The sequence below is a fragment of the Nesoenas mayeri genome, assembly GCF_963082525.1.
Source record: "Nesoenas mayeri genome assembly, chromosome: 1".
NCBI lineage: Eukaryota > Metazoa > Chordata > Aves > Columbiformes > Columbidae > Nesoenas > Nesoenas mayeri.
In genome coordinates this window covers 57,993,887-58,282,244 of record NC_137541.1, presented here as the reverse complement: position 1 = coordinate 58,282,244, position 288,358 = coordinate 57,993,887, and the positions used below count along the sequence as shown (strand labels likewise).

The following is a 288,358-nucleotide window of genomic DNA, read 5'->3' as shown; positions in this document are numbered from 1 at the left end:
GGATATTCATCACGTAGGCTGCTCAAATCAATCTACAAGTTCCTTGAGTGCCGGGGTGAACAGCTGTTTCCTGAAACACCATAATGTGCTTCTGTAATTTGATCGTGTCTGACACTTAAACGATGCCTCATTTAATGAGACATCCCTCGATAGGAGGTCTGCATGGGAGGAAACTTGAAGTATTTTTCTGCTCGCTACCTTTTGATCTAAAGAGCCTAAAAGTAGGATACGGAAGGGTCATTCCAGTTCAGTACAAACCCATGGGTTCTTCTAGGGGTGGAAACATGCTCTCTTTGTTTGGCTTTAGCTGGCAGAAAGCTAAACACCTTGTATGCGCTAGTTCTATCAAGCTCTCTCTGCAGCTGAAGGAGAAAAATAGGCTGGTGCAGAGAGCGCTTCGTCCTACCCCAAGGCAGGTGTCTGAGATGTGTGAGAATTCCCTGTGGAGCTGCATCTCTGTGTCCATGGCCTGTAAGTGGGACTTGTATAATTAGTTTAATCTAAATACATAACTTCTGGAGGTCTACATTTAGGCAAAGTAAATCCAGCGCTCTGTCATTTGTTACCAAAAGAATGACCTCATTTAGTTTACCACATATCCCACAAACTCTGCTGCTCTCCACTAAGCCAGATAATCCTTACTCTAACCATGACCAAGTGTATCTGAATTGGCCCAAAATATTATTTCATCAAGTCAAGAAAGATCACATCAAGTCCTCAGGATTTTAGGGACTACTAAGCATGTGATGGGGGGCTTATCTCTGGTTCATTTGTATCTGTGTAGTACCACATATTCACACGATTGTTGCTAATACTTCACATCTTTCTTAGAAAAACTCCAGCGAATGATTACAAGCCCAGAAGTCTCTTCACATTGCATTCCCTAATATGTAGGGAATGACTGCAGGTGACCTCCCATTTTCAGTCGTCACCCTACCAACATCGCAGTTATACTCAGTGCATCTTTGTTCTGTCCTGAAATGCTAAGTTATCTCAAACCCTCAGCTTGTCTTAATGCCAATTATGATAGTGTAATTCTACCGCAGAAATGCCCTGGCGCTGAAATCCTTGCGCTATTTCAACTATCTGAGCTGAAAGTAATATTATACTTCGAGCCTATGAACCAGATTGGATGTAGTCATACGCAGATAAGAGTGTTTTTTCCTACTGTCAAACATGAGTCCTCCAAGATTCCAGCTTTTTTTTGTAGACACTTTGCTCCCTTGAATGAGTGATATCTTTAAACTACCAGTTTAAAGCACAAGTATCAAAGGAAGCCAGTGATAATATGAAGTGTCACCGAATGAGAAATTAATCTGTGTCTACAGAGATGTACTCTGCACGCCCAAGGTATTGTGATAAAACACATTTGAGAACTGTTTCTTCTGTGAGGGAAGACATTTTTTATATACCAAACACTTTCGTTATATGTGAAGTGTTTTGATAAGACAACTGCACTATGTCCCCTGAAAGCTTCGTTTATTGACATTTATAGCGGTACTTGCTGCATGAGGAACAAATTGCAGAGATATTTTTCAAGTTTGTCTTCAGATCCTGGAGACGGATTGAAAGATAAGGAAGCCTCGTGAAACCACGGGGAAGGAGATGCAGCAAGCACACTTCGGTCCTTCTCTGCAGCGTGCGTGAGGTCCCTGTTGGATCATGCCCAAATCACAATACCATCAGTTCTCTTCTGCTATTGTAAACCTACCCTTGGGTTCTTTCTCAGAGTGAGCAGAATTGCACTGAATGAAGATCACACACAAAAAAAACAATGGTTGAAACCAGCCATTTTAACAAGAACTGTAATTTCCCCCCCACCTTTTATTGGCTTGTCATACACCACTTGTATTTTGGTGATGGTCCCTGTATGAAACCTGGGTAGTTTAGTTCCAGCTCTCACTTCTAGCTAGAGAACTGGAAGGAGATAGCCCATGCTTAAGGATAAAACAGGATTAGAGAGGCACAAACCTACTTAATCTTGTATTCCTGGATCTCAGTATAAATTGCAGTTATTACTGTAAGTCTGTGGTATGCAATTAATATGAGAAACTGCTGATTTCACAATTTTGTATCTGTTAATAAATTGCAGCAGCCCAAACTACGATGTGCATAATAAAAAATGGAATTTCATATAATGACAGCATAGTATAACAAAAGCACAATGTTGTAAGGGTTTCTTTTTAACCTACTGATGTATTTTTTTCTTCCTCCTACTCAGTAATGTGTTCACAGATAAGATAGTTGAGATAGCATCTGTTGGGAAATAGCTGGACTTGCACATGTTCAGTTCACTTCTGTTTCTGCTACAATATTTCCACTACTTACTTTCTTTTCAGACACAGAGGGACATGATGTAAAGAAGAATTTGTTGCTTTGAGTAATTCAAAGCAATCACCATGCAATGTCAGTAACATTATTCACGATTCTTGTGGGAGTGTGAATGAGTTGATGGTTCTTACGTACAAAGATTATCTTCTCGTAGATATTGTGTTAGGATACATGCAATTAAAACCACAACTAAGTTATATCTGGAAGGAAGATGCCTCAATGTTTTATTTTTAGGTATGTCAGAAATTTTTCTATTCATTTTGGCTGGGTAATCAGGTGTGTACCGTGAAGTAAAAGGAAAGAGAGAAAGAAGGAACCTGTTCAAATACCACAGGCAATGGATGGAGTAAGTAAGGAATCTCCCAGTGTCCTAATTTAAAGTTTATCTAAAGAAACTCAAACAAACAAACAAAGCCAAACCAAACAAAAACAAACAACAAAACCACAAGCCAAACAAAACATACAATATACATACAAACGGTACAACTTCTGCCATTATAGAGCAGCAAATACAACCTGATTTGTACCACCTGGAAAGCAAACCAGGCCATCTGCTCTGTATCAGTGTGGGGGATATTGCATTCTAGAGTCACAGCAGCATCCAGGCAAAGGTGTGAAGAGGAACTAATTGGAGAAACAGTGTAAGAAAGAAGATCAAAGGCTTGTCTTAGAAGAGGAACATTATGCATGTAGCCTTAACCTACTTCTAAAATAAAAAAGAATGTGTATTAGCCTTTCCCTTTGGTGGGCCAGTCCTGCTACAATAACTGAGCCTGCACGTGCAAACAGGTTGAGAAGGGCCAGCTTTGTGCAGAGGTCAGTGTGGGAACAAAATATTGCTTTAGCTCAAATTCTCAACAAGAACCTTCAGTGGGATTTCAGGTGCGTTGGCCTTGCGCTGGCTGCCTGCCCAGGGGCAAATCCCTTTCTGAGCAAGTGACGTTTGGCTGTCAACAAGGTATGATGTTCAACAAAAGCTTGTGGCATATTTTTCTCATTTCTCTTGCACATACGAAAAATCAGGCTGCGGAGTTCATTTGGTATGAGATCAGCTTCAGCCATTCAGATTAACAAATAACATTTACCTGTAATTTTCCTTCATGTATCTGTCTAAAGGGTCAACAACATGGATTTTTGTGTAGGAACAGCAGATGTCTGTTTAGCACAGGTGCGATTCTGACACTCTGGGAAGTGCCAGTGTCCTGCATTTACAGTAAACATAGAAAAAAGGTCCAGCGGCAAGGAATCGTGCACTTGCATGACAAAGCTGAAATGTAACCCTGTCTTTGAACATGGCTAGACTTCTGGCAAGGTCATGGAGAGCTGTGAAACATGCTGACACCTGAGACCTGCCAAGAGACACGCTTCTATTTCCTTCCAGGAATACCACCAAAGAACAGAGTTTTAAATCTAATGATGACACAAATCAGATGTCCTTTTCCTGCTTCAGGTATTTGCTTAGAGGCCAACATCCTTTTTGTTTTAAGAAAACTTTAAGTCCTGGCCTCCCTCAGTGCTACAGCAAGTGGCCTGTTTTCATTTCAGCATTCATTTCTGAAAACGTTTCTACTTGGAGACCTTTCTGACAGCAAAGTTTATAGTGCAAGTAATACTGAAAAGCCCAGACTGTTCAACTGTTTCCAAAGTTTTTTTAGAAGGCAGAAAGGGTTTCTTGATTGTTTGCTCTAAAATGAGTTGTACATACCATGGGGTGTTCCCCAGTAATTCTTGCCTCACACCCATACCTTCCATCTGAGCTATGGCACATATTTTAGAATGACATTTGGTTGTGACTGAAAAAGATCTCAACTCCTCATGAAGTGCATTAGCTAACTCTCAGATACTGCTATAAAATCTTCAGCTTCAAACACCAGCTCTTGCTAGGCAACGTTAGCAATGGAGGTGAAAGTAGACAGATAGTTGCCCTGGCTTCTGAGCCATTTTGGTGCTGATCCTGCCTCTGGCATAAAGTAGAGTCGTCAGTTGTTCTCGCTCACGTCTCTCTGGAACAGTCGTCCTGTACTTTCATCATACTTTGGAGATTACCATTGTTTTTTGAAGCTGCAGAATTTGCCAGCAAGGATGCAGAGGCTGACTTGAAAATGCACGCTGACATCATAGCTGCTGTTTTCTGACTCAGCAGAGACATAGATGTGTTTCTCGGAGCGGAGGATGTTGTTTCAGTTACTCACGCTCTGAGGCAGTCTGGCATGAAAGACTGAGCAGGGCGGAAACTTTCACTTTGAGCAAAAGAACAGTTTTAAAAGAGCCTACATGCCTGTACCTTTTCACGTCCGTCCCTTCCCACAGCTGTCCCAGATCAAATGTTCAACTCCCCAAACTGTTTGTGGCAGAAAAAGGAAATTCAGTTAAGTGTGAAGATGTGTTTTCAGAAAAAATTACAACTATAGAGCTCTTGAACAATAATGTGGGAAATGTCAAAGACCCTCCAATTGCTGCAGAGGATCTTAACACAACAGGATATTCTAGAGGAAAGGCACAGGTGAGGACATTATGCCCTCAAATGTCAAAAGTCCTTGTCTTTTGTGCACCTCTTCTCCCTGACATGCTGCAGGCAAACTGGAGGATGCAGCCCAGATCTGGCACAGTCACAAGGGATTTTCAGCTCCCCAGTTAAAGCAGTGTGTAGGGCCCAGCAGGGAAACCAACATCTGTGTAAACATCTAGTAATAACAACACAGGGGGCAATCAGGGCGTCGCCTTTGAATCATTTATCTGAGGCAGGTGCTCATAGTGATGACCAGAACATTCCTGCAATGAAAAGAAACATGCAAAGTGTTGAAGAGTTTTTGAAAATGCTCATGTTCCATTTGCTAAATGCACACTTCTTGAAAAAGCCTCTCTTTGGACAGAGAAAACAGTTTTCTTCTTATGCTTGCACGCCGTATGTATTCTTGATCTGACATGACTTGCAACCACAAGAGAGCACTCTTTCTTTTGAAGATTTCTCAGCTTCCCCAGAAAGCTAGAGACATGCCGTATAAGTTTTGCAAACTGCTTGTGAGCTGTTTCAGTTAGACCAGAGCAGCCGAAACAACAAAGCTTGCAGTTGTCTTTTGGACTTCATTGTGAAAAGCCTTTGGGTAGTTTTCAGATGACGGAAGATCCTTGGTTCCTGAAAGGGAGGAGTTCTGCCAAAACTTTGAAGATCCCTGTAAACTTTGCAAATTACCCATCTTTTGGAGACAATTATATCAAACGGTATCGTGGATTACAATACATGAGAAGTGTTTAGAGCCTGGAAGATTATTTATGTTTGGCATTAACTCTTCTGGTCATAATTTCAAGCTGAGAGAAAAGGAATACACAGGAACCCTCTTATTATCTTTTGAAATATGAAGATCAGAGGAAAAGAAGGGTTTAAAGTGTGGAGTGATGGTCGTCAAAACCTGTCTGTAAATTAGCTGGCATCCTACTTCTATAAAAACAACAAGGCTTGGAGCTGATTTCTAGGCACAGAGTGGACCTCGTGAGTTGTTTGCCGTGCTTTGAGATCTGAATTTTTGTACACCACAGGAGGAAATTGCAGCCTGCAGGGCAGAGTACCTATACAAATGTTTCCTCCTTGCTTGGACTGATACAAGATTTGGAAGCCAAATTCAGGAACTGACATTCCACTGGTGAGGGAAAAAAATAGAAACAAAAGAAGCATGGACAACAATAAAGATGATGATGGACTGTTGAACAGGATCGCAGGATTTCCAGGAGCCATGTCCCTGGCTAACAGCCATGTGCATCCCCATGGGGTCCCCCTGAGGGAACCTTCTGGGGTTCCCTTCCATCTGGATCCGTCTTACTGGGAGCAAGCCTACGGCAGGCACGCAGGTCGCATCTCCTACATCCCATTCCCTGGCTGCGTGGGTGTCTACGACTATTCCTTCGAGCCTGCCTTCATTCGAAAGAGGAACGAGAGGGAAAGGCAGCGGGTGCGCTGTGTAAACGAGGGGTACACGCGCCTGAGAGAGCACCTGCCCAAGGAATTTGCTGACAAGCGCCTCAGCAAAGTGGAAACCCTGAGAGCTGCCATCAGCTACATCAAACACCTGCAGAGCTTGCTGGACTGCCATCCCTTTGGGTCTGACAGCAAGGAAATACTCCCTGCCAAGGAGCTTGTGGCAGCTCCTAGTCCTGGTCCCCCGCGGGAGTGCAACAGTGATGGAGAGTCCAAAACCTCCTCAGCTTCGTCGCCCTACAGTGAATTTGAGGAGATGGGCAGCTAGGAAACAGCCTCTCTGGAGACAGAACCCTTCGAGTTCGGCTGAAAACTGAATCTTAACACCCTGGGGCTTTTTCTACAGGTGAAAATGACTACCAGGAAAATGGAAAACACCTAAGAGAGGGAAAAAAAAAAAAGAAAAGGTATTTTGTCAATGGACTTTAAATGCTGTCTGTATAAAACCTAAAGATGATTTGTAAGCAGATATCTGTCAGGTTGCTTCAGCTGTATTGCTAAACTTCATTTGAGTTTTTAAAACTGAAGCAACTTCTGCATTCTACTTTTCACTCAGCTTTTATTCTGCTTGTCTATTTTCTTTTGCCTTTCCCTCGTTCAGACAGCAAAACCAGATAAATCCATTTCAGGAAATTCTCCTCCCCTTTCTCCTGCTTCCTCCTGTAAGTTTTATTGTGTGTTTTTCCTGACTGCTAACCTGAGATGCACTGGGTTGCAAACACTTGGACTGGGAAAGGTAAGATTTAGATAAAATGTCTTTCCCTAAAACTTTTAGAAAATTCACAGGAATACTTCTATTTCTGAAAAGGCAATTGAAATAATATAAATAAGTTTATATTTGGGAATTAATTTCTTTTATGACATCTTCTAAAATGAAAGAAGCAACTCATACATTGGACACTGGCTGTTTGGTGATTGTTCAAAGGATAATTTTCAGGAAAATAAAATCTGACACTTTCATTATAATCAATGCTTGGAAGAGGGAAGCAGAGTTCTGTAAAACGGCACCTCCAAAAGCAAAGCTTTACTTGTGATACTGAAAAAGTGTTACCGGCTTCTGTCGTTCTTTTCTGAAAATTGAGTTTGTGGACAAAGTAGTTTTGATTGTGTCTTTTTGACAGGTCAGAGATTATATGCTTAGAAATATGTTCCTGTAGTGGTTAGATACTGGTGTGTACAAAAAGGGCAACATTAGATATATCCATTTACATCTGCATGAAAATATAGGTATTTCTCCTTTTGTTTAGAATATTGTGTTACTTTGTCAAAGAATACACCTTTTGAAATGATCTCAAAATCTATGGAATACCTTTAATTTGGACCATGGCTACATAAAATGAGAATTTGTCTGCAAATTACTCTAAAAACTTCCTTTCTCAAAGGCCAGATTTAAGTAACATTTAGCTTATGTCTTTAAATTCCATTCTGAATATTGGATAAATTTGTTCTTACCCACATAATTTCCACAGATGTTTCAAACTTTTTTTTTTTTGGCATCACGTTGTTGAAATGGTTTTGTATCTTTTTGTCTTTCCTTCATGTTATGCTGACTACACACCTGAAAAAATACTCCTGTACAAATAAGAACAAATACTGATTAAATACCTCAAAACATGTCCATCAATTTCATTTAAATAAAAATTTGAATTAATCCTCGCTGTGATATTTTCTCTTTCAGTCGATAATGAAAGGGACAGCACTGTAAGTAACAAATGTTCAGGAAAGAATAAAGAAAATGAATGGGAAGTAAATACAAACTGCTACCTATGAAAATAATTTTTTTATTTAGATTTTTAAATCTAGATAAGGAGCAGGTTTGTGCTGTGGGCATCTGGTCAAAATTATTTGGTACAAACTACTTTGCTGATTTCTAGGAAACTACTGTGAATATTTGTACACTTTAAGCTATTGGGTGCCTACCTTCAAGTACTTGCAGTCCAAGCGTGGGTCTAGGTATTGCCGGACCTCTGTACCTAATTATTTTTTCTTAAATTACAACCAATAACCTTGAAAACCAAACACATTTAGGCAAATCACACAGTTCAGAAATGGAAAAAGCCTAACGGAGTTGTCCAAATGATTTTGCTGCAAATAATTTGTACTGAAGCAGCACTGTTCAAAATGTCAATGGCAGTCACAGGCTTCATTCTTTATTCTCTATGTGGTAAGCAGTTTCCTTTTTCTAATGACTATGTTGTTTTCCTCAGGGCTGTTACTTCTACAGGGCCTGTTTCCCAGACCCAAGAAGTATAGTTACCTGGGCAGTTCTCTCTAAGCATCCAGAGATGAGGCACTCATTTTTGGGTGCATGTTTGTAATTGTTATCCAAGAAAGGGGAGAAGCGTAAGGCAGCGGCTTGAATGTCTGGTTTGGATCCATTATTTGGGGGCTTTTTTTATTCCTTTTGTGGTCTCTGACAAAAGATTCAGCCTCTCTCCCTGCCTCAGTTTTGAGATTTCTGGAAATATGGTAGTGCTTCTGGTAACTCTGTCAGTAAGTCTGAATTGCATTTCTCCCTCAAAGCAGAGATTAAATCTTTGTTATGTATTAGAAACATAGACTTCCTCAGACTACCTAAGACAAATTCTGTGAAACGTATAGTTGTTTGTAAAGCACTTTGGAGATGAAGAGCAGCTAATGTATATATAATGACAATAAAGAGCCAAAACATACAGAGCCACTGAAGATAAAAATTATCAGAATGACTGTTACTTCCTGCGCAGGAGGCATCAGGTAACACCCCAAATAATTTTTTAGGTCAAATGGTTATCACAGAGGTTTGACCCCTACAGAGGCCCATCCAGGAGCCATAGTCTTTTGATTTCCACATCCCAGAGAGATGGTGTTGTGTGCCACCTTCTCCGTGATCAGCTAGTTAGATTGGCTGGAGAAGTGAACTGGGTCATGGCTCTGCCCCCTTGCAGCTTCATCTCACATGGGATGTTCCTCAACAGGACTCTAACCGAGTGGAGAGCATCACACCCTGGGCCTGTGCTTTGCCATTGCCACTGTAGGGTATCTCCTCCTGTGTGCGATACAGGCTGATCTGATGCACATCTACATGGGACTGGTTTGTTTGTTGCATATCCTTAATACTATGCAGTCAGAACCACACCTGGATTTTGTGAAATAATATTCTGGAAAAGACCTCTGGACATCAAGTCAAGGAAATTGGTTAGAAGTCTACATTTCAATAAAACTGTAGGTACTTTTTTTTAGATTATACGGCTTTAACAGCTCTAGAGATGTCCTTAAAAGGCTTCCCAATCCAATTTCCATATTGAAGATGCAAAAGTAAGTGTGTCACATGTAGCTTAATTTAATTTTAAAGAAAAATGAATTATTGGATGAAAAGGAAATTCTTTCTGTGGAAAAAATCTGTCACAGGTTGAACCACTCATAGGAAGGGTGTACATTTTTTTTCTCACAGTTCCTGTTGTCATGCAAACCCCTTGCACACTTTTAGCACATGGAAGTAGAAAAGAGCTCAAGATTTCCCAAATATGGATTGATGCTTTCTACGGAGATCAGCAAGGGTTTCAATTGAATGATACATTTCAAAAGTTTTCTTGAGCTGTTTCTGTCTACATAAAACTTTTCTTCAAAGCTGCCAAAGTGTATAATTATCAGACTTTGAAAGTGGACAATGATTCAACTTGTCACCCTGATAGTTAAAGTTTAAATAAAAATGTTGACCAAGAATTCTCTCCGTGCGGCACAATTACTATTTACAAGAAAGGCGAACACTGATATCCCTAGGCAACCACGCTATAGCTTTATCAAACTCATGCACACCAAATGCAGACACTTTAATCTTTCTATCAAATGTGAAAAAACCGCACATTTGAAGTCTTCCCTCTTCTGACATTAAATTACAAATCCATTTGCTCCTTGATATTATCAGCATTTTAAAGATGTGTAATCCTGGCCATGGGATTGCTTTTAATCCTCTAATAGCTATTTAGCTGATTTCTCTGTAAAAGCCCATCCAAACTCCTTTCATGTTATATTACCCGGTGTCAATAACATGGCCAAAGAAAACTAGAAGGCACTATAGAAAAGTCATGTTCAGACAGTAAAACAATCAGGGCCAGTTTATCTCACTGGAATAAATGAACAGGGAATGTCTCCACAAAAATAAAGCATTTTGGAAAACATTTGTCACCAGCCTACTTGGGAAGGAGGCAACAGAAGATCAAAAACATTTTGAGGAGAAATTCTCAAGTGGTACCAATGGGAGGGCCCTGTGAAAGTTAGCTGAGGTCAATTGCTATGACTGAGCAAGGTCTTGGTAAGTCTCTCTGTCCTGGTTTTGTTAAAAACAAGTTTCTCTTTTAGTGAATTTGCCTGTCAGCTAAAGCCTTCATATTAACTGCATTTTCCTGGAGAACCAGACACATGTTTTGGTAAACCTAGCAATGGAATTGCAAACTTATTGATAAGCACGGATGGACATCTCGCGAGGGGGGCAACGAGAAACAAGTGACCAAGAAACTGACCAACTGTGTATAACATCCCATTCACGTGAATACTTCATATAAAAGTGGGAGATCATGAGGATCTCGTCCCTTTTTGCCTTTTCCCTTCTGCTTATGGCCGACATTAGGAGAGGACCTTGCTAGTCGTCCCTGCGAACTGAGGCCTAGTGACAGACTGAATCCAGCTCTGGTTGGCTGCAGAGTCCAATCCAGGACTTCAGGTGCCGGCTCTGCAGTTGCTGAGACTTTCAAGATTGGTTTTGTATATTTTGTATTATTTTCTCTATTCTTATTAATAGCATTAGTAAAACATCTTTAATTTTTTTCCAACTCTCTTCTCTCTGTCCTTCTTTCCCTCCCGATCGCCTGTGTGGGGGAGAGGGGGTTAACAATACATCTGCCAGGGTTTTATTGTCACCCCGCAATCTTAACCCTCAACACTCTCCAAAAGAGAGTCCAAGCACATATGCCCTAACCAGGTGCTCGCCTCTAGTAACCCTCAGCATATAGATAAATGGCTACAGAGTAAGTTATTACCATTAATTTACCTCTTGGTAAATTAATTCTAGACAAATTGGGAGAAGCAAAATGGTAAGACTGCAGTTGTACGCAGTTCTTACACCAGGCTGTCCAGCTGTAGATCAGGAAACCCCGTATACACAAGATGAGCAACACTCTCCATCAACTTGAAGGTGTGCTTTTAGGTAAAAATCTGCTATAAATACTCACTTATGTATTTCCCGCATAATTTTACACATTTTTTCCACTTCACTGTGAATATGTCCACTGACAGAGCAATGGAAAAGTTCTCCTTGTTGCCCTTGCCAGGAGAACAAACTAGAGGAGTAAAGGTGTTTCTGAAGGTACATGCCTCTCTCTCTGGATCTCAGTAGATCTCCATACGGAGGATCCAATGGTGGATCAAATACAGAGAAGGGTCAGGCTAGCATGCTGGTGAAAGGGGCACAGACTTCCCGAGAACATTCGTTTGGAAGTTACAGCAGTCTGACAAGGTGGCACTGCTCAGAAGATGCCCCAGAATCAGCTGAAAATGTTATGCATCCTGAAGCAAGAGCCTGGAAAGTCAGTAAGAACCAACATGTTCTTTTTGTGTGCTGTGCAAGAGACTAGTAGTGCTTTACAGGAGTGAAGGGACCAGCTTTTTTCTGTCATCAGCATGTCCTTCCCCTTACTCACTCATATCCATGTTGCACGATTAGTCCTCTGACCCTGAGGTCTTGTTGGCACAACAGGCACAGCTAGCTGGGGGGTTAGGGACCCAGCACCCAACTGTGCTTGAGTACCAGTGGAGTTCTGAAGAAGCAGATGATGGCAGGGTGGGAGAAGGGCTGTTGCTTCATTCTGGGAAGGAGATGGTTGCCTAGGTAGGTGTTCAGATGGAAGCTACAGTTCTCTAAGAGTGGGATATAACAGATCCTGTTTCAGCATCAACACTTTAGTAGCCACAGGGGACTTGCCAAAAGGGCTTTACAGATGCAAAACTCTTACTATAATCAAATTAGCTCAGTTATCACCCTTGTTGCCAGAACTTGTCCCTCAATGGCCTGAGCATGCAATGTGCACACAGGGTACAACCAGCACCATGGCAGATACTTGAATAGGTGAAGGTTGTGGGTAGTTGACTCTACCAGGCCTGGGCTGAGGGTGACAATAAAGACTCAGCTTGGCAGTGAGGTACAGCTGTGGAAGAAAAAAAATTGGCCCAGCTTGGAAAGTGAGCTGAAAAATGAAGAAAACAATGACTAAAACCTAACTCAGGAATGAATAGCATGGATATGTGCTGAGACTGGGTTTATTGGATACACTTCAGATGGAAAGCATAAGAAAAGGTTGGTTTGATTGGTTCGCCTTTAGTTGTCATGACTTACACAAGAACCGTTTTCCCCTAAGGAACGTGGTAGGTGCATGCGTACAAGCTGGAAGGGCTGGGGGGTACCCATGACCTGGCCCTGGAGTGGAGCTCTGCTGCGGTGCTTTTTCTGGCAGACCAGGAGCCTCATGCATTCTCACACTTTGCAAATCCAAGACAAAGCCCATTAGTGTGTTTTTTTGTTTGCTCTCCGATGGAAACAAAGCTTAGACTGTGTGTGTGAAACGTCCCATCTCCAAAAGCTTCTAAACCTCTGACTGATTTTTGCCCAACCCCAATGGGAAGAGAGTTTCAAAACACAAATCAAATGTCTAATTTAAAAAAATATATATATTTATTTATTTTTTAAATAAGGGTTGGGCAGAGGCAGGGAGGATTTATGGCTCAGGGTGATGAGCTTCATCCTGGATCAGATTCCCGTGCCACCCAACTGTTGGAGGCCACAAGCCCTCGGGCAAACCCAGAAAACAGGCAGTACATCTGCTTTTTAGCCACCTCCAGTCATAACTCGGTGTATTTATGTAAACTGAGGGGATTTGTCAAGGTCAAAACACCCATCTGTGAAGCTGGCTTGTTGAAGGCTCTGATTCATTACCACTGCTGTCTTTAGATATGGCTAAACCCAAACTGTGGGTTACGCAAGTGGGGAGCAGCCAGCAAGTCCATATTTCACTCTTGAATTCCCTCACCCTTTTTCAAAGGCTTTGAAGCCAAGCTGGTAGGATTCGCTGTCATTTGAGAATGAGCCTGCATTTGCTCAAGCACCGAGAGTTAAATCTATGTTACTGTGGACCTCGGTTTTTATCAATTATGTTTTTGCAGGTGCAGGAAATGAAAATATACATTGATATGGATCATATTTTTTAGCCAGACTAAAAGAAGTCCTAAAAGAGAGTTCATAAATCTCTCTGCCAGTTTTCCCCTTGAAAATCTTGGAGACCCTTCGGCTCACTTCAGATATGGCTGGAGACAAAGGTCTCAAAGACACGAAACTTATCCATGGTCCATGAATACCCGTGGTGCTGGAGTAGAAAGACAGGCCAAATTAGAGTCCTTACAGGAATGGATTGTGAGAGGCTGTAGGGTTGAAAATGTGGGATAGGTAGTGGGCAGTGAAGCCTGGGAGTGAATAACACAAATCCAAGCCAAGCTGCATTTGCTGGGCTGCTCACAAAGCATCTTGATTTTATTTTGATGTGGTGTGTTTCTGGGCATATGTAGCAGATTTTTGTGTTCCAAGGCTGTCAGCCATCGGCACTGAATTCTAACCAATCTCTTCCATCTGCACTAAGATCACAAAGAGAACAAGTATTTACAAATAAATGGAATTTTCGTATCTTTTTATGTATGTGCTTTACTGCCAGCATTATGCTATATTAGGCTGCTCTCTAGATGTTGCTCATTTAAATTTAAGACGTGCCAAAGAAGTCTCAGACTCAGCTGCAGAGGGTTTAACCCATGGGAACACCCATATGGAAGTGATGTGTGTGTGCCCACACCCAGAGGTGTTAAAGCTCGCTGGTGTTTAATGAATGAAACTGATAATAGACTGTGTAATGTATAAAATAAATAAGCCAGATGGACAAATATTGGCATGTGTGTTGTGGTGTTTGTGCATGGGAAAAGGAGGAAGGATGGCAGAAGAAAGGGAGAAAAGAAAGTGGTTTTGAAGTGTGTCACACTGCTTGATGTCAGATGAGCTGCCTGGCTGAAACAGGGGAAATCAGAACAAATTAGATATGGCACCTTTGGGGAGGATTAATTTCTAGAAAAATGAAACAAAACAAAATGAACTTAATATATTTGCAGGCAAACCCTGCAGAGATATAAAAAGGCTGTGAGACTTTGCATAGCAAAAATGCTAGTGAGAATGAGCAAAGCTGTGGCTGTCACAGACCAGGACTTAGAGGGAGCCATAGACAGGGCTGTAGAGCAGCATGACCACCAGCCAAGGTGGGCGTTTTCCACCATTTAAAGTGCTTTCTTCCTTTCCCCTGCACACTTCTCATCTTCTACTGGGAGGGAGGAGTGCTCCTGCCTTCCTCTCGAGGGCTGGCTTTGCGTTTTTAGCCCAGGGGTGCTATGAGTTTAGGCAGGACTCAGCTTTGCCTCTTGAGGCCTTGCTCACTTCAGGCATCCCTCATGAGCTTGGCCACAATCAGTCATCTGCATCTGCTGCCTCTGTCACAAAGCAGAGATGAGAGGTGGGGCGGGCTGGGGCAGAACGACTGGGTGGGCCTTAATCCTGAGGGAGCAAAATGGAATAGTAAGGAGGGTAAGAGAAGCCCAGCACCATGACGAGAGCTGTGATGAGGCCAAGCACAGGAGGTGTCTCTCTTGAATGAGTAGTTGCACCACTGGCACCACTCTTCCTTCCTCCTCCTCCTCCTCTTCATCTGTTCCCTGGGGCCAGGAGTCAGCAGTGCTGCTGGAAAGCATGGGGACATTATGCTGGGCATGACAGGGGAAAGGGAGAATGCTGGCTCTCACAGGGGTGAAATCTGTAGCATGGGCATCCAAACCAACACATCTGTTAGAGGAACTGGAGAGCTGTAGGCTAAGCATGCTCCTCTGGGCATGATGGGGAGACTTGCCCAGCTGAGGAATATAGGAAAGGCTGTCCTCTGCTGCTAGTGTTTTTCAGAGGGTGGATAGAGGTTTACATCATAGCGATAATGCCCAGTTTCTTTACGTTTTGCAGTTCTCCATTGATCCACATCATTTTCCTCTTCTCCCTCCTGTTTGCCCCTGGTATAGGGGCAAGGGTATAGAAGAATGTCCTGGCTGTGTATTTTATGCCTTTCTTGTACAGCAGCCTGATTTCAGCATCCCTTCTTCCTAACGCTGCTTTGCTGATCACGCTATGTGTGGCCCTTGATGAAGATGGACATGCCTTGCAGCAGCTGGGCAGGAGGTGGGTAGGGAGCTGCTTAATAAGCAGAATTTAAATTAAAAAAAAAAAGCACCCAATGCTTGTCAGAAAGAAGAAGCAATATGATTTTACCACAAGCCATTGTGCAAAAATAGCTGAGACCACAGCATTTGCATGACAGTGAGTCTGTCTGTGTGCACCTCAGACACACCATATTTATCTGCCTACCATCGCTTCTCCTTCATCTTTTCTTGTTCATTATTGCAAAATACCTGCAAGCATATTTCTTATCAAAGTGCTGAGCAGTTGTGAGCAGGCTGTGCTCCAGCTGGGGAGTGGGGGGGGGAAGATTACAGAGCTCAGCCCACCTGCCATCAGGAACCAAGTGATAAACACAGATTACTTCTGGCATGGGTTTTCCCTCTGTTTCAACAACAGTGTGGCCCTCCTCTTGCCTCTGTGCTGGGAACAACAGTAGATCCCATCTCACTGGAAGATATCACTGGAAAATATCACTGGATTGCCCCTACACCACTTTACCATGAGCTGGTTGCAGCCATGGTGCTGCTGTGAGCTCGCTGGGCTGCTTGTCCCCTGTGTGAGTGGAAGCGCCCGAGTCCCCTGTGCTCACAGATACATCTGCCAGTGCACGTACCCAGATCTGGTATTGCACAGCGGGCATCTGCATCTATTCTATTCTATTCTATTCTATTCTATTCTATTCTATTCTATTCTATTCTATTCATGTATTGCAGATATAGTGAGGGTGGTGGGGACAAAGAGATCTCTCCTCCCAGTCTGTCATGCCAGCAGTGCCACTGCCATCCTCCTTGCCATCAGCTCCCTCCTGCTGATTAGTGCAAACCATCACTGAAGCCAGGCGAAAAGCCACGGAAAATACACAAATGAGTGCTCAGACCCTGCCCAGTTCCACTACTGCTTCCTGGCTCCAACAATACACTCCCAGCATGGCTGGGTAATGCTTCACTCCCAGTTCTCAGGGGTGAAGCCATGCAAGCCATGGTGGCACATCCCAAGGGGCCTGTTAGGACAGATCAAAGCTCTACCTACATCATGTCAGTGTTACATGCTGTACCAATGCGAGGCATTTGCCCCTGTTTATGTGCAGCATGCTCCATAACTTTGCATTTAGCAGTTCTGTGAAAGCTTCAAAAGTTCCATTTACATTAACAAGCCCATAAAGTGTAAGGTTATTAAATGTTGTTTATAGTACCCTGTCTGAGAAGCTCTTTCAGTTACCAGATGGTTTGATTTTTACTAAAAGCAAGTTTCTCAAGGACGGCAAGTTGCATCAGCATGTGTTGTGTGGAAGGATGAGAAAAACAGCAGCAATGCCATCACCATGCAATGGCTGAATTACTGTGGAGTATAGATGGTCAGTGTTTTCAGAGACCAATCAAATATGTTGACTTTGTGATTGAAAAAAATGTTGCATTTAAATGTTTTAAAATGTATTTTTAGTACCACCTTTTTGGCATTGGTTATTTTCTGTAAACTTTACTGGAATTTCACTGAGGTAATTGTCTTAAAGAGCACATTTCACATTTGCATCTTCGGTGAAAAAGTCATGGTTTAGTAATTTCATCACCTAGTAATCACCACAAAACTTAATATAGTTGTTGCGTATGTGGAGTGATGGGTATCAGAAGCTGTGGCTGGGCAGAAGATGGTCATACAGAGTGAGGATTAGATGAGAGCAACATGGCCAGTGTGGCATCATGCAGAGCAAGCTTTTGTAGAGAGCAGCTGGACAGGAAAGGCTGGAAAGAGTTTAGAATGAGTTAAAGGAAATACCTGTTGACGTGTTGGGAAAGGATCCCAAGGTTTCATCCACATGGGCCCACTGGGAAGGTGGCGCCAAGAGCACATTCATAGTCTCAGAGCTTTTTTCCTGAGAAAGAAGTATAAAGTGGGGTCTGTGGTCAGACTTTCCATGGCTTAAGTATGAGGTAAGAAGAGCACCTCTAGGGAAGTCACTGGTGAGTTTTCTTTGCCGTTTTTAATTGCAAGAGATAAAGTAAGAGTTTAATAATCAAGTCCAGCATGCAAGTGTGGGCACAGATGTGCACGTTGCAAATGCCACAGGGCACCTACTACAACAGGTGCCAAGGTTTGGGAACCAGGAGCTTGGAGCACGGGGCAGGGCAGAGGGGCATCTGGCATCAGTGTCTGGTATAACATGTCACTTCAGTGTGACAATGGCAGCAGCAGCCTATGTCCAGGAATCATCAGGATGATGTATTTTATTTTGTGCCTGAAATAAGTTTTACAGATAGGGCAATATTTATTCTGTAAATAATTCTGAGGGCCATTTTCAGTTTGAAAGAGTACAGTTGAAAACACTGTAAAAATGTATTTGTACTGAACCATGCTTGCAAAACAGACGCAGCTTTCATTTTATTTTTTTCCTAAAAACATTATTCTCTTTTCAGCTAGCCCTAACATTTAATACTGAGAACTAAGTCCACGAGCTTATGCTTAAATACAGACAGTGACTTGATTGTGACAGTTAAGAAAGAGACTTGGCAGATCTGAAGGTTTAAGGCATTCACACCATGAACATTGTGACTGGAAATCTATTGCACTTAGAATTTACTTGGAGATGTTTAAGGAAAGGCAATTTGTGAGGCAGAGCAAAAAACCTCAAAAGCTTTAGAGAGTCAGTGAGATCCCTGGAAGATCAAGTGCTATTTTTTTCTGAGAGTCCTTGGGATGGAGCTCTTTGGAGAACAGGTTTTACAGAGAAATTTCCAGTACCTCTTAGTTTCAGCCAGGTGAAATATACAAAAATATTACAACACAGATGCTCCTAAGGAAAAGCATGCATAAGACAGGCTATTGGACAGCACTAGGAGCATATTCCACCCGGCACATTATGGATGTGAAACAACACCTACATGGTTAAATCATATCCCCCCCTTTCTTGTTTTATTTTTTATCCTAGATTCAGTGGGACAAGCTTACACCCTCATGAAAGACCTGGCAGCTCCCTCCCAAGTCCTGAACCTTATCCAAGTGATAATTATACCTGTTTGAAATTCGGGAGCTGAGAAGTAGCCTCCAGCCACTCAACAAAGGCTGCTCCAGTGCTCTGAGGAAGCAGTGCCGACACTTCCCTTCTCCTTGTCTGCCTCCTCCTGAAACGCATTTGCAGAGTTTCCCTGGAGCCTCCATGAAGAGATCTGGTGGAACCAGACCTGGTATCTCATGAAGTATCATCACATGCAAAGACAAAGAAACACCCCTACGGGCATAGTTAATGCAGACAAACCTTAATGGCTTTTTTTTTTTTTTTCCCTCTAGTTGCAAATGTATAATTAATCTCAGTTCAAATTTACATGTTTGATCTGCTGCTTTTAGGCTTCAGGTATCTTTGAAGGAAGGGGAAGACCCTGTGATTTGATCTGGAGTACCTATGACATGCTGGTTGTTTTGGTGGGCAGAACCCCCATGCTGCTCAAATGTGGAGGGCCCCTGGCTTGCAGACGTGGGGCAGGAGGGCAGGGGATGAGGTGCTTCCCAAAACCGGGGCACAGAAGCCCCTTCACCCCAAACCACCATTTCTGCGGGGCTCCCATGAATGGTGAGAGCACCCAGAGCTGGGTGGTAGAAACCTTCTGCAGGCGGGAGGAGCTAATCCTCCTGCAAACAGACCCTGCGAATCCTTGCTTCTGCAGTGTAAAAGAAAAGAAAGGCATAAAGATGAAAAACAAATCCACTTCAAACAGGGAAATTTCCATTTGAAGTGCTGTCTTCGAGTCAAATCCTCCCCAGCAGCATTACTTTTTTCCGCTCAGTAGTGTGTATCAATTTCTTCTGACAACAGTTTCGTGGCTTCGGGATAAACAAGCCCAACTCCATCGGTATTATATTTTACAACTACAGAGAGACCACGGAGATTAAAATTCTTTGGATGAGTCACCAAAGATGGGGAGGGGGGAGATGGATCCACCGGGTGTTGTGAAAGGCAGGTTGAACACAAAACAAGCTGAATCCAGCCTTTCATCCCCAGTGGTGCCACAGAGGCCGGGCCTTCCCCACGCCAGGAGGAAGGTGGACATGGGTGACAAGGGCAGAGCTGAGGGGATGCCAGTGCGAGGGGCCCTGTAGAGATGGCGGAGATGGCGGACATGGCATCTTGCCCTTGCGTGGTGGCTGACTCAGGGCCACAGAGGCCCTGGGGCTCTTCACCCCTTATGGCACAATATTAACATCTCGTTTCCCTGGCAAACACAAGTAGCTGAAGAAGAAAATAATTTCTGGTTGATCCACAAGGGTTTTGGTTTTACTTTGTTTTCCCACTGGAACCAAAGACCTCTCTTAAACATTTTCTTTCCCAAAGTGCCGTGTTTTGGTTTGATCTCTGGATTTTTTTTGAAGCCCTTCTTGAAGTAAAGCAAAACAAAACCCTGTGTGATGACGTGTTGCTGAAATGTTTCCCACTCAAAACATCAGTCAAACACCGTCCCTTTCCCCAGTCCACGCTCCTTTCCCAGCTTCCCAACTAAAAACCCACTGATGAATTTGAAATGAAATCTAGCTGAGATGCTTTATCAGGAAAAAAAAAAAATCTGCTGAAAGAAAGCCACCGTGTGGCACCCCAGCTTGCCCTGGAAAACTGAATTCACTGGGGGGGAAGCCAGAGGGACCTGTTTTTGGCCAATGGTGGAAACCTCTCTGCTTAAAGTACAGCTCTAATCCCTTTGTGCAGAGAGAGCTGGAGTCAGGCAAGAGCTGCCACCAGATTATTTTCTCTTATGGTGTATGTTTTTTTATTGCATCAGATTATGATCTTAAACCGCAGCATCCAACCCAGCCACCACTCCTCCACAACAGGTGTTACCCTTGCAGTGCAGGGAGATGGATGGAAAATGTCTGATAACTTCATTAACTTGCTTCACACCCAGAACATGTCTGGAGTTTAGATAAAGGAGGACTCAATTCTTCCAGGATTGCACCAGCCCCTTTTCTTGAATCTCTTGCTCCAAGCAGCACTGGTCTCTGCAGAGACAGGCTTGTAGAATTATGGTGCGAAGATCCCTAGAAGACTTCCCTGCCTCTGCAGTTGGCATTAATATTAGGGCTAATTCAGTTATGAGCTCACATTCTCCCTTGTGCCTCATGGCTGATTTTTTTGGGCAGTAACAGAGCGTGGATGCTCGGCAGGGCACTTCCTTGAGCAGCAGTGACTTTCTCCATGGAGCATGCTGCAGGCTGCAGAGGTCAATTCTGGTCTCCCAGGCTGCCCTCCCAGCACTTCTTGTCCATATCTCACCCCTCTGCTGGTGTCAGCCTGCTCTCATGCTGTGATTTCCTCTTGCAAAGGGAAGAAGCACCTAGACAGAGCCACTCAGTGCAGTTTTGTATGCTGGGAGTGAGAGGTTGTGTCTTGATCCTCCTCATGATGGAGACAGTGGGAACATCCTCATGAGCAACCTGACACTCTCTCAGCTTCTGTCCCTTAGCCCATGAATGCATGCAGGGGGCAAAAGTGAGGTGGCATATTTAGCACTTCACAGAAGTCTAGGTGCTCTGTCCCCAAAACACAGAGGAATTTAGGAACCTCACTATCATGGAACCCAAGGTGAGGATCTAGATCAGAGGCTCTGCTTTGTAGCCAGAGGACTACCAAAAACTTTTCTAAGTTTTGCGGTGACTACTTGAAACTCTGAGCAGTTTACAAGCTCTTCTGCTTTCAGTTTAGATGGCGACAGGAATGAACCCATCCCTCCAGCAGTGCCAGAAGCCACAGGAAAAGGCAGGCACACAGAAATGCTGCACGTCTGCAGGACTGGCCCTGAGCATGGGGCAGCCGGGGCTGGGCTCTGCAGAGAGGTCCTGCCACGCAGCAGCACTCACAGGCGCAAAAGGAGGTGGTCCCTGTATCAAAGCTTGCTATTTCAATAGGAAAGACTGATAAAAAGTGAGAGTAAAGGAAATTATTTTTATCCCTGTTTGCAGATAAGGCACCAAGACATAGGAAGGTGAAGTGACTTTGTACAGGCTGGACAAGTCTGCGGTCCATCAGAGCACTGAAAAGCTGCTCTCTGGAGATGTACCTGAATGCCTCAGCCCTACGCTGAACTTTTCTCTCCAGAACCAGCCTGTGACAGGGGATTCACTTTCTGCCAGAGGAGCAGGGAGGAAAGGAGACAGCAATGATGCTCTTGGCTGTTATTGATAATCATCAAATAGTCTGAATTCCTGCCCGAGAGACAAGGAAACGAATACTTGTCTCACAAACAAGGCTTCATGTTTCTCAACCAAGATAAAACTTCTGCCTCACCCACTGACCATTAATGGAAGAGCTCACAGGGTATGGCAGGAAGAGCAGCCTGTGTGTCTCCTGAACTAACGGGACTTTTGGAGGCCTTGCCCAGGTCATCTGCAGCCCTAGGACTGAGGCCGGGAGGGATGGGAGGAACAGGAGGAACAAGTCCTCTCCGGAGCAGCAGGCAGCTCCTGGCACACCACATGCCTGTGAGCAAGGATGTCTCTCCCTCCCTGCTTGGCACTCTGTGGCCTGGCTGGCTGCCCCTCAGGACACCCCTTCCCAGGGGTGGTTTCTGCTCTATGGAGGTGCTCACTGGCTTTGCAGGCTCCTGGGAGAGGAGAGCACCCAGAGCTGCATGCACAGCCCTGCCTGCACCCAAAGGCACCCTCCTGACAGCACAGCCCCATGTCTCAGGCTGAGGACAAAGAGATTTCCATGGGTGATGTGTTTCCTCTCCACCCCAGGGCTCTGACCTCCCCACCACGGAGGGGCTTTGGCATTGCAGACACACACAGGCTCATATCGGGAAGGAAGCGGACAAAGTCATTTCTGGGCTAGACTGGAAATACATAGATACTAAAAATACTCGAAATGGAGAAGAAAATGCTCAAAATAAATCAAAATGGAGAAGAAAGTGTTTGTCACAGTCCTTTCTTTATCTGCCCAATAGAAAAACTCCTATGAGAGGTGAATGAAAAAATCCCTTTAGCAACATCTGCAGTATAAATAACCCCCAGGGAAAAAATAACTTACAGTGATACTTTTTTCTTCCTCATCCAAGAAGTGGTTAAGGATTTGGCAGGGAAACAGTGGAGGAACTGATCAGCCTACCTGTGATTTTAAAGGCTGATAACTTGTCTGTGAATGCCACAAATTTATAGCCCAACAATAATAAGAGTTAGTCAAAAGTAAAACAAGCAGCTTGCCTTTTTTTTTTTTTTTTAAGATTAAAAGCACAAACAGGTTACAATTCTTAAAAGCCAAGAGCTGGGTAACCAGGTGATTTATTGGCAAGGCATTTCTCCAGCTGGGAAACTCACCTTTTTCTCTTGTCTGGAGCTGCAAAAAGGGTAATAAAAAGTTATGGAATTTTATTGTTTTTTGGCAGTAAAACCTGGAGCCTGCTACCTTAGGACTAAAACAGAAAGGAAATACAGCGCTGGTTCCCCAAGACCCAATTGCTGTAACCCAAAGGGTTCATGCTTGCTTGCCATAGGGCAATGCTGCTGCCCACAGGGCCCAGGGAGGGGTTGGTGGCTGTTCTATGTCTTCCCTTTGCCCTGGGGCATGTAAAGCAATAATTTGGGGCAGAAGCATACTTGGGTGCTCATGCTGACCTGGAAGAGCTAAGGCCAAGCTTCACGCAGTCCCTTGTATGCTGCAGGCTAGGCAGAGGTCAGAGATCCAGATCCTCCTCCATTACTCCAAATACTGTATTTGTTTGCTTTTCATCTCTCTCCTTTCGCCCTTTAATCTTGTCATAAAACCCTAATGTCTTGTCCTCCAGTGGGTATATTCACAACTGCTGGCAGCCTGCTTTTCTCCCTGAGCGGCTCTCCACTCCTCAGGTTTGATAATCTCCTACCACTTAATTACCTCAGGTAACAAGTTGCTACTCTAAAGAGTCAGGACTTGGACCTTATCACACACACACACACTGCCACACCTTTCTCTGTGGGAGCTGCGCCCCTCCTTCCCCTTTGGTGCCCGTGGGGACCCCCTCCCCATCTATTTCTCCTTTGCCTCTTGACACATGGCAGGGGAACAGGTTCCCCAGGTTTGCATTTCGGAGTGGAGAGCTGAAAGCCCAACCTACCTGAGTCCTCCCCCACAGCAGCTTGCTGGGGCTGAGAACAGAGAGGGGAACAACCTGGGTTCCCACTTCACCTACCTGACGCGAGGCACAGTTTGCACGGAGGAAAATAAGGGGTCAGTGCCTCAGTTTCCTCATGCACTGAGCAAGGAAGGATGAAAATGCTTTCCTCCTTCCAAATGCCTGCTGGGCAAGTCTGAGGATAAGCAGAAAACAGGTTGCTGGCTGTATCTCAGCTGGGGTCAGGGAATGGGGGCCAATTGCAATCCAGACTGACCCTGGCACTTCTTTTGAGGAACAGGCTCCATCACAAGGCTGACTCAAACACCTCAGTGTGTGAGGGCAGCTCAGCCTCTGCCTGTCTGTTGCTAAGCCAGTAAATATTAGATTAAGTGCTGGCAGATGACTCTATTTCCCTTTCCTGGTCCTAATCTCTGCAATTAAGACTAGTGATTATTTTGGTTTCTGAACTTTATATACAATGTGACCTGCAGCAGGCTCCTGCGTTTTGGGAAGGAGGGTGCCATAAGATAGGGATGGGCTCAGCGCCACAAAAGCCAGCAGTGGCAGCAGCTCAGGCTGGGGACTGCTCCGTGGGTGCCTTGGGAGAGCAGAGGCTTCTCTGTGCCCTGTGCTCTCCCACTTCACACAGCGCTTGGCACTCTCCCTGCTTCACGGAATGACCCCCACCCTCCTGTTACATATTGCAATTAAAAAAACCCACCAGAAACCACATAACTATTGGTGTTTTGTGGGTGCCAGGAGGTTACCATCTTCCTCTCTCTCCCACAGCGCAGGGGACAAAGCACCTGCACCCAGTGGCGCCCTGGCTGGGGAGATGCAGAGCTCCTACTTTTCCACCCTACGCCTCCCACTGACACCTCCCCTGGCAGAAAACCAGAGGGGCTGGTGATCAAAACCCCTTGCCCTAGGACAGGGCTCAAGAGAAGCAAAACAAATGCCAGGTACAGGCAGGACCCGGTGCTTAATTGAAGCCTTCCCTTCTGCAAGCTGGGGAGCGTGTTGGCACATGCTGCAGGAGGGATAGTGCTTTGTCTGATCACTTTGAAGACTGGGAGGTGGAGGGAGAAGAGGCCAGTTTAAGTGTGTTTATGTTTGAGAGGAACAAAGGAGAGTGGAGGAGAGGCCGGGAGTGCCTGTGCCAGAGATGTGTCAGAGATCACTTGTTCCTCCTGGGCCAGAACACCAGCCTGGGACCACCAGCGGAGGAGGAAGCAGGGTGTGTGTGTGGAGCCGTGTTTAAAGTCGGGAGAGGAAAGACAGAGCAGAGGAAGAAAACTCCCAAGGGACTTAGGATGGTGATAAACAGGACACAGGTTAGACCCTGGGCTCCCAGCTAGCAGAGTGTGTGATACAGCACAAATACACTGCAGCAGATAGCACTGCAAGCGCATACCTTGCTGGGTCCTGGTTTTCTTTAGGGGAGGTTTAGTTGAGGAAGCTAGGGAGGACACAAACACTCGAGTTTAACCAAGCCAATAGAAGGAGGCTGTCACCTGCACCCCAGCTCTGCAGTCCTTTATGGCAAATGAAGCACCGGTCCCCTGATTTGCAACACCTTCCTGGGGGGCTCTCGCACAGCCCCTTCCACCTCGGGCTGCATCTCTCAGCTCAGGTGACACAATTAGAAGACTCTGAAAGTCACACACCAGCAACAAAAACCTGAAGTGCTTTTCTGTTTGCTATGTAATGCTATGCTAACGGTAGTGAGAACAGCACCTGCACAAGCCCCTGAGTGCAGCGCAGTCAGTTCCTGGCAAGGAAGGAAACGCTCGCCTGCGCTTGCTGTCGCTGCACAGCATTGGTCCCTGCACAGCACTGGTCTCTGCAGCCAGTTCTGTGAGAACAGAGAGGAGCAAGGTGCCAGAACTGTCACCTTCTACTTCCCAGGGACAGCAGCTCTGTTTTGGCAGGTCCCATCTGTAAGTTAAACCATCTCCTTCTCAAGCAGAGAATAGGATAAATGCAGTGAGCTATTTATCTCCCTATGAAGAAATCTGCATCCAAGGACTGGTTTGATTGCACTGGCTGAGGACAGACTTAACACAGACACCCTGTGCAAGCGCCAGGGCACATCATACATTAACAGATATTCTGAGTTGTCAGTAGCCTTCTGTGGAAGCAGAGATGGCTCTTCAGTGTTGCCAAGATGCTTCTGCAAATCCACCTGCATTTCAGCATATGAATTTTAATGCTGCATGCCTTCTCTACCTATTTGAAAATTATTTTTAAAATGCAAATTTAAACAAGCTAGTGGACAGCCCTACTTGGAAAAAGAAAAAAAGGCAGACTTGAAACCATCCAGGTTTAAACAAAAAACTGGGAGATGTTACATTTTCACTCTTACTTTTTTAGGTGGTTAGGAAACCAGCACAACACAGAACCAAAACTAGTACTAGCTTTCAAACAGGAAACCAAAACTGATAGCACTTCTTGCTTTTTTGAATGCTAATGCGTAACTACGGATCATCAGAAGACTTAAGGCACATATATGAGAGCACCTCCATGGTACATGATTTCTGCTTGTTGTCAAATATTGAAATTTGCCTCAGCAATGGTAGGTAAAAGTTAAAAGAACTGTGTTTGATAAATGCTTCTTTGTTTTTTAAATATGCATGTTTTAAGGGTTCCCTTGCATTCCACATCAGAGTCTGATATATTTATAGACAGAAACTTCTGCATTGAACATGCTCTTGTGCAGAAGATTTGAGACCAACAATTTGTCTTTCAATCACTGGAGGCTAATTCACATTTCTATGTGAAATGATTTTTGTTTGAAATTCAACAAGTGTGTCTCAGATCTCACAGATGGAAATCTGGAACAATTCCCCTGGAGAAACCAGGAGAAAACAAGAGCCTGTGAAGTCAGACCCACAAGGACTCAGAGCAGTGACTACTATTGTACGTGCTGCTTCTGAACCTGCAGCAAATACAGTATTTGAAATTAAGAAACCAATAAGCACAAAGTGATTAAGACAGTAAAATACCATTACACCTCCTGAGATCAACGGGTTTCAGCTGAGATCCTAAACTTAAAGGAATGTCTCATCAAAAGGCACTTGAGTCCATCAATCACGATCTGCTCAGTTCACAAGAGTCCCTGGCAGGGCTCCACTCCTGGAGCCTCTCTGGGGTTTTATTTTCCTTCAGCTGCCCTCTCGTGTCTGCACACAGGCTTACAGGCAAATGCCAGTCCCTTCCCAGTGAGGTGGAACTAGCAGGCCCCAAGAAAGACAAATCATACCCTTGTCATATGCAAAGTGAGAAAAAAGCACTGCCCTGCCCTTCACTTGTATCCTGAAAGAAATCCTGCCATCTGCACGTTTCTTCGCAAGATCAATCAGCCAAGCCACAAAACGCGACAGGTTTCAAGCTCATGTATGTATTTACATACATTTAAGTTATAGAATAAACATGACACAGACACACTGCAGTGTCCATCTTCCCATTTTATTTGTAATCCCCCAAATGATCCAGTGGGGATGGTCAACTTCCCCTCCAGTCTTGGTTAATGAATGTAAGAGAAACATCAGAAATCAGATTGTACCGGGTCTGACCCTGCAATTGGACTCACTAGAAGCTGCAAGACATAGTGAGCAGTATTATCCCATCCAACTCTGACACACTTAGGACTTTACAAAATGTTCAATTAGTGCATTCGTAAATTGTTAAGTCACAGCTTTTACTGGACTAACAAAACCTCTCAAAGCAACATACCCAGTCTCAGTAGCACTTCCAGAAGACTGTGGAACACGTATTTGTACTGAGCCAAGTATGCCAGGTGCTATGCTAAATGGGAGAGGGTGGGGGGAGAAGGGAGGACTGTGCCTCAGGCTCAGCTAGTCCCTCTCAACCCAAGTGGGAGATCACTCCCAACTCCAGACTTCTTATCCAATTGCCACAAAACATGCAACAGTAGAGACATTATGCATAAAGCTATCTGCAGAGCAACCTCTCCTTGCCCAGAAGCACTATATCCTGCCTATCAGAGCACTTTTATATGCAGAAAGAGCTCCAGGCACTCAGGTGTGGAGACAGCAGGTCTGGTTCATACCCCATCTTCACTGATGGAGGTGGTCTTGCAGCACAGCAATTAGTGACAACACAGGCAAGTCTGTAGTCCTGCCTGTGGAATCATCAGGCAAATGGGGGAGGGACTGCATATAAAATCAAGACTTACTCATTTCTTTGCCCTTTCCTCACAAGAAAAGAACACGATATGACAAGGAGGAGGGAGGGGGGCATTAATTATGCCCAGAAGTAGTTAATAATAGGGCTATCCTCAATCATTGTGTTTCCAGAAGAGGGATAGGATATCTGAGCATCCTACGGAGTCCAAGAGGTGTGGGAAGATGATGGTTCTAGTCAGTTTTGTGTAAGGCCTGGAGTTGTTGGTGTGTTTCTGCTGCGTTGTCTGCTCTAGCCTTTTATAACAGCAATAGGTCTCAGTTTAATGGCTTTCTTGCTGATGCCAGCTGCATGGCAGGTGTTAACCACATCTGTCACATTCTTATAAGACTCTGGTGCCTGGAGGGGGAAGAGAGAAAACAAAATAAAACAATAAACGACTCAAAGTCACGAGAAATTAGATGTAGGCTTTTGATATCCCCTCTTCACAAAACTAGAATCATATGAATTGAGGGTGTAGAAGTAGGTGAACATATTGACAATCTGGCCACCATACAGATATAAGAAATCTACAAGACACTCAGCTTTCCAAATTTACCATATTTCAGCTAAAATACTAGCTATTTTGGTTCAGTTTTCCCTATATTCTCAGATAATCCAGTCCACTAGCACATGAGAATGTCAAGCCTCCTTATCTGGCAGGAAGTCACTCCAACTTCTGCCTTACAGATAGCCTTGAAGATTTATCTTCATTGCCCCTTAGTGACAGGAATCAGCGTTGAACTTTAGAGCATCCCCCTCTAGAATTCTGACAAGGAAGCTGCTCTTAAAGAGATTTTAATGCACTCAACATGTTTGTGCAACACCAACATCCATAGCAGCATAGTTCCAAATGATTAACACACTTCTATGAGTGAGGTTGTGAACAGAAAAGGCATTCATCATATTAACGCAGAGGAACTGGAAGTCGTAATATTCAAAGTTTTCTAGCCATTCAGAGTTCTCTTCTTGAGCAAATACAGGAATTCATCTTAAAAGAGGTGGATCTCTCATATTCTGCTAATAATCTACATGACAGCTGCACTGTAAAGTACGTTTAAAGCTGGTAGAGTGTAATTCAAGAACAGAACCCGTAAAACACAACTGCTTTTGTGATTCTCACACAGACTTCTCAGGGCCTATAGTAATTATTCCTATTCCCAGGCAGAAGAGGAAAAAAACATACCCTCTCAAAACCTGTCAAACAGCCATCTCCCCTTTCAGCAGGATTTTAGGGACAAGGAAGACTTCACATTACTTTCAAAAAAATTTGATAGCTCTATCAGAAACTGCACAAGCTGTGTATTTATAGCACTGGTGATCATGTAGCACTGCAAATAATCAAGTCAAGAAGTCTCATTCAGCCAAGGAGCAAGACTACTTTTTCCTCTCAGGTAATAAAGTATTAAACTCACTTCTTCCATGACCAGTTTGGGAGATGCAACACGGATGGCAATGCCCATGTCAGCCAGCTTGTCCAATACATCCTGGAAGTCCAAGTTCCGTCGAGACTTGGCTCGAGACAGTGCACGACCCTAGACAGCAAGTTTGTTAGTTCTACTTTTTGCAGCAGTTTGGAAAAACAAAACTCTGTCTGATTAAAGAAAAATATTATTACATGATATGTAAAAACAGAACAGCTGAGTGCAGACCACAGTAAGCCACAAACAGGAAATGAATTTAAGAGCTTAGGTGATGGGCAAAATCCCACACCTGGTATGATGGCTAGGAAAGTTCCATGTGTATAACATACTAGTCTGCAAGTGTCTTTTTACACAAACGACTTGTCAGACAGTGTTCAGGAGTCAGAGTTTTACTGGAAGGTATTTCATCTTCCTCAATCAGCCTGTCTCACTCTGTGAATAACAGGGGAGGAAATACCATCTTCTGACTACTGAGGAATTGTATATGGACAGCCTCAGCACAGTTTATCCTTCTTGTGAGCTCAGAGATATAAAAGGAGCTCATTCTCCCCATCTTCACCCTAACATTTGCCTTTTATAAAGTAGATCCCCTGAATTTTCTGCAGAACTAGTCAAAACTACTTAGTAAGGGAGAAAGAGGACTTCCAGCCCACAGTCCTCCTGGGCTGAAATTACTGTGGCAAGGCTACTTTCTACTTGTATGACCAAGAGATGAATCAGACACTGGATGACCTTTGAACAACCTTGTTCTCTGGACGACAGCCCTATACCAGTCCCTTCTTGAAATAACTTTTTGACTTACGGCTCCATGGCAAGTAGTTCCGAAGGTCTCAGTCATGCCTTGCTCTGTGCCAGTAAGAACATAGCTACAGGTGCCCATAGTCCCGCCAATCAAAACAGGCTGTCCAGTCAGCTGTGGATGCAAAGTGTTAATTCATAAGAAAACGCCCCAAAACCTAATTCTTAATGAAATTTAGAGAGGAACCTTATCTCTAGAAAAGGAGGTCAGGTTCACATTCCCTCAGAGCATCCCTGTGTGTCTCAGGTGCCTGGTATCAAGGATTCTGGAGAACTAACTGCACGGAAAGATGGAGAGCAGCAGATCAAAAGCCTCACGTCCAATAGCCAGACAAGGCAAATCACTGCAGCCTGCCCTAAATATGAAACTCTTCTTTCCCTTCGTCATCTTAGAGCCATTGTGGGTGTGGAGCAGAAGAGTGAGCTCAGTGTCCCAAACACATAGACAAGCAGAACATTGCCAGTCCACTAGGGTTCCAGTACTGTTAGCTCAAAACCAGAACCCACAGCATATAGATCTCTGTTAGGGACTCTAACATTGTCAGATTAATCCAGAATTGTCTTCTGACTTCCTTCTCCCACAGCTAAACTTACTTGATAATCAACAGCGATAAGAGGATGGTGAGGAGGGAAGGCCCTGGTTGATCCCTTTCTGTGCACCAGTAGAGTCCGCTCCTTTCCATCCACTACATGTTGCTCCACTTTGGCAATGTTGTGAGACACATCATAGATAACGTGCATATCAAGGTCGTCTGGGGTCGTGTTGAAGACTTTGGCAAAGGCCTAAAAAGACAGCATATTGGATGTGAAATACAAGAGCATAACATGCTGTATGCATGCAGAAGATTTACAGTCTTTTTAGGTATTAAAAGGAACAGACTTGCTTGAAAATGTTTCTTACTGCTAAGTCAGTGACCCAAACACTTGGCATGGCAGGTTAGAAACTTTAGTCAAATTCAGCCACATTGGGACTGAAAACAACAGTGCTGGCTGTGACAGAATTGGACTGTATAGACTGTTTACCTGCCCATTGGCAGCTTTAATGCTGGAATTAAGTCAGATATCCAGTAGAGAAATTCTTGCAACTCTGAAAAGATGGCTTCAGCAGTGTAAAAACAATTTTCTTGTATCCTCTTCTTCCAGTTTAAAGCATTTTCAAAAATATTGCTTAAGTGGCTTCTGCAAGTACAGCCCAGTGATTGCCATTGCCATGACTGCAGCTTTGTGAAAGTCCCTCCAGAAACCACAGTTTAAGAAGCACAAAAAAGAAAATTATGTTAAATACTGCAGCTACTGTGTTCCATATGTCTGAGATAAAGCAGGAAACGTGTACCAACATGTTTCCACCAGGACAACTCTGCTCCTACCTGTCTTGTTAGAAAAGTCATAGAAGAGCGGTTGACCCATGCATAGTTTCCAGCAGCTGCCATTCCCTTCAAGTAATCCTGTCCCTCTGCAGAGGCGATCCTGGCACAGGCCAGCTGGCGATCATTCACAATGATTTTGTCCCGTTTCATGGCTTTTTCCATAGCCACCAATGCATCTGGGAAATAAACACAGTAAATCTAAGTGACTTCTTAATTTTGTTTCAATCTGTGACATTAACATGGGTGTCTATAATTCATATTCTAAAACTGAATTTCTCTGTCCAGCTGTCAAACCTATGGCTTCTTTTCAAACGCAAAGCTGTGGCAGAACATCAACTGTCTGCAAACAGACAACCCCTGACTAGGCAACTGAGAACAGACTCAATAATTACACGGCAAGAAACGCTCTTTGGTGCTGGACTTTACCGTCAATGACAAGAACACGCTGAAGAGTTTGCTCCACCTACGTCAGTCAGACCGTACCTGTGGCAACCTGGTGGCCAAGTCCTCTGCTGCCGCTGTGGATCATCACGCAGACCTGCCCTTTGTGGTCAATGCCCATCTTCCTGGCAGCGTATTCATTGTAAATCTCATCCACAACCTGGATCTCGGCGTAATGATTTCCGGCTCCCAGGGTCCCCAGCTGCCAATCACAACATGCTGATCAGACAGTGCTAGTAAACCAGCCTCTGGGAGCATAGAGGAGAGCTATGGCAATATGTGCAATAGGGAAAATTGCTACAGCAAGGTTTTGGTTTTAGAAAAGCTTTTCCAGGAAAGAAAAAAAATCCCCGTGTAAACTGAAAGGAAGTAGAACACTGTAGTGTCATCACTGTCCTCTTTGTTCAGATTTATAATTACTGAGAATTCATCTTCGATTTGTATAGGAAAGGCAGACATATAGTCTTTGTTACAACTCCACAAGGAAATTACAACATCCTGTTAATTATGTACTTAGAACCTCTCAGTAGATTAAAGCAAAATATCGCATTTCTGAGCCCAAATTCTTTCAGCTCCATAACAGATGATCAGTTATTTGCAAGACAAATGTAAAAATTGAGAACATAAGATTATTTTGAGGTTAAAATGCTACAGTCTTGCAGCACCAAAATTCATAAAACTCAAGAAGCCATATAAAAAAGCTTTAGAAACAGAAGTATTAGCACAGCCATCTGAAAAGTGTTCTACCCAGAGCAATGAGATACTATTTATAGACATGAAATTATTTATTATGATATCCTTCCCTGCTCTACAAATTATTTGCTGAGCAAACAAAGAGGTAAGTTGCAGAATAACTTGCCTGTCTCTTAAAAGCAAAATTACATCTGGATGAGGAAATGCCACCCGAGATGAATTCCATTACCAGATATTAACTTGCAAAAAACCTTGGGTATGCCCAGTATTGTTTCCTTTTGTTACAGTTTTGTCCACAACTATTCAGAAATGGTCCCACCATCTCCCCTTTCCCCCTGCTCAGAAAGCTAGGCAGAGTTTCAAGAAGAAACACAAAATTAGAGAACTACTTGCTAACTTTCACATTTGAACCCTGGGAGCACTCACAGCCTTCCTGAAATATTATTACCTGAGGCAGACCCCTCTTCTTTGCTCTTGAGGAGACCTTGTTGGGGTCAGCCTGCAGCATTCTTCCATATTCTTCACAGTGCTCCTTGTCCTCTGCCCAGGCATAGCCTTCCCGGAGAGACCAGTCCACACCCATCTCTAGTGCCTCTTCCAAATCCCTGCAATTATCAAACACCTATGTAAGGTGATTGTCCTTGGAAATACTCCTAATTCCACTGGATATGGCCCTAAGCAACCTGATATAACTCTGCTGTTAGAACTACCTTCAAAGTTAGTGCTCCTTTGTACAAGAGTTGACAGGATGACATCAAGGGATCCCATCCAACCGAAATAATCCTACAGTTTTGTGATCAGCCCCCAACTCCCCTAAGAAGTAGTCCAACTTCTTAATACTTCATGAAAATCAAGCTCTACAAATATATGAACTTTAGATAGGTCATGACTGTTTCCTCTTTGTTGTGTGGGGAGTACTCTATTTTCTCTCTCATCTCTTTCAAAAAAATTTAGATTTTCTATCAGAAGAAATAAGAACCTTTCAAGAAGTTTTAGTTACTTCAGGGTTTTATATGGCAGAAGAAACAGCTGACTTTGTGCACTGATGATTATGCCAGTCCTCCTGGTGAAGCACATATGCAGAAAAAATGGAAAGAGGTTTAGGATTACTTTTTCTTTCTTGAAGCCTCCCACTGATCAATCTTTCATCAATATAAACACCAGAGATATTCTCTCTAATGATGTGTGCACAAAGTCATTCTCTTACTTGGCATTCATGGGGATGACACCTTTGGAGCCAACACCAACAGGAATGTGGTCAAACATAGCCTGGGCAAGCTGCTCCTTCACAGGCTGCACATCACTTTCATCCAAATTTGTACGTAGTAAGCGGACACCACAGTTGATGTCAAATCCGACACCACCTAGAAGTGTAGAAAAAGCCACGGAGATAATAAAGAAAGTGTGTTCGTGGTGAGTACTTTCTGAATATTCATCTTAAGTCAGTGACAGTGCTGACAAAGAGTACTTACTAAACGCTTCAATTTCACACCTCCTTTCTGACACAATATTGGGATAAAAGCTGAATGGCATTAAGCCTCATTTTAATAGATTTGCATGAAGCCTCAAATTTCAAGACAGCCAAAAATGTAGTCTTGCAGAGAAAAACTTGAAAACTCTTACAAAAAACCCCAAAAACTCAAACCAAACTTTTTTCACTCTTGAGCATATATTCTACAGATGTAGCTGTACAATTGTCTACAGACTCTCTGTTTACAAAGTTGTTCCAGCAAGCAGACAAGGAGAAGTAGACAAAGCTATAAAATATGCTGTCCACAGAAAGTAGAAATGTTCCTGCTCTTCTGCCTAATGTCAGAAGAAAAGTAACATGGCTTCCTGATGTAAGATGTTCTCAAAAGCAAGTCCCTGAAATCAAGTTATTTTTGAACCCACACTGGAATAAATAATACATAGTTATAACAAGAGATAAATACTTCAAAGGAATATTAAACTTAAATACTTAGTGTTCAGCTTAACTCTTAGTATTTAATAAAAATAAATACTGCAGGGCAAGGCCTAGTGTGAAAGACCAGTCACGTCGCCTTTACTAGTGAAGGTTCTAGTATTAACTAGTGTCAGAGGGGGGACACCAGGCCAAGAGATCTTGAGTGTGAATCAATCAGGAACACTAGAACTGCCTACAGCAAACTCGAAACATGGATAACAGGTACACCACAAAAGCATCTCCAGACCACAAGTGAGTGAAGACCCAGGTGTTTACTAAAAAGACAGAGATATTTCAAAGTCACATTTTAATAAAGTGTAGAAATAGTTTCAAAACACATTTTCAAGCATTGCTCAAAGGGAAAAGCCAATTCTTTATCAGCCTGGCAACACTCAAGTTCAAAGTCTTGTGCTCTGCCTTCAAAACTGAGGGATATCACAAGGCCAAGCCAAAACCACAAGGACAATTCTCTCTGTACTGTTCAGACATTTTCAGTGTAACCACTTGCTCCATAAATAATAAAGATTCTGAGTGCAAGAGTTAAGTGCCTTTTAACTCCCTATAATTTATAGTTTTTTCCTTGGTTTGGCACATAAAGCACTGTAAAGACCTGCCATTTCAACATGTGTTTTTATGCCGCCGCAGACATTTCTGGGGGGAGGTTAAGTCAGTCAAAGTATCCTTACCTGGTGACACCACTGCTTCAGGATCATTCATATCAAAGGCAGCCATGTTGCCAATGGCAAACCCATAGCCAGAATGGACATCCGGAAGGCCTATTGATCTCTGAAAGAGAACAAAGGCAATTTTAAAGTTTCATGAAATGCTGCTCTGCACAGGGTCACCTTGGTTATCCTGTGCCTTGTGACAGTGGTTGTCGCATTCACAAACAAATATACCAAAAAAAAAAGAAAAAAAGAAAAGAATAGATGTTCGGATGAAGATTCTGGTATCAATTCAGGTAAGTACCTAAACTCCTACAGTTACTGAACTGACGGTCAAAGGAAACAGAGTGCAACTGATCTCATCCTGAAGCAAACACCTAGTGACTGGTCAGCTGAGGACCCCCCTGGCTCCATTGACCAGAGCTCAAGAAAAATTAAGAGGAGCTTAAACACCTAAATGTAGGAACTCTGATATCAAACTCTGATCTCAAGCTGTAGGAACTCTGATGTCAAACTGAATTCTAAGCTAGCTTTTTCTTAGACTCAAGAGTTCTTGCATTCAAAACTTACGCAGGCAATAGCTTACAAGTAGCATAAAGCTACTATGTAGCTACTATGCTACTTGTAGCATAGCTACTAGCTATGATAGTTAAGATGAGTTCATTTTTACCAAGTTCCATCTAGGGACATCTGCAATATTTAAATACTGTACATATAAGACAGGAAGAGATCAATGCTGTGGAATGGAATCATAAAACACTGCGTATTTTCTCTTCTTAGCTGCATCATTGAACACTAACCAAAGATTGCATCCTGTAGGCAGGAAAAAGTAATTGTTTTAGGATGATACCCTGATAGGATAGGAGCTGTGTAATTTTAATTTAGAAAATAATAGCTTTTATTGAACCTTTTTATATTATATATATATATATTTTAATATATTTTATATTTATATTATTAGTAGCATACTAATTAAACATGTGCTTCTACACAACTACACAAGTTCCTGGTATATTCAGCCTGGCAGTTTAAATTAGGACTTCACAATCAGGACTCTGCAATCTATCTAAACGACCAAAAAAGCAAGACCCAAACACCCAGAAAACTGTCAGAAATTGAAACTTTCCAATGTGTGTTAAACTGCTATTATAGATTAAAAATAATAGTGCTTTTCTGTGGGATTGTGTGCTGCTTCTGCTTCCCCTTACCATCACCAAGAAATCTCTTGGTGTGAAAAAACAGAAGTGAAGATTTGAATAGACAGATGATCACAACATCTCTCCTATGAACTACCAACCAAAATTGCCACTTTAACAGGTTGCTACTATTTTACCTTACACCCTTTTTGGTTGAGTGCTAAGGCATTTTAACAGCATGATGGGCTGCCTTTCACTGCAGCCAGAAATTCAAAACTCCTACCAAGTCACCAAGACAAACAATTAAAAAAATACAACTCCATTACCTGTTACTTATTAATACATGTAATATTAAACATATTTCCACATTGTACTTAGAGCTTCTTGAAAAGTGACCTAGTCTAGTATTTTCCTCCTGCATCACCATATCTGATGCTTTGCTTCCAAAAACGCATAGGGCAAGAGAAAGGAGTGTTAAGTGCGTGGGAAGGCTCACTACCACCATTAGAACAGCAACAATAATACAGGCAACAATAACACCTCCTCTTCTCTCCTCGATGCATTCCAGGACAGCAGAGGCAAATCAAAACCCAAGAAACAGATAATACGAGCAGTGGGGAAAAGGTGGCTCAAGCAAACTGAAACAGCATAAAGTAATGCTAAAAAAGCTTCACGTCAGAAGGCAGTCAATGAAGTAAGTGGATGCTTCCCTTTCTGACAACTTAGCTTTACAGCCTACAACCCATACCCCTCCTCACAACGGAGCCCCCATTTGGATGGCAATAATCACTGGCAAATAGGAAGAGAGAAAGAGCATTTCTTTATAGGAGTCACTCACATGAACAATGCCGGGTAGTGCAGCCACATTCCCAATCTGTTTCATAGCAGGCAAAAAGCCACCTGCACCTGAATAAGAGAAAAAAGAAAAAGTAAGCAATCTGATAATTTACCATGGTAATCACACTGCAGCACTTTCCAAAGCGCTAAACACTGACAAATCAGAAGTCAGTTGCTGACAATTATTACATATAATTGATATAAAGTGCTTAGCACTATACAAGATCTGCAGTTTCCTTAAACGAGATATTAGCTAAACTCTTCCTTCTGTATTAATACCAATGCAGACCAATCTGTGCCCACAACAGAAGTGTGTAACCACCAGCCCAGCTGTCAGATTTGGATCCCACTCTGTGCTCCTGCCCCATGAAGATGATTAAGGGAGTGAAGCATCTCCCTTATGAGGAAAGGCTGAGGGAGCTGGGTCTCTTTAGTTTGGAGAAGAGCAGACTGAGGGGTGACCTCATTAATGTTTATAAATATGTAAAGAGTGAGTGTCACGAGGATGGAGCCAGGCTTGACAACCAAAGACAGGACAATAGACAATGGGTACCAACTGGAACACAGGAGGTTCCACTTATAAATGAGAAGAAACTTTTTCTCAGTGAGGGTGCCAGAACACTGGAACAGGCTGCCCAGGGGGGTTGTGGAGTCTCCTACTCTGAAGACATTCAAAACCTGCCTGGACACCTTCCTGGGTAACATCATTCAGGTGTTCCTGCTCTGGCAGGGGGATTGGATTAGATGACCTTTCGAGGTTCCTTCTAATACCTAGCATTGTGTGTTTCTGTGAAAGTCTGAGTGCAGATGTTAAGGGAACACTCCGGCGCACAGAGGGCAGCTGGCCAGGCTGTGCTCACCCATTCGATGTGGGCACAGGACACGCTACAGCTGCAGGTGACACCCTGTGCTGCTCACCAGGCCGTGGTGGCTGGCAAAACAACAACACTGATTTCTGTCTGGTGCCTCTGCAGCAGGACAGACGCTGGGCCTGATCCCGCTGGGCCTGATCCCACTGCCCCTGCCACATCCCAGCCCCTCCATTGCGCACGGACACGGCGCTGTGAGCCCCGGCACCCAGCGCCAGCTTCGAGGCCGCGGAGCGTGCGAAGCACGTCCCTGGGCCGGAGGGCCGAGCCCCACTCCCCACGCCGGACGCACCTCCGCCGCGGCAGGCATTGCGCAGCTCCTCGAACATCAGCTTCTCCAGGGGGTCGTTCACGTAGAAAACGCCCTCCACCTGCGGGGAGAGCTGTCAGGGCGGCCGCCACCAGGCCCGGCTCCCCACCTCCCCCGCCTCAAGTGGGCCGCCCCTCACCCCCCGGGCACCCAAGGGCTCCCGGTTGAACCCCGCCGGTTCCCCACGCACATGCATGTTGGGCACGAAGCCCTTCTTGATCCGCCAGCAGTTCTTGTCGATCTTGTCCAGGTACTGCAGCTCATCGTTGTAGCTGCGGCTCATGGCGGCGGCGCTCCTGCAGCTGCCAGCACCCGGCTAACGGCAGGAACCGACGGCGGCCGCCGAGGGTCAGGTCCCTCTAGCGCCGCCGGCAGCGGACGGGAGCCGCCGAGGGTCAGACTTCCTGCGGGAGGGCTAGGAGCTGCCGGCGCCCCCTGGCGCCCCCTTTGCCCGAGAGAAGCGCTGGCACAGCCGCCGGCTGGGACGTGCTGGAGAGGTCGCTCGCTTCCTCCGTCTCCGCGGCTGCTCAGAGGCCCTTTCCGGCCACACGGCTTGCTTGCACCCTGTCGCTCCCTCCCCCTCTCCCTCAGGCCGGACAGGGCGTGACGCCGCCAGGCCCGGAGATGCTGCAGCCAGGCGGAGGTGCAGGGTCGGGCCGCCGCCGGGTGATCCCGATGGCCCGTGTGCCACAGGCACCGCGCTGGAGCAGCCTGGGCAATGCACGGGGTAGCCATGGGGCCACGGCATAGAATCATTTCGGTTGAGAAGAGACCCTCAGGGTCATCAGGTACAACCGTAACCTAACCTAACTCTAGCACTAAACCATGTCCCTAAGAACCTCATCTGAAAACCTTTTAAACACCCCCAGGGATGGTGACTCCACCACTTCCCTAGGCAGCCTGTTCCAACACCTGACAACCCTTTCCATGAAGAAATTTTTCGTAACATCCAATCTGATCCTCCCTGGTGCAACTTGAGGCCATTTCCTCTCATCCTATCACTTGCTACTTGGGAGAAGAGACCAACACCCTCCATGCTACAACCTCCTTTCAGGTGGTTGCAGACAGCAATAAGGTCTCCCCTCAGCCTCCTTTGCTCCAGGCTGAACAGCCCCAGTTCCCTCAGCTGCTCCTCATCAGACTTGTACTCCAGACCCCTCATCAGCTTTGTTGCCCTTCTCTACACTCTTTCCAGCACCTCAATATCTTTCTTGTAGCAAGGGGCCCAAAACTGAACACAGGCTTAGAGGCTGACCAGTGAAGTAGTTGAATCACCTTCCCTGGAGGTGTTTAAAAGATGCGTAGATGTGGTTTTTAGAGACATGGGTTAGTGCCAGAGGTAAGTTATAGTTGGACTTCATGATCTTGAGGGTCTCTTCCAACCAAAGTGATTCTATAAGTCTATGATTCTATGAGGAAAACAGCTTTTCACTGTACAGACTTGGCTTGAAAAGGGCTCCTGGTGAAGAAACATGGGTATGGTGAGGGTTTAAGTCATCACACCAAGTGGATGGGGCTTCTTGTAGGGACAGTTTGGGGCTCACAAAAGCAGCAAAAGAGTGGGATGTAGCATCACAGCCTTTACTTCTTCCCTGCTGGTGCTAGTTTGGGAGGTCTGAGCCTGGTTTCTTTTTAGACTTGGCCAAAGTATAAGCACCTAATCATTACCAGGCAGGCACAGTCCTCTGCAGAGCTGATTTGCATGCTAATTAAGAAAGTATTAAAAAAAGAAGAGGTAGAAAGAAAAAAGGTAAGGCAACATAAAATGAAGTAAGTAGTAAAGTATCTATTTCAATCTAGAGAAACACCAACAAAGATAGTGGAGGATTGAACTTCTAAGTCTTAAACAGAAACATTCAGGGAGTTAAATGTATCTAACCTGGCCAAGCAATACTAGACAGGGGATGTGGCAGGCACAACGAATGGAGAGTCACAGGAGGAGGAGGACTACCAGAGGCAGTAGTACTGCTACTTTGTCTCTCTTCTTGGGTTACTTCTGCATCTTTCTTAAGATTTATATTAAGAATTTAGCTAAGACACTGCTAGGATTTTAGTTCCCATTGTAACTGGGACAGCTCCCAGTCTGATGTGGTGCTAGGGAGGGCTTGCTTCATGTTTAGTGCCTCATGTTCAGAAGGAAGTTGTTTCAGATCATTACAGTAGAAACAGATTAGGAGGTATGCCTGCCCTATCAGCTTTTTGACAATGTACTTTTCCTTCTTTTGAGAAAAGAAACCTTTCTGGAAGTGTATAGACAATACTGTATTTCAAGAAAGGCATTAATCTTAAAAACATTTTAATATCAGTTAAAGTCCAGAATAAATAAAGTCAAACATGCATCATATGTTCTCCTCCACTGTACTGCTTAACGATTCCATCAGCTTTCTTTGCCTCCCTGTATCCCCCTCGCCCCCAACAGGGGCAACATTGCCCTTGTCAGAGCTGAAGTTAACATTTTTTAGCAGAACTGGACACTTTTTGGCCTTTAGAATCACATTTTTGATTTGAAGGTCACACTTAAATGGTCTTCTCCTTTAGTGCTTGTAGTGGACATCAGTAGAAATCAAGATGTATCCCTGTGGGGAGGAGAACAGTCAGTGAAATGCTATGAATTACAAAATGAAGTTTGTTTGTTTGGTTTGGTTTTAATTTTAACTTAATCCTGGTGTTAAAGGTCAGAAAATATTCTGAAAACAGCTGAGCCTTGGAAGTAACAAATATTAAACTCTGGTCCTTTGAACCTTGCAAAAGAGCCCCATCTTTCCCTGGATGCTATCCCTTTCCACCACACTAGCAACAGAAAGGATCCTTAGGAAAACAACCTAAAGATCATACAGCTCACACAGGAAAGTTCATCTGAGCCTTGAGGCAACTAGGCAAGCATCACAAATTGGGATTATTTTTTACCTAATTTGAGCTATTTAGGAGTTAGCCATCTAATCTAAACTTATCCGTAAGACTTCCCCCAGTGTCAGTGCATACAGACCAAGGAACCTGCATAGAACAGCCCATCACAGTCTAACATTATTATCTATGGAAAGTGAGAAGAATTGTCTTTCTTCCTATTGACCATCACCAATAGCCTGGGACTGGAAGTGGAGACTACAGAATTAGCTTTCAAATAGGAATAGGAAAAATAGGAAAAAAAAGGAATAACCTTTTCATAAGAGTGTCAAAATCTCACCTGTACAATTGTAATGTGAGGTCTCGTCAAGGTAACATTGGCCAGATTGGGAAGAGGAAACCCTTTTGACAGTTTAGCTTAAAAGAGACAAACACAGTGATTTAGGTATGCATTGGAAAAATAAGATACCTGCCCTTCAAAAACCCTGTTTGTCCAGAGATTTCTAGGCCATTTTCAAAAATTAACCTCTTAGTCTTCACAAGCAACACTGGGAGGTAGATATGATGCTCATTTACCAGCTGGGAAAAGAATTACAGATGTTTTTCTCTTGGCAGAATGTTGCAGCCAAGCCAAAGCATTTCACATTCATATATCACACACACAGTGAGATGTCCCTAGTGACCCGGAGGATTGTTAGCACAGCTCTAGCATCATTAGAACCTGTTCCCATTTGTCTCCATTAGTTAAGGAAGGCGAAGTTCATCCCCGTACAGAGGGCTGCCACAAAGCTCTATCTCCCTCTGTGGCCTTAAGTAAGATTTATGAGAGGCAAAAGACCTGTGCTGGTTTAACAAAGAGGAATATGTTTCACATGCAGTGGCCTCAGGCAGGTGTGCAGGCAAGAGAGACACGCTTCTCACTGACACATCACGGCCACCTTGAGTGAGGTGAAGGTAGGTGAATTATGCGTTTCCAAGTGCTTTTTTGCAGGACAGTGCCTGTGAGAGGACATACTTACACCCCTCCAAATCAATCTCCCCCTTCCACTGCTTATTGGCGAACAGTCATTTTCCACTCAAGTTAATGAAAACTGGAAACTTAAGCAGAAAGTCAGTAGAAGTTCCTAGAATCACCCACTCTGCTGGAAGCTTTTAGCTTAGAAATGCAGCCTTACCATTAGCTGATGGAATTACTTCAGTCTGTAAAATGTAAGACAGGATGTTCTCCAGAAGTGAGATCTGCCACAGAAGAGAAAATTGCATTTGCCGTCACTTTCTGGTAGCAGAACTATCATGCCCTGATCCTGGATGGGGTTAGTAGGCTCGTGTTCACTTTTCAGCTCTCATTTGGCCCAAAAGAGTCAAACTCAAATGAACTTTGGATCATAAGTCTTTGGAATGATGCAAGGGAAGTGAGATGCAAAATGCAAATGGCTTTCATCACACTTGGACAACATTTTCATTTAAAACAATCCGTTCCCTTTATTTGTGAGATAATTTATCACCAATAGCAAAGCAGGACCAGAACAGTTTTAATCCTTTCTCCTCTGGTACTCAGAACTGACTGATTATACTCAGAATTAAATGACTCTCTGCGGAGGCAGGGTTTTCCCCTGTAAGCCGACAACTACACTATGTCAGACATCTGAGACCAGTATTTTTGCTCTCACACCCTGCTGTACATTCTGAGCATCTGTGATGAGCTCCACTGCACCGCATGAAGTTCCTCTGCCTCAGTCGTGCATGGGATCGCCTGGGCAGCACAGCACTCCGGCTGCTGCTACAGTTCAGTTTAGTGCTGTACATTTCACCTTTATGATTTGAGAGATCTCTCTGCTTACTGCTGAAATACAATACAGCAGTCAGGGGAACTACAGAACTCATCTTCTGAACGCTAACCTGCCCCAAAGAATATACTTATAAGTCCACAGAAGAGAGGTGGCTGCCAGAAGACAGGAAAAGAGCCACCCAGGAATGAAGCCAAATGATTCAGAAATACAAACAGAATATAGCTGCTTACTCTTTAGCCTTGATATCACTGATATTCCTCATTTGCATTTCCTATGTGCTTAAACAATCTGCTTACCTCGAAAAAGCCAACATTGGAGCGGGCTAGGGAGAATTGGAGCCTGAGGGAAAGAAGTGAAACAATGAGTCACTAGAAAGAATAAATAAACACATTATTCTAGTCATGTGCAATCACTGCTGTAGAGCTCCAGGCTTTAAACATCTGTAAAGAGATTTTGGAAGCAATATATTTTACACAATGCATATTGCCTCATATAGAAAGAGGTGATTTTCTTACGGCATTGCTGAGCACGCCTGCAAAAGAGTATGGTAGAAGGGCTGTAGCCAGCAATGTGAGTGCACCTCTCCCTCTGGGCTGTATTTTGGAAATCCTACCAACAATTGACTTTACGAGGGCTAGCATCAAGGTCTGCAGGCTCTCAGCCATTTTGCAAGGATTTTGGTACATCCACCTTATGCTTTGATGTGAGCCTTACCAGGGTGGGAAGAAAAATTCTGTTCATCATATGGTACTGCTGCTGATGGCTGTGTTGCTAATGCTTCTGTTTACAAATTCAAATACTTCTCAGTATATATCCAAGTATCCAAACTTGTATTTAAAATATGATTTCTGAGTTTCCACAGAACCAGCACCCCAGCTCTCAGCACACTCTAGACTGTTTTTCTCACTGAATGTTGCTGCAAAAAAATGCTAACAGCACTATCCTCCTTAAATTCCTAGCATCTCTGTGCCCTGACCATCTCCGCATATTCTTAACCCTGTAACTGTCTTCTCAAGAGACTTTTGTGAAATTAGGGTCCCAATTCCCAGCTGCAAGGTCCTGGTATACAGAGCTTCTCTCTATAAAATGTGACATGCTAGATATCTAAATGCCCAAGTATTTGGTCTCCAGCTTTCTGACCCTTGGAAGTTGCAGTGCCTCAGCTGGAGAATATGCTGTAAGAACATCAGCACAAGGGAACTGCAGACATCCAGATTCTTTACCATGTCCTGGACCTCTCTGCATGTCTTTAGTTGCACAGGTGGGTTAGAAAGCAGTTGCGCCTTGCCAGCTACAGAGGGATGAGGGTAGCTCTCAGATGATTCATGGTCATCATAGATGCCCTGCACACTTCATCTAGCTAGCCCAGAGGGGAGAGTAGATGTGAGGAGCAGAGAATCCCCATGAAACCACTGCCCTGCAGCAATCTTCAGCTGGTGGGCAGTCCCTTGTGGACTGAGGCAGTTGTCACAGAGAAGCTTCCTGACTGCTCTAAACTCTACAGCCACATAGAGAATTTGAGAATCTAATCCCTCACCAGGGAAACAATCATTCAATTATGGTTATCTGATCATGAGCCTAAACTGCTAATGTTGGGATTGCTAACACTTCCCAAATGGCTGAAAATGGTTTCCATCCCAGGTTGAATTACCTGTTCAAACATAGCGATCCCATCAATTTCTGGTCAAATATATTCAGAGCGATGCTGGTGTTGGCTGTCTGCAGAATAAAGGAACCAGGGGTTACCAGATACACAAAACCCAGGACCCTTGCTTTGAATCAGTCACAAATACAGAAATATCTTCCCAGTTATGTACAGAAAATGCTTAATGCAGATGCAACTTTCTCCCTGGCCCATGCAAGGCTTCACACAGTAAATGTCCGCTTATCTGAATGGCACTGACAAGAGCTGAAATGTAGGTAATGAGGTTTCACTAATCAAAAACATTTTCAGTTAAATGAACAAGTTGCCAAGAAGCATGACTCGTGCCTGCAGAACTGTCATTCCAGAGAACAAAACTTTGGTTAATCAGAGTCACTACATGTTTGGACTTTTGTCCATGTAAAGGAAAATGTTCTTCACCATGGAGAAGTCCTATAGGTTAACTGATGCCCCATAGATACCACCTGTGACTAAGGGGACTTTGCTTGTTTAAGTACTTAAAATCCAGCACTTTGTTTCTTGTACAGAGTTTTAACACAAAGAAGGAACAAACATACTTAATCCTGAGTGAAATATCACCTTGTTCGTTGTACTTACTATGTTCATTGTGAACAATGACTGGGTGGTTGAGTCTGGCAGAACAGCAAACACCTCCATGGAGCCCTGAATCTCTACCGTGAAGGAATCCTCCTCTAAGCTGATGATAGGTACTTCAGTAGCCATTAGCTTCAACATCACTGGGTAGGGTATAACTGAATATTTCGCTACCTGCAAGTTTCAAGACAAAAAAAAAAAAGAGACAGAAATGCTTGTCTTGTAGAACAGATCAGAATACTGCATTTTCTTGTTCTCAAAGCAATAATTTTGAAGTAGTTCCTTAAGATGACCTGAAAGATATCTGCTAATATATTATTATTTCAAGCAAGCAGGAAGTAGAAGTTTTCTGTAGTGATAAATCAACATTCTTGGCCACAACAGGAATGCAGTGGAAAGTTCCTTCTGCTCAAGGAATATGATTCCTTCTATATCACTTTGAAAGAAATCAAATACACATTTGGGAGCACAGGAGAGGAATGCAACATGAATGGGATGTTTAAGTCACAGAATAAAAGAGCTCAGGAGTCATTCACTTAGAGATCCGTCCATGTCATGAGACAGGTTCCTGCTCTGAACTGTCCTTGGAGGAGACTTCATTGCTTAAAGAGGAGTGTGTAAGCATACCAATATAATAACTTAGAACAGAAGGGGTGGAATATTAGCATCAATGCTCATCACATTTTATGGAGAAGACCATATGATGACTTCCCTACGAGCATTTTTAAATTTCTGAGGAAGGAATTTAATATCATCTGGGAAGCAAGCAAGGATATGAAGTTTTTCAAATCATGAGTCCAGTTTCATCCAACCTCGGCATTCATGCTCTAAGGTCTCTTATGCTCATTTTTGGTTTCTCATTCTGTCTGAGAAGGCTGGTGGAAGCCATGCATGCTCATATTCTCTGACCTGTTATATTAATGCCCTTCACCTAAAATAAACGGAAATCCTGTGCATCTGCCTTGTCTGTTCCACAGATGTAATGTTTCCTGCCCATCTGTTAGCTCAGTTTCCTGCAAGTGGCTACTACAGTCCTTTCCCAGGTCTTTACTGGATTCCTTTCTGCTAGTCAGTCATGGGCTAGCAGTGAAGCAAAGATAATTATGCAGGTTTGGGTGGGAGAAAGGTGCTTTTTCTGACCTGAGGCCCCCTCAGAAGCCTCTCAAAGTAGGACTCATGACTGGAAGCTTTATTCTGTCTAGATTGGTTAGGTGAGAGCAGCTGTGTCTTTGGCACAGTGCCCAGAGCAGACTGATGTGCAGGATTATGGGCCAATTTTGGTAACAGTGCAAGTCATTCAACTTGTTGTGGAGGTGGGAGGTGACAAGGCCCATCTGCTCTGCAGTTATGAGGTATACATGTGCCCACTTCTCCAGCACAGGAGACCTGCTGGTCTTACAAACCTTTGAGATACACCAGTAGTGACATGTTTGACACTCACAGCAACTGGTTTCTAAGAGTTTGTGGGATTAATGATACTCACCTCAGGGATGATACTGCCAAATATCTCTGTGCTTATATTAAAATAGCTGCAAGTCTGGAGAAAAAAAAAAAAATGTATGAGAAAACAAATGAGTTTACCAGACGTGACCTTTATGGTTAATTTTTCTCTAAATACATTATTACTGCAATTTCAATGAATCTTTGATCTTGTACATTTTGTTTTTAGAAATGTTAAGGCACTCAGTATACTTAATACATGTCAAAATACTTCCTGGGAAAGCAAATGCTTAATATCATCATAGTTTGGGCAGCAATCTATAGGTTTTGGGACTTACTGGACCTCCTGGAGACAGGCCAGCCAAGTCAGCTAGCCTCCAAGCCACAGCTACTGTGCTCTGACATATGCTTTGCTTCCATGGCCCCTGTGGTACTTTCAGTCCATAAAGATGGCTCAGAAAACAGCGACTGATCCACCTAAATTCCCAAGAGTAAATCTTTTGTCCATCTCAGAAAAGTCAATACCTCAGGTCTACAAAAACCTTATTTTTTGTAGCAAAGTTGCCAGTATTTAGTACCTCACTCAGTGGAACTTGGCACTCCTGGCTGTGGACTGAGGTATCTATCTAGAGTGTAATAAAAGAGCATAATAGTTTGCTGGTGTTTATTATGTACTCTCTCAGGACTTTGTAGACCAGTTAGAAGCTTTGTAAGGCCAGGTACTGGCAATTGGGAGGCCAAAGCCCCATCTTGGATGACCTGAGCCACTGTGACCCCCATTGCTCTGTGTTCTACTCACCTCCTCTGTAATGGTGATGTTGAAGGCCCCCGCAGTGTAGTAGGCAAATGAGGAGGTCTGAAAGAAATACTCTGAGAAGGCAAGGTAGAGCATGGAGTCACTTTGGTCTAGGATAGCAAAGGGAGATGCCACATAGGGAGGACCAGTATAGTTTCCAGCTGCGTAGACTGTCCCCTGAAAAGTATTGGCAAAGATTAAAAATAATTTCAGAGCCACAACATGACTTGGTGGATCTGCCAGCACAGAGAATTGATCCTATTTTTATTTCCCTTGCTCAAGCTATTGATCTATAAATAAGTACACAGGCTTTGTAGTACACTCTGAAGCCTTGGTGCTTTCAAGCAGGTGGTAGAGACAAGTTCCAGAGACTGGACACCTTCATCTATGTTGAGGTGCTCATCAGCTATGGAAAACAGTCTACCATCTCTGAAAATAAAGCCTGTCAATGAAGTGTCTGCATATTGAATGAAGAGCATGACTAAGGCTCCTCCTTACTGAAAAGCATTACTTTCTCCTTTCCTTATTTCTAGGAATTTAAATCTGAGTACCATGGCCTAGGGCTTTCCAATGGTCTCATTTACAAGATGGATCCCTAAAACCAGAGGCTTTTCTAGATAAAAATCAACACCTTATTCTACCCAGAATTAGGTTGGTAATTTCTATAGACAAGGAATGACTATGAGAGAAAGGAAAGTCGTGTCAGACAATTCTAAATATATTTGCATTGTCTTCTGCATTACCCATAATATTAGCATCTAATATTTCCAAATGTATCCAGATAAAGCAAAAAAGGTAAAACTCATTTAAATTTAGGAAGGTACCCAGAGGTTAAGCTTTTTCATATCCCTTTTACGTGTCCCCCCCCTTTCTGTTTAATCTCACAGGTATTCTGTTTGTCTATTTTCTCAACTCCTCCCCATTTATGTCTAAATTTTGTGTTGCCTTTTGAGGACTATCAAAATGCTTACAAAGTACTGAGTTACTTTGCTGATGACCTCCCCATTCAATCCTCACTTGCTGTATTGACCAGTCACTTGCTTTGTATCTTTCCCCCACGTTGCATCTTATGTGGGAGAGTAGCTCTTGTAAACGGTCATGGCATTACCTCTTCAGTCTGCCTCAAGTCCCTGCTTAAAATCTAGTTGCTATAATAACCAGAAGAGCTTGACAGCAGCTGCAGAGCTGGTGTACCAAGACCATTGTCTACCATACTAACTGCTACTGGCTTACTGTTCCTTTGCATTCTCACCTCTCATTTCCCTGTTGTCTCTTGTTAATAAGTATAAGATCTTTATGACAAGGCTGTCTTTTCATTCTCCCTTTGTAGAGCACCTAGCATAACGCATCTTGAAATTAGTTAGGCATCTTAGATACTATGGTCACAATAACTACCCTCAACCAAATCACCATACACACAATGATAATCAAGTCATTCTAGAATTAGGAACTAGTCTGATTTTAGTTTCAGTACAGAAGGAGGTTTTTCCCTTTATTTGAAAGAAACTTCCAGGCCTTCAAACTCAGCAGCACTCCTTGGGCTCCCATGCTTTTTCAAGGGTGTTCTCCTGAGCCTTAACTATTTCTCCCATGGTCTTGCTCTTTCCTTTCCTCTCTCAGCTGACAGCAAACACAGAGTTAGTGCAATGTCTAGACATCTTCCCCTGACTGAACAAAGAAGCCCCAGATATTAATCAACAGTGAGAGAAGGCTGAACGTTGAATACCTTTATTTCCCTCATTTCCCTTTCTCTTTTTTCTTCTAAGTTGCTTAGTCAAATTTTATTGCTATTTGCTATAACCAACTCAACAACAATTTTAAAAAAAAAAAAAAGAATGTGGTGTTTAAATAATTCATTTTACAGGAGGATTGTTAAAAATGATTACAATAACAAACACAACAGTGCTTTGAAATGCCTGTCTTCTCAGATACTGAGTCTTAGTGTCCTGAACAACAGTCTTAGAAAGTGGATCATACAACAAAGCCACAGCAATCTTGGCAAATAGCACTACAGGCAATTACCTTTAAGTCCAGGTCAATGAATGGTTGGAATACTGCTGGCAAGCTGTTTAAGGAGTAGTCTACTTCAGCCAAATCATCAATCGGCATTAGGACTGTAAGGATGATAGACAAGACAAAATACCCAGTCTTACAAAAAGCACAGAAAGAATTTTACGTATACTTAGAACTAAGTCTGTTCCTGAAAGAGAATGACAAGTTGTTCCAAAGAGTAGAGAAAATACAACCAGGAACCTCCTAACATGCATTCTGACCTAAGGCTTGATGTTTCTACTGGCATCTTCTTTAAAGCACCTTCTTTAGTTTGTGGAAAAGTAAATTTGATTTAACAAAAAAAAAAAAAAAAAATGAAGTGGCCATACCAGTGCTTCAGGGCATAAGGAAATGCCTTGTCAAGCAGTCCTGAGAGCATCCAGAATGCCTCTAACTTGCAAATATTTTCCTAGAAAGGTGTGTGCCTGATCCACTTATGTACTTGTGTTTTGCACACAGTATCTACCCAACACTTTGGGTGTCTTAAACGCCTGCAAATCAAACCAAAATGGTTAAAGTGAGAAGATTTTTACAAAGGAGCTTTTTCTTTTTGCCTTTGGCAAGTCTGATAAATAAGCAAGTGAAACTCAAAGTTGCAGGCAGGCTAGGTGAGCAAGCTTCAGCTTATAAAGTGCTATATGTGCAGGAGGACACAGAGCATGGGAGGGAAGGGAAAACTGCCTTAGCATCAGTGCTGTGTGGCCTCTAAGCAGCATTTCTGATAACCGAGGTGCACACTGCCACAGTTTCAAGTTGAGAATCACTCCTAAGTCCTTGACTTTTCAGAAATATCATTTTCTTGTCAAAGTACAACTCCCTTTATTTAACCGTGGTCCTGTAAGCAAGGGAGCAGGCAGATCAGGGGGTCTGACACCACTCCTGGAGGCTTTGCTGACCAGCTGCTGTAAAGAAAACTGCAGAATTTCACTGAACCGGAAAGAGAAAGCAGAAGGAAAAGATCTCACTCATGACTCACCATTCAGTGATTGGAGGTCTTCATCTATCAACTGAATCCCAGATCTGATGTTAGGACATGACTGTATAAAAGTACACTCAAATTATTGCCTGATTAACATGGTGGATCTGCCAGCACATCTCAGCAAATCTGTCTGCTTATGTGACACACACGGCAGCATTTGTTTGTTAAAACACCAAAACTACTTTTTCTTCAGCTAACTCATTCCTCAAGGTTCCCACCTGGTGCAATGTGAGCAAATCCCAAGTCAGACCTGTCTTTAGGCAACAAACTGGGAAGTTGCCACAGGCAGCCTGATGGTGGTGACAAAACACCAGCCTTAAGAGTGCAAAAAGGAGATGGAGATCTCACATCGGTCCCACAGGTGACATCCCTGCCCAGGGGCAGAATCACAGCCATAGCAAGCTCTGCCTCCTCTCAGAGGTCCTGGGAAGGTTGTCATCAGAACTACTCACCTCTTGGATATGATGAAGTTTAAATGTGTCATAATATCAGGTGATGTACTGCAACATCTCTGTGCATCACCCAATATAGGTTTTGTCTGCTGAGTATAAAAATTACACAAAACCCAGGATGTAGATACACCAGCAGAGACTTATTCTGCATTGGAATTGGAAAATAACTACATTTTCCAGCCCTACTGCTGCCTTGGTTGAACTTAGCTGTGGACTAGTCAATAGCTTGGCCATCCACTTCATCTGGAAGCATTTCTGGCTGGCAAAACAGAGTGTGCTGATCAGACCAGAATAGGACTATATTTTTCTATTTCTTCCTTTGCCTTCCTTCTTCTATTTTTATTTTTCTATTTCTTCCTTTGCCAAGTTCACAGCACTGACTTGTGAAAGTTAAACCCCTCCCCTACACAATTTGAAAGGCTTACGTTAGTGACCAGTCTCCTGTGAATGGGTTTCTTCAGATACTTGATAAAGAAGTTATGCAGGAAGCTAGAGGAAAGGAAGAAGGCAATTAATGGGTCAAGTACTACAGTCATTAACAGGAAATCAGATATCTCTGCAGAACATGAATTTAATGGCCTCTGAGTGTGATACTCTAGTACACAAGGGAGCTCTCTTAAGTGTTACAGCTATCAGAGAACCACCATTTAAAAGCTGATAATTTCACCACTAGGCATCCCTGCAATTAGCCTGAGTAGTTTCACCTTTATGAATAAAGAATTCTTCATATTACTGCCATCATGTATGTACAAACACGGAATAAGTAAGTAGTGTCTGCAGTAGGAACTCCCAACACAAGTAGAAACAAGGAAACAACAAAAAACCCAAACCTAAAACCAGATGATAAGCATTGTGTGTAGACAGTGAGAGATGTACAATAAAAAAATGAAATAATGTTGCAGAGGGTTGTAACCAGAGGCAGAACAGACAGAAGTCTGGTTCTGTGCAGTTTTGATAGCACATGACTAAGAGTACTTAAAGCATAGTACAAGTGTTTTAACTTCTACCTGGAGTTGAAGAGTAGAACAGCATTTGGAAAGAAGTGGTTACTGAAGAAGTACAAGGGATTGCTTGATCTGACAAGAACTGTTGTTTTTATCCTTTACTCCAGGGACAACATGCACAAATACAAGGACAATGGTAAAATTTGGCCATTCTAACACTGGATTAGGGCTCAGATTTTCACTTGTGGTGCCTATAGATGCCAAAACAGGTGCCCTATTTTGTGAAACTGTCTTTGTGCCATTCATTGGCAGTGATTTTGTCCCAGAGTATACACGGATTTCTTCCACTTACCCGCTTTTTCCATTCAACTTGATGTCTATGTCGCCAGAAGTTGTCCGGCAGCTGGTAAGTGATATTGATGTATGACCCATATTATCCAGGGATGTTGAAAAGATTGCAGTAACAAACACCTTTGAAATGTACACCGTGCCTCTCCCGCTGTCTTTACTGCATAAAGTAAAAATAAATAACTGAAAAACTATTTTTACTTAACTTTCAAGACTCAATTTTTAAATTGACACTTTTCTGTTCACTAAAGATGAAACTGTTTACCTGAATACTTTTTATTACATTGCTCATAAAGAAAATAGATTCTAATATGTCTGCAAATACTCAACTATTCCACACAAATTTCCAGATAGGAGTTTTAGAAAATGATGGATTTGGGAAAGTAGATGATTTTATATTGTATTTAGTTCCGGTTACCAGACCTGTGTCCACTGGGATATGTCCACTATAAGACAGGGCAAGAGAGTTGTACTGGGATCTAATCTACTGGTGTCTGGGGAGGGTCTGTACAAACCCACATCAGGGCCTGGAGTGCCTCAATGGCCTCTGCGCCCTCTTCCTCACCCCTCCCAGGGGTTTGGCAGCCCATGCTCAAGACCAGCTCCAACATGGTGAAGTGCTGTTGTTTTGGATCAAGTTGTTCACAGCTTGGTTGTGAGAAAGAGCTGTGAAAAGCCTCATTGGGGGTCTCTACCCTTGGTTTATGAGCTGCATTGGAGCTCAGGTCTTTGCTTAAGCTATGTTGTAGGTACACCTATGTGCAACCTTGTACTTAGTTAATCCTCACAGTGCTTTTCTGGTTTGACTTCCTGGCTTCACCTCAGACCTGCCTCTTCACTGTGGACTTGCCTGGCAGCCTGTGCTGGTGGCTGTTCCTGGTCACCACCATCAACCTGCTCTCCTTTCCAGTCCAGGGTACTTGTCAGTGGGGGCCCCGCCTCTCCTGCTGTGCCACCACCCTCAGCTCCCAGGTCCTCATCTTTAGCAAGCAGCCAGCCTTGCTGTCCCTGGCAGCAGAAGCCCAGAAATGCAGATCAGAGTAATGATCTCTGCTGTAATTGATGATCCCTGCTGTAATTCAGTCAGTTTAGCAATATGGGTAATGTGAGTTGTGGAGAAGAGGGAAGGGATTTCTTTCCTCTGAAGCAGCCTGGGACTAGGAAGGTGTGTAGACTGCTCTAAGGATGTTGCCATTTCCTTCTCCATTTTCCATCAGCTTTTGAACTGTACCTCTTGGAGGAGTAGCACAGGGTTTCTAGCAGTGTAGCTGCACTGGGAGGGTTTATTGTACTGGACTGTGATCCACCATACTGCAGTTTTTCTACATGTGTCATTAGCTGGCAGGTTGGATAACTACATTCAGCTAGAGCACAAATACTTTACTTTTTGCAAAGTGCTTCTCAGCCATGGGCTCTTTATCAGTGCTGATGGCTAAGGGGCAAGGGGCTGTCTCCCATCAGCAAACCTGCTGAGGACCAGTCTGTACTCCTGGCTTACTGCTACTAGCTATTAAAGAGCACCTTTGCCATGGAAAGGTCACAGGAAAAAATAAACTCTGCATTTTTATCTCTACATTCTCCACCAAGAAAAATCCCAGGACACATGAGGCTGTACGTACAACATCCAGGTCCTTATGTTCCAGTTCATATCAATGGTTAGAGATGCATTTCCAATCATCAGTTTTATCCCAGTCCCAGGGACGAGGGAAATGGAAGCACTGGGGAATTCAACAGCAGTGACGTGTATTCTAGAGGACGAGCGACATAGGAGAGAAAATAAAAAGTTTGTATTTCACAAGTCAGGGTGAACACAAAAGAAGATTCAAATTTCAGTAAAACACAAATTGCCTCTGGAGAGAAGACTTACCTTGAGATGTTGTATTTGACATTACCAAGCCCAAACTTCTCATAGCCACTCAAATCAAGGAAATGCTCCTTCTCCATGTTCTGCTTCAGGATTTCCAGCCCAACCTCCTTGGCTACAGGAAAACAGTGATCAGTTCAGTTGCCTTTGATACTGCCTGGGAGTTTACAGTTACGTGCTTCTGGCCCAGGAGATGGGATGGACACAGATTCAGAAAGAAGAGGGTATTTAATTTGAGACCAAGCAGTGCTATTTCAGATCTCACTCCTACTCATGGAAAGAGTTGAACTTACTGATTCAATATCTGAAATCAAATGAACCTCGATTTGATGTACCATGCTATCAAGCAGCATATTTGATCTGCTATATTGTGCTTTTAAGCCTTCCTATTCGTTACAACCTGCAATCAGGTCATTGCCTTCCATTGCTATTGCTTCTCATACCACGATTCAATGCAATACCACCACCAGATCGTGAAAACATCACACATACTATACTCCAAGCCCTTCTGGGTGATCCTCACTTTGACTCCAGGATTGGCATTGAGTTGCCCACTGAGCAAACTTAAGAGGAGGAGAGAACAGCAGATCACCATCTTCCTTGTTTTTTTCACAGGACCTGTTAATAAATATTTATAACAATATTAGAAGTTCATGCTTTGTCATGTGGTGGCTGTACTCCCTTTTCCCTCCTTGAAGTGGGCTGTTCTGACAGCAGCTTTCCCTCCAGAATGAATAAAATGGAAAGCCCAGTAGCCATGGAAGAGAGGACCTGTTCTGCACAGACTGCTGGAGAAATAGAGCTACTTGGGGTAGAGCAGAAAAGTCAGCCTATTCACTGTCACAGGGAGTGGAGAAATCTCTTGGGATACATCCTACTGGACAAATCCCATAGAAAGGGAAGTGGCATTGAATTTTGAGGCCTCCCCCCTTCCCCCAGTTAGATATGTAGCTTATTTTTCCCAAATATGTGCAGGTCTCAGTGCCTCCTGGTGATTCAACAGTCATCACTGAGTCTTCGCACTTTGGAAGGCCTGATCAGCTCATTTAGTTATAGACATAGATACCCCTACTTTTGGAACCACTTATTAAGATCTTAGCCACAACTTTGAGAAGCCCTTTATGTTCCCTTCCAACACAGAACAAAAGAAAATTATTTTGTGCCAGCAGACAGTGTTCTCATATCCCCTAGTCTGCATGTTAATAAATGGATGAAGTATCATCCAAAAACTCTCCTTGCAAGCTTCATGGTCCTATGGATGTTTATTTTTGCCTTTTTCATTCCCATTAAACCACTGTTTTGCCCATGGAGAACCATAGCCTGGTTCTCCATTCACAGATAGGGACTTCAGTGATCAAAGTATTTTATAAGAACAAATTCATAAAGGTGACATAAATGCTTTTACTAATAATTTACATATTATTGCTAGTCTCTCATTTCCCTTAACATGTTTAGGGTCACCAGCAATGGGCTGTGTTCCTTTATTATCCCTTCTCAGAAAAATTTAAGGGGATGATCACAGCCTGGGACAGTGACTTAATGCTGAGGACAAAATATATAATTTTTCATTCACAGGAGGTTGTCCTTCCCCAATATACTTAAGTGAGACTATTTTTATCTAATTATACATTGAAAAGTTGGGTCTCTCATTTGAAACAGTCATCTTTATAGTGAAGAGGAATTTATCCCACCTATCTTAAAACAAATTGCCCTGTGGGGAGTGCTCATCTTCCTCCTGTAGCTACAGGATTTAATGTCTATCTCTGGGGTGGGTCAAGGCAGGTAAACTGAATCTGGATCAGTTATATATACAGTATGTGCCAGTCATGACCAATCACTGTATGGTTGTGGGGTGATCCTTCAATTAATGGGAGAGCCCCTGCACTGCCTGGTCATTCTTTGCTTAGAGAATCTGCTCCCAAAGACACAGATTTCTTCTGAAAGTCACCCTCTTCTGTACGATGCCACCAAATAACTTGCCAGTAACCAGAGACAACTTGTTTCTGACAGCAAGTTCTGCCAATGCAGCTTTTCTGCAACACTGTGAGACCTGTCACTAACTTTGATGGCAGGAAAAAAAGCACACACGCATTCCCCCTTTCCCAACAATAGAAATCAAAACCAACCAAACAACAACAGAAACACACACACAAAAAAAACCAACCCCAAAACAAGCAGAAACCCACAATTAAGAAAGGGGGTCAATGGCACTACTGGCCAGCTATGCAGTGGATGAACACTTGGCTCTCTCTACCTTCTCATGCATGTCACACAACTGTCCTCCGTGGCTCTACAGGATTTACCATAGGGGTAGTTAATGAGTGAAGTAAATCCCCATTCCAGGTGTTTCTGTGACTGAATTTGAATTGAGATGGACCTTTGCTGTCTGAACCACAGGCTGCATATAGTGACAAAGGCAGAAGCTGTTGCTGCCAGCAAGATCTCCCTGGGAGAGTGGAAGAAGCCACCTTGATGGAGAATTTTAAAACCGAACTGGACAAAACCAAAGAACTCCTGTTTTTTCTTTTTCTTTCCCCAGAGCTGGGAAGAGACTTCTGTGGAGTTCTCTGCCATCTGAGGGTGACAGTATGAATGGCAAACAGGTCACATTATTATGGTTTTCCTTATTCCCAGCTACATTATACATACACTACATTATAGACAGCTGAAAATACATAATACATAACTTTCATAATACATAATTTTCTGGCATTATGTTTACGTAAAAAATTCTTTAGTCACTACAGAGTTATTGGAGAGCTGGACTGAAACCACTTAGAAACAGATAGTTGCCTCTCTCCTAATACTTGAAAAAAAATCTTTTGATGTTGCTGCATCTTTCACTAGTTGTTTCATTATCGGTGTTAATAACATACCTCAAACCTCTAAGATATTTTCAGTCATGATCACAATTTAAGCAAATTGCAAAATTAGGAGATATCATTAACTTAATTTTTGTGTGACAGTTTCAAGTAATCCACGGAACACCTTTGCCTTTTACTAAGGCTAATATTTTCTTTTTAATTTTAAGAGAGAGAAATTGAGAGGTGAAAGAAACACACTTCACATGTAGAACAACAACAACAGCAAAAAGTACTGGAAGGAAAGGTGTCTTTGACATAGGCATAGTCCTCATAGCTTAAAAATCTCAAAATTTTGCCAGATTTAGCTACATGTATTTCTTCCCAACAAGGCCACTCCACAACAAAGGGTAATCACAAGGTATTTTTTACTATACCTCTCCTCCAAAGGCAGAAGATCCTTGCTGTGCCAGACCACAGGGCTGAGAATGCTGCAGGGAAAACTCTCTACAACCACAGCCCCTTCTTTTAAAGGAAAGAGCTGTGAGCTTGAAGAGACCCAATTGCTGCCACCTGCATCATGTGGGGAGTGGCCTCTTTGGTAATCATGTCCCAAACTATTTTGGGTGTCCCAGGTTAAATCTATCACTCTAATTTGATTTAGGGATGAAGCAGAAGGCAATGTAAACTGTTGAGTGGAGGTGCTAAGGCACCTGGATGCTGAGCTGGGGCTGACATTGGTGCCTTTGTGGCACACTGTTCCACCACTGGCTTTTCAGGTGGACCTGAGAGGAAACCCCAGCAAACACTCTACTTCAGCAGTTCTGCAGTACTGATACTCATAGCCCAGTCTGTATTTTGAAAGAAATAAATGAACGTGCCATTGCTAGGAAGAACAGAAGAAAAACAACTGTCTAGGCCCATCTGTTCTGAAATTGCTCAGGATATAGAAACCATAAATTATATAGTATTTCTATTACAGTACATGTGCACAATAGTGTATATATATGGTGCAAATATAGAGTATCAAGGCCTTGCAATCAACATTTTGTATTTCTTCTGCTTGCTTATCTAGTTAACCAGTACTTTAGCTAATCAGTACTATTTGGCTTGTCAAAGAGGTGATTTAATCAATTAGCTTGCATGTAAACCAAATTCCCTCAGGCACAGAGCACTTCACTGGACAATCCGAGTCACTGCCTTGTGCAATCCATGAATAGAAAAGGGTAGAGACATTTGTCAGTCAGCCAACAAATACTCATACTTTACACAGGTTTAACGTTCACCGTGGAGAGTCACATGCATAATAATGTAATTATTTATCTCTCTGGCAATTGAGGATGAATAAAAATCACACCCTCAGCTACATAAACCTCTCCTTTAACTTTCTTTTTTTTTGCACAAATTCTGCAGTTCCTTCAAAGCAAAGAAGGAGCTCCACTGTTTCCATCCCTACAGATCTCCACAATTTACAAACAACTGAATTGTCTGAAAACTATCTCAGCTTATCATGTCCTTTTAACATTTTATGGTTCTTCTAATGGAGTACCACCCATTTTAAATAAAACTTTCAGCAAAACTTAACAAAGACAGACTAAGGCTTCCAGAATAGTTTATTCATTTCTTTCTACAAATACAGCAGTAAAAGCCAAATATCTGGTGGGAGACGAATTCAGATAGCACATTCAAATATACTATAAATAGTTTCTACACCCAAACTTTTCACCTTTCAAGGCATTACAAAGAGCCTCTAAAAGGCATCTTCTATTTCAGTTTTCTCTGTTGAGCCACCAAGCATTTGCTTCAATCTACATGCTAGAGGAGATATAGACTGTGATCCTTTTTATCCAATATACAAGAAACTCGGTGAGCTTATTAGTATGGCAATCAATAGAGACTTGTTGTTGCATCTCTGCAGATTACTTTGGCTTTGCATGATTCCAGTCGTTGCCTCTGGCTTGGTGCTTTAACAATCCCTTTCCACACCTCCCCAGTTCCCTGCCTCCCCAATTCTCCTCTTTCTCCATGCACTCTAGTTTGCAGCACACTGAGGGACATAACATAATTTCCATTGTTCTGTCAATCAGGACACAACACCAGAGCAAAAATGGTATACTGACCAGTAGGTAAGTATAGGGTGATGCAGGGGCACAAGTTTGATGAGGAGCAGTTGATAGAACTGGGGCTGTTTAGCCTGGAGAAAAAGAGACTGAGGGGAGACCTTATCACTGTCTGCAACTCTCTGAAAGGGGGTTGTAGCATGGAGGGTGTTGGTCTCTTCTCCTAAGTAGTGAGAGACAGGATGAGAGAAAATGGCCCCAAACTGCATGAGGGAAGGTTCAGATTGGATATTAGGAAAAATTTCTTCATGGAAAGAGCTGTCAGGCATTGGAACAAACTGCCCAGGGAAGTGGTTGAGTCACTGTCCCTGGAGGTATCTAAAAGATGTTTAGATGTGGTGCTTAGGGACATGGTTTAGAGATGGACTTGGCAGTACTAGGTTACCAGCTGGACTCTATGATTTAAAAGGTTTTTTCAAACCAAAATAATTCTATGATTCTATGAACTGTTGGTGTACACAGCATCCTCTTTAGTCTTAGGAGAAACAATTGCTTTGTTTATAAACAATAGCCAGAGGACTAGAGCTAAAGGTGCCATGTCATGCTAAGCCATGGCTCCGGTTTGAAAAGGCTCACCTAGCAACAGCACTCGTTGGTCCCTCCTGGAGTATGTGTCCCATTGGAAGGGAGAAGAGATGGGCACCAGGACTTTAGTTCTCTTTTTCCCCATCTCATGAATTCCCCCTTAAACAGGCAGAAGAAAGTGCGAAAGTGTGAAAGAAGAAAGTGTGATCAATGAGGGACACCAAACTACTTTAAAATTTCCATTTCTTTTGACCTCTTCTTCCATTCTTTTTCTAGTAACCCTTCACCTACCATAGAATACAATGAATTGGAAGCCCTGCTGTAATTTACTGCTGTTTAATTTCAGTATTTATTTATTTATTTATTTATTTATAGTAAGAACTGTAGCAGTCAGTTAGACAAATAAACAGATTTGGCTAAAAATCAAATGCAAGTTTCTGTCCCAAGTTGGAAGTGAACTTCCTGTAGTGTGACATTTTTAGACTAGTTTTCCTTTCCATACACTTTTAATATGTCCTGGTTGCGTGCCTCTGGTGACACTGACGTAAGACAAAAGAAAGCTTCCAGCTCCATTTTACAAATACAAGAGGTACAGAACTATTTGGAGATTGATACCCTAAAATAGCTGCAGCTACTCACAAGCAAGGAAGAACTGCTGGATGAAGTAAAGGCCAAGGGCAGCCTTGGTGCAGTGAGCATGGGACTGTAGAGTTTCAGATCCTGGGAGGAGTGAGCAAGACAAAAAACAGGATTACAGCCATAGACTTCAGATGAGCAGATTTCAGGGACCTGCTTGGCAGAATCTGTGGGAAATTGCCCTGGAGACCAGAGGCGCAGAAGGGCTGGCTCATCTTCAAGGGCGGCTGCCTCAGAGCATAAGAAGGGTGCATTACAATGTTCAGACAGTTGAGCAACTGTGGCGGAAGGCCAGCATGGATGAGTATGGAGCTCCTGAGTGAACTCAAACACAAAAAGCAAGCATACAGAAGATGGAAACTGAGGCCAGCTACTTGTAAGGAACAACGATATTGCTTGCACGTGTAGGAATGAAGTCAGGAAAGCCAAAGTTCAGATGGAGCAGGGCAACAGGAAAGGTTTCTGTAAGTACATCAACAGCAAAAGGAAGGCTAAGGAGAATTTGGGCTTATTGCTCAGTGGGCCAGGGGACTAATGACAAGAGACATGGAAAAGGCTGTTTTTACTAGCAAGGCTTGTCCCCTGGCCTCCCAGGTCACTGAGCTCCTACCAGAGTCTGTGGGAGTGAGGCAGCACCCACAGCAGGGGAAGAGAGAGTTCAGGATCACTTAACCCACTTGGACATACACAAATCCATGTGACCAGACAGGATACATCTGGAGGAGCTGAAGGTTTTGCCTGGCTGATCTCATTGTGAAGCTGCTGTCTATCACCTTCAAAAGTCCTCAAAAGCACCTGAGAGAGGTTCGTCATGACTGGAAAAAGGCAAGACAGGACACCTCTCTTCAAGGTCAAGGAGGCTGATGATGAGAAGTCAGTCTCACATCAGTCCCTGCGAAGGTTATGGAGCAAAATGTCTGAGAAGCTATTTCTAAAGCACCTGAAAGATAAGAAGGTGACTGGGATCACCCAGCATGGGTTTGCCAAGGGCAGATGATTCCTGACCAACTTCATTGCTTTCTGTGATGAGCTGCCTGGTACTGTGGACAATGAGAGGGCAGTGGATGTTCTACACCTTGATTTCAGCAAGGCCTTTGACACAGTCTCCCTTAGTCTCTTCGCCAGGTTGGTAACATATGGGCTGGAGAAAGTAGATAGAAAATTGGCTGGACTGCCAGAATCAAAGAGCTGTGATCAGCAAACTAGTGGAGGTCCCACAGGAATCAGTACTGTGACCAATACTGTTTAATGCCACCTGGATGCTGGGATGGGGTGCACTCTTGGCAACTTAGTGAATGACAGCACGCTGCGGGGAGCAGTCAACATACTGGAGGGCTATTCAGAGAAACCTGGACAAGTTGGAGAAGCGAGCTGAGAGGAACCACATAAAGTTAACAAAAGCAAATGTGAAGTCTTGCATCTGGGAGCAAATAACTCCCTGCAGTAGTACAGGCTGGAGGCTGTATAGAAAGCAGCTCTGCAGGAAAGGATCTGGGAGTCCTAGTGGACAGCAAGTTGAACATAGGTCTGCAGGACCAGGTAACTGATCCTTCCTCTCTATTTAACACTTGCACTTGGAGTACTATGTCCAGTCTGGGCACCCCCATACAAGAAGGAGATTGACATCCTGGATGAAGTCCAGCAGGTGCCACCAAGGGAGGCTGGAAAACGTGACCTACAGGACAAGACTGAGAGATCAGGCCTGTTCAGTTTGGAGAAGAGAGGGCTTAAAAGACCTTTTCGTTGTCTACAACTTTTGATCAGAGAATACAGAGAAAGTGGAGCCAGACTCTTCTTGGAAGTATATGGTGATAGGAAAAAAGGCAACAAAACAAGGTGGAACATGGGAAACACTTATTAGGAAAAAAATTTTACTCTGACAGTAGCTAAATAGTGGAACAGGCTGCCTGGAGAAGTTGTGAAACCTCCATGTTTAGAGGGGTTCAAGACTCAACTGGACACAGCCCTTGGCAACCTGATCTAATTAGTCCTGGTTTGAGTCAGCATCTGGACTAGATGGTATGAATATGATTCTATAATTCAATGATAACTCATTGTATTTTATAAATCTGTTCCCACTCTTGGTATCTAGTTACAAAGGGGCAAATTGTGAAATTCTTATCAAGAATAAGGTCTCACTCCATATACAAAGTTTTGCTAACACTAATAGAGATAAATTAAACAATGCAAGAACCGGTTCCTAAAATTAATAAAATGTGGTGTCTATAATTCTAGTGAAAAGAACCAGTCACTCCTTATCAGGCTGCAACAAGTTTTCTAAAGCATTACTGACACTGTCAGCTGCACTCCCTACTAAAAGCCAGCAGATTCAGTTTGTGAAAAGTGATTATGACGTCTTACTAAAACACTAAAAATAGTAATGAAAAGCCATGCTTCTAATGTTATAACATCTACTCCCTACAAGCCAACAGAATGAAGACTACATTTTTCACTTATTTTTGTTTAAAAGTAAAGGGACATTAGGGGCGTCTGTGAAGGTCCTCATCTCCCCCTTCCTCATGCTTGTAGTGAACATCTGTGGAAATCACCAGATGACCCTGAGGAAAGAAGAATGTGTAAAATTACCTTAAATTTCAGATGGACATATTTAGGGGTCAGTTCTCTGGGACTAGACCCCATGGCAACCCCCTCACCAGGGCAGGAGACAAAAGTGCCTTCATGCCTCCTGAACTTTAGGGTAGGAATGGACTCTGATTAAAGTTAATACAACTCTCCAAAAGGCTGAGTAACACTTACTACAGAAACACTCAGGTTGCCTATAAACTTTCCTAGAGAACGTAGAGAATGGTCAGAGCAGTGAGAACTCACACACTCAATGCTCCGAATCCCTGTTGGGGGTAGCAGAGCTGTCCTTGTGGTGTCCCCATGCTGGCACACCCCAAAGGGCTAGTGCACCCTTGATAACCTATAACTGCTAGGGGTGGGGGGCAGAAGGCTCATTTCTGATCCAGAGTTTGGATTTTATATCTAGTGTATAGTTAAAGCTGTACTATAAAGAACATTTAGATCTACCCAACACAGAAACACAAACAAATGTGCAAGCCTGAAAAAGAAGCAATATTCTTTAACAAGAAATTGAGCTGCTTACCTGATTCATTTTTATTACAGGTCCAGTCAGGGTAGTGTCGGCCAAGTTAGGAAGGGGAAATCCTTTTCCTAGTTTATCTTTGAAAAGGACAAATATAAATACATTTTAATGTAATCATAAAATGCACTTCAGAAGCATCTTTTTCAAGGACTCAATTTGTTTTGCAGTTTCCCTCTAACCAACAGGCCTTGTGCCTCCCAAGGGAGCCATTATTCATACTTGCTAAAAAGCAAAAAATCCTGTGAAAAAGTTGCATACAAACCTCTTACAAGTTCTGAGCTGTCTGACACTGGGATCTGACCGACTTTGCTCCTCTCCAGATATCTGTCCCACAAGATCCGGTTTCTGCTGTTTCCCACACTTGACTCATTTTCCATCTTCCTTTCATTTTCTTCTCTACCTGATCCTCTAGTCCTATTGGTCCCGCTTATTCTCATCTATCTCTGCTTTCCTGAATCAAGCCCCAGCTTTATTCCTATTTGCTCTTCCAAACATCTGACTTTTGCATCCCTCACTTTCATTCTCTTTCCCTTCATCTCACTTCCTCAGCAGTCTCCTCACCTCTGTTAAGCTCACAAGCACCTTCTGTAGTTTTCAACCTGCTTTTTTCCACCTTCACCTCTTTCTTCATCATCCTTCTCTCTCTGCATCCCACTGAGTTGGCTGATTTTCTACTTTGTCCTGCCTGTGGCAGCAGGTGAAGCACAAAGGCAGGGGGAGGTGATAAAGTCAGAGATGACACCCCAAAGCCCCAAGATGTAAGTGTGCTTCTGCGCTTCCCCAGCCTGGGCCATTCTCTGGTCATGGCTTGACTTTGTGTCAGGACAAGACACAAGGATGTCTCAGTTCTGCTGCCACGCTGCATCCAGGGAAAAGGAAACTCAAGCCCAGTGTTCAGAAGGGAGCCGAGGCTTGCTCTGTCCCAGCCCCTGATCCAGGTGACTGAGGGACCAGGACTGAAGGCCAGCACAGAGTAGACCTGTCCAGATGTACCCAAATGGACAGAAAACTTCCCATATAACACAATCTTTAAAGCTGGGCACTGCCTTTTGGGGTTTCAGTCTTGTTTTCCCACCAACTGTGCTCCGAACTGGTGGCAATCCTTACCATTGATTACTGGGATCACTGCACTCCGTAAAGCATAAGACAGAAAATTCTCCACCAGTGACATCTGCTGTGTGGGGGAAGACACATATGGTGATTATTGTCTGATGCCTATGGGATAGCAGCTTGACAGGGTAGATGGACAGTTAGAACTGGAGTCATGTGCTAAAAGATCAGAACAGAGCTTGGCAGAGAAAATGTCAGGTAAAAAAGATATTTTTTTGTTTAAGTTGCTGCAGAAAAATGTAAAATATGCATGTCAAAGAAGTGTTCATTTTTCTCACAATAAGCTAAAATGAAGTTTGTGGGGTTTTTGTTTGTTTGTTTTTGTTTGTTTGGTTGGTTGATTGGTTTTGTTTTGCTTTCCCCCCCTGTATGTTAAGTATCTGGATTGAACCTCGAATTTAGGAATGAAACCTGTTCAACCCCATTTCGGCTGTTAGGACTCAAGTCTTAGAAGTGAACTGTTCCCTGGGTGGCAAGAACTGCCCCATCCTGGTGCTGTCTTATGCCACTGTGATTAACGCCCTCCTCCCTTTACTTATGTAGGTTGAGCTGAGCTGCTGCAGAGTCGCGCTGACTATTTCTCAGTCTGCAGTGAATGATGTAAGCAGTGGCATGGTGTTTCTTCTATTCCCTGTTTTTCACTCCCCTTTTTATGATATTTGGTTGAAGTGATTCAAGATAATTCCTAAAACTGAGGTTAAGCCTGGGTTTGTATTCACTCCAGCTGCTATGCCTACTCCATCCAGCTGTGAATTCAAGCTGGCTGTCAAAAACCGGCAGAAGAGGTGTGAGCCCCATGCCTGCCTTTGCGCTGCTGGACACAGAAGTGAGCAGAACAATGACTTGCTAGGTCATGCAGAGTCGGGAGGACATTTCTCTTTGTTTCAATTAATGTTGCAGGGTTATAACTTCCCAATATTTGGAGCCTCTGATGAGAAAAAAACCCCAACACTCCAAGAGGCAGTTCCTCTTACTGGAAAACAAAAAGCAGAGAATATACTATTTCAATGCAGAAAGAGTAGTGGCAGATGATACCCCCAAGACAGACCAAGAATTGTCCAGCAACAAGTTCAGATGAGTTTTTTTTATCCCTGAAGGGCTGAGCTACCTTTTCCAGGCACCAAAACCATCAACTTACATCAGAGAAGCCAAGAGTAGAGCGCAGCAGGGAGAACTGGAGCCTGAGGAAAATAAATAAAAGAGGATTCACTAGAAAGGATGCAAGCACAAGTTTTGCACCCTGCTTGAAGATTCACTTGTGGAATTTCATACTGATTTCTTGCTGATTCACATATTCATCTTTTCCAAATACCCTTTGATTCCCAACAACTTTTAATCAAAATTGGCAAAATTACAAATGAATTCTAGAATCACTGGGATCTTTCTGATACTAATCTCTTCCTACAGTCCCATGTAGCCCTGGGCTGTGGCTATTAAGATTTGGGAAATAAAATTCTTCTGGAATTTCAGTTTCCTGCAATGGCTGAACTACACTTTCCTCAAATGTTCATGACGGTTTGAATCAACTCATATCCATTCCTAACCATTATTATTTCCTAACTTTTTCCACTGATGCCTGTATGCATCATCAGTTCACTATAAATATAATCCCAGGGAAAACCAACATTTTGAAGAACAGAAGATCACACTACTGTGTCAAAAGCTCTGAGTGGCACCATTACTTCTTAAGCTTATACTGACAGGCTCTGATCACTCAAAGTCCTCTTTTCCTGTTAAAAAGGTCCAGTGACAAAAACTAAGAAAAGGCTGCTCAAATTTTTCTTTAATGAAAATGCAATAGGTTAAAAAATATTATATATTCTGGAATTCTGTCCCAACTTGGAGTATAAAGCTAAGAAGAGCAAACACTGGTGTTGGCTGCATGCTGGAAAGTCTGTGCCTCTACCTACCTGGTACATTTAGGGAGAAAGGGGCTGTAAACCCAGCCCAGATGGAAGTGCAAATAAACTCTGTTTTAAGACAGCTGAGAACACCCATAACTGTAGGTAACCACAAAACCAAAATGATCTAAGCGAAATCTAGAAAGCTCTGAGCTTTGCTTCAAACTACGCCTTTCTCGCCTCCTTTGTTTGATGGCATGGTGCCTGCTGTTGCAGTATATGCTATGTAGTCTCACCTTTCCCTTCCCCTCACGTGAAGGCACACAGAAAGCGAGTTACAGTGGTCCAGGGCAGTGTTTGCACTCTGCACTTCTGTTTCTGATGCTTGAACATGACATGGCAACAACATTTAGAGTGTCTCGAATAAACTACATTCTCCAGCATCAGCACAAACTGAAGCAGAAGCCTTTAAGATAACCAATAAACTGAACATTGTCATCCGGAAAGGTATTTAACCTACGGCAAGGGGTAGTATCATGTTGCACAAAAGACATGGTTGTGCCACAATATTATTATATTTCATCTGCAAGATTTAGGCCAACCAGTCAAAAGTATCTTAGAGCCCCTGTGAGAGAGAAGGCGACTCATTTTCTTTTCCTTATGGTGAAACAAGCACTGTCAAGCTGACGCAATGAAGTTCTGTCATGTCCTAATGTTGGGATCATAAACGTTGCTCTCTGAATTTTCCTTGGTTACCTCTTCAGAAGTAATGAGATAATCAACTTCTGTTTGGTTATTGTCAAATTGGCTCTGGTACTGGCTGTCTGCAGGGGAAAAAAACAAAACAGTCTTCTGTGACCATATCCACAGATAGATACCGTCTTAGATACAGGCACAAATGAAATTGCTTTTGTGATTGGAAACACAATGTCTAAACTTTAATTTGGTCAATACATGTAGATAGTGAAATAATTTGTGAATTTGCTGCTTTCTGCCAGCAACTGAGATTGCATGAGCAAACTGATAATACTGCCCTGATTGCATCCTTATCATTAGGACTATTTAAGTCCTTGCATGGCTAACATAATTGGTTCACTTTCAACCTACTGAAAAGATGTCTGGGGACACACTGAACTATTTTGTAACAAACGAGTTAGGAAGACTGATCACATTTTTATATAACACAATTAATTATTGAATAATCACTCGACCTCCCACATGGAAAAAAGGGCTTTCATAAGTAGTTCTCTGTACCTGCCTGTTAAATTCTACCGTATGTGGTGCATGTTTGCTCCCTGTGAAATACAACAGAACAGTAGGCATATATGTGGCAGACCAGTATATACTATTTTTATGCTGATCTCTATGGTTTTCAAAGGATTTGAAAGATTACTGTGTGATTTGTTCAGCTCCCAGCACTGAATGTTATTTTCTAGCTCATGTTACTTACTAGGTTCCCTGTAAAGATGTACTGAGTGGTTGAATTTGGCAGAACAGCAAATACGTCTACACAGCCAGTGATCTGCAGGATGCATCTGTCTGCATTTAAACTGATGGCAGGTGGTGATGTAGCCACCAGATTCAGCAGCACCAGGCACGCTGGTAGGTAACTCAGAGCAATCTGTGGAATTCCAAAGAGAGGACAAAATATTGAATGCAGAGTAAAGCTTTTCTTAAGCTACAATTTCTGTGCCTGCATCATGATCAGCTACTATATACCAATCCTCTTGTTAGTTAACCTATACTGAAAATACTTCATTTTAATTACACCAACTGAAATGACGAAATTAACATTGCATACACTCTGAGCTTCAGAGACCATAAACCAAATTATTACATTTTAGACCTACTGACATTGAACACATATAGAGAAATAACTTAAAGGTTGGTCCTGAAAGATGTATTTCAAGAGGTGAGGATTAGCACTGCATGTTAAAGACATGAGGGAAATTAGTGATTCCAGTAAAGCAACAAAAAAAATTACCCTGAGAATATAAAGGATTTGGAAAAGCTTTTATATAATAGAAAATATAATATAAAGAATTTGGAAAAGCCTTCCAAAAGAGTAAATATTTTGAATAATAGAGAAACTCCTAGAGCACAAAACTTTCAAAATTTCATAGTTTTATAATAAATGTTGCCATATTAGGGATTTTTAAAGCATCTCATAGTATCTTAATTTCTTGCATCATGTTTATAAAGTTAGTTCCTTGTGATTATTACTTCCCATTGTATATAATCTCTGGTGGTCATAAATCAGGTATCTCTGCACAGAGAAGTCAGGATGCCAACAGGAGAGAGACCATTGCCTTGAGCAGGAATAGGAGGAGACTGATCTCACAGATTTCTACCAATGAAGTCTTTGTAACTGTTTCAGAGACTGAGAGCAAATCCCACACTTAAGAGTGGTAGAGAATGACTAACGGGTAGTCTGATATAGTTAGGAAGAACATAGAGTTATGATGGGGTAGACATGTATGTTTGAATGTTTCATTAATCATAAACCTGCTTAGTTTCCTTGTCTCATTCAAACTTTTGCAAATGAGCTAGTACACAGATAGTATCCATACAGAACATTGGCTATTGCTCTTTCTTAAAAGGTCTTTACAAGTAAAAGTACCCACCGTAGGAACAAGACCTTTGAATAAGGCGGTATTTAGGTTGAAAGTAGTAGCAAGCTGTAAACGAATGAAATAAATTAGATCATTATATCAGCCTGAAAATGAGGTTTCTCTTGGGAAAAAAAAATCCCACATCCTGTTTACTTTAATTTTAGATAATCCACTTATGCTTTAATTTAGTATTTCCTTGCCCCAGAATGATTCCTAGGGAACACACAGTGCTCTGCAGGTCATGAGACAGATTTCTCATGGACACATTTCACAAGCACGTACCAGTGAACAAGCATTATTCTCTGAAAGAACAGCCATGGCATCCTGCTCACTTCCTGCCTTTGGGACTTTCTTAGATGAAAGACACTGAATCTGTCAGAGGCAGGACTCAAAAATCTCATTTGCCCTTTTGCTGCTGACCACTGTGATGATGTTTCTCAGTGCCATCTGTGTCACCAATGATTATAAAGACTCTCTTAGCACTCTTTCAGTTAGCAAAACTTCTTGGAAGCTCTGATGATTAATGCCAGTGTGGAAACAGCATTTCTGAGAGAAGTCTTGTATGTTCTTCGCCCACAGCTGAAAGCTTAGTTCCCTTGTATCTGCTTCTTCCCTGATTCTGCTGCTTGGTTAAGTGCGAAGGCTTGTAGCTCTCAACACAGCAAATACATTTATTGTGGGCCTCTATGCAGCAGACTGTGGCTTCAGTACACTTTTTCCTGTCTCACCCTTTCCTATGTGGAATCCATGCAGAGAAAGCTCTTTTTCGTTCTTTCTGCCACTGCTTGCATGCCAGCTCTGTGATGTTCATATCTGTCATTCCTTGTCCAGAGCTGCCAAGAAGTTCATGCTTAGGTCTGAGGAAGGCTTTGACTATTTAAAATGATGACATCCAGAATGAATGTCACGAATCCCTCCTACAAGTAGGAGAAGTGTGACTCAAATCTGTGTGAAATGGCAAACATAGCGTGTTAATCTCCTTCGCTGACTATCCATGCTGCTGATAGCTGTAATTCTACTATGTGCAAATTATACTCACCTCTTTGGATATGGTGATGTTAAAGGCCCCTGCTCTGTAGTAAGCCAGTGAAGCAGACTTAAGAAAATAACTGGAGACTCCCAGGTATAGCATGGAATCACCCTGGTTTGGGAGAGCAAATGGAGCTGGCGCAAAGGGAGGGTCTGTGTGATTCCCTACTGGATAGACTGTGCCCTGCAAAGAGTCATTATCATGTATTTCTAGTTGTACACATTCTTATCTGTCAGAGTGCATTAACAGCGGTTGAACAGAAAGAATTCTTCCTAATATGAAGAAAATCTTGACATTAAAAAAAACCCTAAAGTAATCAAATCACAATTTCCTTTCTCTTGTGGAAAAGACAGGTTTGGTAATTCAATTCTAAGGGTGACATTTCAAAGAAATCTTCAGGCACACTCCAAAAACACTGGAAGTTGCTTAGGACAGACACAAAGGAGCCTTTTATACCACCTAATGCTTAGCCCTGGCCCAGCTGCCAGTCCTCCAAGACCTAGTCTGGGTGCTGCACAGGTGTGGGAGCTTGGCTCACTTATATGAAGAAAATAATTCTTAAAATGTTAGAAGGTATGTGCGCACAGGGCATGTAAGACAAGAAAAGTAACAGCAGACGATAAGTAGTCTCATTACTCACACTGTAATGGTTAGTAGCTGAAAGATTCAACAGGAAAAACACTGACAAGGAAGGGAAGGGAAGGGAAAAGGGAAAAGGGAAAAGGGAAAAGGGAAAAGGGAAAAGGGAAAGTTGAGAGAGCTGGAAGATGGCAATTCATAACCATCAAGAATCAGTCTGTTCCATGGAGCACTGAAGACCAGTAACTTCCTTAACTGATTAATAACTGATATACAGAGACTCATCCAGTATCTCATTGGGGTGTCTGCATGATAAAGCTTAGCCTTTAAGTTCTAGTTAGCTAGAGTAGCTGATAAATAATCGCCTAGTACTTTCAAGCTATGTATATCCTGCTTGCAGAATGTTTTTGCGGGCAGTAAAGTTGCCTGAACAAAATAACCAAGAGGGAGCATTTCAGCCATAGCTCTAGCACATCTTTCTTAAGTGAAGTTAGTTCTGAGAGCCATGGGAATGCTCTGAATTACAAGGACTGTTGAAGCCGCTGGAAAAGCTGAGTATTGCTGAGATATCTCTTGCCAACAAAGATGAAAAATAGTTTAAAAAAGCAACTGCTTTGTCACGCTCAAGGACTGTTTGTGACAAGTTTCTTTTTTTGGGTATGACCTATACATACAAGATGCTGAGTGACCTCAAAACAAATACTTTGGACTGCAATCACATTGGTAGCCCTCATGAATTATGTAGCACCAGTAATAGGCGATGATCAAGCAGCAGTGGAAGAGCTGTGGATGTAAAGAACACTTTTATGCTGTTTATAAAGCACCTTTGAAGGGTCTCAACTCCGAAATAATTTAATTCCAAATAATAGCTTTCATTAATTAACAAATGCAATTAATTTACTAAATCAACATTCTCGTGACCAAAATGTCTGAATGTCTTATTGCTTTTCTAATGAAATATTGGAGAGGCCGAGTAATACTGTAGTGAAAGAAAACAAATCAACACAAAAGAGAATCAGAAGAGTCCTAGAAAGACTGATATTAGAGACAAATTACCTTCAAATCCAAGTTCATGTGTGATTTGAAGACTGCTGGAGAACTAACTAGGGAATAGTCTATTTGTGCAAAGGCATCAATCTGGTTTAAGACTAAAAGAATTATGGACAAAACAGAACAGCTGTTATTATAAAAACAAGTCACAAACAGTTTTGGTTTAATTAAAGACAAACACATTATAGAAATGACAAATCTGAAGAAGAGGGATTGTGGGAGAAGGAAGAAGAAAACAAAAAACTTGTTATAAAAGTGAGAGTATTCTACCTGAAAAACTCACCAATTCCTCCTGGTTTAGGCCTTATTCTGTTGTTCACAATGAGTGTCTAGGGCAGAGTCCCTGTTTTTGTTATGTGTTTGCACTCATCTATGATTAACGAAATACTGGTAAATCCTACTAAATACTTTGGAAGATGACATTAGCACATTTTCACACATATTAGTGTTGAAGACAAGGGATGTTTGTTCACAACAATAGAGAGTACTTTATCAACATGATTGAAGACTTTTTCTGAAAGGTGCTCACATGCAGCTTCAGTCTGATTTGTTATTTTTGATCAGACTGTAAAGTCTGTTCACACTGTATAAAAATCAGATGAGTTTAAAGAGAAATAGTGAATTCACATAGAGATTATGAACTCAATATGACAGAGCATGTTGGAGAGCTCTTGAGTGTCAAGTGTTCAGGTATGTGCTGCATAAGAATGTATTTTTGATGACTATGATTTTCAGTAATATTTGCCACTGCTTGGCACATGGCAGGTATAGGCCATTTTAGGAAAAAGAACAGTCTATTTACTCTGCTTCTGAACAGAATAGCAAATAACAGAAATAGCCGCAATGCAATGTGAAGAGTGGGAATAAACTCTCTGATCTAAATTATAAGACTTAGGTGAATTAAGTAAATTTGCACTGTCAAAAACCTAAAAATAATCTGATTCCTAGAAAAAAAAAACAACATCAACAAAAAAAGGATAAACAAACAAACAAATGAATAAATAAATAAATAAATGCTGTGAGATTTATTATAGAAGTTAAAATCTTATATATAAGTATCTGCTTTTTGGACACACATATCTATTGTCTTCATGTCTCTGCAAGAGTGACACAGGAATTGTTAATGGTGTGAAGAGAAACATACTTAGTGTGACACTGTCTTCCTGCAGCATCGTGTTATCTCATTGAACTCAAGTTCAAAACAAGCTGTACTAAGTTTACGAGGTTTTACAGGGACGTTTGCTATCTCAGGTTTTCTTATGTCCACAGTACCAAGAGCACAAAGCATCAGCATGAAAATATTAATCTCAGAAATCTAAGAAAACAACACACGTCACCGACAACAGACTGAAAGATTATAGGTGACCCACTATGGATACAAAAGGAATATGAATATTGTATATAAGGTGCACGTAAGAGATTTCTAGGGTGGACTCTGTAATAGGTTAAGGTATAGATTTGAGCAATATGAAAATTACTCAGCAACTCACCCTTATGTTTTTTTAGGTGTGCATCCATCATTTGGATTTTGTATTTGATATTTAGGCAGAGCTATATGAAAAGAGAGACAAATCAGAAATGCAAGTGCTGTATTTCATCTCCTCCCTTCACTAGCCGAAACCATCTTTGCAAACTTACGTTTTTATCCAATTTGGTATGAATGAGCTTCTCAAGATAACCAGACAGAAAGCTGTAGATCCAGCTGGAGGAAAGGAAACGGAAACAATTACTTTTTAGCATGGATCGAAAGATGAAATCTGGCAGACTGGGATGTCAATGTCATTTATATTAATGAGATGATGCAAATACAGTTATATAGGTAGACTGTGCAGTTGACTTTTTATTAATTTGTGTGTCTCAGACAAACACTAGGGGTTCTCAGTCTTGTAAGAGCTACTTAAAAGGCAATCTGCAAAGTAGTGAATGCTCATGCTAACGTGTTGATAAACAATACTGAAACAGCCATATTTTGTCTTTCAGTAAGACAAAAAAAAATCTAGAAAATAAAAATGAGGAGAACTACAAGCATTGTTTCATGCTCTCTTTTGGAAGTTTTATTCTGAAATTGTAGGTCAGCTTGTCAAAAGGCATAATCAGTCTAGACCACCGCCATAGCTGTAAACCTCTATTTGCAATCTTGTATTTTTTAATATGCCTAAATGGCATTTTTTTTCATATGCAGTATGTTTAGTCGGCTCATTTGTTGGCATACGCACAAAGACGTGTAGATTAACTGCACTTCATATGCTCAGCAAAGGAGGCTGGTTTTGAAAACAGACCTCTAAAAATCTGTTTTCACAGCCTTTGGTAGTTGGTCCTTACTTGTATCCTCCTTACTTGTATCCTACTTATTTGTATCCCTAAAACTCAAAATTTGAAAAGTGACCCTTCTGCTACAAACTCTGCTATTTCCCACAGAGTAATTAGAAAAATCTACTGTACATACCTAGATTCTCCATTTAACTTGACTTTTATGCTATTAATGCTCATCTGGCAATTGTGTAGCAGCATGGACAAGCGGCCTGTGCTGTCCCTTGACACGTTGAAGATAACTGCAATAAACAGTCCTGAGATAGACACAGTTATGTCTCCTTGGTCTTTGCTGCTTGGAGGAAAAAAAAGCCAACCTCAGTCAAGGAAACATCTGCTTTAAGGGAACAATCTAAAAAACTACCTGTAAATCAAGCTTGAAACGACTTTTTGCTTCTATTATCTAGAAGGGTGAATGGTTTTTCTAGGGATTAAAGCAGATTACAGACATGCATGGTATTAAAAAGCAGATTATATGTGTGAGTTTCCAGGACATTAATTTTCCACTGTTGTGCAGGATTTGACAAGTTTGCAAAAACATGACAATTCCACAGCAACACAAGACATTCCAGTCCTTCATGACAGATCACCCTGAAGGCCTCTGGGACTGCAGTAGCAGAAGCCAGTTAGCTAATACATCTGTAACCTGGTCTTTCTCAACTTCGCAGTTGTTCACTTTCCTCTTTCCTGTAACCATTTTCAATAACCCTTTAAAATGTACACATTCCTCCATTCTTTGTCCTGCCCCAAACCCATTCATTTTGTCTCCTTTCCGTAAAAAACCCCTCTAAGACCCCAACAAGAATATCCTTGTACGTAAATTCCAGCAAATTTAGGTATTAGGACTATGGCTAGGAATTGTAGAAGCTGTAGACCAACCAAGCAGGATACAAAGAGCTGAATGGATGTTAGAATAGCATTATAAAAACTGCATTTGCTGGAACAGAACTGGCACTGAAAGCATCACTTTTCACCCCTTCACCCTGATTACTCAGGTTTCTTTTCCCAGGCATTACTACAGTGGCTGCACCACACTACAGAGAAAGAGCCCAGCCAACATGAAGCTCAAAACTCGAGTCTCTCAGCTCTCCTCTTTATTTTTCAAGCTAGGGGAAAGAAGTTGTAATCCCAAAAGATCCATCTTAACCAAACCACAAACCACAGACTACCCCTAACCAAACCAGTGAGTAGTATGGCCTGTCACAAAGTCCTTCCCACCACCACTACCATTTTCAATCCCACCTTTCAGTCTGTATATGTGCATTAAGTGGCTATCTTGAGGAAGCACCACCCTTCAGACCCTCATTTTCCAGTCCCTAAACAAACCCTCATCCCAGAAGCCATTAGGAAAAGCAGATCACAGAATCACAGAATGTTAGGGATTGGAAGGGACCTCGAATGATCATCTAGTCCAATCCCCCTGCCGGAGCAGGAACACCTAGGTGAGGTTACACAGGAATGTGTCCAGGTGGGTTTTGAATGTCTCCAGAGCACATCATATGTGAATGTCTCCACAACACCCCTGGGCAGCCTGTTCTAGTGCTCTGGAACCCTCACCGAGAAGAAGTTTCTTCTCATATTTAAGTGGAACCTCCTGTGTTTCAGTTTGTATCCATTGCCCCTTGTCCTCTCATTGGTTGTCACTGAGAAGAGCCTGGCTCCATCCCCATGACATTCACTCTTTACATATTTATAAACATTAATGAGGTCATCTCTCAGTCTCCTCCAAGCTAGAGACCCAGCTCCCTCAGCCTCTTCTCATAAGGAGATGCTCCACTCCCTTAATCATCTTTGTGGCTCTGCACACCTGGAGGGTTGTGCAGCAACGAGACAGGTTAGTTGGAGAGTTTGTGGCATCACCATCCTTGGCTAAACATCACCACTAGACAGTTGACCTGGTCTAGTCTGGTGACTGCTCTGTTTTGAGCAGGAGGCTGGACAAAATGACTTCCAGAGATCCTTCCAACCCAGGTTTACCCATACTTCAGTGAGAGTGACCATTGAAAAAGGATCTCAGCTCTCCTACTCCCTTTTTGGGTTGCTTAGGAGATGAGGACATGCCCAGCTACTTAGGTCCTCTGTTCCTGCACCCTTATATGAGCTCTTCTTCAGGAGGACTCCTGATTCACCAAGGCATGGTCTCAGCTCCAGGCCTCCAGGACTAAAGGGCCTGCCAGGAGATTTTGTGACTGGCAGAGTGCTCTGGGACACAGTGGAGAGGAGGGCTACAGTCAGAGCTGGAAAAGCAGGGATAACACTATCATAACTCAAAAGCTGTGATAAGACCCATCTTACTGACCCTGGAAACAGCCCAGGAGGGGTTGTCAATGGTCTCTCTCGGAAAGCTCATTTTCAGCTGGCCCCTCTTAGTGTGCTAGGCTGAAAGCAACATGTAGGACTAAGGAATGGACGGGATGAAGAGTAGGGCATATTCTGGATCTGTCTAAACCTACAGCCACTCAAAACATCACATTGAACAGAGCAGCACAGATTGTTCTTTCTGGCCCTCAAAAAGGCAAGAAAAACCCTTCACCCCCCTTCACTCCACCAAAACCAGCTTTGACCACTTCCACCACGATCTGCTCTGACAAATCCTGCATACAAGCTCCCTGTTTCCCTTGCTGTCTGTGAAGTCTTTGGAGTTTTATACATCTGCGGTCCCTCTAGATTATGCCCATGTCCTTATCCTTCAGCAGGAGGGAGAGGTGTTTGGGAACAACTGCTTTGCCCTGCTGAACACAGTTTCCTTTTCCTAACAATACCAGTATGACAGAAGGAACAACAGACAGTGACAGCAGTTTCCAGCCACTAGTACTGAGACAAAATGCAGAACTGCATGTCTGTGCTCTTTTGAGATCAGGACATGCTGTGAAACTTGAAGCCTGGTGTGGTGATCCATCTTGCTGTACTATCTGGCTTGCGAATAGAGCAACACCTACTGCTGTTACCAGTTACTTCATGAACCCAAATTGTAGAGATCAGCACCTTGCAAACTTTTCTGATATCCCAGAAGTTTTAGCCCTCCAGCCCCCGAGAAAATCTATAATATTATACTAAAATTCTATAGCAAAAATGCTGAGATAAAATTGCAAAAATCACCATGCAATCATGCCATTAAAGACAATCTGATACTGCACAGGCTCATGAAGCTAACTCAGTTTTTGACAGCAAGTCGAATTCTGGAGTTTTCAACATTCTGAATGTTTGGTGTTGTGACAGTGCCCTTTCTTTAATAGGACAGCTTTGGAAGACAATATACACTGTACCAGCAAATAGATAATTAGCTGTAGAGTCAACCTTCCAGTTATACTGTGCAAAGAAAATAACAAACGTGGCCATTGCAAACTCTGTGATCCTGAATATTCATGTAATATCATGTAATACAGAGTCTGGGCAAATTGAGCATGCTAACAGATGTCTGACCAGATACTTCCCAAAGGGAAAACTTGTGGAGCAGAATAATTAAAAAAAAGAAAAAAAGCAACAAACAAACACCCCCCCCCCCAACAAACAAACAACAAAATCAAACAAATGAACAAAACCAACCAACAAAAAAATCCTCAAACCCCAAAGCATTAGTTGGCAGAGGATGTTTCCGTCTTTAGAAGGTTATTCAAATAGATTGTTGTTAAATGATAAAGCATATTTGACCTGAAAAATAATAATTGCCAACTAGATTTCTGATTTTCATTTGCAGTCCTTCTCCCAGAGCTGCCCCCTGCACCTTCATTGCACTGTACAATACTTACAGCAGCCACGTGTTCATTCTCCAGTCTGCACTGATGGTAGCAGAAGCATTTGCCACTGACAGACTAATACCAGTGTCAGGAATAAAGGAAGCAGAAGTTTCTGGCAAATCTACAGCATTAATTCTGAGCCTACAGAATACAGAAAGGGGGATATTAGACTGCATGTCAAAAGAGGAAACAGGACTTGTGATCACTGAAACCCCTTCTGCTATAAAAGGCAAAGTCTATGCTTCGGTAAAAGAATTTCTCAGAAATGACTGACCATTGTATATTTTAGGACAGACAGACACCTGCACCATTACACTTAGTAGCATCCTTGGAAAAACAATCCTTGGTATCTAGCCAGGGACAAAAAGGATGCCTGGCGAAAACAAAAACCTTCCCTTGGAAGAAAAACTATTTAAAGTGAAACATGCTTGCTAGGGGAAAAAAAGTGTGTGTTAAACCCAGATGCTACATCTATAAATAAATCCAGGTTGTCTGAATGCTAGCATTTGCTGAAGAACATCGAAGTTTCTCTTTCCTCATTCTGTATTCCCTCCCCTGCCTCAGCAAAAGGCTCTGGGGAGGATCCATTTTTCTAAACAAAATCTTACTTGAGGATTTCCCTGCCAAAACAGATGTTTCTGATCCTCAAGGACATTGTCTTGCAAATGAGTGTGTTGAACTGAGCTGAATATTATAAAGATATCAGCTGTAATCTTATCGTGTAGTACACATTCCTCATTGTTTCCTGATATCTGGCAGAGATCTCTGAAACAAATGCCTTTAATCTACTTTCCCTAGGGCAGAAGGCACCAGCTACTTTTAGGTAAAATGACCATAATTTTCCAATAACATCTTGGGCAGTAAGGCTGCCTTTAGTAATCTTGTTTGCAGTGCGCTAAAATCAGATTATCCACTAGGAAAATGGCCAATTTCAAGAACTATGGTTGAGAGAATGACCTGGCGTCTTTAAGATCATATAAAAATTTAGGTTGGGATGGCACCTCAGGAGATTTTCTATTTCACCCCCCTACTCAAAGCTGGGCCAAGTCAGGCCTTGCCTACTCCAATCTTGAACACCTCCAAGGTGGAGATTCCCCAGCCTCTTTGGGCCCTTGTTCTGGTGCTCCCGAGAATTTTTTCCTAACTTTTAATGGGAACTTTTCTTGATGTAACTTACATCTGTTGCCCATTATCCTCTCCCTGTGCACCTCCAGGAAGAATCTGGCTCCATATTTTCTATAATCACCACCCAGCACATAGTGGAAGACATGCAGTAAGACACACACACCTCAACCCCCATAGTCTCTTCATTTCTAGCTTGTCCAAACACAGCTCCTTCAGATGTGTAGGGAATTAAGGTCACAAGGATGGTATAATACAGTGAAGCCTGCCAGAAATCAGGCTATTTAGAAAATATTGGGTATAGACAAAGGATGCAGGCCCTATCCAGCAGAAAGTACATGCAATCTCTCAGACTGGTATTTCTTGCTCTGGGTAATTTGTAAAGAAAAAGAAGTAAAACGCTAATGAGCAGCAGAGTTTGGCTTGAAAGTAATATTCAAACACCAGAAGTTTCCGTTTTCCTGTTTTAGCTTATTGGAAGATGGGGTTGAAGGCTGTAGAAAAACCTGCTTTTCTATTTGTCTCCTTATTTGGAGAAATTGTAGGAAACTCTGTGAAACTGTTTTTCTAATGGCTGCTCCTGGTATGATGATTTTCCTCAGCAGGAAATAGGTGTCAATCCTTATCCAATCAAAATGCTGATTTACCATTGTAAATCCATCCCAAAAGATTCTGTAAAAGTCATCTTCCTGCCATGTCAACCCAGATATACCATCTGCCTGCAAACATTGTCATCTTATCCCTTCGTCAGCTTTTTGTCATCAAACACAAGCAAATTGTTTTTACTGCTACAAGTCCTTCGTAGCAGCAGACTTAATAGCACCAATTCCACCCTGTTTCCCACCCATTTCTCCTGCTGTATCATAGCTGTGTTTACACCTGTCTTGCCTCAAACTCTGACACAAACGTAGTAAAAAACCAGCCAAGGTGCTCCTTCAGAAGCTTTCTAAAGCTCATCTCTGAGTGAGGTAGAGGGAAGTACTTAAAAAACAAATCAATGTTTGAGCAGTGGGAACAGAGTTAGATGAATCATTAAAATTTTACACTGAACAAAAAAATGGCTGCAGAATTATTACTATGGAGTAATAATGAGCTGTTTCATCCTAAAACTTTGAAATGTTATTTCTTTTACTTACCTGGAAATGACATAGTTGACCTTAACAAATGAGAAACTCTCCTGCCCACTCCAGCTTGGGAAGGTCTCTCTCAGTACTGCTTGTTTCAGGAGCTCCATCCCAATCCTCCTGCCTACAAGGGGACAGAAGAAAGCACATGCCTTGCAGACTGGATTCAGCCACCTAAAGGTCCAGATATACTGCCAAATAATTTAATCATCACTTTTAACACAGTTCTTCTAACGCTCTGATGCTATGATCCTTACCTAGACCTCTTTCCAACTACTTCTATGCCCATTTATAACTTCTGTTAGCCCCATATACAAATCATTTAATCCAAGATCAAGATCATCTGTTAGTACTGTCTCAACTCTTGAGTTCTATTTCATATTCTAGCACTCTTGTTGGGTTTCTGAAACTACTTCCTTCATTTCACTCACAATGTGGATAGCCTTGGGAAACATTTGGTCATCATCTTTACCTCAGATTGTCTCATAGCTGTTGAATGAAAAATCCAGTTAAGAAGTAACAAGACAACTTCTATATGTAGTGTTTATTTAAGCAAAAATCGTGATATATGCATCTGTCATGCTGGTATGTCAAATGCAGAACTATCTGGATTGTTGCTTGTGTAGAGGAAGTTGTTTGTGGTTTAAAGACAATACTTTTAAATGTTTTCTTCCCCTTTCAGAGTACATAGGTTTTGCCACTGCACCTTATGCATTACACCATGCTGCTGATTCTGATTTATTTCCTTCCCTTCTCTCCTTGCTTTAAGGAATACCTGCTTTCTTGAATGCTTCAATGCCACTTGTGCATTGATAATGCACACAGACCCTGTCATCAACACACAGAACATCTTTAAATTCGAAATTACTTGTGTCTTCCTTCCTTTTGCTCATCTGCTAAAACTTTAATACTGAATTATGTCCTGCTTTCAGGTATTTTTAGCATGAGTTTCTTTAGCTTTTGGCCTCACAGTTGCTGAACACAAAATATCTATTTTTTTTCTCCCTCAGACTTCAGTATATTAAAAAAGCAAAGAATTTAAATCAATGATAACACTGGAATACAGTTTTTATAAAATGCATCTTTTATGAAGGAGAGGTAATTTATGGTTCCCTGGGAATTCCTGCCCACGAAGCAAAATATGGGCTCTGACTGAAATAACTTAAAGCTCTGTCACAACTGTAAGTGAAGGCAGTCAGTGATCCCAGATGTAATTTCTCTCAAGGTTCTTGTGGCAGGCAAGGAGGGTGCAGGCAGGATCTACTGCCTCAGCCTTCAAATCTCATATTAAGGGAAAAGACAATGACAGGCACCATGCTCTTCAAATATGAGAAATACTTTTGGGAGGCACCCCGTTAATGTCTGTTGTTACTACTAATGCAGAGGTGTGCAAATTTTGTTTGTTCGGCACTTGAAGGCCACGCTGAATGTCATAAAAACTGCTGAGCTAATACTAAGAGATAGGCTGAATTCTCATTTCTAACGGCATGAGAGATCCTTAGGGAGCAATTTATCCTGTGTCTCATAAAAATATATGGAGATAATTTCTGGTTTGGGTGACCAATGTTTGCTCTGCACTCCTTAACTTCTCAAAAGCCCTTAAAACAATGCTTATACAGGGAAATAAGTGGACCTGATCCTTGCTTTCATCTCAAAGGCATAAACCCTGAGCTTCTACTTTTCATCTCACAAGTCCATTGTTTACCTGTCAGCATGTTCAGTACTTAAATGACGATTAATCCTTAGCATGACCCAGCCTTTGTTGAATTTGTGCCTTGTTAACCTTTATTATTAATATTAATTCTGTAAACAACTGAAATTACACTGTGTGCTCTCCACACCCATGGATTAAGGTAAGAAAAAGTGGAAGTTAACATGAATAGAAAGAGTAAGGAAAAGAAATTGTGGAAACTGCTCATATTCTGTTAAAAGGCAGAATTATGGCAGACAGTTACTAGATTTTTTTAAAGAATGGCATGTGCAAATGCTATCCCATGCCAAATGGAGGAATAAGTGCAAAGGTGTACAGGTACATGGCTGTTCCAAAATTATAAGCTTTTTTCCAATTATGTCTTATTATCTTTAATTAAATATTGCACTTTCAATCATATTTTTGACACTTTAAAAAAAGAAGCAATTTTATGACCATCTCATTCTGATTCTGAGAAAGTGGAACAATATGAGGCATGTTCTCTGTTAGACTGTAGGAAAATGCAATCACCAATGCAAGGATAAATTCGCACAAAAAAGAAATAAATGAAATAAGAGACAAAGAGTTTTCCTGGTGTAAGGTGACAAAAAGAATTTATTCTATTTCAATATTTAAGGAACTTGTTTCTACATTGCACCTTTTTAAGGAACTATATTCTGAGCATAGCGTATTTATCATAAATTAACTTCTGGCAGTGTTAGACATACCGTAGTCCAGCCCCTTCTGAGTAAGCCTCACTTTAAGACCAGGATTAGCCTCAAGTGGCACGGACAGCCAACACAGCAGGAAAGAATACCATGTCTTTGGCATCTTCTCACCTTTGTCACAGGCACCTGTTAACAACACTTGTGATGCAAATGTGATCATAAATGATGCATACCATGAGTTGCAAAAAATCTGTATCCATCACTTCTCTCAATGAAACTGGGACAAGGCTGGATAGTCAAGAGAGGTTTAGTCAATGATTTTACTGCACAAAGCAGTCAGTGTGGGAGCAGAAATGGATTTCTGATTACTGGGAGAACCCTTTGGCAGGCATTAGCTGTTGATGAGGCTGAATGGTTCTGCTCCACTACTCCGTGCTTCCCCCACTCCTACATCTTGGCTGGTTTATTTTAGCATCTGTCCTATCTCCTGCAGAGTGAACATGACAGAGCAATCCCAGCCAAGGAGGAGCAGGTCTGTCCTCCTATAGAACAACACCCTTTTTATATATACATCCCCTAGGTGCCTGCAGCACAGTGTCTTTGAGTGCAAAGTGAGACCATGAGCTGCTGTGTGGTGGGACGTAACCACACAACACAGCTTCACAAAAGTTGTGACAGATTATTTCTTTCTGATAAACTTTCCTGGTACAAAAGTAAGGTTTCTTTGTTTAAAATTCTTGCATTCATCCTGATTTTCACTACCAATGACAGCTACTGCTCAATTTCCTAGAAATAACAATACTGTTTCTCAAGACCACTTACAAGTCTTCCTAGTGCTGCATCAGGAAATTGTTTATTAGGGGTCTATGGTAACTTTACACTGGCTTTACCACTGAGGGGAGTGGCATATCCTTTTCTAACATATCTGATTGTGATTGTGGTACCTGCCCATGTACAAACGATGGTAATTAATCAGTAGCAAAAAAGTCTTGCTAGTATCCCAGGTATTCCAGCCTATGAGATAATTCCTGGATTTCTAATAAGTACCATATTATCTTGAAAAATTCTGACAATTTATTCTATTATTTGCCAGAAAACATACAAATGCATTTAAACAAACAAACACCCAACAACAAACTTCTTTGGTAGTCTTACTTCTGTGTTGGAATTAATATGATCAGGTCAGACTCTAAACAGTTGCAAATCCAAGATCTACCCAGTACCTCACAAAATACCACTCTCTGGTGGATTTATGAACTATGCAACAGGCAAAATGCATTATCAATATTGTCCTGATATCGCTTCTCTGAGGTAAGCCTTACAGTGACCCCAACACAGTATGCAAGAAAAAGTGACTTCAGGGAAAGAACATTCCGAAAACATAATTGACATTGTTACAAAATATTGAAAGTCTCCCCCTTCATTGGTATTTCCATCTCTAGTTCTTATGCTTTTCTGTTTTTCTCTACTTTAAGCAACTCAAAGTAAAGAATTACTTTAAGGCAGCAATGTTACATTAGGCAGAACAGACAGCTGGAGTCACAGATCTTAAACTTTTTTCTAGCTTTTCCTGCAAACATGCCATGTTTTACCCTGATTATTAAGGTTCAATTAAAAATCAGTGTAAAACCAGACAGACAGATTTTTCAATCATTAAAGTACTCAGATATCTACCAGATGCTGGAAGCATCGGTGCAGGTGAAGTACTTCATTCTCAATGAATTTCATTCCCACTGAGGATCAGAAAACAGCAATCGTAGTCACTACTGTGCTTTGTAGTTAATAAGTTCTTGTTTGGCTCTTAAACGCATGCCAGGCAAGAAGATGAAAGAACAAACAACTGAACTGCCATGGCAATAAAAGTCAGTATCATTTCATACTGCTTTTTCAAACCAGCAAGCTTTACTTTTGCACTCTCAGGCTGATATTCTTGGTTTCATCAAAACCCCAAGCTTCTGTCAGATGCTGGAATTGATTGTACAAGGTTAGTCAGATGACTGAGACAGAGATGGAAACTGTCAGCTGCCTGATAGTCTAAATCAAAGCTGCCAATTGCATTGTTGATGACAATGGATGGCAGACAAATTGCTCTGATTTTTATCTTCAGTAACTGAGCATGCATCAACCAATTCATTGATGTAAATCACTCTCTTAATTCTTTTGTCTTCTCAGAGATAGTGTATCCAACTACTTTAAGTAGAGGAAAAAAAGATGAAAAACTCCTTTGTTTCAGTCTGTGTACCTGTCTCACCCTAATGAAGTACTCTACTTACCAGTCTGCAGATACCACATTTGGTTTCTCCTTTGTGAATAGCCTGCAAAAACTTCAAATAAATTTTGCAATAAAGATTACAGCTGAAATCTACCTAAGAACTAATAGAGCTTCTGATGAAAAACAAAAAAAAGTCACTATCATTGTCTTGTACATGTTTAACACAGCCATAAAAACACTCTTAAACTGACCAATCTCTGTAATAGAATAGAATATCTCTGAAAAATATTTTTGTCCTTGTCTTGCCTCAGTCCTGCACAAAACTCTACAGTTGCAGCCCAAAAATTCATAAAAGAAACCTCAATAGTTAACAAACACAGGACAAACAGTTTTCAAACATGATAGCAAATACAGTGCCTACCCAACCTGAAGTCCAGAAAGAGCTCTTCAGTTTCACAAATAATTCTGCTATTAGCCCAGAACTGGAACTGGAGTTTTCAGTTTCTCCCTTGCTCCATTGTTTCTAGTTATTCCGCATGCTCAAGAACAGGTAGGCTTCTTGCAGCTCACTCAACAATGTCAAAGCAAAAAGAACTCAATAGCTTCAAGATTTTAACCCTTCCTATACACTGATATTCCATATGGAAAAATCACCTCTGACAGTAAAGGAATACAAAATTTATACGGTAGGAGAGATACACTGGCAGGAATGCTTAAAGAAACCAGTAAACGATATAGATGGGAGTTTGCTAAATGACATAAAAACAAGTGATCCCCTCCATGGAGGAGATCCATGGAAAAAGAAAAACTCCAGTAAGTTCCTGTTCATGATTTCCTCCATTCAGTGTGGAAAGCAATGCTACCCACTTCCCAACTCATGAGGCAGCAGGCGATCTACCACAATGAAATCTTCAAACAGAACCTATAGGATGTAACGGCCACCCCTGTTCCCACAGGTTATATTTGTGAGTAGGTCTGGGACCCCTTCAATCTTTCTGAGGCTTTGCTGTGTTACCACAGCTTTTTCTGAGCATGGCTTGCCTGCTGATGCTTTTCATAAAAGCTTTCAAAGCCTTGGAGCAGAGTTGCCAGAGAACTATTAATCCATGCGAGGCTGCAAAATAAATACCAGCTGCAAAGCCTACAAAGATTCTGTTAACAATGCATAACTATGTTGAGTAGCAGTTGTCCAATGAGTTAGTGGAAAATGAACACTTTCCACTGTTTGGATCTACTGAGTTCACATTGCTGACCTCTGTATCTGCCCTGTCCTAGCACCTGAGCCAGGACTATGATGCTCATTTTTACCAAAGCCAATTTAGCAAAAAAAAAAATCCATGTTATTTTTCTAGCTCTGCACTGTGCACTGCCCTCACAGCTAAGAACTGTAAGGGTGCTCTTAAGCTGGTCTCTAAGAGACAGGGGAAGAGTAAGAAATACTGAGACCTTGAACAGGAATGCAGCAGGCATTATTTTTCCAGAATCTGCCCAGATTCAGACCCAAGTCCACCATTTGAGTAAGTCTGTTCTAAGTCTCTTCTCTGCTTTTCTTCTGGTTGCATGGCTCACTAACTAATCTCTGGTACAACCATTCAGTTACTTTAATGGAGCTGACAGCAGGATGAGGCACTGCCTCAACTTCCGCAGCTCCTGCCCTGGTTTTGTATAAATTGCAGTCCTGTAAGAATTCACCATAGATTCCTAGAAGGCGGATGTAGTAACCTCAGTAAGAAAAACCTGACCCTTTTAGTTCATCACAGACATAGGAAATCCTCCTCTGCGAATCTTCCTCCATGGGTGAAGCCTCTATTTACTACCCAGCAAAATGTGATTTTGGTCTGCTAATGCAAAGATATCAAACTCTGTCTTTGATGTGACACTTCAAAGACTTTTGCACTGCACTCAACTCCCAGCAATTCAATACTATAAAGAAACAGATAAATCGAAGAAAACGTGGTAGCTAAAAAAGTCTGAAGCAATCTGTCCAGCCCCAGAAAACCCACTGAAAGGTCCTCTGCTCCATATGACCAATATTTTAATCAGGAACAGAGGAGTTAAGAGCCATGTGTGCAGACTTTGGATGCTGCTTAAGGGTCATCTGTAGACAGCCAACCTGAGATGGTGTAAAGCAGAGCTCCACTAAATGTATCAGCTATAGGCCTCTAAGTACTAAGAGCTTTAAAATACCTTTTACTAGTGAAATTGACCACCATGAAGCTGCAAGAAGTTAGGAGGTTCTTTCTACTGCCTTTGATTTGAACCTCCTCCCCAACTGGCTCACTTAAAATGGTACTTGAGACTTTCACAGATCTCCTGATGATGCTCCAGCCTTCATAATCTCCTCCTCCTCACTCGACCATTTCTCACATCTTTCAGTGTGACCCTAGTCATTCAAAATACCAGTATCATGAGGGTTAATATATACATATATATATTTATTTAAACATATTATAAAATACATGTTTTGTAGTGGCAAATACAGAAAGAAAAATAATGGAAAAGTTCCATTAGCTCATAGCTTTATTACTACACTTGGCTTTCAGGAAAAAAAAATCCAGGAGGCATGTAAATAAACCAAAGAGACCTTTACTTTTTATACTTCTCTGCCATGGGAAGCTGACTGTAGGTCAACAGGACTACAGCTATTTTAAGTTTCAAATTTCTCAAGAGAAACCACTGGGGCTATCAATACGGTTTTATTGCTTTGGTGAAACAACTTCTATGGCTTGTGTTGTACGCTGACCATGTCGGAGAAAAACCCTCAAAGATGTATTTTGAGTTGAGAAAGCACATTGTCTTTAACAACTGTTCTGAGATACTTAATGCTGATAAAGAGCTTTCCTTTGTCACCACATTGTATGTTTTTCTAAATAATCAGACTAAAAAAAAATCAATCACCATTTTTAAAAGTTCTGTATACAACCATTATTTATTCAAGCTCATAAGCACAGAGGTTTCCTGTACTATTTTGACATAGTGCCTTTCCCAGCCAGAGAACAACTTCATACTTGGCCATTGGAAGCTTCCTGTCTGCAGACTGAGACAAAATGGTGGAGAAAAAAAATGTTACTCATCAAATAACAGGCCTTTTAGAAAGACATGTGAGGGGAAAAAAAATACGGTGGTTTTTGGTCATTCAAAATTAGCACAGGCAAACTTGAAAGCTTTGGAAAATGTTTTAGCCTTTCACCATGATTGTTTCTAAGGAGCTTCTCCTGTTTAGTACTTAATGCTGTGTGGGAAATATGTCTAAACCTTACATTGTGGCATGACTCATAAAATTCAAAGGAAAAAATAGCAGAATGCCAGCAGAAATGCTCACTTGTAACTGGTGTAGCTGGTTACCTAATGAGTGCTACAGCCAGCTTCTGAGAAACGGAACCATTTTATTTCACACAATTACTTTAGCTTGTGCAAGTTACTGAAATGGTGCTTCTGCTGGAAACATCACAACTGCACCCACAAACATTTATGGTATCAGGGAAGCCTCCTCCACCCCTCCTGAATAGCGCAGACTAAGCAGCCCTGGAGCCAGTGGGAACACAGGAGGTTGCTGGGACAGGGACAACACTGAAGGACAAAACAGAGCAGGATGTCCATGACCGATGGAAAATCCTCATGATGTTGAAGCAGCAGCATGACTCACTTTGGATTCAATCCCTTTTCAAGAGAGAGGAAAGCAGAGTTTCTGACAGGCATAGTGTTCTTGATCTCCTTTCAGTCCTCATCCCTGCCCTTGCACTTCCTTCCACTCTCACTTCCTGCTGCTGCAGCACCCTACCCTTCTAGATTTGTCCAGGTTGTGGCCCCACTTGATGATGGCTACATCAGCACCTCTCCAACCAGTGCAGTGGCAAAGGCTGCAGTAAGCTTGTCAGGAAATCACTTGTTTTAATGCTCATGGTTGAAGGACCGGTATAGAACACCAAGCTGACTTCATAAGCATCAGCTCTTTGATTGTTCAATGAGTAGATTCTTCCATTGCAGTAGTCTCCTTGACTTTCGTTTTATCACCTCCATCAATACTAGCCTCTCCTTTCCACTGAGAACTTTATTGACCTAGTGAAATGAGATAATAGTTGCCCTCCAGCTTTAGATGTATTTGACAGCAAACTCTAAACTGAAATCTAGCAACCACATTTATCAGGGTTGGATGACCACGTTCAGATGGCATAAAGGAGATTTCACCCGTAGTCCAGAACAAAATTTTTGAAGCTTCAGTCTCCTTTTCCTGACTGGGCCCATAAGTTGTGGAAGGTCACAGATAGGGCTGTTCCTATAAACACAGGGTTAAGCAATGTGAATAGTACCAAGAACAGTTGGTAGGTGTGCAAGCCAGGTCTCTCAAGTTTGCCTTACGTACTCTTATTTTACTATTATATGCCTAGAAAACACCCAATTTTTCCCCTACCTCCTATTTCTCCTATTATTCCCTGTGTGGAGAAATGTGGTAAGTAAATAGTATAATCTGAGAATAAGCATTGTTCAAAAGTTACTTCTGAATTCACAGTTATCTGTAATTTAATGTAACTAATTAAACAAAGTAAAAACTTGAATTGTGCCTTCTACCTTTACCCCCACTGACAGTACACTTCTACAAAGTGCGTATTTCTAGGTGAAGTGTACTTGTTGAAAATGTCTAAGGTACGTGGAAAAACCTTTTTTCAAGTATGACAGATAAAGGAGAACTAAAGCCACTAGTACGAAGTTTGTGACACTTCGTATTTTTTTGAATTAATGACTGCAGGTGCTAAAATGTTACCTCAGAGATGACAATTCAGTAGGCTGACTTTAAAAAAATACATTCTTCTATATAACTAAACATTCCTGGGGACAGCACCTTCCTTCAGCCCTTCCCCTAGCGCCTGTTTCCATTAACTTCACTAACATAGTTCAATGCCCAGCCAGCAACAGGCTCTCCTTGGCACTTCCCTTTTTAGAGTAACATCTAAACCGATATTACACCGAAGAGGAAGGGAGACAAGCGGCCCAACCAAGCGCTCTGCACAACAGCAGGCAGCCAATGTGTAGAAATCACTCCCTCCATTGACTTTACGGCTCCCAGGCGCGGCGGGGATAAACCGTTGAGGGAGAAAAGCCACTGCCGAACAGCAGCAGCAGCACAGCAACCTCAGTAATGGAGAACAGGAGCAGCCACCACTCCTGCGATCAACCGTCAGCCCCCAGCAAAGATGGCGGACGGAGGTGTGAGACTGCTAACAGCGCATGCGCGCGCACAGCCCGAACACCCAATCATCGATCTCCGGCGCACAGACCACGGTGCGGCACTCGGAGTCACCGATCGCCCGCGCGGCCGGCGGCGCACGGAGAGAACGCCTCGGGCCCCAGGAAGGCGGGGCCGAGCGGGGGCGGGGCCGCGCCAACCAAAACAACGACACGCCCCGGCAGCCCTTGCGCCCGCTGCCCGCCGCCACCATCGCCATCGCGGCCACCCGGCGGGGCCCGCTCTCGGGGGGGCGAGGCCGGCGCTGAGACCCGCCGCCGCCGCCGCCATGAAGCTCCGCGTGCGGCTGCAGAAGCGAACGGCCCCGCTGGAGGTGCAGGGGGCGGAGCCAACGCTAGGGGAGCTGCGCGCGCAGCTGCGCCAGGCCCTGCTGCCCGCCTGGGGGTACAGGTAGCGTGCGGAGCGAACCATCGCGGGAGGGGAGTGTTTTGGGGGGGGGGGGCCGCGCACACGCAGGGCTTGAGCCGGCCGGGCCGTACCACGCGGTGCGGGGGGAGGGGCCGCCCGGCCCGGCCTGGCTCGGCTCATCTGCCCCTCAGGTCCCCCGCGGCGGCGCTGCTGCCCCCTACGGCGCGGGCGGTGGCGCGGCTGCCGCCGGGGGCGGGAGGAAGGAAGGGGCGGTGGTTGCTGATGGTCGTGTGGAGGGAGAGAAGGGGCAGAGCGGTTGGCGGAGGAGGGTGCCCCGAGCTGCGCCACCGGCTGCGGGTCGCGGCCCACGGTGGCGGGTAGGCCCGTGCGTGGCGTGCCCTGGCGGGGCAGGAGCGCACCGGTAACGCCTCACACGGGCGCCACAAGGTTGCGGGCCTGGAGGCGTTACCCGGCTCGGGAGGGCAGGTCTCTTAGAGAATATCTGACTTTAAATGTCATAAGCCACGGATGTCAAACTCGTTTTCACCGGGGCCCACGTCAGCCTCGCGGTTGCCTTCGAAGGGCCCAGTGTAATTTCAGGACTGTATAAATGTAACTACTCCTACACCTATACTGAAACGGAGAAATAAAGCCAGGAGAGTCAATTTTATCAAGGCTGGGGAACACTGGGGATCATCCTCTGTAAGTGCTGCAAAGATGGATCCTCTTGCGTTGCATATATTCACATAATTATTACATATACATTACAATTTTTGAAAATTTTGACATACATCTATGCTAAGAAATAATTGATTATGTTAGTTATAATAGTTTCTTACTTACAATACATAATTATTAGTTAAATATAAACTAAGCACTCTGCTTCTAAATGATGTATTACTTAATCTTCTGTCTCCCTCTTGTCATGCAGAAGGATCTAAAACTTGAAAAATATACCCTCATTTTGCAGGTAGTCAGAAAGTATTTATCATGTCAATTGGTTAATGATGGGTACGTCTTTTGTAACTTAATCACTGTGTACATTAATTTGGCAGCTTCTCTTCAATACAGTCCTAAAATTATATCTGACCCTTTGAAAGCGACGACAAGGCCACCGGTGACAATGAGTTTGACACCCCTAGTGGCATAAATGTTTTATCTAGGGAGAGCTCATTGCTGCCTTTATAGGTCATTAAAGTCTGCAAATTCAACTTAAATCTCTACCCAAGGGGCTCATTTTCTGATGATGGCTGAAGGGTTTGTATTCACAAACCTTTAATTAGGTACTCTGTGCTGATGTTTCACTGGCAGTGCGTAACATTTGATAACATTGCTCTGTGCTGCATAGCAGTGTGGGCTGACGAAATCTGAAGTTACAACTTGTCTTGCCACAGTGGGTGTGTTTTATAGCTGATTCTGCATAGCTGCTTACTGCTAAGCAGTTGCATTACTGTTTGGAGGGGTTTTCTGTAAGTTCTTGCCCTGAAACATCTTACTACCCTTATTTGCAACTAGCATGCTGTAGGGCAGCTGCTGACCTTTCAAAATGAATATTCAGCTTAGTCAGAGAGCAAGATGGTAGAGTCTGCAACAGTGTCTTGTTTTTAAATAGTCTCAGCCAGTAATGTCTTTAAAGCTAGGTGAGATGTCTTCTAATTTGGTGGGCACTTGTTTGCTTTTCTTCATAGCTGTTTAATGAGCAATTACTGTAAATGAAGTTATACCTGCCAAGCAGCTACAGATACTTAAAATGTACTCAGAGAGAAACATGGGGGAAATCATTTTATACCATATTTTTTCCCCACTCTTCCTTTAATATATAGCTATTTATTAATGGATTAAAGCCCAGAGCATAATATTATTGTAGAATGCATTTCTAATGGTACTTCTGTGTCCAGTTACCCGGGCACCACCAACCATGTTTCCTTTTTTTTTCCTATTTTGCAGTTCTGATACCAAGTTTTCCATAACATTGAACAGAAAAGATGCTCTCACAGAAGATCAGAAGACCTTAGCTTCATATGGGATTGTTTCTGGTGATTTGATATGCTTATTACTAGAAGAAGCAAATGGACAACCCATCCTACCTCCTCCTCCTTCTGTCCCACTTGAGAATGGTCATGAGCCACCCACCTTGATCCCCAGCAAAAGTCTGGCTAGCAGTTCAAAAGAAGAAGGGCAGAATGAGCAATCTGACAACCAGAAAGCTCAAGTGGAAGTTCAAAAAAGTGATGAGAGGGTAAGTACATGAGAATTGGCCTGTACAACACAAGGCACAAAAGAAGGTATCTTGTGTTAATTGCTGTATATAGCAGAGAATCTTTTTCAGAATATTTAGCTCCTTATACTTGTCTGATATATAGCCAGTTATTTGGATGGAAATTTGTCTCTATTCATTGTATATTAACTGTGACAGAGAAGCTAATTCAGAGACCCTGAGATGTTTCAGGTCTGACATTTTTACAGGATGTAATGTTTTTGCTGGAACATGCACTTCCCATAAGGAGGTTAGGGGTGTGTTTCTTACCTGCCTCGGTGCTGAAGGAAACTGATTCTCGGTGCTGAACAAATGCAACAGGTGCTGCCTGTTGGTAACACCACCCGCATGATGAGAGCACGATTCCTTTCTAATGGGTTATAACAGTTCTCTGTGGTTCAGATGGCCTTCCATGGAGAGAGACGTGTCTGGCTTGAGCATGGAGGTTGTGTTGCTGAGGTAGCTGCTGCCTTGTGCTTTGTAGGTGTACAACTGTGTGACCCTATATGCTTCATGCAGTTAATAGGCACAATTTTCATATTACTCAGTGGTTTGCTTCCCATGTGACAGGACATAGAATAGTTAAGCAGATAACAGCTTCCACCAGCTGCCGGGTCCTGTGGTGAATGATCTTCCTAGAGGAGATTCTGCAGATACGGCTTAGTGCAACGGTCTGTCTCCTTATACAATCCTGTATAGTTTACACAGGAGCTTGAGAAGCTGCAAGGAAATAGTCTTCAAACTTTTTTTCAAAGCAAGTAGGTTTTTTGTTCTGGATCAAATTTAAAATACAAAATGTCCTTCAATACTACCTTTATACAAGGTCTTTTAAAAATATTGTTTTAACACATGAAAACTAAGATTTAGGATAAAAAGAATTGTAAGTAATGAAAGAAAATGTAGCTTGACCGTTGTCACGATTCTTGTCAGGACCAATGATCCTTACATGGTGCTGTGGGCAGGCAATCTCCCTATATGTGTCAGTCAGACCACAGTAATCTGTGCAGAAGTATGTGTTTCATATTTATTTAATATTTGAAGGCAAGATGAAATATTCTCTTATCTTCCTCCAGAATTGTGGTGAAAGATGGCAGGAAAATTTCTAAGCAACTAAGAGTCACTGCAGAAGAGTTCTAGAAGGCTGAAAATCTTTAAGTGGAGCTATGTCCATTGCTGTTAATAAGGGGGCTGAAGTTCCATGGGTGGACAGCCATGCCAGTCTCATACATACATAAAGATGCCTTGTGCCATTGGGGATGGGTGTGGGGGAGAAGTAGCTACAGCTCTAAACTCTTTTTGTCCCCTTCCTGACCCTTCCTGTAGGTAAATCTACTTATATTTTTCATGCAGTACTATTATTTTTTTAATGTGTCTGTGGGTAATTTTATCACTTAACCTAATAACATGGTGTGATTTTGATAGAAGAAAGGAAGCCACAGTAAAACCACAGTGCTTCTCAAGTGGCAGCAGATATATGCCATTTATTTTTTTTTTCCCTAGCTTTTTAGGCCTATTGTATTTCTAAGCAGTCCAAGTTATCATTTTGGTGACTTGTCGTGCATGTCGGCTGTATTTAAATAAATGGTGACTAAATTATTCTTGTGTATGTCACAAAAATCTAATATTATAACTTTGTCTTCAAGTAGTTTATGCAATCAGACCCTTTTATGAAGGGCTTGCATTATAAATATCAAAAAATACTGAAGGTATGTGTGTAGTCTCCAGCTGGGATACTAGGAAATGGAGATGTATCCAATCTGTAAAACTCGCATGAGTAGACTTGGTTCCTGTGTGGACTGGAATAAACAGACAAATAATATTCATGTATATAGAGGTGTACTTTTCTGAATGAAGATATGTTTTACTTTCCCTTGAAGGCAGGATCCAGCCTAGAGTTCCCTTCTGGATTAGTCCCGGAAGATGTTGACCTGGAAGAAGGTACAGGTTCCTATCCCTCTGAGCCCATGCTGTGCAGTGAAGCTGCTGATGGTGAAATACCACATTCCTTAGAGATGCTCTACCTTTCTGCTGAGTGCACCAGTGCCACCGATGCCTTGATTGTTCTAGTACATCTTCTCATGATGGAGACAGGCTACGTACCTCAGGTAGGTGCACAACCAATCAGGAAATTTCTTAGTATGTGAAAGTTGTGCAATATCGTGGGAATGTGTGATACATGATGCATCTAAAGATCCTCTTCTGGCTTTGAATATATCAGAAGTGTCAGCTTCTCTAATTTGCCTGAATAGTGAGCCTCAAGGCTAAATACTAGAGCAGCTTTTTGATGAGAAAAGGCCTGTCCCTGTGTTTCAGTCCACAGCCTGACTTGGACCCAGCTGATAACCTCCTGTTTCTGCTTTATACTGTTTAGCTTTTGTGGATGTGCTTAGACTGTAGTGCTTCTTTGAAGTGCTGCCTTAAGGATCAGTATCATCTCAATGGTATCCTGTTCATATGGTGGTTAACAAGGCTAGGTCTGACAAAATTGTGTCTTCAATTCTGTATTAACTTCAGCCGAGTTCAGTTAGGCTTTGGTTCCACTAACCTAGAGAGGTATCTACCTTATAGTCAAGAACCTACATCAGTACCTCTGTACAATGTATGAATTCACCTTTTCCCATTAGATTTTCAGATTTGCATTCATTAATATGTGGCTAAAATGCAAAAAAAGTATTTATTCTCAGGGAAGGTATTTAAATTCTCATGTTTTTTCTCGTGGCAAGGCTAACTAAGCACATGTAGGGAGTCAGTGTAGGTGTCCAGTTGACCAGTACCAGTTTACTAAATCTGCTAAATTATTTACATTCCTATACTATCTGAAGAATAGATTTGCCAGTGGGAAGAAAGTTTATTTGTGTCAAATTGTTAGGCTTGTAAGTCAGGAAGATCATTGCTGTGCAGAGTTAAGAAGAAAGAGAGAGTCTACTTGTATTTGTGACTTTGTTGTGCCCCTCTCTGGGATGCCATCTGAGGCTTTTCATGCTGAAGCAAAAAACTGTTAGTTCACTCAGATGTTTGAATGGATTTAAGGTGTGATTCTTCAAGCTCTGTCAGACCTCATGAGTTCACAGAAATGGTGCAATAACTTGCTTTTCATGCAATAAATTAATATGCGTGCAGGAGTTGTCAGAATGCTGGAATAAATGATGGAATGAAGTACATGTCTCAAAGAAATAGGTGTGTGTCTGCTCACTGAACAGCCCTCGCTATCAGACACTAGGACAGGACAAAAATTACTAAACTTCTCCTTAGATTTGCTGTTAGTCTTGGGGACAATAGTAAATAATGTTGCAGTTATAGCCTGTGTCATAATCCGCATTGGGACTAAACTAAGATTGGAATTGCAAGCATCATTCTCGCAGTGATTGTAACTTGTAATTCTCTTTGTTTCATCCCTTAGTCTTCGTGCATTGCTAAAGTATGACAGTGTTATCTCTGTGTATTTTTAGGGGACAGAAGCCAAGGCAGTGTCTATGCCAGAGAAATGGAGAGGGAATGGTGTTTATAAGCTCCAGTATACACATCCCCTTTGTGAAGAAGGTTCTGCTGGTTTAACCTGTGTGCCTTTGGGGGATCTTGTTGCTATTAATGGTAAGTTAGTAAAGTTTTTATCCTGGATGCACATGGCTAAATATCACAGTTGGTTAGCAAGAGAAAACTTAAATGTGCTTTTGTGCGCTGTTTAGAACTGCACCTTGATTATCCAGGTTGCTGAGGTGCAAGAGATGCTGAATGTTCTTGGCGTTTCCTGTCTCCCTGTTAACTGTTTCTCTCTCTCTAATCTTAATAGCCTAGTCCTTAGGGGATTCAGCTGCCCTTTTCATTGAAATGTTGTACAAATCTGTTTCTTGTCTCATTTCATAGGAAGTTTGGTATACATTGTCAAACATTAAAAGAGGTAGATTTACTCCAGCTACAATATTTTGTCTCATGTTCTTTGCAAGACTTATAAATGACTTTCAGACTATGTATTCTTTAGCTTTAATGTAGAATCTTTCCTGTAGTGTGCTAACAGTTTAACTGTAGTCTCAAAATTGTATTTAGTTTAAGCTATTCAGTTCAGAAAATTTAGGGAAGTCTAGTTTTTTTTTGAACAACTCCATATCACTTGGTAGTTTTTTGGATTTTTTTTTTTTTGTCTTTTTGGGGGTGGGGGAAGTGTTGCTTTTTTTATATTTTATTTACCATTTGAGAAATTTTACATTTTTGCAGAAACAGTATTAAATTGGGACTTGGTTCTAATTTCAAGATAACTTTGATTAGAATTTTTATATTTATTTGTAAAACTTGTAATTGATAATGCCAATTTGTGTAAGCACATATATTTTCTCAAGACATGTACACAGCTTGATCAAATGTTTTAGCCTAGTCAGGTTAAGGTTAGATTTAGGACAGCATTATAACTACCGTGCATATGGTGTTTTACAGTAAGCTTCTTGAGTCTTTCTCTAGTAAAGATTTCGTTAACTGGGTTATAATAATGGTTTGCTGTGTACGTCTTTTAGCTGTGTTACATCTCTTCCCACGTGATACAATAGTTGAAGGCAATGCTTGGTTTCTGTCACCAAGTTCTTTGTTTATTCCTTGCTATTTTAACTGCCGTTTTATTTTTCTGGATTCATTTGTCTAGCTGCTTGCTATAGTTGGGTATTTTCCTTCAGGGACTCTGGTAAGGGAAGAAAGTAAAACACCTCTGAAGGATAAGGCAGTAGTGAAGTGATCTTTGTCATCTCTTAATGTGTTTTGAACTTTGGAATGTATTTTTTTTCTTTCCTCTTATATTTACAGCAACATTAAAAATCAACAAAGAGATTAAAGGTGTTAAGAGAATACAGCTATTGCCAGCATCGTTCGTTTGCTTTCAGGAGCCAGGTATGAATGTGCTATGATATTCCTAGTAGTAAACTGAAAAATAGAGAATTCACACAGTAAGGATATACTTCAGTAGAGGACCAAATAGGTAAAGAATAGCAAAAAAGAATAAAAATATGTTTGCTGTTTGAGTGAGTCATAGCTTTGTGGTAAAAGGAATTTGGAGTTGTAGCCATTTACTCACATCTTGCTGTTGAAAAAAATTTGAATTTATTGGGTTAGCTGTGTAAGGAAAGAACCTTGCAAAGCCTGAGTCATTCTTTGGCTCATATGCTCTTATTTATGAGGTCCTAAGCATATGTGTGAATCTCTGGGGCAGTGATGCTGTTTATATGCTCCTCTCTGCTTGGCAGTTCAGGACTTCAGAGGCTGATGGTACCTACACTTTTGTTGTGGCACCATGATATAATTGTTTTGTCAGAAAATATGTGCTGACCACACAGCTCTCTCCAGAATTCCAAAATTAGTGGGAAGACTAAGGCTGGGGAAGAGAGAAGGGCAGATAGATGTACAAGTCTGCTGAAAGGCTTTAGAAGAATAACTGAGCACCAAAATGTGTCTGATAGAGTGGTAGAGTCTTCTGGCTCCTGTTTCTTTAGACAACAGCATGGAAAAATGTTCCTCTCGTAAATGCTTGCAATATTAATTTTTTTAACACAGGTGCATGTTACACATGAGCTTTGAAATCTAAGAGTTTGAGAGTCACTTGTTTCTGAAGGACTCGAGTATTTCTTTTAATGGTGCTTTTTAAGGCCGAAGGAAAGCCTAACCTGACCATGGAACTGGTCTGTAGTTTGTCGATGAATTACTTATTGCATGATCGTTACACTCTAGCTGCAAAGCTGCTCCCATCAAGATTACAAGCAGATTACACTTCTGCTTGTAAGAAGATCATAATTCTTTGGCTCTTATATAATTTTTGCATTATAACCTGAAGTTATTTTTTTTTTTAACCTCTGTTATTTGATAGAAAAGGCTGCAAGCGTTTACAAAGACCTTCAGAAATTATCACGTCTCTTTAAAGACCAGCTGGTTTACTCTCTTCTGGCTGCTGCCCGGCAAGGTGAGAGAAAAACATTTACAATTAGAGATGTACTTCACTTTTGTGGATGGAAGGAAAGTGGTCTATCTAAAGTCTTGAAGGAAAAATGTTAGAAACAGCTGTTTAGTGATGAGTATACGAAGAGTAAGCATAAAGTGATTTATACATTCTAAAGAAATTATACTATTCCTTCTATCTCAGAAAAATGTTAATATAATGATAATTTCCTGGTTTTAAATTTTGATTGCTCTCGTGTTACTTAAGAGACCGAAGTGGCTGTTTTCCACACTTGGTGATGAGAAAATCATACGATAATAATTTTGTGGCGGTAGTTCTGTGGTTTTGATCCATTTCTTTGTCAATGCAGGAAAGAATTACTTAGTATCATATTTGGAAGTCTAACCCCAGGAATGATATCAGTAACCGGTCATTGAGGGCTTGGAAAGGATGGCAGGAAGTAACCCAAGCTGGTGTTTGTGGAGCAGGAGGAAGCCAGGCTTTCTCTGCATAGCTATTGCCATAAAAGGTCTCAGTTATGAATTTTGAAGACTATTCAATGGAATTCCCTCTAGACTGCAGAGCTGGAAGTTTTTATGTGACGCATAAAGCTCTGCTTTTCATGTGTTTTTTGTGGGCTCATGAAATTGGGCAGGTCTGTCTTTCCTTACCTATTCCTTTGTTCTGTAGCCTATAAACCTAGTTATATGTTTCTTAATGTTTCTTAGGTTTACAGAGGCCAATAGTGGTCAGTATAAAGTGTCATTTGCCCTATTTTGTGCACTCTATAAATATACTTAGAGTTGCAAGAGATGTGTTTTATAAGAAGTCACGTCACAGTACTTTCTGAGAAAAGTGATGTAACTCGGGCATCAGAGGGAAATGATTTAAGGGAAAGATTAGAATGTCCTTCCTTTCTTTGCAGGTCTTTAGAGATAAACTCTGCACCACTTAGGTAATGCTTCTATTAATATTTTCTTGACTTTGTAGCTCTGAACTTGCCAGATGTGTTTGGATTAGTGGTCCTTCCCCTTGAGCTCAAGCTTCGGATTTTCAGACTTTTGGATGTCCGTTCACTCATCTCTCTTTCTGCTGTTTGCCGTGATCTGTACACAGCTTCAAATGACCAGCTTCTATGGAGGTTTATGTATCTGCGAGATTTCCGAGGTAATGTTGCAACACGTGTTTTTAATTGTATTCTCCTGTGAACAGAGAGATTAGGTCTGAGAGATTTGATATGAGGCTCCTCAGGCAGTCGCTTCTGATTTTTAAACACTGTGAGTAAGTACAGTCATTTGTGATGCTAACCAGTATGACTGGTCAGGTGTAATTCAGGTGGATGCTCAGTTTTTTGCCTTGAAAACTGAGCACAATCTGCTGACCATTACTGATGGACCACGTAATTCTTCCCATTGTGTGGTGCAGACGTTCCTCGTTTCCATCCGCTTCTCTGGCTACCTTGGCGTGCCAGCTATTGCAGACATTAGGAAGTGGAGGGAAGAGAGATTTCTGCTGTAACTTCTCACAAGACATTGAAGAAATAATGTGGTCAAGGGAGGTGCTGTCAGAAGTCAGAGATGGGGACAGTGTTCCTGGGATTTCTCTACTTATTCGATAACTTTTGGAGATTATGCTTTATGGAAAATGGGTGTGCAAGTATGTTACCTATTGAATGTCCCTGGAGTTTTTAATTTATTAATATTATCTTTATGAAAAATACAGGGTGTTTCAAGGAGATGGACCCAGTTCGAAATAACTGTATCTTTGAAATGGGATCCATCTCTTTGAAACACCCTGTATGTTAGCCAAAAGTGGATTTTCATCTCTCGATTCTTCTGCAAGTTCTGACAAAACTGTGGGCATCTGTGGCATGAATGCTGCTTCAAAATAGATTGCTCTTCTTAAACTTTTGCTTCTCTTTGTAGATCCTATTATAAGGCCTTGTGACACAGACTGGAAAGAAGTAGGTGACTTTTTTAATATAATTTCTCTGAGATTAGTCTCCATGGGCTAATTTGAGAATAAAGCATAGACTTTAGGAGGCAGTAACTTGGAGTTAAATTTTAGTTTAAAAGTGGGGTGTTCTGCATACACATGTTGAGGTTGGTCAGAGTAGGAGGAAAACAGCATCGAAAAGTTACATGGTGCATGGCCAGATTGTGGGTTTGGGGTCTTCCAGAGATGCTGTGTTTGGTATTTGGCAGGCAGGGGAGCTGCTGCTCTGGGTTTTCAGACTGGGAAGGAGCGGTTTTCTGAGATGTGCTGCAGAGCTGAAGGCAGTTGCTGAAGGTGGAACACAAAGCACTTGCAGAGCTTTAAAATTCCTTTGTTTCTGTCTGCAGCTGTACAAGAAAAAGTTGAAACAGAAGAAGGACGCACTGAGATGGAGGCACATGATGTTTTTGCCCCCCACACCTCATCCAATCCCTTTTCATCCCAACCCATTTTATCCTAATCCCTTTCCTCCCAACCCATTCCCATCAAACCCTATCTATCCCCCAATGATCATTGGTGGAGAATATGATGAGAGACCAACACTTCCATATGTTGGAGACCCAATTAACTCACTCATTCCTGGTCCAGGAGAAGCACCAGGCCAGTTTCCTTCATTCAGAGCACCGTTTGACCCAATTGGTTCCTTGCCTGGAGCAAACCCCACACTTCCAGGACGAGCTGGTCCCAATGACAGGTTTCCACCTAGACCCAGCCGGGGCCGCCCCATGGACATTCGCCGTGCGTTCATTTGATCGCAGTTTTTTCCTTCAGTGAGTTTCCTAGTCCTTGCGTTTGCTTTGTAACTGCAGGAGATTGCAAATCCCAGGCACTAACATCTGCCTTCTCTTCAGATTGTGGTGAGAGCAGGTGTGCATGGTAATGTTTTGGCAGCAAAGGCTGGGTGTATTTCATGCTCTGGTATCACCTGGCACTAAGGTCTGTTTCATGAAGAGCTACAATTTAAAACAGGTTGTTCTGCTTCCCCCCCCTTAGTCATCTGTGAAATGCTTCTCAAGAGACCAGGATACCAGCCCAATGTTTGCTGCATCAGCTACAGGGCACTTTAAGTACAAACCCTATAGTTGTCTGTGTTATTTGAAGAGTTATTAAATAACCAGGAAAATGATGTTGTTTAAAATCTACCTGGCTAATAATCTTTATTAAAAAAAAAATTTACAATGTTCCACATAAAACAGAATACTACCCCTGTTGTGGTAGATGTGAGTTCATAGAAATTGTCAAAGATGGCAGTTCATTTTTCATTTAATGTTTTAATAGATAAAAAGCATTTTTTATATTGTTACTTAGTACACAAAGAATACAGGGAATGGATTTTCTTTACAATGGAAATCTTATAACACAAATCAATTTGTTTTGCAAACAGCTGAGTAAAGTCATGCTACAGTGCAACTCGGAAGTCTGAACAGAAGCAGAGCAATTTTACAAAGAACCAGCAGCAAAACTTTTGTCTTTCTCCTTGACTTTACAAAAAAAGGAGTTATAGTACAACTGCATTTACTGTGTGTGAACTAAAATTGGTGCAAAAACAAATCTTCCTATTTAACTTACTTAAGGGATTAAATTGGTTGACCTGGTTACAGTGGAAATGGGATCACAACAGGAGAAGCAGAGTCAATTCTTGCTTTACTCCAGTAGAGTCCATCTAAATCCTTTACTTAAGTATCGAAATTTATTGTGTCAAGAGGAGATGTGTTGTACCATCTTATGAGCACCTTTCAAGTGTAGTCTTATTAACTAATGAGCAACTAACAAGACCACTGTTGAAGTCTCCAGATGAGATCTGCAGGCTGATGATGGAGCTCAATTAAAGGAAGACTGGAATGACTAAACTGCTAGAACTTTTCATTTCTTACATGTTTTTTAAGATGGATTGATCTGTGTTTCTGTAAATGTAAATGGTACTGATGACTGTTGTGACAGCTGATATTATTTTCCTAGATATTTTTTGAAATTCCAGCAGTGGAAATGGAATTACTTTTCCTATTAAATACAAGCTGTTTAATCAGTAATACTCATGTGCTTTTTCAGGTGATATTTCAGTTATGCATCTTCTTGTTCTGTATAAAATCAGCTGACTTCAGTAGGGTCAGGAGGTTTTGCCATTAGCTCCCGTGGAAGTAAAATAGAATATTTTGCTGTCAAAAGTTGTATTTCTTCTTCCCTTTTCTATTTCACTGCAACACATACCAATGCAAATCCTGCCATGATTAAACATCTAAGAGTATGTATTTATAGAGCCTGGGGACAGTGGTTTCCCTTTAATACCCCAATTAGCCTTAATTTGTAACATTTGCTTGCAGTGGTTGAGTTGCCTTGTTCCAATGGAGTTTTCACTAAGCGTATAGCCAGGCCTCTTAGAGCTTAGTGGTTCCTTATATTCTGCTGACTATAAAAAGGAAAAAGGAAATCTACATTGTGTTGGTCTTGCACCCTTTTGGCGAGTGCTTCAGAAATGCATACAGAATTTTCAGATGAGGTTATCCAGCCTTAACTGATAAAAATTTGTAACTTGCTCTTTTCAGTTTTTTCAAGCTCTTTCTGGGAACAGTAGTCTCTCTGTGTGTGAGATATGTTGATGTTATGGAGTTGGGCCCTCTCTGCCATGAACACAATGCAATCATACTTCTGCCAGGCTGATGCCACAGGTTCTGTTCATCCTGAATTTTGTTCTTTTTACATTTGTTTTTGAAGAAATAAATTCAGCCTTTTTACAGATACACACTAAGTGACCTGAAGATATTCCTTCGTTGTTCCTTCATATTGTAGTAAAGGTATTTTGAGCCAAACATAATAGTTCAGGAGAAGCCAGGTTCCTTTAAGTTTACTAAAGAAGAGTTCCCTTTATTCATAAAACCAAATATGACATATGAATTGAATATCTCGGGACCAACAGTATGAAAGTAGAAGATAAAACAGAGGAAATATTTGAAAACTAGCTACTTATTTTGTTTACTCACCAGCTCCCAAGGCAGGTATGTGTGTGTGACTGCTATTTGCAAACTCTATAGAAGAGAAATCACCAAAGGTGAAATGCCTGAAGATGGGCATTTCTTACCTGCACCGTTCACCTGTAGCCAGCACTCTTGGGGTTGCTAACAGCAGTCACTTGCCAATAAGGAACAATTGTCCTTGGATTTTCTATTTATTGCTTTATCTTGTTCATCAGACTTAAGCCAACCAGAAGAAGCAACTGCATCATGTGCAGGTTGTAAGGTCTTTATGTACCTGCCTGTGATTAGTGAGAGACAAGAGCGCTGCATTTGTTGTAGCAGGACTGCTGTTCTTCTGAGCCTTAGCTTTACACAAGACGTTTAGTTGCATGTGCACTTGAGTGACGTTTGTCTTGAAACACCACACCTATATACTACAAGAAAGTGAAGATGTTTCTCATCCTGCATCTAAACAGAAAAAGGGAAATCAGTTTTCCAGGTGGTGGATATGAGTGGGTGTCATAGCTGTGTCCCAGCTCCTTTTTGGGCTGGATCCAAAGACGTGAATCTGTTTGTGTTTCCTGGCTTCCCTGTGGGAATTGAAGCATGCAGGACAAGAGGGAAGTTTTGACCAGGTGTTGAATTTTCACAGCTGTGTGAGAAAGATGCCAAGGCACGTTGTGGGACATGTCTGCCCTGTGACTTGAATCGAATGTCTACTCACCAGCTTTCCTGTTGCCTTCTTGCTACCCCTAGCTCCAGCTATTATTTTAGGTACCTAAATACCTCTTGAGGTATACCGTGGTTCCCCACAGAGAATATAGAATCATTTTGGTTGGAAGAGACCCCCAGGATCCTCAAGTCCAACCATAACCCAACCTAACTAGCACTGAACCATGTCCCTAAGAACCTTGTCTAAACACTTTTTAAACACCTCCAGGGCTGGTGACTCCACCACTTCCCTGGGCAGCCTGTTCCAATGCCTGACAACCCTTTCTGTGAACGATTTTTTTCCTAATATCCAATCTAAACCTCCCTCGGTGCAACTTGAGGCCATTTCCCCTTGTCCTATCACTACTTGTATTTCCTCTCTGTCTTGCTTTGTTAGACTGGAGGGATTTTGGAATAGACACCCTGCATCAAAGGTGATAACCTGAATATACAATGATGCACTTGTGACTCCCCTGCTAGCCACAGCATCATAGTTGTCGATTGAAGTGTACTGTTGGAACATTTATAGGACCTGGTATAGAGTTTCATCCTTTTAACTTAGGAAATCAACTCATTGTTTTCATTAAAGCACCTCTGTGGACAGAACTGAAGATGCTTTTCAGGAACTATAGGAGTAATGGAGTTAAGCAGAAAGTGCCTGTTGCTTTTACTTGTTTTTGCAAACTGGAGCTAGGGGGGGAGATGCTGTTCTGTTTGCTTGTCCCTTGAAAGGTGACAGCTGGGAGCTGCAGGCAAATTAAGAGATCTGAGTCACTGCTGGGTGTCGAGTCAACAATGCTATCCTGTTACTGCAGTCCCTTGGAGGGACAGCCCTGCTGTGTTCAAATGCAGCATCAGCAAATGATGCAACTGTTGTGGTTTCAGTGATGAACTGGGGCTGATTTATGGGGCCATGTCGCACTAGTCACTAGTTAGTTATATTTTGTATAGGTTGTGTTGGTAAGAGAGACATAAAAAGGTGCAGGGGATAGAGCAGTTGAGGATTTTGGCAGTAAACTGTTATTTTTGTCTTCGCATCTCTGGTGACCATTTAGCAGGGAAAGGCATAAACCATAGTGAGGGAAGTGTTATAGAAGGAAATCCTCTCCCACCAGGGTTGTATTACCTCCTCTCCATATAGTGGAGCCTGTTAATCCACTATTGTTCTTGCCAGTGGGACAGAGCTTGCTCAAGGCCGTTTGTCACTCTTACTGCGCCTGGAGACTGCAAAACAGCAGGGTCTTATTTTTTTTTCCTCTGAGACAATGACATGTATTTATGATGCGATATTGTAAACTGTTTAGCAAACCTGGAAGGACAACACAGAACTGAAAAAAAAAAGTAAAATCAGGGAATAGGTTAGTTCTATAATACTGAATTTGAGATATAAATCATCAATCCAGATGAGTCTCTAGAGAGCTTTCCAACCTGGAAAAGCTATGCTGTGACTTACCTGAGACTGCACAAGTCACAAAAGGCATTATATGTGTAAAGGCCTGCTTGGGGGTAGGTCATACAAGGTCCAGATGACTGCACTGGATTTAGATGCTCATTACAGGTGCTATGCAGGAAGGAATTGCTTATTTGGCGTTATTCCCACCAGTGAATCATAAGATTCTGAGATGGCAAATGCTGCTGTTGCTTTTGCTGCTTTGGGGATTTCTCCGTTTAAGTGACAGCAAAGATCTGTGCCCGTTGGCTCAAATGTTTTCAAATTACTGACCTCCCTGCCCCCCTTGGCATTCATAAGTGTCATCAGTGTGAAGCTGCTATGGGGAACACAAAGCCAGAAGTCTGCCCTTGAAGCTGGACGCACCGTTTGTGACTAAAGTGCTTCACAAAACTTGAAGAAAAGTTTGGAAGTGGGATGGGGACTGGCACTTGCATTAGGTGTGCTGTAAATGGAACTAACATGGTGCAAGGGGTAGATTCTCCGCTGGCAGAAATAGCCATAGATACACTGATTTACCCAAGGTAGTGTTTGTTTTTGTTTATTTTTTTTTTCAATTGCAAATGTAGCTTGTGCCATTCCAATTTTTTTGCCTCGTCCCAGTTCTACCCTGTTTCCCCCAAAATAAGACAGGGTCTTATATTAATTTTTGCTCCAAAAGATGCTTACATTTTACATGTATAGCTGCCTGGACACTATTTAAATTGACTTTTTAAATGAACTGTAACTAGGGCTTATTTTTGGAGTAGGGCTTATATTTCGAGCATCCTCAAAAATCCTGAAAAATCATGTTAGGGCTTATTTTTGAGGTGGGTCTGATTTTTGGGGAAACAGCGTAGTACTTGTACTCATATGCAGCTTTATTCTGTGTTGCAGGTTTAGAGGAAAAGCACACCTGGCAAAGATCCATCTCTGGAAGAATCATTCTTGGGGGTGGTCAGGGAGGACTAAGACTGATCATTGTGTGCTTGGGGGGAATCCCATACATGCCCTCCCATGGCTTGGTGTCTCTGGATGGACCCCAGCTCATCTTATTTGTGAAGGGGAGTTTTCCTGTTCTATTGCAGGTTTGTCACCTTGCATTCATTTTGCACTCACCCCAGGGAAGTCAAGGGGAGTTCAAGGAGGGAGACAGGATTTCACTCCACCTCTTTGGCCATTCGGTATTATGGAACACTCAGCACACAAGTATGTGCACTTCATCAGCTCTGCTATTAATTAAGCATGTTCCTGGGAGACATACTTAGCCAGATGTGACCAAGTCACCAAAGTGCTTGGAGTTTAGCTGGGTTTTGTCTGGAATTTGTGTGAACTGTGAATGTGAACTCCAGTGTTTGCAGGGGCAGGGAAAGAAGTTGGGGTTTTTTTTGCATTTGTGGAAGACCCATTTCTCAGGTTTTGAGCTGAGTCTACAGGGTTAGAACATGACCTTTTTCTCTCAGAACTCAAGAATCACATGCAGGGAACATAAATGCAGGGCATGAAACAGAGGTGTTTTGTCTGCCATGAGCAAAGTGATCTGGAACAAACCAGCAGTCTATCTAGATGACCTCGTCATGTGGTCTTCGGCGCATACTGATGCCTGGTACTGTATTTAACTTGAATGTAGTTCTGCTCTGAAAAGTGACTTTATTATTTATAAAGCCAGTATCACGAAGTTCCACAGTTCACTGTGTTTCCATGCTCCAGCATGCTCACTTTATCTGTGAATGAATACTTATTCTTGACTCTGTCTTTGCACATCTGTTTCTGAAATAAGCCTATATTTATTCTTTCTTAGCTTGACCTCAACAAAGATTCAGTAATTGGAAGTTAGCAATTGTATTGACTATATACAGATCAAAATATAATCTAGTTTGCACTGTCATAACTGTGTTGACTCCACAGGGGTTAGCAAGAGTAAAATTTGCTTTACAGCTCAGTCATTTGAACATATGTGATTCAGATTATGCAAAAAACCCAATGAAATAGTGCCACTTTTACACAGTCACTTTTCAGATCGTTGTTAGAATATTTTCTTTGTATTAAAACAACTATAGTTTTCTAAATTCCCTTTACCCAGGTGTTAGTTGTAAATGGCTGGGTACCACTGAGTATATTCCAGGATGACATCAGGTATGCTAATATGAAGAGTGAGGGCTGAGAAAAGCAGATCCAGCTGCAGGGCTGTTAATCGGAAAACAGGCTAGCAAATGATTTCCTCAGGTTGCGGATGGTCTCAGCTTTTGCTTCATCTTCATTGGCGTTTCCCCGCTGAGAAGATTCAGATATGCTGAAGGTGTTTGTCAGGGACTGCGATTTGCTGAAATGGAAAGCAGAGTTCAGACTCAGCAGAAGCTCAAAGCTCGTTACTGATGCTTTGTGCTCCATCACACAGACAAACTCAAGGCTAAGAGGAGATGTAAGCAAAGAGAATCTCCATATTCTAAGACATCCGTGAAGTAGAGGAGGGGAGAAGATGTGGCGTGGGCAAGTGACTCATATTGATCATAGTTCAGACTAGTATGTGTTTATGAAAACATCTGATTAAAAACATAGCATTGCCATTTGGTGCTACTGTTTTGAGGAACAGTTAAGTAATTTTAGTCCTAATACAGAAGAATGGATTCATACTGAGGGTCACCTCTCTCATCGGCTGTACCATGAATGGCAGTCATGTTCTTTCAAATGTGAGAGCCAGAGGTTCAGCAGGTTGGTGGCTGTGTCCCCTGCAATGTGTGCTGTTGCCCGCCCTCCCTGGCACGTCTGCACTACCAATTGTGTTATGCAGGTCTTTTGGTTGGCCACACTGCGCCTGTTGGGTGTGTATCTGCTAGTCTTCAAGTTCAGATCAGGACTGTGGTTTTCAAGTAGATCTCTCAATATTGCCCACTACTACGCTTTGTCACTGTATCATTGCTCCCAGTCAATAATAGGCATTCAGCACAAGCCCAGACTCCAAATTAAAGTGCCTGGAATATGTGCAGTGTGGCAAGTGCACCCTTAGCACCAACATTTTGATCCTTAAGTCCACCACTCTTGGTTTGCCTTTCTAATATAGACATCATCACTGAAAGCCCGTTCCAGAACATCGCTCCTCTGCTGTCTAGAAATTGTCTTCTCATTCCTAGCCTGTATTTTGTTCTAGTCTGTTCATACCAATTTGCTCATATCAACTTTTTTTTTTTTCTTCTCTTTGGTGTCAACACCACCAAACATTATTTTAACCAGCCTTTCCTGCCATGGTGCCAGCCAGATATGGTCCGTGAAGGATGGCAGGAAAGGCTGCTACCAAAGATCCACAACAGTTCAGTGATGTGCTCTGCTCCAGAAGAGCACTTAAACACACAGTCACCATCTGGCACTTCATATGGATGAACAATGCCACTTGCACTCCCCCCACCCTTTTTTACTACCAGTGGCAAAAAATTGCCCAGTAAAGAACCTTGTGTGGCTCCTGCATTCAGGGAATAGTGGGGGAATGACTCTTATTGAGCTTTCTGGCCAACAGCGTGCTGATTACAGCCTGGAAGGAGCATAGACACTGCTGGGAAGGCAGTCGCTGTGTTAATATGGCTGCAGCAGAGCATCCAATTAACAATAAGCACGTGAGCAAGAGGAAGGGTGCAAAATCCTAGGGATGTCAAGCACAACTTGTTCTTCCTGACAACAGTTCAATGGTGGCTTGTTATGCCCAGGCATATAAAACTCTGAAGTCACTCAGAGCTGTCTCTAGGCCTTTGTCCCTGGGGACTACTACAGGTCATACGTTCTTCATGCCAGCTCAGGGTACTTTTTTTGACACTCTTATTCTAATATGTGCAGATATTAGTGGTTTAACAGAGCACCTACTTCAGATGTGGGTGTGGGGTGGCTTGCTGCTTGGACGTTTCGGTGGGGCTTGGCTGGCTGGGAGCCCGGCCTTGAGCAGGAGGTCTAGGCTGCTGTGGAGGGAACACGCCTGCCTTGGAAGCCTGGACTGGAGAGGACCCAGTTGCTGATCGGACTTGCTGTGGAGATCCAGGTGACCTTTGCTGCTGAGGTGAAGTGGACTGGGGACTCTGGGGCTGCTGTCCTTGAGGAGAGAGCCGCTGCTGCGGAGGCGCGTTTGTCCGTGGAGGCTGAGATCCCTGAGGCTGGCGTGGCCCACCTGAAAGGGACACATAGACATAAGCATAAGGAAGTGCATGTGGTGGACAGCAAACAAGTAGCATCTGTATGGAAGAATGGGTTTTGCTAAGAGGAGAGACTGTTCAGTGTAACTTCATGCAGAAGGATAAAGGAAAACCTCTTATAGGCATAGCAGTGGCGTCATGCCCATGTCTCTAGAGTTGTCCATTTCTCTACCTCCTTCAGCACCAAAGAAGCTCTGATGCTCTCCCCAGAGCACTTCGATGTGCTGTACTCTTCCATACAACTAATACATCTTATCCTTGGCAAGCGCTTCCTGTGTTGAGAGGGAAAAATCACTGGAGAAAAAGCTCTCTGCAGGAAATGAAAGCTTAATCCGCTGGTTTGGGTCAGCAGTCCCTTCATGGGCCCAGCAGGTTGATGTCAGACTATGCACCCTATTGCTATCCAGACGTCTGTTCCAGCACTGTCAGCAGGTGGCTTCAGCTGTATTGGTAGCAGACTCTCAGAACTGAAGAAGATGTGGAAAACAATTGGATGTGACATGAGAAATTGCTGGACATGACAGATAACAGTGTGAGAAGCTGTCAAAAAGTTACAGATAGCCCTGTGAGGGCTGGCTGGATTTCATAGGTAGTCGAGGGGGAGTTATGTGAGAATAAAACTTCACAAAGAATTGAAGGGGAGTACTGGAGACAGATGAGTGAGTAGCATCCTGCAAAGCAAACAATTCCTAGGTCATCGTATCTGTAATATTATATAAAACCAAGATTGCATAGATGCCTTTGGTATCAGAAATATCAAATTTTGGATACAGCAAAACTGTGATGAGGAAAAGGCATTAGTGGTGGGTGTTAACTCAGCTGAAGATCGGGGTGGAGAAAAGGAAGGACAAAGCAAAAAGGAAGGTCTAATTGGTTATGTGAACTGAGAGGTTGGTGTGGGGCCTGGGTAGCCACAGGGCAGCCCTGTGCTTTGTCACCTCAGTGTAAATCAGGACAGTAAAGCCAGTCTGTTGTTCTGACCAACCACAAAAGTCAAACGTGCCTCTGCTACCAGGAGGAGCTGGGGGTGTCCTGGCATCACCACATTGTTGTCTGTTCCAAGCCTGACATCACCAGCATCTTCCCATCACATCTTAGCACTTGCAGCCAATACAGCTTTGTGTGAACACAAATAAACTGTGCCCAGCATCCCGCTCCAGTGCTAGCTCAAGTGGTCTTGCTTGCCTGAGCCAAGTCATACCGGCAGTGTCAACTGGACCTGTGTCAAAGTTTCACCCCACTTTCTGAGCTGCTGTGGAATGTGACAGCAGCTGCTTTAGCTGCACACGGAATTTGCTGCCTGCTTGTCAGTGAATTGGAACAATTAGTGAAACATTTATCCTGATAGAGCTTTTATTTAGAAGGCAAACTGATATGTTTCAGTCCACACCATCATGGGGCCTGAAGAACTGTACCTTGGGGAGGAGGCCGTGGTTGGGACAGTTGTCCAAGCTGAGGTCCAGTCTGAGATTTCACTGATGCAGGCTGAACTTGTGGAGGCTAGAGGAAGAAAAGCCATTCCAGTTAATACAGAGTCCCCAAAGAGAAGCCTTGAGATAATACAGGAACACATGAAGTGTTCCTTAAATACACACACACGCAGAGCATCTGGTTGGTAAAATCTCTAGAGACCAAAACAGAGAGCTGAGTAATAAAGAGCACGGAAGTTGTTTGCTCACAGGGGATAACAATGAAGTTACAGTTTAGAGTGTTTTTTAGACAATTGAGAATTACCAAATGTATCAGGCCCGAGGGGGTCTCCTAGTCTGATCTTCCATTTTGGACAGCTGCCAGCACCAGATGTTCCAAAGAAAGGAGGGATGAACCACGGAAATATCTATGGAGTAATCATCTCTTCACCCTAAGGGGTTTCCTCTTGATTGCTAATAAGCAAGGGCCCGTGTAAACCCTGAAACATGAAGCTTACTTCTGCTCCACAAAATCTTTGCAACAGTTCCAGGTATTTTGTTTTGATATTTACACCCTGACCCTTTGAATCTTGTTGAGCTCTCAGCCTCACTGCTTTTCCCATTTCTTAATTCCATTGCTTTTTTTTTGAGTTTTGAGAATAGACCTCACAACATACCCTTGCTAGGCCATTCATTATTTTGCAAACCTTTACTCCCCTCTCCCTCATGTACCTCCTTTCTAAAGCCAAGAGACTGAATCCCCTCGGTCTCTCTATGGGAATGTTTCGAGGCCCCTAATTATTTTTGTCACCCACCTCTCTTTCCCAGCTTTGTGATTCCTTCTGCAGATGCCAGAGGCAGCTCTGCTCACATTATTCCAGATGCAGCAGTATCTGGGTTCTCTGTATATATCACCAGTGCATTTTTCCTGCATCCCAATTTCCTGTTTCTCTCTTGTCAACACCGCCGTAGGCTGAACTTGGTTTTCATCAGCCCGTAGGTGACAATGTCTTTCTCAAGGGGCATGGCTAGTGCCACTTGCAAGGTCTACAGATTGTTTACATTCTCCCTCTCTTTGCCCTCAGCTTAGCTTACCTTTCAGTCTTCCCTACCGAGTTTAATTTGCTGTTGTGATGACTTCACATACATAGCTCTGTCAGATGTTCTTCCCTTCCATCCCTGGTCCTGACTAACACAAATAAGTCAGTGCCATCTGCACTTTCTTCTCTCTCACTGTTTACTCTTTTTGACAGATATTTTAATAAACAGATTAAGTAACACAGAACTGTTGCACAAAGAGCTGGTCCAAGGTTAACGAAAGTCTGAGTAAGCCTATTGCACAAAATTGTTTATGAAAGCAGGGGAAGCTGGAGACAGATAGGCTGGTACGTGCTGAATTGTTTACACGGAGAACACAATGATAAAAAGGTCTTCAAGGCTCCTGGAAGGTCAGGAGAATGAGCTAAGTGATTCTGGAAATCAGAAGAAATGTTTCATAGTTGGAAGCATTGAAATGAGTTTCAACTCACTGACATAAATGCAATGAGGTTGCCAGCCTATCTTTTACACTATTTATCCGAGACTTGCCAAATGGAGAGGAAAACCTGAGAATTTTCCATTCATGGCTTCTAGTCCTACGATAGTTTGGGATACTAAACCTTGCCTTGGTGTTGGTGGAAATTTATAGTCCTAATGCTGTGAGACATCCTGATCAGATCAATCAAAGAAATGGCATCAGATCTCATGTTCACCTTTACAGCCTTTGCCTACAGCCAACCAAGTTCATCTCAGAGATGAAGGCAAAATGGGATTTTGAGGCTCAGAGATGAAGGGGCGAGGGCCAGCACAAGGTCTTCTGCCTTTGGAAGGAAACAATGATGGGTAGGGACAGGAGTGGGGCAGGGAGGTGAGCAGAGAAGCGCAGCTGTAACCATGAAACCAGGTTTCATATAGCCATGAAAAAAAAGGTTGCTGTTAACATCTCATCGTGTCCTGGGCTCAACTACTCCAATTACCAACATGGCCAGGCTTAGCATTCTTTATGTATCCCCTCTGCTAACTGTTTGCCAGAATTAAAATCTCTCATATCCATGACTTTGGCTGAGGCCAGCTTCTGTGCCACAGTGAAATTTTGCCTTTTAGCCCCTCCCTGCTTGCTTTCTGTAACAGTACTTGTATGTTACCTTACCTGAGGCTTTTTGAGAGTCTAGCTACATTATTTTGACTGATTGCCTGTTATCTACCATGTTATGAAAGAATTCTCAATAAATGATGGTAAAAGAATCAAAAGGAAATTAATGGGACATTTTTCTTTGCAAAAAAAATGTGGTAGATGATCTTAAGCCATAGTTCTGCTGGTTTACTAGTCTCTATTATTCTTTAAGTTATTGTCTGAGATAATTCGTAAGGTTCATGACTCTAACAACTTTTTAAACACATATTTTTTATTTATTGTACACCAATCCTCTAGAGCAAAAACTATTTCTAATGAAATTGCACATTTTTTCTTGGCAACCTAGTCACTTCCTAAATTCAGTTCATTGGATGTAGCCACCTGGGTCTGGGGGCTTAATAATTTAAAAAAAAATATCAGTTGTCACTGATTTAATCACACTTTTTGCTCTCACTGTTGTCTTTCTTATCAGGAAGAATTATTCCTAGTTTAAAAAATTCCCCACTTTTCAGCAATTAAATTTACTAGAGTCAAAAAATTGTCCCTATTGTCTTCTTTTCTCCCTTAACTTTGGATGATCCATAGAGCCCACCAATTGTTTGGTAGGGTTCCATCTTCTGATTAACTCCAATCATTTGTTTAATTCTTCCCTTTGTCTGTTCCTCAAAATCAATTTATATCTTTTTTACATTTCCTTTTATTACTTGCATGGTGGTGCGTAAAGGTCGCCTTAAATGTCAAATTTCCAAATTTGGAAGATTTTTTTCTACATGTCTTGAATACGTTCTATCATGTTACCACTTAACTCTAGAAGTTTATTTCTTGTATTCGTGGTTCAGAAGCACATTGGAAATTTATATATGCATTCTGGAAAGCAATGCTCTCACAAATAATGTCCGTACAGCTTTACTTTTAATGATAGGGAGTTGATTAATTTTCTCATTTTGTTAAAATCATCTTTTCTAACTGTTTGTGTCATACTCTTACTTTTCCATATCACATCTGTCCCTTTGACATCAAACCTAATAGTATATATTAACTTTCTGAATTTGTACCTGAATGTTTCTTAAGATTAGATCAAGGTGTTTTTTTCCTATTGCACTTGAAATTTGCAATTTCAGGAAGCAGACATCTAGAGAGATGGGCAACTCTCTCTCACTTGCTGTCCCACTATGCTATTAGACTTGCTTCTTGATAGCTGTAGTCTCACATTATTATGACTTGTTGCTTCTTCCACCTCTGTCAATGACACACACTCGGTTTCATAATTTGTTGTTTTTTCTTGTCCAGAGACTAATATAGATGGCTCCAATAATATGTATAGATATTGTATGCAAACCCATACTATATCCAAGGATTCATATTTCTCGTTTTTCAGTACTGCTGCCCTTCCATTCAAAATTGTTGTTTTTCTTTGTTTGTCACGTCTTCACCTGTAGTTTTAGTTCTGCATCTCACCAGCCTCACATGTAGTTGCTTCTCTCTGCATATTTGTAACTACGCATAACAGTACTATATTAGTAATTGTAGCTCGTGTGGTTTTGCAATGTTTGTTGTACTAAGATCTTTCTCTATAGTAAGAAACTCTAGTTAACATGTTTGTGACTTTAATTTTCTTGACTTCGTGTATAGATATTTGTAGGTTCTATCCTTGATGAAGACCCTTTTCTTATTTAACTCTTCTATTTGACATCCTATCCCTTCAAGACTGTTTGTTTTGTTCTTATTTTGGCTCTACTTTAGGTCTGTTGTAATCCAATCCAATCCTGTACCAGTATACTACAGACATAGACAACAGATGCATCTGTCCATGTTCTCAGTTTCTGTTGACTTCCCCTTTCCTCTTAGTTTATACACCCTGTATCTTGGCTATTTCAGATGGCAGTTTTCGATCCACTTTGGTCAAAGTAAATCCTATCACTTCTGTATCACTTTCCCCGCCTCAAAGACTTTCTAGTGTCTATTAAATGTTTACGCCCTTGCTCTAGCTAAAACTCGGTTTGGAGTTACCCTGACTACCCTTCCTGCCGGGGACCTGGTTTAGCAGGAGTGGGCTGTCAGATGATAGAGAGCCATAAAGTGCTTTCTCCCATTTTTTGTCTCAAGTAGAAATGGAAACTGTTCCAGTGGTTACTGTCACTATTATCCCTCAGCCTGTTTACTCTCCTGTCCTTTCTTTTGTACAGATTTGTTGTCCTCAAACCTTTGTGCTTGGATCCCTGCTAGATACTGAAAGAGGTGTAGTGCACATACCTGGACACACAAATTGTGTTCTAATGTGTTTCATTTACACAAAGCTGCCACTGGGAGATATGTTACTAAGATTAGGTACATTTGATACTCAAAAATGAGTCTACATGAGAAGCACTAAGGGGTCAGATTAAATGCAAACAATGACAAGTTCTTATACAAATTCAGCATTAGTCAAGCCTCCTTCTGATGAAGGGGGTGAAGGTCATCTCCAAAGAAAAAAGGCTGCAGTAAGGAAAGGAACAACTCTTGGTGGAAATTCCCACTTCCTGTTCTGTAAAGCACAGATTTTCATCAGAGATGCAAAAACTGAAATGAAACCTATCCTGAGAGATAGTGCTAGATGGCGAGGAAGTTGGGCATTACAAGTGCCTCTAAAAATGGCTGTCTTCAATATGAATTCAAAATGGGACTTGAGTTAGCAAGCCAGAATGCCTAGATGCCTTGCCCACACTACCATTGTGGTGCCAAGATTATATGGAATGAGAGGAAGGGAGAGACAAGTGTTTCCTGGGGGCACACCCTGCAAAGAGTCTATGACAGACTTCTTTGGAAGATCAAGAGTCAATCTATCCAATACAGTCCCATATGGAACTGTTCAGCTCTTTGAGATGTCCAACTGCCTGACACCAACAGGGAAGAGACAGAGTTTGGTAAATCAACTTGGCTCAAAGGTCTCTGCTTGCTCATACCCAAGGCCTCAGTGGTGATGGCGTAGATCCAGCAGTGATGACAAGCTGAGTCATTTTGGAAACAACCAGGTCAGCTATAAGCTGTCTGTCCTCTTCCACATGCTCCCCAATCAGAGGCATTGAGCTGTCCATCACCTGCCACAGGAAGGAAAAACAACAGTTAGTGAGGAGGTTTCCTGGTGCCAGATGCCTTTTTCAACTCACCTCTCACACCAACCTGCTCTGTGTCTCCACATTCTTGCCAACACCTCTAGTCACCACTGCCCTCCATGCTGAAAGATGCCTGACTTTCCTACATGTGAGATTTCACTTAGGTGAGTTTTTTTGGAAATGGCTTGTACTTTCACCCACTCCCCCATCTTCCTTCCCATCACAACCTGGAAGCCAAGCCAAGCCTTCTGGTCGCTGGAGGCTTTCTAAACACAAACTTGCTTCTTCACATGTCCTGAGGAGATGCCTCTGAGGGATGAGGTCTCTCTGGCATTGTCATACAGTATTTGGGGGTGACATTGCAGCAGAAAGGGCCACAGGAGAAAGGAAACAACATGTACCAAAGCCTGAGGAGATGAGAGCAACAGGGATTGAAGGAAACCAGGAAACGTTTGGGATTAATCAAGACAAAGCACTGCACCCTGAGAGGGGAAATAAACACCACAGATGTGTAATGAATAGGATGTCACCAGCACCCAGTGCAGGAAAGTAAACTTATTCTCTGCATGTCTTCTTGATTTTGTTGTGATACAACTGCTTCCCAAGCAAGTGCTACAACTGTGCTGAGGAAGGCTGGGAAGAAAGGTATGGGGGAAGGAGAACTATCAAAGGGACTTTGAGGTAAGAAATGGTCTGGCAACAACAATAATAATGAAAGCATAGCAGACCCTCAGCTGTGTAGCGGCCCTAAACATCATTTTCAACAGTTCATCATAAATCAAATGCTTTGCAAGCACTAGCTAAATCCCACATGAAGAACTGCACTGTGATGAAGTTAAGATTCAGCTGCAGTAAGTGTAAGTGTACCAAAATATCAGAGTTGGAAGAGTTGATTTTATTTTGCTTTTATTTTTAAACCAACCATTAAAAACCTTGGAAATGCAGAGTTAAAGGTTGCATTGCTCAAGAAAGGCCCTGACTCATACTCAGATAACCATCAGAAGCACATTCCACCCTGGCAAGGCTGCAGGAGTCCACTCTTGCAGTGAAATGGAAAGCTTTGCACTCTGTGGTTTTTTATTATTATTATTTTTATTTAACGTAAGGGAAATCAGTGAGGTGACTGAGTTTGTTTTCTAGTCTTTTCTTGTAGAAAAAACTGTTAATGTGAATTTATTTCTATAGATGTCTTGTAAGAACACTGGAGAAGCTGCCTGAGAAGTTTTAACTGGGGTTCATGTGAAGAATTGGTGTTTATATCCATGGCCTACTTGACCTAGGGGGTGAAAGGACGAGGTTAGAAAATTAGATGGCAGTGCTCAGCTAAACACACAAAGTAGCTTTTCATTCCACTGTCCACTTTGCTGTTTCTCCTGTTGAAAAATGAGGTGGACAAAGGACATGTTCTGAGCAGCGTCGAGGAACGGCCAGTTCCTGCCTGTGTCTCTTCACCCAGGGACTCCTGGGGGTCCTCCAGCAGGTTCCTGCGCAGGTTTCCTTCCCCTCCACCTCCGACTTTAAAAACATTCGCATTTAATTTGGCTGTTCTGATTCATGCGTGAGAGAAGAGGCCCCAGCTCCTTGCGATGCACCGTGCGAGGGACCTGCCTGGCCACTAGATGATGCCATTACCCTGCCAACAGCCTGGCCAGCCAAACCCAGCTGCTGACCCCCCTTGCGAGTAACTGGAGTACAGCTCTGGTCAAAATACCCCAAACCCCTATTTCCCCGTTTTAAAGGACTGCTTTCCCCTCCTTCTGTGGCATCAGTGGCTGGAGAGAAAGGGGAAGATGCTGTTTTATAAAACAAAGGCACCAGGGGGAATGAACCCTGGAGCAGGTCCCACCTGAACTAGTGGAGGTGCACCAGGGATGAGCATATCTGCTGTCCTGCTGTGTTGTGTCTGGCATAGAAATGCGAGCTGTGGGAGGTTGCAAATATGGGAATGAACAATCACATGCATAAGGGAAGGCCTTTGAAAATGGCAGTGGTTTCTGTGGGCAAAATAACACAGCTGGTTGCCACCGAACTGAAAAGAAGCGTGAGATGTCACCTTGCCTGTCCTCCGGGAAAGGGGAATTACTCTGGAACTGGGCAGATATGAATGCTAATGCTGAAATAAGTCAGATGGCTGAGAGGAATATGTGAATCACAGACAGATTGCACTCATCTCTTCCTGGGGAGATCACAGAACAGCTGGGCAAGAGAAGAAGATGTCGGCACATATAGACCCGGCCTTTGTAGCTGCCCAAGGTCAGCGGCTGCTCCTGATGCAGCTGCTGTTGCTTGATAAGGTGTGTGAGGGGGGAGCGGAAGGCCACCTGGCAGAGGAGACACTCGGGAAAATCCCGTCCTGTTCCTCCCAATGCGCCTATCTGATGATGAGGCCTGAAGGCTGGACTTGTTATTCCATGCTCTGATGCACAAGAGTGGGGCGTTAGGTGGTTTTTTAGGGAAGGAAGGAAACAGATGATTAGATGTACCAAATAAATGATATGGCAGTGCTGATGGGATAGGCAGAGCTTCTTGCAGGGCAACAAGGAGCACGTCTAGTAATGTGTGGCAGGTAGGGCTTAGCTGATCCAAGAGGAATAATGAATCATGTGGATCATTTTACTTGCCATCCGCCTGCTCCATATTTGTCAGTGTAGCAAAGATATGGAAAAAGGTTAGATTACAAATAAAAAAGTGCTATTAAACCATACAATCTGCTGAGGTCTTTTGAGAATCTGGTTGCTAATAGGTGGTACTGAACTTGCACTGTTTTGAGGATCTGGACTTCTGATCAAGTACTGACTATTCAGGCTGAACATTCCCTTAAAGTGACACAGTTTTTCAAAGCAGAGGAAAAGTAGTATCAGTGTTTACCATTAAATTCACAGCTGTTTTAATAGAATGAAACTTTGAAGAAATCTATGGATTTATTCAACGTTTTCAGTATGAGCCATGAAAATGGTGTAAAGTGTGCTAGTGCTTTGAAGGGCAGAAACATACCAGATTGTGCTGTTTGCCATGGGAAAAGAAGGTGAAGTTCAAGTAACAGCAGATACCATGGGTGCAAGATTACTCTTGTGCTGTGTTGAGAACTCATCTGTCCTAATCTGATTCCGTTTGCAGCAAACCACTGGGATAAATCTCTCTTCACAGAACTGCCCATAACTACCTCTGCGAATCTTTCCTAGAGAACTGCTTTGCACTGTGAAAATTAATTACTGCCTGCAATTGCATTGTGCAAATTCCTTATTTGTTCAGCCCATTTAGACATGCTTTCTTGTAAAATGTCACAGCACACTGTTCCTTCTCACCAAGAAAAATACAACTGTCGCACTGTCAAACAACTTTTTTTCTCCCACTGTCAAAAGAAAAAAGCAAAATAAAGGATCAGTTTCAGACCAAGAAAAGTACCCCAGGAAATAGGCTGGAGGCAATTAATTACTTGTCAGCATCTCCCTCAGATCTGCATAAAGTAGAAAAAGTGCCTGTTTGGCTTTGTTCTGTTCTTTGTATTGTGCTATTCTACTGCCTTCCAAAAATGTCCATCAGCCTGGCATCTAAATGCCTGCTAGATGTTGGTACATCAGGCCTGCTCATTCAGGTTCTTTGCTGGGATAATTCAGCATGACTGATCTGAAGCTGCTGTGTTTCTTCTGATTTATGTCATATTACATCCATTGCTTTTTACCTTGGCTTCAGAGAAAGAAATATTAGTGTGCATTTCTCTTTGTGTGCAAGCTGATGATGTGCTTTTCATCCAGTCAGTCACATACAAGGGCAGATGTGAAAACCCAGAGGTACACCCAGATAGAGGCATATAATCCTCCAGGACACAATTAGCCATGTATGCACGTACCTAGGCTTATGTGCAAGAATAGATGCAGGGATATGAAAAACACATCTCACATCTGACCATGTATAGACACAGTCCAAATGTCCTTACAGTTGTCTCAAGCAAGATTGCTTTCTTGTTCTTCCTTTCTCAGCTACACGTGCACGGAGATAAAAAAGTGCACAGCAGGGATATTGCTCTGGGGGATGCTCCTCTAGGTGCTGATGAATTGCACACAGGAGCAGATCCGTCAGCCCTGGCCCCATCACTTCTGGAAAGACGAAGGCTCAGCAGCGTTTGGTTGCTGGCAGCGCACTTATATCACATGGCCTTTGACAGGTCACTGCTCCCCGGAGAGCAGATACATAACGCAGGAATGTGCAGTCGCTGGAGGGCTCATGTGGTTCTCATCAGCATCCCAACCCTCAGCGGGTGGGACCGCTCTCCCACACATAGCTTTCCAGTGTGTCAGCACCCCTGCATGAAGCCACAGGCTGGCCCTGCTCATCTTCCTCACTGGCCTGTGCTAGGGGAGTTTACAGCAGGTCAGATGCTGTGTCTCCTTGAGTCACATAGTGACAGAGGCACTTGCTTACTTGCCAGATTTTGTCTCCCCCAGAGTGTCTCTTAAGTTTCCACTTTGATTTTCTGGCCAACTTTCGCTTCTCTGCTCTGTTAGGATGACCTGAGTGTGCTATTTACCCCACTCCCACGTCTGCCTCCCTGCATGGTGAGGGGCACGTTGAACTTCAGCTCTCAGAGCCCGTCAGTCCCACTCTGAACACAAGTCTGTAGACCACACTGCCCATAGTAACCCTGTGGTGCTTTGTCTTCCTGGTCTGTTGTTGTAGTGAATGGTCTCCAAGCAAAATATTTTAGAAAATACACCTGTTATATAAATAAATTGTTTCTGCAACTTATCAGCCTTTTTGCTATACCCTCGCCATTTATTTTAATCTTCTAAATAAAATGCAGCTAGGATTTTTGTGACTACAGTTCACTTTAAAGTGATTGGAGGAGAAAAACAGGTTCATTCAGAGAGAAACTGAGATTTTTAATTGACTGAATCACCTGCTGGACCCCTGTGTAGATAATGGCAGGAGTTTAACACGACTAATATGCTAACATCATCTGGCACATGTATTCAGGTTGGACTGAATATGAGCATGTTTATTCACGATGTTGTTATCCCTGCTAGCAGCTGTGAGAGATGTGCTGGCTTTTCAAGTGCTTAGCCTAGGAAAGATGGTACTGGGGCACTGGTGCGCTGAGACACACGAAAATTTGGATACTGCCAGCAAAACTTGCAGGCTGTTATGTGCTCGATAAGAAGGCAGCTTCATGCCTGTCTCACGCTGATCAGGTTCTGCACAGTCGGAGTTTATCAGCTGGGAAGCTGGCAGTCACACACTGAGAAATGAAGGCACTTCAGCCCTGACATGTTTCTGCATGTCTGCCAGTTTAGCTGGGACTCTAAATCAGTTTCTTGCATATCAGTAGGCCACAGTTTGGAGGATACAGGTGGGCACGGAGGAGCAGTGACTGCTGGACCATGGACACAGGGTTAACTGAGGACATTGCTACTTGTGAACTCTGAGGGAGTGTGTTTGCAGGTCCACTTCCCAAAGGAGACTTGCATTCAGGTTCCCCATGCTCTCACCTCAATGATATAGTCTTTTCCATCTTTGCTGTGGACAGCTTTGACGGCACAGATGTCAAGACCTCCAAACATTTCCGCGCAGGCATCCGCCCAGAGTCTGTACCTACAGAAACCACAGAAGCATGGCTTGGGATTAGCTGTCATCAGGTAGTCCACCAAATCCAGCCACCTGTCCTGCTGCCCATAGGCACACAAAGAGATTCAGGAGTCCTTTTTTTGCCACAAGGCAACTTCATACACATTGCCTCCCTCTCTTGCACAGCAGATGGAGCAAAAAGAAGAATCTTGCCTAAAGTGTGTTTTCTTTTGAAATTGAAACAATCCTGCCCTCAAAGTCACTTTAAAATGTTTCTTTCCCTCCTTGGTATTTGCATCAGATCTCTGGCTGGTTGTCATTTAGCCAAGCTATAAATATTTAGCTCATTTAATCTCCCAGTAGTGTTGGCCCCTTAGCATTTGTATTGGCTTTGCCTGAAAGCCCTCCATTATGCAGGGCAGCTTTCTCCTGATAAGATGTCCTGCACATTAGGGCTGGAACAGGATCAGAAAGTGAGTGCAGAACTGAGCAAGGAGTAGCCATCCCCTCCTTGATCTGTAACCCAGCGGCTCCTGCTTTTTACAATCTACTCTTTCCATTTAATCCTTTTACTGTGTCCTGCTGCCTTTCTATTCCCTGGGTGTTGCTCCTAGCCAGGCGGTCCCATCGCACGGACCAGGCACTGTGTTGTCAGAGGGAGAGCTACAGACTTGCAACCCTTTTCTCTGGCCATCCCAGGATGAGAATGTGAGCTGGTGGCCCCTTAGCTATCCTGCTGTCATGGGGAGAAGAGAGAATGACAAGAGGTATATTATGGGGGGACCACATCCCCCCTACTGTGGAAATGAGGAGAGAATGAGGCGGCCTGGTTTTATTTCCTGTGCAGCTGTGCCGCAGTCCTGACCATTTCAATAAAAATAATAATCTCAGAACAGCAGATCTGTAAGCAGGACTATGACAAAATGCGGAGAGGGGAGGGAAGGCCACAGTCTCACGAAAACACTGACATTTTGAAGACCCTACAGGGACTGGGAAAAGAGATGTTCTGGCCAAAGAACAAGTTTAAGTCCTTGAAGCCAGACAGCATCCCCATAGCTTGACAATATAATGATCAACTTGTGTGAGCACAGTGTCTGTGGGAAGAAGCAAGAATATGGCTTGTATGATTACCGGTGCTCCCTTATCCCTAATGAGGAATCCAAGCATGTTCACTCCAGCCCCCTTGATGAAGACAACAGCTGAAGAGAAGTCAGTAGCATAAGGAGGAGCAGAACTGTGGACCCTGTGAGCGAGGCAGGAGGCACAGTGGGTGTCCCTCCTGCACTGCTGTGGCCCCACACCATGGGCCACCATCGTGGAAACCACCTCTCTTCCTGAGGGATGTGTCTAGGTGCCACACAGCCAGGCTCAGGGAATTGTCCCTCCCAGCAATCCCAGTAGTTTCACATCTTCAATGCACTGCAAGGTGTCAGGGCTGCTGGCGTGGAATAGCAGTGCTGTGGGATAGAAGAGCTTATTATGCATATCCATCAGGAGTAGCATTTGCAGGGGATTTACTGCCCTTTTGCCTGGTATTACTTGAACATGTCAATCCTTTGGGCTACTGTTCAGTACAGTAGGTACTTCAGGTTGCTCCTGCTCATCAGAGGATTTCAGCACACTCATGCCTTGCTGCTTGAACTCATGATTCATGGGATTTGTTGCATTTATGGCTGGATTAGGCTATAGTGGTGAATTGTGGTACTACATCTATAAAATGAACCTTCAAAATGCAGCATGGCAAGAATCTGGGTTTTAGTCCTACAACACTGCAATGAGGGACTGTCTACCCTCCATCTCTCTAGATTCAGCTGTGTTGTAGACAACCAGGATGCATAATAAGGTCCAGTTACCACAGTTCTGTCAAGATCTTGCAGAGTCACCTTCAGCATCTGCTTTGGGGCTTGGCTTGGCTTGGCTTCCCTGTTGCACAGAACTGAAAGTGCAGAAGGGACCTTAGATGATTACCTGCGCAACTCTTGTACCCCAGAGAGCAGACATTTCTTTAACCTGGTCTGAAAGAGTACAGAGATTGCCTGTCTCCTCCAGGCAATCGATTTCTGCGCCATGCATCCTTACTGTTAGGAATTATAGGAAACGTTCAAACAAACCTTTTCCGCTATAATTTAAGCCAAATATTTCTTACAGTATTGTACTAGTAATATAAAGAGTGAGTAATGTTCTACTAGTAGCCTTTTACATATTTGAAGAGCTTGTGCTCTTTAAAGCTTTTCATCTTCAGAATGCAGTGATGTTCAGCTTGTGGACAACTTCTTCCAACTTTGTGACAGCTAATGAAGGAAAGTGAACCTCTGCACTGCGGGCATAGATTCATTATGCATGAGTCAACAACTCTAGTGGAAAAATATCAATGGTCTGCCAACTGAAAAAGGTGGAAAACTATCTAAGCAATTGTTGCATGCTTTTTGACTATGTTTTCTCTGAGCATTCCCTTTATTGTCCTTTGGGCTCTTTCCAGTTCCTTACTATCTCCCTTCCAATGTGATGCCTAAACCTGGACAGAGTCAGAATTCATCACGATCCTGACAAATTTGAGGTATAATCTGAAAAAATCTCAGATTCACTAGGCATGAGTTGCCTACACATGATCTATGGCTTCTATAAATCTAAGAATAATTTACTTAAATAGGGTGGAGAACAAGTGACTTGATAGCAGTTCTGCAGAATAGGGTTTAGGAGATATAGCAGAGCCTAAGTTACCATGAGTCAACAATGTTGTGCAGTTCCAATATTAGCAAATATCACAGTGATTTGAGTATATGGAAGTACCGTCTGCAGATTTTAGTCTGTAAGATGTGTAAAGCAATTCCTTCTGCTCTGTTCAGCTGCAAGAAGACCTTGCCTAAAACAATGTTCACTTTTGGGAGGCTAATGCAAAGAAGTGCTTTCAACACTTCAGCTGACAGAATTTCTCTCTGTTGAGCAGAACAAAACCACTTTTCTCTGTGTGCCTCTCATTAGTAATGTACTTAGAATAACTTCTTGTTACTTCTCGTTATGTGCTGTGACCTTTCTGATTTTATCCCTACATGTTTGTGCTTGTGTGCTTGACCTTAGCATGCTGGTCTTGTTTCCTGTGGCTACATTCACTAAAGATCTAATGATTTAGCAATGTTGGTCTCTAGCTGTACTTCCAGTCTGTTCTCCAAAATAGGACAGTTTGCCTTTGTGTCATGAATATTTTTTAACGAAACACTTAGTCTTTTAAACTCCTTTATCCAGCCTCCTGGGAGACCTCACTTACTGGTTCTCTCAATTAACCAAAGTCTGAAGTACAATTCCTCCCTTCTAACCCAAGAATTGCTAATATTGTCTTTAAACCCTCTTCCTTACCTCTCTGTCATTGCGATCTGTTCTAGCATTGCAGAACCTGTGTTTGCCTTCCAGTTTCCAGAGATGGATGTCCTCCTAGGAAAACAAACCAAAAACATAACCTGAACATGAAAATACACTCCTGACCCATCCTCCCTCATACTGTAGTCCTCATTCTTGAGTCAATGCTTGTACAGCAGGGGATGAGGTGAGGCTCTTCCTCACAGAAGCTTTTCCAAAGCCTCCCTGAACCACACTCCATACAGGTTATGTTGTTTAGACTCATGAAAAACTGAATGAGGAGTTAGACAGGGAAACCTCCAAGGAATCTTGAGCACACACCAAGCTCTCTGAGTACTTTCTTTCTTTATACATCACGCCCAGGATTGCTGAAATGCCTGTATAAGATCTCTGGAATAACCACCCTTGTGTTCTGCAATGGGTAGCATCCTCTGTCTGTGGCAGAGCAACTCTCCAGGCAAACTTTTGCCTCAGCAGCTTCACAAATGTCAGCTCTGACATTCTGGGTCTCCCTAACTTTGACTTCAATTGTACTGGTGTCATAAACTATATAATTATACCATATTTTCACTGGCTTTTCATTGACCTGTCTATGGCTCACTGTGTCTGGACTTGGATAATTTATAATTGCAAAGCTGTTGGAGTCTCATTAGCTGCAACTGATGGTTAATTTCCCACACAGATAATATTGCTGGCAAATCCTGGGTTCCACCATCACCCATCAAGGGGTGAAAATTTTCCCTTTCTTGACCTTAGGCACACAGCAGACTTTGGGCAGCCTGCTGTGACAATGCTGTGCAGATAACCCTGGCATAGTGTCCAAGCTAGGACAAGTTGACAGGCTGACAGGGTACATCCAGGGAGCATCTCCATGCTGAAGAAGACTTAGGTAGAGATTTATAAGGGGGGTATGAGGTGTGATCCAACACTTCAACAAGGTTGTGGGAACCCTTGCTGCCAGTTCACTCACCTTTTCAATGTGATGTGGAAAGGAGACTCTGAACTTGCAGAACTATGTGAAACAGTGGTAATACTGATGTTTTGCTAGACTATAAACCTGGATCATTATAGTTGCATACCTAAGGTTCCCCTTTACTCTGGTGAGGGACAAACTGGAGTCCTTTTTCTATTTCTTTTCTAAAGTGGTACGTATAACTGCTGTGAAATTTAAATTGTCTTTGTAACCATATTTAAAGGGGGGGGGGGGGGAGAGTACAGAGGGCAAGGGAACAAGATTACTGCATTGAATAACTGTGTTTCCATATAGTCGACTCTTGTCCCTGTTCCCTTCATCCAACATCAATCTTCCTTCTCTGCACTCTAAGCAAAAGAATAGGTTCCTCCTGTTATGAGCCTTTTGATGGCCTGTAAGGTCAGTGTTCAACCCTCAGCCTCTCCTTTTCTTTTGTCATGCAATTCTTAGGATTACACTTTCCAGTTCTGCAATGGAAGAGCCATTCTTTATTAACATTAGGTTCAGAAAATTGCTCTGCAGTGGCAGGTGGCATCCAAAATCCCATTAGTACTGATGAGAACTCCTGAAGTTTGATTAGATGATTGGATATCAGTGTTTAGAAATTATACATGGCATACCAAATGTAAGCATCTGTGTCATCCCCAGGAAGACCAAACCACAGCTATACAGTTTTCTAAAGAATTTGTTGTGGGAAAGCTCCAAAAGAACTTTGTTCTAGATGTTGGGCTGTTTGGCTTTACTTGTTTATGCCTGCCCATCTCCAGCCCATATTGGGCATAAGATATAAAACACTTCTCTCAGCTGTATCCCTAACTTTTTCTGTTTAGGAAACTTGCCTATTTTAAATGGAAAAGTTTCATTGGAAGCCTTCTGAACTAGTCACTGAATTCCTACACCACAGCCTCTGTCAAGATCACTCCCAAGCATGTTTGAGAAGTTAAGGTGTCAAGTGTGCCACCAAATTCTTCTAGTTTCTTTCGCGTTTTGTATTCAATGTGAAGTGGAAACGGAGATTGAAAACAAAAATATTTCCCTAAGGTTGCTTTGCATCAAGCCCTGTTTCTCTCAGGGACTGGAAGTCAAAGTTCTTCCAATCATCCTAAACATCAGGGTGCCACAACAGTGTACAGTCAGTATCTTAAAGGAAAGGACCTCAGGCTTTTAGGAATCTATTGATCAAACAGATCTGTGACCAAGACACCTTTGGCATTGCTTAGGATAAGTTGATAGAGTAGTAGATCATGGGCTATTGGCGTCCTATACTCACCATCTCCAAGCTGTGCCATTTTAGTCTAAAAGTGGTTCTAGTTTAGACACAGTTGATGTTGTATCCCCTGCAGAGCACATTGAACTGCATTTGAGGTGACAAGAACAGAAGTCATGCTCAGGAAAATAGAAAGGAAAGGATATTAACCTCTTACTAAGAGCTGGTGGCAAGGAATATCCCACCCCTGGGAGTCAGCAGCTGCTGGCTTCATTCCAAGTGAAGAACATTTCTCGAGTCCTATATGGAAATGATCCCTCTGTTTGCCCCCAGTTGGGGTGAGGGTGGAAGCATAATTTCTGCCCCAGTTTCCCCTGCCACATGAGCTTTATTCATGTTTTCTCTTCACCAGTATTACAATGACAGTCAAATACATTTGGTGGAATTTTAGGCATGTATCACATGCTGCTTATCTCTGTTTTGAGCCTGGCCCAAGGCATGGGCTAAGTAGGTGTTTGTTAGTAGTGTAAATCTGGAGTCACTGCACTGAAGTCAATGGGAAACTGAACTCCAGCCTTGGGTCATGGGCTGGAAGGAAGTGCATGGAACATCTGGGGCGGGGAGGAATGCATGAGTCACCCTGCAGCATCCTCCCTCTGGCAGATGCTTGGTGCAAAGTAAACATATTCTGGAGAATTTCCCCACACAGACTTTTCTCAGAAGGAAGGGGGCTTTTAAAGTCTATATGTGTGGGTGAAGGTATGAAAATACTGAGTAGATTCCATGGCTCACAGATCAAAGCAATTTATTTAGTATGACACTACTGCGGATGCTGCAATTGCCTTTAAGGCTGAGATTTGCTAGCATGACTAATGATTTTGAGACTTCTATTTGAGAGACCAATGAGAGCTCTGATATTCTGGGTGCTTTTACCTCTCTCCTTAGACACAGTAGGGACTGATTTATACCATAGGAATAACCTTTTATTCTGTCCGATGCTGGGACAGAAGGAACAACCCCTGATGGGACCGACTATACCTTTCTCCCAAGCTCATGTCCATAAATGTCTCTCTCAATATAAGTCAGCTTTCTGGGTTAGCAAGTTAGCTGGTTGCTTTCTTGGCTAATAAGCTTAATTTCTCATTAAGGTGTTTTCTATTCATGGCTGTCTTCATGTGAAAATACTTTTCATTTAGCAAACAATTGTTTGCACAGCTATATTCCCAAGAGGGATTAGCTCTTAGTGTGACTGCTTTCTTTCCTCAATCATCTGGTATTATTTCTGATCCCTGTCTGGATGAGTGTGTGGTGAGTACAAATAATAAATGGGGAGAGGATATGGTCAGGCTAACTGGGCCTTTGTTTCGCTTACAGGCAGGCTGGGAGCAGGCTCTGGAACCAAGCCTGGGTAGGTTGGCAGGAACAGGGAATTTTAATTGATATTTTAAACCTTCCTTCCTTTGGCCAATTTGAGCCAGACTCCCTGAGATGTTAATGTAATATTAGGCAACTGTGCTATTGTTGACCTGATCAGATTTAAAACAAATTTTCTCTCATTGAATTCCCATGAAGTAGCCAAGTGTCCCACAGGTCCTTCCCATGAAGAATGTGACTCAGTAATTATCTAGTTTACTTAAATACCTCTGTGCTAGGAATCCAACTGGGAATTTTCAGCAGCTATATCTGAAATATGTGCGATCATGTACACTTGATTATCTTATTTAACTATATGTTTCACCAGAACTATGGCCCGAGGGTTTGTAAACATGAACCCAAAACTCACATTATTGTGGGTGTTAGGTAACATATGAAATATATCTGGCGACCTGAAGAATGTACTGCTGGAGCTGTCTACTTGTCCAGAATTTTGTGGCTGGATAAGGAGCTTCTGGAGAAGCTGTGCTATTTGGCCTTTTTCATCTACTGGTTTGCTGTAAGAAGAAACAGGTGTCTTACTGACTCATGTGGTCATATCTTTAATTGAGCTTGACAACTACTGAAGTTTGTCTGAATGCTTTTAAATATTTTTAAACATACCAGTGTTGAGCGTTGCCTTGATGCTACCTTCCTCACTACCCCAGGGGGCAGGGAGGAGCTTTGGGGCACCCACAGAAATGTCTCTCCTTCTCCTTTCCCCTCCTTCATACGCTTCACAGAGCACACATCCAAAATGCCCACAGAAACCCTGTGTGCTGGCCAGGCTGAGGCTGCTCGTACCGGGTGCTGTGTGTTCCTCATGTCCTTGTGTGATTGTGGTGCTGTCATCTTCGACTGGGAGAGGATGGGTTGTTGCTATGCATTGGACACTGTAGAACTCCATGAGTTGCAACTGGCTCAATCTTTTTTATTGTTTCCCACAGGTGGGAAGAGAGTGGGTTTCAGTTCCCACTAGAGGGTACTGGGAGCTGGAGGATTTTGCTGGGAAAGATCGTAGAATCATTTAAATTGGAAAAGACCCTCAAGATCATCAAGTCCAAATATTATCCTAGCACTGCAAAGCCCACCACTAGAACATGTCTCTGAGCACCACATCTACACATCTTTTAAACACCTTCTGGGATGGTGACTCCATCGTTTTCCTGGGCAGCCCTGGTCTCACTTTGCAGTTGGCACCTCTCTCTGCTTCTGTGGCAGTGCGGCATGTGAATGGCTCACAAATATGGTTGGTTTATGCAATGCTTTCATAAAATAAGAAAATCTCGCAGTGCCTCTGTAGTGAGCTGTTGCTTCTGGCTTAGTTTTTAATGGCTTGATGCTCAGCTGGAGTAAAGAAACTTAACTGTTGAGACAGTGAAGCTACAGAAGTTTACACTGAACTCTGTTGCTCCTGATCTTCTCAGTCATGGTAGATGCTTTCACTAGTTATGGCCAAATATATACATTGGCAACAACACCATCAAATAAAAAATAAATTAATTTTGACCCATGTCTATCCATATATACACAATTCAGAGAAACTGGTTAAAGAGAATGATAGCACATTTTTTGAAGAAAATCTTATGAGAGTCCAGTTTTAATAATGTGTCGGTCCACCAGTCTCATTGCAGAAACCTGAGAGCTCCCGCTTTCAATTTAAAGTGCTCTCCTCCACACATAGTACTTCTCTGAACCTGTCACTTCTCAGGAAGCTCCTTCTCAGGCAGTCTGCATTTTAAAACAAGCAGTTATGACAGTTTTCACTGCAAAAGGGGACAAATCAGTGAAAACAGCATATATAGAAACTTGGTTATGATAACCGCTAAACAACAGTGACCAGCGCTTCGACAACAGGATGGAGAGGTGATAGGTGATGGCGGAGCACAGTTGTTTTAGTGGGAACTAACTGAATCTCAGAAAGAGGTAGAGGGAGATTTACTTTCCAGAAACAATAAGCTGATGGTGAGTAATGGAGAAGATGATCAGTGGATGAGGGCTCTGAGTTTGGAGGTGGGAGAAGAACAGCAGGGCTATTCTTCAAGAAAATTAAGTCAGCTTCCTACTCCTGCCCAGAGCAGACACCGACTGAATCACTTCCACAGCACCGTCTCCCCCTGTCTCACTCCAGCATAGCTATGCACTCACATGTAAGCCTTGTAGTTGCTGCCGATTTTCTGGATTCGGATGTCATACTTGGAGTCAATGAAGGGCTCGGTGGTGGCATAGGTTCGTGCCATGGCTACTATGCTGGCCATGTCCCGGAAGTCGTGCTGGTTCTCAACTTTGACCTTGATTGCCAAAATCCAGTGAAAAAGTGACAAGAACAAAAAGAACAGGAATACTTTGTGAGCAGAAGTAATCTCTGAGCCTGAATAGCACAATGTCAGTTAAAAAGCACATAGATGGAGCTGAGGACAGAGCAGGGATTGTGTGATTTAAAGAGAGAAGTTCCCCAGACAAATCCAACCCAAAGCAAGTCAACCCCTTTCTCCTTCCTCACGCACAAGCCCTGGTAAACCTGGCACCAAGGATGCAACTAGGTCTTTGCCCAGATGGCTTTCGCTAATGCGCATTGCTTTTATGATGCTACAGAAAAGTATTCCATCTCTTAAGGGGCATTACTTCATTCAGACATTGCAACTGCTATTTCCCATGTTGGGAGGGATGAAAACAGAATGTTCTGGGTGGTCAGGAAATAGAAAGCAATGCCAGGAAATCAGCACAAGAGCTGGTTGTCTGCCACCTTTAGGCTTCAGTTCCCTGAAATTTCACATTGTGCCCCTCTGGAATTTCTTCGAGGAGCGGTGCAAGTCTCCCCACTGGAAACAAACTCTGAAGGAAAAAGATGTCTCTGGGAGGCCCAGTGATTCTTGGGGAGATTTGTGTGAGTGTGATGCCATGGGCACGTGTGTGGGACAGCTGGTTGGGTGTTAGACTTGGATCACACTTGAAAATGAGAGAGCAGTGGCCTATGAGCTGGAGTTTTTCTGAGAAGCTGGCTTTTCACAGATTTGTATTCAGTTATGAGAAATGCTCTGTATCTCATCCTAAAAAATAAAGAAAGAAGGAGCAAAACAGTAGAAACTCTAATGACAAGATCAAATCTCTACAAAAGCTCATTGATTTGGAGGAGGAAAAGTGAACAAGCAGGTAATGAAAACATAGTGGAAAACTTGTTTGGTGCATCAGATAAACCCATGCAAGTTTTGTTCCTTAGGGCTGGATGGGTGCAGAAAAGGTGGGTTAATTGGTGCAAAAACGACCAACACTGTGAAAAGGGTGAGTGAGTGACTTTCTTATGGATTACCTATACTTCGTAGTTTGTTAACACTTTGAGACTACAGGTAAAGGTTGCAACTCTGCTTTGCTAAGTGTCTGCTCACTCATGACAACCAGTCTGTGTCTGCCCCAGAAGAGTTTCCCAGTTGATTCAGTGTGTGTGTTAAAGGAGGGTGATGCCAGACTATGTGGAGCCAGCTGAAGGAAACGCATGCAATGGTATTTGGTGTTTCTTCGCAAAGAACAAACAAGTGGTTTTACATATCTGCCTTTAACCACGAGAGAGCAGGAGCCATCTTCACTAGAGAACAGGGGACAAGCTTGTTGCTAACCTGTTTTACGCTATTTAGATGGTTTTGTGTAAGCACCAGCTGTGACATAAGCCCAAGATGCAGCCACATCCTGGTGCAAAAAATCTCTTGAGAAGTGGACAGGTTGTGGGGAAGGTGAAAAGTGCAACCAGTTTGACCTGTGACCTTTTCTAGATGCCTGAATAAGAAGAAAAAATACCTGGTCTTTGCTTCTCCTTTTGCTGAATGTGAAATACCCCTAGTCCTCCGCCCTTTTGCTGTGGTGAGGGCTATGTTCTCTCTATTCAAGGACCACTGAGAAAAGGAGCAGAGGAAGAAGACAGTGGTCTGTGGGGTGGGAAGGTAGGAAAAAAAAAAAAGAGGAAATAACAAACATGAAGGGGAAATGTAAAGGCAACCATTGCACGTCACCCAGGAGGAGCAGCCTTGCTCTGGGCTGTGTTGTTCCCCTCTGTGTCTGTGTTGGGCTGTGTGTGGTCGTGGCTGCTCCTGGTGTAGCAGGACAGGGTGAGGTAGTAGGAATGTCCCAGAGGCAGTGGAGGGAGGGGGAAAAGGGAACACCTCACATGGGGGAGCCCCCAGCCTGGGCACAGCTTGCAAAATACAAGGGGGAACAACGCAGGCTGTGTTGGGGCTGGGTATTTTTGCTGCACAGATAAGAGCTGCACTGGGTTGAATGGTGTTGCGTGAGAGAGTCCCACCCAGATGAGATGATCGCAGGAGGGACTGTGTGGGCAGGCGACCCATGGTGTTATGATATATTATCCCAGACCCTTTCGGCAATGGGAAAAGACAAAAACTCTTATCTAATGACCTACTTGGAACAAGGAAACTTGTGGGATCTGAAACAAAGTGCTGCACTTGTGCAACAGATGTCTTTGGGCCTCAGCTGAAACATTTGCGTCCACAGCCCAGGAACATTTGTCCCAGAGGCAGAGGAAAGGATACTGCTTCCCTCTCCAGATTGGAATTAGCCCTATTGTTATTGCTAGAAAGAAGCTGTATGCTTGTCTTGTTAATGAGATTTTTTTCCTCAAAAATACAGCATGCTATGGAAAGGAAGAAAGGAGGAGTCCATTTCTGCCTCCTCTCCATTGCTCCTTTGCTATGGGGAGAGAGGGAAAGCACTTGAAAGTGTTTTCTCCAATGGGCCTGAGGATTTTTGTCTGGGTAAATAAAGAGGGGGGACTCTCTGAGGACACAAAGTAGGAAATGAAAAAACAAGGTGACTCCCCCAGTGTACACCACTGCACAGTCCTCAGCAAACAGGCCTGCCATCTTCCTTGGCCTGTGCCAGAGCCTTTCGCATGGGCTCTTCAGAGAAAGCACCTCACAGAGGTCCCCTCTAAGGAGATCATGGCTTTATTTCCCACCAGGCATCAAAATAATCACCACTCCAAAGCTGAAATCTGAGCCACCATTTGTTAATTGTTAGAGCTGGGCAAATTTGACAAAATAACAGCTGTGTCATGGGTTAAGGCTGGTTCAGTCCAGGGTACATTATTACTTCATGAACGGGAAGCACTCGAGTTACGGTCAAATTAGATTTATTTTCATGACTTATCTATCAAGTCCACCATTTTATTAGCTTTCTACTTTTAAATTTTGTATAATTCATTTCCTCCTGCCTTGTAACCCTTTTATGTGTCAATAAAACATCCATTCTCCAAACAGGAGAAAAAACCCTAGAGATAACCAAAGCCAGGGTGGATGTGGTATGACGCCAGAGGGCATTATTTAAGAAGCGGCTATTAAAAATCATTCTAGAGCAAACAGCTACCAATTTACCTAATAAGGGATAAATCTGTCTTCTAAAATGCAGGTTGACCAATGCATGAAACTGAAAAAAGAAGTTGGAAAGAGATCAACAGGAAGCCATTTTTTCTCTCTCTCTCTCTCTTTTTTTTTTTTGCAACCTTCTTAGGATAAATGCAATATCCCATTAGCTGCGTAGAGGAGTGCAAACAGCGAGTGCAAACACAGCGCCTGCCCTGGCGGCCTGTTTGCTTAGCTGCGCTGGCTGTTTGAGCAGCAATAGGCTCATTCTGGAGTCATCAGCTGCTGTTTGCTGTAGCGTTTTAGTGACCTGCTGTGAAGAGTTTGGACCAGTGTGTTGACAAATGCCTTTTCTGAGGCATATCTCCCTGGGCTAGTCCCTGTTTCCCTTGTGGCTCTCTCCTTTAAGCCAGGCATCAGCTGTGCCCTAGCATGCTCCTTGTTGCTGCACTGGAGAGGGGAGGCTGGCTGGATCCCTGGGAACACACTCACACAGATGTGACTGTCCCTTTGCCCTGCGGGGTCTCAGAGGCTGATACTATGTGACCTGCAGCTGGTGCTTGTTCCTGTCCTCAGCCTGCTCAAGAGGCACTGATCTTCCTGCCCTTTGCTGGAGAGCTGTCTGAGCGACAGTTCAGGAACCATAGAATCAATCATTTAGGTTGGAAAAGATCTTTAAGATCATCGAGTCCAACTGTTAACCAAACACTGCCAAGTCCACCACTAAACCATGTCCCTAAGTACAACATCGGCGTGTCTTTTAAACATCTCCAGGCATGATGACTTGACCACTTCCCTGGGTAAGCATACAGCATATTGCAGGTAAAGATGAGAATCTGACAAAAGCATCTCCCCTCTCCATGAGATGAGTGTGTTGTTCAAACTAAGAAGGATGTGAAAAGAAAAAGTGGGGGGAGAAGGGGGAGAAGAAAAAAGGAAAAAAAAAAGAAGAAAAAAGAAAATAGAAAAGAAGAAAAAGAAGAAAAAAAAAAAAGGAAGAAGCACTTCTGCCTCATCCCTGCTGTGAACTTTCTTTTGAGGCCTTCCTGCAGGACAGGATTTTGGCAGATGGGTCTTGGTATTGTTAAAATCCACTGGATATTTTCTGGGCAGTCTGAGCCACCCTGAGATCTATGTGGGCACAGGTTCCTGCAGTGAGGGACCTGGCTAGAAATTTCTGCTTTCTCTGTATCATAGTTGCTGAATCTACTGCCTTTTGTACACCTCAGGTGTTCCTGGACACCAGGATCCCAGGGCTATGTCATTCCTCTCTGATCTTAAGCCTAAGCACTTTAAGGTGTTGCTTCACAGTCTCCTTTTGCTTTTGTTAGTTATGTGGCCACATGAAAAAAAAGTCAGTCAGCCAAAGTGGCATAATTATAGTACTCTACTGTGGCTGCCTCAGCTTTGCCCCTCTGAGTGTCATCCAGAGTTGACTCTGCCTTATAGGTTAAACCCACATCACTTTGGATATGGCTTGTAGAAGCAGTTTCTGTGTCCAAACTTGGGTGAGAGGCAGGTTCAGCTGGAAGGTGAATGTCTAAGGCTAAGCCAGGGCTGGATTTGGCAACGTGGTGTTTAACTGGGTCTTGGGAGGCTTGTGAAAATGCCCTGTCAGAGTGTTTTCCTCCAAATGAACTGGAATGGTCACACAAAGCGTGTGATTTTTCACCCGTCTCGTCCTGTTCTGAGCCTTTCTGTAGTAACTTTGTTATTTTGAGACAGCAGGTCTTCAGGAATGGCTCTGCACAGGGCGTTTCCCGAGTCTCTCCTTTCCTTTACTCCAAATTATACTCTCCCTTTCAGAAAATACCCAATCCAACCATCACACACTGAGTTTAGGCCTAACTTTGACCCACTTCAAAATAATAAAGACACAACAGAGTTTGAATTTCCCTGTTATCCTCACACTGAAGTTCTCCAAATGTTTTGCTGCCTTTATGTGGGGGACTATGGTAGGTCTGTGGATTCCTTGATGGAGGGCATGGGAACAGAAATTAGCCTTGAAGATATGAAGGCCTACCCGTGAGAAAGATGGGAGTAAAGGAGTGTCTGGAGATATTAAGATGTACCCGTGAGAGAGAAGGGAGTAGAAAAGTAACCTTGATGATAGCAAAATTAGCTAATGAGATGTTACTGCTGTAACTTGTAACCAATAGTGGAGAGACACATGATTTGGTAAAATTGTATAAAAATGCACTTGTGGCGATAAATGGCATCTACTACTTTCATCCTGGAAGAACTTGGTCTATGTCGTTTGTCTGTCTCAACCACGACACCTTTAATACATTAAGCCTTATAATCCCTACTGACCCCCTAACGAAGAGCTTCTCTCAGCCCCAGGTCCTGGCAGCTTTGGTCCCTGGTGCCCAGGATCAGTCCCTGTTTTCTGTGTTCGGCAAAAGCTTCCAGACTGATGTGCAAGAAATGGCGATGCTTTTGCTATTTTCAAGATGGGTGGTACCTCCTTGCTCATGAGTCAGTGGGAACACAGTGATTGGGCTGCTCTGTTGTGAATGTTACATGTCAAGTCATTATTTGTCCTCCATAAAAAGAAAATATTTGTTCCTTGACAAACCGAGGCAGCCCTTTCCCCTTCCTTTCCTCTTTAGCAGGCTGGTTTTTCAAAGCTCTCACTTTTGGAACATTCTATTTCTAGTCCCGAGAGAGACAAGGTGACGAGCTGTCCTTCCTGATAAAAAGCTTGCAGTATTTTTACATTACAGAGTGGCTCTGTTTAGTTTGTGCTATATTTATACCAGGGTTAAAAAAAAAAAAAAAAGTAAAAGTAAAAAAAAAGTAGACAAGTCTTTCCCATCCAGTGAGGGAGAAAATAACTCTGACCACATTATTATGAACAACAAGTTTTCTTGTACAATGTAATAAATTCATCTGAGCCAGGATTTGTACTGGGGAGGTGTTTTCGTAATTATGGGGCTGGAGGGGACAGGAGGTGACTCTTAAACTGGCTTAATTAGAGAGGTCTAAAAATATAGAGTAGCAATATAAAAATAAATTTATGAAATTCATATAAACATCTATAAAGCCACATGAACAGATACTGGTTTTCCTGTCTTTGCAGATCTGGCAGTTGTTTCCTTCTCATGAGCTGATCAGGAAGAGGTGAAGAGGCTCTTTGAGTGAATTTGCAGTGCTGGGCTCTGGTCCTAGGGCACTTTAGGGTCATGTTAGCACACAAATGGCAGATATTAACACACTCAGAGCTTTGTTCTTTTCCGTGGGCTCTGGCATTATGAGATCCGGAGTCAGGAAGAAGTGTTATTCCTTTCTCACTGTAGTGCTCACCCCGTGGAACAGACACCCCCCAATCACTTCTGGGGTAGGTAGACTCAAACTGGACAATGCTCAAAAATGCTGTGACCTCTTAGGAACTGCTGAGTGAACCACAGGGAAGGACATCTCATCTTAGTGTACATCCACAACATGAGAAAGGTCTTTCTCTGCTGATTCCATTGTAGACAATCATCTAAGCAGTATTTCTGTAGATATTATTTTATTTGTATCAATACTGTATTCGACCAGCGGCACACAGAGCACTTGTTATGATCTTCCAGTGCCAGTGAAATATGAACTGACTCAAAATTTTGGAAGGGGGATAATGATGGTCATGGGAGGAGCTGACTTGTGTATGTCCTGTTTTCAGATTAGAAGATTGTTTGGGACTCCTTTGTCTCTTTGGCTGAAGGCTATTCCTGGTGTCTCTGCTCAAATCAATAGAGAGGCTGTTTCTGGATTTGTCAATGGAAATTTCAAAATATGCCTTTTATTGAAAATTTGTTTTCTTCATCTCTACCTATACCTTACATGCAGGCAGCACTTGGAAAGAGCATTTTACCAATAATGGTATACTGCCACCCCTTTTGGTTCTGACCTTGAATACTAACTGTTCCTCTTCCAAGCTGAAGACAGACAATAGAGCCTGTTTCTTGCAAGTCCTAACACAGTTATTTTTCATTATAGCTTTGAGGAGTCTCTGTTCAACCCTCTGATTAAAAAATGTGGTGAATGAATTTTGTGAAAATGAAAGCTGGACTATTGTAATTATGCTCTTTCTAGTTATTATTGCAAAATAATAAACACTCAGCACTACTTAAAGTGCCAAGAGCCTTATGGACATGAATTAGCAATAAGTATCAGGTGATCATTATAATCCCTCTGGTCTGTAACACAGAGAAACTGAAGAAGAACTGTGAAATGCCACAGATCTTCCTGTAAGTCAATGGTGGAGCTCTTTGGGAAAGAGGCCTTTTCTGTGTACAGAGTTTTTCTGGCTCCTGGCCACTGCCTCAGTACAAATAAAGAAAACACTGTCTGGACTTCCCATCTTTGTTCATTCTTCTAAGTCTTGGTGCCTCCTATTACATGTGATTTTATCATTAATAACAAGAAAAATGTAAGTAATTCCTCGACAATTTCTGCTGGTAATGAGATTGTAATCTGAATGCTCACGTACTTAACAGCACCCATTACAGGTATAAATACATGGCTTGCTATCTTGGCATCATTTGTTGCAGTTAAGTACTATTTTTAATACTTACATGTGTACTTTGGCTAATAGTTTGGTTATTTTGTCCTTTGTTTCTTCAGTCACTGCCTTTGTAGAAAACATGACCTGATGCAGGTGCTTTTTAATATTTATTTTCTTACACTCATCTAAACCAAAAGCAAACCTCTCTCTTTTCATATTACATATATTTTACAGCTAAAGACCTGCTATTTGCTGCTATCTTCTCTACTTCGGAAGACCAACCTCTACTTCTGAAGACCAGTGCAAAGAAATCCTTTAGCTTTCTGTATCTCCTTATCATCACTAATTATTGCTTTTACATTATGATGGTTAAACCCACCACTATATCTGCTGAAAATGTTCCTCTTCTGAATTACTTAATTGGAGGTTTGATTTTTTTTTTGCCTATAGGTGTTACTTTTCTAGTCTACCCATAGTTCTGTTAATCTGTATTTCTCGTGACATTTGCTGTAGTTTCTTTCTGTCAGTCCCACTTGAGTTTGAACCCTACTGTGTCAAAAATGACATGAAACAAATTCATGTTATTTGTCTTTTAAACCAACTGACTTGTCTTTCATTTTATTTTACTTCTTTATTTTCACTTTCTCCTCTTTTTGCTCTACGCAATGAAATGCAGTGGGACTAAAAGAAGACTAATTTAACTAGTCTCAGCTTTCCTTCAGGCTGCTTCTGGCTGGAGAAGGGCCCAAACTAAAACCATAAGGTCAACAATGCTTCCTTCCTAAATCTTCCCCGTCTACTGAACAGAGCACGGTTGAAGCTTTTGTGTCCAAATACACATCCAGACTTCGCTAGTAGTCCCTAATTCCGTAATGGACTAAACTAAACTTGGTCTCAGACCAATTCTTTCTTCTAAGACGCTGGCTGTCAGCCTATCTTCATCTGGAACAACTTCCTGCATACTCCCCTTGTACCACTGTATGGAATTGTGCCTGGAGTTTGAATAGAAACTCTCTTCCCCTGTAACTTGTGACAGCAAAAATCGACATCATTAAAGAATAAAATGGGAGAAGATATGGTGTCTGGTGCAGAAGACAGCAGTTAAATATTCTGCTGAGGGTTTTATCTGGAAACACTGTTAAGATTGGGCTACTTTTCTCTGATTCTGTCCTCATTTCTGTAGCCACCAAGGGTTCTTTGTGCACGAGAGAGACACATGAAGCCCTCCCTGCGTTACAGGTGGAATTGCAGTGCAGTCAGAGAGATCCAGGATTGCAGGATCTCAGGGAACTTGAAACCTTTCCTCAGGGAGAGGTTTCTTCCTCCTCGTTTGTCCTTTTGCTAATGAAATCCTTCCTAGGGACACGTTCAGTGCTCTACAAGGAACTCCAGGCTGTCCACATGTACTCTAATTCAATGACACCTTTGCCTGTTTAACATAGGCAGCACCGGTATTTTAACAGACATTTCCTGCTTATTTAAATGTTTGTTCTTTGATGCTGAAAGCCAACTCCACCACTGGCCCAGGGATTCAAGCCCACTTCCTCTCCAGCAGCTACCAGCCAGGCAGGGGAACACTGCAACCAAAGCAAGAAAGATTATGGGAGCTTCCATGTGCAATCCAGGAAGCCAGAAAGGGCTTCTGTTTCCAGAGCACAAGCAAACAAGCTGTACCAAGTTAAAGTCTGACATAGCTATATATAAAATTCAGGCAAAGTGTGAGGCTGGGAGGTGGTCTGTCTGCTCTAGGGAAGCACTGGGACAGGGGTATCAGTTATGAAGTTCATGTGTCACCCGTTTGGATTCAGAGATGATGCATCAGAATTTCCTACTTCTGAACAACTCGAGTTTTAGACAGGCGATGCTTTTTTAAAAGGTACATGCAAGAAGAAGGAGGGTAAAGTGCAGCAGGAATGTGCTGGCAACGCCTCACTGAAAGGGGAGTCCAGTTACCCCAAGAAACAGGGGCTGCTAATTCAATGGAGGAATAAAGATCCCAGAGAGCCTGGGAAAAACAAACAGGCCCTTCCTTCTGGGGAGTGAACTGTTTTTCAGGATTCCTTGGCAGGCAACCAGCCACTTGGCTTTGTAAGGTCTTGTTCTTCCTTGCAAGGACGAAAAAAATAACTGAAGGGCTCCTGTTTTATTGAATAAGGTCATCATAATGCTCTCAAAAAGACCAGTGCCACTGCTCCTCATTGTGAGAGCTATGGGGTGTAGCTGTACATTACAGGTGCTTGAATAAACAACATTTCCATTTTCAGGAGAGAAGAAATTACATAAAAGTCAAGCCTAATGACTTCGACCCAGCCAGCTTTCCCCCGACTCTTCACAACCCCCCTTCCCACATCCCAGGCAGCCTCCAACCCAATACCACTGCCTGTCTCGGAGTGCGTGACAACGGAAAAAGGCCTTTTCTCCCACAGGAACAGCCAGTGCAACCCAGATAGGCTGTGGGGAGGCTTAACCCCTTCGCTGGCTGGCCACATACCATGTATGATCGCAGGAATGCTGTGCCACATATATATCTGTTTCCTGAGCTACATGTGGTTTTTCTTTTACTTACCTTCCCCATTCCAGCATGAGCATGTCCCAGCTTGACCACTACAGGGAAATTTGGAGTTGTGAGCTGAAAGACAAAAGAAGGAGCTCCTCATTAGTTATTTCTTTTCAGCCATTGTAGTTGAAATAGTTTACTTTTATTTTGTAGCTTTTATCCCCTTCCTGGATGCTGATAGGAGGATAAAAAGGTCAAATAAAGATTGTCCAGGTGGTAGGACAATAAGCAAATAGCTCTTCATTGGGACCCATATGATCAGAAATGGAGACCAGGCATAATTCCTCAGATCTGACCCACTTTTGGTGCCTGGTAGCAGTAACCTCTAGAACCTTCTTATTTTTTCCCTCGGCTTTTCCCACCCTGTATGTATGGATGTGTGTACACTCACATGTGTGTAAAAAAAGCTGCACCTGCAAGCTTGAGTAAGTGAACACTTTCAGATGCTGAAAACATCTGAATTGTGAGAAAGACAAGGGTTGTTTGTTTTGCTTTTTCTTCTCCACACAGACTGCTTTGGTCTTTAAAGTGAATGTGAGCAGTCCTTCGGCAGCTCCCATTCTCCTCCTGTCAGCAGTGGTGGAGGCAAGGAGACAGGGAACAGGGGCCAACCCTTGGGTGCAACTCATAAAGTCCATCTATTCATAAAGCCTCTTCCTCTCTTCTCTGACTTCAGAGGTGGGTATAGAGAAAAAAAGAAAACAAAGAAGTGTTGGAATTGGTAATAAAAATAGAAAAAATTACGTCATGTCTCCTCCCTGGCTTGTGTGGTGTTTACATTGGGCAGGGTCCTGCCATCTGAGCCGTGCAAGTGCATCGCAGTGCACATGTGGGATTTCACTTGGAGAACTCTGAGTATCCTCTCTGCCTTCTATTCCCCAGTTTCATGCTCATGCAAGGATTCACTTGGAATGATTGGCTGAGGGCTGGGTAACTGGACTGGTAGGAAGTGCCTACCACCTGGAGTAACCAGGTGTGTATACACCACACCTCTGCTATGTACTGGGTGGTCCATTTCTACGCCTCTACCTGACACGCCTGTGATCTTCATCTTGTCCTGTGCTCCTGATCCCTATGATCTAAATGTTATCTTTTCAGTACATAACCTGCTATTTTTTATTTAGTATTTAATTTTCTTTAATAGGAATTATTTAAAAAAAACCACTCTGCCTTTACCTAAATGCCTGAAGTGATGGGCTCTACTCCTTAAGCAGTTAACCCAAAGATCTGGCAAGGGGAGGGAGTTGAATTTTGACAGATAAATGGGTCTCCTCTTTATTTAAGTTTGAGAATACATAAACAAATTGTTCTTGTGCTAATTACCAATTGTTTGTATGGACAGGCAGGCGCTACACCCTAAAGATAGAATGGTGCTGCAGTCTCCATCTGTGGCAGCTTGCTATAAATAACAAAACTAGTAATGAACACTGATGTGTTTTGCTGTTCAGCTGCTTATGTAAAGAAATATCACGAGAGAGGAGAAAAGTGAGCGCAGTATGTTCTCAAACAACATGTGTCACTTGTGAGGACCTTTTTCAGACAAAAAGCTGGAGGATCCTCTTTGGACCACAGAAGGGCACACAGCTGCAGTAAATCACAGTCCTGGCACAGGCAGGGACCAGCACTCGCTGTTTCAGATGAAGAGGCAAGAGAATGTGATAGGTGGCCATCCTGAAGTTAAGCATATGTCTGGGCACATGATTTTGTGCTCTATTTCCCCTTCGCCTCTCTAATTCATCGTAAGAGCCTGAAACTTAATTTGCTGCTGGCATAAATGAATCAAATGGAGGACTGCACCTGAGCCTTACTGAAGACAGGGCTATGGATGGACTGTGCCAGGCCTTTAATGCTGGTGGACGAAAGGCAACCTAGCAGTTAGGGCACCCACCTGCTCAGGCTCTGGGAGGCATGGTTTGCTTCCCAGCTCTGTCATCCATGCCCCATGCACACAGTTTGAGCCAAAGCACTTGCAAGCCCTGGCCTCTGTCCCCTGTTTGTGTGCAGAGGCAGCAGCTGCTTCTACAGCACAGGAAAAGCAAGCTGCACGCCACGAGCTGGCCTGGTACCCTGGCAAGGAGGCCAAAGAAGTGTGCGGGACAGATAATGTTATATCAGCAGCTCAGAGCAGCCTGGGGCAGGAAGCAATGTCTCTGCTGCCCTGTGTGTGTACCTACCTGCGAGTTTTGCTGAGGGAGCCTGGCTTGAGCACAGGGCCAGGGAGTGGGAAGCATCTGTTTTCCTGTGTACATGCAAAGAAAGTTTGGAATCCAATAAACAACCCAAGCTTACTGCTCATCTGGAAGAAACCACTGGCAATGATAAAGCTCTGCTCAAATCTCTCTCTTTCCCTTTGCTTCTTAGACACATGAGCTCAACTTTCTCGGCAAGACTTGGCCTCATCCTGCACAGGGATGCTGGAGTCACAAGCTGCTTGGCCTGGCCGTAGTGCGTGGGATTTGGGGTGAAACATGGAGTTCAGAGAAGGGCAATGAAGCTGGTGAAGGGTTTAGAGCGCAAGAGTTATAAGGGGTGGCTGAGGGAACTGGGGCTGTTTAGCCTGGAGAAAAGGAGGCTGAAGGGAGACCTTATTGCTGTCTACAACTAACCTGAAAGAAGGTCGTAGCATGGAGGGTGTCAGTCTCTTCTCCCAAGTTGTGAGAGATGGGATGAGAGGAAATGGCCTCAAGTTGGGCCAGTGGAAGTTTAGGTTGGATATTGGGAAAAATTTGTTCACAGAAAGGGTTGTCAGGCAGTGGAACAGGCGGCCCAAGGAAGTGATGGAGTCACCATCCCTGGAGGTGTTTAAAAGATGTATAGATGAGGTTCTTAGGGACAGAGTTTTGTGACAGTGTTAGGTTAACAGTTAGACTCGATGATCTCGAGGGTCTCTTCCAACCAAAATGACTTTATGATTCTATGTTTCTATGGATCCAGACCCTTAATGTGTGACAGCCTTGCTTGGAAAGCTACAGCTCCAGGGAAACACTGGCGCATGGCTTGCCAGGAATCTGCTTTTGCCACTGAAACCCCACCATATTTCCATGTACATAAACCTACTTTATGGAGGAAGCAATGAGAGAGAGCAGCACATACACATAGCTGCATTTTATAATGGGTTTATCTAGTGACAGTGGAGTTCCCTTAGTCTGAGCTGAAGTAAAGTGGAATCGAAAGCTTTCAATAGTCCACAGGACTAAAGCGAACAGAGTCCACAACCACCCAATAATGGACCGGGGAAGCTCTTGCTGAAATGGGCTGAACTTCACTGCAATCAATGGGGATACTTCCAGCTTGTTGGGACTCAAGTCCCATTTCTATTGCTAATAAGGTGGCCAGCAGCATACTTGGAAAGCACCCAGATAGACAGGGAAGCCAAAGGAAGGGAGAATGTATTATTATACATGCAGCTATGAGGCAATTCACACACATACATGGTGAGAAGTTCTGGGGGTGGCCACAGCCACCACAAGGGCAGACCCCTGAGATGAGTATTTACACACACTTAGTCATAGACTTCCTGGGAAAGAAGATGCTTATAATGAAAGGATAACATGAGTGTTTAATAAGCAAAGCATGCTTTTACTGAAATCATGCAAAGAAATACATCTGTGTCTTTCTACATGTTGTTTTTTTTTTTTTTTAATGTGTTGTAAGGGCTCTTTTTTTTTGAAAAATGTGGAAAAACACTTCGATGATTTTAAAAAGTACAGGAACTGTTGACAGGTCTGGTGTAGGTTTTGGGATGCGACTGTAGCACAACAGCTAGCTCAGTGATCAGGCACAGGGTGTTAGTCCATATGCATAACTCAGCCCTTTGAATTCTATAAAAATCCTATAATCCTATAAGCTGTGCGAATCCGAAATCCTATAAGTTTATTCCCAGATGTTGTCACCCAAAAGCAAGGTTTACCTGTGTCTTGAGAACTTGGTGTATGAAGATGCCTGTTTAGAGGCAAGCAGGAGTTTGATTCTTGAACTAAGGACTCAGCAAAGCCAACTTTGTTAGGGGTGATGGGAGAGTCATGAAGTTATTTCCAACTTACAACACTGCTGGCCCAAACTATATCACTTTAGCACCTGATTTTAAGGGCTGTGCTCTGTGTGTAGTGTCACGGCAAAGATCACTTTGCAGTTAATCAGTATTTTGGCACTGGTGTGTAAAAGTGAGTGCTGGTATGCATACATTAGCCTTTATTTGAAAACGTATGGCTGTAAACTATGACACTTTCCCCCTCACCCTCTGTCCCTCCTTTCCAACAAATAATGAGGTTTTCAATATTTCTCGTAAAGGTATCAATATTTTCTGTATTTCTTGCTGTTGGAGCAGTAGAAGAGAGTTGGATCTAAATTGATCTGAAGTGAAGAATCTTAAAGGAAACCTGACCTATCCTATAAACACAACACTTTCCACTCCTTTGTTTCACTCAGGGCGCTCAAGAGAGATGCTGATTTTGGGTCTGTGATTTTTTTGTACTGCCCTGTAGTCCATGAACAATGCAGAATGTCTCTTTTGGTTTTCTTCTGCCATGTTTAGTTTTGTGCATCAGTTCACATTATCCATCTCATATTATGCACTTCCAGTTTCCAGTATTATTCTTTCTTCTGCAAAACCTTTCCAGTCAATGCTAAAATGAATAGTCCAGGTGCAATGACATTATGGATACTATTAGAAGGATCTGGGGAGATGGGAGATGGAGTCATTAAAACTTTGGTCTCTTGGCACCAGTATTGTCTTACCACAGCGTCTGGTATTTTCAATCAGGCCAAAAGCTCCCATAGCACAAGGTACCGTAATTTTTGCTTCACCCTTCCCCCAGAAGTAATACTGTGATTTTTTCAAGCTTTTATACTCTAACACTGACCTTTCAGTTTATTTAGCTGCCTCTACTTGTATGACGACAAAGTCTGTTCTGGGTGGTTACCTAATGGATTATGGGAATGTTTTTCACGCATTTGAGAGCTAAATGTTGAAAATAATGTGTGTGGCACTTCCCTGGTGTCAATTAAGTTGGAGGAGTAGTGAATATATATGATTTCCTGTAAAAACAAGAAGGCTGATTCAAATCTACAGGAAAGTAATGATGTCATGACATGATGTCATTGTGTTTATGGAACTATCTTACTGAAAATCTGAGCTGAAGATCAGCACTGGTTGCATGCCAACCTTGCCAGGCGTGGCAAAGTCAGGGCTGTACAGTGAAATATGGAGGAGAAGTAGTAGTGCTCCCCATTATTCATTTACTAACGAGTCGACATAATCACCAACCGCATGCGGCCCAGCTCACTCAGCAGATTAGTACTTTGGCCCCATGGAGGTTTGTAGTGGCAAATGACTATGCCAGACAAGCCCTTCCCCTTTGCTCTTTCCCAGATCAGAAATAGTGTAAGAAACAACAAGCAAAGATGGGACAACGTGTTGAACAATAAGAGTTGCCAGCATTAACATCTGTGCTCTATTAAAGACACGTGATACAGATTCCTTTAAAACATACATGTGTGTATTCATTACTGTATTATAATTATAGCACAATGAATTAAAAATCATTAGCTGGGGAAAGAGGGCCTATGCTTCCAAGCCAGATGAAGTAAATCCTGAGAAGGAGTAGGTATCCTCAAGGGTCTCCAGAGGAAGGAGGAGATAGAGATTATGATAAGAAAAGTGATGAGATACTTGTGACAGGAGGAGTTCAATAACAACTGCATCAAGACAACATTGTACAAGGCAGGACATGATGCAGTATGGTCATTGATAGATGGGATGGCAGCTGGAGTACAACAGGGCTCCTTCTTGCAAAAGAGGAGACAGCATATAATTTAGGATGGGTTAAATTTTACAGAGCTTTACTGAGCTGGGGTGATGAAATCATGGCTGTGGACGGGGTGGATGATTTAGTCTATGGTACTTTTGGTAGTCTATAAGGGACGCCTGTAAAATCAAATGGGAATAAACTGACACACTTGATGCAAAGCACTGTGAGGGTAGAGGCCAATGTTTTAGCAAGCAAGCAAGTTTTGGAGGTGGCATAAAGAAGAGGCAAGAATGAGGCTGCTGATTAAAAGGTTTTGGAGTAGAAAAGGGGACTTCTCTGCTGCAGGCCTGGATATCAAGAGAGCAATGGGAGGACCAGCATCAGTGTAAAGCAAAGGATCAGATTTAAGGTGCTTTAGATGGATGGACATTTCATTTCTTTCAGCACTGAAGCTGAGACCCCTGGCTTTGGATAAGAATGAACTTAGTGAGTAACTAGATAGCGATATTGCAGAAATTAGTTTGTGCTACCTGAAGTCAGCAGTGCTTTAGGGTGTGAACATCCTTTGGGTTGGTAAAAAATTAGCTTTTGATTCTGACATTGCTTTTAAAACGCACCACACACACACAAACACCAAAAAAAAAAAGAAAAGAAGAAAAGAAAACCCAACAGCAACATGACTTAGTTCCCACATCCTTGAGTAAACAAACCACAAATGAATGTTTCATGGCTCCTAACACTTGCTGTGGTTAAAACAGGTCACAGAAGTGAGTGGAAAGGGTTAAGCATGAAATGGAACCTTTTGTTGTAAATTCCACCTCTAATGTTGCTTAACTTCTCCTTTATTTGAGATAAGATGCTTTTGGATTTCCAGTAGTCCCCCTCAGCACTTGGAGGATAAGAGTGTGAGCATTTGATATTATTCTCATTACCTTGGATCTTCAAGCATGAGAACTATATGAACATATCCAGACAAGCAGATGCTCAGCAAAAAAACAACATAGTATGTGTGTGTATGCATGTGCTTGTGCTTGTATTCGCACACATATCTAGCAGTCCTGGTCAATAAATCTCCATTACCATATCTTATAATACAGGCAAGTTTTTAAAAGTTTGCTATGAGTACATAGAACAGTTTAATTTCTCGATGTGTGCTGTTCGCTTAGCCAGTATTTTGCAGTGTGGCCTTTAGGGAGCCCTCTTGTCTTTCCTTGTTTGCTAGGAGAGTGAATACATTCCCCCAACTCAGTATGTTGAAAAGCGGTGTTTGTTTGTTTGTTTGTTTGTGTTTGTTTGTTCTTGCCTTTGTTTTTGTTTTGTTTGTTTGTTTCCCCTGGGATACGGTGGAAGAGAAGAGGAATCTCTTCAGTGTCCTCTTCCCCCTGACCTGAATTGGGTACTTTTGCTGTGTTTTTCTCTAATTAGAAAATTCTGTTCCCCATGTAAACACATTGCAGAGGGTGAGATGGTGAACACCAGTTTTTGACTCTCTAGGAAATTTGTTTTGATGGGTTACCCTTGGAAAAACTGTAGCGCCTAAGCTGTGGTAGAAGATACAGGAAGGAGATAAAGAGGAAAAATGCTGGAGTCTTCGAAGACATCTCTGATCCAAGAGTCCCTCAGGTTCACAAGACATTGGCTGACAAAGCTCTCTCTTCACTCAGAAGGTTGACAGTACCATTTTTGGGGCAAATTCTGAATTCTCATTGATTTCAAAATGAGTAGCATGGAGTTTCTCTGGAGAGAACAAAATTCCTTGAACTTCACAGTAGAAAACAACCTTCAGCAATGGACACCATAGGAACAATTAGATCCCACTGAAGCTGATCGTGCCTCTGCTACTGCTCGTCTCTAACCTCACCACGCAGTCTGCTGCAGGTGCTTTCCCATCTCCAAAGGGCAAAGTGAGTATGGTTCTCACCCCAGCTTCTACGCAAAGTGAAGCTGTGTTCCCTGGCTGCAAAGCACAGGAGAATCACACATGGCTCCAAGGGCTTGTTTGTGATTTAACAACCTTCTGCAACACATTTGAGAGTGGTGCACTTATGTCAGTGTGTAATAAAATGAGAAGCAGGCCCTGGGCTTATTAGTACATTCACTGAGAAATACTCTGCCTGACACAGAAATGGCTCTGATGTTTTGTTGTGAGTCTCATGCTGTTGTAACTGTTCCAATGACCCCATGAGGCCTTGGCTGACATTGCCATGTCAGACGCTGGCAGGAAGAAGGCCACAAGCAATGAGGCATGGATGCTGCCTGGTACAGGGAACGGGATGCCATGGTCCACTGGAACATTTGAAATACCCCCTGGGCTCCTGAAAGCTGTTGGGTAATGGATCACTGCCTTCTTCCTGCTTGCCATTCTTCAGCGCTCAGAGCTATAGAAATAGCAGCACAGCGAATGAGGCAGTCGCAGCTGGACTTTTTTTGGAAAGATCCCTGTTTTATTTTTGTACTGGTTTAAAAGCACAGCCGGTGATCTTGATTAATGTTCCAGAGCATAAGGGACTTTGGACATAAAGAAGAATGAGGAACATGGGATGTGTCACCCTACAGCTGGTATCTCAGGCTATGTCTATACTAGTAAATAGAGCAATGTCATAGCGAGAACAACAGCCCTGAGTTGACTATACTGTTATAAATTGTTGGACTGTTCTCTGGCATATTCTGGCTCAAGCCAAGTAGCCTTCTCCCAGACAATTCCCAAGCACAACGTGGAAAACAGCATGACAGCAGCCATACCCCCTTGGGTACTTTGGAGGCTGAGAGAGTTTGACAGCGTGGCTGGGGTTGGACCATGCCAGAGCTGCCAGACAATGCACCTAGCACTGTATGGTTTGCTGCTGCTAATGTAGCCTCAGTCTATCTCTTGGGGTTGAGCTGGAGTGTAGTTTTTTTTCTCACTTTATCATAGGATAGAATAATAGAATCACTTTGGTTGGCAAACACCTTTAAAATCATCATGTTTAACTGTTAACCTAGCACTGCCAAGTCCACCACTAAATCATATCCCTAAGAACCTCATCTGTCCTACCTTTGTGCCCTCTCACATTAGTGTTTTATTTCAGTTGTACACATGAATTATTTATCACATGCGGCCATATGTCATGCCACTCCCATATGATAATTTCCACTGACTACCTTTCTCAAACAGAATTCATAGTGGTTGCATTTTCACTTACAGCTACAGATATTTACACCACATTTCTTTTGCCCACTGACCTGGAAAGTCAGGTGTTACCTCACATGAGAAATGTTTATGCTGTGGGTTCAGTTTGTTCTATTTTACAGCCAGATTTTATTTTCAGCATTTTGAGCCCTTAGGCTCATGCAGGAAGTCAAATACTTCACTAATATGGCCTGTCAGTGAGATACACATCCGCTGCTCTTTGTGCACTGGGGCATAAATATGGACCGTGTCTCCAAAGACCTATTCCATGGACCTACCTCCTCCATGGGTTGCACATGGAGTTAAACACTGGCAGCAGGTCTTCTGAACCTTAAGGTTGCTGTAACATCTTTTGTAGCCATCTAGAACAGGTGGAGGCCAAGTATGAGCCTTGTTCTGCCTACATCCCTGTTCCCGTGCTTCAGAGTTTCAAAGTTTCTTTCTTCAGATAAAAATCTTCTATGTTTATCCAGACTAATTTTTGCCTCATGGCAGAGACACTGAGGACATGAAAGGCAGTCATTGTATCCTATGATTGAATTAGCTCTGTGCCTCTTGAGATTTCTTAGGAACTTTCAAATTATATGTTTTTGATAGGAGCCAAAAACTGTAGGAAGGGCTCTGTTTCACCATCTCTGCAAGTTCAGTAGTTGCCTGGGGAAGAAAATGAACTCCCAAAGTGCAAACTTCATATTTTCAAAGCTGAAAGAGTCATGTTTCAATGATTCTGTGAGCGAATACTAATTTAGTTTTTTTTTTTTTTTTTCTTTTAAATCCAAAAGGGAAATTAAATGCTTCCAAACAGTAAAAGGGAACTTTTCCTGACATTAATTCTATTTCTCCATGATAAATTCTTGAGGCTTTTGAGATTTTTACTTTGGGTTAGGAAAATAATCTGAAACCTTGAAACCCCTCGAGAGCTGAGAAAACTTTTTTCTACCTAGGCTTTCAGGGCATGAGCCCACAATGGCACCACATGGGTATTTGTCTCCCTCCTGTGGTTTATTCTATGAGATTAGATACAATCCTGCTCCACCTGTTTGCTAAAGCCATTAGAGCTTCCAACGAAGTGGAAGAAACATCTTCAGTGGGTGTCCTGTGTGACTATCCTATATGCAAACTTCGTCAGCAACCTCAGTGCTGAGTGACAACCCAGTTTGCCATTAATAGTGAAAACCATTATGGGAGTCAAGCAGGCTCCGCACAGCACAGAGTTATTTTCAGCTGGGACTGGCCTCTGTTTACATCTTTTCCAGCTGTAACGAGAAAGGGGCTCCTGAAGCCAACACATTCAGAGGAAGGCAGTAGAAACCACTGTGTGCATCAGCCTTTTTCATCTCGCAACCACCACCTCGGCCAGCAGCATTTTTCCCCCACTGAGCGCGCACATGGATGTACCGCAGGCTGCAGCGGCCAGGAATGGCAAGCGGCAGGAAGCAGAGAAATTCCTTTCCGAGTAACATGTAGACCCTCTTCTTTAGCTTGGGCGAGCCTGGAGTGGCAAAGGATGCTGTGGTCTCCGTGAGCCCACTCCTTCTGTTTTGTCTAGAGAGAAAGGGTTCGCCCTTTACTGGAAAAAGAGGTGGAGACCTGAGCTGATTTCATCTGTGAGGCAATATCTCCACTTCTCTGGGATAAATGAGACAAATGTGACTGAGCTGGTCCACACCCAGTACAGGAAGGTATTTGTTTCTTTCCCAGGCACATTACCAAGGCTGTCATGAGAGCCAGGTTGGATTTTGGAATGTGGGCAGAAACCCGCATGGAGGTAAAGGGGCACATGCCCGAAAGAAGAGCATTGAGCTCACCAGGGGAGCTCGTGCCTGGCGCTTGGGCTGGATGCAGAGCCAGGCATGGGGATGAGGTAAGAGGGGCAGAGGTACCACTCGCCTACGCTGCCTGTTGTCACCAAATGTGCTGTCCTTCCATTGCTGCACGAGCACTGTGCTCGCTCACAGGCAAAGTCTGAAACTAGTTCAGAAAGATGGGTTTCTGATTTCAATTCTACCTCTTTTCTTCCCATCAGACTTCATTCCACTAAGTTATTTTCCAAAAATGATTGCTGAAGTCTTTTAGAGTGGTCCTGGCTTTATTTCTCATCGAGAAAGTGCCAGGCTCCCAGAAATGCGGCAGCTAAACTTCTCTGCTGAGCTTGTGTGCTGCACAAACAGTCGCTGTCAAAACATATAGACCAGACTTCAGGGGAGTGGGAGCTCCTTTTAAATAACAACAACAAAAATATTTGCAATGACAAAGAAAAAAATTTGCTTTGTCAAAGAAGCTAAATCATACCTCAATCTGTTTAGGACTAGTCAAAGTCTGTTAGATGAAACTTAGTCTCAAGCGGGAAAAGCCAGCTGGCCTTTTCACTTTTTCTCGGTTTGTTTCTTCAGTTCTGAAATCAAAGAGAGTTTGGTATACACTTATCTTTGTGGTCATCTCAACCACCATCACCCGTCAGTTGTGGGTGGGACAGTGAAAAAATGTTCAGAACTTCCCATGCAGAGGTGGCTCAGCTAATTTCATGCTCAGAGAGTAGCAGGTGTCCAGGCAGTGTCTCTATGCAATTTTGGACTTCAGTAGCAAGAATCTCGATACTGGACCTTGAAGACAGAGTAGTATTTCATATACATCTTGTAGACAGCCCTAATTAGCTAAATTAGTTTGTCTGCATCATAAATGTAAAGCAGTGCATCCTGGATTTGTCTCTAATTATGGCATTGCTGTGGTGATGGGTTGCAGACTTTTTTTTTTTTTTTAACTTTCTCATTAGTACTTAGCTTTAGGCATTTGTGAGAAACCACAGCCTCCAAAAGCTCCCACTCCTGTCCTCTTAATTTTGACTCACAAGGTTTTAATGGATGAACAGAAAGCAAAGAAAGCCTTTGGTTCTCATACCATTCAGCAAATCTCCGGCTGGCACTGGCATTGTTTGGGAACCCTTGTGGGGATGAAAGCAAACTCTGTACAGATGTGGCCTCTTCTGAGACCGCTCTCTGAGGCCTGTTGATTCTCAGAACAAAAAGCACGTGAGGAGGGTGACTGGCAGGGGATTTCCATGAAACGCTCCAAGTGAAGTTATTTTAAACTCATCCTGCACCACACAGGGCTAGCGATATTCCTTGGTGGGGGTGGGAGAGGTTCCCAAAAGCACGAACGCTGTTGTGACCCTTTGTACACAGTGAATTTTTCCATAACCTCAGTGGGACCGGAGCTGGCACGTCTGCTGCACACAGTGGGACGACGCGTGGGGATCCTCTCATGATCGGCTCATGAAGCACGTCATGACGAAGGCTCACCAGTTTGGAGCTGGGAAATGTAGAGCTGAATGAATGTGGCAAAAAAGCTGCATGTAGACAGCTTATGCAAGGACAGCTCAGGTGTTTCTGTTCCCAGGCCTGTCTAGGGAGGGAGAGGGGGGTTAACATGCATGGATCTGGTCACTGTGCATTTTTAGACCTTGGTTTCCACCCATGAGAAGTTAATGGGGTGAATCCATCTGGTTGGCTATATCTGTGCCTGATGTGAAGACACGCTCATGGAGCACTTACGAAAAATCCTGTCCTTTCTTCCTGAACCTCATGTAGGGAGTTTATGAGGCATGATATGCGAACCCTGTCCCATGAAAGGATTAACCAGCTCTCAGAAACTGGGAGTGGTAAATGGGGTCCCTCCTGAAACAAATTCCACTCTGAGTACGACTGCTGATTAAACTGAGGCTTTGGATGGTAAAACTGTAACGGGGGCAGGAAATTTGATTACATCCATCAGTCCAGCCGTCTGACTTCATGCAGCTAATGCTATCCTGAACTCATCACTATGGCAGCATGGCATCTCATACGTAAAGACTGAAGCCCTGGCCGCACTGAAGGCAATGGGAGTTAGCTTATTCATTTCAATAGGGCTATAGTTTCTTTTGCAATGTCTGGTAAAGAATGTTTATCTCAAATTCCTCTCCCACTCTGAGGTATTTTCACTGTTTTATTGCTTGGTGATGCAACTTTTAAGCAATCCTGTCGGGATGGCCTTTCGTGCCCAAAGTTGAGGCTGACTTAGAGAGTAGGAGGGCAGCCGAAAGGCTGTGGTTGGTCACCCAGCTTATGACGCAAAGTCCCAGGGGAGACATGGACCAAAGCTCCATCCCAGTGGCAGGGAGAAACAAGGTCTTCCAGGAACTCAAAGCAGTGCTGGGAAAGCTCAGAGAGAGGGGAAGTAGCTGACCCCTTCTTTTCTCTTGTCTCTTCCCACATATCTGTGAGATCTCAGATATGACCATGAAGGAAAGGCAGGGATTCTTCTCTCCATGGTGGCACATCTCCATACCACACCAGCACTGGCCTGGGACCATGGCGCTTGTTTGTCCTAAAGTTTCTGGATTGCCAAGGTGATGCTAGGAGACACAAATAATTTCTATATGTGATTTCATTCTTTCATGCCATAAGCTAATTGCTTCCTCGTACCACAATATGTTCCAGCTGTTGGTCTTTATCTGTTTCTGGGTTTCTTCTGTCACTCTGGTGCATGGGTAATTTAGAAATGGTTCCCACATTTCCTCTTTTACTTCAAAAGAAATAAGAAAACAAAAACACTCACAGGCAAAATCTGCTTACTCCTAACTGTATTTGTTCATGTGAGAGGCTCCAAGATCTAATTCTCTAAAATATTGCCTATTAAAAGGGTTACTTTTCATTTGTTGATGCAGAGCAGAACTTCTTCCTTGGTGATGCTGCATATGCAGAAGCCCAGACAGAAACGGGACAAGCTAAGCTCTGCCGTATGTGACAAACCCAGCTTCGATCTTCAATATGTGAGACTACTTGTCCAAACTTACTGAGACTTCCCTGGCTAGGGAGTGAGGGAGAATGAGGACTCTCTTGTCTGTAAAATTTGATGTGATCCTTCTGTGTTCCCACCAATAGATAACAATAATTATTTTGAATTCTCTTCCTCTGATCTACAGGGCTGTTTCAAGAGGTGGTTAAGTGGTACACAGTATGATATAGACAGCCAGAGATCAGATTTTCAGAACTGTAAGGAATCCATGTGAGAGATGAATTAAACAGGTCCTTTTCCAAATACAGCCTCGAAACATTTTCCAACACCCAAGAGCAAGATTACACTTAGTGTGCTTTCAAGATATAGGGTGGCATATCAGTTTTAGTTATTTTCAACTACAAATGTTATGAAGGGAAGAGAAGAGGTATAAGGAGTTGCCCAGAGAGGTGGGTGAACTTGGCAGTGAGATTCAAAGCTGACCTTTTCAAGAGCTGTATTAATCACCAGCTAAGCTAACATCTGACTTGTAACTTCAACAGAAGACAGGCTGCTAAGTTTATGGAAAGAGTGAGGGAGAATTTTTCAGTGAATTGGGAGGAAGAAATGAAAATGGAAATGGCTGTATGGGATAGGTGTGAATTGCAAATGAGCTGGCTAAATGGGGTAACACAGAGGCTTTTCTGCTTTAATTCAGTGTGAGTGTAATGGGAGGCAGATGGCCATGGACACCCTGATGCTTGGGTCCTACCACTCTCCTGTGCTTACAGATTTTTGATGGGAACCAGAAATGCAAAAAATTAAATACTCAGGTGCAATCTGAACTAGCTCTGAACTTTGATGACCTCTGTTTCAGGCTTATTAGTCTGATGTGTCTTGGGAGTGTCAGCTGGTGGCCAGAACTTTTCTCCCAAAAGATAGCCAGCAAGGGAGGACTATTGCATGACCATGCCGTTCATGAGTTGCATCATGCAGCTTACAATGCTGTTGGGCAAATGTATCCAGCAATGAGCAGGGCAGATTTAAACTGTGCACAAAATTTTTATAATAAATGGGTTTTATACTGACTCCAGATGACATCAAGAAAGCCTAGTGCTACTGCTGTCCTGGCCAGTTCCTTTCTGTGAACTTGATCAGATGAGTCAGTGGTGAACAGGTACTTCAGCCCTTTGGGTCATGCTTAGGACATGGCCCTTGCTGCCAGGTTGGCTATGGGAAGTGTATCATATAGTGCAAGTCCATTTGGAGTATGGGGCCCAAATTTGCCACGTGTGTTGGCAGCCATGCAAGGCTGGGACTCTTCCTCTTACGTGACGTGACAGCCCAAGCCCAGCCATCCAGGCAGTCAAAAGATTGGCACTCTGAGCTCACACAGTGAGCCTCACAGAATCACAGAACTGTTGAGGTTGGAAGTGATCTCTGGAGACCATCCAGTCCAACCCACCTGCTCAATCAGATTCACTCAGAGCAGATCACGCAGGGATGTGCCCCGGCGGGTTTTGAATGTCTCCAGAGAAGGAGACTCCACAGCCTCTCTGGGCAACCTGTTCCAGTGCTCTGGCACCCTCAAGGTAAAAAAGTTTCTCCTTGTATTCAGATGGAACCTCCTGTGCTTTAGTCTGTGCCTGTTGCCCCTCACCCTGTTGTTGGGCACCACTGAAAGGACTCCGGTCCCAGCCTCTTGACACCCACTGTTGAGATATTTATAAACATTAACGAGATCCCTTCTCAGCTTCTCTTTTCCAGGCTGAATAGACCCAGCTCCTTCAGTCTCTCCTCATAAGAAGGGTGCTCTAGGCCCCTCATCATCTTTGTAGCCTGCTGCTGGACTCCCTCCAGTATTTCCTTGTCCTTCTTTACCTGGGGAGCCCAGAACTGGATGCTGTACTCCAGATGTAGCCTCACCAGGGCAGAGTAGAAGGGGCAGATAACCTCCCTTGACCAGCTGGTCATATTCATGGTCAGATGTGTCTGATTTACATTCACAAAGTCTAAAACAATGTATGTCAAGTGAATAAAAGAGTTTTCAGGCTGTTAGAAGTACACCTATGTAGGGACTTTGTGCAGGTAGAAAAATCGTAGGGCCGACCTGGCCTTCACACTGCTTTGGGGCATAAACCAGCAGCAGGAAGGGAGGAAGTCCCACAGACATCATGGTCTTTTATAATGAGGGGCTTGTGCTGACCATAGATTATGTCGAAAAGCACTCTGAGTGCCTTCAGGTAATAAAGTAACAGCGTAATCCCGTCATTCATTAGCTCCTGCTCATCCTCTTTACTGCAAATATAGCCTGAGTTCCCACATTTGGAGAAATAAGGGCTTAGGTCTAGGGTTGAATAGAGCTGATCAGTTTGAGAAAATGATTCAGCTAAAACCAGCACTGCCTGAAAACAGAGGGCACCTCCTCCGGTAACTGCTGCTCCAGTGCTGCCAGCTTAGGGCTGGGGTCTTCAATGTACTCAGCGTTGTACAATTCTATAAGGCAAACATACAGGTAAAACACGACTGGGGAATAAGCAGCAAAGCAGCCACGTGCGGGTGTAGTGGGAAGATGATCAGCACAACGAGTATGCATCACATTGTGATAGAAAATCTTTACCGGTCTTGAGTAGTTACCAGGCTAATCAGGGGTGGATCCTGCTATCGCGGTGTAGCTTACTCTGAGACTGATTTTTTGACAGATGGAGATGTGAGCAGCTGTCATAGCAAAGCAGGTCCCTCAGCCATTCACATGACGCTGAGTTTCCCAGGCGTGCCGGCTAAGTGTGCTCAAGCCAGAGTTTCTGTCTTACCTAACCCACAGGCCTGGACCTGATCTGTAGTAAAACTGCTGATGAAATTTCACACACTCCTTAGCTTGGATGAAGTTTAAGAATGAAACCAAAGAACTAAGCTCTTCTTGAAGATGTGTTCTTCGCTTCCAGAATAAAAGCCCAGGGTCTGGAAATCTGAGATCAGTATATTTCCATTGATGAAAATTCAGTTTTGAGCATGGTCTGACAGAACTCTGACTTATTGCCTGTCTGGGTGCAGTGGAAAGTATATTTGTTTGCAAATCCATGCATTGGGAAGGACTTGCAGAGATGTTTTTTCCTTGGAGACAAGATGACCTATTATCAATATATACAATTAGAAATTAAAATTAGAGTATACTATATTGAATACTGTGCAAAATAAACCTTGCTTCAAGCATTTACAGTCAAAACAGACAATCTGAAGGAGAATTATCTTCATTTTTGGAATGAAGAACTGAAACACTGGGAGATTAAGTGACTTGACATGAATCAAACAACCAATCTGTGGCAGATCCAAGAATAAAATCCAGATCCCACTGAAGCAACCTAACCAGGAACATCCTTCCCATTGAATAGTTTAATTAACATAAATTAAGCAGCAAGTTGACTCAACATGTTTTTAATTTCACATGTGTACTTCAGAGAAAATGATAATTGCATTTTATAATCTAAAAATAAACAAACACATATGTCTATCAGAAAAACAACAGGCACACAGGAAAAATAGTTCATCCTTTCATTATATTTGGTGTGAAGTCCTTTGTTAGGACTAAAATTGTGAAGGAAGAAGGCAAAGAACATTGTCCTTCTGCATGAGTTTATTAAAATTAAAAATAACCCTTCTTTTAGGTCTGTGCTGTCTGAGTGCCAGGGCTCTGTGTAAACAGAAGAGCCAAATGACAGATTCTTTTAACATGGATCCTGTCAAATCTACCACAGCCACAGTCAGCTCAGTGACATTCAGTGGGCAAGAGGCAGAGCTGAGAATTTGCTGGCACCTAATGTGTGCATTTGAAAGGATCCAAAGAAGGAAGGAGTCTGGAAAACACCTGAGCCCTCCCGCGCACTGAAAGGGAAGATGAGAGCAAAAGAGATACAATAGCAAATCCCAGTCAAGGGGAAGATGTCTTTTAAGCTCAACGACGAATCTGTCTAGTCTTTGAAGTTGGCTATGCCAGGCTTCATTCCCAGACAGCAGGGTGAGCATTCCTCTCTAAAATTAAGCCCCCGGCAATTGCTTCCCCCCAAGAATAGTCATGTACTGAGTGTAGGAAAGCTACACGAGTGACAATAGGATTTAAAGAGTAAGAGAGAGAGAGAGGAACTGATTTAGACCTCATGGGAACATTCACAGGGCCTTTACTACATGCAAAACACTTGCATTGAATTAAGCTAAATCAATATAAGCCAGCTGGAAATGGATCAATGGGGACAGCGTTCATGAGCAAATGAGAGATTATTTGTCAGGAGCTGCGCAGCAGCTGAAGGCCATGTAGCCCTGGTCAGCACAGATTAATGGGGGAAGGTCAAAAGCCAACAGCTCTTGTGGTAACCGCTCTTGCAATGCATGATGCGAGCACAGCCGCGTGTCTGCACACTACACCCCTCCCTGATCCCAGCAACATCCATCACCACCCCTGACAGCAAAGTACTGAGCCTGATGCAACTGCCCCGGCTGATGAGAATCTATCAGCTGGAGCTGGGTGCCCTGATAAAGGGTTGTGTATCTTCCAGTCAGCCTGGAGCACATGCTGAACAACTGCAAGTCTGCCCAGTGTGTGTTTTGTTTGTGGATCAGCCTTTACTATCTCGGAGTCTTTTCTGCAACTCTTTTTCCCACAGTTAAAGTGAAACTAGAAAATTTGGCAGACCCCTGGCTTTTGTCTACACAGGTGAAAAGGCACAACACGCTCGTCCTGTGACATTACTACCAGTACAACACAAACCCTGCTTTGATTTTCACTGGGGTGATTTAATGCACTTTCGTCAGTGAGGAATGTCAGGAAAATATAAGTAATATTTGATGTACCCAGTGTTATGTCTGAGATTGTACTCAGAGGCAGAAACTTGGCAAACTGGAACGTGGTGGCTGCATCCTTCCAGTGACTGCTCCTGAGAAACTGCTCATGTTCCACTCTGCTTTTCTTCCACGATCAAAGCTTGAAGACCTGTTTTAACATTTTCATTGTGCTTATAGGCTTCCATATTAATATCTCATTTTGGGGAGTAGGTGCCATTCAGAAGGAGGTGAGCAGTGGCTTTCAGATTGGCTGTGTCCTGCACACAGCATGCCAGGAGGGATCCCACTTCTGTGCCCAGGTTTATGTTACTTGCCTCTGAAGAACTGGGAATGAGAGACAGAATAAAGCAGACCACTGTCATACTCCTTCAGTGAGATACTTCTCACCTAATATTAGACACCTATGAATCTTATTTTTACGTCTGCAGTAGCCAGACTGGGTAAACTTTACAATCAGTGGAGAGAAATTGTCTGTTTCAGAGCCTGATTTGTCTGAACTATTTCAAACACATACCTCAGGCTGAGAACAGCTGCTCCCCAGTAATGGCTGTATTTCTCCCCACTGATGACAGACAGTGCTGGTGATCAGGTCAAATAGACACCTGCATAATACATATCTAGGGGATACATGTCTGCATTTGGTTAGGTGAGTCCTATCCCTTGAATGAAATTTATTTTGAGCAACACCCTGGTGCCCATAGGTAAAAAAAACACCTAAGAAAATGCTCTGACGGGAAGAGTGGAGTCATTGAAAGCCTCACCTTAAAGGAGATGGTGCTGTCTGGGAGTGTGATGGGTAATTGGAGAAAGTTTAAACAGGGCTTTGTTGTCCATCAGTAGATGCTGGGAGCCAAGGAAAAGGAGGAGCCTGGTTTGCTCTAAGGTGCTGGGGAGTGGTCTGCAGTGATTGCGCATGGGTGTGTGGACACGCTGTGTCCTTCTGGCCTCTACTGCCAGTGTGGCTCTCAGTGATTGTGTGAAATGATACTAAGTGACTCTTCAGCTGAACGCTTCTATGGCAGTTGGAGGTGGCTTTATTTTTTACAATAGCTAGTGCTAAAGTACTGAATGCTTCTAACAGTTTTGAATTAAGTCTGACATCTGACGCTCACCAGGATGCTGTATCACAGGAATTTGAAGAATACTGGCTTCCACATAAAAAAAGAAACATGTGAACCATATATCATTAAATAGCACAATAACCAGGCAAAAATGCAGCTGAGTTTGTGGTTGCCAGGGGGTTGAAGAGTCAAGCTCCTTGATTTTGAGGAGCTGAATCTCTAGGAGGAGAGCAAACAGGGCTGGAACCTGAGACAAAGCAGTCAAAATCTACTGAAGGAGCCAGAGTTATTTTTGAAAATGCAGTTTAAAATTGCCATCAGAAGGAAGTTATCCAATTCAGACTAAAACTGACATAAGACAGATAGTGCTATCATGACACAGAGGATGTAGGCTGGACAAGAAAGGAGACTGGCAGCAGAATGGCTCATTGAACATGGAGCTGCTGTCCTCGTAAAGCAGCACACAGATCTACAAACAACACAAGTCAGGACAATGGCTGGTATTTGGAAAAACCTTCAAGAACCACAGTAATTTTTATCACTTTCCAAAAGCTTCTCCAGCATGGACAGAGAGGACAATAGCACCACGTCCTAAGATGACTCTTCATGGGACCAGTGAACTGAGCTGCAGAGGATTAAAGCACTGTCATCTTGAAAGCAAATGAAACGCTTTTGCCTTAAACATGGATGTTAGTGCAAGCTGAAGTGTTGCCAGTAATGGGCACGTTAACATGGAAAGCAAAACCATAGGCCATTGACCATAAATAGGTGAAGCTTAGGACTTAACTGAGGTGATTTTATTCCTATTAGAGTTGTGACTAAACTCATGGGCAATTAGCAAATTGGAAGAAGTACAATTTATAATCACACCAAGGGAAAAGATTTAGCCATGAATAAAAACATGCCACTCCCTTCATCTCATTAAAGAGGTAACTCACCAAAGAGGCAGAAGATCAAAACAATTGAAGAAGAATCTGAGGATATCTTCCAAGGGAAAGGGAACCTGTTAAGGCTTGTTACATATACCGAAAGCACAGGCCAGTCAAGTGAAAATTCCCATGGCCTGGGAATGGTTGGTCAGCTGATGCAGCCTGGTATAAATTTGTTTATGTCAGAGAAATGAGGTATTTATTTCACACTAGATGTGCACTAGATGGCGTAGAGGTGATCACATCCATTTTTGGTAGATCTAGTCACCTGGCGTAGCTAATGGCTAAGAGAGCACCACAGTTTAGTGGATCTGAGTTTGAGCAGTCTGTTGTGAGGCATAGTATGAGGCATTTTATTGTTGGTTCAAATTTATACTCAGTACAACAGGGTGGTGGAAAGCAATATCAAAATAAGAAACCACCCACTGGAAAAGACTAAGGAGGTTAGCTGTGATCTGCATTTAGCATTGTTAAATTATAGGATTATACAGAAGATGAGTGGTTTGTCAGCTACAAAGATTTCCTTCAGCAAAAATCTGAAGAAGTAAGAACGCCCGCAGTGTTAGAAACTGATGACACCAAAGCCTGGCACATCTACAAAGAAACAGACGAGGTAAAACAAACCTTTGAGAACATCCACTCCTACATGAAAGGAAAGCAGATGATCTACACACACACAAAAGAAGACAACAATGACAACAACAAGAACAAAAAAACCAACCTCCCAAACCCCCCCAACCCCAAACAGAACAGTCTCAAGCGGTAGTGAGATCTTAAATGGTATCCTTGAATTCATGAGGTTGTTGTAACAAGTGGGCATTTGATCTCTAAAAACATATGTGACTTCTCCAATTTTTAGAAGGGACAGAGAGATGAAGATCACAAGGTCAGTTATTTTGCTCAGGAAGGTCTCAAGCAGGGGATGATTGGTGTTGGCTGAGGCAGCTGCATCCCAGATTATGGCACAGTAAGAACGAACAGACTCCAAGGTGCTCATCAGCAACTGCACCGGTGGGGATTTTGGGAAGGCCCATGCAACTCTACAGGGTACCTCAGAAACTGACTGAATATTATTTACTATGCTGCATACGTGTATCTGGCATTCTAGATTATGTTTTTTGCTGTAACAGATGCATATGGAGCATTGTACTTTTAAGAGGCTTTCCAAAAGCAAGTGGCAGAAGCAGCTGCCTTGGTCACAGGCCCATGTTAGGCATTGATGGACAAGAGAAGATCAGGCCCCAGTGAAGTGCACCTCCCTCAGGTATGGTCACTCTCAATGAGTTCTGAACAACAAGCACAACAAATTCAGGAATACTGCTTACTGCCATTTAGTGAGAAGGTACCGCATCAGCTGGTATTCAGGATAAGCATCTCCTGAAGTCAAAATAATTTTGCAATTACTCAGAAAATGATTGTGCTTTCATCACAATACTGATTTGCCAAAAGATCACATGTCAGTCCAGTATAACTTGGGAAAAACAAACTGCAAAGTACATGAAATGCGAGGTTTCTGCAATTCACAATGGTTTATCTTTTTGTGAAAAAAGTCACCAAAACAGCATTTTCTAGTGAAAATGCCAAATGAAAGCAGGAGCATTTTGAATAGTAGGAGAAGATCTCGTTTCCCTTGAATGCAGATTTTTTTCCCCCTGAAAACACATAAAAACATTATATTGACATTATTTTTTCTGCAAAGCAGTACTGTTGAGATATTCCAAATCACATGGGACTCTTAATTTTGTAATGGTCTACCTGTTATCTTCTGCTACAATTGCAGTCCCTTGTGTTATCAGAATATCACCAAATGAACAGTGCAGATCCAAGAGAAGCACCTCTGAATATTTCTGGAATCTCAATGCAGCTAGTTACAAGTATTAATAATTGTAAAGTTAATTAGGCCTCACAGGTTCTTATGTATCTAATGACCATTTCTGTGGTCTGGGCCTTAATACTTTCGGGGTAGAGAAACAAATCATTATGATTGTATTGAAAATAGCTGAAACATCCTTTATTTTATCACAGCATAGCTTCTAATTTCCAAACTCCTTCCCCCCCAAAACCCTATAAACTTCAAAATGCCAACAGCAAAAAAATCAATCAAAGTGATACAAAAGTGAAAAAAAAAACAACCCGTAACATTAATTTTTCTTCTGGAGTCCCCATAGGGTTCTTCCATCCCGCCAAGGGAACAGTGACATCAGTTCAAGGTGTCATTCCCTCCCTGAGTCATTCAGCTGCACAGAAAGGAAGGGAAAGGGAAAGCACTTAGAATGGGTCTCCAGGGCTTTAGCCCACTGAATTCCTCCTCAGCATACAATCTCTGGAAGAAGTGGAGGAACCCCTTGAGCAGGAAGTGATTCAGAAACATACGATGGTCTGTTTGCAGTGACTCACAACACATCAATAGCAGAATTGTCCAGAGACCTATAGAATGTCAGGACTCTTTTTATACCATTGTGCAACCACAAGTACCAAGAAACATATGTTTCCTATCACTCAGCCCAGCTTTATATTAGTCTGTCTAAGTGCATGTTTGAATACAGTCCTGGGCTTGCATGTATGTAGAAAGTTTTGTGCTCAGGCACTCGATTGTGATTATTATTATTTAGATTGCAAGTGTTTCTGCTGGAGATTGTATGGATGTAATTACAATTTGTCCTTTGCTCCCAGGAGACTGTACTACATAAATATGTATACTTTGAATGGTGGATATGTTTAACAACATATTCTTATTTAACAACGTGAGCAGGTTCCACGCAGATATGCCATCAGGTCTCTGTGGCCCATCACAGTGGTCTGTGATACTCCAGCATTATCAGAGGAGTGGTGAGACTCAGGCTGCCTGTAACTTATTACAAGATGATGTTTTACCTTTTGAAAAATTTGCCTTCTCCTGGGCATTCAGGCTAGAATATTCCACCCTGAGCACCTCCCTTAAGATGAATATATGGAGAACTTCAGGTAAACCATGAGGTTAAATGCCCTTACACATATACACTCACACACACAAGCAAAGGAAGAGTTTTTGGTTCGCCATAGTGAAGAATACTCTTGACTACTTCTTTGGAAAACCAATATCTCCAGCTATGAAAAAAGCCAATGAAGTGTAGCACTCCTAGGACTTCTTCATCCTTATGAAAAATTGGCCAAATTTGTTCAAGTTTCAAACTCCTGGTACCTGAAGTTAGCACCTGCTCAGTCCACGCTTGCCAAAGATCTACCCCAAACCTACCAAACTACCCGTCTGCACCGAACAGGTTGCTGAAGTGCAGAGGCTCACCAAGATCTTTCCCTGCATTGCAAGTCTCAGGTGCTGCAGGTACTGAACTGAAACAAGGGAGGCTGTGGGTGTGGAAACATGAACAAACAAATATAGGGAAGAAAATTACTTCGTGTGAACTGATATGTAGCAATTATTCCTGTTCATTCTTACTCTGCACAAATCGGAGGGGGTAATTCACATTAATCTAACCTTCAATAAAAGGCGAATAAAGTACCTTATGTTTACTGCATGGTAAGTATCATAACGCAGACCTGTTTGTGGTGATTAAAAGCAGACAGGATGTGCTATCGCATGGTGACTTTTTTGCATATCTATCCATTTCTGTGTGTGTACCACAGTCCCTGTGCTGGGCCAGTATCAGGGCTACAGCAGTGCGTGTGAAAGCCGTGGTTCAAACGCAGAAACAACAAGAACCAACCCTAGGAAAAAGGACTGGATTTGGACAGGGAACAATAGAAAGTCAGGTGATGGCACTGGGATTGAAGACTGCTGTGGAAGAGAGAAACTAGAAGGAAAGTTCTGGCTGGGTAAGAATAAGGATGGGAGACAAGAGCAGAATATATGAGGACCAGGGGGACAAAAAGTCTGTGTGGAGAGTCAGCACAGATGTGGTCTGATGTGCAGCAATGAGGAAGGCAAGGGGTGGCTGGCCAAGGAGCTACAGACCAAGGAAGAGCAGGGTGTGGACAAGTATCTGCTGGAAGGCAGGTATCTCTCAGGGATCAAGGTGCAAACGGAGAACTGGGATGGGCTGGAGAGAGTCTGAAATAAAGGCATACACTGTGAATGAACTAAGTGTCTGGGGAGGGAGTTTGAGAGAAGAAATAAGCAGGAAGGCAGCGTATTGGCAGGGAGGGGAGAGAGCATGGACAGAGCACCAGGGATAAAGGCACCAGATGAGTCAGCCAAGGCCAGTGGCACTGGTGGCAAACACTGGGACTCAGTGGGTAAGATGTTTAGGACAGGGAAGAACAGGACAGATATTAAAACCAACTACATGAGGAGAATGGGACCTGCCTAAGGAGCCAGGATAGGACAGACCCAGTACGAACATACAGATGAACTGGATGGAACGGGGAAGGAAAGCTTGTCTCCACTGTGACCTTTTCCCTTCAGAGTGGATTTTAAATGTCCTAAGAGCTACTAGTTCTCTCCTAATAGAAAATATTTGCAAAGACACCCGTACAACCACAGGTGACAAATGTGAACACATATCTGTTCTTTATGAAGTGCAGGTCAAAGTGCCAACCTGGATGAGTCATGTGAATGCCAATATATGGCTACCAGAGGAAATAATTTTTTTTTCCAGTTTGCTTTGTGGTAATCCCACACTATGCCCATACATCATGTGAAAAGAACCTTATTAAGGTCAAAAAGTTAAGCACCCAAACTTTAGGAAATGCAACCTTCATTTTCCTTCCTTGTACATAAATATTATGAATCAGTTTTTAATTACATTACTGTGACTTATTTTTTCCACAGGTCCCCTTCAGAAGGGTCCAGCAGGTAGACCTGCTCTGAGGCTAAATCTGGACTTAAGGAGGAGGTTGTTTGCAGGACCCCTGCTTCATTTCTTCCTAAAGTTGGAAAATGCATAAATTATGAGTCAGGGAGCAGCAGAAAAAGAAAGGGCACTTTGATGATTCAAGCAGCTGAAAGGCATCTTAGTGAACTGGATTCTGTCCCCAACTGTGCCAAAAGGTCCAAATGAAATTCTGAGAAAATCCTTTAAATCACACTTCTTTGTAGGAATTAATGTTGGGTACCTCAATTTTTGGCCTTCTTAGTTTGAAACAGTGGAAACTGACTTGAAATTTTTTCAGTCCTGCTGCAATTAACTCCTGAGAATGACATCATGGACTGGTGTTTACATATATATACATATATATATAAAGAAGACTTAAAAATTGACATGGAAAAGAGCAACTGAAATTATTTAAGAGCTGAAGAACATGTCTATCAGTGAGTTGCCTACCAAACTTTTGACATGTGACTTGAATACAGGTTACAAATATGTTCCTGAGAAGTAAATACCAGCTGTGAAAAGAATCTTTAGTCCAGTGGAGAAAAGTAAGAACCTATTATCTATGAGCTGAAATTAGACATATTCAGGTGAGGAAGTAGACATAAAACTTCCACAGTTGGAGTAATTAATAACCCCTCAAAAATCAACCTAAGAAAATCATCAGCTCTTTATCTTTTGAAGTGTTCAAATTGAGACCAACTGCTTTCCTGGACTACTTGCTTTATACTTTGGATCATCCTGAATTATTGGACTAATTACAGGGATAACTGAGTGAAATGTATACATAGGTCAGTAAAATACAGGAAGTCAGACTCTGTGACCTAGCAGCCCTTATCTTCACTAATCCAAGTGTCAGGCGGTCATAGTCACAGCTGAAGTCAGTGGAAACTTCTCTACAGCTATATAAAATGCTAAATAGTGCTACACAAACAGGAAAACCAGGACAAAGGTATCTCATTTAAGACATTCAGATATAGTACATTTGAACTTAATCCCTTCCTAGCTCAATTTTACATCTATAAAATGGATTTGATAATCTCCCTTTAGCTGGAAGAGAAGTTTTGAACGTGCACTGATTATCATTTGTGAAATTTCAGTGATGAGAACCATGGAAATGACCATGGGTAAAAGAATAATTCTCACCTTGGGACTGCATTTGAGTATTGTGAGAATAGTGGACAAAAAATACAAGGAGGTAACATTTCATTCAGTCATAACTGGGTATTAAATGATGCAGAAAACTTGCGAAAAAACACCCAGTATATGATCCAGTAATCAAGGATGGGCACATAAATGTGTAAGCATAATGGAAGCAAGTAAAGTCATGCAATCAACCCTGACTGTGTTCCTCATTTTATTAGCTGATACATTCTCCATAAGACACACAAAAGAAAACGCAATCTAGTAAAATACAGAACTGCAGTATAACATAAATCTGTGCACATCTCCTTTGAGCCTACACTATGGAGAAAACTGTCTCAGTTACACAAACCGGTAATCTATTCCCAAGCATTTGCAAGTCTAACGTGAGTTACAAAGAAAGAGTGGAAAATGGTGGAGAGAGAAGCCAAGGGGACCTCTATGATTTGATTTGGAGAGGAAAAGTCATCCCAGTGAGGGATGGGAGGAAGGTATGATTAGAAGAGTGGATCATGTTGAAGAATAGGTGTCAGTCACCATGTGGGTAAGGAGTCAACACCTAGAAGGCAGTATGTAAATACAAAATGATCCCAGACTACATGGAGCCTCGGGATTTGTCATGAGCCCTGAGCTCATTAATAGTCCTAATGACCCTGCTGAGCCTCACCTGAGGTCCACACCTACGGGCCCAGGAGCTCTATTTAAACTCATCCCTTGCTTAAGCTGTACTGGAGGATTGCTGGTCTTCTGTATAGGCACAGCCTTCCTTCTTACATGGCTATAGAGTTTGCTGAGCCAGATCTCAACCTGTGGAATGTCTTCTTGGCTTGATATTTGTCACTATGGACATGCCTGATGATCACTGGACCTGATCCTATTTCTGACCTATTGATTGACTAAATGACTTGGCCTAAGACTTGTCTCATCACCTTTATACTGCATTTTTGACATGAACTTATGGTTGGACCTGTTCCTCACCTCTGGATCTGTCCTGCTCACCTCTCTCTGGCACTGTAGGACTGAGACCTGGCTGGCAAGCGTCCTCCTTGGCTCCTGGCTCACCTTCCTTTAAGGAGCACTCTTGCTCTTGCTGCTCCCTGACAGATTTATCCTGTTGTTTGGATGTTGGGCACTCTGGAGGGAGCGGCTGTCTTGCCAGCTGGAGCCAGAAAGCAACATAGCAAGTCTGAGAGGAAGGGAGAACTCTCCAGCCAAAAATAACTAATTTAATTTTTTAGCCATAACAAAAGTTTGGTGACTGGTAGCTGTGCATATGTGTGACTAAGTGTGTGCACCCAGAGCTCTAGTAGGGCTATAAGATGACATCAGCTCAAGGAGCGTGCCAGCAGCCTCTCAGTCATCTCTTTCATATGGCTTGCCAAGAGCTGTTGACACTTCCCAAAACGTGTGGTAAAAGAAGCCTCATGCATGTTTACATTCAAGGCAGAATGAGGGCCTGGCCCTGACCAGACTGTAACTGTGTACTCCAGAGCCTGACTCAAAACAATGCTGCTTTGACAGAGGCTAATTTCTGATGGCTGGTCATTAGCTGGGGGAGGCTGTTCGCTGTCTTGGCTCTCTACTGTATCTGTTTATCTTCTGTGACATTATGATATCTGAGGAATCAAACATAAAATCAAGTGGAGAACAAAAATGGTCAGTCTAGGAGTGACAGGAGTGAAGTTCATGCTTCCCAACATGTGTCATGTAATGCAACTGCTGTCGTTATCTTCCATGATGGAGATTAACAGGAAGGGGTTTACTTTGTTTTATAGACATTGTAAGCAATACCAACAACTGCCAGCCATTAACTACTGAAGCAGGTTTTCACTTGTGACCTGAATGGCTGAAATTCGAAGGGGATGGTGACCAATCTGCAGAGGAGACAGGGGTTTGATGGGGCCAGTGTCCTCTCTCACCATCTTGAGAAGAGACTAATCAGTAGACTCGAGTCTGTCCAGTTGGCAGGTTAGGTTTTGCCATGAGGAAAGTTTTTTTTAAATAAAGGTTCTCATATAAAGGGGAGGGATATTACAGCTTTTAATTACATGTGATAAGCTGGGCAAAACAGTAGTGCCTAAATGTGCACAGGAAGAGTTGGAACACCCTCATCTTGGGCAAGAACTGGCACTCTTGGGCAGTGAAAATCCAGTCTAAAAGACAGATTAGAATACATTGTCTAAAAAAACTTTGTTTTAACAGAACGGAGTATGCATGTGTCTCTAAGCTGTGCATGTTCTTGCTAAAACACAGGGGTTACTGAAGAATAGAAGTGGCTGTTAAAGTCAGTGAGGGTGGCCAGCTGCAGTAACCTGCAGGGGTGGCTAATGGGCTAAGAGCAGCCAGTAGAAGTGGCTTGGACATGCTGCGTGGTCTGCTGCAGCTGGGGTCAGGCTTGCTAGCCAGCTGTGACAGCCTCAGGCACAGGCCAGCAGAAACTGCAAGCAGGTGTCTCCAAAGCAGCACCACCAGCTGCTTCACCAGAACTGGAATGGGCTTGAAATGATGGTTGTATTGTAGGCAAGGGCTAATTGATTTATCTAGCCCTCAGAATACATTGTTCTTACAGTACCTTACTCTGTTTATTTTTACTGTCTTCCTTTTCTTCAACAATGTGTTGTTTTGTAAGTTATTAGATTGACCATATGGCAGCAGGGAGGCTGAGCTCTCAGATGAACCCATCAGCTCTTGTTTTCCCATGTTTCTAGGTGGGAGATTCAGCTGGTGTTTGTTAGAGCCTTGGAAATTGAGATGTACCATTTTGCTGCCAGCCCAGAATCATGCCAGGAGAATTATGCAACCCTAGCATCTCTTAAAACTGATTTTTTGCTCTAGAGAATTTGCTTCCTTTCTTAATATAACTAAACTATGACAAGGATAAGAGCAGTACTTTCAAGGAATATTTACCTTCTCAATGACTTCCAGAGACTTCAGGCGAAAAACTCATCATCAGCTCCTAAGACACAGAAGAATGGCCAGCCAATAGGATCTCACAGATCTTGGTAAATTTTGGAGAATTGCGGAGGCCCTGTTTTCCTTAGGCTTTTTCAGAGGTCAAGGTACTCAACTAAAGGCTCTGTAAGCCTTTCTCATGTCCCTACAGCAACTCTTAGGAAACTCATTGAGTCTTTTACCACTAATTTTGAAAAACTCCCCTAGGGGCTTGCTCCTTTGTCTTGCTCCTTTGATAACTACCCAGGCAGAGTTACGTGAAGCAGACTCCTGAAACTGGTAGCAGTACTGCATTTGGAGTTGAAGACAATGAAGAGCCACATTTTGCTGGGCACAATGGCCGGTGTTAGGACAAGTGCACAGCACAGTATTGTTCCCAGTGTTGCAGGCAGAATTAACACATATGCCGCTATTTTCCACTCAACCATTGTTATCTTCTGTAGAGGGCAAAGCTCCAGTGGCTTCACTGGTCCTGCTGTCCTTTTGTACCGTTCAAGACCTTCTGAGCTCATGCTGTTTCCCAGAACAGGTGCTGTCCCACTAACGCCAGCCTATGGCTTCACCCAGTTAAGAAGGGAAGATGCCTGGCAAGCACAAAGGTTGTTTTCAGTGAGAGAAAAAGCAGGTTCACCTGACTGTGTTGCTAGATTTAGTGGACAATGTCTTTTCTTCCTTAGTGTGAAAATTCCTATGCTCCATATCTTGGATTTTTCCCCTGATTATTACATTTGTGACAGGAAATCAGAAGCCTTTTTTTGTCAGTGTTTTTCTCTCAGAATCTTTGTACCCACTTTTCTAGATATCCATCTTTTCTCTTTGATTCCAAGCACACAAATGAGCCTGGCACTACTTTTGAATTAAATTCCCTTTCTGTATTTATACTTACTTTTTCGGGACAGCTTTTGACATGTCTGCAAGGACATAGAACTCTGCTGATAGAAGAAAAAATATATTTTTTTGGTTTCAATATGCTGGGATACGTGTGTTTCCAGCCTAGGGTCCAAAGAGCCAAGTGAATAAAATGTTACCTGCTTATACCTGATTGTATTTCTTTCAATCTAGACCCACTGGTGCCAAGAGAGTTCTTCTGAAATTAGGCACCAAGATAGAGGTAATTATGTCCACATTTGTTTTTGTCTCTCCTTGACATTTCAGTCAACCTCGGAAAATTTCAGGCTAGAAAGCAACCTAATCAGCAGTAAGTTCAATTTTAAAACTATTTTCCATGTTGAAAGCTGGAGGTATCAGCCCTGGGAGACATCACCGATAAGCATTTCAATGTTGCAATTTGTAAAGAATATTTTAAAATGTCAAACATAAAATTCCTGGTGATGAGAAAAAAAAAACCACAAACCTTTTTTTTTTTTTTTTCCCCCTACAATGCAGGTGATATAAATACCAATGAAAACCTGTACCATCGTTTAAAATCATATAATCATTTTGGTTGGAAGAGACCCTTAGGATCATTCAGTCCAACTATAACCTAACTCTAGCACTAAACCATGTCCTTAAGAACCTCATCTACAGATCTACAGGTCTTTTAAACACCTCCAGGGATGGAGACTCAACCACTTCCCTGGGCAGCCTGTTCCAATGCCTGACAACCCTTTCCGTGAAGAAATTTTTCCTAATATCCAATCTAAACCTCCCCTGGTGCAACTTGAGGCCATTTCCTCTCATCCTATCACTTGCTACTTGGGAGGAGAGCCCAACACCCTCCACGCTACAACCTCCTTTCAGGTAGTTGTAGGCAGCGATAAGATCTCCCCTCAGCTGCTTTTTCTCCAGGCTAAAAATGGGTTTGCATGAAATGGTAGTAAAAATGTCTGTGCTGGTAGTGGTTTTAATGGTAACAGTAGCAGCAGGAATTTAACAGAATTCATTATAAACAATCAGTTTTTACTGTAGTCTCTGTGTTTACTAACCATTCACTTGTCCAGGCTGGTTTCTTCAAATATATGTTAGCTGGCTGAAGTGGACACATCCAGCCTGTGGGCTGTTTTAGAGATATTTGCAGCTCAAAGCACAATTTGTTACATCATACATGTTATTCTGTACTTTCCTGGATGTCAAAAACTTCAAAAATACTTCAGAATTAAAACAGATCAGACAGCTGAAAAGTCAAAGAAAGGAAAAAATTTGCAGGCAAGGAACTGAGAATGAGAGATTAATCAGGCTGCCAATGCTTACAAAGGAAAATCTATGCTAGACTAGGAATTGGACCCAGACATCCTGACTGTCAGTCCAGTCTTAACCACAAGACCGTGTCTCTTCTGATTCACAAATATTATTGCAAATTAACTAGTGGTTCTTTGAGTCTTTGTGATTCATTAGTCATAAACAGTGGAGTAAAACTATTGCATTCTTTTTAAAAATGCAACATTTTGGGTTTGGGTTTTTCCTTCATACCACTCAGCCTTGTCAGCTAAGGGGTCATCGACTGAAATGTGGGTTGTGATCTAGCTGTTACCAGATTTAGAGATAGTTGGCTGTTTGTCATCGTTCTGTGTACATAGCGAGGATTCTTACAGGATACTACTCTGTGATAGAGTCTAGACTGGTAAGAAGAGGACATGGCATTAGCATTTTAACTGTCAGAGCAAAGGAATGATTCTTGCATTCCTGTCACCTGAATAAGTGCATTTTGTCTCACACGTATGGCATATACACCTGGGACATATGTATGGGCTTCCAGAGATGTTTTAGATGACAAAATATTATTTGAAGCCAATTGACCTTTTGCTTTGGGACTTTTCGGTCAACATCTCTTCATGGTGGCTGGATACCTCTGAAAATGTCTTCATAGCTTCTCAAGACCAAGGAGAAAATCCAAAAGGTGTCTCTGACCATCAAGAACAGCCTGAGCTTGCTCTAAAGACCTACCTTAAGTGTAACCTTTTAAAATCCCATGTTACTGCCTGGTCAGATTCTCTCTGACTAAGGACCAATTAGAGAAAAAGGGTTGATTGTGCAGCTGATCCCAATATTAGTCCCAATGAGCATACATCTCAAGTTCTACCTAAGCATGACCAATGGCCAACCTATAGCCAGCAAAATAAATGAGAAATGTGGTGCTGAGCATGAGGAAATCTAACTATAATTCTCCTTACTGTATTTTAGAGGAAAAATAGCTGTTGGCATTCAATGATGCAAGTGCTAAGACATGAATCTGTCTGGGTAGTGAACTTTGGGAAATTCCCTTGTCAAATCCACTGACTAGTGACTGTAAAAAAATCACAGAACAATAGATATCGTGATTGAAACAGCTGTAGAAGTCATCTAGTACACGCACTTATTCACAGAACTACTATTGCCAGCACATCATTAGGTCAGCCCTGACTTTGAATAGCTAAATCCTGGAAATGGCCTAAATTGGATATTCTATGACCTCTGTGGGCTATCTGTTCCCATGCTGCACTACCCGTATAGGACATTTTTTCTAAATGTGCAGCTCAGTGTCACAGGCTACAATTTGTGGCTGTTGTTTCATGTTGCATAATCTGATGTTACTGAGGAGAATGTGGATCTGTTATGTCTGTAATTACCCTTCGGGTAGTTGCAGGCTATAAGATAAGCCTTTCCTCCACCAGCCAAAACAAGCCAAGATGCCTCAATGTACCCTTGCTGATTGTGTGCTACCTGGCCTCTGACCATTGTGGTAGCCTTCTGCTTGACACTCTAGTTCCTTCACATTCCTCTGCAATGGAGAAGCTCCAGACTGGACAGTGTGTCATTTGCAACCTCACCAGTGTCAAGGAGAAGGGAAAATAATTTTCCTAGATCTGCCAGCCATGCTCCTCCTAATGTAGCACACAACATAGCTGCTTTACAGTGACAGTGCATTATCAGCTCATTCAGTCTGACATCCCCTGTGACCTCCTGATACTTCTCAGCAGTGCTGGAACTCAGCCAGTTTTCTCCCAGCATGCAGGGATGCAGGGAGTCTTTCCACGGCAGGTTCAGAACTTTGCATTTCTCTCTACTAGACTTCATGAGATTTCTGTTGGCACAATCCTTAGGTCTTTGTGGTCCCTCTCAGTTGAAGGTGTCATTTGTTGTGTCAATCAGCTGTCATAATTTTGCATCTTCCACAGATATGCTGGGGGTGCACTTCTGTGTTATTCAGGTACTAATTGAAGATTGAGTTATACGGATTGCAGAATCAATCCCCGGAACACACCATTTGTTACTGACTGTGAGCAGATGCTAAGCTTTTGATCATTGTTACCCTGTCAGTATTGGGGTCCAGCTGATTTTCAGCCCACATAGAAGTCCTTTTTTCCAACCTTGGCATTGAAAAGCCCAGAAGGTAGTAGAGTTTCACCATTATTAAACATTTCTAAAGCAACACTGAAACAATTGTTTCCTAAATTAATTCATATTGATTCATCAAAAAGACTGTATGTGACAGTATGGGGCTGATAAAGACCTTGTTCAGACAGGAATTAGGCATTCATGGAAGACAGGGTGTCTCTGTTGTACTGGAAGGTCCAAAACTGTTACCTTGCCCTTCCCATTCTGACTTGGCTTCTTTTCTTACCTACAGAAACTGAAATTTAGGTTGATTGTGCAGTTTAAGAAGAAGGAATGAGGCTTGGTGTAGAGAAACAGTGAAGCTGATACTGGTAGCTAGTGTCTACAGACCTAAGCAAACTGTAGTGAGAAAAGGCCACTTTCACCTTAAGTTGTCCAAACCAGTTACCTCAAAACATCCTCTTCTAGGGAAAAATTATGTGGCATTCTACAATAATATTTAATTACAACAGCCTTCCCCCCCAATCCCATTTAGATTGGAAGAGTTTCAAAAGGTGAACAAATTGAATCGATCCATCTTTGATTTTGCCTTGGCTGCAAGTCCTTCCTGGTGTGAAAAGATGGGGCCAAACCAAAAACATGCCCTGCCTAAATGTGCATGGCTCTGGATTAAGATGTTTCATATCCAAACTCTATGCTTGTAGTCCACGTCTGTTAGCAGGAGGTCAGAGATGAAAAACATCTCACACATCCAGGCCAGAGCTCTTGTAAGGGGGCTTTTTATTCATTCATCTCTTCCTCACTACTCCTCTTTACGGTTCAATTTCCCTTTGGTTCCTGTTAGGTTAAGGAGAAGTACACATCCATATGGTAAGGAGAGAATGGATTCCTTTTTCCTCTGTAGATGGAAGCAAAAACTAGAGGAAGCACCAATTTGTAATGTAAGATGACCAAGGAAATCCTTAGCAATTATTACATCTCAACTGTGTAATTATGAGGATATAGTTTCCTCTCTGCACCTGGGAAACTGCAGGGTTGAGCTACATCCCATACGCGTGTGGTATGACAGAACAGTGCCACAAGTAAGTTCTAAGGGAGAAGTTCCTCTGGTTGCTCGGTAACCTACTTGTACTGTCACCGGATACTGAGCATCCTTGTTTGAGCAAGAAGTTGGTATTATTGCTGATGCTTAGACTTACTAGTTATTTCTTTCTGCCATTCATAATAGGATTTAATCTCAAGTAATCTGGGGTGGAAATGAAACATGAATCAAAGCAACTTGAAGGACTTTTCACTTCAGATAGGATTATTTAGTTTCCCCTGTATGGCATAGTTTACTGAATACTAAATCAGAAATCTGCTAGGAAAGCAATAGTTCTTCTCAGAGAGGGAAGAGAAGCCTTTCTCACAACACAGCAGTGCTGTGGCGTGTTAATACTGCAGGTGTTACTGATCACGGGAGTGCATTTCCTAGAGACAGATGTAAGGGAGAAGAATTACACAAGGCTGCCTTTTAGGCAGACCATGTACTTATTCTACCTTCCACTAACTAACTAACTCTGGACTACAGATATTTTTAATTGTATCAAAGCCCTGATCTGAAAAAAACAAAAAGTGCTCTTCTGGTCCTAAATCCAGTCCTGCTGTATCTGTGGATTTTGTTTTTAACCTGAAGTGCCTGACTGTGCAGACCCTTGAGGAAACGCTTGGGTGGTGCTGCCCTCTTGGAGGCCATATTGTGTGGCCTGTGCAGATCTTCACCAGAGATTATCATGCAGCTCACAGCATTCATGCCCACTAGTCTCTCTTGACATATTAACCCCCTGCGCTACATACATTCCATCACTCATCTTCACAACTGTCCTCCTCTGCGCAGGGCATGTGGCTGTGTTGATGAGGTAGCAAGTGTTGCCACTGTCAGGCTGGTGATAGCCAAGGCTGGTTCCTCAGTTCGCCCCTGTCTCTGTTTATCCAGCTGCCTTGCACTGGATATAATATATCTCCATATACCCTTATGATGACTTGCTGTAGTGAAGGAAGTTGCCCTGCCCTTGCCGCTCTCCCATCCCCCCAGATCTTGCTTTTGTTCCTCTCTGAGAGTCAATTCAAAGGCAAAAAAACAACCCCCCAACAAAGAGGTGAAGAAGCTGGACCCCAGAGGGGTTTCCAACAGTCTGGTACCATCTCTCCTCCATTATAAGCCCCTTCAGGGAGATGGGTGTGAACAAAGATTTGTCACTGGGTTCCCACCACCCACCTCCCATGGTAGGGACTTCCTCTGGCCTTGGGAGCAAAGGGAGGGAAATTTCCCTTCAGCTCAGTAAACTGCTGCAATGAAGTGACTTTCAGTCCTCCACCTTTTGGTTACTTATTCTCTTGGCATTTTAGTGAGAGCCAAAGAATCTGTTTTCCATTTGCTGTACTTTTGCCGGAGACTGTAATTGCTCTTTGAACCTACAGGAGCAGGAAACACATTAAAGGCCCAAGAGGACAAGGATTTCGTGCCAGCCAGCACATTCCTCAGCTCCTTTCATCCTGCAAGAGGAGAGTGCTTCTGGTTTCTCCAGAAGGAATATTACTACATTTTGTTCAAATTTAAGGCTGATTTCAAGAGTAACTCTACCACTCACCTTATAGTTATCATTATGCCTGCTATTTGCATTATTATCTTTATGGTTATTGTTATCACTAACACAGAAATATCTATAGAGAGGTCATTACAGAAAACCCAAGTATCAAGCTTGCCTTTCAGTATCTCGGAGACTGTAACAACAGATAAAATAACAAGGAAATCTAGGCTAAGGGCATGCCATATCAAACTGTGGAAAACTGCTGATTAGCGCTTCTAAGGAGCTTCTGGAAAGAGAACGAGAAGGCTACATATTGGATGGGAAATAAGAGCTGCCTGTTTCAGGTAGAAAAAGTATGAAAAATCTCCCATGTATAATAGTTCATTAATGATGTAGCTGGCATCCAATAAGATTTTTTTTACAGGAATTTTCATGGCTCAGAATAAGTGGGATTGGTATGTTGCTGGATTAGCCTGGATCTGCACCCACCTTGCTAACTGCAGATAATCTTCCAGAAAGTGGGTTGCTGTCACTTTGCCTCAATACAATGTGCCCCACAATGACTTTCTTCTGTCCCTTAGGATAGCTAATTGGCTGTGGATGGGTCTGTCCCATGGATTCTGCAGTGGGAGGGGAGGAAGCAGTACAGCACAAAGAAAAGTGGTACTCAGAAGGTACTTCTAAGAAAAAAAAGATATACTGGGTTAGTACTGGGAGCAGGAAGGCACAGATATTCTGAGCCTAAGAAATGAGAATGAGGAGCTTAGATCTGATGCAATGAAAGAAAGAAGCCAGAAAGATGATTTTAAGGATGATCCCACTGGAGTTTGAGTCTAATATCTTAGTGCATTTCACAACAGCTACTCTTTCTGTGCCAGGTTTTAGCCCTTCCAATAGTTGGCTCTGTGCCACTCTAGTTACACAAATCTTCACTAAAACTGCTATAATAAGCTCGTGCCAAGTTATCTCAGTGCACTTGAATATAAGCAAAGTGGATGACACTGCTGTCCCATCCTCTGCTGAAATGGTCTTGGGTCAGGAAACAGAAGACACAAGGATCTCCTGTGTATCACGCAGCTGTCAGAATGGCCTTGAGACATCTCTGTCTTATGTCTGGGCCTCAGTTCTACTGGAGGGAGCTTGACAGACCTGTGTAGCTGTCTGTAATGGCATCTCCCAGACCATCCTGGTGATGGCAATACTGGAAGAGTAACTGTCACCTCTTTTATGTATTTGTGCTTACCAGAGAGAAAAGAAAGGATTTTGCTAGGGAGTGGTATGGAGTAAAGCCTGTCATGCATGCTCTGTGTGTCCAACAGAGTCGCTGGTTTCCTGTATTTGCAGTGGTTAGGAAGAAGCCTGTGCTGATCGTCACAGCAATCATCTGACTCCCAATAGAAAACAGCACTTTGCATGGGGAAGCATTTCTGTAAGTTACCAGCAGCTAGTTCAGCCCTGCAGTTTACAACAGCAATCAGCTTCTAAGAGTGGGGAGCCTTTGCTGGCAATCATCCCAAGTTCCTCTATCTCCAAATAATCTAGCATAATGAGTAAGGAGAAAGCATTTGTTCCAATCCTTTACGTTGTTCAGATAGCTGTCTCCTCCCATACTCATTTTTCTTGTACTCCAGGTTACTTTAAATGAAGACACATATCACACACAAAAAGCCTGCATAAAAGGTTTGGTAATGGTTATGGAGTCAAGTGCTTTAAAAGTTAGGAAATGTGGGATTAAAGTTACATGGGAAACATTCATGCAGATGGTTTATGCTGCTGCCTTCATTTCAAAGTGCACAGGCTATTGTTTCTCCAGACAATCCCTTACTCCATGGGCAAGAGAGAACTGCTCTGAGCACTGCTCATGCCGCTGAACACCCAGCAACAGCTCTCTGCAGTATCCCCTGCCTCATACCTTGTGGAAAGTAGCTGGTGGTGGTCACTAGAGGAGGCAGGGGACTGCAGAAGGATTAAGAGTTATGGTAGGACTGAAGCAATGTTCTGCTGCCCCACAGAGCTGGCCAGTGCCTCCGACACTGCCACACAGCTCTAGTGCGATGCTGGGCAAGATTTCTCACGGGTGATCGTGACATGGCCATCCCTTGCTTTCTGGATGCCTGACATACCCTCCAGTCCCAGAGTGTTCTCTGAGGCCCAGAAGGGTTATTTTTAATGTGAACTGAATCTCTGATGCTATTTGCAGACCAGGCCCACAAACAGTTTTCTCTGTGTGTGTTACGGGGGATTGATTTGCTGCGGGGCAAGGGTGGGAAGGCAGGGGCCCTGGTGACTGTGGTGCAAGCTATTGAAGCTAGCATTGCAGCCAGAGCCCCTGAATGGTTGAACCACAGCTGACTTCCAAAGGGACTGAACACTGGCAACTGCATCTGGGTTTTGTGCTTTGCATATAAAGTGCTGCAGCATGCTGGAAACCGCGAAATGATTCTATGATTCTGTGAAAACCCAGGTCCTTGCCATTCTGTCAGGTAGACAAAATCTTTTGACTCTGCACTTTCAGCAGGTGGCATGTCATTGACAAAATACGTAATATCCACTGTAGTGCTGTGAAAACAAATTTGCTGAAGCAGTTATATACGATATCTTGCTGTATGCCATGAACTCCAAGGTGGTTTTAGTCATTCTGCTCTCAGGAGATGGTTTAAATCCTGTGTACTAGAGAAGATCTAGGCCCATCCACTGAGGAGAAGGATAAAGCTAAGTATGAAATACTGATTTTTTTTCAATTACCGAAATTCTGTGGCAGGAATCCTGTGAAAGAAATTATCTACATTGCAAGGCTCAGAGAAGGGAAATTAAAACTTCAGTGACAACGCTTGTAGGGGTACTTCCTGTAGGCATCCTGGATTTGCAACTATAGTAGTATTGGCAAGTAACTTCAAATGTATTTCAAACTATACTACATAAATATATACGATACAGTTTGAACTATACATTTACTGTCACCTTCTTTTGTAGCCTACCACTCCCTGCTGACCTAAGGCTTTCTTGACAAATAACATTTTATTATTTTAACTAATAGCAACAAACTCCATTAAACTAGAGCAAATATTCTATATAGAAAACTTGTTTTGGAATAAGTGGTTTCTTTCATTTGCCTTCCTTTGATTTATTTGTACAGATAAAAATTATGAAATATGTGAACATCTCTTATCAACTTGGTATTCTATAGACCCTTCTGGATGGGCTTACTGGCACATCCCTGAAGAGACAGCAGGCATGTGTGGGAGCTGGAGTATGACTGGGATGGTGGCTGATGACCTGCTGTTAGATTTTTTTAAGAAGCTAAGTTCAGCAACCCTTCTTATGTGGCAGACTTTTAGCACAGGAAATTTAAAAATATTTTTTGATTGGAAAACAAAAATAATGTAATAAAAATAATATTTTAAAATGGTTTTGTTTTCTCTGCCTTCTCTTATGTTTCTGCTCCTTGTTTACAACTTGGAAGAAAAGGAACCAGATTCTTTCACCCTGTGAAAGGTTTAACACAGGTTAAAGCAGCAGCTTAGGATTTTTCTTCAGTAATAACCAGAAAACAAAGCTAAATCCTTTTACAAAATAACAAATTTAATCGGACAGGCAGATTTGCACCAGCTTCCGCCAACCTCCTGCCCAGTGCAGAGGCAGAGGAGCCTGGGGGGCCACAGCGGGTCTGCAGGGAGCCTGGCAGCGCTCCAGCCCGAGCCTGCCCAGCAGAGAGGTTCCATCCTGTTGGGAACATGCAGCAAAGTGTGTGACTGTCCCACTGGTACTCAGCGTTGGGAAACTATTACAGGAATGCGTGGTTCAACAAGCCTCTGCACACAAGCCTCTGCTTTTTTTTTTCCCCTTGAGATAAGATTTTGTGTTATGAATTCTGAGGGCTTCCCTTGTTTTGCTGGGCAGAGGAATCCTGGCTTAACCCAGCAAATTATGAAAGGGGCCTGTAATTTGGGACACAGGCAGGCCTTGTCACCTGAGGCACCTGCAAGCCACCTGGCAGTACATGAAGGAAGAGTTTGAAAAAGCAGGGAATGGTCCCCTTTGGCACAGCTACCCCTGCAGAAAGCAGACAGTAGCTTGTGTAGTCCCATCCATGCCGAGTTTGAGCTACCTAGGCTGGGTGCTCACAGCACCATAGCTGCAGCAGCTCAGAGTTCAGGACAGGCTGCAAAACCTGCCCAGTTCCCCAGGGGACTGTGCTTGCTAATAGTTTTACCGTGAACTCCATGACCACAGTTATCAGCACTCACACAAGATAGTTTAGAGCTAGTACAAGCTTGTCTGTGTGACCTGCTGACTGGCCCCTGATTACGATGTCGCTGAATGCTTTACCTCTATGTCCTCTCCTGTGCTGGCTCCTTTGACTGACGACTAAATACACATAACACATTTTTGAAAGGAAGGAACAACCCTCCTCTTTCCACTCAGAGGCTAATGGAGAAAAGCCTTGTTCAAATACAAGTGCATGAAAGGCTTCAGAGTCATTTACTTGAAAATGGCTGGGAATAATTTGCCTCGGAGCTTTTTCTTGCCCTTTTTTTTTTTTTTTTATAATGTAAATACTTGCAACAATGGTTAATTGTCAGAAAAATGTAAGCTATTTCTTAGTGGGATACTTGTCTGCCCATTTCTACATTCCAAGCTTTCGTCTTTATAGCTGAGGTCTTGGCTAAATTATGTAGCTCAACATTGAGCTAGGTACTACCTCTCCAGAACTAGCCTGCTGGGACTGAGAAGGATAAAAGCCTGAAAATAAATTAATCTGTTTCGAATGACTTGTTCTTGGCTCTGGCAAGTCATTGTGTATATATCCCTAAGTTACATTAATGTGGAAGTAATAGTAATAGGTTACAGAGAGCTTGTAGTGTTGTATATGTTACTTAAACTTTAAGCCTATGGCCATGACATCATTGCCTTTGTTCTGGGTGCTGGTGATGGCATAGCCAAAAAGAGTAACTGAGAAGACACTGCATTGTCCTCCTCAGCTGCTAGGGCTATATTGACTTTGTGAGTCACACTCAGTGTGCAGGGATGATACATCTAGTCATTAGTGTTACTAACTCCCTGGTTTGGGAAGGGAATATTGCCTACTCTAAGAAAACAGTGAAGGGGTGGAAAAGCATTGGAACTGGCCACAAACTCATTAGCCTCTCTTAGTCTTTCTGAGTTTGTTTGTCTGCGGCACAGATATAACAGTAGAATCTTAAATTGTTAGAAACAGAGGATTGTCTTGAGGCTTATGTAGCACACCTACTTAATTTTTTGATGAATCCTGATGAAATGTTCAGACTGACCACAAGACACAAAGAACTAATTTGAACACTGTCTCTTCCTTTATGTTTTGTTGGCCGTCCAGCAAGGAGGCCCAGAGGCATGGGGAGCTGCAAGGGCAAGATTGCTCTCCTGGCCTCAGTTGAAGAGAAAAGGGGCTGAAAAAGCTTAGAGGCAGGCCTAATACCTATACATTCTGACTTTTATATGCTACGACATGTGGGAGGATTTGTGTAAGAAAACAATAATCTCATCATAACAACAAGGAAAACATGGGTTTCAGTAAGTGTGAAATGTTGGACTAGCTGTGCCCATAGTAGGTGACCACTCTTAGCTTCATGTAATGATTTGCAGTCTTGGAAGGTAAAAATACAGCAAACTAGAGGGCCAGGGAGGTTTGTTTAAGAAGTTGTCTTTGAGCAACAAAAGCCAGGACCCACTAAGGATTATGAGTGGCTAGCAGGAAGTCCAGGTGATGGGGGATGCTTAGCTGGAGTCACTAAAAGGGGCTGCTAACAGGCTACAAGAAGCAGCAAGCCAGAGGAACTGGTCAGAGGTTCCTACCTGAATCTGAAGAACTTCTGAAGAAGCCTTTGCTACCCAGCAGGTTAGTGGCAGTACCCAAAACTGTCAGCTGTGAGTGGAGAGTTTCTAGAGCAGGGGGGAGCAATGGTTTGCTGTAGCAGTTGCGTCAGCAAGCAATGGAAGACGACTTTGGCAAGTATCGCTGGGGGAGTTGATGGTTGCCTGTTATTTTGTTTATGTTCCTTTGTCCTTTTCTTCATTATCTCCAAAACAGTGCCATTCTGCTAAGCCATTTATGATTTGTGAGCAAGGAAGTAGAGCTCTCTGAACACTCAGTTAATTTAATTTTCTCAGGTTTGGAGTGAGAACACAAAATTGTGATTATTAGTGACCCTTAGAAATGGAGCTCTGCCCTTGCAGTTGTCAATCAGTCTGGAAGAAAGGCTGAATTTATTGCTTCCTTCATTTTTTTATCTTTCTCTTCTCTCATGTACTTGGGGCAGAAGTGAAGAAAGCAGCTTATTGCCTGTGTTTGATTCTTTGCAACCTTGGGGAGTCTCTAGGGAAAGTCTACAGGAGGAGATATTAGGAGCTTGGTTTCAGTTTATATTTAGGGAAAGGATAGATAAAGGTCCTGAACACTTGACAACATAGCAGTTTTTTACACTTCTACTAAGCAGAGCCTGAATTCTCGACTGCAGCTGAGACATGCTCACCATGTGTGGTTGCAGTATGCAAAGGTGTGTAGGAACTAGATAGAAAATAACTCATTTGAGGGGTAGAGCAAGTCCATATGCAACAACCTGGACTTGAAGACAGGTCAAACAAGCCCATGGAAGATCCTGGGTAAATATCCAACAGGTGAAACACACACCAGCACTGATGCACTACACTTTGGTACCTTTGCTAGCTAGAGGAACGCTCGGTAGATGTGTCCCCACAGTGTCACATCTCTGAAGGATGGTGTCAAGGTGTTCTGAGTTTCACCTGGGAGGATTAGGAGAAGAAAGCACTGTAAGTGGGGCCAGAGGTACACTCTGATTATGCCATCAGCATTGCCCAAAGCCATTGGGAACGCTTTTTACAGCTAACACACAGCATCTGTGAAACAGCTTCTGTTCTGATGGCCACTCTGGAGACTGTATTTTCAGAGCAGTGTAAAACAATATAATCAGTATGAAGATGTTTGTTACATTTGCATCCTTTGCAGTCTAAGGCTGTTTTTAACTCTTATGATGGTGTGAGCAGCCTGGAATGATCTCTAACATACCAGACTGGTCTCAAGCCTGAGAAACTCCTTCAGCAGTAGTCAGGACTAGCAAAAGCCAATGATCTGGGACGAGGGGATGCAGCTACAGACTGGCCTGAGGCTGCCCATATAGCCCAACAGGAATCAGCTGCAGGGAAATGGTTACCTGGGGAGAGAGATCCAGATCTTACAATACTCATTCACTAGCACAAGACTGAGAAGAGGCTGTTGCCAGCCTAAGAACTGAGGTCCTCTTGCATCTAACTCTCTGTGAAAGACACCTTTGTCTATTCTGTCATCACCCCCATGTTTTTTTACATGGACCCTAGTATTGTCTGCTCCCATGGAAGCTGACACCCTGTGCACTGCTTGAGGAGCTCCATTCTGTCTACAAAGAATTCCCTTGCCAGGGCAAGAATCCTTCCTGGTATAAAAATTGCCAGAGCTGCCTCATTTGCATAGTAAATGGTGTGTTTGCACCATGGAAGGGACAAGCCAAATACACTCCGAGAGTGTCAGATTCCTTACAGAGACTAGGCAAACGACACAAGTAAGAGAAGGCTGCAGGGCATTTGGAGCTGTGGCGGTGCTGGTTCTCCAGCCAAGGCTGAGCAGGTCCCAGGGCAAGCTGACAGCAGTCCTGTCTCTGGTGTTGCCCTGCCTCGCCCTGGCCAAGGGCTGGATGCAGCACTGCATCCAGCCCGCTCTTTCGCTCCCATTGTATTCACGAGGACTTTATTCCCATGCTATTTCATTCACATGGACTTGATCTGTTCCCAGGCTCCTCTATCCCTGCTGGAGGAAAGTCCTAAAATCTAGAACAAACTGCTTTTGCCATTACATGTCCTTTCACCTTGGTGCTCTCCTCAGATCCCCTTAAATGACATTTTAAGGTGTCTAGCCTACTGCATCTTTGACTTTCTGAATTCCTTCTTCAGAATGGTGTGTTCTGCTTATTTCCCACAAAGAGGAAGGCTCCATGTGTAAGATGCTGCAGAGAGCCCTTGCCCCCACCCAAAGTCTTGTTTCTCAGAGTGACGCACACCCTGCTCTGCTATTACTTAATAAAAAGTGAAGTCACTGCTTTCCTCCCCTTCAAAGTGCTCCACCCTCAATCAAGAGGTCTGCTTCTCCACCCTTTGGCAAAACAGCTGTTTGGGGGTGGAGGTGAGTTTAGGGGTGGTGGTGACCAGCCTCTCATCTGGGAGAAAAAAAAAAAAAAGAAAAAAAAGAAAAAAAAAAAAAAAAAGTCCAGTTCTGTCAAAGGGCTGCTCTAGAGCTGAGAACATCCCTGACAGCCTTCTTCCCTTCAGTATCTGAGCGTATTTTATGTGAGCACAAGTGAATAAGATCATTCATGTTAGTCCGTGGGTCTGGTTTAGGATGCAAGGAAGAGTGTGAGGACAGCACACCACTTGGTTGTTCTTTATCTGTCTTTTTCCTTATACTGGAGGGAAGATTTCACTGAAACACCCACCCTCCTACTTTGGCAGGTGGGGAAAGGCAGGGGTGTTGGTGTGTAAGTCATTGTGACGTGGGGCTAGGTTCTCTGCGCTGCACAGACTTTGCTGACAAGAGGTGTGAAAGAAGAGAGCCCCTAGGAACTGGCTGCAGCTGCATCATTTTGCCTTGTGTCTATCAGTGTGAGTGCAAGTAGCCCAGAAGCTGCCCTAAACATACACCAGCATCTCATAGTCCCTCAGAGACCATCTTCTAACTGAACATGCCTGGAACACAGTGTGGTACAGCCATTCTTCCTTCACACCCTTGACATGCCCTTCCCAGCATGCTGGTGGCTATTCTATCTCCTCGTTGGAGACTTTACTGCTTCTGAGACACCACAGGCAGGGGAGGGAGGCCTGGATTGCATTCTCTGTCCTTGGAGAGCAGGGTGTTGACAATTAGGGCCAGAACATCATGGGGAAGGTTTTTGGGGAATGCATTTGCTCCAAGAGGTGTTATATCCATCCAAAACCTCTGCGTTTAAAAGGAGAAGACTGCATATGTTCAGAAAAGAAATTGCATTGTGCAGGGAAGCACAAAAAATGTTCAGGAAACTTGTCACAGTAGGGGATCCAAATTTTTCAACTGGTTCATGCAGAAGGTGACAACTGTTAGGCATCATTCCCATAGAAAGGACAAACAGATGGTGAGGGACAGAGTGCAGAAGCATGAGGTCTGGCAAGCAAGTATTCGCTGGTAGATCCTGTGGCTGGGGTGGCTGGCTCTGCTGGGTTTGAAGGATTGTACCTTCATCTGCCTTAGAGCAGACGTAGTTTTCTTCCAGTTTTGACAGGACCAGCTGAGGAGCTCTCTGTGTTTGTAGCTACCTTTCTGCTCTCTCCTGCTTCAGCCACTCTGCACCAGTTTATGGCTTCTGTTACACTGCACTATGGCAATTTATATGTCGGTCTCTGTTTCCCCAGCCTCTCACCCATTTCTCGGCTGAAGCAGCTGTTATCTTTGCTGTGCAAACTCAGATATTTTATAATTATTCACCTAATAATCATAAACTCAACAAGAAAGCAGTAAACAGAGAAACTAGGAGTCCCACTATGATTTTTAAAGATTTGTTTGTATGGAGGTAGCACCCTATTCAAATACTAGCATCCCCATTGTGCCAGGTGCTACACAAAAATCAAACAAAAAGTCTGTCTCCCAGAGGGACAATTATTTTAATATTAGATGAGGCAGACGGAGTGCAAAGAGGTAATGAGCTAATACTAGTTAATTCAAATGGTCTAGGACTTCAGTTTTGCCATTGTTACAGAGCTCACATTCCTGGGTCGGAGAAACCACATTTTTGGGAAGGTTCACTGGAAATGGTTTTCAGACTGTACTAAGGTCCTCCCAGGATTCCAGTTTTCTTACTCTTAGCCTCAAAGGAATTTACAGCTGGCTCGGGCAGAGCTGGAAGTCCCCATAGGAAGGATTTTGTTGATATTCAGTCTTTGGAGGACAGTGAGCTTCTCTCTGCAGGGCAGCGCATGTATCTGGCCATGTCCATGGCACCACACCCACTACTCCTCCAAAGCGGATGGAGTTTCAAGGACTCACATGACCGTGTCCTTCTGCCCAGGAATTATTAGGAAAACCTCTAGATGGTGAGTCGAGGAGGAGGGTGAGGTTCCCCCTCATCCATTCCTTCAGTTTGGACAGGACTTATGTCTGTCTGAAAATGAAACAAGCTGGCAACACTGCTCTTAAAAATGAAGGACATCTTAAAAAATCAGCAGACCTCCCAGGAATCTGTGGGACACCAGAGACAACATGAGATGGCCTCTGTGTCCCCATATGTACTCTGCTCACTGCTGGGCTTCTCCCTGCTACAATCAGCCCCTCTATGCCTTCGCTAACAAGTGTCCTGGCTGGGTCTCTACAGAGTGGAAAATACCCTGTTTCCCCAAAATTAAGACAGGGTCAGTGTTAATTTTTGCTCCAAAAGATGCTTACTTTTTAAACATGTGTAGCTGCTTGGACACTATCTACATTGATATTTTTATGTACTGTAACTAGGGCTTGTTTTTGGAGTAGGGCTTATATTTCAAGCATCCTCAAAAATCCTGAAACATCATGCTAGGGTTTATTTTCAGAGTAGGTCTTATTTTTGGGGAAAGAGGATAGCTCCTTGGGCAGCATAGTCTCACCTGGGAAATACCTGCAGGACATGAAGAAGAGCGATGGGCAGCTCATTCACTCTGTTTTATACGCAGACTTCCTGCCAACCAGCATGCTACAGAGACTCTTGTCTAAAATATCCTAGTCAGTCTTTTATTTCCAGTCCAACACAAAACCAGGGCTGTCTGCACAATTAATAACATAAATCTGGCCTCTGTCAGCTCAAGGAATAGTGCTCTCCTATCCTTGAGGAACATAATAACTACCTTTTTCTACTCCTAAACAGCTTCCCAGGATTCCTCACCTGACTCAAAGCCTTCTTAAATCTATCAACTGAAAATAAGGTTACTGATCTCATTCCTAGGCCCTGGACTTAGTTTTCTTACAGAGTGACACAAGCATCTCTTCTGGATCCCTTAAGGGTCCATATGCCCTCTACTGTCCATAGTTCCATATATTCATCACTCTGAGCAAACACTTCAATCCTGCAGAGCATCCTCTGCAGACTTTTATGTGGAGAGGAGGGAAGATCAGGAGAGAGAATCCACAAGAAATTTAGAGGAAGAAAAAGTGCCACCCGTTGCTCATGTTTCTAGGAAAATTTGTTTGAAATAGGAGGATTCATCCTAAACCTTTTACCTTCCTTTTGTACCCTGGACATTTGGACATCAGATCCATCACAGACTTTATAGCAAGCAAATTTTGTGGAAGAAAAAGGATTGACATCAAACCACTACAGGAGCGTAAAGCAGCTAAGACTCAGACCTCCATGAACATGGCATCTACAGTATGAATGCCACATGCTGTAAGCTCCTTCACTCCTGGCATCACAGCTTTATTTCCACTGTGTTCATTTTGAACCCTCTCTCACATGTACTCTATGCCCTCTGGCAGGGACTCACTCTGCCTGTTATACATCAGTACAGTGTTTAGGACAATGTGGTTTTGGTTTCTCTACAGAAGAGCAGTGCCAATAAATAATGAAAACATGTCTGTCATAGCCTGCTTAGGAAAGGCAGTGTCCATGGAATGATAACATCTTTGGTGGTTACCATAAAATTTTCAAGAGTAAGTCATTCCCTTCATATAGTCTAAAAAACACCCACAAACTTGGTATGCTAAGAACTTCTAATATGAATATACATCCCTTATTTGGGAAAAAGCAAATCATGCTTCCACTTTCCTGATCCCACTTCATTTTTGATATTTGACCTGCAGATTAGAGGTTTTTCACGTCATCTGTCAGCCCACAGAGAGTATCCCAAGGTTCAGCATGTGTTAGAGATTGGAAAGGGACATCAGGAACAGGTCAGCCACAAATAGCTAAAATTAGCTCTGAGAACTGGAGTGCTGAGGTCTCTGAGGAACACTAGTCAAAGAAAGAAAATGGTTATTTGCTAAACTCCCACTTATTCTACTGCCTCTGAGGACTCCTGGCTCACATCCCTGCCCAGACATTCTACATGGCTATTTAAGAGGATTTCCCCCACCCCTTCCCCCCTCCACTGGCCGTCATTTTCCTTTTCTGTGACTGCAGTACAGAGCGATATGGGATTCCTGCTCCCGCAGCAAGTTGCTGACTGGAAACAGGAAACAGGGGGGCTGTGGGGAGCGCAGCCTCAGTGATAACACAGACGTCACACCCATGTGCAGACAGAGATGCTTCTCACATATGGCAATGATCAACAGCTCCCCTTTTTTCTCCCCTTCCCTCTTCCCCAGAAGGGCTTACAAAGCCCTAGAGGGGCCAGCTCTGGAGTTAGAAGCAGTCTTTAGAAAGCATGGCTTTATGAGGCCTCAGTTATCATAGAACATGATTTCTTGCATAATTCTTCTAGATTCTCTGAGGGCAGTAAATTTGAGAGTGTAAATCTTCACGTGACCAGAGCATATGGCCTTTGAATAAGTCATGGAATGAATTACAGAGAGACAGTCTATCTTCTGCAGAATCTGATTAAGGGAATCCTTTGAGAACTATCCCTTACATGCAGCCATAGGCATGACTTCAAAAGCCACCCTCCCTCCTCTTTCCTAGAAATGCCTAGTGGGATAAGGACTTTTTTCCAGCACCAGCTTCTCCTTTTTTTTCTCCTCCTTATTCTCAAAAGGCTTTTCTCAAAATAAAACTGAATGACTATGTCTGCCTGGCCTTCAGTTATAGTTTTAGGGAAAAAAAGAAAAAATAAAAAAAAGATTGCTCAAAGTAATTGCATTAATACTTGTGGAAACACCTTGTGGAGCTGGAGGTGGTGTCTAAGTTAAGGAACTAGGTTCTGTCTCTGCAAGAAAGAGAAGGAAATGCTCTCGCATTCACTGGGAATAAGCTTTTGCTTCCTTCAGCCAGCTCTGTATGGTGCTATTTGCTTACAGCCATGCACAGCTCATGCTATACTAGTCCCTGTGGGCTAAGTTGCCATTATATGTGGTGTCTAGAGGTGAAGGTTTATTCTGGATGGGGAAACCAATTTCAAATGAAGTAAAATGTGCCCTCCTTAGCCTGTCTCCTTGGAGAGGAGAGGAGAGGAGAGGAGAGGAGAGGAGAGGAGAGGAGAGGAGAGGAGAGAAGAGAGGAATGTGTTGTACTAAGCTAGCGTTGGCCACCTGCTACCACTAAAAATGTTCAGAACCTCTCCAGTCTCTTAATACCTGTGATGAACCACTGCACTGCAGCAGTCCAGGCTCCCACAGCAAAGCACTTCGGCTAGTGCCGAACCCCTGGCCAACATTCTGGGAGAGATTTGATGGCACCACTTCTAAGAGCAGAGCTACAGAGAGGTGTTATCTTGCTCAGGGCACATGTTCAAGCTTTGGTACCTTCATAGCTCAACTCCTGGCATGTAATCTGTGTACATACATTCGACACCTTCCTGGCTCCTGCTGGCTCTGGGTAGCTCTCATTGCTGCCTCTGCTATGTATTTGGAGTCCTTCTGTCTGGGTAGTACCAGCAGCATGCTAGTACATTTACCCACACTGCGTGCCTCCCCTTCAGAAAAGCACACACACTGTGAGCTACCATGTTGCTCTTGCTACAAACTGAGTTAAAATCAAAAGGAGTTGAACTCTCTCAGTATAGGACACTGTTTTTTTAAACTTCTGCCAATAAAGCATGTGATCATAATCCTGGCCCTACAGTCCCCGGTAGGGGGACTTTCATTCAGTGCAAAGGAAAAAACAGAGGAAGTTTGCTCTGTTCCTCTTTCTTGGCTTCACTTCCAGCTACATTGCATCTGGTTACAGATTAACTCTTACTGCACAATACCCATTATCACTTGCAATGAAACACAAGCCAGGACCACTTTGCAAAATAAACAGAATGTTCTGTAATGACGCTGTGATGTCTTTCCCTACTTCTGTGTCCCCCACTGAAGCACTCCTCAGAAGCACACAGAAAGGCACAAGTAAGTGATAGAGGCTTTCAGATTAAAGGAAATCAGGACCACCATTAAAGGAAAGGGGAACAGGGGCAGTAGATTGTTCCCTCTGCCTTCAGTGGAGAATGAATACTATTTTCACACATCTGTGCTAAATCAAACACTGATCTTTTCAGTCCTGACTTTAATACATTAGGTGTGGAACTCACACTGCTGACCTGAAAAGGTCCTTTGAGGAATGTATTGCTCTTCACTCAGGAAGAGCAAGACAATAAACAAATGAGAGAGTCCTCACTGTAGGCTGCAGATCTACCATCTCCTCATCTTTTGTCTTACACTGTATGCCAAGATTTATGGAGGAAAATTCCAAAAGAGTGAGGAAACAGAAGTGCTGCCTTTTGCTCCAGAGGAGAAAGAGATCCATCCTTGAAATCTCACATCAGAAAGCCCCCAGCTTCTACTGGCTGGGACTGAGAGTCTATGCCCTGAGTGAGCAGTCAGCTACTGTTCCGAATATAGCTTTGATTTAGGAACATAGAAACGAAAGCATTGAAAAAGTCAATTTGGATTAAAAGAAAAAAAATCCTGTGCCAAGGCAATGATCTCTGTTGGCTTCTCCACACAGATGAACTGCTTCTAATTTTTGACACCCATGTGCTGACATGCATGACAGGAATAGATTAGTTCATTCCCTGCTGGGACACTCATCATTGGAAACCATTCTTATAGCTAACACCTTTATTTGCAGTTTCAGGTGAAAAACTAGTAACAGCTGGACCAGGCTGGATGGGGCTCTGAGCAACCTGATCTAGTTGAAGGTGTCCCTGCTCATTGCAGGGGCATTGGACTAGATGAGCTTTGAAGGTGCATTCCAATGCAAACTGTTATATGATTCTATGGAGATGAAGTGACTGGCTTATTCTTGCAGGAAGTTTTTACAGGTTGTGCAGGGAGAGGCAAGAGACAGCAACTTTTCCTCCAGCTACACCTGTTCTGCAGGTAAAGAGAGACCCTTCCTCCAGACCTGACAGCATGACACTGTCTCCAGGCTCATTAATGTAACAGAAAGTGGAAAGCCAGCCTCCTGGTGCTGCTATTTCTGCTTTTCACAAGTATGGTGATTTCAGAGGATTCCAACATGCTTTATAAACCAGTGGCACATCCTAGGGACTGGCTGGCCTGCTACATATGGAGGGACTACAACTCTGCTAGCCTCAGGATGGTCTAAGACACACAAGATTATTGTATCCTGCTTGGGATCTTTATCTTCCTACACTTACAAAGGGTTGTGAGAACCACTGTATGCTGACAGTGCCCTCTGATGTGTAGGAGAAGGGGAGAGAGACTGTGCTGGGAGATGAGGGAGTAGGCTCAGTCCATATGCTCAGAAGGCTGGTTAGAGGCAGAGAGGTGAGGAGAGAAGGATCTGGTTGCTCAACATGCCAAAAAGGTCATCTCCTCAGTCTAGTCAGCTCCCCTCCTGAGAGAAGCTGTATTCAGCTCTCCCGCTAATGTGTGGCAGTTGATCACTGTGAGAAGCCAGGCCAGTTCTTGAGAGAAGACCAAAGATGCAGTGGCCAGTCACCTTCAATTACAAAAATGGAAAACAGGAAATGAAATTCGGGGCTGTGCCAGGAGAACTGAAAGGCAACAAGATACTCCCTTTCCACTGCTGAGCAGAGTAAACCTCATCGTAGGGAGAGCAACTCACTGTGAGCAGAGGGACTTGCCAGCCTGCCAGGGTGTCTGTCTGCTAAGCACTGGGGAGCTGTTTGAGCCCCCCCAAATACACCCAGCAACTGCAGTGGCCAGCACTCAAATGCAAAACCTCTCTCACAGAAACAGAGATTTCTTGTATAGTACCTAGGAGGAGGAACTATGGGGAACTAATACTACAGTGAGAGACAGAGAACGTGTAAGTGCTGTCCCACACTTGAACTTGGGCAGGACATAAAAACTACAGTGAAAGCAAGCAATGAGATCTCTGATGATCACACCAACATTTTAGGTTCTCAGCTCACTGAAAGGAAGGCTTGCCACATAACTGTGTATGGAGCTGATGCATGGAGCAGACCTCACTGCTGTTCTGTGTCTACCCTTTCTTTCCCAAACTCCCCTCCAAGGCCTCTACCGAGATATTGTCTTCTTCAAGTTATGCTAATAGAAAGGTCAAACCTTGACTGCAGCCATGAATCTGCTCATGAACTCTGCTGGCCACAATGCCACAGAGCTGCCTTAAAGCTCTCTTAAAAATGTGAGGCATTCCAGTCATTTTAATTACTGTGCATTGCATAAGCCAGAAACCAGTTCATACAAAGGAACAACAGAAAAGTGATTTTCAATCGCTCTCACTCTTCTCTGCTTAGCGCCAACCTCCAAAGCTCTGGCAACACAAGCTCTTATTACCATTTGAACCTCTTCATCTATTTGAAATCTCTTTGTTCGGTCACTTAAAGCTATTGATGCAGTTTAGAAGGCTTTAAAAAAGAAAAACACAATTTCAATTTGGAAATGGCTACAGCAGCTTGAAAGCAAAATAAGAGAAATGGAAAAACTTATTATAAACAAAAATGAGAGAAAATTAATTGCTAGGAATGAGGCATAGGCAGGTAGAGCCAAGCAAATTGCATCATGTTCTCTCCCCCGTACTCTGTCAGATCATCTAATCACAGCCTCCTGGCTTGAACCCTGCATGGTACCAAGCCCTTTGGCCCTGATCCAGAAATGCACTTAAGCTTATATTTAACTTTCTACATGTAAATGGTCCTGTTGACTTCAGTAGAGCATCTTGTGTGCTTAAAGTTGAACATGTGCCTTAGTGTTTTGCTGGATTGAAGCCAAAGAGCGCAGTCATGTGCAGGAAACATTTTCAGCTTGATAAGGCTGTTAAAAGATATTTCCTGGTTGCCCTTCTGCAGCTGATGCCACATCACAGCCTGATTGGAGGATCCCCTCACTACTGAGAGGGTGATTTCATATTCTACAATCCTTTATAATGTAACACTCCTGGTGACACATGGTGCCTATGGTCTGCTCCCAGGCTGGGTGCTCTCTGTAAGCACAATCTGTAAAGGATCCTTGAAGATTAAACACAGTGTAGAACTGTTAGAGCTGATGAAGGTTTAATGGTCTTCCTCTAATTAAAAGTTTGGGAACGGGATAGACTGTTACCTATGTCTGGCTTGCAGACAGGAAGGTGACATAATTCCTTTGCAACCTCAGAGAAAGAGATCAAATGATTTTTTTTTTTTAAATGTATTTATAGAATCAAAGACATTTTTGAAGAAAGAGCCTTCTTATTTTAAGTAGCATATGAAGTTCACTGATACAATGGAGGAATTAATAGAGGATGAAGTTTTCTCAACCTTTTCCACACTCATAAATCACAGCAAATATGAACATTTTAAACAAAGGAGTAGTCTCAAAGGACAGTGTCAGAAAAAACAAGCATTCTGAAAGGGAAACAGATAATCAGGAAATAGGAGAATCTTTTGCTAATGCATGACCACTCTGTACTGCCCTTTGAGATGACATGAGTATTCTGTAAAAAAGGACATCAGATAGCTTGGAAAAGTGCCTCTTCTTTCCCACCTGCTGCATAAAATTATATCTTCTAAAGGGTGTGATGCTGAGCTGGTAACAGGTAGGAGGATTGTCAACTTCAAGAAAAGTTTTTTAGGACAAGAGGAGACTTTTGAACAACTTGGCAGTTGAACAATTTAGAATGTTAATGGCAGGACTCCACACTCACAAATCAAGTTACTGTGGAAAAGTTAAAATGGAAAAATGCCCATACTTCAGAAGTTTTAAAAATTAATATATTGTTCATGGAGGTGGCAGGACTGTTTGGACTGCAGGCCGAAGTCTCCTGACTTCATTCATGCTATGCTCAGTTTAAAGCAGCTGAAGTCTGGTGATGACCTGGAGTGTTTTGAGCCATTACATGTGTCAAGGCTTTTTTTCTCTGGTGGTGGTGGTAGCGGGGATATTTCCTTCTCTCTCTCTTTCTCACTCCATCCCCCATTCCTTTCTCCCTGCTTTTTTCTCCCTCTTCATCTTTTTCTCTCTGGTTTTGGCCAGCAGTTCCTGTAGTTTGATGCAGCCCTTCTGTACTACCAACAATCAAGTGCTTTTGTCAGTTCAGAAGCAGCTCTCTGCCAGCACCTGGCATCCCTCACAGTGAAATGGGATCAGAAGAGAAGTGAATATACCTTTAATTCACTTACAGCAACGCCTTATGCCTCTTGAAGGACTAGCCCAAAGTGCTTTTATCTCAGTCTCTGCAGCTAGTTCAGGGATGGTCCTTTCCAGCCACAAACAGGACTTGTGGAAGGAAAATGATGTTAATACTCCCCTGATGTAAACTGCAGTGAGTATCTATGGAAGCAGAAGATCGTTTTCTCTCCTGAAATTTAACCAGGACACTCAGCTTAACACTTCTCCTTTTGCAGAGAGTGGGTTTATCGCAAGAAATCTCGTTTCATCTGCAAAAAACGCAAGCATCTCTTGCAGCGCAGTGCCCCCTAGCACTGTCCCTACACGTTAATGCAGGATTGAGGGAAGAAAGCCGCTTTGCTCAGTCAACAACACCTGCATGACATGGCTCTCCCTGGGAATTTTCACACCAACTATTGACCCAGCCCAGTCATGCTTACCTTGTGGGATCCGACAAGATCACAGCATGAAATGGTGTGGCTGCCCAGTAAAGCAGAGAGATCCTTAATTGTGTTCAACAGTGTGTTCTTAGTGGAGGACTGAAATAACATAGATTTCTTTATTTGGTGACATTAACTAAAAATGAACTCTGATTTTCTCATATGAAGATCAAGGTCTTTATTTTCGCCTTTTTTTCTCTGCCACATTTTTATGGCCATATAAGGCTTAAAGTTTCATGTAGGCAAAGGAGCTGAATGGTAGGTTTGGTGCTTTTGTTTTGTTTTGGTTTTTTCCCTTGGCAGTTTCCCCCGCCCCGCACAGGGCATGGAGAGGGGATTCGGATAGGGTTCTCCTTTTGGTTCCTTCATTGACTTTCTGTGTTACTTCTATCTCATTATAAAAATTTTCTCATTTAAATAAACACTCGGAGCTCCTGCCTGGCTCTTCCAGAGTGCACTTTGCTGGTAGGTCTCAAAGGAGAGAGGCAAATATCAAATATCTAATAGATATTATCAGAGGATAATACACAATATCTCTGTTTACAGATAATCAAATGAAGGTATGAGCAGATTAAATGATTTAACCAAGGCCTCCCAGCAGGCCACTGGTCAGACTGAGCTTTCCTGACTAGTATTTACCTGTGATTTACAAAAATAAAGCACTCCGGTTTCTGTATACGGAATGTGCCCTGTTAAGTGGCAAATAAACGTTGTTATCATTGTGCAGTATCCAGTCATGGTTGAAAAACGTGCATCACTACTGCTATAGAGAAGTTAACCTCTTTGAAAAAAAAAAAAATCTAGGTATCAAAAGAGCAAGTGAATCATCTGTTATAACTGATTGAACATGGGTACTACTATTCCAGGTAATGCGACTAAATGCAGTAAAAAAACTACTGGTTCACCTCTCAAGGTGGTATAGAAGACAGTGAGAAGCCTTGCCACACAGACAGCCTACACACCGCCCCTTCCACACAGTTGTGCCTTGCCATTGGATCAAGCTGTGGCGCCCCTTTTCATCCTGAAAAGCACTTCTCTGGGTTATATCTGAAAAGTTAACTAGATCCTGTAATCAGCACAAACTTGGTGTTACTTTAACAAGATTGGTGAGTCTCACTGTAAACAAGCTACTTCCATGCCTTGGAGGGCCCTGTGCAACTTCAGTAGCTTCTAGCCCCCTTCCTCTCCCTTTTCAGAAATTGAGATGATGACTGAAGGGTTTGTTTTTCAGTCCCCTCTGCATGTGTCCTGCATCTGTGTATTATAGTCAGCCTTAGCTTTCACACAGCACCCAACATGGTTAAAGCTTATTACAGAGTATTCATCTTGTTAGTTCTCAGAACATGCAGGAAAGGTGTTATTATAGAAATTAAGAGACATACTTAGGAGGAGTTACTTGGCCTGAGAGCAAAGGGAGGTGGTGCTGGAGCTGTCATTGTAATTTAGTTGTGTGTGGGCCAAACTCTCTCTCATTTACAACAGTGCCAGGTTATGGAATAACTCCGCTTCTCTCAGATACTGATCTGAAATGTTGATAGACCAGGTGTATCATGATGTTGGTGATATAAAACTCTTTACAACAACAAAGAAAAAAATGGAAGTGCCAGATACACCTAATTTTTCTTCCATTTTACTCTGCTAGGGCAGTACAGTTGTTCCTTCTTTATACTCAGTGAGACTGAAATGACAGTCCAATCTGAGAGATTCTTCAGCTGTAGTACCTGGAGCAGACAGTTCAAGTACCTAAAGAGGTTTTGTGCATAGATCTTCTCATGTTGCAATTTGGAGCTGAACGATTCAGACACTGACACGTCTAAATCTAATGTCCTGTTTAACACCCTGCCTCATATGTACTTGTATGACCCGTTAGCACCTCAACACCATCTAATTTTTTCAGTGTGTTCACTAATACACATTCCTGAGACACTCCCATCACTATTATCCCCATTACACAGATTAGGATTTGAAGGACACTGAGGTGAAGCTGTCACACAGGTTGTCTGTGTCACAGCAAGGGTAGGAACCTGCGTTTCCCGCTGTTAGCACTGTAACCTTGATCTCTACTAGCAACACCCATCCTGAACCTTTTGTGTACTGATGCTCCAAATAAAAGCCTGTGTTTCCATAAGACCGGAGGTTTTAATTTTATATGGATGGTATGATTAAAGAAAAGGTGTAGGCAGGCTGTGCTTCACCCAGATGGAGCAGAATTGTAAATCTGAAGACTTAGCTGACTACTTAGATATTTAGGACAGCTGGTCCCTAGCCTTTAATACCAGCATAATTTATAACTAGACATGCTTAAGTCTTGTAAACCCTGTGGAAAGTACTCTGACATTATATACACTGGTTTGATACTGTGATTAATCACCCCTTGGTCCCCTTTGCAGGATAATAAGGCTGTCTGTATCTTGCAGCTGGCAATCTCCTTCCTTATAGTCCCAGCTCTTCTGTAACATTTACTTTTCTACAGCTGATAGAAATTTACTGTTCCAAAAGGGGATAAGGGAAAACAAAACAAACAGGACTTTTCTATAAATTCCACTAAAGCTGCTCTGCTAAAATATACTTTGAGATTAAACGTTGGGAGTGCCTGGGTAGATACGACACTGCTTTTCCAGCTTGGTTTTAGCGGTTTATGACCCCTTGCTGACTGCAAGCCCGAAAAAGGGGAAGTGATGGGTGGTGCTGCTGCAGTGACAGGAGAAGGAGCATTTGGGCAGGATTAAAAACCGCAGGATGAAATCCTGGTTTACAGTTCAACTAGGTCTTGTCCTTCTTTTCTTCCGTCCTCTTTTCACTGCCTATGGAAAAAGGAAAAGCAGCAATACGCTGCACTCCCCTTGCATTTTCTGTTGGCTTTCTGAAAACCCTTTAAAATGGTATTTTAAGATGAGTTTAACATCAGCTTGCAGACAGCCGAGCTGGTTTTGAGGGGAACAACCCAAGCTTTTCAAGCGAACAGCAAACCCCGCGTGTGTTTCCCAGGTGCGTCTCGCATCCTGAGGTGTGGGCCGGCTGAGGGGAGACAGGTACCGAATGGGGTGTCAGGGCACTCCTCGGGGCCAGACCCCGGGCACTGACGGCCGCGGGGCAGGTACTCGCAGATACCTCGAAGATACAACTAATTGTCCAGAGTATCAACCCGCCGCCCCTCGGCGGCACCAGCGAACACGAGCCCCCGAACTTCTCCTCAGAGCGGCCAACCGCCGCCCGCGCGCGGCGCTCCCCGCACTATTCCCTATAAGGCGCTGAAGCCGCGGCCGCGGCCCCGCCCCGGCCCGCTGGCCTCTCCCGCCGATGAGGTAATGCCGGGCTCCCATTGGTCGGGGGCGGCGGCGCCCCCGGAGCCCGAGAGGGCGCGATCGAGGCTATAACTCCGCGCACCGGCCCGTCGCGGCGCAGCGCGGTTCTGCACTCATCGGAGCCCTCAGCTGCTGCGAGCCGTGGAACTGCCGTGCCCTCCGGCTTGCACTGTCCTGCTGAGTGAAGGCTGCGCTGCCAGCGAGACAGAGGGAAGGCAGACAGGCAGGCAATCGCGGTGTGCGGTCTGTTAGGAAGAGAGAATCCAAGTCAGGCGAGCCGGCCAGCGGCTGCCCTCCTGCTCCGCAGAAGTGAGGAGAAGGCACCTCGGAGGCAACATGACGGCGTGGCTGAGCTTCCTCGCCGTGTTCCTCTGCAGCTGGAGCCTGCGGGACTTGGTGGTGGAGGCTTGTACTTGCGTCCCCATCCACCCGCAGGACGCTTTCTGCAACTCCGACATTGGTAAGTGCTGCGGGCAGGCGGTGCCTCCTCGCCTACAGCCGCTGGGGCTCGGGGGGTTTCCTGGCGGAGAAGCCCGAGGCTCTTCGCCCGGGGGAGGCTGCACCTGCCCCGCCGGTGCGAAGCCTGCGCTGCTAGAAAGTTCTGCAGGACCCTGAGGGGGTGTTGGCAGTAGCTGGGTAGTCACCACAGGTAAACCTTGGTGCTACGAATGACTCGATGAAAACAGAGGTGGCATGGGTTAAACTGGTGAGGGGTGGCCTGACCTTTCAAGATAGATACTGCTCGGTAGTTGCTGCGCCCCCCTGGGTTAGCAAGAGGTGAGGTGTGTGGTGAGGGACCAGCCCTCCTGAGGGGCCATGGGGAGCGAGGTGGTTGCAGCAGCAGGTCCTGTCCCACAGCAGCAGCGGTGGCGGCAGCCTCTCCAAGAAATACTTTCAAGAAATCAGTAATTGTAATAGTGGCTTGTTTCCTGCAGTGAGGCAAAAACATAATTGCAGGTGCAGGCAGCCAAAATTTCCTCCACAACCTGGTGACAAATAATAGGAGGCAGGGTTAGGACGAGTTCTCTCAAGCTGGGGAACCGCCCGTGGCGGTTGGTGTTGGAAGGTGCAGCTCACACAGGCTTGTGGTGCTGCACCCGTAACTTCAGAACGGGCTGGAGAAGCAGCTAACAAGTGTCTCCGCGCTTTCTGCACGCGATGTTGTGATCTCTGTGACTGTGCGGGGTGTGCAAGCATGCATGCTCTTTTGGAAAGTTGAAACACTTACTGTATCCTTGCTGATGTTCTCTACTATGGGTTTTGGCATCCTTAGGGATCTTCGTGACACTAATGTTAGATGGGGACAAGGGGGACACCCAAGATCTCTGAGGAGGTGGTATTGGAGACTCTGGTTTCAAGTTCTTTGGTTTGTTTGTAGGCAAGAGTGGTTAACCAAATACAGTTGCTGCTTGGCAAGTGTCCTGTGGCAAAGTATATGAAATCAATTAGCGATGTCCTTTGAGTTAATACTGGACACATGACCATTTAACAGTAAATACAGGCTGTCACTTCAGCATTCATGAGTGGACTGCATGGGTGAAGTCTTCTTGCACCTCTGGATTGTCTTAGTAACAAAGTGTAAAAGGGAATGGGGGACTTCGCACTGCCGGTACTCACACAGTACTGACTCCAAGTGGAGTCTGCAAAGAAATCTTCCTGGCAACTGCTATGGAAGTCAAATAGAAAATAATTCCCACTGCAGCAAAACACCCATTGCTATGAGCCCTGCCAGTGGCTTTTTCAAGTTAGCCAAGCTTACTGGCAGAAAAATCTCTCTCTTGCCTTTAACTCTTCTACAGAAACTGCAGTTATGCCTGGTTATTCATGTCTAGTTTATGTAGTGTATCTGCTCTTGAATGCCAAAAAAAACATTACATATTAAAAGTGCTGGGAAGGCTACAGTTTGTTTCAGTGATGATAGCCTGGAAAATATTTATAAAATAGTTTTTATACTGGGAAATTCTTCCAGGAAATTTCAGTATTCAAAGGTCTGTTGCCATCTTCATAGTCTGGATCAACAAGCATGCCACCAAAGTGGTAACTGCCGAGGAGACTGTTCTTTCTGTGAAAGTGAGACTAGGAAACCATTTTTCCACAGCTGAAGCTGATGACAGCATGTGGCCTTCATTAGCTGCATTTGAGGAGAAGGTGTCCTGTCTTGCTCTGATTAGATCATGGTATACTTGATTATGGGTTGTTTTCAGTTTAATTCAAATTCCGAAAATGGTGTTAAATAAATTTTTATTATGAATGCATACTGTCAGTATATTTTTGCTATATGCATAAGTGACTAGGAGTGTGGCAAACTATGAAGTTTCATGTAACAGTGCTCCTAAACTTTAGGGCACAAAGTCTTTCTATTTTCTACTTTGATTTCTGGGTGAGTTCACAGTCATCTGCTTCATTTCTTCTTTCTCTCTTCTGGACTCTTCATTATATCTCATGCCTTGGCTTTGCTCTGAGACGTAGTAGTTCAAAAGTTGATGTAAGTGGGGCTGTCATGCCTTCAAACATCACGGCAAAGCAAAGGAGGAGAAGCAGAAGGGGGAAAAAGCAACTCATTCTAGTAGATGACTTAAATGCAAGTTTGGTTAAGACTGCACTTCTGTGTGATGGGTTGAAGCAAAAGTAAATCCTTATTTGCTAGAACTGTCTGGAAAATGTGATATTTCTGCAGGCTGATTTTAGTAAATGCTGTCATTCTTCATGTGGTGAAAGGGCAAAAAGCACACTAAAGCTTTCTGGCTCTGGAGGAGTTAATCATCTCCATGGAAACTCATGGCAGTGTACTACTGCAGTGTTTAGACAGACTAAACTACACGCTGGGTTATAAAACACATTGTGGGGAAGAAAGGGACTTGCCAGCAAGTTTTTATCGCTCTTGAAACTCTTGACAAAATACCAGCTCAAAAGGGAGGAGTCAGTGCAGTAAGGGCTAGAGCAAAAGAGCTTTTAAAAATCGTTCCTAAAACAATACAAGAAATGTACAAGCTAGGTGGCAGCCTAGGAGAGGCTTTTCATTTTCAGAAGCACTGAATGTTAGAGAAGAAAAAAACTTTTAGTTTAGGAGTGTAATGCAAACTCTTACTGTTGGTCTTTCATGCCTAGCCAGTGCAGTCCTGCTCTCAAGTTCATTCTCCTTTAACCTGATCTCACTAGACATTTAATTTTTGATCTTCCTGTGGCTTAGTTCTGATACAGCCTCCCAACTCTGCAGTCATTAGAAGGTTTTAATCTTTACAGAAACAGATGCTCAGTTAAACCCATTGGAAATGGCAGGATCTCAATATGTACATCCTTTGAAACAGAAGTTTGTGGTCTTCTAAAGGAAGCTTGGACTCCATACACAATAATTTTTTTTTCTTTATTAAAAAAAGGAGGGGGGGTGGGGGGAAAGAGGAACGACTGCCAAACTGGTCACAAGTGGTCTTTTCACTCAGCCTGAGCGTTCCAGCATGATGAATGAAGCAAAAGTGAAGAGGTGTGTCTCATCTGGACCTCTGAGGTCAATTAATAATAAAATTGCTGTTTTAACTCTTGGCTTGCTTTCTTTAGCTGGATTGATAAGTGCCAGAACAGGCAGTACGATATTAGACAAACAGTAAGACAAAGAACAACTACTATGACTTGCCATCTGAACTTTGCTTCCTCCACTCCCACCTTCTGCCTATGACCCTTCCAGATGTGAATATTTTTCTGTTGTTTGAACTAAGAGACCTTTTGAAAGAAGAGACACCAGGCATGCTTTGTTCCATTGTGACAAAGCTGTGACATTTCCAGATGGACATAACTGACAAGAAAAGAGTGAGTTTGTTTGTCTTTTTTTTTTTTTTTTTTTTTTCCTTTGCAGGAGCAGCAGGAACTTTTGAGCATGGATGCTGAATGTTGCATTCACAGGTTTGGAAAAACACCTCTGCATGGTTCCCTGCGTCCCACCTCCCCTTTTTAAAAAAAAAAAAAAAAAGTGTGAAATTGCAGGCTGGATTTTGACAAATGGGTCTGCAAGTGATAAAGTACTTGGTCCGTTCCACACCTATCTCACTTTCATCTCGTGCATATACTTCAGAAAGAGCTATGGCAACACTAGCTGTCTCTTACCTAAGTTCAAAGGAGCTTGAAATAACATACTTTTCTATAGTTTGTGTTGGGGGAAGAAATACCTGTTCCAGCAAAGATGCTGGTGTGTAGTGCCCCTCTGCCTTCTAAATAACCTTGCTCTTGGTGAGTTGGAGTTGGCAAGCTTTGGAGAAGTGAAGATAAGCTCTTGGGGTCCCTCAGTGCAAAGGAACCATTCATTCCTCCACCCAGAGCACTGAGTTCCCAACACCGGCAGTGGTTAGCTTCCTTTGAACTGAGAAAGTGAGATGAGAAGAGCAAGACACAGCAGGGGAAGAGGAAGCTCATGAATGTTTGGCTCAAAGTCTAAGCACCTCACTGAAAACTTGCCCTTTTTCTTTCACTGGTTTCTTCTACCTTGTCACTGATAAGCTAAAGGAGATATGCAAAACTACTCGATCATACATGAGATTCTGAACATGCATTCTTTGCCTTGACATGGACTCTGTAGTGAGGTCACATGTGCTGTCTCGTCTTTTAAGGCAGATAACTAAGCTCTGCCAAATTAACTTAAAAGTTAAAATGAGCCCACTCCAATTAATTATTATACCATTGTTTTAAGATAAATTTAAAACAAATTTTTAGTTACATGTCATGATAGTGTTTGAAAAAGTGTTGTATCCACTTTGGAATCACACTTATGTTGAGGAAGTAATGATGTGGTTTCATTTTTAGACTGAATTTCCCTTTGAGGCATTTTAGAAGCAGGAAATCTGAGAAACATCTTGTAAAGCTTTAAAAAAAAAAAAAAAAGGTACTGTGAGTTACATTTTATATGGGAAGACATTAAGGAGATCTGTTTAACTTCTATGGAATTCTAATGTCCATGGTAAAAACGATAGTGAAAGATGATGTTCCTTGTCTTCTAACAGAAAGATGGCCATGCTAAACTGACTTGTCGGAAATACGAATTTGTTATTTTTGTTGGTTATTTTCAGTTAAACTCCATAGCAGAGTAAACACCTTTTGGGATCTGGAGTTTGTCAGTTCTCCAAATGGATGTATTAAAAAAATGTGGTGGAAATTGGTATTTGGAAGATGTAGTGCAGAATCCTATAAAAGGCTTCTTTGGTATCTTGTTACCGTTGCATCTGCTTATTCCAGGTTTCCTACAGGAAGTAATTCCAGCAAGACGTCTGAGCCAGCAGAGAGCCAGATGTTCTAACCTTGAGTCTTAGAGCTCCTTGCTTTATGTACACTTTCTTTCATTCTTATTTTCACTGATATCCCACCTGTTCTTGAGAACTGTCCACCTGCCAACTGCTCCTTTAATGTTTCTGGGAAGAAGTGGGCCAGTGGGAACATAGTTAGCTACTGCCATATGCAGTACTAGTTTTTTTTAGCTTAGCAAAAGTTTTCATCTGAGATAGGAAAGGGCCTGCCTTGTTAATATCTGTTATTCAGGATAAGCAAATTTGGTTTACCGTAGGAGAAGTGGCAAAAGGTGACACATTCATTCTCAGCTTCATCAGTGGACTTCACATTTTCCAAGAAACTAAATATGGTTAGTCCTGGCCTTTTGGAGTCTCTTATATATATCTGGATTGGTATCTGATGAAATGGATCTATGTACTCATGCATAATGCCACTGACAGTCATGGGGGTGGGACCAAGAATCTCTAGTAGGAGCACTCAGTGAATCGCCTTGGCCTTAGTTGGATGTTAAAGCTATTAAACTGAAAACTTACTTTTGCAATGTTACAATGTTGTCTGAGATCTTATTTCCTTTTCCTCACAGCTCCAATACCATGTGGTGCTCTTATGTAGCCCAACCAGGCATGCATCACTGAAGAAAGGAGCCTGTTTGGTCTGGACAGGAGGTCTTGTCATTAAATGAAACTTCTGCCAGATGTTCTCTGAAAGTTCATAAGAGCTAGTAAACCTGAGAGGACAGCTTGGTTTGAGTTAGCAGGCAAGGCCAGGCACATTGTGCTTGCCAGCTCTGAAACAGACTAAGCTGAGGGACTAATTTCAGTCATGATAATGTCTGGAGTGCATGTGGTTGAGTTTCCTTTGAATGATGAGAGGTTTTTGTTTTTGTGGTGTTTGTTTGCTTTTTGTTTGTTTGTTTTTTGTTTATTTTTGTTTGTTTTGTTTGTTTAAGATGAAGAGGCTTTTGCTCTGATGTGCTGCTTATTGCTCTAGACTTTCAGGGTATGATTCTGTTTTTCACATGATGTTATAAATTGGAAGGAACTTAAACAGTAATGATGAAATGATAGTAGTGTAAAAGAGAGGAAAACTGAGCCTTTGAGCACTATTGAGTTAAGCAAATGCAGAGTTGATTAAACTTAAAGGCCTACTATAGCTCATCTAAACGCCTGAAGAACCTCCACATGTGACACTTGAAATTTTACTAGTGTAACTTTATTGGGCTGCTACTGCTCGTTGAGCAAACTATAACTTGCATAGACTTCTTTGAGATAAGGTTGACTGAAGGCAGCTGACTGTATTTGAAGCTGTTGCAAGACTGTCATAACTTTTCTTCAGCTTTGTGGCCCTGAACACTTGTTGCAAATAGCAGAGCTGAAGGTCAACCTTTTTGGTAACCTCTGTGTCTAAGTATGTGGGGCACAGAGGAGGGAAGCACACTGCTGGGGCTTGATTATAACCCAGAGCTCTTCCTCTAGAGCAGATACCTGAAAGATCACATCAAAATTATTGGTGTTCTGCCCACCTGTGACTCTCCTACCAGTGTTATTTGCCCGCAGTGGGCTAGGCCTTTATTTAAAACTAGGGTTAAACTTGTTTTGTTTTGGAATAACTTGAGAAAAGAATGTTAACCAGCAAATTTCAAATTTCTGCTATTTGAAAGTATTAGGCTGGTACTGAGACTGAGGTAAATAAGGCTAAAGTGGGTTAAATGCATTTACACCCTTTTATACTAGATTTAAAATCTAGCCCAGTTGTGAATAAGGCAATACTGGACCAGCCTTATAACTTGTGTAAAGCAGGTGCAGTGCCACTGGTCTGAGCAGTATTTCACCATCTTGTATCAGTGTTGAATTTGACTTGATGATTTCAGGTTTCTAAGAGGAATGTTAGAAACACTGGAGAGCTTAAAACTATTGTTAAAAAAAAAAAAAAGTTGACCTTCTACTGTAATTTGAAGTAATTCCCTTGAGTAACTAGAGTGAAGATTTAGTACGCTAACTGACAATGTCTAATAACACAAAAATGCAAGTAGTTTTACACAACCCTGATTGTTCTATTTATTCAATGTTTTTGCCAGCTAGAAAAGATTCTGGGATTCTTTTGGAAACAAGATAATCTCTTGCGTTGCATGCTGATAAAATAAATGTTGACTATGAATAGTCCAAATTCCTGCTAGTGATTATACAAGACCTTTCCAAAGGGTAATTTCAGCCTTGAGAAACATATGCAGACAACAAAACTCAAGTTAAATAGCAGAGAGATGCATGTGCAAAAAATAACATCAAACATCATTAAGTATCAGCAACACTTTGCCTGAGATATAGAGTCTCATTTTTATCTTGGGAAGAAAGGAGGTGATTTGGGGTGTCCCTCCTGGGGAACCGGCAGAGAGCAGTGCTTGGGGAGAATGGTGGGGAGGCCATTGTTAACTTGTGCATAAGGTCCTGGGTTGTGCTTGTGGGGAACCAGTGATGTGTCTGGGGGCTCAGCTCTGAAAACTTCCATCTGTGTTACAGGTGGGGGAAGAGGATGATCACAGAAAGAGGCTCAATGGGAAACTTGTAATGGGAGAAGGTATTTAGGAGCTGTAGGAGTGACAAAGGCTCTTCAAAGACTAGTCCTGAAGTGTAAGGAGCAGAGAAGGATTACTGGAGAAGGGAGACGTGTTGTATGGAAGCACTGATGAACTAGAAACAGGCTGGTTGAGTTTAGAATCACTAGCTGTGACGTGGTAGGTCACCCCATCTGAAACTGTGGGACTTGCCAAAGGTGGATCTAATCTGTCCAGGAGGGTGAATGGCTACTGTGGCTTCAGGGAACACACAGGTAGGAGAACACACATAAAACAATCAGATGCTTTACTGATTGATCTCTAATTGCCAGTAGCATATTTATTTCTAAGTGGCAATCAAGGCTTAGGCTTTAAAAATCCTGGCTGGGTCAACTGGCCATGGACAGAGGATACACTCTTTACTCTATCTGGACTGTAGCCATGCTGTTATTTTCCTCCATTTAGACAAATGCAAAGTTTCTTCAAACAGCTTTTCAAGAAGTGCAAGTTGCATGGGTGTATGTGCAGGGCTTGGGCTCCTTTTATATTCACCAGGTGAGTTATAAGGAAAATACATCTTAGCTGTAAAATCATACAGACTGCATAGCAGGAGAAGCAAATGAAATTAAGCCAGATGCAACATACTGTCAAAAGGTACCTTTCATATATCTGAAGTAGTAACCTGACCTGACCTACTGCAGTCAGCCTGCAAACAGCAGAACCATCATTGTTCAACACCTATTTGTTATTGATTTTGGATGAAAATATATACTCTAATAAAAAATCCCTAGTCTTCTTTAGTTACCCATCTGTTGTTAAAATGTCAGAGTATTGTAATCCTGTAGGTTCTTAAAGAGCTTAGAACTAGTTTATTTGGGATGTGAAGAAAGATATGTGAAAGTGCCCAAGGATGAAAAAGAGATGCCGTAGATTTTTCCCTTTTTAATTCCTTGACTGTGACTTGAAAAGGCCCAGGTGTCTGCTGGCCTCCACGATCACTGATACTTCAGCAAAGCAGATGACAAATTGCAATGAATTTGCACAATGCTTGCACAGATAGTAATGGCTACACCAGGTACAACAACATGAGGGTAACACATTATTACTTCTTGTTCCCTGGTGGTTCATTAAAAAAAAAAAGCAAATCCCACAATAGCATATAGGAAACTGGAGTGCTTCTGTTCATAGGTCCATGTTCAAAACGACCCAGGCTCCTGCGGGGCTAGACTGAAGGACCTGAATTTTAACTCCTTCATGCTATATTGTAATATACAATACGGGGACTTCAACATCCGTTTCTTTTTCTCCACATTTCCCTCTGTAAGGGGTGTTACTGCAGTGCAGGGAGGCCTGCTGGCATTATATTAGTCTGTTAATTTTCTATAGAAGAGCACTGGAGCATTTTTTCAGACTACGAGTTTAGTCTCTCATGCTCAGTGAAACATGAAAAAGCAAAGATCTTGTCCTCTGACATTTAATCAGCTCTCTCAGATTTCTTGGATCAGCTGTAAATAGGAAGCTTTTCCCTCTAGAGAGCAGATTTTGGTGTTGGTCTTCAAACAGTTAAAATATAGGGGAGAAAATGTGCTTGCTTGGACCAAGACAGGAAAACCGCAGAATGGAAAACTTCCACTTGACTTTGAAAGACAGGAAATAGCTGGTGTTGGAAAGCCAACAGGTATGGGAGGAGGGAGCCAGAGGATATCTGTAGAAAACCAGCTATTCCCCAGACACTTCTCCTTCAGCTCTATGTTCTTTTTGGGGAAGGAGTTCCAGGCTGGCCTCACAATTCCAAGCCCTTTATACACTTTCCAAACACCCGCCCCAATTTCCTACTTCCTGCCTCTTCTGACACTGCTATAAATATCCTGCCTGCCTTTCATAGGTCTAGAGAAATGCACATTACAGATTAAAGGGGATTGAGGTGACAGTATGAAATGGCCTTTAGGACCTGCTCTTGCGAAGCCTGTGATTGCTGGGTCCTCTGCTTTCAATTTCCCTAGGAAAAATGGAGGGAGTCTTTTTAGAATGAAACAATTTCCCTAGGGAGTTTATCACACTTGCTTCTGGACTAGAATACATGGGCCTGTTGCTGAGTAAACAATTTCTTCCAATAAATAATATACTGCTTGTGGTGCACAGCTAAAAGCTGAAAAATTTCTGGTATTTGGGAGAAGGGAGGGTGGGGGAAAAAAGGTTTAAGAAGGAGCAGGAGACACTAGTCAAGGGACCACACTACATAGAAATGTATAGCACTAGCAGTAATGAATACCTTAAATGCACTGGTGAAGAGAATCAGTCCAAGAGGAAATAGAACAGTAAAGTGACCCCTGGGGTACTTCAGTAGGCATCATATACAGTACTTCAATAGCCACAAAATACAGGGCCCTCCCTTAGCATCCCACAGGGCAAAAATCACAAATCTAGAGAAGCATGGGAAGACAAGAACAGCAGTTCCTGTGCAAGAGCCTCAGTACTGCAAAGAACTGTGCTGGGGCAAGGGCAGGATGAGTTCTTAAGCCCTCTGTTTTCATTTTAGTAAATATGAAGAGCAGCACCTGTCTTTTATCTTTTTTTTTTTTTAATTTTATATTTTTTTTTATTTTCCCCAAGGGGGTGGGAGATTAAGGATTTAGTTGGTTATTTCCTTAGAGGATCAAGATAAAAAGGAAACTTCAATAAGTCTGTTTCCATCTCCTCTACAGACAGTATATTTTCAATAGAATTAAGCAGCTGTTCTGGTTTTCCCTCACTGTGTAACAGTTTGCAGCTTTACAGAGAAATGCAGAGGATTCCACAATACCAGACAGAACTCCTAGGTGGCACTTTAAGAAACCCCAAATAATCACAGCAAGGTTTTAATGGAGTATTATCCATTCAGAGAGAAGCTTGACTAAACCTGGTAACAAACAGCCAATGACCCTTATTGGTATGTTGCCTTTAACATCTTTACTTTGGAACAAGCACCCTGCAGCAGAACCTGTGATGATGAGTCATATGCATCATCTAGCTAGGCTGGAGTTCCAAAACTGATAAAATATCCCTCACAGAAGCCTGGTGTGAGGCAGTCTGACTTTCCCAAAGCCCTCTTCTGTGGCTGTCATCCTAATTCCTCATAGTTAGAGATTGATTCAAACCCTGCAGTTTTAAGTTACCTCCAGAACTCTTTAAAGGCATTTGTTATTTTAACTTTGGGGAGTCTGTTTTTTGTTATCAGTATGAATGTCTAATCTACCTCCTGCATGCATTCTAAATTGCAGCTGGCTCCTGAGTTTCCCAGTATACTCTGGTTTGCTCTTTTTTCTGTTTGACTGGGAGGCCAACAGGATGAACATAATGTATTTACTCATATTTTGTTCTGAGGATTCTTCTGACACCAAATAATTACAGGAATATAAACCTAGGACTAATAAATCCTTGTGTTACAAAGCCCTACATCCCTCGCTGTTGTGTGATTTAGCAGGAGTCTGCTGGAGTAGTACTGCCAGCTTGATCCCAAGGAGACTTGTCCTTTCCAACACACTGACTGTTGAACAAACAGCAAGTAAAGAGGGAAGCAGGTCCTTACTGGCCTTTATTCCTACACCATCTTTAAACTGATTGAAGAAATAGTGTGGATTGTAGAAAGCAGACAGCACCTGTGTATTTGGCTGGATGGGAAACAAGGCTTTCACTACTACCGGAAAGTTTTCAAGCCAATAGGTTCCTTCCTGTCAGGGCAAGATCTCATATTTGTTTCTGAATGCCTTTTTTTCATACTGATTTCCTCCTGTACTAATGGCTGTTGGAAGGGGTAGAGTAAAGGGAAGTGCTGTGTCTTTCTTTCCCTCCTGTCACAAAGTGTTTTCCTGTTTGTCTTTTATGCAGTATGGCAGCTTGGGCCATTGATGTAAACTTTGTCCTTTGTGCTGTTCAAACCTCCCCTCTTCTGATTTTGACAACATTGCCTGCACACATCCTGACTAGGCAGCCTTGTTGACAGGACAGGAGGACAAACAGAACAGGGTTCTAGGGTGGTAGTTGTCTTGGCATACCTGGGGGTTCACATTTTTGTGCAGAGTCTACATTTGTTTGTCGAGCCATTGTAAGGTCAGCATGTGACAGGGTTCCTTCCAGCATATATTCCTCAATATATATGTGGACCAACAAGGCAAGATTGCCTGAAGTTGTTATTGAAAGATTATTGTGGTGGTGCTTTGAGGCAGCACCACCTGGCTATACCATAGAGAAATATAGAAAAGGCAATTTTTGTTCCAAAAAATACCCAGAGACCTGAATGAGGGGGAAGAATTCAAAGGAGTTTTTTTAAGAGGGGCTACCTAGCTCACTTGGACTTCAGAGCTCACAGCAGCCATCTTAACTTGAGCAGTTAACACTGAAATGCTGATGTATGTTGTTTCCCATCTGAATTTTGGACTATATATCTTTATTCTATTCTTTTCCCCCTTGAGAACATCTCCACTAGAGTTGCTGCAACAGCTGTATTGCTGTAAACATACTGACGTTCAGTTTTGTGCGCAACCAGTGTACACTGGAATCAATAGAGCAATAATGGTTAAAATACAATAAAAAAAAAACCAAACCAACAACTTGTTTCTGTATTTCCAGAGGAATTTCCCTTGGTAAAGAGCAAGCGCTGAATAGAACTATACACTTATGAGTGAGCTACATGTTTCCCTGCCAATTTAATAGCAAGAGCAAGCAGGATCTGTGATCCTTTCACCCAGAAAAGGAAAACTACATTTTGGTGAGATTTCACTATCGTGATAGTGGTTTCAGCCCCATTTTGGTTTTAGAATGTACTGGCAGCAAAGCTATAGTTGACAGTACCAGGCGCTGCCAGCCTGCTTTCTGTAGAAGCAGTAGTGCTTCAACTATTCATGGTTTTATTTCTTTGCTGCCCTGTTTGGAAGGTGACAGGGGAACCCTTACTTGTCTTGGTGCATTTTTGCTAAAATCCCTTACCAGAAAATGCTACTGCAAACTGTGGCAATGAGAATGTAATCTGTGGCTGTTTTGCATAGCTGGATAATTTGTTGGTTTTGTTTTTAAGCCAACTTGTGACTCTCTGAGGCTAGCACTGCTCCAAACCTTATTAGTAGCAGTCCTTGTCATTTTAGAGGTTTTGTTGTTTCATTATTATTCATACATGCTCATTTCTGGGTTTGCTAATAAGTATTTGCACTTCCTTGTTTTCCTTGCTTGTGGAAGAAGGCAGTGGAACGAAACTCCGCAGCAATAACCTGGTTCTATTAACTGGAGTTCTGCTTATCCCACAGAATATTAGAAGTGGACATGAAACTATACATTGGTAAGCCACACCTCTGATTTTTCTCAGGGGAAAAAAAGCCATGTAACTATTCTTAGTTGGTGTATTAAGTGTGAAATTAAGCAGTTCCAAGGGGATGAACAACTTCTATTCAGAGGTAGTGCCTTTGTCCTTCTGTCTTCTCCTCAGAACTACAACAGTTCAGTGTTCTTGACTCAGTGTTTCCCTTGGTGGAGTGGAAAATCAGAGCTGAGCAAGGCTGCTAAAAACCCAGGCTTAGACGTGTGCCTCGTGTGCATGTGTGTACATCTTGCTGTTCAGTAATGACCCCGATGACTTCTTGAACTTCTAATGACAATGCAGCTGTCTGTTCATGGTGCTAATTAACCCAAAAGCTGATTCCTCCCTCCCCCTCGTTATCCATTCTGTGAATGAGATGTGAAAACAAGAAGATGACTTTTCCCGTGCCCTTAGGGCTGTCTGAGCCTGGCAGCGGTGACCCTGCTTGAGTAGAACTGAAAGACCTGCTGCGCAATGGTCCATGCTCCTTTCTAATAGGTTATGAAAATTCCACCTTCTCCCCCTCCCTCCAGTCCTGTTACAGTTTGGAGCGAAGGCACTTAGGGGAAAACAGCTGCAGGAATAACTTTCCCTCTTTTTTTTTCTTTTTGGAAAGGCAGAGACAGCTGTTCAGTTCCTAAGTCTAGGGATTCCACCACTGCTTGTTTAGAGCCTGATCCTGCTCCAGTTAAAATCAGTGAAAAGATTCCCACTGGGTTAAGCAGACAGTTGAAGGAAGCAGCTTCAGGAAGCAGCCTGCAATCAAACAATGCTGCTTCAAAATGTTGGAAACGGCTAGAAACGAAAAAGAGTAGGAGGCATTTGTCACAAGGTTGACTTGCCTGCAGTCTCAAAGTATGAGCACTCAGCAGGCCAATGTTTTTACTTGAGGAACAGATTAAATTAGTGTGTGGTATCCAAAGTTGCTTTTTAAAGATAGCTCTAGTATGTCTATGTTCATTTACAGTCTACAGTGTTGACAGACTTGTATTGGCACAGTGAATTAAAGGACTGATCTCTGATGTTGAATGCTTATTTTAGTTTAGATACCCTTTGAGATGACAGGGGATAATGGCTTGCTTTTTGAAATGATGCCAGTTCTCAGTACCTGTAGCTCTCATTGGTATGAATTTACTTGCTTCTGAAAAATTAGGGGGAAAAATTGAATTTACTCTGTCATTAAATCTTCTTGTTGTCACCTCTGATTTATACAGTGAAGGCCTAGAAACTTGCTTCAATTTCTGCTCCATACAGAATTTTGAAATGGTGGACTCTGAAATGTGAGGCAAAATGAAAATATCAGAGTTTTTAGCATGGAGTTTTGTGGAAAAAGTGATTCTGATGCATCTGAATTTAATGTTTTGAAGGGTTAGTTCTGAACATCCATTTTGAACAAAGGTGTCATTTCATATGAACAATTAGACTTACAGAGCAGCTGCAGAGAAATGCTGGTTTTGGGTGAAAATAAGTCTGTTTTTCTGAGAAGAAAAAATAAATAAAATTTAAAAAAAAAACCCAAACAAAACAGTTTTGCTGAAGTTAGTGCTTTCCTTAGAAATTTGTGACTTAAGAAAACTATGTTTCCTGACAAGAAAAAGCGTTTCCAGAAATATTTCTACCAGTGCTATCCCTGATGGTTGAACAGTAACAATCTCCCCTTCTGGAAGTGCTGATTTTGATCAGGTTACATGCTACCTCTCAAGCCGAGAGAGATTCCAGTTCATTAGTTCTCTGGAGTTTATAGTTAGCTTTTTCTTAATGCTGAGAATTCCCTTTAAAACACAATCAATGTAGCCTTTGCTTGCTGAAGTCCTTGGCAATGGGTAGCTCTCCTTGGGTTTGCCGCGTAAATGAACAAACAAGTTTGTAGCAGTGCTGTTGCCAGTGGAGTGAGATATTTCCCCCTGTTAGATCCCTCCTTGTCAATGTATAAACATGTGTGCACCTGTGTTTCCAGGTGTGAGCTCAACTGGAGCCCTGAAAACTGGCTATTGGGAGGACGGTTTATTACTTTGCCAAAACAGTCCTGTTACAGGAATGTCTCAGGAGACCTGGACAGACAGAAAGCCATCAAGCTTGGTGTATACCCTGGAAATGATTACCCTTATCTGTAAACATTCAGCAGTGCAGTATCCAGAGAACTTCTGCCTCCCAAAACATTTAGTGGACCTTAGAGCATTCAGGAATAGCAGTCACTGTGGCATGACTGGCCAACCATAACTTGTGACCTTTTGTTTTTTGTCTAAGAAAATTACAAGGATACCCAAGAAGTGACACCAGAATGCAGGCTTGCCTCCCCCGAACTGGAACTTTATGAAAGTTTTTGATAAGAATACTTTATGAAACTCTCAAATTCCAGTAGCACAGTTGAGCTGACTGGTAGGTTCACTTTAAGTAAAACTCCATCAGATTCATATGGTCAGACTTGAGAATTTCCATGTAAAAACACTTATTAGCAATACTGACTAGGAATAAAACAGTACGGGTTAGTCTTGGATTTCTATATCTGTTGTGCAAAAAAAAAATAGTCAAGAGTTGGTGGTAGACAGGTATTGTTAACCATTTAGTGTGGTCTCTGTGCTTTCAGAAGTCTAGCTAAGCTTCATATCTCATTAATTTTTCATTAGGAGCACCAAGATGCATATAAATGTCCAACTGACACACAACTTTGGAAAATCTGTTTATGGCCTATTGGGCTCTTCATGAACATGGTATTTTAATGAAAAGTTTGTATGAAGGAAGTTTGGATAATGAAAGAACAAGATGGTGATACTGTTTCTCTCTCCACTGCAGTTTCTATGGAACAACTTTGGCCAGTCTGTCAGTAGGACAGTCAGGGACTTTCTGAGAAAATTGTTTGAAGAACAAAGGTAACTGGCCAGTGTCTGCCTACCCTTTCTGCTGTCGGTGCTCTGTGTCATTGCACAGGGAAAATTCTGTGAATCCTGTGTCTTGAGAGCCAGAGGACATACAACAAAGCAACGCTGAGTTCTTCTGGCTTTTGATAGTCCTTTGAAGGTCCAAAATGAAGGATGATGTTTTGGAACACCGTTATGACAGGACACTACATGGGATCTTGGAAAGTTCTGGGTAGGTGGGCACATTGGTCAGTGTGAAGTTTACCCTGATATTGTCCTGACTGTGACCTGTAGTCTGACTGGGAATTGTGGTACATGAGGGTGATTCAGGACTCAGGGAACTTTTCCACTTGATTCAATGAACACTGAATCAGGATCCGAGTGCTACACCTAAGTCCCTATATGGTGCTCAGACTCCAGGGTAAAATTCTTCATACAGCTAAGCTGAGCTACGTAGTATTAATGACTGTGGTTATATAATAGACCTTAATAGTAAATAAATAGCAATTAGTAAATTCCTTAAGCATCATGATAAACCAGACCTGTGCCATGGACACATCCGATGTATGTGAATGGTCTGCAGAGGCTGTCAGCTTCTGAACTATTTATAATGGTTCAAGAATGATGGGCAAAGGTACTGGCTTCTCACAGGAGAAGCTGTTTGCATGCAGGTTTAATTCCAGGTCTCTAAGCAATAATAGGTCCTGTCAGGTCCAGTGCAAATGGGAACAGCAGAGCAGCACATATAGGCCTGACCTGGTTAAATATGTATACCTCTTCGGCGTGGACAGCTGCTCAGCCTATCAGTTTAATGCAAGTTTTCTAATGCAGGAAGGAATTTGTGGGCCCACCCAGTACCCTTGAAATCTATCCATGTTCCCAAACAGTTCTTCCTCTCTTGTTCCTACGTGCAAAATTGAGTGTAAACCATGTGATCAGCGGAGTGCAGCCTCCTTGCAGAACGCTGGCACCCGTCCCAGCTGGGTGAGGTGCTGAAGCAAGGAGAGTCCTCTGAAGTAAGTTGCTGAAGCAGGGAGTGTCCAGGCCTGTGGCTTTTGATACTCCTTGTTTTGAAAGGTTTATATGGGCTGTTGCAGCTGCCCTGTTTCTAACACACAGGAGAAAACTGCTTTCAAATGGCCTGTTTAGCAGGACTCCTTCCTCTTCTTCCTTCTGTTGGACCATTTAGATGCGAGCTCCCAATGTGTTCATGGATTGCACAGTGGCTTAAGGAAGACTAATAAATAGGCAGGTTTGGCTCAAGAATTCTCTATTGCCTCCTTGAAAAACAGTGTTTAATTTATTATGCTTGTTAACTCCAGATATCCCACAGAGGAAGTCTAGCACAAGGAAGAAAGACCTTCCAGTTCTGTGTATCTGGTTTTGCTATTACATGAAAAACAAAGTATGGTCTGCCAGGTTCAGCTGTGGGCATTCACTGTATATGTGGTTGAGCACTGGATCAGAGCATCTTTCCCCCCTTTCTCTTGTGATACATGCGAGCAGTCTCTTGGCTGCTTGGTGAAGATAGTGTTTTTGTTCTGAGAACCAGATATCAAGCTGTAACACAACAGCTTGCAGAAGGAATGACAGTGTCCCAGTAGAGCAACTTATCTACAGCTTTGCAGGGCAAGGACTTTTATTTCTCAGCAGATCTGAAGCTTCCTGGGAAATCTGCACTCAAAAATTAAAAAATGGAAGGGAAGGACTCTACACTGCCTCTTCAGCCTTAGATCTCCTCCCTGTGTACTGATTTTGATGTACATGTAAAATCAGCATCATTTGAATACTAGCAGCAACAGACATCGTGTTTGCGGGCTATATATTACTCTTGCTTAGGATCAACAGTACTTTATTTTTAAGCAGTGTCCATGACGTCAAGGGAGTAAAAGTCTGCCTGCCCCATGTGAACCAGAGTGGGATTTATGTGATTGTAGTTGCTGCTTTAAAACACCACTTGATCCATTTTAATCACTCTAGCACTTATTCTTGTGATTTATTGTCATGATCTGTGGAAATTAAAGATCAGCCTCATTTGCAACTCTATCACTAAATCACTGGCAAAGGACATGTTTTCTCCATGCAGAGGCTGCTCCCCTAACTGTACTTTTGTAGGCAATTCATCTCTCATCATATGCTCCAATTTGCTTTCCATGTTACTGCTTACTTGATGGGTTGGGAAACAATCAATGCCAGATGCACATTCCTTTCAGGCAGTAAATGCTCCTGCAGCAGCAAGCTGTGTGCACCAGCTCCTTATTTCATTAAAATCACATATGGTTTCCATTTGCCCCTAACTGGTCTCACTTCAGCTCTGCCATATTCTGACTGGAATGCTTAGACCCATGGCTCCTTTGGACAATTCCAAAGAGCTTATGAGAAACCAGAACCTTATCTGTCTCAGTCTGACGTCCCCTTGTCCTGTATGTACTGTGTCTAGAAGTACTTGATTTGGAAGCAAGGACTGAGTTAAATCTTATTGCACAAATATTACGTAGACTAGAAGAAAATGGAAAAGGTGTTTTGAACTTAGCATTGCCTGACAAGCTTTGAGTCATATGCTTGTTATTTTTATCCACTGTTGTAAGTTGGCTTTGGAAGTGCTGTTGTGTGTTGGTTTTGACAACCATCTTTCCAACACTGCTAACCTTGGCTGAAAGCAGCTCTTTCTTTGGCAATTGTCAGTGGCACAAAATGAGCCAAAATGCACTCTGCTGAAAACATCCCTTGGAGAGAGGTGCAGGGTACCTCTCTACAGCGCTTTGTTCGTGAGGTGCTCCCTTGCCCTCCTTCTACTTGCGTTGCTTTTCCTTCCTCCACTCTGATACTTGCCTACTGCCTTTAGCCTGAATTCAGCTTTCAGTAACTAGTTAGAAAATATTTAGGTGGAACTTAAAAAAAAAAAAAAGCCTGCCAAAAAGGGGACAGAGAAATGTCTAGTTGGCAGAAATGACATTTTCTCTTTTTATTTTGCCAGAGGTTTCTCAAAGCCATAGGCACGCTTATGTAGTCTGCAGTGTCTCTGTTTATATCTGTAGCAGACCCAGGATGTGGTGTTGCTGCAAACTGTGAGACTAAATTAGCAATGCATGTAACTATATAGCTATATTCTATGCCTGTTCTAGCTATTCTCTTGGGACTACCTGGCTTCCCCAAGTTTAGTAGGTATAATAGCTAGTAACAAGAGATGCTGTTAGTTTTTCTTTATTTTATTTCTTCCTTTAGCTTCTCTGTTTAGCACAAGATATTTCCTGAAGCTAGTCGCCCTTGACATGAAAGATTCTGCTTGTAAATGGATATAAATGCATTTTAGATACCTCATTTCTTCCTCCTCCTTTTTGTCTTTCCCTCCATCCTCCAAATAGACTATCCATGGATGACGGGAAAGCAAGGGAGCTAACATCAGGAGTTAGATGCAGGGGCACTGCTGGGCAGCTGAAGTCTTCAACCAAATTGCATATAGAAACCTGAATGAAATGTCTACAAGAGAATTTGCAATTTCTTATCTAACAGAGACCTCTCCAGTTCTAATGTATTTCAACGTGAGCTTGGGTTTCCATAGGGTGACGTGCACCACATGAGGAGGCAGAAAAATGCTTGCTACCACTGCCATCAGAAAAATTGTATCCAGTTAATAAGCTACAGGCGAAATGCCAAGCACAAACCAATTTTGCTTGTCTTGTGCAACCTTGCATCTTTAATTTTTTTGTCTTGTTGGGAAAATTAACTTTCTCCCACGTAAAGCCCTTCTAGAGTAGTTTATACTTTTTGAAGTGATGGGAGGTCTGATGCAATCACAGTTCTTGTATGAAAGAGTTGGATTGCTCCTTATTTTGCAGTCTTGGAAATTAAGAAGTTCAGCTTGTTGTGCAAATCTGCAGGAATGGGAAACCAGATTAATATTTAGCAACTTCAATTGTGATCAGTTGTTTTAGAGCTCGGGCCTAGGCGAAGCCGTTTAATTGTCTTCCACTTTTTTGGGTGGCCTTCAAACAGCCTTGCTATGCCACAGACAAGTAACATTTTTTTTATCTGTAGAACAAAGGCCAAAAGTAAATGTCATAGTTCTGGTTAGAAAATGGGAAGGGAAGTTACCTGGGTGTCTTGCCTTTCTCTTTTTATTTAGATTTTTATTGTTAGTCAGAATCTTCCAATGCACTTGCTGAAGTATGTGGCAATTTATTTGTCTGACGGGCAGAGATGACTGGTGTCAAGAAGGTGCTCCTTCTCAGTCAGTGTTCCTCAGAACACTTTGAAAAGGCATGAGGTGCAGATTTGGACTGCCTGTTGTAGGAGCTAGTTTGTTGGTGAGGGGTACAAGAGAAAGGCAGCCAGCAGTGAACCTCTTCCTTCACTGCCTTTTTTGCGTTCTTGATGAGGTTCTCTACTGATGAGGTGTAGCAGCACAGCTGGATTTGGCTCCTTCCAAGACAAAGCAAAAGAGGTTTGCTTTGTTCTTGTGGCTTTGGCTGGAGGTCATGATGGAAAGAGAAAGCTCCTTTTTGTATTTTTTTCAGCCTTCTTGCGCTTTGCAGGAAGCCTTCAAATTCAGTACTCTAATTTGTAAAAGAATTCTATTTTGGTTATGTAGGAAGATGTGATTTCAGTACAGACAGATCATAAAACAGACTGGAGGCTTATATCTGGTTTTTTCCCTCTTCATGGATGCCCTGTTGTCATCGGCATTTCTTCATCTGTTCTGCATTGCTGTGGAAGTGGAGGAGTGGGTGAGAGGCTGCTTTCTTGTCCCCTTTCCAAAACAAGCCCCACTCACTTGCTTCTCATACAGATCTATAGCCACCAGGCAATTTAATAGAGCTTCCCAAGAGGCTTTGTAAAGCTGGGCCAGACTTCTAGTCCAAAGGACACAGTCCACTTGTAGTTAAGATCCTTTGGTATTAGGGAGGCCAAGAGTGTTGGTAGTAATTGCTAACAGATCAGCCAGGGGAGCAGGAAATGGAACGCAGCTCATAAGCAAGAGTGAGCAAGACAGACACAGCAATTCTGTCTTTAAAGTAGCACTGTCAGCATCAATGCTAGAAAATATGTAAAAAAAAAAATTCCTGCCTTGACCAGGTTAGGAGACACCCCCATAAATGCCAGAATAAACTGATACCTCAGTGCCGTGCTAGATGTGTTCAGAAGTTTTAAATGTACCAGCTGCCTTAGTCCTGCATGATGTGAGCCCTCCAGCATGTACCAGCACTGTAAGACGGTTTTGTGCGACAGGCTGAATGAGAGAGCTTCTAGTAAACTTGGTAAAAAGTTCTCAGTAAATCACTTTTGGAAGTGAGCCCTAGTGTAGTCTTTGGATGAATAAAATGGCAACCATCCTCCTTGGCATGTCCTGTGTCTACTGTTAAGGCAGCATTTGCAAGCGCACCATTCTACTGGGGGTTGTTTTTGCTGTCTGGTTCCTGGTGTAGTCAGTGGCCTCAGGATAGAAGGAGCCTTTCTTCATCCTCCTGGTCACGTTGCTGCTCCCCATATATTTTATTTTGCCACTCTTTGGATGTCAAAGAATGGGCTGGGAGACTAACTTGTCCCCTGTGTCTCCATTAGTAAACAACACAAATCCTCCACATCCTTCACTTAAATCCAGTGAGTGTACATCTCAGCCAAACCTCTCACTTAAAAAATACTCATATTGCACACCAATAAAATAAATCCTTGACACAATAATGGGAAGTGTAGCATTTGTTAACTCTCCTGAGCTGTTTGTAATTGGTCACAAGGGAAATGGGTTTGGAGCAAATCCTGGTCTCTAAAGGGTGTGTGCCTTCTTTTAAAAGGCTGTTTATGGATGACAGCCAGCCCACTTGCATGAAAGCATCTGGTTCTCATGGTGGAGTTGGGCATGCAACTGGGATTACTGGTGTTAGCCTGTGCATGTAGCACTGCCCTCTCGTTAACGTGAGATTTGTAATAGTGTCACCATCTAGTGGCTGCCCTGACAAGGGACACAGATGGAACTGAACTAGGACCAAACTAAGACAACTAATGCCTTTGCTTTTCAGTTGGGAAGAAGAGCAACTACACATGTAGTAGCTAGTGTGTGCCTGGATGAAATGACTTGGTAATAACAAGCCTTTTTACTATGTTGTTTCCTCAGCTTGACACATACTTGTCTTAATCTCACCTGTCCACTTCCCTCACATTGGTCATTGCCTGTTTGTCTACCTTTTGCCTCATGAAAAGAATGCTCTCTGTTATCTCAGCTGTAAAGCCTGTGTCCTCTTCTGCTATGCTTTCTATGAATCCTTGAGAAAAAGGCCACAGAGTAAATAAGGGATAATGTTAAACAGTACTTGAGTTAGATACATATGTGCTTGGGCAAATAAAAGTGCTTATAGGTCCTTTTTCTCCTATGCCCATTCTGATTTGTTTGCATTTATAAGACCTCATCCAGTGATATTTGGAAAAAGATATGTGATTTTTGTGTCTATACATGCACTTGCACACAGTTTGTACCACACTAGAGATACTAGTGAAACACAGACTATTAGCTGCTTGCACTATACTAGTCCTGTGGCAAATCTGAGCCATCTCTATTTTCCTAAGCACTAAGCTAGTTTACATTAAAAAACAGGGGGGGAGGGATGGGCAAGGGAAAAGAATTAAATATGTTAACCATTTGTGATACGTCATTAGGTGTATTTCTTTAATCCTCAAACACAGCAGGTTGTTGTTTTTGTAACTTCTTTTGTTTTTTTTAGAATATCAACTAGTGTCCGTTTTTGTTTCTCTCTGTTCTCTCCCTCATTTTTTTTTTTTTTAAATCATGTCAAATATTGAGAAGCAGCTCATGTTTTCTCCTCTTTGAATCATGGTATTACTGCCAGCTTATCTTATCAAGATTTATATCCTCATCTAAATTAACTTTTCATAAATAATTACAAATCACTCATGAGACCTTGCCAACTCCTCCAGTCCCACAAAGTGACCCGACCTGAAACTCCAAAGTACTGAGAAACATTCATCTCAGCGTATTTTCATAGGCAGTACTTCAAAGGAATTGTGGTTTAAAAATATGCAGCTATTTTGGTGACCACTTGTGTGGGATAAAGTTTCCCATCAGTAATAGCAGGACTGTAATAGAGCTTCAGGGAGAAGGAAGGAGTTCAGGGGGAGCAGTCACAGCACCTTTTGCCTCCTTCTGCTCAAGCAGTGGGAGTCCTCAGAAGTAAACAGTTGACATCCTTAATGTAACAGAAATACTGTAAATTTCTGGTGCTTTGCAGAGGATGAAGAATTCCTCTGGCAAGTATGTATGGCCAGTGCTCACTTAGGAGCAATGTTCTTTATCTTTTGGCCAGGTGTGAAGAGTCGTCCATCAGTATAACTGGTGAACAGCGGTTCAAAGGAGCAAAGACAGGAACTGGGAAAGAGGTGGCTGCAGATGTGCAGCCTGGAGCTCTGTTCTGGGCAGATTTGCAAGTGGCTGTTGTGCATGGAGGCTTAGGGTGATGAAGCTGGGCGTGCAAGAGCAACCTCAGAGCAGTCCTGTCCATCCAGTGTTTCTCTCCAGTTACCCAGGTGCATCCAGTCCTCTGGGGCTGGGAATTTAGCTACACAAAATACAGGGGGTGGACTTCAGAGTATCCTCTGCTCCTTGGCTAACAACTTGACTTTTCCTTTAATATGGGAAAAATCAGGCAGGGTGGGTTCTTTGTTCATTCCTAGATTTTTGATAAAGGAAGGAACTTACCTAGAAAAGGTACCATTTGGGTGATAAAGGCAACTTCTCTGAAAGGTAGAGGGCTTGACCCATTTACAAAAGGCTTGGAGTTATTGCCCACGCTAAGGTTTTTCATGGTTATTACTAGGTGGATTTGCTAGGACAGTTGTTGACTTTACTGGGGATCAATAACCTAAAAACACAGAGTCACAGATCTTTCTACCTTCTTGCAAGCGTAGCATTAGCTGCAATTGGGATGCTGTTATAGGCTAGTGTAGATGTGCATTTTGAAACTTTGGTCCTGTGGTGAAACTGTTGATTAGTCCATAAATCAGAGTTGTTTTCTTTCTGAAGTGGCTGTGCTACTCTAATTAGAAGTTAAAGGGCTGCCAAGCTAGCAGTGATGTACATGAAGAAAATGGGGTTTTAGATAATTTGTCAGCAATTGGGAATGTGCCTGTCATCTGTTATGCCAACTGCATTCTGTTTTGGAAACCCTGGTGTTTTGCAATGCTGCCTTTTAGTATATTTCTTATCACTGTCAGGAAGATAGAAGATTTCATTGTCGATTTCAGATGTGTTGGGTGAACACCAGGTTTTTCAGTTTTCGTGTATCAGATATGCAGTAGATGAAGATAAGACTTTTGAAACACTTTGCTATAGACTCTGGCATTAGTGAAGTGCTCTGGAATTCACAAAGCCTTAAAGAAATTGTGTTCTTGCTGACCCTTAGGCAGTCTAGTTTTTGTAGCTTCACTGATGGTTGAGGCAACAAATGCAAGAGCTTAGTTCCTTAAAGATATTGGCAGTCCTCGAGAACATGCTTCAGTGTAGGTAATAAATTTTGAAGAAGGTAGTAACTCAAAGTCTGAACAACTTGTTCAATAGCAGAATCAATAAAATTGTACTGCCTTTTACTGCCACAGGAAAACAGAAATCTGAAGAAAATATTAAGAATGAGGTTTGACGCTCAATGAATGAAGTTTTTGTTGGTCCTTTGAATCAAAGCCAGCAGGACTGGCTCACCTAGTTTAAAATTGATTTGACAAGTCAGTCTGAAGCACAGGATATAAATCAGAGGAGAGTGAGTTTGTCTTCATTTCACACTATCCTCATGGAACAAGTTCCAGGAACTGGTGTGTATAACCAGACCTGTCTCTTCCTTTAAACCTGTTCTTCAGATTATTCAGAAAGCTGGGCCAAGCTTTTTGCCTCATTAATTTGGTCTAGGTAGTGAACAAAAACTTAGATTCGACTTTTTCCCATTTCTTCCACTGGTCTTCTACAGCTGTTTGAAACTTAGATGAGCTAAGAAGCAACAAGGTCCTTCTGTAGCAAAATGGATCCCAAACTTTGCTGCGTTTAGGTGGTGCTATAATGCCAATAATAACTCATTGGGTTTTCCTGCTTGCACAGGAGAACCTCTGCCTCTTTGTCTCCCCTCTATGCCTTCCTGCTTTTTAATGAATTGTTTTCTGTGATGCATTAATAGGATATATTCAGCAAAACACAGATAAAATGCTGGAAAAGATTGCTGTGAAAGCAGAACCTCTGTCCTGTGCAGGGAGTTATGATCAGGACCTTCCTGGGCTCAGAGGAGATGATGCACATGGTCTGTCTTAGTTGATGGATTTCACTGGTCTTGGGCTATATATTCAGCAGAATACATTGTTTGCAATGGTGTATCAATATAAGCTTTATGCAAAAGTATCTGATATCTCCTCTTCAACAAAAAAGAGGTCTCTGGGGAATTACATATGACTGTTACATTAGCAGTCATCTTATGAGTATTTTGCATTCTTTGGGTTATTCTACTGGAATAATTTGAATAGCCTTTGTAATGAAAAGCTTGATGAATAAGATTTTATGTTAGACTTGGGTGGTTATGTTGCAGTTTTGGTGGTTTTTTTGATTGATGGAATTGTAAATTCCTTGGTTACTTTTTTTTGTCCTGGTGTTCGTAGGAGTGGCGTTTGGGATAGAGGGTTTTCTAACAGTGATCCTTATTGTTCTAGGATTGGTGTTCTCCAATCTCATTTTCTGCAGCTCTTGTAAAAATCAAGCCACTTCTGGTGCTTGTATTATGTGATATGACTGTTGTAGGGGAGCAGACTTAAGCTAATAATGCCTGCCCTGTCACTAAGCTTTGCTCCTCTACTGAGACGAGCAGGTGATTGCAGAACATCTTCAAAGAGGATCAGTGGAACAGTAGTGGCTTGGGGTGGGGAGGGGTGGAGGGGTGGGGACTGTTGTTGTTTGTTTTTGTGGAATGCTGCAAAAATATATGTGCAGGAGGACTCTTCATTAAGCACTGACTGTAAACTACCCACTAGATCCAACTGAGGGACCTCAAAAGCCTTATCTATGGTGGCCTGGCCTCACTTGGCATCACAGAAGTGCATCTGTGGTACAGTGGAGGTGTCTCCATCAGGCTGCTACTTGCATGCACGAACGCTGCCCCTTAGCATAAATCTGTTTTTGCACAGTAGTGATTTGTTCAAGGCCGCCATTTGTTGCGAGTTTTGTGGCACCTGAAAGGTGGCAGCTCTAGTGCAGTCCCAAGATATGGAATATTCCAGTGCACTGTACTGTATTGTTGTGGTTACTGGGAAACAGAAGTTGCATTGGGCACCCAAAGAACAGTTTAAAAATAGTATCTTGTTGAACATCATTCTGTATTTTGGGAGTTAAGACATTAATTCCAAACTTAATCCCATTGGTCTAGTGCAAAAATGTTAACCCGTGTTGGTCCCAGCTATAGTCTGCTTTGCAGATTTCAGTGAGATTTCAGCATAAATAGTGCTTGTTCTTATTCTTCACACAGAACTGGATTTCCTCTAAAAAGATACTTGCTTTGCCGTCCCATTCTACATGCCTTCATTGTGTGTCAAATTTAAAACAAATCAAGAGGAAGTTTGGTCTGCGGTTTTGTTTTATTTTGTAGAATAATTTATCTAAGTGGCCTTTTTCTGAAGAGGAGGGTTTAGCCTAAATGTTGTGCAAAGTTGTTTATAATTTGTTGTATTTTTCCTCTCTTATGACAGTGATACGAGCTAAAGTTGTGGGGAAGAAGCTCATGAAAGATGGACCATTTGGAACTATGAGATACACAGTCAAGCAGATGAAGGTATGTTTACAGACACTTCGTATAAGCTTGTAGGTATGGTAATGATTCTAATTAACATTTAATAATGAACAGAATTTGCATACTTAAAATATCAGCACCTCAGCTTCTCATATTGGTCAGCCAGAATGGAAGGTAACCAGCAATTGGTAGAAATTTTCCTGGAGGGGGAAGAGGGGGAGGAAGAGATATGTGATGATGAATACCTGAATTCTTCCTTTATTTTTAAAATTTCTAGTAGTAAAAGCTGCCGTATGGGCTTCTTAGATACTGGAGTGCTGTTTGTGTTCAACATATGCAGTGTGGAAATGCAAGCTTTTCCATGCAGTGCTTCCATTAAATGCAAAATGTGGTGGTGGTGGTAGGGGGTCTGCCAGCTTTGCAAGTGTGGTCTTTCATCTCTTCTTTCCTTGCATTCCTTGTGGCCATCAGTTAAAATGATGGCAATTTTTTTTTCCATGTACAGAACAAATGAAACTTGTAGACTGAAGTCTTCATATAAAGCTAAACCAAACACTGTAGGTTTCAAATAGCATCAGCTCATAAGACCTGTAAAATATTGACTCCGAGATGAAAAGAAGTACATCTCCTACACCAGTTTCTTGGTTTCTCTAGTTCCGCTCTTCAGAGCTTTAATTCTTTGAACAAACTGCATTCAACCTGCTGCTTGGACTTGGGTATTTTCGTAGTGACCCTTTGTTATGTAATGCTAAAAATCAGCCCTAGATTGTTTTTCTTGGCTATGCCATTCCAGTCATAAGACTGGTTTATGTCTTAAAAAAAAGGGGGGGGGGGGAAGGGAATGGGGATGGAAAAGCTTGGCAGAGACTGCAGAAATCTGAAACATATTAGACAAAGTAAAGGTTCAGAAAAAAGCCAGTCACTTGCCTGCCTCATAACAGTAACTCTCTTTATAAGGCAGTTTATAGCTAAGCACGCAAGCCTGGAGGAGGAGACGCAAAGCCTGTTTCATAAGCTGTCGCAAAACCGCACACGTAGCCAAATCTGGTCCTGGCATGGCTCTTCCACTAGAGTGGAATGCTTGCTCTTTGAATAAGAAGGCATGAGCTGCTGCGTTTACTAATTTCCGTAATCTTAAAAATTTCTTTTTAAGAAAGTGAGACAGTGAGACAATGCTGACAATGCTGTGATTCTTTTTATTAATTTTTTTTCTTCCTCTTGTTTGGCTGTTTGTGGCCTCATCAGGCTTGCAGCACTCTGTGCTGCTCTTTGAGCTTAACAAGTGTAATCCACTGCTCTCCTAAGTAATGATGTGGCCTGCCCCATTGTCAGCCAATGAGTTGTGGTGTCAGAGATCTCTGGAACAGCATTAAGCATTCTTCCTCCAAACTAGAACCTCCAGCAGTGTCCCTGCTGTGAACAGAAAAGGTTTCTGTGTGTCTTTTGGCATGGGGAGGAGCATAAGCCCAGGCAAGGGGAGGATGCTAAGTGGAGCAGCAGCCACTTTACTGTCCATAGACACCATCATGTCAATCTCTAAATAAGATGCTTGAGCCTGTTCTGGCTGTTTTCATTGGTTTATTCTACAGCACAGAGCCAGGGTGTTTTACAGCAGATACTGCAGTAATTAGCAACATTCTCACATCAAGACCACATGAGAACAATTGTCTTTTTGCAATTCCACAGCGTTTTGTTAGGAAGCTACATGTCCAACAGAAGCAAGAGTGATTTTAAAGGTGATTTTGTGGTGCTGGTGAGATGTTGCATTGCACATTTGGCTGTGACCTTTGGCAGGAAAGAACCTGAAGCTCTCAAAGTGCTCAGTAGAACTGGAATGTCTGGATGACATAGTTCTTGATAAAAAAACCAAGTGTCTTCTCTGAAGCCCTGCTGTCTTTCTACTGAGCTTAGAGACTTCAGTATAAAGAGGGATTCAGCTCCATACAATGGGGGAGCTCAGAATGATGCAGCAGTTCTCTCCCTTGCTTGCCCTAATGAAAGCCGACTGTCCTCCTGATAAAAAGAACAGTAAGGAAGTCTATGGGTCAGCACAGCTGCATGAGAACAACTCTGGAGATCAAACTAACATGTCAGTGGTTTTTTGGTCACCTATAAACACATCTGCACCTGCGGATGAAAAATAAGCAAGCTATTTAGTCAGTGTGTACTGAATTGCATGTGAAAAACATTGAGAGCCTTAAAAGGCAACAGTCAGTCTTTGTATTTCTTTGATGGGTTCCTTGGAGTTTGCTGTGGCTGATTCTTGCTCTCACTAACACTCCTGAAATCCCTGCTGAATTTCACGGCTAAACCAGCTTGGGGGCTGGACTGGAGCACAAGGTCAGCCCACAGGCGCAGAACAGCACCAGGCTTTCTTGTGTTCAGGTTTGTTGTTGGACAAGGCTGTGTGCTTTTTCAGGCACCCACTGCCTTCCCCCACTGCTTTCTCAAATAAATTATGAATATTTTGAGATCATGTGTCAGAAGTCTGCACAGGGACTGATCTAACCCTTGCGTGTTCTATGATGCTGCAGTGCATTCTGAGAATGGCCCAAACCTATTTTGGGAAACTGCAAAGGAAACAAGGAGATAAGATATTTCTACTTCAAGTACACAAACAGTCCTGGTTGACCATGGCAGTGCTCTGCACAGGCTGCCAGAAGCAAGGAGGCTTTCCTTGGTTTGTTTCTAATCTGTAAAATGACTCTAAGGGGTGAAACCTGATAGTCCCAGGAGGAAAGAAGTGGGGTGAGATTAGTTTAGCTTAATTTTAGACAGACTAAAAGGAGGTGTTGAGTCTTTCCTGCTCTCTTGATTGTCAATGGAAAGAGACAAGATCCCCCAAAGTGTAATTCAGCCCACCAGTTGTAGACAGCTATTTTAGGATAGGCTGAGTTGTTCTCGAGGTGCCCATCCTTGCTGTTTGACTAGAGAGGATGCCTAATTCATATGAAATCCCTAAATTTTAGGTAGCTGAAAGTTAGGCAAGATGACTCCAAGCCTTGGCATCTCTTGTGACCTCACATGGGAGGGACAGAGGGAGGAACATCATATCACAGGGTGAAGTTAATCATGCAGTATGAACCACCATAGGATTTGCATGTGCATTTCTGAGGCAGTATGGGGGCTGCTAAGGGGAATGCTGACACAGCTGAAAATGGAGCAGCACTAGCAGGCACCACCATGTGACGCTTGCTAATACTTTGTTCCCTGTCATTACGCCTCCAAAAATACACATTTGTGGCGACAGGAGGACTCCGAGGGTGGCACTTAGGACAGGCAAGCTTTATGGTTGGTTTTCTTCTGACTGGTCTAATAGCACTTCCAGGATATTTTGTGTATCCAAAAATAATACTTAAGGTATTGTTTTATTTGTTTTGAAAGAGGGCATCTGTAGAAGAATCCCCCTTGCCAATTTTTTTTTATTCCCCTGAGAACCAAGGTCATGGTGAATTTTCTTTAGTCATCAGAGGATGAGGCAGGCACTGCCTGCCCCCAGCACTGGCTCAATTAGCGTGACAGTTGCTAGCATTGATGAGGGTCACCAAGGGGTGAGCTGAAGTGCTTCTTGAGAGGCTGAGCATGCTTCCTTCAGTAACCCTGACAGTGCTGTCCCTGATGGAAAGGGAATAGGAAACTAGGTCCAGGAGTCAAAAACCAAACCCCGGCTCAGTGTCACTGTTTGCTTGATAGGCAGTCACGTTGAGCTTGATGGTGCAGAAGATGCGAGGAGTGATGACTGTAAGGGTCCTATAGGAAGGGCCTAAGCACCTTCTCAGAGGAACAATAAGTCTCCCTTGTAGCCTTTTATGCAGGGGGGAGAACAGGCTCAAAGTGTGCCTGTGCACATGTAGACTTGATAGCACACTGAATTAGCCCAACGGTACTTGAAGCTTGGCACTCTGAGTGACAGATCACTTGTACTGCACATGCAGAGCATACAGCTCTCTGCAACATAGATAATGCACTGCCTGGAGAAACTGGGCAGCCCCAGCTGTTATCTTAGCTCACCTTATCTGCTTAGATACTGTTATCATAGCTTCTTGCTGTGACACCCACTAGAATGAGGCCTGAAGCAAGGCAGGGCTGTTCTACAGATGAGGAACAAAAGTGTACTGAAGGCTAAGTAACTCATCCAAGGACAGACAGGATGCCTGTGCCAGAGCCTAGATTGCCAGCTATCTTGAGCATAATTGGAAAATCTGAGTGGATTGTCCCATACCAAGAAAACTGCAGGGATAAAGCAGAGTTTAGGCAAGGTTCAGTTCTTCCATCTTCAGTGTAAGAATATGCTCTTTGCTCACTCATGTACAAAATGCTGTATTCCAAAATGATCTGTGAGCTTTTGTTGATACAGTATGCTTAATTTTAAAAAAAGCTTTCCTTGCATATTTTCTGAGTGCAGAGGAAAGGCTGGGAAATGCAAACTCTTCAGCATGTCTTTTACTGTACACAGCAGTGCTGTTACTGAGTTGTGATATGGTTATAAGGTTATGCTGATTCAGGTAATATAACTAAGGAAGTAAAAAAAAAAAACCTGCCAGACATTCCATGGATGCCAGGAAGATAGTTTGACCTCTCAGCATGGCAGAATTGGTAGAATTTTTATATGTTTTTTTAAATGCAGTATCTGGACCTAGCATAAAATCTGTTAAATCAAAAGACATCCTTTCACTGACTTCATAGAGGTATGAATCAGGCCCCTAACATCAGAAAGAATAGCACAGATGAATTCTGTAGAAGAAGAAGGTTTCTTAATTTTTAAATGAGAGGGGGGTAGTGGAAGATGAACAAATGGAGACACGTATGTGGGGATGATAGGGGATGTCAAGAAATAGAATACAGCATGGAAGAGAATGCCACTGCTCAGGTGATATGACAGCAAGAATCCGTATCTCTGGGATTGTTTGGGATTTTTTTTCCTCTTTTGCCTCACTTTAATATTTACAGTTAAACTGAATGTGAAAATGTATTAATAAAGTTGTCAGAGAAAAGGATAGGCTGGGAAATGCTATGAAACTGTGATTCTTTATGACTCTTCTTGTTTTCCTTTAACTTTTAAACATTGGCTATTCATACAGTTGGTGAGGAAGAAAGACCAAATACTTTGAAAAGATAACCAAATTTAAAAGATGAAAATGGGAGGAAAATAGTCTTCAATATTTCAAAATTAGGATATGTTTTATTTGGTCCGATGTATGAATGCAGTGGTTGTTTCATTGCTATGCAGTCTTCATTATGCTACTAACAGGCATGGATGATTTTCCCTAAATTGCAGTGGTCAGGTCAGATAGGGACACATCATAATTTCTGACAGTCCAACTGCTAGTGTGTCTGTGGGTTCATATTTCAATCACTCAACTGTATGCTGGCATCTCCTTAAGAGAGATTATGAAAAAGGAAAAGCAGCATAGGGGGATTATGTATACATGATATTTTTTTTATGATGCTCAGTACCAGGCTAATTTTAAGAGATGGGGCAGAATTCTGTTTCTGTGTTCATTTAGTAAGAGAAACATTAAATCTTTGCTGAGGTCAGCAGGAGTTGCCTATGCTAGGTGTTTGAGAAGGAGGTGTCTGGCTTGATGACTTGGATCAAGTGCCAAAGATTTGAAACCTTTCCAGCAGCAACACTGGAAAATAGGATCATTGTTTAAAAGAAGTCTTAGTTCAGAAGAAATTGTTTAAATCACGTGAAGGAGAAAGATTCCAAACTCAAAGTATTTTAATTTCTTCCTAATTATGAGCTATATAAAGAAAAAAAAAATCGTTCAGGGTGTTGGCAGAGCTTGCAATGTTGGTGGCTTCGCTCACTCAGGGCCACTGGAAATAATGTGGGTGGGGAAAAGTGGTCCCTGTGCTGAATTGCAATGGCTTGTTAACAGGTGGGTATTCTCCACCAGCAGATTTGCTGGGGATACTGGCATCAGAGTCCAGCTTGTGCGATTAATCTTTCACCCTTGTAAAAACTAAAGCTTCAGTCTTTGCCATTGCAGTCTAGGAACATAGATTGTGAAGAATCTAAGTGAAAAATCATCATCCTAAGATGACTTAAAGCATTTTTATTTGTTCCTCTAGATGTACAGGGGCTTCCAGATAATGCCACATGTTCAGTACATCTACACAGAAGCCTCTGAGAGTCTTTGTGGAGTCAAGCTGGAGGTCAACAAGTACCAATATCTGATTACAGGTAAAGGACAGAGTACTTTTTCATAATCAGAACTTCTTCTATTCTATACATACACCTGCTAAGGCCATGGATGACTGTGTAGACAGCTCTGTACACGGTTTCCCAAGTGTTAAGATGGCCAACAGTATTTTGATGTGTAGAATTTTTTAATGCTGAGAGTCATTTCACTCTCTAGATTTGTCTCTTTCTCTTGCAATATCTTTTATACCCAGCCATGTTGTGACAAATATACTGTATGACAATCCACAGCTGTCAGTTCATACCTGAGCTGTCTGTCACAGGGAACTGGTTGCTACTCAGCTGCACCAGAAGTGGAGGATCCCTTTTGGAATGAGCTGGAAAAATGCAGGCTGCTGAGATGGGGGGATGCAAGGAGATAAGGATGTGCAAGTTGCCCAGTCTTGTTTCTGGTGAAGGTGTTGATTCACTTAGTTTCTCTCTGCTGATGAGAGGAGCATGGCGTCATTACTCACCTGTGCATTGTTGCTGGTGCTTACAGCTGGCTAACTTACAGAAGTGCTGTAATCTTGCTGGCCAGAAATTCCAGAACCAGTTAATAAAAAGAAGTGACTGAAGCCAAACATATTGAGAGCATTAGCGATCTCAGGAAACGAGAAAAGTGCTTGAGCTGAGAAGTGCTAACTTGTCACTGTGTCTCTGTTTTCAAGGCCGTGTGTATGAAGGGAAGGTTTACACTGGCCTCTGCAACTGGTATGAGAAATGGGACCAGCTGACTCTGTCCCAGCGTAAAGCACTGAATCATCGTTATCATCTGGGCTGTGGATGCAAGGTATGTGTCTCTAATTAGGTGGCCTTAAGACATTCAAACCCTAGAATTCTCTTTCGTCTGACTGGTAATACTGATGATGCTGGTTAACAGCCAGGAAGAGGAGTAGAGGACAACACTTTATACAGGGTAAAAGAAAACCCCAGCTTTAGTGTTGAGAGTAGAGAAGAGACAAGCAAATAAAAATGCAGTCTATGCCTTTTAATGCCCTGTTGGAGTTAGTTGGAGTTTGGCAAGGCTTTCAAAATCCACACAGAATGATTTGCAGGTGAATGAAATCAGGTATCAGAGGCTTGGCAAGATACATCCCGGTATTTTCCTATGTAAACATCTTGGGTGCTTAAAACCTCACAGCCTAGCACTAGCACTAAGATTTTTACTCATGGCCCAAGGCCTGGAAAAACATAGACACAAGCCCAGCTTTTCTGCACCTGAAAAACCCTTTTGACTTTGGAGTTACCTGTGTATGTGAAGCTAAGCACATGCTTACATGCTTACTGAACTGAGGTTGAATTTTGCATTAGTCAGCAAGGTTCGAAGGAATAGAATTTTGAATCCCTTGTTTGTGGTAAAAAGATCTTTTATATAATAATGTTAATCTATGTAGCCTTACCCGATTGCTTTCCACAATTGCAGATTAGACCCTGCTACTATGTGCCCTGCTTCGCCACCTCCAAGAATGAGTGCATTTGGACAGATATGATCTCCAACTTCGGCCACTCAGGATACCAAGCAAAGCACTATGCCTGCATCCAAAGGGCGGAAGGTTATTGCATCTGGTATAGAGGATGGTCGCATCCAGACAAAACGATAATCAATGCCACAGACCCCTGAGCACGCTGTCCCTTCCTTATCTCCCCTCTCCCTTACTTGTGGCTGATCTTCCTTTGGACACTAACTCTTACCAGATCATGATGATGACAATGAAATTAGTGCCTGTTTTCATGCAAATTTTAGCACTTCGAACACTTAAAAAAAGAAAAGGAAAAAAAAAAAGAAAAGAAAAAAAGTCTGTGCTACCTTACTGAATTTGTAATCACCTTTTCCATTTTTTGATACCACTCATTTTGATCAGATGACATTTGAGAGCTTACTTTTGCACACCAGAGGGATAAATGGGAGAAAAAAAAAAAGAAGAAAAAAAAAAAAAGATGGAGCTCTTGCTCTCTTACACGTATCATTAGCTGTAGCAATATAACCTCTATTTTTTTAGGAAAACAAAAATCTAAAAAGTATGCCAATTAGGCACTGTATTCTATGCGCTGGCTTCCTGTCACCCCTCCTCATGCACTAAGTGCCGAAAATATGTAGACAAATCAATTTGAAGGAAAACAGATTTTATTAAACAGATTAGCTAATGAAACAAACTGAAAAGAAACTCAGCCTAAACTCTGGAAAAAATGATTGTCCAAAAGACATGCTCCTCTCTGGGAGAGATTGGCAATGTGATTGACTGCAGCAGTGGGAGAATTCACCTGATGTGTCTGACCACATCATCTGGTGAGAGCATTGTTGACTGACTGCCCTAGTTAATTCAGTCACAGTGTAAATGCAACAGCACATTTAAAGTTCTGGCTTTCCCCAGAACAAAAGAGAGTATTTTGTGGTTTTGTTGTTGTTTAAAAAACAAAGGCCCCATCCCCTATGTTCAGGGAGGTAAATCCACCTACAGCAGAGCTGATGAAGTGCTGTGCCATCCTGTTTTGAGCAGCATTGGCCCCTGAAATTTTTGCAGCTTAGCTTCAACAGCAGAGAACCAGCTTGTGAACACCTTAAACTAAACAGATGCAAAAATTCCAACCGTAAACCAATCACATGGAAGAGGGAAAGGGGAGACTTGCTAGAGCTCTTACTGAAAAAAAAAAAAAAAAAAATCTATTGCCAAAATAGTGTTTTGCTGAACTAAGATGTATATACATGTAATGACATAAGCTATTTTTGACAGGACATGGAATTTTTTTTGTGTGTTGTAAAAAAAAAAAAAAAAAAAAAAAAAGAAAAAAAGAAACGAAAGAAAAAAGAATGGTTTGATTGTGTTAAAAGACAGAAATATTGACATTCCAAGTCAGTGAGGAGTTTTTAAGGTATTGAAGCTCCCATGTATCTGCAGTAGTTGCTACAGTCATTGTTTCCTCTGTACCTCATTGCGCCACGATTCCTCCCCTGCAGCTACACTAGCTGCATTTGTTTATATAGTGGAAGAAAGTGTGCGTGTGGGGGCTAGGCGAAGAAAAGTGGTCTCCTAATAAGTGCTGGCTGGGATCCTAACATTTCAGCTGCCCAGAGGATTCCTTCTGTGTCAAGTGCTGTGTTTCCCTCTAGGCACAACTCTGTGCTTGTGCTCACACCGTGTCTGTGTCCTGCAGTGATATGGGAGGAGGAGCCTTACTGTCTTGTGCTTTGCTGTTGACTGGAGAAGTTTTTTTTCGTTCTATTTTGTTTTTTTATTAAGAAAACTATAATATAATTTTTCTTATCAAATAAAAGTATTTTAAGTTTTAATGATGGTGAAGAAGGGGTGCTGACAAAATGGGTGACTGAGTTTTGGACGGGGAGGGCTCGGGCAGGGAGAAGATTATACTTAATTTTGGTTTTGTATTATTATAATTATTTATCTTAAGTTTCCATATATCTTCAGTTCATTCCACTTAGAAAGCAGAGCTGCCACCAGCAGGAAGAAGCATTGCAGTGATTCCAGCCTGGGGCAATACAGCGTTTTATAGTCAGTGACCTCAATTACTGAAGGGTTGTTTGGGGCCTCCGCCAAATGTAAAGGAAGGGGTGTCTGAGATGGGCCCTGATGTGTTTTTATGTTCCTTGCGAGCTACTGGAGCTCTGCCAGACCTACATCCCCTGAAATGCCACATTTACTAGATCAATTGTTGCAGCAGAAAGCTTGGAGCTTCATTTTTAACATGAGCTTTAAAGGGCATTTTCGAAGAGTTGATGTAAAAGGTGTCTAGGTCTGCTGTGTATCTTTTTTTCAGCTGCTCCAAGTGGCAACGCAGCACGAAAGAAAAATAATCCAACACAACATTGAAAGTATGTTGGATTCTCCTGTGATTCAGACTTGGAATGTGTTTGAAAAGTCCTCTTCCCTGTGACAGCTCCTCAATTACAGGTTCGAGATGAGAGGGAGAGTAGGGTGCTTCACAGCACCCATCACAGGATCAGCTGGTGGGTCGCCCCTTTTGGCAGAGTACGGGGTTGGGCTTTGGGCGCAGCGGAGCGATCTCTGTTGGAGCCGTGCAACCACTGACAGAATCTCTGCGGGTCACGGAGGGAGGGAGGAGCAGGCCTCACCACCCCCCGTCTGCATCACGTGGAGTCAGCATGGCTGGACATGGCCCTCCTCATGCTCAAGGTGACATCGCAAAGCCGATGTCTCTTTAACCTAAAGCCACTTTCCATGGCTTTGGAAGGCTAAATGAAAACGCCCCTTGATGCAGTGAAGTGTTGATTTGAATTTTGATGAAACTGTAGCTCTGTATATTTTACCTGTCACTGATTCATTTAGCTAGCTGAGACATCACAGTATTGCACTCAAACTATTGTGAAAATATTTGCATTCTAATGCTATGAGGACTTGTGTCCCTAAGTAGGATATAACGTAGCTATGTGCTTTGTAAACAACAAAACAGCCGCCGCGTCACCACAAAATGAAGCGTATTCCCATTTTATATTGCAGACGGTAAAATATTTCTGAGATGCAGACAGCCACACTGGCAGGGGTGGGGGTTTGGTAGCAAATCTTACCTCTTGCTGTGTAAAGAAACAGTTGTTATGGCTTTTAAAAATGTGGAGCCAAAAGGAGGGGGAAGAATCCAGTAAAAATACATTTCTTTTGGGAGGCTTCTTAATTTTGTTTCTATGTGGGCTATCAGGGACATGTCTTTCTTGGGCTAAGCTCTAACTTGGTCTTGCATTAAGAACCTGACTGATGGCTCCCTTAAGTGGGAGGGAGCCATTAAATGGATTGAATGGGCTCTAAATCGGATTCAAACATTTCTTCCTTTCTGTCTGCTCTCTTCTGTCCTGCTAATTCACTTCTGCCTGCCAATGGACAAAACTCCCAGGCTGTGCAATGTGTGAGAACACCAGGCATGGAGATGTGAGGAGGCAGGCGTGAAGTTCTCCCCAAAATGTTAGGCTGTGGAGCATACAATGGCTTACTGCAGCACAAATATCTTCCTGTCACCTCTGACATGCCCCTCGCTTCACCCCATAAACTAAGGTTAAAGGGGAACTGTCAATGACACGGCTCCTGTGAGCATGAGCTTTGGGCATGTACAGGATGAGGGTTTTCCCCATCATGTATTAAATATACCAACATTATTGAAAGTATTTTTTAAAATGCATAGCTCCTTTCCAGACTGTTGCTGTCTGCCTTTTTTTTTATTGATAGACCATTTTCCTTATTTGCTTGACAGTGTTTTCTCCTTTAGGATTACAAAAAATATGAAAAATGTATTGAAGGTTTGGGAAAGATTGGATTTAATTTGCCTTTTCCAAAGTGGAGGGTGTTGAGAGCAGGAGATCTGTGCATGGAGTACCTCGAATGAAGTCCTCTGGTGGGAGGCTTCTGCCTCCCCTGTATGGGACAAACCTGCCATTTTTGGTCTAAATTTCCCATGTTTTGAAGACTTACGTGGTCCTTTAGATTAGGACTATTTTAAAACCTAAATATATCACCATATCCCATTCATGCTTGGCTGGAGTGAAATGCTACATCAGGGTGATGGGAAACATGCCTGTTTGTTTTTTGCAGTAAGGACTGTTTAAAGTAAAGGCCTCCATGGGAACAAGTTTCCATTCTTTCAGATGTCTCTGAAAGTATATATCACTTATAATGTCTTTTGTAGCTTGAAGGGCAGAACAAAATGTAGGGAACTGCAAAAATTGTATCTTTTTTTTTTTTAGAATAAGTATCTTTTGGGACTACCAGCCTTGAGAAACATCTTAAAAATCCACTAAACATATTTTGCTGCTTTACTGGCTTCTCCTTCTCTCTGACACTGTCCTTCCTTCATAGAGCCGCTCCGCTGTTCCTGATAGTCATGGAAACTTGGGGAAGGAACCAAACCCATGTGAAAAATCTTGTCCAGAAGGAATGTATTTGTTGCTAAATTTTCTAGCACTGTTTACAGTTTTCCTCCATGTTATTTATAAATTTTATATTCAGTGAATGTATATTGTCTTTTAAGGTAATGTTGCATAATGTTCACTTTTTATAGTGTCCTTTTATTCTAAACAGTAAAGTGGTTTTATTTCTATCACAGACATTCTGTCTCTGTTTCACTTATATTAGTTTCAGTCCACTTCAAATGTACACAAATGGATTTGCAAGTGGATTTATTCATTTCCTTCCCTTTCGTGATACCTTTTTATTGGGCCCAAAGCAGATATTCCACCCCTGGCAGTTCTTGTTCTTTGGCAAAGATCTGTCCAGCAGTCCCTCCCTCTTTTTAAAAAGTTGATCTCTCAAAGAATTGTTATGGGGGTCGTAAGCCCAGGAGAAGCAAAATATCCCCTTTGAAATGAATGTATCCCGCGTGTTTGCTGGCCGTAGGGGGTCAGTACAGAGCAAGGCAGTCGTTATGCCTGTCAGGTAGCACCAGTAGGGCATTAGAAGAACAGTTGCCAGATTGCTCTGATTTCCAGTTACTGAGGAGAGGGTTGAAAGGTACATGTTCCTAGCAAAGGAAAGAGAGAGAGATCTTCTGGATCTTTTTCAGCTGTGAAATGTCAGAGCCTTGTGTCCTTTCCTCAGGTTTGGTGGTTAAAATGCCCTGCTGTCATGAGATCAGAACAAGCATTTTCTGCTTGGTTAAAATGCTCACAAAAATGGGCCTACTCTTAGAAATTTCCTTTGTCTCACTTATGCTTTAGGAAAATCTCTGTTCTCTGCACAGATGAAAGAATGAAGCAGATTTTTGAATCTTTTCTATGTTTAATCCAAAAGTTTAGAAAGTCAGCTTTGGAAAATATTGGACATGGAAAGATAAGGATCTCCTATGTGAGAACTTAAAATTGCTTAAAGTGTTATTACATTGCAGAGAGGTACAACTGTAGCACCAGCTATAAACACTTCCAGGGGGTCAGCCATCAAAGGACCACAGCATATTTTATGAGTGCTAACTGGTATAGTTTGAAAATGCCTTCAGGAAAAGGAAGAAAAAGGGTGGGAAAGGAAGATCATTATATTCCTGTCTGACACACAGAGAGGCTGATGCACAGCGGGCAAGCAACGTTCACGGGTACTCGAAGTGATGAGTGTGAGAGAGCTTGCTTGGCTTGAGCCTCTCGCAGCCCACGATACTGCGAAGATGCATCTAGAAAAGATCTTGAGAAGTTATTTAGATTCACTCGGTGAGGCAGCCCCCCACCCCCACCTGGAAAGGACTGGCCTGAATTTGCCCAAGTGGATTGTGTACATGTTTGGAAAGTGACTGGTTTAAACCAGATAACTCGAGCTTGCATACCAACAACAGTGTTTGTGTTCAGATGAGATTATCTACAGTTTAAAGAGGTTCCTGTATGCACGTGGAAGTAAACAATAGCATCTCCAAGTAGATGATCGGTTGCAAAGATGAAAAATATGTGGAATTAAGATCAGTGCCTTGCTAAACCAAGCTACTATGCTGGTAACAAAGGCATTTACCTGCAGAGGAATCAAAATTCAGATTGAGAGACAAAAAAATAATGCTAAAAGTGCTAGCTAACATATTTGCAATGAAAATCTTAATCAAGTCTTCCAAAAATAGCATTCCTGAAGTGATGGTCAAAGTCACCAACTGTCCTGAAGCATTACATACATCACAAAACCCTTTTTATAAATCAGTGGGAATTAAATGCAACAGAGTTTGTCAACTAATATATCTTACAAGTCTGAAACAGTCACATAGTGTTGAAGGACCATCCATTTATTTATGTCTTAAATGATAATACAACTCTTACCACTGTGTTACGTGGGTGCTTCATGGCACTCATGCCTCTACTTACCTTCATGGCATGCCTGTGAAGTGCAGAAGTGCTGTTGTCCATGCAGCACAGGTGGAGAACAGAGCATTGGAACAGAGAGGTGAAGGACTGGCAGTTCAAGGTGTGCAGGTACCTAGTGAGTACCAGTGGGATTTTTTCAAAAGAACTCAAGTGAGGCTTCCTTTTGAATTTTGAAGGTCCCACTAGGCACCTCTGTCCACCATCAGGTACCTACACCCTCTTATGCATTGTAGTTGACCCATAGTGTTGCAACAAGTGTGTGAGAGAAGAAGGGTTTGAACATTTTTGAGTCCTAGTTTGACATCTCAACAACCCTAATCTTCAGGCTGACAATGCTGCTCTAGTTCACAATCACGTGTGGGAAATCAGCTCGAACAGCCAATAGCTCACATGGGGAGGTCATGGTTCACACAGGGTCTCATCAAAGCCCCAGCCAGGTAAGAAGAGCCACTAATTCATGGATGTAAGCTGGGAGCAAAAATTCACAAAGGACTAGCCATCCTTTTAACACAGGGAAGACAAGAGACGTGAAGAGTTTTAAACAAACCTGCCCTCTTTGCCGTGTTCTCCAGGACTAAAGACACCTACACAGATCTCCTTAGCAGGTGGCCTAAGAGTTTGGTCCAGTGCCCAGCAGACACACAGGCCACCAAGTGCTTAGTTGTTGACAGGAAGCCTAGACCCCAGCGCAACTGTGCAAAGGAAGCATTGCGAGCTGAAACAAGGTCATACTAAAGAACTACAACTGACTTTGAGTACCTAGCAGGCTGATAAAGGTTTCATGGATGGCAACCATGTGACAGACCAACAAACACGTCTTATGGGCCGTGTCCCAAATCGTCAATGTATTTTAAACAATTCCAGGAAGGGAAAAAACATCCTCTTTATCTGAATGAAGTGGTTCCTTGCTCTAAGGGATGAGCTTTTGTTGACTTGATTTTACAATGCATTTTTGCTTTGGTTTTGAGCCTATTCTCATTGCTCAGTTTTTCAGGGTCCATACGTGACCTGAAGGAGGGCTAGGCAAGAAAGGAAAGTAGTTCCTGAGCAGTGTTTTTTGCATATTGCTTTTTGGCTGGTAATTCTCTGTAAGTAAAATTGAGACTCTTCCCAGCATTCCCACCGCCGTCTCTTGTGCTAAACTCACATTCGTTGCTTCTCTCCCATCCACGCTGGCATCAGAAGAAAGCAAAGGTACTTACCATCTGCTTATGGCTTGGGAAGAACGTCTGCTCCACGAGGGGGAACTTCTCCGGACCCAGCGAGTTGAAGATTTTAATGAGCTGAGAGAACTTGGGGTGAGGGAGAAGGAACAAAAACAGATAGAGTGGATGTCAGTGGCTTATTGTGGAACAGGTAAGTGCTTGCAAAATGTTCTGATCCTGGTGAAGGAGGTGAGAGAAACATGTTATTATGCCTTTCCCACTTTGCTTTCTTGACCTGAGAGCAGTAAGAAGTTATGAAGTTGCTGTATTTACCCAGGGCCAAGCTGGCTTGTGTACATAAACCTTGGACTAAGAATGCTGAGAATAGGTTCAAGAGCCTGAAGGGGATCAGTTTGGGTTTAGTTACAGATCTGCTATGATCAACCTTTGCTTTTCAAATGTGGCTGGGGGGGCCCTTCTTGGTAGAGGAAAGGGCTCAGAGGAGCGACCAGGTGGGAAATCAGTGGCACCACTCCTGAGCAGAGACAACAGACATCAAAACTCTCCCTTGGCCCCACAGCCAAATCAAAGCAAGGCACATCTACCCATCATACAAAAAGGAAGGAGAACTGCTAAGGACAGAGGTGACTAAAAGGAATTTCCCGTCCTACCTGGTTTGAGTGTTAAACCAAGGAAGCATAAGCCCACCAGCAGTCATAACTGACATTTATAATGAACCAAGGGTCTCCCAACAGCCCACATGCATGGCAGGAGAAAGGGGAGATCATCTGCTACCCCTGTCCCATCTACCAGTGAGGTCTGAGGAAGGCACCAGTCTGTGAGGATGGTATCTAGAGAGAGCAGTAGGTAACAACTACAGGGTAACAACTACATACAAGGGTGGACATTTGCCACCATCCCAACCTGCACAACCCCCTGATCAGGGACAATGCTGAACTGGCAGTGCTGTTGGTGAAGTGGTTAGACTGTCAGCTTTGCAGAAGGGGGAGTAAAGCTGAATAAGGTAGCTTGGGTATTTTCATGGATGCTAAGAGAATAAAATCATTTGGGATTACTCCACAGGTAAGAATTTTGGTTCCTGCTGAGCTGTGACTAAATTCCCCATTGATGTCCTATTTGCAAAATAATGTAGAAATTGAATGCAGTTTCCAAGGTCCCTGGTATTTGGTAAAATCAAGTTAAATTCATAAAGGCCTCCAGTCTGGGTCAAGTCTCACTGTAAGTTCTTTACACAAGTTCCTTCAAGTTCCCCATCAAAGCTAGCGATGCATTCATCTTGAAGGAGATCTTTGTGTCACTTGAAGGAGGTAACACACAGATTAAGGGAAGGAGACAGACATCTAGGGAACTAGGGAGGGGAAAGAAAGCCCATTTTCTTCCCAGTAGCATCAGCTGCCTAATCTTATGTGTTCTGAGCACTTCTGAGCAACATCTGAAGACAGTAAATGCACCAAATCTAAACCCCAATGTTTCTTTCCAGACAAAGAGAAAGCTACTGAGAATGTTTTTGCTGAGTACCTATGCTAGGGCTCCTGTCCTGCTTACTGAGCTGGTCTAAGTAAAAGCATTTATGTGTAAGAAATTGAAACTTCACTTGATGATGGAGAAGAAATATCCCCTTGGGAGTTGAAGGGTAGTATGGGTGTAAAAAAGGCAGCCAGTGTGCAAAAAAATTAGCATGTAATGTGTGTGCCAGATGCAGGCCACATGCTGAAAGGGCAGCTGCCAGCAGATTTGCATATAAATGCAAAGAATCCTTTGCTAAGGTCAAAATGCGGCATTTAAGGAAACCTAGAAAATATCAAGAAGTGGCATATCCCATCACTAACACCACCACCCCCTACATGTATCAGCAGATAAGAGAAAAAATCCCTGTGTAGAATAATTATTGTTGGCAAGAAGGGTATTGACGTTGGTGAAGGAGGACAGCTTGCTTCTCTTAACTATTTGCACTAGTCCTGCACATCCTAGAGAAGGAAAATAAAGCACTGTTTTGACCAGCAAAGTGAGCAAACAGGGCTTAAAAATTAAACAGAATGAGGGAGAGAGATAGGGAGAGAAGGAAAAACACCTTGTCTGAGAGCAGCATGTGCCCTTTGCTGTGCTGCACGCAGCCCTGGTGAACCATAGATGCCGTGACACTGAGGTGACATACGTTTATCCTAGGAGATCAGCTCGAACAAAAGAACTGGAAGAACTGCTCAGCTGACAGTGTCCTGACTTGTTCCTTGGGCTTCCTTTTGAAGCACATAGCTCTCTGCTGTTGCTGAAATAAGTATTTCAGATGGGCAGCTGAGAGACCCAGTCATCTGGGAGCCTTCTCCATGGGCCAAGCCTGCAAAAAGGTCTGACTTTGGTATTGACCCTCATGGAATAATTCCCTCCTTTTTTTTTTGGCAGTTGTTAGGGTCAGGATATTGGCACAGAGACATCCATGTTGCACGCTGCAGCAACCCCTCAGATATCTGGTAGCAGAGCTCAAGTAGCACCTCCCAGTGTATTAATATTTTAGAAGAGCAGGAATGTTACTGCCAGCAGCTCAGCTAGATATAGCTGCCCATTTCATATTTTGGTATCAGTTCTTACTTTCTGTGGTTCCACTGGTTTCGATGAGCTTGCATTCAGACCACAGAGCATCACATGGGGCAAGGCAATGTGGCACAGACTGGGGTTTTAAGTACCTGGAACAGGTATGCAAGCGAAATGCCTTGTCTGGCTGGTTGGACATTAGAGTTACTTGCAGGGAGTCTTGATAGAGAGATAAAAAGATCCATTCAGAGGATCTCAAGGCCTTTTGCATGTTTTGAAGGTTTCCAGGTCATCTTAAAAGGAGCCTATAAGAAAGATGGGGACAGACTTCTTAGCAGGGCCTGTTGCAATAGGACAAGGGGTAATGGTTTTAAACTAAGAGAGAGGAGACTCAGGCCAGACATGAGGAAGAAATGTTTTACACTGAGGGTGGTGAAACACTGGCCCAGGTTGCCCAGAGAGGTGGTAGATGCCCCATCCCTGGAGACATTCAAGGCCAGGCTGATCTAGTTGCAGATGTCCCTGCTCATTGCAGGGGGGTTGGACTAGATGACCTTTGAAGGTCCCTTCCAACCCGAACTATTCTATGATTCTGTGATCTGGGAACCCACATACCTTGACAGCCAATACCAGTTTGGCTGTGAGTCTGTTGGGCTCTATAGGCAACTACCTTCAACACTTCATATTTCCTGCAGTTTTACAGATGCAGAAGTTGGCTTACAATTACTGACATTACTGCATGTAATGTGAGTACAACTCTGAGCATTGTTCCCACTGTATTTTGTATTGTAACTTTTATAACGCAAAAATTATCATTACTGGTTGAAACATTGTGTTTAGGGTGCTTGTAGCGTTATTTCTCAATAATTCTGAGATCATCCTCAAACTTAGGTTTCTTAGATGTTTCTCTGTGTGTGAGATCCCCCTGAATATGTCTGTTTCTGTTTCAGAAACGCCTATTTTGAACTGTCCCTCTGTTTAGAGCAAATTTTAGCCTTTGAAGAAACTTGCAATACTGGAGAGCTGGCAAATGTCATTAAAAAATGGGGCTGCATGTTTCAGAAAACTCAAGCCCAAATTCATCTGATTGTAATTAAAGTTTCTGAGAAAAAACATTGTTGCAAATTGCCAAGGAAAAACAGACTCACTTCCATCCCCCTCCAGAAAATCATAAACATTTCTATGAAATGGAAACATTTTTGGAAAAAATAGAAAGGGAGAGTGAAAAGCACATTTCCCAGGGGTATTTAGTTTCATTTCTTCATGTATCTCAACTGGTTTCAGTTTCCAGTAATCTTGTTAAGCAGATCCCTTATTTCAAGATGCCTGTTTTGCAATCAGAGTGGAACAGGCACCGAAGTGGTCTGTCCCTATCTCTCATTTCCCAACTACCACGAAATAAAATAACCCTGATTCTGCTGCCAGTGAAGCCTTCTGCCCTCAAATGCCCCACTGCAATCTCTACCTGAGCTTCAACCTGATAAAACTTCGGTGGTGCCAAATTCCAGCTCAGATCCCACCCGAGCTCTTTAGGTTACTGAGTGCGTTACAGTCATTGGTTTGGGGGATGATGTGTGTGCGAGGGCAGCAGGGAAAGGAGGAATTCTGCAAACCTGTTTTAAGTGTTTACAAGTGGTTTCCCTGACTCTTCTGGGAAGGTTGCCTGAGCCAACTGTATTCCCTGTGAGGAAAGAATGGCACGAGCAAACCCAGAATAGATAGAGACAAGTTACTGGCAGAGCCAATTTCTCCCACACTGTCTTGCCAGCTCTACTTTTCTTTTTCTTTTCTTTTTTTTCCCCTTATGTGCTTGGTTTGTTTGTTTTCTTTTCTTTTAGATTCCTAAAAATAGGCCTGTCACATCTTGAGGCCCCTGCACACCATCACAAATGTAATTACAAGGCATGAGTTGGAAAACGTCAACTAAACCCTGACTGCCTCAACCCCAAAATCAGATGGAATAGACCACATGACTGTCTTCCTCAGCAAAAGCCAGTGCGAATGCGGAGGTTTTTCGTCTGGTCACCGGGGTCAACACACTAGTGTGTTAGACCAACTGTAGGAAACAATGCAAAGGTGTTGTATTGAGCCCGATACTTGGTCCGCCTCTTTCTCTCCTTTCCCTTTGTGGCAACTCTCATCATTCCAATGGGGACTGAGGCCAGATGCGCATCATCCACCACTATACAGTGATGGAAAAGTGAGATTTTTCTCACTATTCTCATTACTGCACTAGAGCATTTTTGGAAAAGACAGGGATGGCCCATCCCTGGAGACATTCAAGGCCGGGCTGGATGGGGCTCTGAGCAACCTGATCTAGTTGAAGATGTCCCTGCTCGTTGCAGGGGGTTGGACTAGATGACCTTTGAAGGTCCCTTCCAACCCAAACTATTCTATGATTCTGTGATCCTATGATGCTATGGTTCTATGATTCTATGATCTGCTCTGCCTGACAAGAATTCTAGATGTAGGACAGGTGAAATGTCCTACTAAGGGTGAGGAGATAACACCTTGATGTTACTAGAGGCTGATAAAGAAGCAGTACTTGTAGGTTTGGGGTTTTTGGGGGGTTTTATGTTTGTCTGTTTGTCTTTCTCTAAGAATTGCCAGCTAGACTCCTAGGTTGTTTAGATGGCGGTTTTAACCTAAAAAAATGAGTTCCTATGAAACAGATTGGAGGCTAAGTTTGGTGCTTTATCAGTACCAGATACGTACTTTGCAGTATTCTCATGCAGTAGAGCTGGATTGTCACTTACCACCCAGGGCTTGCTGCAGAAGTTGTAGATGGAGTAGAGGGAGTTGACTGTGTGGATGCCACCGTACTGGAGGCCGATGATGAGGCTGCGGAAGTCCTCTCCCAGCGCCATGCTGTAGGCGTGCTGCCGGATCAGGACAAAGTCAGGCTTGAAGGACCTGGAACAGATGAGGGGAGTGACCTTTTGCTTTCAAACACTCAGCAACACTTCTAGCCTCCCCCTGCATCTTCTCCATCTTTCTTTCTTTTAATTAACACACGTTACTCTTCTTTTTGCCTCTCGTCATGGGTTTGCTTGCGTTAGAAGTTAATAAACCAAATAAAAAACCACTAGTCATTAAAAAAAGGAAAAATCCAACATAGCTGCAAGTGTGAGAGTGTAGATACAGGCCAAACAGAATTGCTGCAGTTTCCATGTCACTCAGGCATGCACAGGAACAGGCCACAGGCAGAAACAAGGGTCATGAATTCACTGGGGGGGTGGAATTATCTTTTCTTTCTAAAAGCTTGGCCATATTTGGCAAGCTCATTGCCATGTGTGATGCAGATGAGGCAGCAAGTTTGTTTCCTGACGATTGAACTCGATATTGAAGCAATGCCCAGTGGGTGGGAAGATCATGAGGGATTTCAAAAAGCTATTGTACACATCCATGCATTGACATACATTCCCCCTTTAATCAGTTTACTACATATGCAGCACATCCCCAGCTCTTAAGGCTATGAGTCAACAAGTAAAGGGCAGGCATGGTAACGTAATTAATCAAATGAGACGAGCCCCTCATCCAGTGCTGTGACTCATGGTGTGGACTTCCAGAATATTATTTAGCGAGGCTGGAGCTGGGACTCCTATGGTTCAACAGCAGCAGCTCTCAGCAAACGCACAGAAAAGTGAGGCCCTTTCTAGGTAAGCCAAGACACGATGGATTATCTTGCGAACATTCCTTGCTGATGCTGTGTCTTCAGAGCCATTCAGAAATCTCTGGAAACAGCAGCTGGAAAGAAGCTTTTCTCAAAATGCAGCTCAGCAGTTCATTGTTGAAGGCATGGAAGGGGCTTTTCCACTGAAATGGGATTATTTTATACTTTAACAGAGGTTGTATCAAGGACATTGGAAAAATTTCCATGCCGTATTGAAGTTTTTCAGAGAAATGAGCTCTGTAACCAGGTCCCATTACCTCACTGCCCTCGAACATTTTCCTTGCTAAGAGACTATAATTTCTATCCTTTGGATGTATGAGCTGGAAATACTTTGGGTTTATAGCCCCTATTTATATTTCCATCATTCTGGCAGGGAAATTCGAGATGGTGACTCTGGGCCAGATTGTGGCAACACACACTGTATACAAAACCCAGCGCAGCTTTGTTGTTTTAAAGCTGTTCCTTTTGTTTGTTGACCTTGGGCTTTTGTATCACTCAAGACATGGCGAGGAGCACGCTCTGCTTTTGTGATGCAAGAGGCCAAGCTTTGGAAATGTTGTGACTCCCTCCCATGGAGTATGTTTAAACCCAGGCATGTTCCCGAGCGTACTTGGCACCAAAGGTGGTGCTTTCCTCCAGCAGCAAGATGCACAATGTGCATCGGGAGGGCTGGGCTATCACTGTGAGGCTGATTTACCGACCTCCCTTATGTCAATGGGGGTAAAGCAGGCAGTGACCCCCTGCTGAGAAACAGCCAGCGAATACTAATCTTGGAAAGCCTGAGCTGCTCCATTCTGCTGGAACTGCCATGTAGGAAGTACCCCAGATGTAGGCACAGGTCCTCAGGAAGGATTAATCAGCTTCCTAGGACCAGGACTTGATGTCTGCACTGAGTTACTAAGCAGTTGTGGTGCCTGGAGGGGCAGGAGCTTCAGGTATGTCGCTCCTCCATTCAGCTTTCTGAGCATTGTGAAGAAGAAAATGGTCCCTGTTACAGCTCAAGCCTTTTCCCAGATTTGGCTTACAGAGCAGCACTGACTGGGGCTGCATGGTTATGTTTTGGATCACCGCGCTGTTCTCCCCACAAGAAGTAGCAGCATTTGCCCCTGAACATCTCCCCCACCAGCCTGGGGTGGGGTTGTTGTGCTGTGGTGGGGATGAAGCATGAAAACAAGCATGGCCAGCTGGGGGGGAGGACACACAGTGGCTGGGAAACTGCCTTCAGTGGCTTTACTTCTGCCAGCCAAAAGTTTAGGAAAAAAAGCTCCTGTCTTTTCAGATCCTGGCAAAGGAAGAGTTTTTCAGATTAAGAGACGGACACAAGAATACAGAATTAATGTAGAAAAGCCTACTCTTAAACTGCATCGTGTATAGGGCAGAGTACTCTCTCCGGCAGCAGATGAGGAGTGAATCTTTAAAGCAAAGGTGGACACTGAATCCCTGTTTTGAACAGCGGGACAATGAGGATGTTCCCATGGATACTGAGAACACGGCAGAGGAGTGCAGGGCCTGGGACTAGCTGCGAATAAACATCAGCTGGAGAGCCCTGGAGTCTGCGAGAAATCTGTGACAGAGAAGCAGAGACCAGGGACAAAATGTGAGGCAAGGGGCTAGGAAGGATAGCAGGCAGCAAAAGGGAAATTAATTGTCATGGTAGGGGAGGTGGCGTGAAAACTGAATAACTGGTGATACAAATGCTCTGGGGTGAAAAGAGCTTAATTGCTTCAAACAAGGATTCTTGCTTTTTTGGTAGATTACTTTTGCAAGCTACTACTCATTCTCAGACTGTAAAGCTTAAGATAACACAGCTAACACAGCGAGCCTTGGATTTGGAATAGCCACTCACGTAACTGTTTTCTTTGCTAGTTCAACCCAACCCAATAACACCTCCCATGACAGAAAGCTGAAATCCTTGGCAGACACACAGGTCAGGCAGGAGTCCCACATTTGAAATACGATTGCCAAAATATCTGAGAGAGCCAAACTCAGTAGCACCTACTGTGCTGAGGTCCTAAGCACCCGAGTCCTGCAGGACTCGGAGAGCAGTGGCAGGAGCATGTACCTTTCCTCTTCACTAAATCTGTCCAGCCAGTGCCTGGATGACAAGTGATCTTGAATAAAACTGTACCTAGCCCCCTGCTAAAGACACGTCTTAAGAATGGGTTTGCTGACAGAAAGAATACAGGAGAGCCCATTCAAACGTCTAATGGACAGGGCGATGGCACAGGTAAATAGATCAAAAACTAAACCACAGATTTAAAACATGTTGCTAAAAAGCTGTGCTCTCCATGTTGGTGTGGTGCCCTTCCTGGGCTGCATGGCAGACTCCTGCCTGAAGGTACGAATCTTCCTTAGCATGATAGCCAGATGGATGAAGCTTCCAGGAGAAAGTTGGAGACCATCTTTGGCCACAACTCTTTTACAGAAGCCACTTCTCAGATGCTGAGAGCTCAGTTCTCATTTAGAGTTTGGCTTCTAGCACTTCCTGGTGAAATAAAGGCCACTAAAATGCATGTAACATGTTCCCAGAGTGGTGTAGAAATAGAAGAATCCTTTGTTTAAAAAGAAAAAAACCAAAACAACCAACACCTCCAGGAGACTGGAAAAGCTTAATTTTCAGATAGAAATAGGTGGTGAGATTTCATTTTCCTCTGGAATGGCCTTTCCTTTCAGCTTTCCTTTCAGCTCATCTTGCCACAGGAAACAGCCTATGCCACAAGCAACATGAGCCTTTCAGTGTTCTGGCTGGTGTATGACCACTCCAGCAGCTCCACAGCGAAACAGCCCACACAGGTCCCTGTGACTCTTTCCCACTTTGCAGTGGTTGCCTCCCTGTCCCAGATGCTAGCCAAGGCGCATGGCAGCCACTCAGCCTACCTCTCCTCCTGGCAATTGAGACTGGGCAGTGATTACCAGAGTCAGTCACCCCTGAGTGATGACGAGTGTCTGGCTGGGGAGCTGCTAGTGCCACCAGTCCTGAGCCCGGACTCTGATACTGTAGTGCAGGATGCTTATTTGCATCTCTTTTTTCAACTTGTTCCAATGCATTTTAGCAGTCTCTTTCTTTCTCAGTGGTAAAACTATAGAGACAAATCTAAGTATAAAGCCTAGATCAAATATAACTAATAGAAAGTGATCTGACTGCAGAATATAATTTCTTAGGTTGGACCCGGCTACCCTTAAATCTCTGACAGCATTAGCTGTCCTGGAAATAGTTTTGTCAGACATGAGGGAATATAAAACAATTTAAGAGATTCTTGATGTTAAGGATGAAAGTGAAACATCTCAGGAGCAGCAGTAGCTATTCTGGTCACCATGTGTCCAACTTCTCTAATCATGAGAAGAATATCAGCTCTGAAAAGATCAACAATAACATTTACCTTCAGAAAGCAGGTCACCAGCCTGCTTTGGGGTCAACAAGATGATGACAGCAAATCTTGCTGGGAGGTTTCATGCCTTAAAGAGAATTCCTATTTCTTATTTCTGCATATAAGTCTGGCTTGCTTCCTGATCCTTCAGCTTTTCTCACTGAAGCACAAAGAGCTTCGTGGGTGTGAAGAAAGAACACACAAGAATAGATGTTGTCAAAATACCATTTAATGATCTCTTCAACCTCAGTCACTGTGGATAATCACCTGCAGCTAAAAGGTAGGCCTGCTTTATACTTAAGTACCATGATAGATTTAGAGAGGGTTTTTCTGTGCTGTGGGAGAAGGATGGGCTCTCCTGCTCTCTTTAAGAAAGAGTGTCAGTCTTACAAGGCACTTGGTCCTTCATGTAAATAGATAAATATCTTCCTTGTGCACTGAAGAAGCCCATCCTCACTTCAGGTTCTGTCTATTCTCCATTATTCAAGGAGGCTTTATTCTGTTTTCTGACACTTCCCAGTGATCAACACATTTTGACGAAGTTTTCTTCCAAAACCCTTCCTATCTGCTTCGCATGACATGAAGGGGAAGAAAAGTGCACAATTAAGCAATATGATACAACAAGCTTTGCATTACTGGCAATTAATGGAGCCTTCAGGCAAGCTTCTGAGGCACAAGTCCAAGCTATAAGTGGCTGCAGCTACCTAAGAAATGCAATAGTCTTTTCAAATATCCAGTGCCCTGGGTGTTTGAGAACTAACAGAAAATGGGATTTAACAAACAAGAACAAGTTATTTTTGTGCTTTACTCGGGTGCTATTACTATTGTTATTACATTACTGAAAAGTAAGAAGAAATCGATGACATTTTCACTTATCACAAAGGTAGATTCAAAGTTACATTGGATGTAATAGTAAAATGAGAAATTTGCTGAGAAAAAAAATCTAATTTCAGTCAAAACCTCATGTCATTTTTTTCCACAGAAAGAAGTAAACTCTGCTGAAGTTATTCAAGGAAAGAATGAATGTGATGACTTATATACGAATAAGGTAATGCAGAGCTGGTTTTAGAAAAACAAGAAAGCAACACAATAAAGAATAACCTCTCTTTACTAGGCTGGAGGAGAGGAACAGGGGGTCTTCTGGGGAACTGTAATAGAAAATGGCTGGCAAAAAAAACATGAGGTGTGAGGGAGATCAGTGTAGCAAAAGCAGCAGGAACCAGGGGTCATAGCTGCAGTATTACCAGGACCACTACAGGCAGTCAGAGACACCCTGGAAGATGTTCTGGTTTGCTTCTCAGCAACAGACCAATGGTCAAGGAACCACAAAATTGCATGTCACACGCTCTCCAAACTGTACGTCACAGTCTCCTAACTCTGCCTTATATTTTACTTGTAAATTGATCAGCCTTGACAAGGGAAAACACGCAGACCCAGACTTTCTCAAAGAAGTAACAAACACACCTGCCAAGAGGCGCTTGCCTCCAAAATGCTTGTGACCCAAAGCTTTTACAGAAGGTGGTCCAAATACTTTCCAACATTACAGAATAAAGTAACAGAGTAATTTTTATCAGAGACAATCACTGGAGATCCATCTGGTGCAGCACGCTGCTCATTGCAGGGCTAACTTTAAAGGGACATTAGGTCAATCAGGGTCTTGGCCAGCCAAATTTTGAATATTCTCAAGAATGAAGATCCCCTAGCCTCTCTGGGCACTTGTTCCTGTATTTGACCACCTTCACTGTGGAAATTGTTTGTTTTTTTTTTTAAATTATCTAATTGGAATTTCACTGGCTTCAACTTGTGACTGTTATTTCTTTTCCTTTGACTGTACACCTTCAAGAAGAGTCTGGCTTCATTTTCTCTACACCCTCCTCTTAGTTGCCTGATGCCTGTAGGTACATTCCTCTATACAGACTGAACAAAGCCATCTCTCAGTCTCTCCTTGGATGTCTTTGGTCCAGTTCAATGAGCTTGGTGGCCTTTCACTCAACTTGTTCCAGTGCACCAATGCCTTTTTTTATGTACTGGGGAGATCACAGCTGGACACAGTTCTCCAGATGTGAATAGTGTCTCATTAGCTACACTCTTGTAATACCGCCCACAGAGCCATTGGGCTTCTTTCCCCACAAGGGCACACAGGACCTCCAGGTCATTTTGTGCAGAGCTGTTTTCTCTTCAGCTGCCCCGCAGCAGTACTGGGGTTATTCCTCCCTCACTGCAGGACTTTAAAATTGTCCTTATTGAACTCCATGAAGTTCCTGTTGGCCCATTTCCCCAGGTTTTGAGGTCACCGTGAATGGCAACTCTGCCCTCTGGCATATCTCTCACACTCCTCACCCTCCAACTTGTTGCCACCCATGAGCTTGTTGAGGCTGCATTTTGTTCCAATATAAAGTCATTAATAAAGATCCATGTCAACTAGTATAGTGCAGGTGCAGCAGGGTTTGGCCCTTCATTTCTCTGTTTGCCATTCCCTGGAAGAAATGTTAATAAAAACCCATGTAGAAAGGAGACAAATTAAGGCAGGATTGGGAAAAAAAAAAAAGAAAAGCCGATCAAGACTGAAACAATCTACAACAGTCTTCAATCATTCTTGCATTCACTCCAGGATTAACTAATTAATGAGAGCTCTAGGCTCTGGCAGCACATTTCTTAGTGGAAAGAATTACTGTAAATGTGAAAAGGGCCAGGGAGTAGTTTAGTCTCTGAGATGCTCCCCACCCTGGTCTGCTCAGAGTGACTTTTGCTTTCTGGCAGCTGCCTGCATGCCAAATGTTTTCCCAATAGCTGTCAGCATCCTGCCTGCACGTCGGCCGGGCGCCAGCTGCTGGGGAGGTGAGGGGGGACATTATTCATTGGGGAGATCAGTAAACCCTGCAGAGAGAAGCAGGCCTCCAGGCAGCTGTTCAGCAGCAGGAGCTGAGTTGGAAGCAACCAAGAATAAATACATAAATAAGCACACCTCAAATTCTCTTCTCATTTTAGGCTCCTGCTCAAAAACAGAGGAGGAGGACAGGCAGGTGAGGAGGGGAGAGATTAGTGAAAGAGGACGGTAAATCATCCCCCGTGTGGGAATAATTTCTTGGTTTATAAATGTTTACTGGAGGTGTTAAATTGCTTTGTGTGTAACTGCAGCTTGCCAGGGTCTACCCTATTTGACACCTTGTCCCAGCCCATTATCTCTGCAGGGTATTTAGGTGAGGGAAGTGGTCAATTGGCACATTGATATTTTGCCTGAAGTGCACTTTAGAAAGCTCATGTGCTGTTACATGCCCTTCTCTATTACATTTACAGATTGCCACACCATAGATAGAAAAATATTGCCCAAATGTTGTTCAGTGTTAAATATATAGCACATAATGTACTATATGGTGTGGCACTTTCTGTGAATCTTGGGAGAACTACACGCTTAACATATTTTTTGATCTGCATTCTGGGAACCTAAACTCTCCCAATCAGTTTCTCTCCTTTCCTCTCCCCCTCACCCCCCCTTTTTTTTTCTCCCATCTACGTTGTCTCAGAAGTTTTCAGAATTTTGGTTCAGGAGCAACAAAAGAACCAGAAAGAGACATTCTAAAAAATACCCCAATTAGAATGGAGGTTAAATTAAAAAAGACAGGGAATAGACAGACCCTAGGGTCCTTCTTTGACACAAGCTTCCTCCTTTCCAGAAGCTCTCCCTGTAGAACTGCAAGAAACTTTTAACTATTGAGTAAGTCCTTGAGAAAGAAGAAAATACCCATCTCATAGCAAGATGCAGCTAAAGTGTGGTGAGAAAGTGTGGCCTCTCTAGGTTAGAAAACCAAATTGTCTCTTTAAGGGAGCAGGTTGTGAATAGCCCTGTGGGGTGGGTGAACCCACTGGGCTGGGAAAAGGTACAGTGGGAAGGGGACAGTATCATAATTGGACTTTAAAGAGTCTTGCATCTTGGAGCAGGCAGACCTTTTTTAGCCAGAACACGTGTCCTGGGGTCTGCGAGTGCTGAACAGTGGGAAAACACCGGCTGCTGGCTTGGCCAGTTTCTTCTCTGCTCCCCCCATGTAAAAGTACTTGTTTCCTCATGCTGTGATTGTACTTCAGATTGCAGTGCAAAAATAAGTTTTGGGAAAAAACCACTTTCAGGTCCTGGTCTGTTTGGGATGGTGATTCAACAGGCTGACTACCAGAGTGCAGATTGTAGTAGAAGCGCTGAATCAGCTGGAACCAACAGGAATGTCTGTGTTAATTAAAGGAATGAATGGGCTTGTATGGAGGAATCGGAGCATTCGCTGACCCCATCACAGCTGCGAGTGACAAGGACATGTCATCCAGGCTTATACAGACTGGCCAAATTCAGGCAAGTCCTGTAGGACTAAACACCACTCCAGGGCAGAGATCCTTCTTCACAGCAAAGATTTGTCCGCAGTGCTCAGCTCCTCTTTGCTTTGCTGTCAGTGTTGTCACCCCTCCTCTCTTGCCAGGGCCATTGCTCCACCCAGGGCCCTCCCCATTTCAGCCCCTGGGCATCTCCCAGTCCATCACCTGTTGTCCATACTGTGGTATTATGCTGAGTCTGCATACCACACTGTAAATGGTATGGCCACCACTCTGGGAGGTCCCATGCAAACACTCAAAAATGTGCTTTCTCCCCTGGATAATCACCTCCTATGGCAAAAGAACCAGCTCCACAGGGAGACAGGAGATGAGAGCAGTCTGGTGCATGATTAATTTATATCCTTAAAAGTCTGAAATGCTCCCAAAGACATTAGTATTCCCCACATAAGGAAGCTGTCCAGATTTTCAACGTATCCCTGCCTTATTCCCACATCTACTGGAATTAATAGCTGAAGGCTTGCAAAGCCCAAAAGGCAAACACAGAACTGCATTTAATCTAATGCAGAGGCTGAGATCATAGTTTGGGAGTCTAAGAGTTGTCAGAAATAGAGACAGCCCAAATTCTCATTTATACTAAGACACTTCTATAATATCCTGAAAGCATAAATGGAGCTCAGGATGGGTGCAGTGCCAGCACTGACAGCCTCTTTGCACTGTGGAAACATTGGTATGAAGAGCCCTTCAGAGAACTGAAGAAAAGTGAAAATGAAAAGCCTATTCCTTACATCTAACCCCAGCAGAGGTCACAAAGCCCAAGAGCTTTCTACGGTAAATTAGACTCCAGACAGTTCACTGTGTGTGTAGACCTGTGCAAAAGGAAATTGTGGATACTCTGCAAGGAGGATGAAGAATCCACCTGGGTAATTTAAAAGCAGGTGTCAGCCCACATATGTGTTTTTTCAAACTGCTTAGTCGTCCAGCTTTTGCACCCAGAAATGATTCCTTTCCTCGGTTAAATGGGTTGCTATGTCTAAGTTGGTGATGGATCTTTTGGGATAAGTGCCACCTCCTGCCTCCCATATTTACCTTTTCACTGGGTAAGCTCTGGTGCCAATTGTACCCAAAGAAGTGCTGGTGTAACAAGAACCGATGTGTGTTTGATTCACCCCTGCCAGCCGTGGCTGAGCCCAACACTGCTCCTGGTGCCCAGCTCATCCCCATGCACTGTCCTTAGTCAGGCTATGTGTTACAGGGCACTGAAATAGGAAAGAGACTGCACAAGATATGCCAGAGTTCTTCTAACTCTGAAGCAAATGTGCTGAATAGGTTGATGGAGCCACCACAATGCCATGCCACATGCAGTTTTTTAGGTTTGTTAGATGATGGTCTCTCTCTCCAGCAGCATATTTCGCTGAGATGATCAAATCCCTCGCCCCATCCTACAGATGTGCAGAACTTAGTAGCTAAAAAAGAGGAGGTGGAGACCCAGAATTCTGTTACTGTAAAATTAAGCTCTGGACGCCATATGTGTTTTAAAAATCAGGCAAGCAAAGTAATGCCTGGCTACAGTTATGTTGTTTGCCAGCTTACTTGTACCTACTTGTTTCAAGATACGCAAGTAAGTAGTCATGGAGGTCTGTATACTTCCAGTTCCTTGCTGTCTTTAGTTAACAATAAAGTCAATAAAGTTTCTAAAGCTCTTTTTTTTTTTTTAATTTGCCCAAGGCAAGTGGCAAGTGTAGGGCTCCCTGACTGCTATACCTTGTCATTAGGGGATTTATCTTCCAGGTGAAACAACCACAACTTTTTCCTAGTGCAGTTCAAATCAGTTGGCACAGGGTCAGAAAGAATGCCCTAACTACAAGGTGTCAGAAGGATCAAGGAATCAGCAAAGACAGAGCTTTGATTTAAACATGCAATAGGATGTTTAAAGAAATAACTATGAGACCTCCTGCAAAATGACAGAATTTAATAGTCTAATACATTGTTAGATAGTTTATCAATTAACTTAATTTCAAACTGGAGAGAATAGCCCAGTGGTTTCTTTATTATGATTGTTTTTGTTGTCAGAAACATTTATTATTTAACTAATTTTAAATCCTCTGTATTATATTAATTGTCTTTCAACTAAACGGCCATGATCTGTTGCCTTTGCATTGAAGAGGAGTGTGAAGAAGCCAGGACTCCTGCAGCAGGGGAACATCAGATCTGCCTGTTAGCAAGATGCTGCTGTATTTCCTTCCTGTAACTTGCTGATGGGATTTCCAAGGACTTTGAGTATTCAAAAACCATGATGACTATCTCACCATCTAGAAACATTCTGACTTGTGACTATTTTGCTTAATAATTAACAGAGGCCTAATGCATGATGGAAAAAAGATGCATATGATTGCATCATCATCAGGAGAGCTGATGCACACATGTGAGTGGAGGGTGTTCCCCTTGGCATCTTCATGTGGCTGGGCACCTTGAGAGGTGTCTGTGGTCATGCAGGACATGGCTGTGGGCAGGACAGGGGGACTTGGGGTGAGTGAGAAGCAAGCTGCACCCATGTGGATGAACTGAGGGGCCCCCACACAGCTCAGTAGCAGTAAATTCCGTAATTCACCTTCTAAAGTGAAGAAGAATTTTTATTTCTGTAACTTCTGAGGTATTGGTAGGAGTGGCTGTGGAAGTTGGCTGGCCTGAGCTCTTAAGTTTGTGGAGATGGCAGGACAGGGGCACATCAGCACAGGCTGTAAACAAATGCCTAGGGCTTGTAAGGACTGTAACAAACCGTGGAAAACACATACCATGTATATTGGGTATCCAGACAAGTACTTATTTGCCAAATTCACCTCCCACCACACAAATGCATGTGTCCTTAAACATGCATAGAAGAAAACAAAAAAAGCTGAACTAATGCCACTCATAAAAACACACATTTTCACAATAAAATAGCCATGCAAAAACGCTAGCTGTGAATACCTGTGTATTTACTGCAAGCAGAAATATGAACACAATGCCCCAGACACTCTTGTGAAATAAATTTTGTCTTCAATTTCAGTTTAATAGCTCAAGATCTTTCTGCCAGACGCATGAATGGCTTTGAGAGGAAAGGCATGGGAAGGAAAATGAGTATGTGATCAACCTAGGAAATGGTTCTTGGGAAACCTTCCAGTGCTGTGAGCAAGTGAACACAAGAGTGCATTAGCATGGCACACTGTCTGATGGATGCTCCAGCAGCTGGTTCACAGGACATACACTTTGTGGGATGACAGAAAGTAAATGGATATAACAGACTCAACCTTTAAAGTTTTTAGCAGAGACTTGTGAAATTGTACCAAAGAACAAATAGAGACTTGCCAATATAGTAAGAGCTGTCAAGACTTGAAATGGATTGATGGACCATAGTCATAGCTAATTGACAGTGACAAGTATTGCTTTGCACCGTTTGGACTGGAAATTATGTCTTGAGAAATTAAACTGAGGCTAGAATTCTCAAAATCACTGTTTTTCAGCTGTTCTAATACTCCCTTTCAAAAATATTCCTGCATGCTACATTGTGTGTCTCTATGTCTGAACTAGAAGCAAACAGACAAAAGCATTGATTAAATGTGTGAACAATGTTATACTCAGAGACAAGGTGTACACTGAAAAACACAAAGGAATTGTACAGAAATAAGTAGAGAGGTTGGAAGGTTGGAAAGACAGATTGGGAATAGCAATGAGATTTCAACACGAACAAAGACAATCTACTGTGTCAAAGACGAAATGTGGAGTCGGAAGTTGTAACGACAAACTCATAAAGATGTAGGCTTGGGAATAAAAGGGTGAAAAGTAATAACTATCAAGGCTGTGTAAACAGAGGCATTTTAGTATCATACACAGATATAACACATTGCTCTTTGTATAGCACCAGTAAGAATGTTTAACTCCAAATAGCAAGCACTCTGATGGCAGAAAAAAGGCGAGCAATGCCATCAAACAGAGATACGGTATTACCTCTGAGACATACCACAGGGCAAGGCCAGAGTATTAGGAATCTCTGGCAAAAAAAAGTAGTATTTTTGAAGCAAACCAGGCTGCAAGGATCATGATCACGGAAAGGCTTTGTCTACTGGGATCAGGACCTAATACAGGCAGGCTGATAAACGCAAACCACTGTTTACAATAAAGGTTAGTTGACACAGAAGCAGAGAAAAATCAAGGGAAAGGAAGATCCATTGTCACTTTTCTTTAGAAGCTTGAGGCTAAAAAGAACCTGAAAAGGAGGGACTTGTGGTTGCCTGAAGGGTCTGGACTGGAAACAATGATTGTACATCATAATGTGCAACTGAGACCTGATATAAAACCACCAGAGTCAGGTCAGTCTTTCCACAGCTTCCAGGAAACCTTGACAGGGCTGTGTCGCCTTAGTTCAGATACCATTCAGACCCTGAGGTCATCCTGCTTGCCCCAACATTGCTTCAGGAAGCCAAATTTTCAAGAAAAGCTGGTGTTTCTCACCTTACCACCTTGGTGCCATTCCTCATGACCTGCATGTCCACCATGCAGCCACCCATGACATAAGCAGCCAGGTTCAGCTCGGAGAACTCAGCCTGGAGCAGAACAAAAGGACAGAGCGTTACTTGAGGACTACAGAGACACAAATACACAGACACAGATGCAGAAGAGTCTTCAGCTGGAGTGTGCCTTTCCTTATTTTCCTTTTAAATTTTTTGTTTCTATGAGGCAACGGGAGATCTAATTACAGCTGATTTGCCCTGGAGAGACTGCAGAAGTATTTACGGTTCCCACACTTGCGGTGTACAAGTATACGAGATTAGGCTTATTGCAGTAATAAGTATTGAAGGAATTAAGAATGAGCAAGCTGAAAATAACATACAGGAAAGAATAATAATAATAAAAAGAGGTAAGGTCATGTGAATTCAAATTCCAAGTTTCCACTTGGAAACGCCGCTTAGAATTATGTCTGAATTGGCTGTCGTGCCACTGGCCAGTTATAAACCCAATAGAAAAGATTTAAACCTCCTTAAATAGCAAAAAAGCCCAATTATGCTGCAGGAAGGTGATAAGCAGAGAAACCCACCTGATGTGGTTTACTTATTAAGATTTTAACTATTAAAGGGTTAGTAAAGCTGGATAAGCTATTAACAGTACTGCCCAATTATTAAAACACTCTATCTTTTAAAAGAGGTGCGACTTACAAGGCTGGAAAGGTTGACAAGGAATATTTAAGCTACAGGGAGAAAAAGGCAATGTGCACAGAGGTGATTACAACTGCAGTGGGTGTCAGTGAAGGTTAAGACACAAATCAGAGTGATTAACTGATGGAGAGGTGTGATAATCCCTCACGTAGCCGCTGGTTCTGCTGCCCATCAGACAGGAGTGACAGCAAGACTCGATGGTCTCAGGCCACTCTCAGCAGGAGGAGGATGGCAGGATTAGATGGTCAGCACTCGTCTTGGGCTCCAAATCCTAACCCTGTCCTTTCTGAGCAAATGAGTAGACCCCAGATGGAAACAGCCTATTGTGCCATGCAAGTCCTCCGTTTCCAGCACAATGCAAACATAGCTGTACAGACCCAGAATCTTAAATTAGTGCCTGTGCATATAAATAAACAAGTTTCATTTTCTGAGACAGAAAACTTAGTCTTCTCCCTTTCAAACAGTTTTTTTTTTCCTCTTTCTTGTTAATTCATTTCTTTCAGATTTAGTATGATGGAGACAGGACAGCAGCAAAATCATCTTCTAACTAGTGGCTACCTAACATCAGAGTACTCAGGTGGTGTTGCTAATGCTTGTGATTTTGTTAAGAACCTTGTACTATTTAATCTTCTTCTGACATTTCTACTAGCTGGAACCAAAAGATAGCACCAGGAACAACTTTTATACCAAAAAAACACAACCAAAATTTAAAAAAGGATTTTTATCTTCATGAACACATGGAAAAAACTGGCCAGTTGAGAACTAGTGCACCTGTAAAGGCTCAGAAGCCAGATGACAAATGAAAATACCACTTCTAACTTTTTTTTTTTCCTTAAATCCACATAATTTTAAAGCAACGGCTGTGGACTGGTGACCTGATGATGTAATAAGACTTTATGTCTGCTGCCCTGCATAAACTTTTCAATGTAACACCCTTGCCTGCTCTTACATCATTGTAACTCTCAATTACAATGAAAGGAGGGGGAAAATTCCTGTTGCCAAGAAATAAATCCTACTTGAAACACATACACACACAGACACACACACACAGGGAATGGCAGCGGTTCAGATTGCTGCCTTGGCCACTTCCATGCTTCTTCAGTGATCACACTGAATCAGAGAGAGGAAAATCTATACCTCTAAAAGGCTTCTGCATTTCATACATTTAAACAACCTCAACAGACGTAGGGAGGGAGGAGTCCACCTTGAACGAATTTATTAAGAGTAGATGCTCTGGGTACCACCAGTGAGCTTCCCAGCAGGTTAAGGTAAGTTGGACACAGCATACCTGCTTGCTAGCTTACACATGGCCTTGAGAGGCTCTATAGACTAGGGAGATGAAAGGATAGACGGTTTTCCTGCCTTTGCATCTGCATATGCCTCAGAGATGTTCCAGTCTGAAAGCAGAGCTTTACTAAGCTGGATCTTCAGCTTCTGCAGCTGAGGGATGCCTCATCTAATGTGAAAACCAGAGCAAGAGAAGGAAGTTTTAGGTCTGTGTTTCGTATTTTTTATGCTTTTCTTCCATAGCTTTTTTCCATAAGAGTTCTGTACTAAAGAGCTTAAACACTTTGTTTTGCTGGGGGCAAAAATCATCAGTCTTCATTTGGTAGCTGGCACTTACAATCTAACTAAGTTGGTCTGACAGGTGGTCCCTGAGGCAGTCAGACCAAACAAAGCTGTGTTCAGACACCTGAAGTCCAAACAGGCCTGGGGATCCCCCGAACTGGTAAGTACTTCATACCAAACTGCCAGGACCAATTTCAGGCTTGCTAATGTCAAGAGCCACAAGAAAGGGAGAAATCCCCTTTGGTAACCATTGTCCAGGGCACCCTGGCAAAGAGTGAGGAATGGAGAGTAGGTGGTCCAGGGGACTCAACAAACCCAGAGCTCTACCCTGTCTCCGAAACATCCAGAAATACAACCACAGCTGAGGAACAATCCTAATCTTTTCCTGGCATTTCACGGACTAAGTTAAGGATTGTTGCTGCTTTCATGTAGCGGGTTTGTCCCATCCAACAGGCCACTGCGAGCTGGCGTTTGGAAGAAGCTTCAGTCAGCAGAAATTGTTTCCTGTTGATTTTCCAGCGTTCCCTGTATTTTTAACTTTGCGGGTTTTGTAGCCTGATGACTTCCTTTGGCTGGAATTTCAAGTCTGAGATCATCTCCAGCCTGAGTTTACCTTGCAGACAAAGAGGGCTTTGAAAGCAGCCTGTGCAGATAGAGTGACAGGTAACTATGCATAAAACAGGAGAGCCCAGCTCCCCGCGGCCTTGTGGAGTCATTCGCATTAGGATTCATCGAATATAAGAAGGCATTACCTTACCCTGATGGTGTTTTATACTTGCTTTGCAGTGGTGCCAGTGGCTGCAAAAACATTTAGCCCAAGACTGAACCATGTGTGACAAACGTGACACGATCTGTCTTGAAGAATAACGTAATACAGACTATGGGAGTAGAAATATTTTGTATGTCTGTGAGGCCTAGATTGGGCAGGTTGCCCACAGATATTTTGAGGATAGTTCTGTTAAAAATACCTATTTCAGGAATTCAGATTCAGAAATCTCTCCTGATAATAAAGCAAGGAGGACTTTCTTATTTTAAATCATGCGACAGTAGAAATGCCTGGCTTGATAGCCATATGTGCTGGTTTTGTCTGGGACAGAGTTCATTTTCTTCAGCCTAGCTAGTACGGGGCTATGTTTTGGGTTTATGGGATGTTTCAGTCACTGCGAGCAGTGCTCACACAGAGTCAAAGCCTTTTCTGCTTCTCACCCTGCCCTGCCAGCAAGTGGGCTGGGGGTGCACAGAAGGCTGGGAAGGGGGACAACTGACCCCAACTGTCCACACGGATATTCCATACCATACGACATCATGCTCAATATATAAAGCTGGAGGAAAAGCAAAGCGGGGAACATTCGCAGTGAAAGTCTTCACAGGTAACCATTACATGTGATGGAACCCTGCTGTCCTAGAGATGCCTGAACACTTGCCTGCCCATGGGAAGCAGTGAATTAATTCCTTGTTTTGCTTTGATAGTGTGTGCTGCTGCTTTTACTTTACCTATTAAACTGTCTTTATCTCAACCCATGAGTTTTCTCACTTATACTCTTCAGATTCTCTCCCCCATCCCACTGGTGTGTTACTGAATGAGCGGCTGCGTGGTCTTTAGTTGCTGCCTGGGATTAAATCATGACATCATACCTTTAAATGCTTCATGGGAGGCACATTTTCAAGCTGTATTTTAAGCATTTTTCATGGAATAACAGAAAGTTGGCTTGGAAGGGCTTCAAGATATCACATAGTCTCTCTCCTGTGCCAGATGAGCTCTACCTTTCCCATTGTTTGCAGATACTACATAACCTTCTTGTATCTTCCACAGATTGGGAACCTTCTCAGGTAATGTGTCTTAGAAAGTTTTCCGATGTCCAAACTAAATCTCCCTGCTTAATTTTAAAGCTTGTATTTTTTTGCCCATTACTTCCTCCTGTAGAAGCTGAAGATTTCTTGTGAAGACTTACCCTTTTTTCTTCCTTTTTTACCAAGACAAAACCAACCCCATTCTAGTCAGGTTTTCTTGTGGGTGATGTTTAGCAGCACAGTAGTCATTGACTCAAACTCACTATGATCCTTCAGCAGAGACCTGATCATTGTTGAGTAAGATGGAAGGATCAGGCCACTTGACTTCCATATAATACTACTGTTCATATATTCCAGTATAGATTTGTCATACGTGCAACAGTGATATTATTTTTAACTCATATTCTGACTGAGATCCGCTGTAATCCTTGCATTGCTTTGTCCAGGCTACTGACTTGTTTTCAGTTTCCCATCTTGTGTGTTTGCCATTGATGACTGGTACATAAGGGGGGAGATTTGTCAGTGTCTATAAAAACTTGAAGGGAGGTAGTATAGATCATGGAGCCACACTTTTCTTGATGGTGCCCAGGGAAAGGAAGAATGGCAATGAGCACAAGTTGAAATACACTACATTCCATAAGGAAAATACCTTTTTTTTCTGTAATGGTGATCAAATACTGGAACAGATTGCCCAGAGAGGCTCTGAACTCTCTATCCCTTGAGATACTGATAACCTTAATGACTATGGTCTTGGGCATTCTGCTCAAGATGACCTTGTCTGAGCAGGATATTAGACTAGGAGACACATAGATGTGCCTTCCAGCCTCAACCATCCTGTGAAAAGTTTGGTATTCGGTAGCTGTCTTTATTAAACTTCACCCTGTGTGTCAAGGGGCAACCCCAGGAAAGCATCCCAGTTTGCTCTTTGACCAAATGCCAATGGTCTGCTTATCTCCAGTGTGGCACAGTAATGCAGGAATAGGGATGTAACACAGGCTTTGGGCTTTGTGTATTGGAGACATGGAAGGTGTGTTTGTTCGTTTGTTTTTTAAACAGACAGGCTTAGTGACAAGCACATTGGGTTTTTTTGAAGTACTGAGCTTTTTAATCTCTCACATGCCCACAACCTAACTAAAAACTACCCTGGTTGGTTGTTACTTAAAAGGAAGACACAAAGTTATATTAGACTTTTGTGTGAATATGTAAAAAGCAGGAATTCTTTAAGCCTCCAAAAGTCAATGGAGAACAAAACCAACAAAAAATGGAGATACTATTTAAGAAATTAATGATTTTTGAGTAATTCTTGCTATTTCTCCAGTTCCCTTTATTCATGGTTTCTGAATGCTTGTATGTGACAAAGCTATGAGAACTGCTGTTGCTGTTCTTGAACTGCTTTCAGGCTTTCAGATGGAAAAAAGAACCCCAAACCCTAAGCATATAATGAATAAAAATTATACAGTTAGTTGACGAGAAGCTAGTTTTCCTCTCATCACACATGGGCCTATCAGACTCTACCTTTTGAAAGAACCACTTTATGTTGCTCATGAAAATATCTCTTTAGGACGGGAAGTACAATGGAGCTGGAATTCATGATTTGTATTACAATTATCTTCTGTGAGGGCCAAGTACAACTTTTTTCCTGACAATGCTGCCAACGGAGTTATAATCTATACCACAAGACTTTTCCAGAAGCATGTACATAGGAGTTCACTGAATAATCATTCCCTGAAAATAAACCAGACAGCAGGAACAAGTGAATGAGCTGTGCAAGAAGAATGCATGTCAGACGGACAGATGGACTCACCTCGTAACAGCAGGAAACAGTGGGAAGGAGACGGGTGGACAAACAACAGGAATAAAAATTTGGATGAACCATCTGACCTCATCAATCCTCCTTCACCCTTTTCACCCCCTTCCACCATCAATTAGCCAATGCCAGGAAAGATGTATCTGAATAGATTAAAATGCCTTTAGGAAATACCTGAAGGAAAGGTACTCCAAAGGTGACAGACTCTCTCTAAGATGTTCTGCTTGCTCCTGCCTGCTGGGTCTGTGCTCTTCTCTCACCCTTCTGTGGTTTCACTGGTCAATGTGGGCACAGGACTGGCAAAGCCCACCAGAGCCATAGGGCTTAAACCCTTGCTACTGCAGGCACCATCTCACAAAACCCTTTCTTAAACCACCATATTTGTTAAAAGCAGCTGTGTCTCCTTTAGCCTTTCACAGGATAAACAAACTCAAATCTTTTAGCCTCCTAAGTCAGGTCTCCATGGTCATTTCAGTGACCCTGCTCTGCACATCTCCTGCTTTGTGGGCATCCCTCTCCCAGACAGGTGGCAAGTGTCCCACTCATCTGGCCACTGCCCACAGTGTCATGGTCTGTCTGATGGGTCTGTGGTTGCCCAGGTCTCAGCTCCAGCTGTCCCGCCCTTTTCTGCATGTACTTGGGTGTGCTGGGATGATCTTCCATGCAGTATCCCCCTTGTGCATGGGGGATCCCTAACACCCAAGGAGAAGCCTACCTGGGGTATGATCTATATGGGAAACCCCAGAATCGTATGACACCCTCATAGGTGTCATAGGTGCTGGGTGCTGAATTACTACCAGTTGCCTCTAGTGATGGAAAACATATGATAGAGCATAAGGCCTATTGTATAATTCCTCCTCTTTCTGAACATACTATGTTTCCTAATGCCTCCTGGCCTCTGTCCAGTGAAGATCTGAGAAGATAAAAGCAAAATTAACTTCAGGAAACACTAAAAGCAAGGTGGTCAGCTCCTGTGGCACTTTAAGATTCTTCTTTAAGATCAACTTAGCCTTCAACCCATTTAATCAAACCTATATTCTTCACTTCTAAAATAATTTCTCTAGCATTTGTAATTCTGGAGAAAAGAACTGGAGATGTATACACTGCAGTTCTCAAGGCTAGAAATCAGAGGGCAAGTAAAAGCAACAACACAGATCAACATCTAAGGATCTTATTTTTAGTATAAAACAGTGACAGTATTTTTAGAGTCAGCTGCTCCTTAAATCTTAGAGGTTTACCCACACTAAGTAAAACTTAAACCACCAGGGTTTTAATAAGAATAGGTCAAACAGATTTTCTCTTTTTGATCAGTGTTTCATTCAGTCCTATGAATGACTATCATTGCTTGAGAAGGACTTGTAGTGGAAAAATATCCAAGTAATCAAACTGTAATCCAAACTGCCTTGCAAGAAGAAGGGTCCCTGATGCAGGAGAGCATTTGCAGTTGCTTCCCACCCCCAGATCTCTCTCAGCCCTGCACCTCTGCCTCAGCAGCCAGCAGGGAGGAGGCAAAGGCATTGCATGCCCAGGCTTTCATCAAGGGTAGGCAACAATAAGTCCATCAACCTCTAAAGCACACTAATAAATGTGTTTGGGGTGTTAAGCTGAAGATTGGAAGAGGAGAAACAAAGGTGGAAACTAAGTCAGGCCTCACAGTCATTTTAATGAATGACAGGGGACAGCAAAGGCTGGAAAGGGTGTACCCATCACAGCATCCTTGACAACACTGTATCCTCCTCACTGACACCAGCTGGTCCCCACAGCATCTCTTGTCTCTTGCTAGTGGTAATGGACCACGCTGAAGATCAAGGGCTCGAGGGTGGTATTGTAGAATCACAGAATCATTTTGTTTGGAAGAGTCACTCAAGATTGAGTCCAACTGTTAATCTAACACTAGCACTAAACCACGTCCCTAAGATCCTCACCTACATGTCTTTTAAATACCTCCAGAGACGGTGACTGAACCACTTCCTGGGCAGACTGTTCCAATGCCTGACAATCCTTTTCATAAAGAAGTTTTTCCTAATATCCAATCTGAACCTTCCCTGGTACAACTTGAGGCCATTCCTCTCAACCTATCACTCACTACTTTGGAGAAGAGACCAACACCCCCCATGCTACAACCTCCTTTCAGGTAGCTGTAGACAGTGATAAGGTCTCCCCTCAGCCTCCATTTCTCCAGGCTAAACAGCCCAAGTTCCCTCAGATGCTCCTTGTAAGACTTGTGTTCCAGACCCCTCACCAGCTCTGTTGCCCTTCTCTGAATTTGCTCAGCACCTCAAAGTATTGAGGAGCCCAAAACTGAACATGGTATCAAGGTCACGCCATTCACTTATATGCTAAAGAACCAGAAAACCTTATATGAGAGTCCATAAAACTTATTTTCACATGAACTGAGACTTACAGAGGCAACTCTCTGAGCAGCAGGATGGCATTTAACAGTCTCTTCCCTGCAGATTACCCAGTGTCTAATAGCAACCGAATTCAGCTCGTGTGGAAGTTCAGTATCTTGAAACTTCTGCCTGTTTCTCCAATTCAGCTGAAATCAGTCAGTGCCTTCCACAGTGTTGGGTGTGGGGGATAGACGGAGCGAGACAGCAGCATGATCACATACGTCTTGCATTCCTCGGATGACGGCCAAGGGGGAGAGGCACCTCAGAGAGCTGGTAGGGGTGTATGACCAGATTAGATAAGTGATTTCCCGCTGCTGAGAGAGGGAGACACAGTGCTGCTTTCAGCACTCCTGCTCCATTACAAATAAGTGATGTCATGACTTAAAAAAAAAGGTCTCCTACTATCTTACCCTCCTTCCCCCAAAGATTGCTGAAATGGTTTGTTGAGAAAGAATTAAGAGTAATAGAGATGAGAGGAAAGAGGAAGAGAAAAAGCAACAAGGCAAACTCTTTCTCTGATTTAAATCAGCTACAGAGCATCCTGGAAGAATGGTCAAAAAATTAACATGGTCAGAAAAATCAGAACAGTTACTTCTTCCCAGTGTGGTTTTTCAAGCATATTTAACATTTGAATATTTCCTTTCACTGCTTTCTGCCATTCAAACTTTTTTTTTTTTTTTTTCCAGGTCAAAAGTATTTTTTTCCTATAAAACATAAAAAAATTTCCTAAGGCAAACTATATTTCTGAGTCAATAATGTGTGGATATCTGAAGCAGGACCAAACGGAAAACAGAAAAACTAGGTGAACTTATGGAGCAGACCAAGTGTCTCAAGAGGTCCCCAAGAGACAAACTTGACCTGAGGAAGAGTTTATTCAGAACTGAACAGCCAGGATAGGGCTTGTGCACCATGGCACAGTCTGTGTGCTGCTCACAGGACACTTATAGTAGTGAAGACTGGTGAGCTGGGAACTCAGAAGAGTTACATATGGACCAGGGTGGCAAACACAGTTCTTTGCTGATTTTTTTTTTTTTTTCTGTAATAAAATGGTGGAAAAACATTTGTCAGGTCAAGAGGGTCCTCATTCAGCCTCAGGGGACCTGTTCCACAACAATTTAGGCTCCTGGATTGTGCTTGAAGAAGAGGATGTAGAAGCAAGGAAGGCACTAGATAATCAGGGAAGGAACAATGAATGAAAAGTAAATATCAAGAAATACTGAGCAAGGATGGATGGGCAAAAACGAAAGGAAAAAAAGTCAGAGTTTGAAGAAATAAATGCCCCTTTCTTGGCCTCTGTGATATGTGGAGGGGCCTGAGGTCAGATTTGAGGACTGCCCTTGACAATGCAGCTTCTGTTTCCCTTGATAGACAGTGGATCCAGCTGGGGAAAGTGATCATCCCTTCTGATTCCAACTCTGGGGGAGTCAAGAGCAGTTCCCTGCCCACTACATGAAGTCTTAATTGCCTGATCTGAGGGGCAGGGAGAGGGCAACGGGAAGGGGCCAAGGCCCTTGTTTATTGTTCCTTGACTCTCCTACCCACCAGTGAGCACTTCATTCCCTTGGGCGATGCTGCAGTCACTGTGCTGAGTCTTCAAAGAAGGCAGCAAGGGGTCTGGCAATGGTCATCTCCAGAGTCATGCCTCCCCAGAGTCATGCCAGCCTTTAGGTCTCTGCTTGGAGCAATTTGGTGCCTCTTCTCAAACATGGAAATTAAGCCTATGTAAAGGCTTTCAAGAGATAGACTGGGAGAGTCACCCTGAAAAAGTCCTTGGGGAAATGAAATAAGCTACCTACTGATGACGACGAGGGTCATTACTGGGTCTAACTCATCAGAGATCAAGAGTCCACTTCGGTCCTTATCCACTCGCCAGCCATTTGAAGGTAGTTCTTTATAAGGAGCTCAAGTGCAATAAGATTTAAGAAGGACTATGAGGGGAAAGGCAGAGACTGGAGGTTTAGGAAAGAATTAACAGGTCCTTTTGAAGAGTACCAGATCTAGCTTTGAAGCTGACCCTGCTTTGAATAGTGGAGTGGGTTGGATCAGAGATTTGAAGGGCAAATCTGAATTATTATTTGATTCCATGCTTCTATGGGAGAAGTGTGATTTTTTTTTTTTTCTATTCTCTTTTAGGACATTTATTGAGACAGCCAGCAAAATAAAGACTTTGATAAAGAAGTGCAAGTGATAATTGTTCTTGGTAATACCACCCAGTGCTGACAAGTCTGATACCAATAAAAAGAGGAAAATGAAGTGTTCATAGTACCACAGCTGCAAAAAATGACTTGCTAACTTTTCTGTTCCAGACACAGAATATGATCAGAATAAGTGTGCTCATGTGTAGTCCTAGGTAACTGGACAGCATCCTTTTGAAAAGAGAAGAAACATCTCATCAGAGGCAATGGGTCCTGAGAAAGTCTTCAAAACCACTGCATTAATACTTCTATACGCATGCACACACATGAGATGCAGGATCTACAGCTTTATAAACACACAAAATATCCAGTCATTCAAACAACATTCATCAACTTTCCTTATCCATCCAAGCACTTTTATAGCTCAGATGAGTATAAAACAAGCGTATGATGCCCTCAGAATCATCAGCTCATCTCTACATCTCTCTCTTCATATGCCTGCTTTCAAGTTAGGAACCTGCAGATGATTATTAAGAATCACTTCTCCTTTGACAACAGCATCCGAAGTCTCAGTCAATACTGAGACTTCATTTTCACAGACACTGCACCAACACAGAGAGGAAGGGACAGACCCCAAATATGAAGCGTTTTCAACTGAAATGAATGGCTGGTACAAAAGACTGAGAAACAAAAAATTTGTCCAATGCCTTGCAGATGACATCAGAAAACAGGCCATGAACCTCCTTACTATTCCTATGGACTTTCAACACATAAAAAGATTTTGCCATACATAGTGTGCAAGTTAAACCAAAGGTTTTAGGCTTAAATCAGGGTAAGCCATAAGATGTGTATAGCTGGTATGTAGAACATAACATCACTAACATGTACTGTGGCATACTGGCTTTGCACCTTTTCAGGCATGTATATATAAAGCTGTGATGTAGTCTTCCAATGGAAGAAATTACAAGTCCATGACCAGAACAGAAATTTCATTTTAAAGTGAAATAGTAACTGATTCTGCAAAGGTAGGGAGGACAAACAAGTGGCATAATAAGATATATTCATTTACAGTTTCCATAACTCTGTAAAATGGACATTTTAACACTCTTCATTAGTTCCTTTCTTCAAGAGAAGAAATATCCACAATTAGCTGTCATTAAGACCTCAGCCCTGTCCACAACCATTTCTTACAGCCAAATTCAGTTGTCACTGACCTGTTCCACTCGGATATCAAATTCTCCATTCACCTTCTTCCCCTGGAAATATTTGGCCCTGCAGAAGAAATGAGAGAGACAAACATGGTTAAAGAAAATTTTTGGCTTTCATTATATACTGTTTTTCTTCTGCATTTCCCTTTTCGCTGAAGAATTTCTATCCGGGTCACAGTATGTTTTCCTAATTCCTATCTTCTTTCAGCTTTCTGTTCTCCAGGAGAAACCTGCCAAGCCAGATGAAAACCACATTGGAAAGTTCTTCCAAGGCTTGTGACTTTTTCATTTTTATTGTCAAACTGAAAACCAAATGCTCTCCTAATCTTTTCCAGAGCAACAGCTCTAATAAATGATTCCTTGCTATATCTCATTTAATACTTAATCTTTATTCTGTAAAAGGAAGGGAGTAACATATGGCAGGACATTGGAAACAGCTCCTGATGTTAAGCAAGGATCTTTATCATCACAGCTGAAGTACTCGTGACGCCTATTCTTTTGCTCTCTCACTACAGAGCTGCATTTCAATTCAGTTTAGTCTTTCTGCTACTGATTTAGAGAAACAGCATCTGCACCTACAGTGTCACTAATGAAGGATCTCTTCTCCTCAACTGAGAAACTGTGTTTGCTTTGGAGTTGAACAGGGCCATGATAAGGACATAGACCTTCCTCCACCTCTGCTCCTAGCTGCCTATGCTATGCAGACAACAAAGCACTTGCAGAAGCATCAGTTGTTCATGAGAAGGGAAGGCAGGCATTTTTAGCTTTTTTATTCATGTTTGTGTATAATGCGCCTTGTATTGATCAGTCAGCAGGGAAGTTGCCATTATAATCTCCCCTGTGGATATTTCTCCCCAGTTCTTCCCCTCGCAAACAAGCTTGACAGAAGAAAACATGGATTTATTTTCTCAGACCTCTCCCCTAAAACTTCAGGAAGACCAAGAAGGTTCCAAAAAGCACTTCTATTTGGAAAGCATTGAAAACACAGTTAAGCCCTGCAAGAGTTGTTTCCAGAGACAAAAGTATCTCTCTGCATTTTGTTTCCAATTGGCAAAGACAGGACAGAATGAAGAAGTAAAGGAAAATGAGGGGAAGCCGGCTTTGCTCCCTATTTTATGGTGTTAGCAAAAAAAAAGAAACTGGCTCACATTTTTACTATGTGTCTATTTGTTCCAATAAAAAAGAGGAGACAGTAGGAAGGCAATTTTCCCCATGGCTGAAACACACCGGTTTTCAGCTGAATGCTCCCCTCCCCCAGAAATGTAAATTAAAAAGTTGTTTTGTTTTGTCATGCTGGCTCACAAACAAGTCAGAAGTTTTTTTGTTTTATTACAAAAAAAGACATTAAAAAAAATCTAAAGTTTTCCACTTAGCTCTAATGAGGGTACCTGAAGGCTCTATCACTCTTCCCTTCCCAGGCAGCCTATTCATCAGCAGGATGCTAATAAGATCTCTGCATAGATGTTAATGAGAGACCATGTAGCAGCCAGGTGTGACCAAGGCCAAGAGGCTCAAACAACCTTTGCCCAGTAGAAAAAGCAGAACTCTGGCCATTTCCCCTCCCCTTTTGAATTTATGAGTGTTGCGTGTAGAAAAACAACTGAGCAGACAAGCTGAGACACCATGCCTCTAACAATAAACAGGAACGCTGAATTCACTTAATCATTCCATCGTCTTTCTAGAAGCATGGCTCTATAGGGTCTGGCAACATTCCTCGCTCCTAAACATTGGGGATATTCCAGGAACAAGCAACTTCTAAAAAAGTGGAATAGGCTTTAAGTGGGCCCACAGGAGCTGGTCTGTAATGTGAGGCACACTATTCACTGGTACAAGCTTATTTCTTATTCCCAGCACAGTCATAATGTATACTCCCTACCCACATTTACGAAACACACTTCCTCTGTCTATAGCCTCTCCTCTTTGCTGACCAGCTGTTTGCAAACTCCTTGGTGCTGCTTTGCTTCAGCTTGTAACGAAGTGTGATTAACCACAGTCTTCACCCCTGTACAGATGGAGCAAAGAAGCTTCCACTGGCTAGTCCAGGAAATTGGCCTTCACAGGGCTAAAAATTTCCCTCTCCCATCTCTACAATACTGGCTCTGCTCATGAATAGTCACAGAGGGCACAGCCAGTGTAAAGATTTGTTACACACGCCTTCTTATCCCTCTTTTCCCACAGTTTGTCCCATCCCGTATCTCAGATAACTTTCTTTTAACAGTGCAATATATCACTTTCTTTCAAAGACAGTCCCCAAGGAGGGTTAACCTGCTCCAGGTGTCTCTGAAGACTACAAGTGCTAAGCAATTTGCAGCCAAATATTATGGTCAGCACATCATTTTGACATGGCTCAGGGTAAGAATGAAACACTTCTTACTGAAACATCTCTGAAATGGATGGAGCGATATTTTCAATTCACACCTGGGGTTTTGGAGCCTCTGAGCAGTAGAGGCTATCATGTTGAAATGAAAAATGGCTTTAGCCTCACCCTGGAGCTCCTGAAATCTCAAGCAAGCTGGAATAATTACTTATGCTGTGGAAACATCATGATACTTCCATTGTAAGAGGGGGAGTCTTGTGGTCAGTATTTTACAATTTGTGAAATGGCTTCTGGTTCCTACAGTGGATATGGGATGGAGGAAAGGAAGACCACACTTCTCCGCTGGGGATGCAGAAGAAAGATAGAAGTTTCTGGCAGGTGAGACTGTGTAAGACATTTGTGGATGCTCTGTACCCCAAAACTACCTGAGCAAGGCTCTTCCAGACCTCTGCCTAGGAAGTGACTTGCTGCACAGTTATCTAGGCAGCTTGTAGTGCAGCAGGGGAGCAGCACTCAGAAGACGAGAAGAGGGTGGTGAAACACTGGCCCAGTTTGCCCACAGAGGTGGTAGATGCCCCACCACTGGAAACACTCAAGGTCAGGCTGGATGGGGCTCTGAGCAACCTGATCTGGTTAAAGATGTTCCTGCTTGGGTTGGACTAGATGGCCTTAGAAGGTCCCTTCCAACCCAAACTATTCTATGATTCTATGACCAGTCAAAAGCCTTTCTGGGGAGTCTTAGAAGTGTCCTCATTCACATCCAACACACCCAACTGCCAGCGATCGGAGGAGCCACTCTTCACATCAGGTTAGGGGGCTGTTTGGCATCCCCAACAGCTTAGTACATTGAGCAAGGCACTGGACACATGAACCCAGCCCCCTTCCCAGTCAGCCTGCAGCACTGACCACTGCTTGGCTGGCCATCCCGTTATTTTAAAGCATGTCAGATGTTCAACCCGCCGCAACACAAAGTTGTAATTTGACTAAGCAGGGTGCAGACGGGGTGGAACACTTGCTGTGATCTCAGTAAATTAGCACATAAACATGTTTTGACTGAAGAAAACTGCAGGGCCGTGCTAAAGAGCAGTTCCTGGGTGGGATTTACAGTGCTAGGCAATGCATTTAAATGTGGCCGCACCAGCTGGGAGGGAGGAAACACCGTAATAAACAGCCAAAGGTCTGCCCTCACTTCCAGGGAGAAAGCTTGCCTTGAAACTCTTTCCCTTTGTGATGAAGAAGCCTCATGTTCTGGAAAAGGACATATTTTCTGGGTACAAGGGCATCAGACAAACAACTTCTGCTTTCTGCCTCAGCACTGACATGATTACAGGGCCAAAAGAAACCTGATGCCTCTTCTTATGAAGTAATTTGGAAAGAATAAAAGCTTATTTTCCAGAGCTGCCATGAAACAGTCCTGGTCTGCCTCAGCAGTTGTGGCTGGAGGAAGTGTATACACAATTTTCTGTCAGATACGGAGTGTATCCTTACTAGCAGCAGGGATAAACAAATGATGAGTTCACCTCCAATCATTTACTTAGGAGCTAATTCACAAAAAGTCCATGTATAACATTATTGCCCATAGGTGTCTGCAAAGCATCTGTCTGAGAAAGGGATGTCAGCACTGACGCAAGGCTGCAAAAACACCTGTAAGACATTTGAATACCAGACTTTATCCCTCTGGTGTCACCGAGAGCTGGGACAGCTTGTACTGCACTTACGTGAGGGCTCCCCAAATTGTCATGTTCCCTTGCCCTTTGTACTAATGCCTGTAGTCTACAAACACAAGGATTCAGTCCTTATGAGGCATCAAGTCCCCTGTCAAAGCCTCACATGTCACCAGGCCCAGAGGAGGTAGAACTGGGCCAGTGGGCTACAGGCATGGGAGCTGGGGCCAGCGGACTACAGGTATGGAAGCTGAGGCCAGCCTGTACCACTGCACTGCTCCTGCATCATGGGGAAACATGGCACAAGAGAAACAATTCCCACACGTGGAGTAGGGGTTTCCAGAATCAGCAGCAAAGGGACAAAACTCACAGGGCACTTCTGTTAAGAAAGCACAGATTACCTTGCAATTTTTCTCTGTACAATAAATAACCAGTTACATCTGTCTTGTTGTTTTTCTGCTTTTTTTTTTAAAAGAAAAGTAGGTGCAATAAATGCTCAACCCATCAGCCAGTACACATGCTCAGCACAGGAATCCAGGAGCAGCTATTTGTGCAGAGCTTTTACTCTCTTCTGGAGTTGTTTCTTCTCTCTTCCCTCTGCTATTTTTTTCCTCTTGATGAAAAGAAGCATGTCCAAGCTTCTTCAGAGGACTGCTTCAGTGTTTTCCCCTGGCTCTGTGGGAAACAGAGACACTGGGAACACAGCAGGGAACAGCACAACTTCTGCCGGGGTGGAAGATGGTCTGCACGGGTGAGGAATAGGAAAAGATGCCCAAGTATTAAGCATCAGCTAAAGAAAGTGCCCAGGGATGTCTTCTCCAGGCACAGTGCCAGTAGACAGAAGCCCATGTAAGAAATGGTGCAGAACACTGGCCTCAGCATCAGGAAAGGAATAACCAGGAAGGACAGGAGATTTGAAGTGATCATGATGACCTGGAGGAGTGCAGTGATTCAAAGATTAAAGCTATTCATGCCAGTCTATTCATTAGCTGGGTGAGGCAGAGGTTGTGACACGTTACACAGCTTTAAACACAGGTTGGTATTTTGTATTAAATTCATGAGACTTCTTCAGGGTATCCTATAAAATGGCTCCTGTATGAAGCAATTTTCTAGGATAGGAGGAGATCAAAGAAACATAGCTCAAATCTTCCTGTGAGAGACCTCAGCGGAGCTGACATATGTCATCACAATTGCTGGTAGTATGTCTTGGAGTAGCTGGGAAACCATCCTTCAGACAAGCAAATAAGCCTGAGCTCAAATCCCCTGTGATTCAAATAAGTCTGGGCACTTTTTGGGGCATCACTGTTTGACAGAGGCCTTGAGATACAAACTCCAGAGAAGGAGCAAATTTCACCCCAGAAATGGGCTCAGTGTCACTGAACAGTGTACCAAAGAGAGGCACTGCAATATTGTAGTGGCAAATTCCTCCAAATCCTCTGACTGAGCTTATGCCTCTGGTGTAAGACATGACAAGTATAAAAGCCAAGCCAGATTTTGGATGGTGACCACTTCTCATCTGGAGTGGGAAGCAACCTTTCCCGCCCTGCAGAGGAGCCAAAGCAAAACATGCTGAGGAGAGGGGAAATGTGTTGGACTCTTGGGGAGGGGTGTGCAAGGGAGTGGGTAGAAGAAAGAGGGGGAGAAATGGTGAAGAAGAGACATGGGTAAATAAACTAAAAGGGATGCATGCATAAATTCTGGAATGATCTGAATTACTTCCCTGGAATCACATTACACATATTTCTCTCAAGGCCCTTGAGAAAATATGGCATATAATTTATTTCTGGATCAGCCTGGAAAAGGAGAAGCTGAAAGCCCCTGCATTGGGTGTGGGGGACCTGGGGGAGGGCAGAGTGGGGGTGAACCACTGTATGAAATCCCCGCGTCAAAGGGCCTGGGGGCCCAAATGATGCACAAGGCACTCACTGTATGTCCGCATTGTCTCCTTCATAAAAGGGGCTGGGACTGGGAAAAAGGAGACAGTTTCCAGGATACTGGCCAGCAGCCTCTGGAATGTCCCGACCCCCCCAGACCCTACACGCTATAAAGGCACTGGAGAGGGGGGAGAAGAGATACATTTGTGCCCTTTTTTCTTCAGGGGTGAAAACAAGGAAAGTTTTCCTTTCAGGGCCCAGCCCTCAAGCCCTTCTCTGTTTCTCCCCAGATCAGCAATTCCTAACTCCAAGCAGTAAGAACTTTTGAGATGGTCAAGTCCCGACTGCCCAGGGAAGAGAAAAATCGCTCCACAAATGGAGAGATCTACAACCTGCTGGAGCTTTTATCCACATCTGCTTTGGCCCAGAGACCTTTATGCACTGTTCATCTGTGGGATGGGCTGGTTAGTAGTTAATATTTATTCTGTAAGAGTTCCTTAGGCCAAGGGTGGGGGTGTCAGGATGCTAAAGGGTGGATAAGCATGATGGATATCTGCTTCAACACCTCAGAAACAAGTTCTTAACTACAGGCTAAATGGACCAGAGGCAAGTGCTGAAAGAAAGGGTACCCATACTGTACAGACAGACACCAAGAGGTAAAGCTAAGTTTTAGGTTGGGTCAAAATACCCTAAATTCACTGATGCTTTGCCAGGAACTCCACAAGAGTTCTAGGTCCAGCCCTGGGGTACAAATATTGCTGCACTGAGCACCATGACTTCCCGGGGCAAGGTCATCTTGCTCTTGGTGCTATCATCACCTGGTTTGCTAGAGCCACTGAATTGAGAGGCAGCTCAGCTGTGCTGCAGGTGGTTCCTCGGTGTCTGAGGTCAGATCATGGGAACAGACTGTCTTTGTTGCCTTCTGGGAAGAACCACAAGATCCAGCCTGCTCTGGTTACTGTAAAACAACCCTGGAGGCATTATTAGTTATGGGATCACACTAAGGAAAGAAACGCCTCTCCTGAAGAGGTTTCTGTCGGGTTGGGATGGTGGTTTGTTTTCTTTTCTTATTTGGATAAAGGAAGTCCTCATGGTGAGGTCCTTGATGAGGTCGAAGGTCCCACCCTACAGGGCTGGAAGGATTTTCTTGGCTTGGAGGCACACAGAAAGGGAAGCTTTAGGGCAGGAAGGGAGAAAGGTTTTGTAAATCTTCTTTTGTGAGTCCTCACTTTCTCTCAAGGAACCAAAGGCCTGTTTTTGGGGGAGACCTGGGTTGGCAAGCCACCAGCACTTTAACAATCGCAGAAGCAACCATTCAGGCTGCTCTTCTATTCAAGGAACTATGGGGTCCCACACAATACCAGCCTCCCAGCATCTTCCTGTGCCACCTCCTGCTCATGAAACGGGGGTAATCAAAGCCATCCCCCACCAAGAGAAGAAGCACTAGTTAGTGCAGTGCTATTGCTTTTGGGCACGGCTTTTTGAGCATCTCTGAGCTGCCAGAATAGGAATGACACTTTGCTGTAGGTCTCATCCCCCACCCAGGCTACATCGCGGTCACATTCCTCCCAGCCACAAAGAGCTGAGAGGGGGTGGTTGGGGGGCTGCTTTAAGTACAACAGGAGGCAGCAATTTTATTTTGCATATTGTCAAAATAGTACATTGCTGGAACATTTCTACATCGCTAAATCTAGATAGTATGGCCTGGAGCTACATGTGAGGGGTATCATTTTGTCGAGGATTGTGCAATATTTTATTCCAGCCCACTTCTGCCCTCCCTGAACTTGAAGAGCAGGGAACCAGGCTAACTCAAACCAACACTGGGGCAGGGCTGCTGGCTTTCAAGAAGAAATCTGGCTCACAATCCTTGAGAAATACATCTGAGGGATTTTTTTTAATATGTATGAAGCTAGGCAGGACTTTCTGAGGTTAAATTCTATGCATTTATAGGACCTCTGGTAAAGCAATTAAGGTCCCAGATTTGACTTGCATTAGCATATTTATAACCTGGTGAGGAATGTTTTCCATATTCCTTGTATCTATTTTTGTAATGATACTAATCCTTTACATTTCTGTATCACCTTTCATTCAGGAGGACTAGATCCCAAGTTGCTTTACATATGCAAGACAAAAATACAGGCACACAGACATAATGGTGATATAGCTAAACCAGACTGGGAAGCAATATGGTAAATGCAATTTATTGAATATCTTTGACAGCCTTACCTCCTTTTCACCCCATGCCTGTATGTTAAGAAACACAGAAACCCCTCATGCTGCTTCCAAGCATGTGTATATGAACACACACATGTTTAACACAAACCTGCCTTCTCTTTCCCTAAAGCGTAATTTTTGCCCTCAAGTCACACTTGGCATGAATTATAGGAATAGAATTATTCAGTCCTGGGTAGACATGGCTAAAAGATGAAAATGTATTTTTTTTTAGCCAGCCTTGTGAAAACATAAATTTTACTTGCAAGTTTTTTCAAAGTATACCTCCATAGTTACATAAAACTTGTGAGACCTTAAAAAGTCACCCCCATATAGTAAAAGCTAGTTCATAGTAATTTATTGTCAGTTACCACCATGTTAGATGATTTTGGGCCTCTTATCAGACAATATGGACAAAACTTTGAAATTTCACCTGCAAACTCCTGACGTTAAGCTTGAAGTATCAATTCTGAAAAATAATAATACTAATAAAGTTAAGTTATAATGAAGTCCGTAGCCAAATCTAGTCCAAAACTTCCCATTAAATTTAATTGATTTAGGTACAGTAATATTCATCTGAATGGCAGTCTTAGTAAATAATTTTCAGCCTACTGAAAACACAAAATCACTCATGGCACTCGCTGAATGCTTTTGAAAATGAATTCCTTGAAAAAAATAGAGTCCAGGAAGATCCATGTTACTAAAATTCAGTACTCGACTGTTATTACTTGACCAATTGTATTTTTTGACAAATGACATATTTAAGGCTTAATATTATCATGTACTATCAGAAGTAAAAATGGTTTTGGTTTAATAAAAAAGGGTTGATAATTTCCTCCAAACAGTATAAAACAGTAATCCTGTCAGGTCAGACCATACTTAGACCTGAATTGTGACATTATTGTTATACAACGAGCCATTTCATATGTCTTAAGAGGATTTTATTCAGTATTAATCACAGTTTTTCTCTTCTTTCATGTTTAAATTTTTGGAGACAGTAAAGTAAATGAGGAAACAATAATGCGATTTTGTGTCTCCTAAAGTATTCTCTGTAGCTTTTTTTTTCTGTGAAATATGGCACAATCCTCACATGTAGAACAGCCACATATAGGGCACAAGTATTTTGTGCAAGACAGCATGTAACACTTTTAGCACATGAAACAGCCTGAAATATGGACAAAACATACCAATGGCTTTTAAAAATGACATGAGATATTTCCCAAATGAAACCACAATATCTAACAAATGCAACAAGAACAACTTTGTTATGTTGTCTGGTCCAAAAAGCAATGTTTTTAGCATATGTTGTTAATAGGAGCCTTAACTGTGCTTGATCACTTCCCAAATAAGCTGTTTAAACACAAAGCATTAGGCTAGAAAGCTGAGCGCTTTTGCAGAGGACGGGGGTTAACAATTCACAGTACTAAATCCCATTTGATCTGCTGGGAAATTCAACCCAGCAAGAGCATGATTTTACATAATAGCATGGTGGGCGAGGAGGTTGCCAGAAGTGGGATGTTTTCCTCCTGGCTGAGCCCAGGCTGCCAGAGCTGGCCCATCTGCCATTACACAGAGTCCTGCCATCCCCCTTCCTCACGGTCCTGCTCCCTTTTGCTGTGTGTTTGCACGTGCACACGTGTGCGTGTATTCACGTCTGAGCTCTTTATTTCTGGAAGCTGCTGTAGGTGAGCTGTGGATGCATTTTTGGAAGTCTCCCAAGGCACAGATACTTCCAGCCCAGAAGAATCATAGAATAGCTTGAGTTGGAGGGGACCTTCAAAGATCATCTAGTCCAACCCCCTGCCATGAGCAGGGACATCTTCAAACAGATCAGGTTGCTCAGAGCCCCGTCCAGCCTGGCCTTTAATATCTCCAGGGATGGGGCATCTACCACTTCTCTTGGCAACCTGTGCCAACACCGTCATTGTAAAAAATTTCTTCCTCATGCCTAGCTTGAATCTTGCCTCCTTTAGTTTAAAATCATTACCTCTTGTCCTGTTGTAACATGCCCCACTAAAAATTCTGTGCCCATCCTTCTTATACTCTCCTTTTAAGCACTGAAAGGCCACAATAAGGTCTCCCCGGAGCCTTCTCTTCTCCAGGCTGAACACCCCCAACTCTCAGCCTGTCCTCACAGCAGAGCTGTTCCAGCCCTCTGATCATTTCTGTGGCTCCTCTGGCCCCTCTCCAACAGGTCCATGTCTCTCCTGTGCTGAGGCCTCCAGAGCTGGACACAGGACTGCAGGTGGGGTCTCACCAGAGCAGAGCAAAGGGGCAGAGTCACTGAAGAGAAGCAAAGTTTGTCCCTAGCGTAGTCACGCATAGATACATTTACTGCTGTGGGTGCCTCTGAGGGCTGCCTGTCAAATCCAAGAGCATAAGGCAGCTGTACAGGTAGTATTTTCCCCTTGTGCACATCCTGCATGTGGCAGGTTCGCTGTGGCCTTCCTTGCAATGCATTACAGCAGGGTCTTGGAGAAGGATGGAAAATTTGTGAAAACGTTGCCACTTCAACAGAAAGCTGGGTGAGTTCCCTTGCTTTTAATAGAACGTACCTTTCTTTTACTGCTGCTAATGCAGAAAGTAGCTGATCATATTTTGTGGAGCTCACATAATTTTTATAGTACTCTGGTTTTGGAATAAACCAGAGAATATTGCATGTCAAGAGTGGTAAGGATTTTATGGAGGAAGACAGGCCACAGTTTCCCATGGATGCTCTTTGCTTTCTCCAGACCTCTGAGAGACGTTGAGTGCTGTACTGTACCATCAGAGACATAGCAGCTCCTTAAAATTAGAAAGGATTGCCATTTGTCACTATAAAGTGCATTCAACATGCACTCGCCTATTTGGCTTGTTAGAGCATTTCAACATGCACTTGTGCAACACCTCGTCCTAATCCACAATCGTTGCTCTTTCCCTCTGCTATAATACAAACAGTGATGATAAATTAATGTCTGGCTTGGCAGTATTGCTGCAGTCTCCAATTATGAGAAAGTGTTTTCACTTAGAGAAGAGAAATCAAATAGGAGATTCCACTGTCTCTCACCCTTCCTGTCTCTGAACAAGCTAGTCCTTGTTGTAAACCACATGTAACTTGCTGGGAGGGTGGGGGCAGGGAGGCATTGTGGAAGGCAGGCACCCCACCCACAAAAAAAAGGTAGCTCTTTCTTGGGGATATTTTCTATTAGAGTTAACTATTTCAAAAGGAAAAAGACAGGGTTTCTTGCAAACCAAATAAAGGGGTCTCACAAGTAGCAAGAACCAGAGCAGGCAGAGGTGAAATGCATCGCAAACACGATGCTTCTTCCAAACAAAAAATCACAAGCACAGAAGTAAAAACAGGTTGCTGTTCATCCTCCAGACTCTGAGACTGTTTCTGTATGTGATGTGGAGTAGACAGCCAGAATACCTGGAAAACCAACTTCTTCGGCTGTGCTCTCACTGCTGCCTAAGGCTGGTCAGCTTGAGCTCACATAACACCCTGGCTGAGACCACGGTAATGCCTGGCGTTGCTCAGAAGTACCTTACCAGGAATAAACATCTGTGGAGCCATGGAGCCACTGCTCTCCACTGCTGCTTTTAAGGACTCCCTGAGTTTCCTGGAGACATGAAAATCAACTGCCAAGTAGCACGCTTGGCCTACTGGAGTGGTAGCACTGGCATGCTCTCTCAGAAAGGACCCCGTATTACCTTCAGGCTGGAGAAGTTTCTAGGCATGTGTTTTTGTCCATGCTACATAGAAATATGTGGCAGACCAGGGTTAGTAATGTTGTTTCCTGGGTTTTCATGTCATACATATGTCAGGATATGATAATTAATTCATACACTAATTTTATTCTGTGCCCTCACAACCCTAGGCAGAGTGAAGGCAAGGAACCTTTGCAGGCGGCATTATTTTATATCTGCAAGCCTGCGGGGAAAGGCAGAGAGCTGGGAGGAATGAAGGGGGTGCCTCATCACGTATAGGAACTGCTGAGTTAGAGACAGCAAAGGGATAGCCAAGACAACAGGATGCATAGAGTGCTTACACATGATTGACAGAGGGAAGGCAGCACAGGTAGCCATACCTCCTCTTTACATCTCCCAGCTGCTGTTCCTTGGGCAAGCTCAGCTCACGGACCTTGAAGTCTGCATGACAGAACAGCAGCTGGGAGATATAAAGGCAGGGATCTGAATGCAGTGTGTGTTTTAAAAGATGAAGACACTGCAAGAGAGTCTAACCCCTCCTCTTCCTTTCCTCTGCCCAGACTACCTTGAGCACCATTAATCTCAAGGAAAAACTAGCTTGGCCTTTGGGCTAGGGCTTTCCTCTCTGATTACAGTGTTTGAACTAAGCAGTGCTGGCTAAGCCCCAGATGCTAGAGCTGTACATTAGAGGCACTCCCATCCCCAGCTGGAGAATGCGATGTTAAGGGACTGCCACCTGGCAGCATCTTCAAGGAACTGCAAAAACGCTGAGCAGAGAAGGAGGTTGGTGAGCATCAGCCTGCTGGGAGAACTGCAGGTGCAGGGAGGAAGAAGAGATCAGGGTTGAGCCAGACTGGGGTTGCCAACTGAACCATCTGGCATTAGGAGACTGCTACTGTGATAAAAGACACTGGACTGGTGAAACATTTGATACAATAACCACCTTATTGGGGACTTTCCCACTCAGTTAAAAATGTGTTTTTCCTTTGAAAAAAAAAAACCACCTTTTTTTTTTTTTTTCCTCTTGTTTCAAGCTGGCTGAAGAAGTCTGACCTAGTTGTACTCAGATATTGCCCCTTTTTATGTAAGAGCCAAGCTCTCGCTTTGTGAAGATACACTGGGGATGCAGGCCTCACCTTGTCCCTGTTCTCCTGGGAAAGCAGAGAAGACCAAAGGTGATGACTTTACTGAAGAGTGGTGTGAGATGAAAAGAACATTAAAATAATCTCCCTTGGCCAAGACCTGGTAACCCAACTTGTTTCAATTTGAAATATTCAATATGCCTCTCCTACCTTTTTTTGTTGTTGTTGTTTTAAATGTTTCAAGCTGGCACATGAAGCAATAAGCATATCTTCAATACATTCTTAGGATTTTCCCCAAAATGAGTCTCTTGGCTGGCTTGCCTTAAGCTTTTTAAACCAGGCAACTTTGAAACAGAGCACACTACAAGCAGTAAGTCAAATTTCTAACATTTCAGAAGACTTCAGTTGTCCTACTCTTTGGAAAGCATCCTCTGCTGCCCAATATCACAGGAAACAAACTTCCAAACTTTTGTTTGTAAACAGACACCTGCACAAACAAGACAAATTTGGGCCTTAGCTGATCCTGAGTCTTTTGCCAACAGCCACTATGCTTAACAACTAAAGGGCCCTTGACCAGCGAATGAACTCCAGTCATTACTATTGGCAGTAGTAGCTTGGGTTATCTTTTCATAATTTATGTATAAATTTGCACACAGAGAAAAGGTCAAAAGAGATTAAGAGCTGGAGAGATTGAGTCCATTTTCATTTTTAGAGCCAACACACACAGTAGGCAAAGGTCCTGAACCACATTACTAAGACAGCTTCAGCTGTGACCTCTTATCACCCTTGCTAGATGTGACAGCTGAGCTAAGCCTGCTGAGCCAAGAATGCCGTATGTGTGCTCATATATTGAGGCTATGAAGAAGTCTGCCAGTGAGTACCAAATAAACACCTTTTTTTCAGGAGAGATATGAGAAAAGCCTACTCTGCCATTTACACAAGTCACTGGAGAGACACTGACCTGGGTCCAGTTAGTGACCTAGATGTGTAAATATCTGCGTACCCCCACCAAGTGCCCTGTGCTTCCCAGATCACTCTCATCTTCCAAACTTTATGGAGCTGAATTCAGCAGGGAGGACTGTGATGACTTACCATTCCGTGTGCGCATCATCAATCACCAGGAGGATCTTGGGTTTCGGAGCCGCAGGTGGTGTGGGGCTGGTGGAGTGATCAATTAGCCCTGCAGCAGCTTGCGTGGTTTGCTTCATGGCACTGGAGATGGAGCTGAAGATGCTGGTGCCAGCAGAGGAAGAGAGCGAGGGCTGCGGTGGCTGCGGATGCTTTCTCTCCATGGCAGGAGAAACTGGGGAGCTGGTGGAGTTGTCAGGTCGCTGCAAGTCCATCATGTAGCCATTGGGCAAATTTGCCACAAAACTACTGTCTGAGAGACGTCTCCGGAGGAAATTCATTGTTGCAGTGTTGTGTGGAAACCTTCTCAGCAAGCGTGGGGCTGAACACAGGTGTCACCAGTCCTGAGGAAGGTTTCTGTGTGCGTGTAGTGTACCTCCTGGCAGTCCAGGCAGGTGGGCTTTCCCCCTTGAAATCTTGCAGGAGAAATATGCCTCGGTTTTTCAGATGTGTTTTCTTTATCTCCTGTGGGAAGAGAATCAAAGACATGTATGTGAGATACATATCATGAGTCTGAGATAAGAAAAACTCTTGGCCTTTTAAATGAGTACATTAATCAACAGTGAGAGGAAAAAAGTACTACTGGCTTCTATGCAGTAAAATACACTGCTACAGCCAAACAGATTCATGGTTCTCTCTCGTCCCAAAACATTTTCTGGTCAGGGCAGATGGGCTTGCACTAGCTTAAGGACTAACAATTCGATAACTGTTCACTATGCAGAAATAAAAATTATTCTAGCCATCAGTGTTAATTTTCAAGAGAGAGACAGCTTATTTCTGGCATTTTGTGTGTTAGAAATAACACATGCTTGTTACAGAACAACTGGAAAATGATCCAATAGAATAAAAAGTTGTATCATAATTGGCAGGCTTGTAAGAAGGCTCTGAATTTAAGGAACAAACATCCTAAATTCCAATAGTATGTATAAAATAAATAGCAGAAAAATCCCCACACATATCTTGATCAAGTTCAGTGGCAGCTTCAAACTACTATTTTCTGTCCTTGCTATTCTCTGCACTCAAAATTAGACCTTGAGCCAGGTGCATGCTGGTGGTTGCTAGACATAGCAGACTACATGATTTTACAAGTTCACTTGAAGGGTTTTTGCAGGTACTTAAAGCCAGACATTTGGCTGTCTGATCCTTACACACTCCCCCCCCCCCCCATTGGATATTTTGTTTTGTTTTAAGAAGAAAGTTCTCTTACTGTGCTCATCTTTTCCAGTGAGGAAATAAACACGGTGAAATGTAACTATCTGGCTCTTCTCCCTTGACCATAGTATGATGACTTTGTTTTTACCCAGAACACTTTTTTCAGCAGTTAAATAATATCACAGAGTTAGTAGCTACTTTAAAATTTATTTTTTTCACTTGCAGGCACAGCCCAGAAATGAGATTTCTACAGTAATTCCCCAAACCTTTTATCTGCTGAGACAGCCTTGAGTCTTGACCTGAGGCTGGTTGGTGAGGTTTAGGGGGAAAAAAACAGAAACATATTGCTGATAAAACATAAATGTTTCTCAAGACAGATCAAGATATCAAGATATATGATCAAGGTATCTGCAGCAACAGAAGTGAGAGTTAGCCCATACATCGAGATGAGCCACATGAATTCCTGGTATCATAATTAAATCACGCCCCAGCCCAATCCGTGTCTTTTTGAATGAGCCTCCTACAAACACTGGAGCTCCTTGCCTTCACCTGCTTGGTTTGGCCCCCTCACTTCTCACACTCTTGTCCCAGTCTTTGATTGCCTCCTGATGGCAGGAAACTGTCTTTTCCCAGTTGGTCCAAGTGAGCTTGGTGTCTATGGATCTTCCTCCTGGAGCTATGGCTGACCGCTCATGGAACAACCGCAGCCTTAGGGAGGCTCAGATGAGCCTGCCTGCAGTGTGTGAGCTACAAAGAGCCCCTTGGCACATGTCCCCAAATCTCATAATCCATCACCACCCTGATCCCATGGGCACAGGATCTGTCCAGAACTGAGGGTTTCCTGCTGAAACTGCTGACATTGGCTTATTAGAGCGATTTTTCTTTTGATTTCTCAGCCCTGGTAGTACAAGTCCTCTGACTTTCTTGGAGCCTGAAAGTAGTCTTTTCCCAGGGAATAGCTCAGGAAATCTTTAATGACTTCCTGCCACATTTACAGTCGATAACGTATCTCAAGGCATTGTGCTGACTTCCCGACAGCTCCTGGCGCACCCAGTGACTGCACAACATCAGCAAATGCATGCACTGGGGAGCATTTCAGTAGCATGGTCTGTTTACGCAGCAACTGTTCCAAGAAGCAAGTAACATATAGCTACACACCTCATATGCACACCCACACAGTTCTTGGCCTACTCATGTCCTAGGGCAGTACCTGTGAGTGCCAGCACAGAGCCATCCGTTGTTACCTGTCCAGGATAAGGAGAGTGGTAGAGCCTACAAAAACCTTTGGGGAATTTATATACTACAGGCTGGGTAAAAATGCACTGCAGTGTCCTGTACTCAGGAACTTGTGCTTTCTATTATATGTTGCATAAGACAAAAAGAATAACCACCTCAGTTTAATGACAGTCCATTCAAGAATAAGTGCAGTCCTTGTTAAGAGGAGCATCCCAGAGATCTACTGTCAGAAGGGCTCCAAATGCCTACCCTGGTACTGTGTACAGTGATTAGGTGTGCTCTCTTGGAGGACCTTGGCATTAATTGGTAAGAGGTGGGACATAATTTTGATTAAGCACAAGATGCCTGCCCCTTGCATGCTTTGCACAGCCTCCCAGAGAACTGTCAGCTCCTGCTGTGGCAGCTCTCAGCCACAGGAGGGAACCTGGCTCCAGCTGTACAGGTTGGACAAGGCTCTTTTCTCAAGCCATTATCCTTGAGACAGGGTCCGGCAGGACTTGTGTGCTCTTGAAAGCGTTTCTCACGCACTGCCAGGCTGTCATGCTCTGTGAGATTTGCATTCTCCAAAAGATGGTGGGCTCCTTGCAAAGCATCAGCAAGTGAAGTAATGGGCAAGTATCTGCTCTGCCCTGCGCAGTGGAAGAAGGGCATGGAGGCAGGTGGCATAGGGTGTCTCAGGGCAAGGAAGGGTCAGAGTACCCCGTGACGTGCCTGGAAGGCATGCAGGTTTCCTCCACAGCAGAGCTTCCCAAATTGGTCTCTTCAGTGTACTGTTTACAATAAACAATTTATCATACTATTGCAAAGCCATGACCACTCGTCTAATGGACTCTTTTAAACAGCAATATTTACAGTGACCCATCATTTTTTCCACCAGGGGTTTCGTGGTGGAAGATGTTACCCAGGA

At 42.9% G+C, this 288,358-nt stretch overlaps 7 protein-coding genes across 9 annotated transcripts; 3 read left to right on the top strand and 4 right to left on the bottom strand.

Moving 5' to 3' along the window:
• Positions 1 to 6,002: 6,002 nt before the first annotated feature.
• Positions 6,003 to 6,901, top strand: ASCL4 (achaete-scute family bHLH transcription factor 4; the record flags this gene model as incomplete). Its single annotated transcript, XM_080364213.1, has 1 exon — positions 6,003 to 6,901. The coding sequence occupies one exon, from the start codon at positions 6,003 to 6,005 to the stop codon at positions 6,570 to 6,572; it is 570 nt and encodes a 189-aa protein (XP_080220339.1). The 3' UTR covers positions 6,573 to 6,901.
• Positions 6,902 to 27,110: 20,209 nt separating this feature from the next.
• Positions 27,111 to 38,882, bottom strand: RTCB (RNA 2',3'-cyclic phosphate and 5'-OH ligase). Its single transcript, XM_080345006.1, has 12 exons — positions 38,517 to 38,882; positions 38,309 to 38,387; positions 37,149 to 37,216; positions 35,196 to 35,295; positions 33,772 to 33,928; positions 33,013 to 33,169; positions 31,914 to 32,073; positions 31,431 to 31,606; positions 30,658 to 30,846; positions 30,068 to 30,178; positions 29,257 to 29,376; positions 27,111 to 28,201 (listed from the first exon to the last, which is right to left on the bottom strand). The coding sequence occupies exons 1-12, from the start codon at positions 38,607 to 38,609 to the stop codon at positions 28,094 to 28,096; spliced, it is 1,518 nt and encodes a 505-aa protein (XP_080201132.1). The 5' UTR covers positions 38,610 to 38,882; the 3' UTR covers positions 27,111 to 28,093.
• A 1,978-nt stretch (positions 38,883 to 40,860) lies between these two features.
• On the bottom strand, positions 40,861 to 60,987 carry LOC308037523 (bactericidal permeability-increasing protein-like; the record flags this gene model as incomplete). Its single annotated transcript, XM_080339354.1, has 17 exons — positions 40,861 to 40,902; positions 41,511 to 41,587; positions 42,346 to 42,409; positions 43,257 to 43,299; positions 44,612 to 44,679; positions 45,221 to 45,391; positions 46,701 to 46,754; positions 47,457 to 47,630; positions 49,476 to 49,567; positions 50,482 to 50,542; positions 51,362 to 51,425; positions 52,233 to 52,388; positions 53,848 to 53,976; positions 54,096 to 54,207; positions 54,585 to 54,710; positions 60,178 to 60,258; positions 60,852 to 60,987. The coding sequence occupies 17 exons, from the start codon at positions 60,985 to 60,987 to the stop codon at positions 40,861 to 40,863; spliced, it is 1,650 nt and encodes a 549-aa protein (XP_080195480.1).
• A 1,667-nt stretch (positions 60,988 to 62,654) lies between these two features.
• Positions 62,655 to 89,812, bottom strand: LOC308037444 (bactericidal permeability-increasing protein-like; the record flags this gene model as incomplete). The annotated part of the gene is made up of 15 exons (XM_080339235.1): positions 62,655 to 62,732; positions 63,284 to 63,360; positions 64,391 to 64,457; positions 65,532 to 65,574; positions 66,991 to 67,058; positions 67,685 to 67,855; positions 68,859 to 68,912; positions 69,886 to 70,059; positions 71,512 to 71,603; positions 72,996 to 73,056; positions 73,144 to 73,207; positions 73,952 to 74,110; positions 77,565 to 77,693; positions 79,811 to 79,922; positions 89,590 to 89,812. The coding sequence occupies 15 exons, from the start codon at positions 89,810 to 89,812 to the stop codon at positions 62,655 to 62,657; spliced, it is 1,572 nt and encodes a 523-aa protein (XP_080195361.1).
• Positions 89,761 to 102,858, top strand: FBXO7 (F-box protein 7). 2 transcript variants are annotated; one of them, XM_080352689.1, is made up of 10 exons: positions 89,761 to 90,003; positions 91,909 to 92,200; positions 94,096 to 94,323; positions 95,668 to 95,809; positions 97,007 to 97,090; positions 98,061 to 98,153; positions 99,120 to 99,296; positions 100,055 to 100,092; positions 100,472 to 100,894; positions 101,509 to 102,858. In XM_080352689.1, the coding sequence occupies exons 1-9, from the start codon at positions 89,882 to 89,884 to the stop codon at positions 100,874 to 100,876; spliced, it is 1,581 nt and encodes a 526-aa protein (XP_080208815.1). In that variant the 5' UTR covers positions 89,761 to 89,881; the 3' UTR covers positions 100,877 to 100,894; positions 101,509 to 102,858. The 2 variants fall into 2 exon arrangements, with proteins under 2 accessions (XP_080208815.1, XP_080208814.1); XM_080352688.1 differs by having other exon boundaries at positions 100,472 to 102,858.
• Positions 102,859 to 107,405: 4,547 nt separating this feature from the next.
• SYN3 (synapsin III) lies at positions 107,406 to 285,344 on the bottom strand (the record flags this gene model as incomplete). Of its 2 annotated transcripts, none has more annotated exons than XM_080346313.1 (13): positions 107,406 to 107,538; positions 109,068 to 109,365; positions 110,806 to 110,890; positions 115,915 to 116,049; positions 121,551 to 121,653; positions 124,981 to 125,055; positions 130,722 to 130,864; positions 140,998 to 141,060; positions 241,158 to 241,247; positions 246,407 to 246,563; positions 259,497 to 259,588; positions 271,107 to 271,164; positions 285,028 to 285,344. In XM_080346313.1, 13 exons carry the CDS (start codon positions 285,342 to 285,344, stop codon positions 107,406 to 107,408), a joined length of 1,749 nt encoding a protein of 582 aa, XP_080202439.1. The 2 variants fall into 2 exon arrangements, with proteins under 2 accessions (XP_080202439.1, XP_080202440.1); XM_080346314.1 differs by having other exon boundaries at positions 110,806 to 110,875.
• On the top strand, positions 199,244 to 238,187 carry TIMP3 (TIMP metallopeptidase inhibitor 3). The gene is made up of 5 exons (XM_080346333.1): positions 199,244 to 199,664; positions 225,936 to 226,018; positions 232,055 to 232,166; positions 232,835 to 232,956; positions 233,590 to 238,187. Exons 1-5 carry the CDS (start codon positions 199,541 to 199,543, stop codon positions 233,785 to 233,787), a joined length of 639 nt encoding a protein of 212 aa, XP_080202459.1. The 5' UTR covers positions 199,244 to 199,540; the 3' UTR covers positions 233,788 to 238,187.
• Positions 285,345 to 288,358: the final 3,014 nt, after the last annotated feature.

Coding starts and splice junctions, on each gene's coding strand:
- FBXO7 (XM_080352689.1), top strand. CDS start 89,882: ATGAAGCTCCGCGTGCGGCTGCAGAAGCGAACGGCCCCGCTGGAGGTG. Junction 94,324..95,667: donor AGACAGGCTACGTACCTCAG/GTAGGTGCACAA, acceptor GTGTATTTTTAG/GGGACAGAAGCCAAGGCAGT. Junction 98,154..99,119: donor TCTGGCTGCTGCCCGGCAAG/GTGAGAGAAAAA, acceptor TTGACTTTGTAG/CTCTGAACTTGCCAGATGTG.
- RTCB (XM_080345006.1), bottom strand. CDS start 38,609: ATGAGCCGCAGCTACAACGATGAGCTGCAGTACCTGGACAAGATCGAC. Junction 35,296..37,148: donor CACTACCCGGCATTGTTCAT/GTGAGTGACTCC, acceptor GTTCTCTTTCAG/AGATCAATAGGCCTTCCGGA. Junction 29,377..30,067: donor GAACTACTTGCCATGGAGCC/GTAAGTCAAAAA, acceptor CTTGCTGTCTAG/GGTCGTGCACTGTCTCGAGC.
- TIMP3 (XM_080346333.1), top strand. CDS start 199,541: ATGACGGCGTGGCTGAGCTTCCTCGCCGTGTTCCTCTGCAGCTGGAGC. Junction 199,665..225,935: donor TTTCTGCAACTCCGACATTG/GTAAGTGCTGCG, acceptor CTCTTATGACAG/TGATACGAGCTAAAGTTGTG. Junction 232,167..232,834: donor GTACCAATATCTGATTACAG/GTAAAGGACAGA, acceptor TCTGTTTTCAAG/GCCGTGTGTATGAAGGGAAG.